This window comes from Lissotriton vulgaris, chromosome 9 (genome assembly GCF_964263255.1).
Source record: "Lissotriton vulgaris chromosome 9, aLisVul1.2, whole genome shotgun sequence".
NCBI lineage: Eukaryota > Metazoa > Chordata > Amphibia > Caudata > Salamandridae > Lissotriton > Lissotriton vulgaris.
The window spans coordinates 98,306,732-98,595,089 of NC_141697.1; the positions used below are offsets into that span (position 1 = coordinate 98,306,732).

The following is a 288,358-nucleotide window of genomic DNA, read 5'->3' on the forward strand; positions in this document are numbered from 1 at the left end:
GTGTAAAATTTTTCATCTGCCAGTAGTTTTAAGCATTGGTTTCTGTATCCTTCTTTTCCCAAAACAACTATGCCTCCACCCTTATCTGCGGGTTTAATTACAATTTCTTCATTAGACCGGAATTCGTTTAGGGCTTGGCGTTCTTGTCTTGTCAAATTTTGAAAGGGTTTTTTGACATTGTGTTGAATGTCAAAAAAAACCCTTTCAAAATTTGACAAGACTACTGGCAGATGAAAAATTTTACACCAAAATTCAGATCCAACACCCAGACTGAAAACAACAATTGCAACTATGGTGTATGAAGCAGAGACACATTCATGGATCAGTAAGAAAGAGGCGGAATTTTTAATAACAACAGACCCTAAAATTCCTTTCTTCTATTCTCTACCAAAAACACACAAGAACAGAGTTCCCCCCCCCCCCCCCCAGGGGGCCCGATAGTATCGGGTATAGGCTCAATATTGGAGCCACTATCTAAATTTGCGGACCAATTTCTTCAACCTTTGGTCCAAAAGACTCCAGCCTATCTAAAGGACACCAGGGATTTGTTAAATCAATTGAAAAATAAAACCTTCGACCCCACCACAATGCTACTAGTGGGTCTGGATGTTGAATCCCTATATACAAGCCTTCCTCAAAAAGAGACTCTGGAAATGCTTGAAGACGTTCTCTTCATGGAAGACTGGAATTTTCACACACCAAGACATTTCGTCTTGGAATGTTGCCGGCTGGCGTTAACTGAGAACTATTTCGAATACGATGGCCAATTGTTCTTACAGAGCCATGGCACTTCAATGGGGAGTGCCTTTGCCCCATCGGTGGCAGGACTCTATGTGAGCAACTTTGAAACTAAAAATGTTCTGACAGTAGACAATCCATTCGTTTCCAGTATACTTTACTGGAAACGTTATATCGATGATGTTTTACTAATCTGGCGCAACAATCAAGATCTGAACCAATTCATGGAATGGCTAAACACACGTGATCGCTGGCTACGCTTTACCCACACCACTGATACAAAAAGTATCGATTTTTTGGACTTAACTATCTATATAAAGGAGAACCTCATTGAGACAAAAACCTTCAGAAAACCAACTGCTAAGAATAGCCTGTTATCCTACAAAAGTTACCACCCCCAACCTGTCGTGTCGTAGTGACAATAACGACCGACAATTCTTTATGTTTCAAGAGAGCTTTATTTTCTGCATCTTCTCCTGACCTGGTCCCTACTCTAACTGCCCGGTTCCTGTCCCCTGGCTCCTCCCGTTCCTGCTCCTCCCTCCTAGCTCCACCCCAACCACTAGACTACCCCATACAATCCAACATCTCCCCCCTTCTTAACAAAATGAACTTAATTTCCACATTGTTTGCAAGTCTTCAATCCACCACACGGGTTGACGAACGGCTTGTTCTTCAAGCATCAATAGTGTCGAATCCTTGGTGGTCCTGACTTTGATCAGTCTTTCCGGTGTCTTAGCCACGATGTCCTTAACCGCAGAAATGCGCTTTTGAGAATGCAACCCATTGCATGTGGGCTGCTTATTGTTTGGTCCCGCAATTATCGTGATTCTTTCTTGTTGTGTAACTGCTACTGGCTCAGCTCGGCAGTGACAGTCTGCCTTCCTTGGTGACTCTTGGTCTATTGCCGATTGATCTCCTTCGGGAGCGGATGATGGGCTGATCTTCTTCCGAGCTCCCACCTGTGAAGTTGTTTCTCTTTGTCTTGTCAGGTTGGGAACCGCACTGTTCTTCTGGTCACCGTCAGGCATGCCAGACATCAGTGTATTATCTGACATGGGTGTCCTGTCTTGATTTCTGGACTCAATTGCTGCCTCCGTTTGTTTCTTCCCTTCCCGCTCATGTTTGAGGCTGGCGAGACCCTTGACCACCTGGTCATGTGTCTGTTTGTCTCTCATTCGGTGGTAGTTCGTCTCTGTCACCACGTTCGGTCCTCCCCGCGGGGTGACGGGATAATCCTTTACCACTTGGTAGATATTGTCCCATTTCTTTGTTCTCCTTCCGTCCGTTCTTTGAGTCAACCTCTCTGACCCCATCAGGGGTGACGGTATGTTGTTCATGTCTTGATGTGGCGATGACTGACGTGACTTGTTGTCCTTTGGTTCTGTTGTGCGTTCGGGTGATTGATGCCATGGCCGTGGTCGGGACCATGATTTTGTTGACCCGAATGATCGGACAGACATGTCTTCCGACTCGGAGGAGTCGGTTGCAGATTCTCTTTGAGAACGTTCTTTTAAGGGTGTCTTGACTGATACGTTTATTGGGTTGGTATTCTGGGATGACATGCTCCTGGAGTCGGAGCTGTTTACGGAGCATTTCCATGGGTATGTTTCTTTTTGTGTCTTCTGCGTTGTTGCTGTGGGGGAATCATTTGCAGTTGCGGTGGGGGAATCATCTGCTTCGTTGGTTTGGTCTCGGAGCATTTGGTCTTCACCCTTTCTACAAGACATCAATTGTCCCTTCTCCGCTTTCTCGTTGACACAACTGTCTGTAGTGCACATGCCTCTCCCTCTCCGGTGTCTAAGTGGCTTGCCACTCCTCATGTGATTGGTTTCCTCATCTCGCTTGTTGTTTGTGTTAACGTCCGTGCCATTGGGGTGATTTGTCTCACTGCTTGATGCTTCCTCGGACTCATCTGTAGATTTTGGTGCATAGCGGGAGGATGGCTGGGGTTGTCCGCGTGCTGGTTTCCGGCATTGACGGGATAGGTCCCTTCTTCCGTAGTTCATCCTTCTTGCCTTCTTGTTGAGCAATCTGCCATCTTGTCCATGGGTGTGATTTGTCCCGCTTGACACTTCATCTGTTTCATAGTCGTTCTCATCATCGGTTGACTGACTCCTTGAGGTTGAATACCTTTGTGAGGTTGTATCAGTGTCATCATCTGTTGACTGACTCCTTGAGGTTGAATAGCTCCATGAGGTTGCATCCGTACCGCTTTCGCGATCCTGCTTCATCCTGGTCTTTTGTGATGGTGACTTGGAGTGTTCCATGACGCTCTGTCTTTGGTTTCTTGATTCTGATTCACCCTCTCTCTTCTCAGCTTTGTTTGTTTGTGATGGTGACTTGGAGTGTTCCATGACGCTCTGTCGCTGGTTCCTTGATTCTGATTCACCCTCCTCTCTCTTCTCAGCTTTGTTTGTTTGTGATGGTGACTTGGAGTGTTCCATGACGCTCTGTCGCTGGTTTCTTGATTCTGATTCACCTTCTCTCTTCTCAGCTTTGTTTGTTTGTGATGGTGACGACATGGAGTGTTCCATGACGCTCTGTCTCTGGTTTCTTGATTCTGATTCACCCTCTCTCTTCTCAGCTTTGTTTGTTTCTTGGGCCTCTCCCTTAGGCGTGAGGGGTGCCTCTTTCCAGACATCCATGTGTCTTGCATTTGAGTGCACGTCTTTTGAGAAGTCTTTTGCTTTTATTCGCACTCCAGCCTCGGCCCCTCTGATGATTCTCTTTAGCGACCATTGCTCCTGAAGAATCTTGCGCTTCGTGTCTGCGCTTGAACAGCCCTCGATTATTCGGAGCCGAACTGCTTCTTCATTAGTAAATGTGTTGAAGTGGCAGCAGGGTACCAGACTTAGCAACCGAGTAATGAATCTCGGCAGTGGTTCTCCTGGTTCCTGCCGCGCTGTATTGAAAGCGATGCGGGCATGATCCACTTCCACCAGTGCATGGAAATGGGCCCGTAGCTTCGCTTGGAGTCTTCCATAGCTCTCTGTGTCCCTTTTGGGAAATGATCTGATTAGGCGACGGCCCTCATGACCGACTAGCTGGAGGAGTAGTGTCAGACATTTTCCATCCCTTTGTTCATCGATTGCATCAAGAAAATCGTCTAGGGAATCCAGCCATCGGTTCCATTCGGGACCCAAGTTCTGACCGTCAGTCTGTGACACTGGGGGTGGTACTTCAATGCAAGGACTGGGCCGGTGGGTTGCTTTTACCGCCGCCATGAGGGAGGTGTGTTTTGTCTGCTATCTTCGTAGAATTGTTCGCTTTGTTTCCTGTCTCGTCTGCGGACTTTCTTCGGCCAGGATCCCGTGTCTAGCCGTCTCCTTTGATTTCGGGCAGGTTCGCCACTCCTGGGTGACTACGGTATTCTGTCCGCCTTTAGCACGACTGTTTCAGGAGGCTTCACTGAGTTGGGCTTGGATTTCCTGATTTCGGAAATGGACACCACTCAGCTGGTCCACACATGACACTTGGCTCAGCACCTTCCCACTTGTATTGGGGTGGCCTGCTACCTGCAGGTGATTTGGGATTCTCTTTGCTGTTGATCATGTGTCTTTGCGTGACGCGGGAAGGTTGCTTCGGTGCTTGCTGTTGTTCATTACGTTCCAGGCTTGTAGTTGCTCGGTGCATTTAGGATGCGTAGTCGCCTGTGTTCGCTGACTTCGGGACTTGTATTTATCCGTGCTTGGTATGTCCAGGTCTGTATTGGCTCGTGGCGTTCTGGGTTTGCATTTGCTCGTTTTGGTACCATTAGATGTTTGCGCCAGCTTATGCTTGTTTGCAGCAAGGCTTGCTTTTGCTCATGTCTGGTTATACTTGAAGCACGTGCTTGCTTGTGCTTGCTCTCAGTGTGTCTCTTGCACTCGCCAGTGCCTGTTGTGTTTACAGTTGTCTTTGTTTGTATCTTGCGTTAATGGATACTCGTTTTTTTCTTTTTGCTATTGGTCTCGCATGCACCGTTGCGTGTCCTAATGCAACTCTTGCATTTACCTGTGCTTGTTTGTCTTTGTTGTTGCTTTTGCCAGTGCTTGCTTACTGGTATCCGTCAATGCGCATTCATTGACATAGTCCGTCGCTGTTACTGGTCTCGCATTCACCTTCGCGTGTCCTAATGCAGCTCTTGCATTTACTTTTGCTTGCTTGTCTTGCGGTGGCTTTCCTGTCGCCTCTGTCAGTCTCTGGCATTTGCAAATGCTTGTTGCAACTCTTGTACTGGTCATATGCTTGTGCTTGTTGCGCGCGCCAATGCTTGTTTCCTTTTGATTTGCCAGTTTACTTCCAAACCTGGCCTGCTTGACTTGAGTTACAAACTGTTAGTTGTTTGTGTAACAAACCTTTCTTTCAGGCGGGGACCCCCCTTTGCATGTATTGGCCTGCCTGACTCAGCAATGGCCGCTCGCAGTCCTCACATAGGGGATGTCTGTGCCTGCCTGACCCAAAGATGGCCGCCACCAGTCATCCACGAGGTTCGAGCCCCTCTTCAGTCTCAGTCACACTCGGTCTCTTCCTGCACTCACCGAGGATCCTTCCTTCCAGCAACCAGGACTTGGCAGTTCTCCTTTCACCTTCTGGCCACTTTCCACCCTTCAGGTAGGCCAATGCCGATTTCCGCGTCTTGTTTACCGCGGCATGCCGTTTCTCACGCATCGGGGGTGAGACCCGATGACGGCGGTATCAGCGCTCTTGTTCTGGCGCCTCCGCGAGTTTCGCTCGCTTCTCGCTGCACTCCTCACTCATGTAGGACACTTCGGGGAGGCTGGGGTGGGCTCCCAGTCCCTTCCTTCGTGATTCCAGGCTTCAGGGCACACTCCGAATTTGGCGCGAACTGGGCGCCGGACACCAGAGGAGCAGCGTCTTACTTTCCACTGCTCTCACGTGGCCGCACACGATCTCCTGGTCGTGGGTAACTTCTCCACAGCTGACTTCAGGCTGTAGGCGGCGGCAGTCGCGGGGCACAGGTGTCGCGAACAGCGATCGCGTCTGGCTGGTGTCCTGGACGGGTCAGTTTCCTTTTCTTGCTCTCCTGGATTGCTAGTGGGTCACCTCATCCCACCCTCGTCGCCAGCTGTCGTGTCGTAGTGACAATAACGACCGACAATTCTTTATGTTTCAAGAGAGCTTTATTTTCTGCATCTTCTCCTGACCTGGTCCCTACTCTAACTGCCCGGTTCCTGTCCCCTGGCTCCTCCCGTTCCTGCTCCTCCCTCCTAGCTCCACCCCAACCACTAGACTACCCCATACAATCCAACACAACCTTTAAGAGATAACTTGCCATACAGCCAGTTTTTACGTCTCAAGAGGAATTGTAGCCAGATGGCCGATTATCAAGAACAATCTAAAGAACTTAGTGAAAGACTCCTTAAAAGAGAATACAAACCATCAACTGTATCGAAATGCCGTAAGAGGGCTATGAACCAACCGAGAGAAAACCTCTTATCCAACTATGAAAAAGCGCAAACAGAAGATCTGATGACCTGCGTAACAACTTTCTGTACAGTGACTTAGCAAGTAAACAAACTAATCAAAAAAAACTGGCACATCCTCAATACAGGTAAAAATGACTGGCCAAAACCACGCTTTGCCAATAAACGAACAAAAAATCTTCGTGATTTTCTGGTCCACACTCGTCCGAGACAACTGACCCTGGAAAAACCAATAAGAGATGTACATATGGCGCCAGTGACAGGACACTGTCCTTGCGGGTCATGCTTGGCCTGCAAATCCACGACCAGTACAAAGGTGTTACATTTAACTCCCACACTAAAATGGATACAAAAACAACACAGTAATTGCAACTCATCGCACGTGATTTACATGGTTACCTGTCCTTGCGACATAAAGTACATCGGATGACATGCAGGAAGGTGAAACTCAGGATAGGAGAACATAAGAGTAATATCCGTCTTCAAAAAAACACAACGAAACTCTGTTCTCATTTTGTTGAACAGAAACACAGTATCGAGGAACTAAAATGGACCGTCATTGAGAGACTACCCGAGAGCACCCCCAATGTAGAGAAAGTGCTTTATGAGAGAGAACAGCGCTGGGTAGACCGACTCAAAACTAACAAACATGGACTGAATGATGAAATTTCATGGCACCATTTTGTTCGATGAACTGTACTGCTCGTAACATAGACTTTAAGTGTACGAAGTAATTTCAACCCCAGACCTGGTAAAAACCAAATGATTATATGCTGTCAACATAAAACATCTACCTGTTTTATAAAACAGCGTTCAATATATAATCATATTTCGACACGATCACGAGCTATACGTACCAGGGTAAGTCCTCTTTCTATAACGACTATACGTTACCTTTCAAAACCAAGCCGGAAACGTGGTTCCGGCGTCCAGAGGGCAGCGCCAGCACAAGACGCGGAATCAGTTTCCCACGCGGGTGAGGGCTGAACTCTACGATAATTCTCTGCATACACGGGTAACTTTTAATAACTTCTTCTAAACCTGAACAAATCTTGGTACCCCTACAGCCTGGGACTAATTGTCCAATCCCTCTGAGGGAGTATAATTGAAGCAAGTTCTAGGTAAGACCTCACACGAGGTACCTCTATTTTTACTTCCCGGGTTTCACTAAACTCATAGTTTGTTACACGCATTGTTTTGTCTTCCACTCTCCCCAGGTTTACAACATACTCACCCTAAATAGAGGTATGAATGAATGATATCCTTCTATTACACGATCTAATTTCACGTAGAGATGTTATTTTACGAAGAGATGCTTCATTTCGCATATACATATACGTAGTTATTTTAACAACGTAATGTTGATCTGACTAGCTCTTAAGATGTTACCTGAACTGAATAATTGTGACCGCTCTCTCACTATTTTGTCTCCCCTGTCTAATTCGCCATGAGTGTCTCTATAGATAGTTTTCACCAAATGTATTGTAAAGTAGTAAATGTGTAAATTGAATACACCCAACAAGCATAGAAACGTAGTATGCTTCGACCACTATAATTAAAGCCAGGTACTGACCCGTTTTTCGTCCTTAGGTGGTGAATGCTGAACCACAGTGGGTAAGACTATTAAGTTTCTAGTTACCCATCTACTTCACAAATAGTGAAAGTATTTTATTTTATTTTGTGTGTGTTTTCATGTCCTGACGAAGGCTCCATAGACCTACGGGCCCAGCGAGCTGAAACATGTCGACGTATCCCATTAAAGTGATATGCTGAGGACCCTTAACTCAGTCCCTAGAGCATACCCATTTATCATTTTACTATAGTTAGCCAACAACGTTAATAAAGACCAATTTGTTGATTCGAGACTATTTTTATCCTTCTTGACAACTTACCAGTGGGTTTAAAAACATTTTTTCTCTGGATACTGCCACAATACACCAGAGATTGCCTCGGGCGAGGCTGGCAAAAGCACGAGTTGTCTAACCCTATGACTACTGCCACAACGCTAGTGTGGGGCGGAGAACAAGATAAACCGCTACTTCGATAAACACAGCGTTTATGAGGGTTTTACAATATATGTCTCCTGGCAAAGTGGTTACAAGTGTCCTATCCTTTTTGATTAACTTGTGTATGTTCTGGGGAACTGATAGGACAATCATTCCTCTTCCTTCCTTTTGATAAACACATTTTTAGAAAGTGGACATTTCTCTGCACTTACTGCTCTGTGTGCACGCACGCCCTGGCCTCCACAGACTACATCCTTCTTGGAGACCTTAACCTTGAGAAAAACAACAACACCAACTCCACCACCCTGATTGACAACCTTGCCAACCTCAGACTCAGACAGCTCATCACAACTCCCACCCACTCCGCCGACCACACACTCGACCCCATGTTCTCCGCAAGCCCCCACGTCACATTCAGCCACACCACCGAACTCCACTGGACCAACCCAACCATCGCTGCATCCACTTCACCTTCCGGAAACCCACCACGCAACACCGCCCACAACCTCAGACGTTGGATCGACAACTGCGACAACACCCTCGCCCCGATCAAGACACCCTCCAACAGACACACCAACTAGAAAGCTGGTTCACCGCAGACCTCCAGGCCTCCATGCAAACCTGCCGTAGACTACAGAAGAAATGGCACCGCAAACAGACACCAGACAGCTATGCAGCCCACAAGAACGTCATCCGCAGACACCATCACCTCATCATATTCGCCAAAAGAGCCTCCTGCAATGACCGACTGGACAACAATGCGCACAACAGCAAAGTGCTCTTCAACATCGTGAAAGAACTCTCCAACCCCAGCTCCAACACCAACGACATCCCACCTTCTCTTCGATTCCCTGCTCACCTGGACCAACAGAAACAACGACAACACCATAAAAATCATGAACACCATCCACTCCAGCTCTCCGTCAGACCCATGCCCACACCACATCTTCAACAAAGCCAGCGCTGCCATTGCACCCCATCTCCGCAAGACCATCAACATCTCCTTCGAGACCGTAACCTTCCCGGACAGCTGGAAGCATGCCGAAATCAACACCCTTCTGAAGAAAACCAAAAGGCAGATCCGAAGGACCTCAAGAACTTCCGGCCCATCTTGCTACTCCTGTTCCCGGCGAAGGTTATTGAGAAGTCTATCAACAGACAGCTGACCCGCTACCTCGAAGAGAACAACATCCTGGACCCGTCCCAGTCCGGGTTCCGCAGCAGCCACAGTACCAAAACTGCCCTCATCGCTGCCACCGACGACATCATGGCCCTGCTGGACAACGGTGAAACTGCAGCCCTCATCCTCCTGCAACCTATCAGCTGCCTTCAACACTGTCTGCCACCACACCCTATGCACACACCTCCACAATGTAGGGATCCGAGACACGGCTCTGGAATGGACCACCGCCTTCCTCTCCGGCAGAACCCAGAACGTCCGCCTCCCCCTTTCCGATCCGAAACCTCCGAGATCACCTGCGGCGTACCCCAAGGATCAACCCTCAGCCCGACATTGTTCAACATCTACATGGCACTGCTCGCCCACGTCGCCCGACTGCACGACCTCAACATCATCTCCTACTCCGACGACACCCAGCTGATCCTCTCCCTCACCAAGGACCCCCTCACCACCAAAACCAACCTCCACGAAGGAACGAAAGCCGTCGCCGAGTGGATGAGGAACAGCCATCTGAAAATGAACTCAGACAAGACAGAGGTCCTCATCCTCTGCTCCACCCTCTCAGCCTGGGATGACTCCTGGTGGCTGACCACACTGGGAGCAGCACCGACTCCCACCAACCATGCCCGCAACCTGGGGTTCATCCTTGACTATACACTCTCCATGACCAAGCAAGTCAACGCAGTCTCATCCTCCGCATGCTCCGCAATATCTACAGGTGGATTCCCACCAAAACAAGAACAGATACCCAGGCCCTCGTCAGCAGCAGACTGGACTACGGCAACGCCCTCTACGCAGGAACGACTGACAAACTCCAGAAAAGACTCCAACGCATACAGAACGCCTCTGCACGCCTCGTCCTCGACATCCCCTGCCGCAGCCGCATCACTACCCACTTGAGAGACCTACACTGGCTCCCCGTCAACAAGAGGATCACCTTCAAGCTCCTCACTCACATAAAGCACTCCACAACACCGGACCAGCATACTAACAGACGACTCATCATCTGCACCCCGAACTGACAGCTCCGCTCCGCCAACCTCGCCCTCACCACCGTTCCCCTCATCTGAAGAGCAACCACCAGCGGCAGACCGTTCTCCCACCTTGCCGCCAAGACCATCCTCCTACGGCAGACTCAGGACCTACTAACCTTCAGGAGACTTCTAAAGACCTGCCTATTCGAGCAGTAGCAGCACCCCTCCCCCACCCCCACCCAGCGCCTGGAGACCCTCACGGGTGAGTTGTGTTCTTTACAAATGTTATGATTGATTGATTGATTGTGCCTGACAGCCTGTATTCAATACACGTCTGGGGTGGATGACAGCTTAAACTTTGTGCATTCCCTCTAGACCAAGCATGGTGGGGAACCATTCTTCACACATGATACTAATTGTGTCACATACCTGACAAGGGTAAGACTTCCCAGTTGTCATCATTTTTGAGCATCAGTTCAGTGAGATCGTCATCTTTAGTCGGGACAATGGATTCTGATGGAGGACAATTCATTTTGGACCAGATGGATGCTTAAGATTATTTGACTTGCTGTCAATGAGTGTGGGATGTACTGAATGCTCCAAACCTTCTGAAAATGTCTCGTTTTTCCTTTCCAATGGCAAGTGCTGTCATGTGCCAGGTTTTTGTAACTCGGGGTTAAGTTTTGCATTGCATTTCAGATTTCCATCCATCATTTGTTCTTTTTGCTTTTGTCTCCTTAAGTAGGAAGGGTATGCCCAGACGTGGCTCCTGTGCTCACTGTGCCACTAGATTCAAGCTAGCCTGGCCGATGAGGGTTGAAACACCGAACCCGCTCCCAGGATGCTTGTTTCTGTTCCAGGGAGGACCTGACTTGGCAGTTTGGGCTGGACTGTTCCCATGAGGAGCAGGGTCAATACTGATTTGGGTCCAAGCGGCGGTGGTGTGGTGAACAAAAGAATGATGGATTAAACCCAGATCTTTTGTGACTGGGGTGAATATTTGCATTGTACAGCATTCTGTCCATCATTTGTTTTTTTGTCATGTGCCCGGCAAACAGTGATGGGACTGTCTTTGAGCGGGGTCATCAGCTGTTCTCATGTCTCTCATGAAGCAAATCATGCTACTTACACCTCTTCCTGAGATCATGCTGTGTATAAAGGCAGAGCCATGTTCAAAATATCTTCCAGCTTGTAAAGCTTCTGTAAAAACGTTTTGCTCAATGACAATTAACACCACAATGCTTTGTGACTCTACCACATACTTGCCATTATACGTTATATTTCTAATCCTTAATATACACTATAAATTATTTGGTGAAAGAGTCAGTGACCCCACCAAAATTCTCATGTGTTGAATGGAATAAAGACAGTTTGTAATCAATGTTTTTGTGGCATGAAATAAGTCATAAGCCGGTTCCTAATGTTGCCATACTTACCAGTACTGCTGTAAAGAAATTTGAACATGACGCTGCTCATATCAGGTCCACCCACTGCATCAGAAGTCCGTCCCTCGAGGTGTTTTTATTCTCAATGGCTAAAGCATGAGTTTATACTTCAAAGTCAAAGCTCCAGTGCCACCATTGCTGCCTCTGGTAACTGGACAGTAACGTGTGACAAGAAAAAGGGAATCTAGGTACACGAGAACAGTGTCAGCACTGCTTGAGAGTCAGAATTCTTCCATCTTGGCCTTGCTGTTCTGCACTCCTCATCCAGCTTTCTCTCTTGCACAGTAGACACTGATGAACTAGATCATATCTTCAAGGGAAAGCAGCAGGATGGCCATCTGCATGCAGAAAGAGAGCCGCCTTGTTGCTTCAGTAAATACTCATACCATATGTTTTAACAGAACTGGTTTATTGATAAAGCACAGATCAGACAACTTATAAGTAATTGATAACTGAAGTCCCTGGGTCAATGGTGGCCATCTTCTCTGAGGATGTTGTGTCTTCTCCCTAGCTTACACTGGTCTGCCAACATACCTAATTCAGGCGGGAGACTCATGATTTTTTTTTCAACCAACATTTCTGTAATAATGTTCTCCTGCTTAAAACGTACTCTACTCTAATGGAAGCCAAAGGAGAAATTAAATTACCCTATAACTCACTCTTATCTGTTATCAAAAGATGACACATGTATGGGCCCACTGCTGTTCCAACAATGCTTCCTGTTCATATGTTACGCAGGTCCAGAGGAAAGACCGCCCCAACCACCCATGAGGGGCCCTAGCCATCACCCACAAAAGCACCCTCTGCCTCAACCCTTCCAGCGAAACCTTCTCCTCTGCCGAACACCTGCACATCCAGATCCAGACGACCCCCAAAGCCACCCCGAACACCCTTCGCCACCACCATCACTGACTTCATCGCACCCCACACCATCGCCTCAACAAACTACATACTCATTGGAAACCTGAACTTCCACCTCGATAACCACAGCGACCCCAACTCCACTATCCTTTGTGACAAACTTGCCAGTATCGGACTTAAACAACTCGTCAACACACCGACCCACAGAGAAGGACACACCCTCGACCCCATCTTCGCGGCAGGCAACAGCGTCCAATTCAGCCACACAACACAGCCACCATGGACCGACCACCACTGAGAACACTTCGCCATCAACAAACGCTACGCAGCCCCGACTGACAAAGCCCCAGGAAAGCTGCCTGGTTCAACACCGCTCTCCAAGAAGCCAGACGCACCTGCAGACGTCTGGAGAAGAACTGGAGAAATACCAAGACAACCGAAAACCACACCACCTACAAGGACACCATGGCAGACTACCACAACCAGATCAGAGCCCCTAAGACGAACTTTATCCACAACAAAATCATGGCCAACTCCAAGGAACTTTTCAGTGTCATTCAAGAATTCACCAACCTACGCAGCGAAGCCACAGACATCACCCCATCCCAAGACCTCTGCAACAAGCTTGGAACCTATTTCTACCTCAAGATCAAAAACCTCTACGACAACGTCATCAGCCATCCACCATGCGCCACTGATGGCCCCCAGAAACACCAGTCAGCCCACCATCTCCAACTTGTCACCGATCACAGCCGAAGACACCGCCTCGACTATGAAAAGCATCCACTCAGGGGGCCCCCACCGACACCTGCTTCCCTCACATCTACCACAGAGCTGCAGCCGCCATCGCACCCGAACTACAATGTACCATCAACACCACTTTCAAAACAGGCACCTTCCCAGATGACTGGAAGTGCGCAGAAGTCAGACCCCTGCTCAAGAAGCCCAGAGCTGACCACACCGACCTCAAGAACTATCGGCCCATTTCGCTCCTCCCCTTCACAGCCAATGTTGCAGAGAAAAAAGTCAACAGGAAACTGACAGGATGCATTGAAGAGAACGCCGTCCTTGATCTGTCCCAATCCGGATTCCGAAGCAATCACAGCACAGAGACTGCCCTACTCGCCGCCACAGATGAAGTCATCACCCTCCTGGACCAAGGCCACTCCGCAGCCCTCATCCTACTCGACCTATCAGCAGCCTTCAGACACCGTCTCCCACAGCACAATAGTCACCAGACTACATGACGCAGGAAAACAAGGAACAGCCCTGGACAGGATCCTATCATTCCTCACCGGAAGAAGCCAAAGGATCAGACTCCCACCCTTACGCTCCGACCCTACGAATATCACCTGCGGAGTCCCACAGGGTTCATCCCGGAGTCCAACCCTCTTCAACATCTACATGGCCCCCCTCGCAGTCATCATCCGACAACACGGCCTCAACATCATATCCTCTGCCGACGACACCCAGCTCATTCTCTCCCTTACCAAAGACCCCACCACTGCCAAACTCATCTTCCAGAAAGGAATGCAAGACGTCGCAATCTGGATGACCAACAGCTGCCTGAAGCTCAACACAGAGAAGACAGAAGTCCTCGTCCTCGGTACCACCCTTCTGCATGGGACAGCACCTGGTGGCCGACCGCCGTTAGAATCCCATCTACCCCCCTCAGACCACACCAAGAACCTCTGCATCGTACTCAACTCATCACTCACAATGAACCGACAGCTGGTTCAGCACCTTACACATCGTTCGCAAGACCTTCAAGTGGATCCCTCCTGAGTCAAGAAAGACAGTCACCCACGCACTCATCACCAGTAGACTGGACTATGGAAATGCACTTTACGCCGGCATCAACAAGTCCCTACTCCACAAACTCCAGACAATACAGAACACCGCCGCCAAACTCGTCCTCGGTATCTCCCGACATGAACACATCAGCCAACACCTACGAAGTCTCCACTGGCTCCCCGTAGAGAAATGACTCACTTTCAAAATCCTCACTCACGCCTACAAATGCCTACACAATAACGGATCCAAATACCTCAATGACAGAATCAACTTCCACGTATGCAAAATAAACCTCAGATCTTCCAACCTCGCACTGGCCGAAACCCTGCACATCCACAGAGCCAGAGCAGGCAGAAGATCCTTCTCTCACATTGCAGCCAAGACCTGGAACTAGCTACCGGCAGACATCAGATGCGCCCCCTCCCTGAACACCTTCAGGAAGACCCTCAAAACCTAGTTCTTCAGCTAAAAAGATGTGCCAATCCCCCACCCTCAGCGCCTTGAGACCCTCACGAGTGAGTAGCGCGCTTACAATTCCCTGATTGATTGATTGATTGATGTTAAGCAGGTGTGTACCGGAAATCTGGATGCGTGTTGGTGGGAGGGGTGACACGCCTGTGAAACAATAATACATTTCTGAAACTAAAAAAATCAATGCGCAGTTTGTGTAAACCACTACTGGTTCTCTTGAAAATAACTGGCCCTTTTAAGATAAACAAACTTAATTGTCAATGTTTAGGTTCAAATAATTGTACCTATGTACGCTGTATAATTGCCAAAATGATGAGACCAAAAAGTGGTACTTTTTTTAGGTTTCAAACTACCAACTATCATCATTATGACATTGGCCTTATCAGGTCTGATAATGACATCACATTATGTGACACTGACTCAGATTAAAGAAAGTGACATTGTGGTATTTACCACAGATGACATTAAAGATCTTGAAAAGCGTCGCAATGGCTTAATAATTTCTGATTCTGTGCTACAGAAATGTTAAACCATATTAATACCTAACAGATGATCTAACATGTATGATGAGAATTATTCCAATAAACTGATCTAAAAAATGTAAATAAAAATTATCTAACATAAACATTGCTTAAGCCTTGGGATGGGTTTCCAGTCTAAGTACCTACATTTTATTGGCACTTTAGTTCATGTACAGTAAGCTAAGACTATTTTGTTGTATCTTGCAGGGCTCTATGCATTAATGTCTTCCAGGCAATGTAAGCATATGCATTTGGATTCTGTTTCTTATAACATGCTGCTTTGTTTAATAGTTTTGTTAATTTTTTCATCTTGTAGTGTAGTTCCTATATCCCTGATAGGCCCTGCGCATTGGAATAATATACACTATATATAGTTTTGACATAGGACTGAGGTCAGTATGTCTCTATAAAGTACTTTAAACTTAATTACTTGTGTGTGCCAGCTAACTCAGAAGTCACTAGAAACTTCTTGAATGAACAAGAAGGGATTCGTTTCTGACAACCGCATAAACATGACAACTTTGTTTCCCTTAGAATCGGAACAATCTCAGAATCGTGGGAACAATAGATAACAGTTTCACTCAGTCAATCGTGTATGTTTCGTTTCTACAGAGTTGGACAGAAATAGAGAGATGGGCGTTTCAATAAAAAAGGGTTTATTGAACAGTCTTATTTCTCATCAAGAGATATGAATAGCTACAATCATAAGACAGAATGTGAAGTATAATATGTACAGCGTTAGAAGTAAGATAAAATAATACTGCAAGAGCATGGTGTGTAGCTGCGACATATATTCATAAAAATACACACATAAATAACACAGGCTAAAATACTAATCTGGTGCTTCTAAAATATTCCTACCCCAGTGTACCTAACCTAAGTGTAGTACGAGGGAAGAAGTAGGTGCTGTTTAGCTATAGTCTAGTTTAACCAAGAGTTGTCAAAATGTTATCTAGGTTCTAGTCTGCTCCATACCTTAGAATGGGAGAGGTTGGAATCTCTTTCCGAGTCTCGATCTCTAACACCCTGCAAGTGGAGTCAGAAACACTGGAGCTGGATTCTCTGCAAGGAGGATGACAGCGTCTGGTCAGTGCGTCAGTTGGGAACTCGACTTCCTTCCGAACTTGCCTTGGCGAGCCGCGTCGTGCAAGTAGGTTTGCCATGGTAAGTGAAGGTATATTTATACCTTGAAGGTGTTTAGGAATGCCAGTATTGACGTACAAGTTGGGCAAAAGAACGTCATGAATGAACCCTTAAGGAATAGATGTTCATGCATAATAAATGAGTTTCTTGGTGTAATCAATATCCACGCAAGGGGAAGTCCTAAAGGCTTAAGAGACTGGTTTTCCAAGAACTCGTTGTGACGAAGATGAACAGATGTAGTTGACCATGCCTGTATTTGGTTAGCATGAGCAATACCTAAATAAGGGCTGGATTACTATGCCTAAATAAGGGCAATGTGAATCGTACCTATATAAGGGCATAAATCGGGAAATCTATATACGGTATCTAAATCGACACACAACAATCTAAGGACCACACTTCGGGGGTTATTTACAAACCCCTTTGTGCTGCTGCTGCGTCATTTTTTCACATGTTAAAAGTGACGCACCGGTGGCGCAATGGGATTGTAAATAAGCCACTGTGAGGGCTCAGATGGAGCTATGGAAGTCAGCCAGTCTGGTCCACACGAGGAAGGCAAGCATATTCTAAAATTGTTATCACTCTACAATCAATTTCATGTGCTGTAATGAACTGTAAAACTTTGGGGGCTTAATCCATTAAAAATGGTAGCCAACTACCTAAATCTGTAGGGTAGGGAAGAATTCAGTTTGTACTAACTAATCTACCAAAAACAGTTTGGCAATAATATTTCACAAAGGATTGTGGGGCAGATTTACAAGTCCCTTGCGACACTTTTGCGCCACCGTTGTGTCACTTTTGTGACATAGCAGCAGCATAAAAAATGCGGCTAATTTACAACGTGATCCATCTAGGGAGATGCGTCACGTTGTAAAGCCCTGCGTCACATTATACCTGCGTCAGGTATAATGTGTGCAGGAAAACCTTGTAACAGTGACACAGTGAAATCTACAAGATTTCACTGCGTCACTTCTAGGATGCCACTGCATCAAACCCTTATGCCTGCTTGAAGCAGGCGTAAGAAGTGACGCACTTTAGTGGAAATAGGCCTCAAAATGCATTTCTTGAGTTGTGTCGTGATTGCGACATGACTCAGGCATTACATGACCTTTGCCCCAACAGATGCGTCAGCCTTTCTGATGCATCTGTCAATCCTTGGGCCATGGTGCGCTGTATTGTAAATACTACTGTATGTTAAATTACACCGTCCTGATGATGGTCTTATGAAAAATCTATAAAGACCGAAACGTCGACATTCTAGTCCAATTCTGCACATGATTCAATGTACCATTTTCTGATTTTCTTCTTTTTTAGTTGAAATCATTATGTTATTTTGTATTAGCAGTTTGGATTTTCTGTTTAGATAGACCAAAGGTGATAATAATCTGTACCTTGAATATCTAAACAATATCTGTGTATGCACCCTATTTTATAAAAATATTCCTGTTCTGTACATACTTTTTGTTTTGAAAACAAATAATAATTTTCAGACAAAACAAAATCCTGGTTTTTGAAGTTATTTACTATGTTAGTGTGGTAACATTGTAGATACTGATCTCATATGACTTTTTATTCTAAATCAATAATTGATTACAGCAACTGATTTATTACAGTTTCAGGATCCTTGATTTTCATAACAGGTCCTATTATTGGTGACCAATAAGCAATTAAACAAAATCCCTTGCTGGCCTTTTCTTTATAACAAGTATTGCCCGAGCCCGCAAGGGTATATTGGGTTGCTCACCTACATATCTAGTCTGTATTGTAAATACGGCACATCCATGGTGGCACAAGGGTTTCCCAGGGTGGCACAGGGAGAGTGACGCATCTCTACAGATGGGTCACTTTCTTGTAAATCTGCATTCTTTCCATAGCTGGAAAGTGGGCTCACGTATTGTGGGACACCTTCAGTCCGTCCTCACATTTCTAGTCAACAACAGTTTGCATGCTGGGATTTTGAGCCAATTATAAAAAAATGACCACACCTACATCTCCAAAAATCCAAAATGCTGTTGACTAAAAAGTTAGGGCTGGATAAAGGTTTCAAACAGGACATATGTCATTGTGCAGACATGAATTTGCCTATGTTTAACAAAATATTTTGCTGTGTTCTGAATAGGGTCGCCACTGTATTTTACCAGCACTGTCAGTATTTGGATGTCAAAATCTGTAAAGAAAAAAAATTGAGAAATAATAAAAAAACAGCCTTTTTGGCCAATTCAATACACAAACAGAAAAATGCAAGTCCAGGGTTAAGGAAAGCTTCCATTCTATAGAGGACAAATAATGCAGGATTATTCCATTCTTTCCTCAAAATATTTCCATAGTAGTTATTTACAACTTCATTCCTTTAATGTTTACAAAATACACCTCCAGTAAATATAGGAAAAAAGCAACAACATAACTAAAGAGTCCATTTTTAACATAACCCTTTTTCATGTATCACAGTATTACATCCTTTCCTGTTCCTCTTCCTTCACACGAACATCCGAGCAGTTGGTTCTTTTATTGATCATTCTTCTAGTCTTCACCCAGGGAATCAATGCATTCCCCATTATCCTTGTATTTAAGAATTAATCACTTCACGCTAATAGTACTGAAAAAACATGCATTCTTATTTATTCCTTCATTTGTTATGTGAAACAGTGGAGTACATCATAACAAACTGGATAGTCTCAGAATTCATAACCATTTTTGCAACAATACAGAATCATTTAATACACCTAAATATTCAAGAACTGGCACTTAACATTAAGAATATGTATTACTTCTAATCTGTAATCATTATCTGGATGGGGAGTACTCTGAATTGTCCTCATAAACATTCCTGGTTGGGATATTCCTCACCTCCGTGCTCTTAGTAGACTTGAAAATGTCCTTGACAATAGCTAGGAAATTGTGCATTCTATGTCATGACCAGAAGCAAGGATTATGCATATTCAAAGCCTTTTTATCATCATTGCTGCCTGCATCTGAAATGGGTGTAAAATAGAATGTCGTCCTAATCTGATGACCAATCTGTGGCATTCATAATGTTTATAATCCTCCCCTAACTGCAGTCACTGCATGATCCATCTTAACCACCCAGCAATAGAGCGAGAGGAAACAGTTTTAAAAGGTTTCTATATTGAGACAAAAGTTGTCTCTCTCCTGCCAGTCTTACCTGTGCTGTCATATTCACCCAAGCACACACAACTTTGGTTTGTCACTGAAAGCTGGATGTGAAACTGATCTGATGTTCAGTTTTTGTCCTCCTGGCAAAGGTAAATGCGCCTCCGGCCAGGGAAGCAGCCAATGTTTTTTCTGGCCATTGGAAAACCCTCTCAGAGAAAATCTTTATAATTTACTTTTGTACCTTATCCAACGCTGGGAAGGTTGTCACAAACTTCTTCAAATCTTTTATAAACAGATCTCCAAATAAGTTGTCCTGGACAATGGCACCTGTCTCTGATCGTGTTAGTGGTAAAATCTATCTATTCCTGTGTCTGGAGTGCCCTCAACATCTCCGGGTGTGAAAGTGCCTTGTTCAAGGTCTCTGTCAGCCCTGAGTTTACCCTGTCCGGGATGGTCATCTATCGTCCACCCGGCAGTGATGTGGTGTTCAGAAATGCTCTCCCTGATATTGTTGGCCCTTTGGTCGCCGACTGTGCCAACTTTTCTATCATGGGTGACTTAAACCTACATTTCGACACCCTCTCTGGCCTGACAGTGCGTTCCATCTCCTCTGACCTAGAGGCCTTTCAACTTCCCCATATGGTTTCCCAGCCTACCCATCTGGGGGGGCATATTTTGGATCCCCTGTTCACCAATCTGTCGGGGATTCAAATTACCTCTGTTTCTCCGGTGGAATGGACAGACCACTTCTTGGTGTCCATCCTCTGCCCTGTCTCGGCCACTCCTTCCATTTCTACGGCTAGACGGGTTCAGAAGAGGGCTTGGAAAAAGCTTAGGTTAGAGGACTTTCATCGTCTTCTATTAGAGGAGCCGCTGGGCCCTTTGACGGACGTGGAAAGGGGGTATGACCTCTTCTGTTCATGGATAACTAGGGCCTTGGACTCTCTGATACCTATTGTATCAACTAAAATCAATCCCAGAGAGTCGAGTCCCTGGTACGATGGCACTCTTCGGGCCCTAAAGGGTGCCTGCAGACGAGCTGAGAGGGCTTGGAGGAAAACCTATGGGGCTGATATAAAAGCTGCATATGCCAAGTCCGTTAAGCTCTACCATCGAGTCATCTGCCGAGCTCGTGCGGCTTTTTATGCCACCGAATTCCGGAACAGTCCGAATCCGTCAAAATTCATCTTTAAGGCCGTAAAAGATCTCACGACGAAGCGGACTACCTCTACGACCGTAAGCTCCCTTTCCCATTGTGAATCCCTTGCATCCTACTTCTTGGGGAAGGTCCAAGCTATATATAGGACATTCCTAGCATAGGGTTCACTGGGGAAAGTACTAATGGGGTTCACCATCAGACTACACTGCTTGTCTTCCCCCCCCTCACCTTGGACGGTTTTGACAAACTTGCGCTGCAAGTCAAATCTGGATCCCCATCCGATCCAGTAGGGCCTGCTCTCTTCCGAGATCAGGCTTTTATGGGGCGTACAGCTGTATGTTCCCTCGTCAACCTTTCCTTGGAAACGGGAGTTGTTCCATCTAAGTGGAAACAAGCCGTGGTGTCCCCGATTATCAAAAAGCCCACCCTGGACCCATCCAAGCCTGAAAGCTATCGCCCCATCTCGTTGTTGCCCTGGCCAGCCAAGATCACTGAGGCCCACGTCAACCTGGCCCTGTCTGAACATCTGATACGGACCAATGCCCTCGACCCCACACAAAACGGATTCCGTGCTGGTCACAGTACGGAAACTGCGTTACTTGTGATGGTGGAACATCTCCGGGCAAGGTTGGATGCTGGTCAAACGGCGGCGCTTATTTTGTTAGACCTCAGCGCCGCCTTTGATACGGTAGACCACAGCATCCTCCTGCATCGGCTCGAGGAGACTGGCATTGGCGGTCAGGTGTTGCAATGGTTCCGCTCCTTTTTAGATGACCGCTCCTTCTGTGTTGCCATCCCTCCCTTCAAGTCCAACTACCAACCGCTGGCCATGGGGGTTCCGCAAGGGTCCTCGCTGAGTCCCACGTTGTTCAACCTTTACGTGAGACCGCTGGCTGATGTCGCTAGGCAGTGGGGCCTTACTTTGGTCTCATATGCCGACGACACACAGCTGGCGGTTACTCTCAGCGGGGATGCGGAGATTGAGGCCCCCAGGTTTCAGTCCGGACTGAAGGCGGTGGCTAGCTGGCTGACAGGCAATTGCCTTCAGCTAAACGCCACTAAAACAGAGGTGATGGTCGTCGGAAAGGGAGTGGAGCTGTGGGGTGACCACTGGTGGCCCTCAGAGCTGGGACCTACTCCGATCCCGGTATCGGAGGTGAAAAATCTGGGGGTATGGCTGGATGCGGGCCTCTCCTTTGTAGGGCATACTAAAAGAACCGCGGCCTGCTGCTTTGGTCTCCTGAGGGGCTTGAGACCTGTTCTCAAGTTCTTTGATGCCCCAACCAGGCAGCTGGTGATCCAGGCCACTATCATCTCCCGCCTGGATTACGCCAGCTCTCTCCTGGCTGGGGCCAACCAGGCCGAGCTAACCCGCCTGCAACGGGTTCAGAATGCTGCGGCGAGGGCGATTGTTGGCCTGCCCAGATTCTGCTCGGTGACAGGTGTTCTTCGCTCCCTACACTGGCTTCCGGTTAGGAAGCGCATCCTCTTCAAGGTTTTGTGCCTTGCTTTTAAAATCTTGAGAGGTACTGGCCCGGAAATCCTGTCGAGCTGTCTGTCCTTTTATGTTCCTGCCCGTAGCCTCCGCTCTCAGGGTTTGGCCCTTGCGGTGGTTCCCAGATTCAGGCTTAGCCGCATGGGAGGCCGCTCGTTTAGGGTAATGGCTGCGTCAGCATGGAACTCCTTGCCTGTTGAAATCCGTTTGCTGGAGGACCTTCTGACCTTTCGGAGGGCTATAAAAACCTTCTTGTTTTAGCTGCTTCCTAGTTTCTGTTTTTACTCTCCCGTTGTGTTACGTGCTACCTTGTCTCTGCGCCAGGACGCTCCTTGGCTGGAGTATCTGTGCGCACAATAAATAGTCGTAACATAACATAACATAACTTGAGAGGGCCCCAAGTTTGGGATTGACCCTAATCAAAAAGAATCTGCATAACTCCACTGAGAGAGTGCCGCCCGACCAAAAAATAAATACGACATTTGTTCACCTACTAAGGAAGAAAATATCAGCCTACCTAATTGTATCAAACTGTTTACTCCTAAAAGAAAAACAGACAGACAAAAGTCACATCGTCAATCTAGACATTCATTCTCCTGCTATACGGAGGGGAAAAAGATGTTATCAGAGCAAAACTTTATTGCAAGACCAGCATTGCCATAAGGGGCTGGTGGGTGGGTAAAAAATGGCTCCTTGTTCCGTCGAGGGCTCACGAGCAACGAGTGGGTGCAGCCTTCCAAGCACAGGAACAAGAGGACGCTTCTTCGGATTCCCGCTCTCTTTATTCTTCTTCGGGAGGGCGTGTACCCGCCCCAGGTACGCCTACTGGGCGTCGTGGTCATCGGTGTAGGTGTCTAGGACAACCCCTCTTGGGCGGGAAAAAGGCGCGCCCCGGCTACGCCGCTTCGGGCATACCAGCCGAGACACGCCCCCCGCCCAAAATGGTTTCCCGGGAGGATCAGGGCACCCGATCATACGTTCGGGGGGACCGAGTGGTCGCCCCTTTCCATATGCCCGGGATGCCCGTCACCCCCTCCCAACACAATCCCCAAGGATGGGAAGACGGACGCAGTTCTGAACTTTTGGAAGGCGGGAGGGAGTCACCCTCCCGGCCGTATTTATTAAAATATGAAACAAAATTAAAACATTAAATAAAAGTTTCATAATCATGTACAATTTTCATTTATTACATTTCGATGAAGACATGTTATTTGGCTAACCTTAACAAATCTCTAATACAAAGGTATCCTAGCCGAGTCTAACATCCTGCAAATGCATACTCTCTAAATTAAAATTGTACATCCTAGCATTAAGGGCCAACGGCAAGGTCTTAACCGGTGTCAGATCCCTACTACCAAAAACTCTCGCCCTCACGGTGTGAGTGACGGCCGCGCAGAGGACTGTACCCTCATGGCCAACTGTAATTTCCCTTGTCTTGTTGGGGGCCCCTCTTTCCGCTCAACGCCATCTTAAAGGTCATCCGAGCACCCGTGTGAGGTATCTGTAGGAAGGACAGCGTGGACTCCCCCCCCCCCACCCTCACACTCTCTATCACATCCGCCGTTGCGGATATCCGGGCCCCGGGAAATTCGTAGGAGGGGCATATAGCCGCCTCCTCCCCTGGGAGGGGCCTATGGCCGTCTCCCCTTAGGCGACCCATCCTTAGTGGGTGCTGCCTCCCAGTGGGAGGGGCCAATGGCCGCCTCCCCCCGGGCGCTCCCATCCATAGTGGGTGGCGCCCCCCCCTCTAGGGACCTTGAAATTACTGCTCACCGATCATGACCTTACCGCCCAGGCCGGATAGTTGACCGGCTATCCGGCCCCCCCCAAACTCCTCCTAAAGGTCATGCTTCCTCAAACCCCTTAGCCATGCTATGAAGTCTCCTATGAATAAAACATTCCCCTCCCGGGACAGGTGAACCCCATCATTCAGATACATGTGATCACCCCGAATACACCCATGAGGAATGCTATGCAACTGCGCCGAGCGAAACAATCTACCAATTTTGTTGTTAACCTTCTTCACCGAATGGTTCAGTGCTGACACTGAAAGGCCCCCCCGCCACACCTTTCTGGGAACCATGTGGGACCAGGCAATCGTGCACTCCGGGATTCTTTTTGCCAACCAGCTAACGGCCGACAACACTTGCTTGAGTAATACTCGTCTACCCAGAGTCACCAAGTCATTGCCCCCCAGGTGTACTATGACTACAGATGGCGGTGACCTCTGCCGCCCTAAGAGACCCTCAATAAACGATTCGAATTGGTCAACACAGAGCCCGCCCCTTCCATGGAAGGCCACTCTGTACCCGTATTCCCCAGCTGCGCGAGTCGCGTCACCTGCTTTGAATACGTCCCCAGCCCGCCTCACATATGAGTGGCCCACGACCCAAACCACTCTCTCCTCAGACGGTGATCCATGACCGCTGGTCCCCTGGTACTGGGTCGACTGCAAATTCCGCCCCGCATGACATGCTCGCGAAACTGTAAATCAAACAGAAGACAAGAAGCGTGAGTGCATGTAACTTGACTTCACAACATGTGCAATCGCACATACCTTTTAAAACAATTCGAGGACCATCGTCCTAACTGTTTCACTTCTTCTGCACTCTGACCCCTGGCTGTAGCCTCAGTAGCAGCCCCTATCCTAAAGGAGTGGGTCCTGAAATCGCACGGGTCCATGCTCGCCGCAGCGATTGTCATTGCTAGTACCCTCTGGAACTGAAACCTCGTCAGTGGGGTGGCATCGATGTGCCTCAGCAAACTCCCCCCCCATGTATCCGCCCTCAGTGCCAAGTATTCCTCTATACACATTATCGGGCACGTGGGGGACCCTCGCATGCGCTGGACAACAACACTGTTTCCCATCGCTCCCTGATCAGTTTTGGACTTAGTTATCGTGACTATCATCGAATCACCCCTAATTAGGATGTGATCCCTGCACAAGCCACCCTCCACATCTTTCCTATTTCTTGCGACCAGTTCGCTCACCCGCATAGCCCCATGGAACGCTAATGCGAAAGCTGCCCGGAACAGCACCGCCTCGAATTGGGAGAAGCATATCGTGCCTAGTTTTGCCATGAGCAGGGACAACCTTTCTAAGCCAATCGGGCGCCTCTCGTCTTGCCTGCGACTCTCGAGGCGCTGCCAGCCGCGAAGGGCTTTTTTCACCAAAAAGGAACCTGTTGGGTCTTTGATGCCATGCACCTGAGCCATGAATGAGATGGCCGCCCTGTGTCTATTGGCCGTAGCCGCTGATCGGCCTTCTCTGTGCAGTGCTACCAGGAACCCAAGGAAGGAATCCTCCTGACCCCAGTTCTGACTCCCTGTCGGACCCAAAAATGCACAATTGGAATGAAACGCTCCTTCGTATGCTTTCCTCGTCCTGGGGGCTAAGCTTGCTGCCACGAGGTCTTGTAATCCGGGGCACCGATAAGCCAGAGTGCTTCGGGGAATGGTGCAGCCACTAGGTCCGCTGTAGGTAGATAAACCCTGAACGCCTGCATATGTGAACGAGAGAGTGCATCAGCCGCATGATTCAGTACACCCGGCACATGTTTCGCCCTGAACTGTACATTCAGTCTCATGCAAAGCAGCACAATTTCCTTCAACAGTCTCAAGATCCATTTGCAGCGTGCTGCCTGTTGGTTAATGCATTCGACAACAGTCATATTATCAGACCAAAATACCACCGAGCGGTCTCGGAACTCGTTCGGCCATGCCATTAGAGCAACAAAAATAGGGAATAGCTCGAGGAACCCTATGTTACCTGTGAGACCGCTCGTGTGCCACCACGTCGGCCATGTTTGCGCCGACCATCGATTACCAAAGATGGCGCCAAATCCCACGCTTCCCGCCGAGTCGGTCCACAAACCCAGCTCGTCCGAGGACGCTGGCGGCTTGTTCCACACCACTCGACCGTTGAAGTCCGCCAGGAATGCCAACCAAATGCGCATGTCCTGGCGAACCTCTGCAGACAGTCTCGTGCGGTGGTGTCCTTCTTTGAGACCAACCATAGCTTGTGCAATAGAGCGTGAAAAGGGGCGGGCCATTGGTATCACTCTCAAGGCAAAGTTAAGCTGACCCACTGCTTGCTGTAACTGGTGCAGGGTCACTTTCGCCTTACCAAGGCAAAGTTCCAGGGAAGCCCTAAATTTAGATACCTTTCCCACTGGCAAACGGAAACATCCCTCCACAGAATCGAGTTCAATTCCCAGAAACTCGAGTGAAGTAGATGGTCCCACCGTCTTACCGGGTGCCAATGGCACTCCAAACTCCCTCATAAGGATGCAAAAGTCCTGTAGCGCCTGCGCACATTTCGTGTCGCCGGCTGCTCCCAAGAACAGAAAGTCATCTAGGTAATGCATAACATGCCTATGCCCCGTGGCCTCGGTGAATGCCCACTCCAAGAAACAGCTGAATTTTTCAAAATAGGCACAAAAAATGGAGCAAGCCATCGGCATGCATTTATCCATGTAATAACGTCCTTGGAACGCAAAACCTAGCAAACGCTGATCCTGAGGGTGTACCGGAAGCAACCGGAACGCTGATTCGATATCCGATTTCGCCATCAGCGCCCCGGGGCCCAGGCGATTTAACATGGTGACGGCATCATCGAACGATGCGTACCGCACCGAACAGACTTCTGGGTCAATAGCATCGTTTACTGAGAAACCCCTTGGAGCAGACAGATTATGGATCAGCCTAAACTCCCCCGGGTCCTTTTTGGGGACCACCCCTAACGGGGAACAGATGAAATTCGCCATTGGCGGGAGCCGAAAAGGCCCAGCCACTCGGCCTAGGCTCACCTCTTTAGCGATTTTTCTTTCCACCACACCTGGATTCTGCTGTGCTGAAAGCTGGTTTTTGCAAAAAGGTTCCCCACGAAAATCCCCCGCCGGGATGTGGAAGCCATATAAGAATCCCTTCCTCAACACCCCAGCGGAGACATAATCCGGGTATTTGTTTAACCAAGGAGTCATAGCCATGAGATCAACGGGAGTAGGCAACTGTACCCAACAATCCACCTCAGTCCTGCTTGGACCCTCCTTTACCTCCCGCCCGCTATTTTTCGATCTGCATGAACTCTCCGTGTGAGAGGAATTCCCACAACCCGCACACACGTGCTTGAACCTACATGTACCTTGCGGTCTGTTACAATTGCCTCTATTGAAGCCCCAACAGACCCCGCGCTTTCCACCATTCCCGCCGGATTTCGGCTGGTGATCGTCGCCGGTGCCTGCTCGAAAGGGCACCGCGGGCTTCTGGCGGGAAACCCCCGACCCATTCCCACCTGCCGAGGAAGTTCTTGGCGCCCCAGGCAGGAGCTGTTTATGCCAAGAAATTGAGTCGAGGCAATCCCATGTCAGAGAGGAATCATACTCTTTTGCTTTACGGAACTTCATGTCGTAACCTTTCCATTCACCCCCTCATACGTTTCATAAAAATCCATTATACGTGCCTAATAACAAGACAGTTCGGGCAATACCTCGGGCTTACGTTCACCAATAATCGCAGTAAACATTGCAAAGGCCTTAGCCCAATTCGTTATCGTCTCCTCAACCCTGAACTCTGCCATCTTGGCGCGCCAGACGCTCGGGTGCCACAAATCTTTCTGTGTTTTAGCATACTCCATCTCGCGATGGTCAGTTAACAACGAAAACATATTGACATACTTGTCTGCCCAGATCAATTCTTTTGTGGCCATCGGGATATGTTGAACCACCCTCTCCCGCCTTGAGGGTAATGAGCCCTCCCCTGCCACTGGCAAGGCGAGCTTACCTGGTGCGGTCGTTGTTCCCGCCGTTTTCTCGAGACCAGCTGCCGGTCCTTCTGGTGTCGCCTGTGGGGAGACAAGAGGGAGATTCGCCTTCGCGGCATCTCGCGACTGCCGGATTAGTAATTTGGCCTCTTCGGCCGCGTCTCCTGGCGCCGTAGCACCTCCTGCCTTCTTATTGAGCCATGCGGCCAACTGGGTGGCCAATTCAGGAGGCATATCCTCATCGTTAGCGGGCGTAATCACAACCGGAATCGGTTGACCCGCGTCTGGGGTTGGTACTGGGTCATCAGCTGGTACGGCAGGGCTGACCGGGGGCACCTCAGGGACCGGATCCTCCCCTGCCGCCGCCCTCCTTTTGACCCGTTTCCCTCTACCCTCTGGACGACTCCCGGCAATGTTGGGCCTATTACTTTCTTCGGGTTACCAGGCTTGTTCATTGCGGCCAGTTGCTTCTTGATGCCCGCCATATCCCGACCAAGCGCTGGGACTTGTCCGATGCTTCGTTCTATTCTCGCCATTCTGTTCACCAACATGCGAAGTACCTGGTCTGTCTCGGAACCCTTTCCTGCCTTCTTGCCAGACATGGTTTCGACTATCCACTCCGGGTCGATCAACACGGTCCTGGACCCTTCGCTGTAAAGTCACTGAAAGAGAAACACAAGAATTACAAGTTCTCAAAAATGGCTCCTTGTTCCGTCGAGGGCTCACGAGCAACGAGTGGGTGCAGCCTTCCAAGCACAGGAACAAGAGGACGCTTCTTCGGATTCCCGCTCTCTTTATTCTTCTTCGGGAGGGTGTGTACCCGCCCCAGGTACGCCTACTGGGCGTGGTCATCGGTGTAGGTGTCTAGGACAACCCCTCTTGGGCGGGAAAAAGGCGCGCCCCGGCTACGCCGCTTCGGGCATACCAGCCGAGACACGCCCCCCGCCCAAAATGGTTTCCCGGGAGGATCAGGGCACCCGATCATACGTTCGGGGTGACCGAGTGGTCGCCCCTTTCCAATTGGCATTGCCAAGCACAGCAATTACAGTTTTGCCAGGTTCTAAGTGACTTCTGTCACTGAGCATTCATTTCATTTAACTGTCAGGATTGCTTCAAACCATTTTCAGAAAATACAGTATCAAAAAACTTGACAGTTCCACCAGTTGTATCAGAGTATGAGTGTGAAAAACGGTGAAAGGAAGACCTTGTTTGCTGAGATGAGAGAGGGTAGAGGAGTTACGTGTCCACCATGTAGTAATAATCAATCAATCAATCAATCATTGACACTTATAAAGCGCGCTACATACCCGTAGGGTCTCAAGGCGCTGGGGGGGAGGGGGGGGGGGGGCGCTACTGCTCGAACAGCCAGGTCTTCAGCTTCTTCCTGAAGGAGAGGTGGTCTTGGGTCAGGCGCAGGTCGGTCGGGAGGGAGTTCCAGGTCTTGGCGGCCAGGTAGGAGAAGGACCTTCCTCCTGTAGTCGCTCTTCGGATGCGGGGGACGGCGGCGAGGGCGTGGTCGGCTGATCGGAGGTGGCGTTTGGGAGCGTAGAAGTTGACTCGGCTGTTGAGGTAGCTCGGGCCTTGGTCATGTAGGGCTTTGTGTGCGTGGGTGAGGAGGCGGAAGGTGATTCTTTTGTTGACGGGGAGCCAGTGAAGGTCTCTCAGATGTCCGGAGATGTGACTGGTTCGTGGGATGTCGAGGATGAGTCTGGCTGAGGCGTTCTGGATCCGCTGGAGTCTCTTCTGGAGCTTGGCGGTGGTACCGGCGTAGAGGGCGTTGCCGTAGTCCAGTCGGCTGGTGACGAGGGCCTGGGTGACGGTCTTCCTGGTCTCGGTGGGGATCCACCAGAAGATCTTCCGTAGCATGCGTAGGATGTTGAAGCACGCCGAGGAGACGTTGTTGACTTGCCTGGTCATGGAGAGGGAGGAGTCCAGGATGACGCCCAGGTTTCGTGCATGGTCTGTCGGTTTGGGTGCGGTGCCCAGGGCGGGAGGCCACCAGGAGTCGTCCCAGGCGGAGGGTGAGGAGCCCAGGATGAGGACCTCCGTCTTGTCCGAGTTCAGTTTCAGGCGGCTGGTCGTCATCCACTCGGCTACCTCTTTCATCCCTTCGTGCAGGTTGGCTCTGGCGGCGGCGGGGTCGTTGGTCAGGGAGAGGATCAGCTGGGTGTCGTCGGCGTAGGAGATTATGCTGAGGTTGTGTTTGCGTACGATGGCCGCGAGGGGGCTCATGTAGACGTTGAAGAGGGTGGGGCTCAGAGATGATCCTTGGGGGACGCCGCAGATGACTTCGGAGGCCTCTGACTTGTACGGTGGTAGGCGGACTCTCTGTGTTCTTCCGTCAAGGAAGGAGATGATCCATTCCAGCGCCTTGTCCTGGATGCCGATGTTGCTGAGGCGCCGTACTAGGGTGCGGTGGCAGACCGTGTCGAATAATAATGGTTGTCTTGTGCAGCAGTTGCCCTCTGATAAGCTTTTTAAGCTGTGCTGAAGCGGACATGTGTTCCAGCCAGCAGGGGCTGCTGCCAATCCAACTTGGGGGGGAGCAGCAGGGGCAGAATAAATACGTAAACTTTAAAAACTTACCTTTCGCTGCCAGTCCGCGTTCTTCTGCTCCCTCGCTGGCCCACGCTCTTCTGCTCCCTCGTCCTCACATCGTGCCGTGCCCCGCTGCTCTTGGAACTACAATCCCCTGGAGCACAGGCTTCTAGATCCCACCCAATCTCAGCGCTTCTCTCAGCATGAGAGAAGTGCTGGGATTTGGCAGAGTGGGACAGTTGAATGCTCCATGTGGACTGGGAGCCTGTGCCTTGAGCACTGATTATATTTCCCAGGAACAGCCTGGAGATATCAAAATGCGCATGTAGGTTTGGCCAGCCTTGGATGGCCGACCAACCTTTCATGCGCACTTTCAGTGCCTACTATCACCCCCCCCTCCCCCCAACCCCTACAGCTGATGCGGAGACATGGCACGCCCTGCCCCTGACTCGCGTCATGAACTAGAAGTATAAAATAAAATGACAATAAAATAGTTTATTGTCATTTTATTCTTCTTCTTTGTACTTGCATTTCACTAGTGAGGAGATGCTCCACCGCCATAGCAGAGGAGCTGCCCCTGGTTCCTGCCCTTTCTTCCACCTGATAAATATGCCACATTGCCACTTACTTTATAATTGCAATCTGGTACATCAGACTATGGCCAGTATTTTTTCAAATAAAGATGGCGACCCAGTGTAGTTAATAGGTCTCGCCTGCGATAGAGCAGGCACTGCATATGTTCTCGCTTGCGAGAAATAATGTAAACAGCAAGGGACTTAAAGTTCACCCATGGCTTAACATTGTCCTCTAATTGACCAGGGACGTTTTGACTTCACCTTCTCTTCTTTCGACTGGAGCATGGACAAGTAATGATTGCCTAAGCTTGGTTGTTAGTCACGCTTTGATTGAGGCACTACTTTTACTTTTTTCTTCTTCCCTGTCGTACTTATTGAACCTCTTGCCATTGTAGTGATGGAGCAAGGTTTTGTGTGTCTCAGTCTCTGGGTATAATTATTAAATAACTCCAGCCAGTGGCTGTAGGGTCCTTTGATTGTCGGGGAAGAGAAATGAGGAGCAATCATCTACATAAACAAGACTTTCTTTTTGTTTATTATTTTTTTTGTCCTCATTTGCCTCTTAAAAACACCATTCCATATACACATTTGGACGGCGTGTCCTGCCGTTATGTGCTGGGAAAAAAATGGGAGAAGATTTTTCTTGTGGTTTCAAACTTTGCGGCCCTCGGATTAACTACCCTCTTCTACTGTTTACTTTATTCTCTCTTTCCACCCGCTCCCATTTACCTGGAGAAGAGCGGGGAATAGAGACAAGAGTACCAGTCGAGGCAGAGATGGCTCAATCATCAGACATCTTATTTTGTTTACTCAGCCTGTTGCTCACACCAACTAAGCATGGGAAGCCAGAAATCATGGTTCCTGAATCCCAACATATCCAGTCTGGCAATATGCTTTAAAGAGCTGATCCAATCATTAAGCTAGGAGGAGCCACCACCACCCATTGTTTACATATTTCCCTACGAGCCAATAGCACACAGTAAAGAATCAACGTGCCTGGTTCCTAGTAGTTTCTACCATAGGTTCCACACACCCGAAAAAAACAAGCATGACGCTTACCTTGATTTTAATTTCTAGCATAGTGGACAGGGCCCTACTCATGTCTTTCCAGAATGACTGTAAATCTGTCACCTCCACTCCCAAACTTTGATAACCTCTGGGGGGACCAATAGAATCTGTCAATGGAGAAAAGATGATTTTTTTCTCAGGTATGCAGGTTTGACTACTTTAAATAACATGGACATAGATACTTGCCATTGATGTTCCTGCGATGCCTCCGGCAAGCATCTTCCCCACAGTTCAGTTGGCAGGATAAAAGCTCCATCCTCCAGTTCAACCATCAGCCAATAGATGACGGCCAGCTCCTTCTTGGCTACTGTCTCTTGCATTAGTCGATCTTCAAGCTCATTTTGATCCACTATTATTGTTTCCGGGGCATGGTACCAGCTCCGCATCTGAAGGTATTTGAATCTGGATATTTTATGGTCTGTTCGTTGTTTACACATTTCCCAGGAAATCAAATGACCATCTTGAATTATATGCTCACGGCGTGTAAAACCTGCCTTTAATAATGGTGCTGCAAGTGCATCTTTTGTCCATTCTGTGGAGATCGGTGAGTCCCAGATTGGAGCCATTAGCTTATGATATGGAATTTGTAAAACTTTTCTAATCTTGTACCAGGTCTCCGCCAGCCCCCTCAAGATCTTTAATCTAACTTTTTTTAAATACTTAGGGTCTGCATATTTAAGCAGAAAGCCTTGATTACCCCCTGCCTCCAGGCTCGACATCGCAGCCAACTGGCCTCCAATCTCAGATGATTTTGGTGTGTTGAGCAGCATTCTTCAATTTTTCAATGAAAAAGGCCCATGACTAAAACAACAACAAATCTGGCAGCGCTAAACCTCCTTTTTCCACCCTCCTTCTCAATTTCTTCCATGCTATCCTTAGGCCTTTACTTGACCAAATGAAGGTGCTGATCTGACTTTGCATCTTCTTAAGCCATACCTTCTCAAAAGGCAGGGGAATAGAGTCGAAAAGAAAGGCGAGATTTGGGAGGATTATCATTTTTACTAGATTGACACGGCCCAATAAAGAGAGCTGAAGATGAGACCAAATTTTTAAGAGTCAAAATACATCTTTCTCAACTTTCTAATAATTAACTTTGGTTATTTTATTAACATCCATGATATCATGACTCCCAAATAACTAATTTCCCCTCTGCTGGCATCTCCTCCCACGTCCAAATTCCAGGACATAATCTCCGTTTACCCCTGTTGATGTCATAGACCGAGATCTTTCCGAAGTCTGCCGTCAGGATCATAATACGCGTCAAGCTTTCTTGCAAATTAGTAGTGTAAATGAGGATATCATCGGCATATAAACTCAGTTTCTTACTCCAACCGTCATATTGAAAAGGTACAATGTCCGGATCCTCCCTAATTTTCCTAGCCAAAGGCTCCATATAGAGATTAAATAAGAGCGGTGTTAAAGGGCAACCCTGTCTCGTACCCTTAGTAATGCATGCAGGGTCAGTCTGGGAGCCGTTAACCAGGACTCTAGCTTCTGGAGTCGCATAGAAACCTGCTAGGGCCCTACAAAAATACGGCCCAAGATTTAAAATTTTTACCACAGCTTGTAGATAGACCCAGTTTACCCGGTCGAATGCCTTTGTGGCATCCAGTGCCACTACCGGCCAGGTCTATTGAACCGATTAGTGCGTGAGTCAGATCCTTTAAAGATCTTCCACGTATAAAGCCTTTTTGATCTTCGTGCACCAACTCTGCCATGAACCCATTTAACCTATCAGCCAAGATTTTAGCGTAGGTCTTATAATCGCAATTTAAAAACGATATTGGCCGATAGTCATCATAATTTTTGGGGATCTTTCCTGGCTTCAAAACTGGCGAGATAGTAGCATCCTTACAAGAAACTGGCATACCAGACCCTTCAATAAACAAATCATTAAAAATCCTCACCAAAATGGGAATTAGTGTAACTGCCAACGCCTTGTAAACCTCATGGGGCAGGCCATCGGGTCCAGGAACCTTCCCCGTCTTGCCCTGTCTGATTATAAGATCTACTTCTCCCAAGACAATTTCCCCATTCAGCTGTATAGATTTTTCTGATGAAAGGGGATTAGCACATCCTTGCCCGAACCATGCTTTCACCTCTTCCTCAGTAGTTTTTAATTATTCCCGATAGACTTTGCTGTAATATCTATGAAAGGCTCACTCGGTCCCTTTACTATCTTCAATTCAGACCCCAGTCTGTTCACATTTTACCTGGTCTATCCTATTTCTCACTTGCTCTTTTTTGCCTTCCAGGCCAGTAGCTTGCTACATCCCTCGCTATATTTGAAATGAGCCAACCGACTGGCCTCCCACCTTTTCCTTGCCCTATCTTGTAGGATTGTTGTTAAATTAGATTTTGCTTGTATCATTTTCTGTAGCAACCCTGCACGGGCCCCCTGCTCTGTCCTGGGGTCTGTTAAATCCTTTTATGGGGAACAAATCAGCTCTTCCTGTGTTAACATCTCTTTGTGGTATAGCCTCCTTTTTTTCGCGGCCAATGCCCCTAGCCTTTCTCTTAAAAAGGCTTTGTATGCATCCCAGATCAATCCAGATGCTGCCGAGCCCCAAATAAACTAAAAAAGACTCTTTGGTTTCTCTACTTAATGCCTCTATAACTCCCTCAGTCTGCAGGATCGTATGGTCCATGGTCCGCCTTGACTGAATACCTCCCTCGCAAATCTTCAATTGAAGAATCACTGCAGAGTGGTCCGACAGATGAACCCCCACATGGTCAATTTGCTGAACTTCATCTTTCATACTGCTGTCAATAAGGAAATAGTCAATCCTTGACTGGTGTCTATATTTTTTATTATAAAAGGTAGAGCCTTTTTGTGAACCTGCCTCTGACGCCATATATCACACAGCCCCAGCTGTTCCATCACTTGTTTTATGAGCCCTGACATTTTAGGATTTACCAGTGCTCTATTGTGTGATGATAGGTCTAAGGTGTGATTTAGACAGCATTAAAATCTCCTGCCAAAATTATTGGGTCAGATAAATTTAATAGTTCAGCCAGTAGTTCACCTAAGGTAGTAGCATCATCCTGATTCGGACCATAGTAACCCACTATGGTAAAACCCTGACCCAAGATCTTTATTTTAGCCACCAGCCATCTACCATCTTTGTCTGAGGCATGGCCCTCGAAACTATTTTGTATCCCTCTCTTGATTAGAATCGCCACTCGCTTTGTTCCAGCTGAATGGACTGTGCATACCACCTGAGCACTCAATTTTTTGCCTTAAAAACTCCATAGCCTCCTTCTCCGTTAAGTGCATTTCCTGCACAATGATAATCTGGGCTGGGCTATCCTTTAAGTACTGCAATATTCTTGCACGTCCCCCCATACCCTGAGGCCATTTACATTCCACAAGAGAATTTTGATTATATTTTCTCGTTCCTCACCCATATCCAATAATAGCTAAAAGCTAAAAGAAAACACCCCGGCTTAGTAAAAGAGGCATTGGAGGAACTTTTTTTAACTTTTTTCTTCCCCTGCTCCCCACCCTGTGCTTCCCCAACCCACCCACCCCATGGAAAACCCTTTTCTGACTCTACATGGCTTAAAGCCATATGGATGTCCCCCTCAGAGCGCGTTTCTCGACTACCGTTAGTTTTATGTCTGAGTGAGGTAGAAGGATTTTATTTTATTTTTTATTGTAGCAACCCTAAAGATTGAAATGGTTACTCTTGCCAAGACAGTGATGATATTGTAATTTTGATGAGATGCCCTCTGCTTTTATTCAAAATTGTTCAAGGTTTCTGACCCCCTGATTGTAGATTGATAAAATCATCAACCTTTGCACTGGAATAGAAGGTGTGTATCTTGTTATTAAACATCACCTTCAGGTAAGCCAGAAACCTCAACTGTACCTAGGTTCCCTATTGCTTTAATGAGTCCATCCTTGGCCCCAGCTCCCATTGCCTGTTGGAAGTAACTATAGAGACGTCTGATCTAAACTCATATTTAATTCCATCTACCTCTATCATTTTCATACTCAAGGCTTTGGACAGAATTTTCTCTTTTAACGTAAACATTAAGAAATTGAGTAAAGTTTTTCTGGGCTTAGACCTATTTGAGGTTAGTCTTAAAGGATCTCTAAGGACCCGCTGAAGATCTTTTGCACTTTCTTCTTCTGATTCCTCTATCTGTAGCTCCCTCTTAATCAATTTCACCAAAAACGTTTTTTTGTCTTCACCTTCCCTACCCTCCGGGACTTTCAAGATCTTTAAATTATTCCTTCTCTGGAAATCTTCTAATCTTCCCACCCTGTCTTGCTGCTCCCTCTCCACTGATTTTAATTTATCTATTTCAGAGCAATTGACCAGTACCATTTCTCAGAGCTCTTTGACCTCCCCTTCCAATATTGTTGTTCTACTGCTTAAGTCATCCATCTTCCTCTCCAAAGCTTTGCAAGCATTCTTTATCTCCTTCTGATTTACCTCTGATGTTTCAAATCTATTTTTTATTTTGGCAGTCAGGGCTATTAGGAGGGCTCCAAAGGATGGGTCCTCTTTCTCGGGCTGCTTTGAATTTTGCTCAAGGCCCTTGGTAATGGGATCTGAGCTTTTTGACTCCACCGAAGCTTGCCCCCCTCCCTCGTCTAAGGGTTGTTGCTCACTCCCACATGCGTCAGGGGAGAGTGAGGCTAGGATCTGATACCTATTTGATAACATATCCTTCCCCCAATCTATCCCGCCCGCAATGTCCAGCCTTTCTGGAGCTTTCACCGTCTTCATACTACTCTTCTCCTGATGGGTATTTGCCCATTCCATTTTGCTGCCAGGTAAAATTAAAGTTTTGGGTAAAACTTTAAAGAAGGTTTTAAGGGATGGAGTAACTTTTACCCTCTGCTTAGGTGTACGTTTGTTTACCGCTATTTTATTTGGCTTTGCTTTAGTCTGAAATACTGAAAAGTCCTTCACAGAACCGTGTAATTTAACAGGAATTGTTACAGGGCACTTTACCCGCTACCAGCCTCCTTAACCTCAATCTGAGTACTTGTAAAGTGTGCTACTTACCCGTGAGGGTCTCAAGGTGCTGAGGGGAGGGGGTGCCGCTACTGCTTGAAGAGCCAGGTCTTGAGGAGTTTTCTGAAGGCGAGTAGGTCTTGGGTCTGCCATGGGTGGGTAGGGAGGTTGTTCCAGGTCTTGGCGGTGAGGTAGGAGAAGGATCTGCCGCAGGAGGTTGTTCGTTGGATGTGGGGGACAGCGGCGAGAGCGAGGCTGGCGGAGCGGAGCTGGCGGGTGGAGGTGTAGAAGCTGAGTCTGCTGTTCAGGTAGGCTGGTCCGGCGTTGTGGAGTGCTTTATGTGCGTGGGTGAGGAGCTTGAAGGTGATACTCTTGTCGACGGGGAGCCAGTGTAGGTCTCTCAGGTGGGGGGTGATGTGGCTGCAGCGGGGGACGTTGACGATCAGTCGGGCGGAGGCGTTTTGAATGCGTTGTAGTCGTCGTAGGTGTTTGGCTGGGATTCCTGCATAGAGAGCATTGCCGTAGTCCAGTCTGCTGTCAGGCCTGTGTCACAGTTTTTCTTGTTTCTGTCAGGATCCATTGTAGATCCTACGGAGCATGCGGAGGGTGTTGTAGCAGGAGCAGGAGACGGCGTTGGCTTGTTTAGACATGGAGAGGGAGGAGTTGAGGATGAATCCTAGGTTGCGTGCATGGGTGTAGGTGCTGTTCCCAGTGTGGTCGGCCACTAGGAGTTGTCCAAGGCTGTGGGGGTAGGTCCGAGGATGAGTACCTCCATCTTGTCCGAGTTCAGCTTCAGACGGCTGTTCCTCATCCATTCGGCAACATCCTTCATTCCCTTGTGGAGGTTGGTTTTGGTGGTGTGCAGGCCCTTGGTGAGGGAGAGGATGAGTTGGGTGTCGTCAGCGTAGGAGATGATGTTGAGGTTGTGTTGGCGGGCCACTTGTGCGAGGGGGGCCAAGTAGATGTTGAACAGCGTCGGGCTGAGGGATGAGCCCTGGGGGTCGCTGCTGTAGCGATCACGTTGACAAAGGGGCTACAGCCTAACAATTCTCGTAGATGTTGATGTTTCCCTGGCCGACATGAAAAAAGGGTGATCACCCGGAAAACTACAGCTACCAGCATGCTAAGAGACAAGACTCTCGAGGCTCAGGGCGGAACTTACAAAAGTACCTCCTTCACAATGTGAAGGTGCTTGTCAATCAATCTTGTTTTCCTTGGGAATGGCGGATGGTGTTCCCCGCCAGATTCCAGCGTGAAGATTGTAGCCGTTGCTGTTCTGGACACTTTTCCTAGATTCCGTGATGTTTTGGAACTTGCATCAGGTACTTTAGCGGAAGGAGTGCGGGCTCGCCTCTTCCGCGTTCGCTTTGTGTCTTTGTGTGTTTTCTGTACAGAAAAGCCGCTGTGTGAATTAAACGTGCAGTTTTGCGTTTGAATTGCATTCTGCGGGTGTGGATGGTTGTTGTCACTGCACGCGTCTGAACCCTAAGACGCGTTCAGGGCAATAACATTTCCCGCAGTTCTGAGAAGCGGCATTACCTGTTATTCAGCCGATGAACTATAGCCGCTTGTTCTATTTTCGTCAGTCACCTTGCAGCGAACCATGTGGTTCCGATTCGTCCTGCAACACCCATTGTGTCACCAGAGGAACAGTACATTTGAATTTGCGTTGTGCCTTTAAACAACGCTTGCAGCCCTCATGCGTATCTTAATCGAAGGGTGACATTGAGACTTTTCATGTTTTCCAGCGACAGTTGCACTACTGCGTTTGTTGTTGCATACGCCAACCAAAGAACCAATTGGATTGGATTATACTTTGTTTGTTCATTTTTCGTTTTAAGAAAAGGGACGATTCACCTTGTCTAGCTGTAAGAATCCTGGTAAGGAGAGACAAAGATATCTTGCATTTACCTAGCACTATTCATTGTAGAATAGGTGTTATATCTTTTACCTTGTCTTCCCCTTCTGCAGAATGGATGTCCTTCTTGGTACCTCGCAGAAAATTGACCAGACCTTGAGGGATCCACAGAAACCACAGCTAGTTTATTATTTTGTCCACTTCCCTTTTCCCCTGGACACGAATTCACGCAGAGGGTTTCAAGCTTCCTTTGTTGGGGATTGCGCCTGGGAGGAATTGGGGGGCATTTCTTTCGACATCTTCTCCGCTGTTCACAAGGATCAGGTTAGTGGCATCTATTTATCCTTGAGCTACTGCAATCACGACAGATTGACAAGCCCAAAAATATACGCCCGGCCTAGACGATGGATATCGAAGTTGTGTTGGCCTCTGTGGTGGAAAGCCTGGCAGCTTTACAACGAGAGGTACACACTTCAAGAACAGTGTCCCAGATACTATATAAGGAAGTAGGTACTTTGAGGAGAGAGGTAGTCGGACAAACACGGAAAGGTACGGGAGGGGTCTCCTATATCAAACCAGCTACACTGCCTCCTCCTGTTTCTACCACACACACACCCTCAGCAGGAGCAGAAGGGGGTGGGTTCGTTATACCTCCTCCTACCACAGTTCCCCCTACTGACCCTGGTCATACAGTACATATTGTACAAAACATGGGAATACCATTGGCACCCCCTGAACAGTTCTTTGGGGATCCCCGAAAGTTTGAGACTTTTCTAAACCAGTGCAGACTACATTTTTTATGTAAACCTGGGGTGTTTCAAGATGACCCAGCAAAAACGGCGTTCATGATGTCGTAAATGGGCGGCCACGCAGCGAGCTGGACTATTTCGTTATTGGAGAGAAATGACCCTGTGTTGCACAGTTTTTCTGATTTTTGTTTGGATCTTCGGAAACTTTTTGATAGAAAATCCCATATGATGACCCTTGATAGGGAACTGTTAACTTTACGTCAAGGTTCCCAGGATTTGTTATCCTACATTACATCTTTCAATAGTTTAGTGGTTGAAACGGACTGGCCACCTAGTAAACGTATTACTCTGTTCTATCAAGGACTGAGAGGGGAGCTTAAAGATGTCCTGCCACAAGTAGTGCAGCTTCCTAACACCTGTGAAGAACTTATCGATTTGACCGTCCAGTTGGACCACCGACTCCTTGACCGAAAAGGGGATAGGAACAGGGGAGATGGTCGGTATGTGTATCCCTGTTTCAGAAAGCCCCTTGAAGATCGTCCCAAAGCAGCAGAGGGAACTGAGCCTATGCAAATAGGAGGTATCCGCAGCCCCCTTTCACAGGAAGAAAAGGAGAAAAGGCGAAGACTGAAACTGTGTCTGTATTGTGTTAAAGGGGGACATTTTATAAAGGAGTGTAGAGCAAGAAATGCACTACCTGGACGCCATTTCGTGCCTCGTGTTCAGGCACTTGTACAAGCAGGAGAGCCGGCGGAAAACTAAAAAACCCAAATCAGGAAGAGGTCTCTGCCTTGGGTTATCAACCTTCCACGATCTCACCAGTACTTGCCAATACGCTTCATCCTGCTGTCGCCCACATGAATCTCAAGGTAAGGCTATGGGTAACTTCCCAAGACGCATTGGATATAGACGCATTAGTGGATACCGGTGCCACTGGGAGTTATATTGATCAAGAATATGCCATGAAAATCGGAATAGTCTGCGAAAAGAAGGAAAAACCTGAGTTGGTGAAGGCAGTTGACGGAACCGTTCTGTCTTCCGGTCCTGTGTCGTATCATACGTGTTCCTTATTAATGCAGACCATCCAAAACCATCAGGAATACATCTAGTTTGATCTTATCGACGCACCTCAATTCCGACTCATTTTGGGCATGCCATGGTTGACCCTTTATGATCCCAAAGTCAGTTGGGCGGCACGCACCATTACATTATTATCTGACTATTGCAAGGAACATTGCAATCGGGACATTCCTGTTCACAACATCCCTGGCATAACGCCTTCAGTATGTCTGGCGATGGAAAGCAACCAAGAACACTATTGTTGTGCCACCATTCTTCCTAAAGAGTACAACGAATATCTCCCTGTGTTCAACCAACAAAAAGCTACCACCCTGCCCCCGCATAGGGTATATGACTGCCGTATTGAACTGGTGCCAGGAGCAGACATCCCGTGCAGCCGAGTTTATGCCTTGACCGAGAAGGAGACACAGTATTTAAAGACCTATATAGAGGAAAATCTTGCATCTGGCTTCATCAGACATTCAACATCACCAGCCTCATCCCCTATGTTTTTCATTCCCAAGAAGGATTGCGCTGAATTAAGACCTTGCATCGATTACCGAGCAATCAATCATGTAACAATTAAGAATCGATACCCTCTCCCCTTAATACCAGTACTGATGGACCAACTGAAGGGAGCCCGCTTTTTTACCAAGCTCGATCTTCGCGGAGCGTATCATTTGGTCCGCGTTCAAAAAGGGGATGAGTGGAAGACGGAGTTCCGAACAAAATTTGGGTTGTTTGAATATAGGGTGATGCCTTTGGGCTGTGTAACGCCCCTGCTGCGTTTCAATTTTTTATGGACGAGGTGTTGCGAGGATGTCTGGAAACCTTTTGCGTCGTATACATGGACGACATTCTGGTTTATTCTTCTACTATTTCGGAGCATGTAGCCCATGTGAAAACAGTGCTTGGCAAATTACAACAAAATTCACTTTATGCGAAACTTGAGAAATGCCTGTTCCATGCTCAGGAGGTCACTTTTCTTGGCTCTGTCATCAATGAACAGGGGTTTCAAATGGACACGACCAAAGTCGATGCCATTACGAATTGGAACACCCCTCAGAATGTCAAATCGGTGCAGAGCTTCCTCGGCTTTGCAAATTACTACAGGAGATTCATTAAGGATTTCTCAAAAATAATACATCCTATTTCCAGCCTTTTGAGGAAGAACACTCCCTTTGTTTGGAGCGAGGAGGCAGCTAATTCCTTCCAATTCCTAAAGAAATAATTTACCCAGGCTCCAATTCTTTGTCATCCTGATCCGCAAATGCTGTTTATACTTGAAACGGATGCATCTCAAAATGCTGTGGGAGGTGTGCTATCCCAAAGACATCCTGTGACTGGCCAAGTACATCCTGTTGCCTTCTTTTCTAAAAAACTTACGCCTTGCGAGATTAATTATACCATATCAGACAAAGAGCTTCTTGCTATAAAAAGAGCATGTGAAGAATGGCGTCATTATCTCCTGGGTGCGGTGCACACCGTAGAAATTTATACGGATCACAGGAATCTATTGTTTTTGAAAACCGCAAGGCGCTCACCCCACGGCAATTACGATGGACATTATTCTTTTCTGACTTTGATTTTATCATCAAGTATAAACCAGGGCCCCAAAACGGGAAAGCGGATGCCCTTTCCCGCTTAGGAGAAACAGACGACCAGCGAGCATCCGATGACATCGAACCTCCTTTCATATTAAAGGATGTGAGCAATACGGCCCCATCGGTAGCATTGCTGTCCTCACAGGACTTCTTGGAGGACGTGAAGGTTGCTCTAGCAGATATGAACTTGCAGGAATGGGTCCAGGAAGATCCAGAGCATCGTGTCGAAAAGGATGATCTTGCATACCACGGTACATCCTTATTTGTCCCGACGGAGGCATTGCGACAGCAAGTGTTAGCATGGGTCCATGATTCCACCTTGGGGGGACACTTGGGAACGTATAAAACTATTGCCAGTGTGGAACATTCCTTTTGGTGGCCCCATGTACGAGATGATGTACGACACTACATTAAGAACTGTGCAGTCTGTGCACAGGGAAAGGCTATCCATGCAAAACCTGTAGGACTTTTAAGACCTTTGCCTATTCCTCCCCAACCTTGGCACACGTTGTCAATAGATTTTATAGTCGAGATGCCACCCTGTGATGAAAAGACCGTGATCATGGTTGTTGTCGACCATCTGACAAAAATGGGACATTTCGTAACGTTGGCAGGATTGCCCAGAGCTGCGGAATTGGCAAGGGTGTTTCTCCAGCACATTGTACGGGCTCATGGTATCCCTTGTGTTCTGATAACTGACAGGGGGACTCAGTTCACGTCTCGGTTCTGGAGGGCCTTTTGTAAGACATTGAACATTGATGCACGACTCTCCTCCAGCTACCATCCCTAAACGGATGGTAAGACAGAACGTCTGAACCAGACACTGGAACAGTACCTCCGATGCTTCACTCTGCAAAATAATCTAGACTGGATTACGTTGTTATGGATGGCAGAATTTGCTTACAATAATGCTGTGCACACAACTCTGGGTTGTTCGCCTTTTTTTTTGTCTCCAGGGCTTTCACCCCAATGCTCTCCCGTTTGATTGGCCTGTTCGTTCTCCCGTACCCAGTATACATGAACACCATGCACATCTTAGAGCAGTGCTTATATCCGCTAAACACAATCTGGCAGAGGCCCAGTCCACTCAGAAAACCTTTGCTGACAAGAAAAGAACCCTAGAACCATACTACAGGGTGGGGTATAGAGTATGGCTCTCCACAAAACATCTCCATCTAAAAGCGGTCACTAAACTGAAGCCAAAATATGTGGGTCCGTACAGTGTAGTTGAGGTCATTAACCCTGTGGCTATGAAGCTCTCCCTTCCTGATTCGTGGAAGATTCATCCTGTATTCCATGTTTCCCTGCTCCGGCCATGTCCTCCCAGTATGAGATTGCCCGATAAACCCCTTCCTGTTAAGGTAGATGGTCAGGAGGAATATGAAGTGCAGGTGATCCTTGACTCCCGAATGGTTAGAGGTAGGGTTCAGTACCTGGTGGATTGGAAGGGCTATGGACCCGAGGAAAGAACATGGGAGCCTGCGGACAACGTACATTGTCCTGAACTGGTGGATCAATTCCATGCATTGCACCCGGGCAGGCCTGGGCGACCACCGGGTCGGCTGTCCTCGAGAGGGGGTTCTGTAGCGATCACGTTGACGAAGGGGCTACAGCCTTACCATTCTCGTATATGCCGATGTTTCCCTGGCCGACATGAAAAAAGGGTGATCACCCGGAAAACTACAGCTACCAGTATGCTAAGAGACAAGACTCTCGAGGCTTAGGGCGGAACTTACAAAAGCACCTCCTTCACGATGTGAAGGTGCTTGTCAATCAATCTTGTTTTCCTTGGGAAGGGCGGATGGTGTTCCCCGCCGGATTCCAGCGTGAAGATTGTAGCCGTTGCTGTTCTGGACACTTTTCCTGGATTCCGTGATGTTTTGGAACTTGCATCAGGTAGTTTAGCGGAAGGAGTGCGGGCTCGCCTCTTCCGCGTTCGCTTTGTGTCTTTGTGTGTTTTCTGTACAGAAAAGCCGCTGTGTGAATTAAACGCGCAGTTTCGCATTTGAATTACATTCTGCGGGTGTGGAAGGTTGTTGTCACTGCACGCGTCTGAATCCTTAGACGCGTTCAGGGCAATAACATTTCCCTCAGTTCTGAGGAGAAGCGGCATTACCTGTTATTCAGCCGATGAACTATAGCCGCTTGTTCTATTTTCGTCAGTCACCTTGCAGCGAACCCTGTGGTTCCGATTCGTCCTGCAACACCCATTGGGTCACCAGAGGAACAGTACATTTGAATTCGCGTTGTGCCTTTAAACAACGCTTGCAGTCCTAATGCGCATCTTAATCCAAGGGTGACATTGAGACTTTTCATGTTTTCCAGCGACAGTGTGGACTACTGCGTTTGTTGTTGCATACGCCAACAAAAGAACCAATTGGATTGGATTATACTTTGTTTGTTCATTTTTCGTTTTAAGAAAAGGGAAGATTCACCTTGTCTAGCTGTAAGAATCCTGGTAAGGAGAGACAAAGATATCTTGCATTTACCTAGCGCTATTCATTATAGAATAGGTGTTATATCTTTTACCTTGTCTTCCCCTTCTGCAGAATGGATGTCCTTCTTGGTACCTCACAGATATATTGACTAGACCTTGAGGGATCCACAGAAACCACAGCTAGTTTATTATTTTGTCCACTTCCCTTTTCCCCTGGACACCAATTCACGCAGAGGGTTTCAAACCTCCTTTGTTGGGGATCGTGCCTGGGAGGAATTGGGGGGCATTTCTTCAGACATCGTCTCCGCTGGTCACAAGGATCAGTTTAGTGGCATCTATTTATCCTTGAGCTACTGCAATCACGACAGCTGCAGATGATGTCGATGGCCTCGGATCGGAAGGGTGGGAGGCGGACGCTTTGGGTTCTGCCGGAGAGGAAGGACGTGGTCCAGTCAAGGGCCTTCTCTTGGATTCCGGCTTCTAGGAGGCGTGTATTTAGAGTGCGATGTCAGACCGTGTTGAAGGCGGCTGACAGGTCCAGGAGGATGAGGGCTGATGTTTCGCCGTTGTCTAGTTGGCACCTGATGTCGTCTGTGGCGGTGATGAGGGCTGTCTCAGTGCTGTGGTTTCATCTGAATCCGGACTGGGATGGGTTCAAGATGTTGTTGTCTTCCAGGTGACAGGCCAGTTGCATGTTGATGATTTTCTCGATGACCTTCGCCAGGAACGGGAGCAGGGAGATCTGCCGGACGTTCTTGAGGTCCTTGGGGTCCGCCTTGGGCTTCTTGAGGAGGGTGTTGATTTCGGCGTGTTTCCAGCTTTCCGGGAATGTCGCTGTTTCGAAGGAGATGTTGATGACCTTCCGTAGTTGGGTTGCGATGGCAGCGACTGCTTTGTTGAATACGTGGTGTGGGCACGGGTCTGACGGAGATCTTGAGTGGATGGAGTTCATGACCTTGTGTGTCTCGTCGTCGTTGACGTTGGACCAGGAGGTCAGGCGGTTGGCGCTGGTGGTGTTCACAGGGGAGGTGGGGTCTGGCGTAGTCGGGGCGGTCATGCTGTTGAAGCTGTCATGGATGTCAGCGATCTTGCGGTGGAAGAAGATGGCCAGTGAGTTACACAGTTCTTGTGAGGGCGGTATGTAGTTGGCGCTGGGGTTGGAAAGTTCCTTTATGATGCTGAAGAGCTCTTTGCTGTCATGTGCGTTTTTATCCAGGCAGTCTTTGAAGTAGGATCTCTTGGCTAATCTGATGAAGTGGTTATGTCTGCGGGTGGCGTCCTTGTGGGCTGCGTGGTTGTCCGGAGTGCGTTCGTGGAGCCATATCTTCTCCAGTTGCCGGCATGTGCGTTTCGAGGTCTGCAGCTCTTCGGTGAACCAGGTGGCTCTCTTGCTGGAGTGGTTGCTGGAGGGTTCCTTGAGTGGGGCGAGGGTGTTGGTGCAGTCGTCGATCCACTGTCTGAGGTTGCGCGCTGCAGTGCCTGTGTTGGTGGGGTCGGTGGGTGGGTTTTGGGCGAGGGTGGTGATCAGCTGGTCTTCGGTGACTTTGCTTAAGCAGCGGCGAGGTAGCTGTTGGGTGCGGTGGTGCGTGGTTGGGTTATTGAAGGTGAAATGGATGCAGCGGTGGTCGGTCCAGTGGAGTTCGGTGGTGCGGTCGAAGGTGACGTGGGTGCCTGTGGAGAAGACGGGGTCCAGTGTGTGGCCAGCAGCGTGGGTGGGTGCGGTGACGAGTTGTCTTAGGCCGATGTTGGCGATCAGGGTGGCGGAGTTGGCATCGTTGTTGTTCTCGAGGTGAAAATTCAGGTCCCCGAGGAGTATGTAGTCCATGGAGGCGAGTGCGTGGGTGCTGGCAAGGTCGGCGATGGAGTCGCTGAATTGAGCTTGGGGTCCGGGGGGTCTGTAGATGAGTGTTCCTATGAGGGTGGTGTTGGGGTCGGTGTGGATCCGGAAGTGCAGGTGTTCGGCGGTATTGAGGGTGTTGTCTGCATGGGTGGCGACCTGGAGGGTGGATTTGTGGACGATGGCTATTCCTCCTCCGATTCCTTTGGCGCGATCCCTGCGGGTGATCTTGTAGCCGTTCGGAATAGCTATGGCGATGTCGGGCGCCGAGGAGTCGTTCCACCAGGTCTCGGTCAGGAAGGCCACGTCTGGGGTGGAGGTGTCGAGCAGATCCCAGAGCTCTACGTCGTGTTCACGTGCGGAGCAGGTGTTGAGGAGTATGCAGCGGAGGTGGTTGGGTCCAGTCCTTGGAGGTTTGGTGGCTCTGTCGCAGGTGAAGCTGCAGGTGTGGCAGGAGAAAGGTCAGTGTGTCCGTTTGGAAGCAGGTGTGGTTTCGGCCGGCGTTGAGTGAGTGGAGGGTGCTGGCATCGTAGCAGAGTCTGGTGTTGTGGCGTTCGCGGAGTCCAGGGGTTCTGGCGCTGGGTGCGGTTCAGGCGCAGACCGGCTTGCCTTTGGTGCGCCTTAGGCGGGCAAGCGGAGCTCTCGCTGCGCGCGTCCGCTGCGCGACCTCCATAAGAGGGGGATAGGGAGGGAGGAGCAGCTGGGAGGCGGCAGAGGGGTGGCCAATGGGGAGCAGGGGGGCGGGGCCACAAGGACGCAGTGGCGGGAAGGAGCGGGAAATGGCGGGAAAACAGGCGGGCGGCAGGGAGCAGGTACGAGGAAGCTGGAGGCCGTGTGGTGGCGTGGGGAGCGACCTGCCTGAGAGCAAGTTCCCAGGGGGTTAAAGACTCTAAAACCAGCCGGGTATTTTTGTCTCTCTCTATACTCCTCAGTGCATATCTGGAAATACCTTCCTCCTACATTTAACTAGTTTTAGTCTTAAAAGGTCCATTGACCCCAGTCCTCCTTTCTCTTCTTGTTCCAGGCAGGGAACGCGACTCAGTCTGCTTTCAAGCTTCTTAGTTACCTCTGACTTCCTGGTCTCGATGCCTACATGCCTACTGCCTCGACCTAATTTCCCCCGGAAGGGAATGTTTGCGGCCACGTCTCTACCCCTGTGGAGCTCCATGACTGCCCCGTTGCTGTCTTCCCGTCTTTCACCACCAACAAGCAGCCAAAACAGTAAGCGCACTCTACAAGGCTTTTTCTGTAGACCAAATACTCTGAATCCTGGCAAAAGAGTATAGGCGCTTTCACAAAGGTTGTACGGTCTGAAAGAACTAATCTCCCCACTCATAGTCTGCATCTTACTCCTCCGCTCTGAGGGCTCTCCCGCGACCTGCTACTCACCAGCCGCCATATTTTCCCTATTCCCCCTACATGAACAAGACATAGTTGAAATATATTATGTTATATAAATAAAGAGACTTGGTGTGACTTGAAGGGTTTCATTTTCAGATCTTTTAGGTTTTTATCTATTTATTTATTAGACATTAATCTTTAGATTTCAGCATTTGAAGTTAATATAATCCATTATTCAGTATTTGTTTATAAAATATAACAGAATGTTCATCAAAATCGCAGTCAAAATAGTTATAATACAATAAGCGTTTCTAAATAATATGTGAGTTAAGAGGAAAGGTGTCAGTTCAGAAACCCAAAAAGAGTGCTGATGAGAGAAAGATTATTGCGTAAGCATAAAGCCTTTGCATAAAGCTGGAAAGTATTCTCAGCTCAAAATATTAGCAGGCAATTCAAGGTAAAATCTAAGTGAACAGTTTCACATGAAGAAAGACATTTGATTTTCAAAAAGCCAGTCTCTGATCAGAGAGTCGGTGAAGGAGTCCATAGGATCTGCCCCTCAGGGTCTGAGGTCTATGCAGGGACAGCTCCTCCAATGGAGCAGAGGAGCATCGCCCCACTTAAGTGCTCTCCAAAGCCCCAGAGATGAAAAATAAAATGGTGATTTATTACCATTTTAATTTTCATCGTCCCGTCATGAACCCAGTGTCAGGATGGGGTAGGGCCTGCTGAGTGACAGCAAGGAGCAGTGATGGGCAGAGGGCTGCCTTTGCACTTGTTCAAAGTGCCCATGTAAAATAAAGATATGGGCTAAAACAAATTCAATCAATCAATCAATCAAACAGATTTGTATAGCGCACTACTCACCCGCTAGGGTCTCAAGGCGCTGGGAGGAGGAGGAGTCGCGTTCATCAACGTCAATTTGGCGAGTCTGAGCATGGAAAATCAACCTCCCGGCAAGATATCTCAACGTGAGCAGTCGGATTTCTCAATGCGAGTGGTCGTGTATGCTTGCGACCACTCGCGTTGAGAAACCATCCATTCGCGTTGAGAAAGCTTCCACTCAAGTAAAAAATTTACTCGAGTGGCAGGAAGGAAGCAGTGCTCGCTTGCGCTGTCCATGGTGCTGTTCACGAAAAATTGCACAGTACGGACAAACACATGATGCTGAAATTCACTGCTAACGGCATTTATCTGATGCACTCCGCCACTTGAGGAGCTCCACGTAGCGGGCGGAGGTTTTTTTTGCACTTCGCATGGCAGAACTCCACCCAGGGTTAATTAGAACGCGACCTTTGAGAACATTCTAAAACACATTTTAGCAGACAGCCTCATCAAATTAATCATCTGCACCTGTTCCTTGCTATAAACAATTAGAACATGACCTTTGGGAACATTCCAAATCGCCTTCTAGAAGACAGCCTCATCAAATTAATCATCTGCATTTGTTCCTTGCTATAAGGAACATTCTAAAGCACCTTCTAGAAGGCAGCCTCATCAAGTTAATTATCTGCATCTGTTCCTTGTTGCAAACAATTAGAATGTGACCTTTATGAATGTTCTAAAGCTGACTTATTTAAAGACTGTCTTGCCAGCTCCCTTGATCTTTCCGCTTTGACCTCAACACAAAGAATGTCCTGTATTAGTCTTGCACCTGGATGGAAAAAAGAACAAGAAGAAAAGGAGAGACACATTAACAGACTTTATTTTGCTATGCACTGAGTTATTCGCAGCATCGTGCTGCAAACAATGGTAACCATTGTTTTTGTTCAAATAGTATATACTGTTTGCAGGGCTCTGCCAGAGAGGACTTGCTTGTGGGTTCGATGCTGAAATCATACTCACTACAGTTTTGAGAACTTTGATGAAGGAGCCTCTATGGACAATCTAACTCAAAACAACAACACTAAAAGTTGGCTGAGATTTGAAAAGCTTTTGTGAGGTGATACCTCAAGAGATGGAGTTAATACTATACTAAAGCCTTATTATGTGTTTGCTTATAGGTACCAAATCTACTAGGATCATTCATAAGACTGGTGTGAATGCCTGCTGCAGTGTTGCTGCTGAGTAGATGAGCCACAGTATCTTTCATTCTGCACCATCTCTCCATCTCAACCCCCTTCCCCCTGAGATTTTTCAACCAGAGCAGTGTCTTCTCCTGTAAACCGAGGGCAAGTCTCGGGTAGGTTGCTTATGACACCATGGATGTGTCTTCCAGACAGGAGTAATCAGAATCAAGGACATCAACTGTTGTCGGGCCTGAGCTGCGACTCTTGGGATCATGGAAACAGGCAGGAACGTGTAGTTCAACTGGCCAACCCATTTCTTGGGAAATGCATTTGTGGTAAGAGCCACCGGATCCGGTCTCCAACTGTTAAAATCTTTCAATTGAGCGTTCAGTCTGGATGCAAAGAGATTCATCTGACATGGAAGCAGGGAGCGTAAACCCGTCTGGAAAATTTGGGGATGGAGCTTCTAGTTGCTGTAGTCCACCAGAAACCTGGAGTTCCAATCTGCTACATGGTTGTCTTTGCTAGGGAGACATTCCCTAGCACCATAATCTTCTGACTGAGGCATAAGTGCCAAAATTCCCTGGTGATGTTCGCTAGAAGGTAAGACCTGGTACCCTCCAATCAGTTGCTGTAGCGAATCGCTGACACATTGTTCATCCGAAGGAGTATGCAGCAGTTGCTCTTCATGAGGTAGAGGGACTTTATAGCAAATTAACCCCCAAATGCTCCAAGCAGTTTATATGAAGTCCGATATCTTCTGATGACCAGCGACCGCAGGTTGAAAAGTCCCCGCACCTTGCATCCCAGCCCCAACGGCTGGCGTTAGATTCTATGATGACATCGGGAACTGCCTTGAAAATTGCTCTGCCATTCCACCCCTCCATTTGAAGAAGCCCCCATTGGAGTTCTTCTTGAGCCTTGGGAAATAAGGGAACTTGACAATTGTAGGTTAAACTTTTTGGGAGGTAGTGGATTTTCAAGCTTTGAAGGGCTCTTTGGTGTAACTCACCAGGGAAAATCGCTTGAATAAAAAAAGCTATCAGACCCACAATCCAAACTAGGGATATCAAAAACACCAACTCTTTGGAGAGAGTCGTCTTCTGCTCCTGTTTGATTGATTTCACCTTTGGAGGTGGAAGAAGTAATTGGGTTAGACTGACTCTATCTGAAACATAAGAATTCTGTCGGTTGTGAAGGAACCATCATGGATTTTTTTTATTGATTACAAATCGCACGTCTCGCAGCAGGGACCTGTGTGTCATGAGCAGATCCTTGTTTTGTGCCATCAGAATCATGTCGTCTAGGTGGACGATCATGCAAACACCCATCTCTCTCAAACGTTCCACCACTGGTTTCATTGGTTTTTTCATTAGTTTTGTGAATGCCCAAGAGGCTGACTAGAGCCCGAAGGGGAGGGTGATGTACTTGTACCACTGATTTCTCCACTGGAATTGAAGATAATGCCTGCCTGGTGGGAAATTAGGAAGGGAGAATTAGGCATTTTTGAGATCGAGACACACCATCCAATCCTGCTCCTGAAGCACTGAAGGGTTGAACTCTTTGGGATTGAGTACCAGGTTCTGACTGGCACTTTTTTTCTGAACCAGAAACACATTGCTGCAAAAACCCCTGGGGTGGGGAAATGCTGGTGCAATAGCCTGTTTCATCAAAGTGTTCCTGATTGTCAGAGTCTAAGAAATGTATGTCTTGTTGTGAAAAAGGGAAGGGGGAGGAGAGATCTGAACAGGTACCCGAGGAAGTTCTATATGGTAATCATGTACCATGTCCAAAACCCAACAATCTACCCCTGATGATGCCTTTATTGTAGCATCCTCGAAAGCCCCTGGATCTGGAGGGGAAGAAGCCCGTCTGGGAGGTGTCTGCCAGTAGCCTCTGTATCTATAGACGAGGCCTAATTGAGAAGCTTGAGAGTTAAAACGGACAGCCAAATGTTCTCTCCCACTGCTGGCCAAAAAAGCGCTTGAATACCTTCTTCAGAGAAGATTGGGCCTTGTCTAATGAGGTCCCGAACAGTTGCTCCTCAGTTAAGGGACCGGGTTCAGCTGTAGCCAATTCGACCAACTTGGGGTCAATCCTCATTAGTACAGATTTACATCTCTCAAAGGCCAGGGCACAGTTGGCTTTGCCCAGCAGACATAGGGCACGCTGGGTTCACCATGCTTAAACATCTAGATTGATAGCTGCACCTGTGTCATGTGCGTGGGGGGGCCAAATCCAGGATTTTTGTTAAGGGGCCGGAAACATCTAGCAATTTATCCTGACACACCCTAATGGCTCTTTCTATACCTTTATGGGATCTCTGGCATACTTCTTCAGGAAAGTAAACATATTGGAGTCAGACCAGTTCCAGCCCAAATTAGCAAGTCTCAAATTATGCACTATTCTGGAGTCTGGACCCAACCTCCTTTTAAAATCTCTTGTGGAGGTGATGTTGCATGTATTTCACAACTGCGGGCTGGAACCCAGACAGAGAACCTGGGGTGAATAATGTCAGACGGCTCAAAAGAAAACGGATTGGGGAAGGGAACTAGGACGGGAAGAGGAGGAAAGCTTATTTTTCTTGGATGTTTGTTGGCCTGGGAACGGTGAGAGGCAGAAGTAGTATCAGGATCTGTGTCAGTGTCTGGGGATGTCAGAGGGCAGGAGAGCTCAAGCATTTTTTGGTACTTTAGGTATGTTCACCTAAAACCGCTCAGGACAACTTGTTATAGGCATCAGAATGTGGCCAAGTGGAAACTGAGCTAGGGTCAGGAGTGGCCTGGGAGGATCCAAATGGTTAGGTTATGGATGGGGCAGCAGAGCGGCCAGAGAGTTTGTCAATGCGCTTGGAAATGGGTTGAAGGGCTGAAGTAAGGGCTTTATCAAGTGAGCGTTGGACTGAATGATCAATCACTTCCACTAGCCCATTGTCATGGTATTAGTCTTCATCTTCATTAGGCCTGTAAACCTCAAGCTGCTGCTTAAATGGCTCGTAATCAGACATGGCCAAGCGGTTGGCTAAGCCTTGCAATCTTAGGGTCCTGAGAGGGAAGCATGGGTCAAGAGTGTGTGAATAAGGGGGAAAAGGAGATCCTGAAAATAATTATTACAGCCCTGGAAGACTCTGCTAGGCAGAGCATCAGTGGAGCAAGAATCTGGTAGCAGGCCACAAACCAGAATACAATTAGCAGTCCCAAAAATGATCATATAAAACCGAGGGAATAAACACTCCAAACTGTAAATTCTCAGAATATTATGAGAAAATACCCAAAAGTCTATACTCTGCTGCAGATCTTCACCCCTGGGAGTTGGCACCAGTGCGATGTTCCAGTGAAGTTGCCGAGTGTGAGAGAAAGATGTGTCTGCAAACTTGCCAGAGGAATGCATGTGTTCACCAATTGGGCTACACACGCGTCCTCGCTACCAGGACGGGCTGCTGCCCAATTAGCGGCTGCCCATAAGCTCACTTGGTGTCTAGGTCACAGGGCCAACTGGGGGGAAGAAACACCAAAAATAAGGCAAAGACAGCAAACTAAGGCGCAACACGCACCACAAGAGGGACGGTAGAAGCGGATCGAGAAGCGGCCATGTAGTTAACGGCGAGTGTGTGGAGCGCTCAGAAAAACCTGTAAAACAAAGGTTAAAGTGACAGCAATACAGCGAGCGCATCTAGTGCAGTAGTACACAAAAGTATAATACAAAGCCAAATGACCGTAAAACACATATACTGAAAGGAAAGGCAATTATCTTGACCGCAGAGTAGCAAAGAAAACGCAGGAAAGATTGTGCCTTGCTGTTTTGTACAGCATGTCTATACACTATTGGTGGACTGTTGAGAAGGCGTGGTTCAAGCCTCTTGCAATATGTATTTTACATGTGTATTTTTTACTCTTTTTGATTGTCTGCTATTTGGAGTAGTAAATATGGAGAAAGCATAATCGGAGCCTCGGTCCTGCCATAGAATCCAGCGTCACCCACAGTTCTGTCACTTAGTAGGCAGCATTAGTACAACATGGCCGACACGTAAACACGACTAGCAAAGGGCGTGTTCTATTTTCGCCAAAAAGGAAGTAGCAAAGACCATTTTTAACGGGCTGCACGTTGGCATGCTGGCCATGTTGCAAAAGGAGTGTATCCTATCTTTTCAAGAGAGTTTTTATAATAAAGAATACTTTAATATATAAAAAGAATATAGCCATTCATCTACATGTTCGAAAATGTAAAGCTTTGCAATAGAGATCAATAATACAATTTTGACGAAATACACACTTTAAAGTTTTACAAACGAATGCTTATTCTTATGCATTAAAATATCCAAACACATTGGTGTACTTTCGTTGTATCTCCATCGCTGGGTTTGCTAAAAAATCAAATCATCAACAAAAACAAGCGCCTTGCACTATGCAAAGATGGCGCTTATAGTTTTTCAAGATAAGCGCAGCCTATTTTCTTTGTCTTTCTTTTCTGTCTACTCACATCTTGACACGTTTGACCCGCCGGCGTCTCTTGTGGTTGGTTTCGGTAGACGGCGGTGAAGGGTCGTCGCGCATGCGCAGTTCTTTCTCTTCCTTTGCACGCTGATGAAACAGAGGCCGGTGTGGTATCTGAGGAGAGCTGCGATCAGCGCAGGAACACTGGCCTGACATTGTTAATTAACTCCTGAGCTAGCCCAGGCTGCCGACGTTGAATCTAGGCCGCATTAGGACCGCCGAGTCGCCAGGTGAGAGCCGATCTAGGAGACAGAAAAAGAGAACCTTGTACTGTGACAGATGGAGCTGTGGCAGGGGCTAGAGAGCTGTGCTCAGCTCCAGGGATGCTTTGCGCTGGCTCTAGTGGATATGAAGCAAGAAGGAGATAATTTGAGTTGATATAGCCATCATCCATACCTGCCATCCTCTTGACTTAGAATGCGGGTGTAGTCAGTCTTTTAAGAGGATGGTTCCATCAAACTGAATGGAGAAGTAACACTTTTTTTGGAGGGTGATAAAGTTTGAAAAGCGAGTGAATCCATTAAAGTATTGGACAGCTTTTTGGATGAAAAAAGTGGATGACACACTCTAAATGTGGGTGAATTGAGGTGTGTGCATGGTCCTGGTAAAGCTGTTGGGCAGATGTGGTTCACGATCTGTCTTGTAATTCCATATTGTGGCGGAGTTCTTCTGTCACTTCTTTGCCTGCTAGGACATGTAGATTAATATCTAAGGGAGGAATAACCACAATATCATTCCCCCAATGTCAATTGCTGCGTCCTTGCCCGTTTGTCGACTGTGTAGCTCATGCTGCTGTCTACTGCATGTCAGAACTGTGGGAGACTAGATAACTTGTCACTAAGACACTTTTCTGCCCAAGTGCTTACTTTTTACAAGTTATTGCCTTGCTTTTTGAATCTGAACTTTGAAGTCTTGGTTTATCTTAACTGTAACAAATACAATAACTGAACATGGTGGCAAAGAATTGTAAAAAGTATACTAATGACTCAACCCATCTACTCCTCTTAATGCGGGAACACTGATACTGGGCCAAATTGAAATTTCCTCTGAATGTAGCACTCTGCAGAAATGTTTGGGGTCACAGCTAGAAACTTTTTTTACACTAAAAACAAGGTCATGTGTGAGCTGAGGACATCACACCTGTACACACTGATTTAACCTGCAAAGAGGGCAGAGATTCTTTTTAACACTGTGATCTGGTGGGAGTCTGTGGATGGGTGCAACCATCAAGTACCAGCTCCGGGATTGCTCTAGACCATGGAAACATGGCTAAACCCTGCCTCTACACCAGATATTGCCTCACCAATCCCTGCCGGCTACAAGATTGTAAGGCAAGACTGTCCGCACAAGCCCGGAAGTGAAGTTGTAATTGTACTCCAAGACGCCATCAGCTGCAATGGCACCAAGTATGGAGACCCATCACCTATATGGAACTCCTCCCGTTCAAGATAACCATCACTGCCAACTTCTCCTTGGACGAAACCTTCGTATACAGACCACCAGGCCCTGCACCAACTTCACCAACAACATCACAGACTTCCTTGCGCTCCTCAGCAATGCCAGCGTCTTCCTCTTCCTCAGAGACTTTACCTTTCATCTAGAACACCACTCAGAAGCAAACTCTACAGCCCTTCTAGAACACCTCATAAACCTTGGCCTCACCCAGCATGTTATTGAACCCACCCTCACCGCCGGACACCTATTGGACCCAATTTCCGCCTTCATTAAGAATCACACAGTTGTCAAGCCAGTAACAATGACTTGGACAGATCACACCCATGTCTGTTTTACATACCCACCAGCACCATCACAGACCTACTACTACTGGGACTTGCAGGTTGCAGCTGGAAAAGCATCACAGAAGACGACTGGGCTTCCGCCCTCTCTGCCCACTTGCCTGAGCACACCAGCAACTTGCTAAAAAAACATCCACATATCCTAAACAGCCGGATCTCTGCATTCACCGTCACCATGGTTCTATTCAAGTGCAACCGATCGGCAAGAGCCTAACCGCAGGCCAGGTTGGTACAGAGAGGTATTCAGGCTGATGAAACAGCACTCCAAGCAACTGCAGCGCTAATAGAAACCATATAAAAAAACACAAATAAAGACATCTTTAAATCTGCCCTAAGACACTACCACCAGTAGATATGGAAAACCAAATGCACATCTCTTAAAAACCACGTTGACGCCGGCACAAACAGCATCAAGGAAATCTCTTCAGCATCAAAGGTTTTACCCCTTCTCTGGCCGCTTCCAGCAACATTACCCCCTTGCAAGACCTTTTCAACAAACTCTCTGAATTCTTCCGTTACAAAATTATCTACTTATACGTCAAATTTGACGCTTAACCGGACACGTCTCGTCGCTCCTTCCTATCATGGCCGAAAAACAAACCCTGAGCTCATGGCCCGCTTTCACCACTGTCGAAACTTTCACTACCTTGGAATCTCATAAACTCCACTGTGGAGTGCCATAAGGTTCATCGCTTAGCCCCACCCTTTTCAGCACATGCATGATCCCTCTGGTAGGCATAATCTGTGCACACAATATCAACATCCTCTTCTACGCTGACCAAGTGCAGCTCATACTCTCTCGGACAAGACCCCCTATACAAGAAACAAGTTCACCTCTTGCAAGACTGAAATCGCTAACTGGATGAAAGCCAGCTGTCTCAGCACTTTTTTAACAATGATTGGAAATGATGAGGCTACTGGACAGGATAGCATTGAATTATTTGTTTGAAAAATGTTACCTCCAGAAATCTTAAGCTGCTTCTTCAAAGGGATTATTTGCCGCAATATCATTACTTTCTACCTACTGCATCAAATCCTCTCTCAGATGTATTTAGGAGTCTGTGGTATAAACTCTGTTGCAGTTCTGTGTTACTTATAAAGAATCCTATAAGGGAAAGGCTTTGGCAAATTAATTTTTCGTCCTCTTCATGAGAGAAAGGAGTGTCTTGGTCTCTCAAAAGCTTTTCTTTGAGGACATTGTATAAAGTGTTAAACTATTGAACAGTCCAGAAGCGCCATAGAAATCTGTAGGATGGTGTTTATATTTTCTTTAGGGGGCAGTCCATTTCAGCTTAAGTGATTTGCACATCCTACGTGAAGCGGTATCACGTTTTGTTTCATCAGCCTTCTGTTTTAGTATCTAGCTTAAACATTAATATTTTATATTCGGTGAAAAAGACACATGTTTATCTTCGTAGATCCATAGAGGTGAAATGGTAAATTGAAAATGTATAATGAGTGGCTTAATGTTATACTGCCCTTCACGATTCCTGTTTTCCAGTGCCAAAATTGTTTTTGTAAATTTGGTTGGCATGCTCTTACTTGCTATTGTACTTCTGTATGCACACAGGGCATAAAGGAAAGACTATCAAATGAGCCATAGACATCTTTAGCTATTGCCAGGCTGCCTAACCTGGCTCCAGGATTAATAAAAGTGTAGTGGGTGGAATTCAGAAGCACCCAGAAGTGTCTGATTTTGTAGGCATGCCATGACCTTGCAGAATTGAAACTGGTTGGGTGTGGTGTTCTGGAGCCCTTAAGATAAATGCCCTTAATTAGCAGTGAAGGTTTTTCTCATGTGATACCTGAATGTGCATGGCAGTGTGTGAAGCAGCAAGTTTGCTGTGGGCCAGGCAGGAGCATAGCTTGTGTGAGGGAAGCCAGTTGGTGTGCGTCAAATGTCTGTGTGGCCCTAGTGTTCTCGCAAGACACTGAAATGTATCTCTTCTGCATAGTTGTGGAATGAAGGCACACTTTCCTCAAACCATATCACCTTTATCCTGCTAATAAGTCCTACACATGGCAAGCGTGATACATTGATATTCATGGAGAATATTCACTGATTAACTTGAGTCCTATTTCTGATCATTTAAGGTCTTTAACATACGATGCTGAGCCCACTCAGGACTGATACATTTTGCTCTTTGTCAATCAAATTTAACCCCACCCTTATTGCATGGTCTTCGAACATTTTCATGCTGTACCCAATCTCAGTGGGGCCTCTTCGGAATGACCATTATGCTCTCAAAATTATTTTATTAATTTGGCAGCACTGAGCATATTTAGCAATTCAAACTTTACACTTGTTTAGTTATCCCTTTTGAAAATGTGTCAAATATATAGTTTCTAACATGACTGTGGCAGGCTGGACTGCCAACAAGTGTAATAGTATGTAGTGTGGGATCCTTTTATCAAAAATTGAGATGAGTAGAAACGTTAAGGTTTATTTGAAGCCCTCCACTCTCAGTTTGACACCAATCTCCAGCCAGGACTGCAGTGGAAAAATACATTACTGATGACTCATTACAAAGTGGCTCACTGACACTCTTTTATTTAGTTAAAATACAGCACTGCTCTAAGTATGATTTTCGTCTCTGTTTATTAGGATCATAATAAAGGTCTCTTGATCAGAACCTGCACCTCCAAACTCCCCTTAGATCAACTTGACCCCCCTCCTTTTGAAGTCCTCTGCTGCTTCCAGAATCCCTGCTGTTATAATGGATCATTCAACACTGGAATCTACTATAGCTAAGATTCCTGAGGGTGTCAGGAATCTTTTACAAAACTTTGTCCACAATGTTCAAAGCGATACCAAAGGGGATAATGGGCGGAGCATTTGAGCAAATCAAACACTCACCCCCAGTCAACTGATCTGGGTTTAATCCATCATCATTCTTTAGCTCACTCCACCACCCCAGTTCAGACATGGCCATATGGAAATCGGTCTGAGCCTGTGCCTCATGGGAACAGCCCAGCCTGAACTGCCAAGCCATGTCTTCCTTGACCATAAACAAGCATCCCAGGATGACATGGTCAGACTGATTTGCATATGGTCATGTCTTGACTGGGGTGCTGGAGTGAGTTAAAGACCGATGATGGATTAAACCCAGATCAGTTGACTGGGAGTGAGTGTTTGATTTGCTCAAGCACTCTGTCCATCACCCCCCTTTGGTATCGGGCCAAAATCATTGCTTCCCAAAATCCATAGAATCGAAGATCTGACCGTCCTGCAATATTACTGCGACCAAAGAGTACATGGAAACACATAGGGCAAATAGTCATATAATAATAATTATAGTGAAGTAGACTTCCAGACCTCACGACATGTCATGTAGCCTTTGAAATTCGTCAAGCCCAGAACATGCAAACTTGTGACAGGGAAGTAATCCTGCTGTGTGAATGCTTACACAACTCGAAGATATATTGACAGAGGTCAGCAACATTTTAACAAAGGGTTTCCGTTCTCAAAAAGGAAACAGCATATAAACTCACCATAGTGTAGCAACCGTAGCTTGACAGCAATAACAGAACTGACGTCTTGTGATGGTTTGTAGGCAACTTAGATAGATCATTGAAATACACACAGTGCAGCCTGGGGCAGTTAAGGGCCTCATATCATGCAAACCCACTGCAGGCAAATAATGATAATGAAGGTGTAAAAACTGAGCAGAATAAAAAAAGATTAGCTAAGGTTTAGACTAGTTAACCAGCAACATCTACGCAAAATCCTTCTTGTGAACTGGGTGCAGGGGAGAGTGCATCATGCAGAAGGCAGTATATGAGTGATTCAAGATTCAAGATTCAAAGATAGCTTTATTCGGTATTTGACAAACACCATATAAGCAACATTACAAAATTCGATTAAAACAACATTAATTAAACATTTACATACTAAAAGGAGATTGTTACAAAAAATACATATTCATTACCCTAGTCATTCAATTAATCTAATATTAAAAACCCTATAAAAATTTTTTCTAGAAAGCGATTGATATATGTATCGTTACATTTGCATGATAGAAGGGTTGAGGTAAATATGACATATTTATGTATTATATGGTGTTATTAGGCACAGAATAATACTTCTACAAACCCTCAATCTACTAATCGTTTCTCATAGACCCTCTACATTTTATGATAAACGACAGGAATTTTATCATCACTCCAATAGTACATTCGTCTTGAAGCAGATACAATCTGTGGAGGGCTGCTTTACAACTTCTCAGGCCCCACAGTTTTAACAAAGGCAATAGATGTTTTTTCCTACCCCATTGATAGTACTTGCAAAAGAGTATGCAATGTATGTTAGACTGAGTAGCTACACCGTCACACGGGCAATTAGTCATTTTCACTGACCAATCATTCGGGGCAGGGAACGTTATTAACCTGAAAAAACAGTCTGTCCTCAGACGAGCTAACAGCATTCTATGGTAAGGGGAGATATTTGGCGCCAGATAAGGATGTAAACCATGTTCATACAAAATCTGGCGGTGGGCTATAATGGTGGACTTATTCCCATCTAGATAATATCTCCTCTCCTCCAATAGGCCAAGACATGTCTCTTTTAATACTTTTTTGGGGATTTGGGCGCATGATATTGGGTCTGAAAAGAATTCTGGGTTGCCGATGGAGTTCAGGAATTTTTTAACGTAGGCTAGCCAAGGTTGTTTAGCGCCATTTCCTTGCTGCAGGCAATCCTGAATTACCTCCCTATTGAAGGTCGTGTCCTCGCATGTCCAGATCTTATGCCACAACATAACTGGTGCTATCTTTATAATGTCACTAATGTGAGCTCTATCCAGTTCGTTGTGGCAGATGGTAGTGGATGTGGAACGTGGGACTCCTAGGAGGTACCTCAGGAAAGCATTCTCCACCCTTTGGATTTCGGAGCTATCTGCAAGTCCCCAAATCCCCGCCCCATAAACAGCTGTGGACACACATTTATCCTTCTTGTGAACTGGGTGCAGGGGAGAGTGCATCATGCAGAAGGCAGTATATGAGTGATAATATAGAGCAGAATACTAAGCAATCTTATCGTCCTTTGTCAAAGTTGAAAAAACGATGATTGGGAATCTCAGAGCGCAAAGCCTCACAAACGTATCTCAGTGAAGCAATTGCAGCTCATATTAATTGTTTATTTATTGTCTTCTAAAGTGCGAGCTCTACCCAAATGTTTCAGCACCATACATAGTGGATGTGAAACATGAGACTGAAAGTCAACCTCGTTTTGGCTGGTACCATATGGTAGAATCTTGCAAAATGACTTTGTTTTCAACATGCAAAGAAGACTGATAGTGCTGAGAATGTAGGTGCAAGTGGTGAGAGAAACAAAATGCCAGCGCCCTACAAAACAAATTCAGCAACAACAGTTAGTCTTGCGAACGCAGCAACTAAAGACACAATTGTAGCAGAGATCACACATTCAACTTGGGAATCGGCACTGAGATAGAGCAGGCAGGACTGCATGAAAGTTGGAAAAACTTGGGCTGCACTGAGAAAGGGAAAGTAATTGATAAATGTACTAGGTTCAGCCGCAGCATGTGGGTCTTGGAAGGCGATGACCAGGGGACAGCACCAAATCCAGTATTCAAAGCTAAAAGTGTGATTTTAAGTTATTCAGGAGTTATAGAGTTAGTGAGGAGAAACTGTAGTCTACAAAAGAAACAAACAGTATGGATCATGGGCTTAGACTGTCTAGGTGCAGGTGTTTCTCTTAAGGGGCACATTCCTGAGAAGGGACCATGCTCTGTTTTTAATGTGAAAAGGAAGTGCATTTCGCGCTTTTGCAGGGTTGGTGGAAAATGATTTTCAGACCAAATACAGAAAGCTCACTCTTAAATCAAATTTAGGAGTGCAAATGGCTGGACACAAGACTGCCAGACATTTCCAAAAGTTGACTTAACAGTCGTAACTCCAGTTCATTTGTGTATTATTTCCTCATTACAGTGTGATATTACACAGGGAGTAACTCCCTTACAATAATTGATTGGGGGTGGGAGTGGCTCAAGGCATATTTAGCCTTGACAGTTTGTGGACACCCTCAAACACATCCGTTTGTGGCCCCCTCTGACAGTTTTCCGTCCTGGAAATGGTCACATTTACTTATAGTAAGGGCTAGAATATTATCCCTTTTCCCAACATGTGTAATTTTTAAACTACTTGCCTAAAGGACAAAGCTTCAGAAATCAACTTGTCCTGTACAAAAAATGACTTGCCTCCTCCAGTGCCATGCATTGAGGTGGGTAATTCTGCAGCATTCTCGTTGTATCAGAGCTGTGTTAATAGCCTACCTGACTAAGCTGCAGCACACATAATATCATGGTTTGAATTCTAGAAAGGCTCTAATTTTGCTACCTACATGTAATGGCAGAAAAAAGACCGGAAGTAGTAGTTGCAGGGTTGGAACACCCTACGAGTCTGTGTACACTCACAAACGTATTTGTTTAAGGGTACCCTCCAACTCTTCTCCGATCTCTTCCCACACTTGAAGGATGGAAATATTCTCCTGATAAGAGGAGTGAAACTCTTTCCAGAAGGAGGAGAGGTTATGAGAGCGCAGGGAAAGTGAATTTGTTCATTAGCTTGAGCAGCTGTACCAGTGTATATTTGCTTACGTAAAAATGGAATTCACAAAACATTGCTAGGAGTACTGTTTCCAGCTCTACGTTTGTAAACTCTTGTGAATTCTTAAAAGAAAAAAATCTGCAGCAATGCAGGGACCTGTACATGCATGTGCACTTTTGGGCCATTCGTCAACAATTGGGCACCTAACTTATTTTCGTGTTTACTGTAACGGTTTCGCATATTCTCCGTTATTATTTTATATAAATAGTTACTTGCATCAAACGTTTTACTAAATGGTGCCTCATTGAAATGGTATCTACAATTACACTAAAGTTTCACCATTTTTTTTAAGTTGCATGTTTTTGTGTGCATTTTTATACTGAAAGCAAATAATCACCGTTCTTGCTTTTAAACTTGTGCATGTCGCTGCAAATAAACATGAAGCCCATAAGAAGCTTTATAAAGTAGCCTGAAATTGTTACATTTTGCAAGCATACATGCTTTTGTACTGTAAGCACTGTCACTAATGCAAGCTGAGATTACAGGGAGTGTGCATTTCTTTATAGCACTCCCTCTAATAATAAAGACTTCGTGTGAATGAACCTCATATGTTTTCGAACAACGTGTACATATCGATACATTCTTGCCTTAGTGACGGACAGTCCTCCCTCATAAATCCGTTCTGTGGTACTGAAATAGGCAGCCAAAGGGTTTGTGCTGCACTGGGTTACTTGTCGAGTAGACCAGATAAACATAAAAACTTGTCCTTGACCCCTGGTAATAAATATATCCGGGGCATTCAGCAAAAGGAATTCAGCACCCTTGTTTTTCAAGGTTGATACTGAAAATGAACACTCCTAAACCTTGTGGGGTTTAGGTAAAAGGACTTCTCCAAAAGGAAAGTATTTTCTCGTTGCAAAAAGTCAGTTGGGATTACTACTTTACCCAAGCGTTGCAGGTATGTGCAGGTAATAAAGGGGTGCTCTGGGAGCATTAGCAATTTCAACGTGCATGCAACTTTGAGCATCCTTTTTTTTTAAAATATATTTTTATTGCAGGAGTCAGTCAAAATTACATGTTGGTCTGCTGTAAAATAACCGGTGATGAAAGCACCGACAATGATATAACATTAGTACACGGCCATTTAGCCCACAATCCGGAGGGCGGGCGGCGTTCACGGTAAATCGAGGCATGTGGGCATAGCGGCCTTCTAGTAATGACAGTCATTAATTAAAGGTTCACTTCTGCTTTTCTAAACAATATGAAAAAAAGGTCCCCCCCCCCCCCCCCCCCTTTAAGCAAATTGAACACCCCCGGAGGACTAAGTTCCAAACCTTCAATGCCATAAGTCATCCGTGCTGTTGGAAACCACCGTCGCTCCCATTTCCCTCTATCCGCATCCCTCCTCCCACCCCGCCATCGGTGATCTGAGAAACGTGCAGTGAGCATGTGCACCCCGCCATCGGTGATCTGAGAAACGTGCAGTGAGCATGTGGTAGGAGATGTTATCCTTCCTAAAAGGAATATCATGCCAGTATTACTCTTTAGGCACGTAGGCTGCCCCCCATCATCGCTGTCGGTGTCACTGGGTGTGTTGTGGTCGCGCAGGGCCTGCACCAATGTCTCCCACTCCTGTGCTGATTCTAGCGCCTTCTCATTCTTCTGCCGCCTCGCCAGCTGATACCTCAAAGTGCTCTCGCCCTCAGCCCATTTAAGAAGTTCGTTGCGCCATTTAGTACCTGTTGGACCAACCCGCGCCTTCCAGTGTCTGGTTATTTCTCGCTTCGCCAGGAGTAGCCCCAAATCGATAAATTTACTTGTGACTTTGTTTTTGGGGGGGCCAGCCAAGCCAGGAGCGCCCCTGATTTATCCCCCTCAGCAAGCGACCTAGTCAAATAGGCCTTGTAGTCAAAGCTACGCAGCCGTTCAACTTCCACCGCTTCCCTTGCTGCCGAAATCTGTTGTTGGAGCTCCGGGCGGCCGGGACGGAGGAGCTCTGTCTCGCGGAGTGTCCGATCAGCTTTGGCTAGGTCCTCAAGAAGGACTCGTCGCATCCCCACCACCACTTTAAATGCATCCCATTCAATGGCCCTCGCCCCAGCTGTGCCCTCATTCTCCGCGAAGTACTCGGTGATGCTGTCTTCCAGTTCCCTCCGGAACACCAAATCTTCCAACATCTCGGGCGTAGCCTCCAAGTCGGAACGCAGGGGGTACCCGGGAGCCATCGAAAATCGGCCAGCAGAGGATTGTGGTCGGAAATGGTCCTCGTCAAATACTTAGACCTCACGGCCGAGGTTACCAGTTCCGGCGACCCCAGCAATACATCCAACCGCACATGCAACTCGTGCATGCCGAAAAAGTGGGAGTAGTCTCGGGCACATGGGTGCTGGGCTCGCCAAATGTCCATCAGTCCCCATTTAGTCTGCCATTCCAATCTACCCTTGGCTACCCGGTGGGTTGGTGAGTCCGGAAGTGGAGGATGGGATCTGTCAAGGTCGACGTCCACCACCGAGTTAAAATCCCCCCCGATTAACAGAGGTCCCGATAAGTAATGGGCCAAGGAGCCCGACATTGAAGCCAGAAAGGCGAGTTGGTCCACATTAGGCGCATAAATGCAGCAAATGCTCAGATCCTTTCCCCCCCAGCTTGTCCGCAATGGCCACAAACCTCCCCTCCGGATCCACAGTGTGTTTGGTGACCTGCAGGGGAACCCCAGCCCTACCCAGATCAGCGCGCCTCTAGCATAAGCTGAGTATGTGGTGTTGTATACCTGCCCTCTCCACCTACGCTGCAACGCCAATCCCTCTGACTTGGTAAGGTGTGTCTCTTGTAGCAGCGCAATCTGTACGCCTCTGCGTACCAGGTAAGCGTGAACCTTATGTCTCCTGGACATGGAATGCAGGCCCGCACGTTCCAGGTGATGCACTTCAGGGTGGATAAATCAGCCATTGTCCCATGGTACCTCAGCAAACCTCCCCCAACAAAGCTCAAACACAGTTAAATATGGTGTAAGCCCCGCACCGATGGCGTGCCCTCCCCCCCAACAACAAAACAACCCCCAAACTTTCCCCCCCCCACCATCCCCAGAACAGGTCCCAAATAGAGCCATCTAGTTCCCATCCAAACTACACTCACAGAAAAATCCCAAACTAACCTTACGATAGCCACCGCAGGTGTGCCTTAAGGGCAAAGTGGGGGCCGAGCGTCGACTGGGGGTCTCCGCACCTCAAAGCTACCAAAGTGCGACAGAGCCCTGAGATATGAGGGCCGAAAATGGGTGTGACCCCAACCCACCTAATATTCAGTTATTCAGCCGTTCCCACAATGACTCTCCCCTCCCCTCCCCCCACACCCTCCCGCCCAACTGGAACCAGCTCACCCGAAATCATCCCTGTCCATCAAGCAGGCCCTCCGCCGTCCCCGGGGTTATCACAGGGAGGTTCACGCTATCAGTCTCGGAGTCCTCCGTGTCCGTGTGACCTCCACCCCCGCCAGGCTCTGAGTCTTCAATTACCGGCCCTTGGGAGCCAGACATACTGGAAACCATCTCCAGCACCCCCGTCTCTCCGCCGTCGTCTCCACTGTCGAGGGTCGACCAGATCTACCTCGGCGATTCCGGATCCTTTTAGACCTCCGCTGTAGGCCCACTTCTGAGGTGTTCTGGAAGGAGGACCCAAAACCATCTTTGCCAGCTCTGTATAGTTCAAGCCAACTACACACGTCCTCCAGGGTATCGAAGAACTTGGTCGTGCCGTCCAGGATGATGCGGAGCCTTGCCGGAAATAACCAGGAATACTGTATGCCCTCACTCCTCAGTTCTCGTTTGATCGCTAAGGAGGAGGCCCTCCTCCGCTGAGTTTCATAGGTGTAGTCTGGAAAAATGTTCACTCGACTGTTTGCCACCTGGTAGGGCCCATTCTGTCTGGCGGCATTGAGCAGTAAATCCCTGTCTCTGAAATGTAGGAGTCTCGCTACCACCGGGCGTGGAGATCAGCCCTGCTGCGGCGGTCTGGCTGGCACCCTGTGCGCCCGCTCCAGAGTATAGAAGGAGGAGAGCCCCTCTGGCGCTACCACGGTCCTTAGCCAGTCCTCCAAATAGGCCACCATATCACTGCCTTCGATTTTTTTCCGGTAGGCCCACCACACGGATGCTATTCCTCCTATTGCGCCCTTCCGCATCCTCCGCCCTGCGTTCCAGAGCATCAATGCGGGTCAAAGCGTCCTTCATGGCGGCGGCTAGAGTTTTTTGGGCGGGTTCCAAGGTTCCCACCGAGCTCTCCACTTCCTTGACCCTGTCCGAGAGCTTGCCGTGGTCCGCCCTGAGCAAGCCCAGGCTCGTCGCGACCTGGACAATGTCTTGTCGGAGGGCCGATCGTGTGCCAGTGATCGCCGCTAAGATCTTGTCGAGTTGTTGAAGATGCGGGCTCCCGGATCTCTCCGGATCCAATCGATCGTCCTTATCAGGCATCTCCATGTCCGTCGTGGTCTGGGTGCTGCCCTTAGTATTCTTCGGCTTCACCATAGTTGCCGTGGTCTCCAGCGGAGGACCCGGCGGATACCCCACCGGGGGATGGTCAATCAGTGTACCTTCCGCTATCGCCGAAAGCCCCGTGCCGATGCGGACCGATGGTCGGGGCCCGGTGCGGTAGTGGGAAATAACTCAGCTATTCATACCACCAGTGCCCAGATGTGGATATTCTCCCAAAGGGGTTTCGTCTGCCGATGCTGTACAGGGCTCGACAAATCTGAAAAATTGTACTAGTCCTGCAGGTCTAGTAACTTGGAAAATCCCCTCGACCCAACTGCAACCTACTTGACCTCTGTCTTTGAAAACAGAGCAAAAGTGACAAGTTAACAAGATTTAAAGGCATCTTTATTGCTTAGTTCCTTTGTGAGCAATAAAAATGCCTTTAAATCTTGTTATCTTGTCACTTTTGCTCCGTTTTCAAAGGCAGAGGACAAAAGTTAGTTTGTTTCCTACTCGCCAGAAAGGGCGAGTAGGAGCTAAAAATAGCTCGTCCTCATCCATTCTCCCTCGCAAATGCGAGCGGGCGAGTGGATTTGTCGAGCCCTGCTGTAGGAAGCCAGCGGTCATGACAATGGGGCTTCGCAGATAGCAATGGCGTCCGTCGTTGATGCCACTTGGCGCAGGCACCCAGCGACCTCTATCTTCTGCCGGTCCACGCAGGCCACCGGCCAGCCGGGTCCCAGCCACCCCTCCGCTGGTGACAAAAGGGCAGTCGGAGGAGGGGGAAGGGGCCACCACCAGGTAGTAGTACACCGCCGGGGTCTTCGATCTCCCCGAGGCACTGTCGCCTCCGCCACCAGTTACAGGCCTAGCCGACCACCAAGTGATTAGTCCATGCTCCGTTCAGCCAAACTCGCTGATCCTCGGTTCCCAGAACGGGCTCAAGTTTCTCCCAGTGTGGTACAAGTAGACACACACGCTGCCGATCCCGAGGGCAAGATTGGGTAGGCCTGTGTAGTTCCGAGCAGGACTTCGTGTTCGGCCGCTCCCCTTTCTCCTCTGGGCCTCGTGGCGCAGTTAGGTATCGGTCGAGCGGCGGTCTTGATAGGCGCCGTTTAGGAGGTCACAGGTGATTCTTGTCTCTCAGGCAGTCGGCACCGGCGTCATCCCCCCCAGAGGGGGAAGGAAGAAGGAGGTGACTCCGAAGGCACGGTCCTCCTAGGCCCACGGGCCGCTCAGGACCATGGAGACGGAGTGGGCGCCATCTTTTTTTTAAATTTTTTTTTTTAATTTTTGGAAAACCTTTATTAGAGGTAAGACCAGTTACAATCGATACAAAGCAGAACATCATAATCAGCCATCGGAACAGGTTCAAACAGAGCAAGCAATTAGACCATGGCAGTGCAAATCTCCGTCCCACAGAAGTTCGGTTGCAACCCAGGAGAGCAATTTTGTCGGAAAACAACAGGATTAATGAAGGTTTAATTTTAAAATAAAGTAGAAAGGGCAGGATCTGTGGCAGTATATGTAGATCAAAGCAAATCAGGGGAAGCTCGAGAGGCAGGATGATCGTAGTCCGGGAGAACTGCCAGTGGGGCGTAATGATTCCACTCGGTACCAGGATAGTCAAAAAACAAGCAGTCCGCCCCCCAAACAAATTCCCGAGCGCCATAGCAAAGCAGTCTAAATCCCCCTTAATAATCGAAGGGAGGCAAGTGTGCAGAGAGCTACCACCACAAAGATCTCGAATAAAGAAAAGGAGAAAATAGAATTAACCAGGAACAAAAAGAATAAGAGGGCCATAGAAACAAAGAAAAATAGGAAAACAACAACACCCCTTCCCCATCCCCCCCACCCTGCACCCCTGCATGTGGCCATGGCCTACCCCCCAGCAGCGTGCCTGTCGCCCATTGTGAACCCGAAATATAGACAAGAGAATAAGAGAAATAAAGAGATAAAAAAGGAAAAGGAAGAAAATAACCAACAGCCCACGATAGGGAAGGAAACGTGGGGGAGACTCCCAGTGCGGGAACCCCAACCTCCCCCCCTCTTCACCCACCTTCAAAATCCATCAGCGAGCAAATACACAATATTGGGAGCACCTACTTAAACAGGATATATCAACCACTACGCAGTCAAAGTCCCACGGGGGGGGCATAGTGCACCCCCAGCCGCAGAAATGGCGCCCTAAGGACACTCGACTCTCACAGGCAAACCGGATCAATGATGCAGGTCCCACCCGCCCCAAAATGCCGGACCGGGGTAGAATCACAAAGTGAAACAGTCATGGCAGTTCAGGAATAACCAAAACCTCTCCAAAGTCACATGAAGCAATCAGCCACCACCGATCGTAGTCCACGGAGTACGCTGTCCTGTAGCCGATCCGCCGTGAGACACCAGAAAGTCTCCCCAGGGAGCAAGTCCGCAGTGTCGCCATCAGTAAGCCATCTTCACGTTGCGCCGCAGCCCCACAATAACCTTTACCACAATGAAAGTGACGAGCGAAGCTGGTGACGGCCACAGTGAAACATCGGTTCAATAATAATCAGGACTACTTCCCTCCATCACCAGAACGTAGGTCCGCGGCCCCTTAGAGAAATACAGTCGCCATCCAGGCTTCCAGTACATCCAGCCGCCTCCACAAAGTATAATCCATCGAATCGCCACTGTTCCAACGAGCAGCGCCATGGCGCAATACAGGCAGGCTTAGGAGTCTTCGGTCCCTCCCCAGTCAAGATGGCGGCTTGCCTGTGTATTAGCAATGGGCAAAACAGGGTGCCCTTCTCCCCACCACTGAGTATTGTTTGCGGGCCCCCCTAGTCCAGAAAGGCACATTAAAATCGTGCTCTCGCCAGCGCCCATGAGCTGGAGATAAAATGTCAGTTCAATTTGCAGGCATGTAAAATGCTCCAGATAAACAGCGAGCAATTCTCAAAGTCCGGCAGCCAACAAAACGCGAGGTCCCGGTCGCCGGCATCGGGCAGGCCGCCCTGCGCTGGGAAGCATATCTCCGTCCCTGGAGCCAGGAATTTCGCCGGAGTCGGACGCCTCACCTCGGCGTCCCTTCCGACGCACGGAAGCTCCTCGTTTTCTCGGGGCAGGCAAGCGGAACAGGCGGTGAGGAGAGAAGGTCGGCGGAGCCGGGACTCGGTGCGGCCATCTTGGCCGCCGGCGGGGCTCTGCCCCCGCAGGCGCCATCTTGAGCTCCGTTCCGCTCGCCCCGCGTGTTCCCGATCGCCCAAAACGGGCCTCGCTACAGGTCTCCAAAGTCGCCTCCTGGTTCTGCGCCCACAGCACTCAACGATCCGGGGGTCGGGGCGACCGTGTCGCCCGGGAATCAGGATTAATGGCGGCTTGGTCGCGGAGCCGAGCGCTCAGGCGACCTCCACCATCGGCGCTCAAGCCACGCCCTCCCAACTTTGAGCATCTTGTACGTTTGGTTGAGATCTTGCTTTAGCACCAGAGGATTCATTTTTGTCGAAACCAAATCGTGGCACTGTTGCCTAGTAGGCAATGGGCTGCATGAGGGCAGAGCAGGCTTCTCCAAAGAGTAGCTTTAAGTTACCGTAGCTCTCAATCTACCTTATAAAGTAGCTCTCCTGCATGCAGCCGAGTTTTCTAAATTAGACGTGTTGGTTAGATAACTTAATTTATGATGCCAAAATTGAAAAACTAGTATTTAAGACAGAAATTTGTGAATTTTCAGAACTCATAAGCTGATGTTTGCAGAAAAATGGTTGAATTTCCAAAATATATTTAAGGCAGATATTTGAGTGATAAATCATTGTTGGCGAGACCTATCATTAACATTACCTTGGCGCCAGGGACATTGCTGCTATAACATCTATATCACTTATTTACAGACATTTCACATTGAGAAATCCATTTTTACATTACTGCTGGCACTTGTTCTTTATGAACAGAGGTGATTACTATTGTAATGTTGCATATGGTGGGCATTAGTTTAATCTAGTCTGATGCAGTCATTGTTATAACTACTCCACAAGGGTAGAGTGTAGTTGTCTAATTAACAAACTAGACACTAAGGCTATAATTCTCAATGAAAGAATTGGTTTGGCTGGTGCTACAATTCAAAACTTGTAAGCGCGTATTATGCTTATGCAAATGATTTTTCACAAAATCCATATCTCAGTTCATGACAGACAAGAAAAAGGATAGTGACAGAGAGTAGGGGCACCGATGTTCCTGCCCTAGAAGGAGAAGCAATTTTGTTAAGGCCGGCTGGTGAGTTCAAGTGACGAACAGCAAAGTGTACCTGTTGGTGTGATGTAGAGCTAGTTCCTGCATTAAGGACTGGGATATGGGACGAGGTATTAATGTGTGTAGGTAATATACTCTTTCAAGAAAGAACACTATATCCATACCTGAAAGTCTAATTTCTATGATTACAAGTGGGTGCTCAGGCGAGTAGAAACTAAACAATGAATATTCCTGGAAGACACTTTTAACACCTTAGCTGCTTCGTAGATATCCCTCCCCAGTGCTGCGCTGTCCATTGGAACTAGTGCTGAATGGACGTCCAATGGTCGTGCGCAGCACTGGGGAGGTAGCGCTCGTGACGACCGTGGGCCGTCAGCAGCGCTTAAGAGGCTATAATTCTGTCAGCTTAACTGCTGCAAAAATGTAGGTTGAATGACATGTTTATAAGTGCTGTCAAAGTCAGTTTGCTGGCACTGACCAACAATAGCAATAGGTGGGAGTGGTATTCAGTTAAAATAATAACTAAAACATACAGTTTAACGGTGAGGTAAGTAGATGGTGTTCCATAGAATACAACGTCCTTAAATTAATACATTCCATTAATTGCATGGTGCAAAGCCTAATTAATTGCTCTTGCTCTTTGTGGCAGTATTGTGTTGACTTTCTTTTTTCAGCTTAAACTACTGAGTTCATATATGAGAATCAGCATTTCTTAAAACTCATAAAGCATATTTTCTGTAGCTTCATGGGGTGAGAGATTTTTGCCAAACTGATTTCTGGTTGTCTTCTAGCTGTTTGAATTGTGGATCCATTGTAGAAATGTACAAGCATGTTAAGAGGGATTCTACATTGCTCTAATGAGAATGGTACATTATTTGAGAGTAATTGTGGGTTCACCTGCGGGAGTGATGCTCATTTGTTGATAATAGTGGAGCATGCATGTTCTTTGGTGCGCATACACTGATATTCCACTTTGAATGGCACCGGGTACAGTTTAAATCTGAGCCTGATTGATTGATAGTCTATGATGTAGACTGATCGTAACCTGCATGTTCATTGGCTTTAATAGCGCGTATTCTCAGCCTGCATATGGAGTTGCCTTAGGTGCAGGGCCTGCATGTTCACAAGTCTTTGGTACAGTCTAAGCTAAGCCCATATGAACTGTTGTTCTTTAGACCAAGATGAACATGCACATTCAGTTGTCTCGGGTGTGCATAACACTCTCCCGGTATGTTCAGTGATCTAGAGTACAGTTTGTGGATGGACTGTGCTTTTGCCTTATTCCCGTACACTTTTAGAGTAGCATGTAAAATTTGGGGTTATGGTCCAAAGTTATGCATGGTGTCCAAGTTAGATTCACATGAAATGATGCAATTCAGTTCTACAAGAAGTGAAAATAATAAAACTATGAGAGAAGTTGGGGCACTGGTTTCCAGCAATTTATTTTTCTGGATTTTTTGCACAAAACATGCATATCCCGAAAGAGGAAACAGCTTTGCGCCCTCACACTTATGATGCCCTGAATGCTGCTTTAAAAGTTTAATTCAGACATTTTTAACAAAATAATGGTAACGATTTAAATGGTCAGAAGAAAAAGAACATGTATAACCTTCAAAGGAGGGGCATAGGCTTATATTAGCACAAAAACGTCAGTACCTGTCAACGTGCATCAACAGTAGATGACACTTGGTCATAATTTCCTAGAATTGTGGTGAAGAAGAATATGAAAATTATCAAACCTGCAGAGTCAAGTCCTTAAACAATTAATCCATATCCCACAAGCAAGCATCTCTATCTAAGGGAGCAGCCCTGCATGTCTGGGTCCCAAATTACATTTTGGCATCTTCCCTATAAGAATGTAGTGGTAGGTATGCCCAATAATGCACCCACGTATTTCAAGGCCTAGATTTAGGTGGCAACAAAGTTTTGATGCAGCATTACAGAAGGTGAAGTTGTCGCAGAGGATTGGTTTGTCGTGTATGTGTAAAATAAGAATGAGTTCCAAGTATGCCTATTAAATGTGAACTGTACTGAACTATTTTGTGTTGGACTGTGTTCTACCCAGGAAATATGCACTTAAAGATAAAAATCAACAGCATATACATATTATGAACTCTGTTGTGAAAATCTATTAATTTAGAGTAGAAGACCATTTAGAGTTATTTGCTCTGTTATTCTTGCACACTGTGCAGAGCAATAGCAAACAAATTCAAATGAAGTCCATGTGACCACTTTTTCAACGCAAACAGTCAGCGTGATGTTGGCCATAGGACTAGATGGGCTAATGGACTCATTTAAGTGATATGAGAAGTGGGGCAGGGATTGATAAACCACCGCCCTTTTTCTAGTTGCCTTCTGTGCCCTAACCTCTGTTCATATTTTTTGCTGTTTGTCATTCTTTGCAGGCATTTATTCGTTATAAAATGCCTGCTTTTATGAGCATTTTCTCCACATTAGCCAGTTGCTGGAGGTTTGCAGACCTGTTCTGATGTGTATCCAAAGGTGTTGTACTTCATTTGAACTCAAACATTCAAAAACTAAGGTGCATAATCAAATCCTGGGCTGAGCATGGCTTTCTCAACCCCGTTGACCGCATTTTGAGGAATGAATATATGAATATGGACGTTGTCGATTTTTAACCACACATTTTGATTTTTAGCAATTCAGTGTACGGCAATCCGTGTATAGCACATTGTGAACTAAGATTCTTCTTTTTATTTCATACATGGCTTCTGAATAATTTATGACCCGTTCTGTGAGAATGATTCCACCATATACCCCACACTTACTGATATTTTTGCAGGCATTCCTGTGACTTGTCCACAACCTCCTCCACCATGACTCACCAGTCCATTCCCAGAGTCTATTCCACCAGAGAGGGGGCTTCATTCACCTTCCAATATAAAGGTTTTGTAGCCTTATCCCCGATTTCATATATTTTGTTGTTGCTTTGTTGCCTATGCCAGAGATGCTGCGCAGCTTCTTCCTGAGTGAGAGCCTTAACCATTCTAGATGATGCTGTATCAGCTCGTTGGGGGATCTATCTGTTCCATCCCTAGCTGGCCTATGTTGGAATTCAGATTGCTAAAATCTCTATCCCTTCGCTTTTTGGCCTCTTTCTGATAGGCCATCTCTTGTCTGTGCAGATCTGTTTTAAATGCCTCACAAAATGTGGATGATGACACACTTCTACCCCATTTAATTAGAAGTAATCAACTATTTATTGTCTGAAGTGTTCTCCAAAGTCAACATCACTGAGCCGTTAGATGCTCAACCCCCATAACCCATCCTACCTTCTTCTGATCTGTCTTACAGTAGTTAGCAGTGGCTTGTGATCAGTCAAGGTGCATGGTAATATGTGAGCCATAACTATACATTTTGTGTTAGCAGCTGGAAGTAGAAGCTAATCAAACAAGCAAGGCCCACAGTTGCTTTCCGGGACCTCTGTGTGACCCTGTAATGACACCAGCGGGAGAGGAAGTTAGAACAATGCTCAGCAGTGATCCTCTGCTTTAAGTCAGAGATGTACACCAAGTCTGCATGCTAGCGAATTGGCACTGTATGATGAGGGGAAAGAGACAAGGGTTCCCTCACATGCCACCTCTTAATTTACGGCTGGCCCTGTGTTTTCCCCCTTCATACTGGCTTACATTGGTTCTCTTGGGTGTCACTGTTCACCTTCTTTTGTTTTGGTGAGGAAACGAAGGGGAGGCTTGGGTTTCTCTACTACACCCTCCCTCTAGGTTCGTAGCAGCTCCAGCCCAGTGTTTAGAAAAGAAGATCCACTTCTCGGGCCATTCTTTGTGTAGGCTTACAAGGAAGGGAGATCTCTGCTTTCTGTGCTCACTGTGGCGTTGCACCAGTCATCCGTGCCCTCCCGCATTGGGGGTCTTCTTTGACACTCTGGCTTTTGTACTGCCCTGGTGGGTTAAACCACATCCTTCCGACCACTTTTTCAATGTGGTTCCTCACCCCACAACTGCTCACGTGCTCTAGCCCGTCTGCGTGTCGGCTCTTCTGTGTTTGGTCCAACCCGCAACTCCGCCACCTCTGGTTGTCCCATTGCTGATTTTTGTCCCAAGGAGCCTGCCAGTATAAGATGCGGCTGGGCAGCGGGTCCCTCTTCATGGGACTTTGGTCGGCTCCGGATGCCTTCGCCATGGTAACTCCTCACCCCTGTCTCTACTGGATCCTGTTTATAAATGCAGCTGCAATTGAAGGGGTTGAGTCCTGTCATAGGGAGGCTTTATTTCAAGTAATGATAGCACTCCGGGTTGGCGGGGTCATTTAGAGTTTCAAGTAACTGATGAACCTTCATCGTACTCGTCCGCCATCTTGCGCGCCTGGCCACAACCTGGCACATTTTGGACTCCCTTGTTTTTTAGTTTAAATCGTAATTCTTTTTTTTTTTCTGCTAATCTTTATTTAACACTTGGTTGTGCAAATATAAATATTGTTTGAAACTGCTCACAAGGCTACATTCCATTTTTAGCAACCACTTAGGGGACATTAGGAAATACAACTGAAATCAGAACAATTCATTTTTGAAACTTCATGCCCCCTCAAGGGCCAGGAGAATAAGTCTGTACCATGGTTTATCAAATAAGATTGCAGACAAAAAGTAATTCCGTGGAAGTTGATGCTCCTGAGAAGGCACTTGGCTTGCACAGACCTGATCTAGGCAACACGAAGTGGCATGTGGTCGGTCCTTCATGATTACACCTACCACTTTAATGTGTGTTCTAAACTAAACGCATGTTCTTTTCAAATGTACTTATTCCGTCTTGTATGGTCACTCCTAGCTTTTCCATTACACAGATGGACTACAACTTAGATGGCCATATAGTTAATTAGAGGTAGTGGGAGCAGTAATTTCCATGGGTGTGTAGTGGTGAGCCTAGCTGGCAATGGCATGTTGATGTGGAGTCTACCCATTAGGGAGGTAAGTGGATTCTGAGTCATCTCCAGTATCTTAAAATAGTAGAACCAGCGGATCAAGGTTTAATTTGATGTTGCTTACTGTGTTTGGGGCAGTATTTTGTTCATAGAAATGTGTACAGTGTTGCCTGGTAATCACATGCACCATAGGGCCCCTTTCCCCTCAACTCTGCCAACATTCTTTCGATGAACCAAACCTTGCGTGAAGACTCTTGGGCGTGAGATAACACTACATCAAAAGTCTAAAACTATTTTTCTTTGTACTGGGAACGTAGCCAGGTGGCAGCTTCCCTAGGCCAAATATTTAACCAGGAGTCTTCGGTGTTTTTAGGTGTCAAATCAGTTTCTGAGGTCAATTCTATGAGGACTTGGCGGGTGTATTGCAAGCTACCCAGGACTCTATACAATGTGGCCAAACAGCTGTTATCTATTCTCTGGCTATTCTTTATAAATACTGTTTGCACTGGGTGCGTCTTTTTTTGCCACACAGGTTCGAGGCATGTGATCTGTATCAGTGCATACATTTTGATGTAATTATGAAGAAATTCAATTGCCTTCTACAAGCCGTAGGCTTCAGCTTCTGTGTTTGTCATGGTTCTAAGAAATAAATTGGTGAGAACTGTTTTTTACATGTTGGATTTTCACCTAGATCTCCTACAACTCCCACAAAACGGGGTCTCTAAATACAATGTGGTGTGTGTACCACTGGTAGGGTGGTTGTGGCTCAGCTACCATCAATTCATACGTATCCGGGCCGGGATGTGGTCTGCAGGTTGGATGCTGATTTTAATAGAATTGACTCGTTGGATTTTCGGTTGGTGTATACAAGAAAAAAAACTATTCTCGATGAAGACCTCTATGCATTGAAGTAAAATGCATGATACCTTTTATCTGGATATGAGCCTTTGCACACATCCACCGAGGCTAGGTGGTCTATCCCTTTTAGTTAAATGGGGGCAGCAAAGAGGCCAGTCTATTCAGTGAAGTCTCTGCCCACCATGAGATCGCCCCTTGTGAAGTTTACAGTCAAAGGCATTAGGGCCACATTGCGCCCCAGTTTAGCTTCCTTCTCAGTGGCACCGCCATGTTTCAGGTGCTAGAACGTTTTTTGAAGAACCCTTATCCCTGCAAACTGATCACGCGGCTATACACTGAATGCAGTGTACAGCGCTGGTATGTGTCCCTAAGGCACGTCCGGAATGGGACATCCAGATGGGTATATCTGTTTTGAAGGAACAATGGGCATTCTGCTGTGCGATGGCTCGAACTGCCCACTAACTGTAGGCTGCGTCTGATAAATTTTAAACTTTTTTGTGGATTATATTGGACACTAGAATGGTTACACACTGTAGGCCTGATTGAAGATGTGCAACGTCTGAGGTGCCTGGCCCCTAGCGTGCTTTTCCTTAATTAAAGCCATCATACACAACCGAGAGAACCTGCATTACCGTTCGCATCTTAGAAAACAGATTTTTTTTAGGTCTCGTGACCTATCAATGCGCATTGATAGAGAAGCGAGACTATAGGGCTTTAAACAAACTTTAACTAACTGGCGATTTGGTGCTGTGCCCGATGCGCGTTCACAGCATCAAATCGCCAGCCATCTGTTGCCCAGCTTGGTGCCGCTCCACCCCCTGCCAGATCAAAGGCTTTCACGGCCGGCCGTGCTTTCAGTTTCACGGCCGGCCGGCCGTGTAAAGTGCACTTATTTACGATGCCCACCATACAGCCTTCTTGAGCTGTTCTTTTGATGGATGAATGTGGTTGCTTTGATTTCAATTTTTAGTCACTGAACGTGCGCTGCAATGGATTTCTTTAGCTTAAAGGAATTGTTAAGTAAGTTATTGGTCTTTGTCAGTAATGCTCCGTTTCTTTTTGCACAATATATGCAGTTTGCAGAAGCACTATTTTTTGGGCAATGTGTTTTCTTTTTCACCAGCTTTCTTATTTGTCTTTTCATGCTCTTTATTTAGTTGTGTTGGTGACTTTTTATTATCGGCTGTAGAATGTGCTGTATTCACACAGCTAAGTGGATCGTCTTATTTATTTCTAAATGATCATGGCTGGTTAAGGTTGCGAGTCAGCGCAAAATAAATCATTATTTTATATTGTATAATCCGCACTTGATGCATGCAGGTTCAATGTAATCCACCACCACATCCACCACCACATCCACACCCACCACCACATCACCACACCCACCACCACATCCACCAACACATCCACCACATCTTCCACCACCACCGCATCCACCACCACCGCATCCACCACCACCGCATCCACCACCACCGCATCCACCACCACCACCGCATCCACCACCACCACCGCATCCACCACCACCACCGCATCCACCACCACCACCACCACCACATCCACCACCACCACCACATCCACCACCACCACCGCATCCACCACCACCACCACATCCACCACCACCACCACCGCATCCACCACCACCGCATCCACCACCACCGCATCCACCACCACCGCATCCACCACCACCGCATCCACCACCACCGCATCCACCACCACCGCATCCACCACCGCATACACCACCACATACACCACCACATACACCACCACATCCACCACCACATCCACCACCACCACCACCACCGCATCCACCACCACCACATCCACTGCATCCACCACCACCACCCCCACCCCCACATCCACCACCACATCCACCATCACCTCCACATCCACCATGACATCCACCACCACATCCACCGCATCCACCACCACCACATCCACTGCATCCCCCACCACCACCCCCACCACCACATCCACCATCCCCTCCACATCCACCATGACATCCACCACCACATCCACCACATCCACCACATCCACCACCACCACATCCACCACCACCACATCCACCACCACATCCACCACCACATCCACCGCCACCACATCCACCACCACATCTAACACGTCCACCACCACCACATCCACCACCGCATCCACCACCACCACATCCACCACCACCACCGCATCCACCAACACCACATCCACCACCACTACCACACCCACCACCGCATCCAACCCCACCACATACACCACCACGTACACCACCACATCCACCACATCCACCACACCCACCACCACTACATCCACCACCCCATCCACCACCACCACCACCACCCCATCCACCACCACTGCATCCACCATCACCACCACATCCACCATCACCTGCACATCTTCCATGACATCCACTGCCACATCCACCACCACATCCACCGCATCCACATCCACCGCATCCACATCCACCGCATCCACCACCACCGCATCCACCACCACCGCATCCACCACCACCACATCCACTGCATCCACCACCACCACATCCACCGCTTCCACCACCACATCCACCATCACCACCACCTCCACATCCACCATGACATCCACCTCCACAACCACATCCGCATACACCGCATCCACCACCACCACATCCACCGCATCCACCACCACCACATCCACCACCACCACATCCACCACCACATACACATCCACCACCACTTCCACCACCGCTTCCACCACCGCATCCACCACCGCATCCACCACCGCATCCACCACCACTTCCACCACCGCATCCACCACCACCACCACCGCATCCACCACCGCATCCACCACCACCACATCCACCACCACCACCGCATCCACCAACACCACATCCACTGCATCCACCACCACCACCCCCACCACCACATCCACCGCCACATCTACCATCACCTCCACATCCACCATGACATCCACCGCCACATCTACCATCACCTCCACATCCACCATGACATCCACCGCCACATCCACCACATCCACCATCACATCTAATACGTCCACCACCACTTCAACCACCACCACATCCACCACCACCACACCCACCACCACCACCACATCCACCACCACCACCACATCCACCACCACATCCACCACCACCACCGCATCCACCACCACCACCGCATCCACCACCACCACCGCATCCACCACCACCACCGCATCCACCACCACCACCTCATCCACCACCGCATCCACCACCACACACACCACCACATCCACCACCACATCCACCAACACTTTAACCAACACTTTAACCACACCCACCACCACCCCATCCACCACCACTGCATCCACCATCACCACCGCATCCACCATCACCACCGCATCCACCACCACCACCACATCCACCACATCCACCACAACCTGCACATCTACCATGACATCCACCACCACATCCACCACCACCGCATCCACCACCACCGCATCCACCACCACCACATCCACCACCACCACATCCACCACATCCACCATCACCACCACCTCCACATCCACCATGACATCCACCTCCACATCCACCACCACATCCACATACACCGCATCCACCACCACCACATCAATGAATCAATCAAAGACATTTATAGAGCGCACTACTTACCCGTAGGGTCTCAAGGCGCTGTGGGGGGGGGGGGGGGTGCAGCTACTGCTCGAATAGCCAGGTCTTCAGCTTCTTCCTGAAGGAGAGGTGGTCTTGGGTCAGGCGCAGGTCGGTCGGGAGGGAGTTCCAGGTCTTGGCGGCCAGGTAGGAGAAGGACCTTCCTCCTGTTGTCGCTCTTCGGATGCGGGGGACGGCGGCGAGGGCGTGGCTGGCTGATCGGAGGTGGCGTTTCGGAGCGTAGAAGTTGATGCGGTTGTTGAGGTAGCTCGGGCCTTGCTCGTGTAAGGCTTTGTGTGCGTGGGTGAGGAGACGGAAGGTGATTCTTTTGTTGACGGGGAGCCAGTGCAGGTCTCTCAGATGTCCGGAGATGTGGCTGTAGCGTGGGATGTCGAGGATGAGTCTGGCTGAGGCGTTCTGGATCCGCTGGAGTCTCTTCTGGAGCTTGGCGGTGGTTCCGGCGTAGAGGGCGTTGCCGTAGTCCAGTCGGCTGGTGACGAGGGCCTGGGTGACGGTCTTCCTTGTCTCGGTGGGGATCCACCGGAAGATCTTCCGTAGCATGCGCAGGATGTTGAAGCACGACGAGGAGACGGCGTTGACTTGTCTGGTCATGGAGAGCGAGGAGTCCAGGATGAAGCCCAGGTTGCGTGCGTGGTCTGTCGGTTTGGGTGCGGTGCCCAGGGCGGGGGGCCACCAGGAGTCGTCCCAGGCGGAGGGCGAGGAGCCCAGGATGAGGACCTCCGTCTTGTCTGAGTTCAGTTTCAGGCGGCTGGTCGTCATCCACTCGGCTACCTTTTTCATCCCTTCGTGCAGGTTGGCTCTGGCGGCGGCGGGGTCGTTGGTCAGGGACCGGATCAGCTGGGTGTCGTCGGCGTAGGAGATTATGTTGAGGCTGTGTTGGCGTGCGATGGCCGCGAGGGGGCTCATGTAGACGTTGAAGAGGGTGGGGCTCAGAGAAGATCCTTGGGGGACGCCGCAGATGACTTCGGTGGCCTCTGACTTGTACGGTGGTAGGTGGATCCACCACATCCACATCCACCGCATCCACCACCACCACATCCACCACCACATCCAACAATTCCACCACCACCGCATCCACCACCACCGCATCCACCACCACCACAACCACATCCACACCCACCACCACATCCAACACATCCGCCACCACTTCCACCACATCCACCACCACTTCCACCGCATCCACCAACACCACATCCACCACCACCACCGCATCCACCACCACCACATCCACCACCACCACATCCACCACCACTTTCACCACACCCACCACCACCACATCCACTACATCCACCACCACCACCCCATCCACCACCACCACTGCATCCACCACCACCAACACCCCATCCACCACTGCATCCACCACCACCGCATCCACCACCACCACCGCATCCACCACCACCACCACATCCACTGCATCCACCACCACCACATCCACCACTACATCCACCATCACCTCCACATCCACAATGACATCCACCGCCACATCCACCACCACATCCACCACCACTTTCAACACATCCACCACATTCACCACCACTTTCAACACATCCACCACATTCACCACCACATCTAACATGTCCACCACCACTTCCACCACCACTACATCCACCACCGCATCCACCACCACCACATCCACCAACACTTTAACCACACCCACCACCACCACATCCACCACCACCACCACCCCATCCACCACCACTGCATCCACGACCACCGCATCCACCACCACCACATCCACCGCCGCATTCACCATCACCACCACATCCACCACCACATCCACCATCACCACCACATCCACCACCACATCCACCATCACCACCACATCCACCACCACATCCACCACCACATCCAGCATCACCTCCACATCCACCATGACATCCACCGTCACATCCACCACATCCACCACCACATCCACCACATCCAACACATCCACCACCGCATCCACATCCACCACCGCATCCACCACCACCACATCCACCACCACCACATCCACCACCACCACCGCATCCACCAACACCACATCCACCACATCCACATTCACCACCACATCCAACACATCCACCACCACCGCATCCACCAATACCACATCCACCAATACCACATCCACCAATACCACATCCACCAATACCACATCCACCAATACCACATCCACCAATACCACATCCACCACCGCATCCACCACCGCATCCACCACCACATCCACCACCACCACATCAATGTGTGTGTGTGTGTGTAGGTGCAAATGCAATGTTCTTGGATTTTCATCACAATAAAATACACTGAACATAATCTTCACAAAAGTTATTTACAAATGTTTAAGGTATTGCCATTATAAATGACAATAACTTTTATTTAAGTATTAATTATTTACAAAATTAAAAGCCATTGTTATTTGTAATATCAATACATCTAAGTCACGTAAATACAACACACATTGCATTACAAATGCTATAGGTGTCACATTTGCAAAAGTTAAAACTATTGACATTGTAACTGACAAAGCTATTAATTTTGCTATTTTCAAAACCAACACATAAATAAAAAAAGTGTCATTTACAATACCAATCGCTCAAACTTTCCTAATGCGAGACCTATTGCATTTCCAATGCTTGTTTAATAGGGCCCTGAGTACCCTAAACACCAGATTTTCCACAACTGCATAAGTTATAGGGCAGCATTACCTCAAACAAGCGGAAGTAGCAATAGCGCATGACTGAAAATAATTCTAAGAAATGAGCCTCCACCACTGTAAGTGGAAACGAGGATTACAAGTACAATACTTCAGAACGATCGAAGGGCCACAATTAAAACACATTTTTGAACAGCATGGTGGTTCTACGTACACGTAGGGGCAACCACTTGAGTCATATATGAAAACTGGAGAAGGAGGGAATTTGGCAAAGTGATATTCATTTGTATGTATCCCTTTGTTCTTCTGTGTTCGGCGAACTTTCCTGCTGGGCTGCTCTGTGTCCCTTAGAGCTACATCCCTGAACTCTGCAACTCGCGGTACCCGCTTCGCGGGTCCCGCATCGAGGAGGAAGACTCGGCGGAACTGCTAAATTTTACCGGGGTGTCCAGGGGCAGTGCAGGGCTGCGAGCAAGCGCGGGGACTCCATCTCCCAGGAGTCCCTGCTGGCCAATTTGGAACACCTGGCCCGCTCTCCCTGCTAGCCCTGCCCCCTGAGTGGTCCATACCTAGTAAGACTAAAACACACTACCGCTGCGCGGGAGCGCCCGGGGCGAAGCCTGGGCAAAGGGCGGGCCCTCTGTGGCCTGTAGAGTCTGGTCTGGGCCTTAGCTCTTGGTTCTGTATACTGTTTTGAAACCTGCTCTCATTTTAGTTGCCTTGGGTTCATTTAGTGTGAGTAATTTTGCCTACTGTTATATATTGCTGTTGGTTGCTTTTGGCTATTGCTGTTGTATAGTGTATATCGTACCAGCTAGTCTTTGACCCTTGGTATAGGGATGTGTACTCGGGAAACCCGAAGTAAGGCTGCGGCTAATGCTTCTAAGCTGACGGGCACATTGGATAATTTTATTGTGCGCACAAACACTCTAATCGATGAGGGGATTGCCCTAATGGAAAGAAGAGTGTCGCAGGATCTTGCATTAGCGAGGAGATCATCTGTAGGCCTCATAGCCTCTGCGCACACACCAAGTAGAGCTCAATGTACTTCCCAATTAGATCCTATTCAATCTACAGCCGTAAGTCACTCTATCTCTACTAGTCAATCGGTACCCATGGATTCTACTTCCTTGATGCCCCCTCAAGTAGCCCCTCCAACCTCTTTAGTGGCTCTTTCGATTGTTACAAACGATCTTGATACAACACTTGCACAAAGAGGTTTGAGGGAGGGCGCTATCCCTAAATGCTCTCAAACATCAAGCAAGGATAGTGCTGATCCAATAGTCATAGTTGACGGGGCGGGAATTCTTAGTGATGCAATTAGTACGTCCTGTGGGTTAGAGGTGGAGAGGGATATTGTGGCTACTTTTGAAAATAGTGAAGGTGAAGCTGAGGGGCGTCGTGCTTCACACCCCCTACCACTGGGTATCCCTGATGACACAGCCTCAACTCCAAGTTTGGCAATTTTCTTGAAGAGAGTAGCCTGGACGAATCCTTTGATGGGGCTGAAGACAGGAAGGGTATCTTCATGAGCTCCATAGCCGAGCTGATCAAATCACTACTGTCTCCCTTGGAATCTAGACTACAAGGTATTGAAGATCAATTGCAGGCTTTAAATCTAGAATTAAAAGCCAGACCAAAAATTCCTGCCAAAAAGGCAATTGGTGGATCGGTACCGGCTGGTGCCAAACTACCACCGTCTAATACACAAATAGTAGGGAAAAACATTATCCCAAAAGTGTGTTCGTCCAAAATACCTCCAACCAAGGTTAATACAAACAGCAGTAATAAATTGCCCTCTACTGTGCCTAGTATACCCCAGAAAGTAAATGGCCCCATTACTGCTGCCCCCAAACCTCCCATTATTCTTGATCCCAAACCTCCTCTATCCCATTCAGCGAATATTAAAACACGACGGAATATTAATTTGCCCCCTGATGCCCATTCCTATGTAGTTGTCCTAACAGGAGTCCCTGAGCTTCCCCCCTCATCAACGGAATCGTACTGGGTTCTTAAAAACAAAGTCTGCCACTGGTTAGACAGAAACTACCCACCCCCACCCAACATTCGTAGTAACCTACTTATGTTGGAGAGAGCACCTTGGGTGGGTGAGAATTAAAAAAATCTCCAGGGTGACTGCATTGTGGTTACATTTGAGGACCCGTGTACGGTGGAGTATATCTGTGCGAGACCTCCATGTGATAACAACTCCTCCATTCTAGCTAAACCCCTCTCCTATTTCTATATGCTTGCAGACCATCGCAGTAATAGGTGGAGTTGGTTAAGGGCTCCTAACCATATAAGAAGGGGGATGAGAGAAGACCCTTTTCAGGATTACAATGTAAACCATTGGGATGGGGACGAAGATAGAGGGTGGAGTACAGTACAAAGAAGAGTAGGTAGGCCCCCTATTGGGTTTAATCAGTTTCGGGGGGAATGGTTTGGCCATCAGCACAACCCCCCTCCATTACCTTGTTTTAATCGTTTCAGTGCCTTGGAAGCAGTCGATTGACATTCGATTCATGTTTCCGGGCAAAAGGTTCTGAAGGAGGAGGCAGGGTCACCGCAGGCTGTATCCACATTTGGAGAAAAGGTTGAAGTGTCTGTGGATAATGTGGCCACTAGAATGATTGAATTGGACTGTACCCCATTGCCTACAACCACTGTAACAACTGCAGCTCTTTCTTCAATTAACATCATTTCTTGGAGCATAGCAAGATTAAGGAAAAATCTTGAAAACCCGGACTGGAATGATTTTATTGACCCCTTTCATATTTGTTTGTTTCAGGAAACTTGGTGCTTGTCGCCACAATATAAAAATGGTTACTCTACATATTTTGTCCCAGCAGTCTCTATAGGAAAAGGCCGCCCTTCAGGTGGTCTGCTTATCTGGGTAAAGGTGAACCTGAATTGTACTGTTACCACACATAATACGCAGTCCAATGACATTTTGCATATTTCTTTGAAAAGCCCTTATGGGGGCGTTGTCCATTTCTTCTGTGTTTATGCAAGAGGGGTACAGGGTGGTTTAATATCACAAACGATTGAGCTGTTAGATGTAAAATTGTCTGAGCTCCCACCTAGGTCTAAAATCCTGCTGGGGGGCGATTTTAATTGTACATTTGAACTCCTAGATGATGAGGACGTTTTGGGTTTGAATTCTGGAGACAGGCCATACCCCCTTTAGTGTTGGCGCCTATTAAAAAGTGGACTGCCAGAGCAATACAGTTGAATGCATTAGCTTTGGAGCATAATTTATGGGCATTAAATGGCCGGACTGCTTCTGATCGTGAAGGGGCAATGACCTATAATAGGATAAGCTGCCCATCGCGAATTGATTACATCTTTTTAGAGGTTCATTTTTGGGCTAGTTTAAAAGATATGGAAGTCAGGCAGTCCTCAGAAAGCGACCATAACCCATTATGTGTGGAAATTAATTGGGCACACAGGTTTAGTAACATTGGGGGTCGAGAGATGGTTACAAAGGATGTTCTCCCCTCCAATTGTAACCGGAGACTGAGGTGGGATGTGGTAAAATGTGAAGAGGACAAAATAAACAAAATTAGGGAATTAGTTAAAGCAGAAACCTATAGCCTTGCAGCGGTGGACTGGGGAGAGGTTTCCACCATGGGGCATAAATTATTGGGTCAGTATAAAACATTCACAGACAAAATAGGAGAAAACTTCCATAAAAATACCCAAAGGAACTCCGCGGCGGCTAATAGACCGCCGAAGGCGAATCCGTGGTATACAGCCGAGTGTAGAGCCAAGAGAAAAGCCATTGGTTTTGCGATAAAACTAAAGGATTCGACGGCAGTAAAACTAGCTAGAAAAGAGTATCGTGGCTCCATTGCCCTAGCAAAGAAAAATTGGCAGGAAGAGCATTGGCAGCAGCTTAAAATTGCTGCCAGTGGAAAGAACTCTACTATTTTCTGGAAACTGATTAACGTGCTAGACCGGAGGGGTGTTGATCCTATTTTAAACCACATTACTGACCACCAATGGCACGCTCATTTTTTAAAATTATGTTGTGACGTTGCCGATCAAACTCCCCTCCTTCCCCCAACAGAGTGTAGCAACAGCAACCCTGGCTTGGAATTGACGGGTAATGAAATAACATTCTCCCAGCAAGAAGTTAAGGCAGCAATCTTAAAGATACTTCCAGGCAAAGCGGCTGGTCCAGATGGCCTGCCCGGTGATCTTCTATTTTTTTTTTGGTTGGTACACAGTGTAATTTATTTACCCAATAAAACATTTCATTTTCACAAGTGTCAGAAATCTACATCTATTGGCTGGTATGAAACAGTGCAATTCACAATTGTTCCATTCATGGTAGTTTCCTTTTTCCTACATGTGTCTAATTGAAATGGAAGATAACTGTGTATATTGGTATAGAAATTGCAGGAATCCCCTAGGTCCATCCCTTGTATGGGCTACTATATGTTGCATGGAATGTGTAGCGCTTTGATGCTAGGTTTGAGTCTTGTTTTATCCGTTTTACCTACTACATCTATCCCCACACATTAGGAACTCCTGAATAACGGTTGTAACAAATGTTACTTGCTGCGAGTTGGAACCTGGCCAGCCATACCTCCATTTTTTTTTTTTTTAAGACCAATGGTCCCAAACTTTATTTAGTTTCACAGGTAATAAGGTAATTAATCACACAATGTCATAAAAAAGAATAACTACTACAAACGTTACCCAGCTAGTAGCATGTTACGACATGTCGGTCATACATAAGTGAAAATAAACAGTAGCCAGGGGAGATGCATTAGTCCGCAAACGGCAGTGCCAGGAAAAGTCTCGGGTTGCAGTGCTCGTAGCCCGCAGCACTGCAAAAGGACCAAGGTGGTCATGAAAGCCAACAACCATTGTCTTAGGCCGCTTTCCCTGGTCGGCACTGAAGCAGTCAAAGGCAGGATCACATCCCATACTGTCATATGGGTCGCTGGGTTACAGTCTCCTGATCTTGGCAGTGTCCAACAGGCATTGTGTGAAGAGGAAACGGGGAGGGGAAATCGAACAGCATCATGAGTACAGCAGAAACAATCTCACTGCCAACCAAGAGACACAACAGGGAATTAAAAGAAGGGGGGAGGGAGAAACATTTCAACAACAGTTGGACTAGTATTTGCGTGTACAGTAATGTATCAGTGATCCTAGCTGTGTATGTTGCACCCTATGTGGGCTGTGTGGGGGTGGGGGTGGCTGAGGATGTAGAGTTGCTGCGACCGTAGGGCGGGGGGGGGGGGAGGGGGAGAAACGACAGGGGACTCCTCCTGTTGGGCATGATCTCGGTGGCCGGGGGAGGGAAGGGGGGGGGGGGGGGGGGAGGGGGGCTCGCGCCCTGCCCGGTGATCTTCTATTACATGATCCCTTAATCTGGGCAGAGTATATAGCTAGTTTAATGACTCTTATCCAGCTAGGCCACCCCGTCCCGGAATCATGGAAAGGGGCGGAGGTGATTACAATTTTTAAGAAAGGCAACAGAGAGGACCCTGCCAACTACAGACCAATTAGTTTAATTGATACCATCCAAAAGGTAGTTGGCAGGGTCATTATAAATCGAGAGGAGACATGGTTAATGGACAATGATATTCGTACCCATTTTCAGGCCGGTTTTAGACGGAATGTCGGCGCTATGGATCAAGTCTTCCGGTTTGTGCGGTTTATTGGAAGTCAGTATCGATTATTAAGGGCTGTTTGTATCTGGCTTTCATTGATCTGAAAACGGCGTTTGATGTTATCCCACGTGCCAAGCTATGGGAGATTCTACAAGCCATGGGGTTTCCTAATCCCTTGCTACAACTGGTTATCAAATTGCATGAGGACAACTATGCAAGGATACGATGGGGGCACCAGGGTCAAATGACAGAGAGGGGTACCAGACAGCAGGGGGGTACGGCAAGGATGTGTGAAGGCGCCGACATTGTTCTCCCTATTCATAAATGGGGTGGTGGACCATTTGAGGGAGGACCCGGCAGATGCCCCCGTCCTTGCCGGGGACAAAACCCCGACACTCCTCTTTGATGACAATTACCTCTTGATGTCCAAGACCCCTAAGGGCCATCAAAAGCTGCTTGCCTGTTTTTCCCTATTCTGTGATGATCGCGGGTTAACGGTCAACACTTTAAAGACTAAGCTAATGGTCCTAACGCCCAACAGAAAGGTCAGGAAGGTTCATCTTACTTTGTGTGGATCCCCTTTAGAGGTGGTGAATGAATTTGATTATCTTGGGGTGAGGTTGTCCAACCGCATGAGCTGGGATTCCTACATTTCAAAAATGGTACTAAATCTAAAAAGGGTGTCCGGTGCAATAATAAAGAACCAGCGTCTCTCTTCTAGTAGACCGGTCGCCCCTGCCTTGGTAGTCTATGAAGGGAAGGCATTGTCCTCGACAGTTTATGGCGCCGAACTATATGGGTGCAGAAAATACTAAGGCACTGGTAACTGCGGAAAATAAGTTCATCAGAGATTTTGTCTCACTTCCAGCTTCTACCCCTTTGTTACCCCTATTTTTCGATTTGGGTAAAAAATCTATCTCGGACAAAGTTCAACTAAGGCCGCTGCTATTTTGGGTGCGCCTTAGAAGAACCGAGGAACTAGCCGGGTATGCCAGAGTGCTGGATGAGTTAATAACCCTAAATGTTTCTAACCAAATAAAATGGCCTAACAACCTTTAGAAATTAGTAATATCGATAGGCCTGGGGGAGTCCTGGGCGTCACAAGTCCCTCCTCCAAAGCAAATTGTAAAGAAATTATATTGGGACTGGGTTGAGGCCAAGATTAACAACAGCTCAAATTTGGGGATTTTGACTATGAACTTTCTTATTCACAAACCCTATATGAAGTTGGAACCATTTTTGGATTCCATCCAAGTAGCTAGAGACAGAACCCTGTTCCTGAAATTAAGGTATGGCACCCTGCCCCTTAAATTTTTTTTCGAAAAGTGGAAGTCCAAGGGGGGAACTGAATTAAAATGCCCAGGTTGCCAATGTCCTGAGGAAACCCTTGGCCACTTCTTATTTGCCTGTTCAGCATGTAAATCAGTTAGGGCTAAATGGTTGAAACCTGTGTGCAGGGAGTTGGGTGTAAAAGATCATAGGTCAGCCCTACGTATTATTACAACTAATACTGTTTCTATGTACATTATTTGTGGGGTGGCAAAATACCTGAGGGGTGCTTGGATAATATGCTCTAGACTGCTGGGTAATGCATAATTACAAAAACTTTTTTATAACCAAAACATTGTTTTAAACATTGTTTTTATCTTGCTGTTTTTTTTAAATTGCTATTCACTGATTTGGATGTAATTGTAGTACTTTGGATTGATTGTCTTTTTATATATTTGTATGTCTGTACTTTTATGATGAATTTCTATCGAATAAAGTATTACAACGTATGCACATTGCCTATAAAACCACATAATATTATTGGTGACGGCACATAAAAGCATAGAGACAATGCTTGGGCGATATATACTGGGCAAAGGTACCAAGTAGGTAGCAATTTTAATGCCCAGTAAAAATGAGATGCACCAGTTAGTAGTCTCATAGTTGTTTAGCTCGTCTTGGAGCGAATGTTAATGCTGTTCCAGTAACTGTGGTCGAGAGAGTGTCATGGTCTGGAGCTATTAAGTAATTCCCTGCTGCTGCTGCTGGTAATCCACCTGGGTTTGCACTTTTTGAAGAGGGTGGTCCAGTTATGACATTAACTGTGTTACATCTCTGTGCAAGGAAGTTGTATCCTTATTACATTCCTGGCTGAGCAACTGAATGTTAGCTTTTGTTACAGGGGATTGCATGTCACAAGGCATGATTGCAAAGACAGGTGCATCACCAGGTGGGCTCGGAGCAGACTTAGTGCCTCTTTGATTTTACCTGAGTGAGATGAAAGCTTCCTTAAGTGAGGGTGTCTCTCGAGCTTTGGGATTCGTTGGTAGGTATTGGAGATCAATTTTGATTGCATATGTAAATAGCTCCCTGTCCAGCAGCAAGCAAGTAAATGGTGTGTGTGTGTGTCTGTGTGTGTGTATATATATATATATGTATATGTATGTATGTGTATATATATATATATATATATATATATATATATATATATATATATATATATATATATATATATATATATATATATATATATATACACACACACACTAGCAGCCCGTCCCGACGTTGCCCGGGAGCAATTAGGCTTCAGGGCCCCTTCCCGCCCCGCTTTTGTAACCTGCAGACGTCACTTTTTTTCTCCTGTAATTTACTTTGCTTCAGGGCCCCGCCCGCCCCACTTTTGTAACCTGCACACGTCACTTTTTCCTCGTGCACACGTCATCCACCCCCTCCACTCCACCCAAGGGACACCGGTATTCGTGAAGGAAATATTCCTATATAAATATAATCTCCTATGGTGAAGCAAACGCATCTAAACAATAACATATTCACCGCTGACATTTATGTGAGCAAACTCTCCCCTTTTTGACAGAAGGTGGCCTCGTTCAAGGGGGTACCCTTTTTCTCCTGACCGTGTGTAGGCCTTCGTTGCGCACTTTGTTAACGGCGGAGCACAGAGTCCCATTGAGAAGAGCATGGGATTATCCTACGGAAGCCGAGGTGGCTCAATCGTTTCCAGCATCTAAAACCCCTCTGGCTACACGTCACTTTTTCCTCGTTTTCCTCCTGTAATGCACCATTTGTCTGACATTTGTAGTGCACCGTTTGCCTCCTCTTTCTTGTCCTCAGGCTTCCCTGACCGCCGCCTGCCTCGACCCCCGCCTGCCCCTACATGAGTGCCCTTACCTCCGCCAGTGCTGCTCCCGCCTGTCCGCTCGCACCACCGCTCCTCCCCTGCGCTATGTCCGCCGCTCCTCCTCCGCCGCCGGTCCTCTGCTCCTGACGTCACCGCTCCTCCCCCGCTCCATGTCCGCCGCTCCTCGGACGCCGCTCCTCCCCGTGCTCCTAACGTGACCACGCACGTCGCGGCCGGCGCTACTTTTGAGGGACTACTTTTTTTTTAATCTAAAATTTTAAATAACGTTTATTTTTTTAATTTATGTAGCCTATAACCATCTACACACCCTGCCGATTTCAACAGTGTATCGGGTGTGTAGATTGGCGCAGTGGTTCCTGAGTTTACCTGCCTCAAAGTCTGAAAGTTTCTGCTTTATTATAGTAGTATAGATAGTACTTTCAAATTTAGTCCACAGGAGTATTTAGTCCAGTGCTACTGCTAATTGTACAGGACGCCGTAAGATTGTAATGTGCAGGAGCAGAGCGGATCGGTTTGGGGAGGTAGAGTTGGGCTCTCCACCTTACGTTGCTTCCACATTAAATAGCGAGTGAGCACTACTGCGAATTGTCGTATTCACTCCTTCAGCTCATCATTACCTCGTTATTTTTGATGTGGGGGTGGTAGAAGGGTAACTGTAGGATTTGTAGCACATTCCTCATTGCCTCAGTGCAGTTGGTAGTGCCTGTGCTTCATATCTCATGTGCCCGAGTATAGGCTTCACTGGGTTTGGTAGTAGGGAGGCTATGTCCCACCTAACGCAAGATGTTGCCACTCTGAGTTCAGTTAAGCGGTGCTTCTGATTACCAACAATTACCCCTCTCCCCCACACTAAGCTCTCTGCAGCGGGGTCACCAACTCCTGCTGCTCCCTGTGCCCCTCCTTGTATTCGATAAGCACTGTTTCTAACCTTTACTCTGTTCTCATCTCTATTCTTACCAGAGCAACCAGTAGTTTTCCGCCACCCTTCGGCATGCCCTGGGTGTGTGACCCAGACAGTCTCTAGCACCTGTAGCCCAACAATAAAGGTTGCTTCTTTAATTTGCCAAGGCTCGCCCCTTGATGGTCACTGTGGCCCTCTTGATTTTCCCACAGTGAATGGAAAGGCATGCGTAGGGTGGAAAATACCAGATCAGACCACTATGTCTTCAGGTGTCATGTGTACAGCTTCAGGTGTTTACCACCACCACTCTACCGTAAAGACAACCATCCCCGACCTAACTACCACCACCCTAACCACCACCACGGCCCTAACGACCATCACCACGGCCCTAACGACCATCACCATTCAAACCAGTACTACTACCCTACCCACCATCATCTGCACCACTACAAATGTTGCCACTACCTTAACCACCATCAATCTAACCACCACTGCCACTCTAACCTCCACAACCTCCCCTACCACCACCACCATGCCCTATTCCCACCCTAACCACCACCAGAACATAACAACCGTCACCACCAGACCCTAACCACCACCACCATTCCACGACGCTAAGCATCACCACAATCCTACCACCATCCCAATCAGTACTACTAATCTAACCACTACCACCACCCTATGCATCATTTTCACCACTACCGCCGCCACCTTAACCACCATCAACCTAACACCACTACCACCCTGCCTCCCCGCTACTACTACTACCACCACCACCACATTCCTCAGCCCCACCACCTTACCCTATCCTGACACTAACCACCACCACCAGACCCTAACCACCACCACCCTCGCCACTACCACCCTTACCACCATACCAGCACGCTAAGCATCACCACAACCCTACCCCCTCCTAACCAGTCTACCACCATTCGACCCGAACAACCACCATCACGAACCTACCACCACATACTCTAACCACCACCCTAACCATCACCACCCTACAACCAACACACCTACCACATGTCTACCACCACCACCATAACCACTACTACTCAACGATAACTACCACCAACTTATTCCCCATCACCTACGCAGCCTCCCTTCCCTACCCACCACTCTGTTAGCCCGACCACCACCCTGACCACCGCCACCCTACCCTAAACACCACCACCCTAACCCAGCCACTACCACCTTAACCCCCACCACAATGCTGACCCCCACCAAAATAAGTCCTATCAAAGATTTTGAAACCTTTACACATAGGGGTCTCCAGCCAGTAGTTAGGGAGCTACTGTAGCTCTCCAGCTAACTTTTGAGTAGCTGACCTGTGTGCAGCCCAGCTTATCAAATTAGAAAGTTTTTGCTTGGTTGAATTAATAAACATATAGTAAAATTGAAATTAACCAACACTAATAATAATAATAGTAGTTCTCAATGTGTTTGATTGAACAAAAGTAGCTCTCAGTACAGAAACAGTTGGAGACTCATATACTATCAACCTGTTGGGCTTGAATATGGAAATCAATATGTGACCCTTGAGAGGAAACTCTATGGTAGCATGCTGCTGTGCACCCTAGAGCGAATGCTCACTGGGCAGATTCACATTTGCATAAACATCATGCTTGATTTGATTGCCTTGATCTTTATCATCGATGTGCAGTGGGAATTTAAAACTTAGTGTTCATCGCCTTGCGTGGCATTCTTTCAATAAACGACCTACAAACGCAGACAGCCCTGCTTCAAAAAACTGGTGGCCTTTCTTCCTCTTCATGTGTGTACAACATGCCCTCATTACTCATGTCCCTTCTACTGCTTATTTTTCAGAAACTTTTTTATTGTTTAAGCACTCCATGAGAGTAAATTTGTTTTCCAGCTGTCTCCCTCGTGTTCCTCTCTATACCCCGCTACTGCAGACCATGTTACTTTTACCTGTATGCTTCTCTCCTACTCCCCACTGTGTTGTACTTGTCCTGTGTATTCCTCTCCATGCATTGCTATCTTCACTGTCTGCTTTTCCCACATGCCATGCTGGGCTTTCTTGCCATGTACTTTTGCCATTCCACGCTTCATGTTGTTTTCTCTCGCCCGTTTTGATTTAAAAAAATAATATAAAAACCCTTTGACATTACTTAAAAAAATTATTTATTTACCAATCCAACCTGTATAAGTACATTAAAAGGGCCCCACACATTTTGTAGGTGCATGCATACATTGTACACATGCCTACAAAATGTCCTGGCCACTGTGGCTGCATCATAGCAACTATTTTTATTTGCATTTTAGCCTTGCTGCATAACGTAGCTTAAAAACCATTGGTAAAGCCAATCTATCCCAAGGGTAAGACCTATTGGCTTTGCTAATGCTTGTTTGAAGGTATTATTATGTTAGGAAAAGCTCTTGGGCAAAAAAAAAAACCTCACTAGGGAAATATGTTCAGCTTAACTGCTATATTGTGTCTTCTAAGCATGTTTCCCTCCCCTTTCTCCTCCAGCATGCCTGCCCTTGGCTGTCGGTTCTACCAACACAAGTTTCCAGAGGTGGACGATGTAGTCATGGTCAATGTCCGCTCCATTGCTGAGATGGGGGCATACGTCAGCCTCCTGGAGTACAACAACATCGAAGGGATGATCCTGCTCAGTGAGCTGTCCAGGAGGCGAATCCGATCTATCAACAAGCTCATCCGAATCGGCAGGAACGAATGTGTTGTTGTCATCAGAGTCGACAAAGACAAAGGTAGAATCAACAATGCTTTTTGGAAATAACTTGTTTTTTATACAAAAGGATGAGTACTTAATGAATGCATTAAATTCATTAAATTGTGAAAATGAATTCTGCATCCCCATTTCTTTTACTCATGGTTGTAATGCAGCAAAGTGTATTATCTTTTCTATTTTGTAATTTTTTTAAATAATGCCTTGCACCGCTCCAAACGTGCTTCAACATTCAGGACCTGGCCATAGTTCTCCATTGTGTTGAAGGATACTGTGTATGCATAGTTATTGGTTAGACTACAATGCGCTTGTACATTGGTAGAAAAACTGTGAAATCTCATAGCAAGTCAGGGTCGCAGGTTTTATAGAGCATCTAGAGCTAATAAGGTGATCTGATGTAGCGTCTTTTGCACTAGTTAATGAGCAAATTGTAGCCTGTAGGGATCTCATACCCGAGACCAAAAAATTAAAGGAGGCACCAGGAACCTGGATGGGTAGTGGTGCAGGCTTGGGATTGGTCAAAGGCAGGCACCATTTTAGCAGCAGGCATCACTTTTAACTAGAACAATTCTTGAATACTTTGGTTGTGGACACATTGTTCCTACCTTGCTGCTTTTTGCCTTTTCTAGAGCTCTTTTGTGCGCTGAGGTTTCTAAGCGGATGTCTGTTGATTGGGAGAGTTGTTCACATTCTTAGCTGAGGGGCCGGAGACCATGCACTGTACATGCATTGTTTAAAGCACAGTGAAAGCTTGCTCTGTGATTGCAGTGGCTGTACCCGGTTATTAGTAAAAGTGACACGTTCTCTTTAGATCAAAGAATGTTATTTTGTTTTGTGAAAGTACGGCACAACGTGGGGAGATGCTGCGTTTTGCTCCGTCATCATGCAAATGTTTCCTTTGATTGGAGTGTTTGATGTGCGATAGGAACACCAGGTTTTCTCGCTCTTTATGCCGCCACAAATTGTGCTTGATTGCTGCAGTTAACAATCGATCATACTCGATTTAGTAACTTTGAATTGCTGAAATTCCGAGTTTGCCTGTGAGCATTCAAACCTGTGGCCTGCAGATCCCACCGTATGCCACTAGAGAGCTCCCAATCTGTTCAGCATCCTGCCAGCTGAAAGTCTGTGGGTGTATTTAGCAGTGTGAAAATGCAGTGTTTTGTTTCGGATGACTGTGGTTTGAGACAATGCAGCTGAGCTGAACTTGCATGATACCCGGAGGCTAAACTTTTTGCATTTTCTTCCCACTCAGGTTACATTGATTTGTCAAAAAGAAGAGTTTCTCCCGAGGAGGCTCTCAAATGTGAAGACAAATTCACCAAATCGAAAACAGTAAGTGGTTGTAAAATCTTTGTCAGCAGAAGCTGTGTAAGTGTAAGCTTTTTTACATGGTTTGTTGCACGTCTGAGCCGCCTTACAGCACTGGTAAAGCTTTTCTAACATAATTACCTGTATTTTAGAGAATGCAGTCACCCAAGAAAAATACTCAGATAAAATCCTGCATGTGCTTTTGTTTATTCAGTACTGTCCACATCCAGTGATGTGTATAATTATTTACATTTCGCCACCCTAATGTTGTGGTTAGAGAAGACACTTAAGTTATCCTTCACAATAACCATTTGTGACTTGCCGTGGTGAGCCTTTTGCAATTTATATCTGATCAGCGAATTGATGGAAACTGTTAAACTATTGACAGGAAGTGCCTTCATGTGAACTTCTGCATGTATATCAGATATGATTTCACTTCAGAAGTAAATCCTGGAATTCTGCCTTATTCTCCGAGATCCTGGTGACCTCCGCCCTTTCTTGAGAAGTAAGATGTCTCCATGAAACGCTTCTCTCGCATTGTGTGATGCAAAACCTCAATTATAGATTGTGTAAGTTTACACACTGGAGGTGAAGGGTGATGCATTTATTATGTAATTGCTTTTAAACTTATCAAACAAGATTTCGCCCAAAAGTACCTTAGCCCTGTCACTCGGTGCCTGTCTCAGCCATTAAAAAAGATATGCTAATTTTATGTGTATTTTACATTTTCCTCCCAGATGCATTTGTTATATTTATCTTGGGTACTCACGAGTTAACCTAGACTTTATTACAGTGAAGTGAAGTGCTTTAATTAGACGACTAGATCAACAGGTTTAGCACAGCCTTTTGCATATTTTTCAGGGCTGTTAAGATTTAAGATGGTACGGGGACTGTAAGTTTAAATGAAATGACGGAGGCCTTGTACAGTTTTTGAATTTGTCATCAGTATTGGGATTTATAGCAGTGGTGATGATGGCACAGTGAGAGAAATTTTAGCTCTCAGATTGTAGAAGCTGGTTCTCTTCCTCCTTTGACAAATGAGTTGGGAAGAATGTCATATCTCCCTTCAGGGAAATTCCTCCTCCGCACAACTGTCTTTGAGCCCTTAAAAGGATGTGGAAGGCAGTGGAATAAACAATCCGCCTGTATTTTTTGTGAATTATGATCAACAGGGTCAACCCAAAATCAGTTACTGGGACCTGGTTATAAAGTTATATAAGAAACAAGGTGTCCCAGACTGGGAGAGATAGAAACATCAAAATGGAATTATAAAAATCAAAAGAGACAATTTAAGAGTACAGTGTTTTAATTCGCAAAGTACTCAGACATGTTATTAGTTATACATTTGCATATAAAAATCTCATCAAATTTCAATTATAATTGTGCCCAAAAAAGGGGGGGAGGGGAGGGGAGGGGTTGTGCGGTGAAGGGGTTTGTATAGGATACAAAAGAAGATTCTTCACTTAAGTGCAGGTCAGAAAATTACATTATTCACAAATACATTATTATAATGGCTTTCAAAAGAAGCCCAAAACACATGCCACAATGGGTCAGATAATTCCTATAGCCAGGCTTCAGTAATGCTGTAACAATCTTGCTAGGGGTAGAAGCTGGTCTCACGGGGGTTAGATAGTCTACGTTTCGACCCTTTAACGTGTAGGGTATTTTTCCCTTACAGAGCGGGTCTTCTTCAGGACAGGAGGGAAAGATTGGGCTGGTTTCCTTACAAAAGAGCCGATCACTGTGTCAGAATGTTAATCCTGTGATGGCAGGTCACACGCCGTGGTATCACCGGGGGCTGCCATCTATAAGAACGCCGGACCAAGCCGGCCATTTCATCGTAAAATGATTCCCGTACCCAAATAATCTGGTAATTTTTAACGGACCGCTAATAGTCCTGGCTCGATAATATTCTCCCAATTGGTAGATTTGCCTCGTATCATTCAGCCCGCGGCTGATCAATCTGAACCGCGTTACAAAAGCAGGTAAACACGGATGAATCAACAATGTACCATCTCGTGGCAGCGGTATTTTTTGTAAGACATGTGGGCTTCTTCATTTTTACTGCTTTAAAGTTCACTCACTAGTCTTTTAACACTGCATGAAGATGATGGTTGCTCTAGGCAAGAACGATGTGGTTTTGTGTCGGGGCAACATATTGTGACAGGCCTGCTGGGCAAGACACATGACTACCATAGTCATTGTGAGATGGAAAAGACGGCAGAATGAATGCCAGGACTCCTATTGCTAAAACGTGCTGAGGTGGGCTTTATATTGGAAGTATATGGATTTTGACAATCCTGGTTGAACAACCTTCATGCTGGGTTTTGATTAGCTTTGGAGAGGAGATCAACTAGTTTAAGGTAGCCTGCTGTAATCCAGGAGTCTGAGGCCTAGGCAATTATTTTGTGTTGCAGGTTTTAGGTTGCATTTTGCCCTGTTATGCATGGCAGCTCCTTTGTTTTGAAGTAGGGCGCTTAGTGGCTCCATGATAAATTAATTATAATAGAATAGATAGATAATAAAGATGGTTCTAGTAGGAACATGCGGATGACCTAGTTTGGTTGCAATCGGGAGCTGTTCCTTTATAAAAAAAACAATGTCTGCACATGTGGAAAAGCAATTCCATGCCTCCATGGGACAGTCCCCTCCCAGCTCAAATAGTAGTAAACTCGGTATTGCGTTGCTATAGTGATAGACAAGTATAGAAAGGCACTCTTTAAGTTGGATGGCACTACACTTTCTAATACTTGTGATGGTTAAAGCAGGTTGAGATAATTTAAGGGGTGTACTAAGGAGGTGGAAGGTGAGGGGAAGATAAAAACAGTGCTAGCCATGGCCCTTTCACTTACCTCTGTTGCTGTGGTTTTCCAGTATGGAGTCTTCTTTAGATTCAGTTCATGAGTAGACTGTATATCTTTTTCTTAAACACCCCACCAAAATAACGTTTGTGGTGTCAGGTGAAATATAAAGCACTGTAAAAATAAATAAAGCAAGATAACAAAAACCTTGAAGAAATAACTGAACAGCTTGGTATGTATGTGAGAAAGCAAGATTTTTGTTATCTTGCTTTATAGATGTGTTTATTTTGCGTTATATTTCACCTGGAACCAAAAACGTTCTTTTGTTTAGGTTCTGTCGGTTTAAATGTTTTTTATTGCTTTCCCAATTTACTTGTTTTCAGGTACGTTCCTGGGGCTTGCTGGACAGGTTTAGCAGCTAGCTCACATCGCAAAAACGTAAAAAATAAAAAATATGCAAAAAAGGGGGTTGGGTCCTTCATCAGCCGTTTGCTTTAAGTGAGCGTCCTTCAGCCATTGTATATTTAAAGTGCCCTTCATTATTTGATTTTGTCCAAAGCATGTCACTGATGTCCACGTTACCAATCATTTATGACTGGCTTAATATTACCTTCTTAAAGAGTTCGGATCCATCCTCAATCCTGCTCTTATGGCATAGTCTTCAGCGGTGCCCCCCCCAGGAGGCACACTGATTGTACCTACATACTGCCATCTGCACCACATAGGTTGATCATGCCATTGTGCTGTAATCGGTAAGAGAAATGTTATAAGTAACGTCTCTAGAGGGGCTCCCTGAAAGAGCTGTTTGAAGTGGTCTGCTGTAGTGCATTGTCCTACCTCATCTGATAGGGCAGCCAAGCAGTTGCTAAACATCATGTGTTCTACTGTGCTGCTTGATGTTCTCCCCCATCACTGATCACACTTGGTGACCGATATTGAGCATTCATTCCTATATAGGAACTGAATCTGTGCCACGTCTGCAAAGCACAAGGACTGTGGTTCTCAAGCCGGGAGATGGAACAAGTGCAGTGACTTTCGTCAGTTGGTTGCACTGGTCCTGACCCTAATTTGTCTGGTCACAAGCATTTATGGTGAGACAAGTCGGTGCTATGTTAGGTAATCAAGGATTTGGTGTGGGGAGTGACTGTGCCATAACCCAGTGGTATCTAGATAAATGAAAAGCACAATTGGGAGAGGAGAGTCCTGTGAAAGGCATGCTGGATGTAATGTATATGAGATAACTGTGCAGTCCTGTTATGCCTTCATACTGCTGTAACCTTGCTGTCAGAATAAAAGCATGGTAGTCGAAAACGGAATATAAAAGTATTAATCACTTAGATGTTGAAAATGTAGGAGTACTCGAAAAAAATTTGTGAAGTGTTCCAGTTCTCCCCATGTCTTTAGGTTTCAGTTCTGTTAGTCAGAAAGCACCAAACATGTACCTTCCTCAATGCACGTTTTTATTAGGTCGAGCTATTGATTGTTCTGAACTATTGTAGAGGAAACAACACTCTTGAACAAGCGGATTCCTCCCAGTGCATGTTGCGCGCACTTGGCCTCACTCACACCCCATATGCTCGCACCTGCTCCCCCGCCCATCAGCCTCGCAGCACCAGACTTCACGTACAGTTCAGGAATCCCTTCCGCTCCCCCGCCCCCCTCACAAACCACCATTTGTTGCAAGCATCAGACTTCAAAGGAATGCTCTCCCCCAACCCCTCTGCGCAATGTCATCACACCATAACATTGAATATTAGAATTTCAGAGCACACATCTGGTTACCCAATAAACTGACATTTTTATTGCGGGGGCGTTTCTTTATAAAGCCAATCACTTTGGTTCTGTTAGGGCAGCTGAGCAGCGCCTTACCCCACAACATCCCATTGCGAGCCTGCTGCTTTCGCTAAGTGGCAAACAGCTCATCTCTGCAAACAAATACCATTCATTAACCAACCACGCACTAATTCCCCCACCAAAAAATGAGTGCATAACTAGCCTCAAAATCTTATTGCATGCTATCACACGTCGGGCTTGTTCTCCTTACCCAACCTGGAACACTTATTTGTTTGACTCCTCCCCCACTTCTTCAAACATATGTAAATGTTTCTTCTTTGGCTTTAAATGTTTACACATCATGGCATAATGCCCCCTCTTCTTACATTTTCTGCATACAATAGAGCACTCAATGCCAGAGCATCCCTCCACGCCAGAGCATCCCTCCACGCCAGAGCATCCCTCCACGCCAGAGCATCCCTCCACGCCAGAGCATCCCTCCACGCCAGAGCATCCCTCCACGCCAGAGCATCCCTCCACGCCAGAGCGCCACTCAACGCCACTGCACCACTCAGCGCCACTCAACGCCACTGCACCACTCAGCGCCACTCAACGCCACTGCACCACTCAGCGCCACTCAACGCCATTCAACGCCACTGCACCACTCAGCGCCACTCAACGCCACTGCACCACTCAGCGCCACTCAACGCCACTGCACCACTCAGCGCCACTCAACGCCACTGCACCACTCAGCGCCACTCAACGCCACTGCACCACTCAGCGCCACTCAACGCCACTGCACCACTCAGCGCCACTCAACGCCACTGCACCACTCAGCGCCACTCAACGCCACTGCACCACTCAGCGCCACTCAACGCCACTGCGCCACTCAGCGCCACTCAACGCCACTGCGCCACTCAGCGCCACTCAACGCCACTGCGCCACTCAACGCCACTGCGCCACTCAACGCCACTGCACCACAGCATCAGTCTGTGCAATCATTTAATATCTAATATGTTCTCTCAATGTTTCAAGCTTACAAATGTCACAAAAAAATGTTAATATTTCACTGCTGTTCTTGGATTTTCATCACCATAAAATACAATGAACATAATCTTCCCAAAAGTTATTTACAAAAGTTTAAGCTATTGCCATTATAAAATACAATCACTTTTATGTAAGTATTCATTATTAAAAAAAATAAAAGCCATTGTTATTAGTAATATTAATACATCTAAGTCATGTAAATACAACACATATTGCATTACAAATACTATAGGTATCACGTTAGTTAAAACTATTGGCATTGTAAATGACAAAGCTATTAATTTCGCTATTTTAAAAACCAACACATAAATAAAATATTTGTCATTTACAATACCAATAGATCAAACTTTCCTAATGCGAGACCTATTGCATTGCAAATGCTTGTTATTTGAATGCTTGAGTGATCTGCTGCAAGTGCTACAATCAAGTGCGCGTGTAGATAAACTGCTGGTATATATAAAATATTGTGGTACAACACTATTGCCTTGTGAATGGGAGAGCAATAGAAGCCAGAAAACGTATAAGTTGAGTGAAAGAAATGAATGAGACTTTGTCTGAATTAATGCCACAAGGTCGAAGCCAAGTTGAAGGTTATTAGCTGGTGAGAATAGATAGAAATGAAATGAAATGAATGAAATGAAATTGGATTTATAAAGCGCATGGCTGCCCGTAAGCGTACCAGCGCTACCTGACAAATAATAAGCTCTAAAAGGGGGTAGGAGTTTTTAAGGGTCTTTGGGGAAGAGAAAAAATTTAAGACATTTACGAAATTTGACAATGGATGGTTCAGTGCGAATATTTCTCGGGAGAGCGTTCCAGGTCTTTGCTGCATTTACAGAGAAGCGGCGGCCTCCCGAGCGGGCTTTTCTGACTCTGGGGACTATGGCCAAATTTTCAAGATCTGATCGAAGGGCACGTGGAGGTCTGTACTGGCGAATCAGGCTTCTTAGTGCCTGAGGTCCTTTGCCTTGGAGAGCTTTATGGACCATACATGATGATTTAAAGGAAATGCGCTCACGAACTGGGAGCCAATGCAGGGCTTTCAGAAATGGTTTTGCAGAAGCTCTTCTTGGGGCGCCCATGAGCATCCTGGCAGCAGCGTTTTGTACTCGTTGTAGGGTGTTAATAGTGGCTTCTGGGGCTGCCAGGAGCAGCGCATTACTGTAGTCCAATCTGGACAAGATCAGTCCCTGAATCAGTAATTTTCTAGATTGGAAGGGTAGCAGTGGGAGGACTTTCCGCACAGTTCGGAGCAAGCCGAAACATATGCCTGCCACTTTCTGGGCATGTGACCTGAAGGTTATTTCAGGCTCGAACCATACCCCCAGGCTTTTAATTTTGTCTTTTGGTGGGGGCACCTCACCCATACAGGGGGGCCAAGATGTATTGGGTAGGGAGGAAAATTGGTGACCCAGAATTAAAATCTCGGTTTTTGCTCCGTTCAATTTGAGCTTGGAGTTAGTCATCCAGGAGAAGATGTCAGAGAGACAGGCCGAGAGGTTGTCTGAGCATCACGTTTTTTGCGTCAGCGAGACGACTAGTTGGGTGTCATCTGCGTAAGTGACTCATTTAATCCCGAACGGGGCTACTACCTCCTCCAGTGGGGCCATGTATACATTAAACAGGGTAGGGCTCAGGGATGAGCCCTGGGGGACTCCACACTGGAGGGGAGTAGATTTGGACATAATGCCATTTTCCCAGATCTTAAATGCTCGTTTATCCAGAAAGGATTCCAGCCATTTCAGGGCCATTCCCGTAATCCCAAGTCTTGCAAGACGGTGGACTAGTATTTTGTGGTCCACCGTATCAAATGCAGCGCTTAGATACAGGAGGATCAGAACTCCTGATGCCCCTGAATCCAAGATGCACCTTGCCTCCTCAGTTACCACTATAAGGGCTGTATCAGTGCCCTGACCTGGGCTGAAGCCCGTTTGCGAGCCACTTAACAGGTCATTGCTTTCTAAAAACCCAGAGAGCTGCTGATTTACAATTTTTTCAGCGATTTTCCCCAGACCGGGTAGCAGCGAGATTTTAGGAGTGTCTTGATTCTTGCTTGCTTCCAACTAGGTGGAACCACACCTTTAGTGAAGGAGGCATTTAATAAATCCGTTGCAAGGGGGGTGATGGTATCTGCTACTTGTTTAAGGATGTACATGGGTGTAGGGTCAGATGGAGAACCACTCTTCACCGCAGAGAGCGTGTTACGGAAATCGTCCATAGAGATGGTTCTAAGGCTATCCATCCGGGGTGTGTTGATCGGGACCGAGAGGGCTTCATCGCCTGCAATGGGGACAGCCTGTGGGAGGGAGTCAAGTATTCGTTGTACTTTGATGTCAAAGTACTCTGCAAGCAAGTCACACCTAGCTTCTGTGCACTCCTGGTTGGTGGTTGGAATGGAGGATTTAAGCAATTGCTTTACAATTTTGAAGGTCTCCTTAGAGGAGTTGGCGGACGTATTAATTTTGTCCTCAAAAAAGGCCGCCTGGGTTTTCTGCCGTGCAGCTTTGTAAAGTCTTAAGGCCGCCTGGTAGGAGAGCTTACTGTTGGCTAGAAGAATACTGCAGATGAAAGCTGCAGTTTGGGAGCAAGTATTTCTTCTTTGAATCAAAACACATGAAAGATATGGTCCACTAAAAGTCTTCAGTCTATGGTCACTCCAGTTTATTCATCTTTGATGGGTGCAGTGCACAAGAGTGGGTTTGTGTAATAGGCTCTTTCTGTAACTTTGAGCTGGGAGTGGGAAATTTGATTGCCGGAGGACATAGCATGTAGAACATTTGTCTCAGATTATTTTATTTGCATTTATTGCTGTGAACTTTTTTTGCACATTATTAACTGCCCCAGACAGCGTTATTGTGAAATGGTAAAGAGAAATGTATTTTAACATTGCTAATGATTCAATGCATATTTGTTTGACTTTTATGTAGCACTCAGTATCTAAACAGATACACCAGTGCGCTATGGAGAGATAGAACAGTAAATTCAGATAAATGGTTTAATTCCCTGTTGTGTCGGGGGCTATCAAGGAGTGCTCTTATGAATTCGGAAATTGGAAAGTGTGCCCACGAAATCTTGCAAAGCATAGAGACATTCTATCTACTATTGAGGCAGGTGGATGGTAGGTGTCCCCAGTGTAAGCCAGCATTATCAACATCATTTACTGGTAAGCCATGTCCTTCAAATTCTCAGTTTAGAAGGCCACTACTTAAGCAGCTATTTCAGTTACAGATAACTAGTCCGGACTCTCACACTGTGGTAAAGTATCTACAAGAAGTCCAATTTAAAAAAAACTCTAAAGCTCAGAAATAGGAGTGTGATGAAAACAAGCATTGACAAAGCCAATAGGTCTCGCCTAGGCAAGTGCTGTTGGCTTTGCCAATGTGTTTTAGCCATGTTGTATAACAGCGTTGCTGCTTTTCAGCATGGCTAAAAGTTAGATGCGTGGAGTGTCGTAGAGTGGAATGGTGAAGAGTGGAGTAGAGCTTCTTAGCGTAAAGTGGCATAGTGTTGTGTATTGGAGTGGCATAGAGGGGAGTCACGTATAGTGGCGAACAGTGAACTAGAGTAGCGTGGACTGTTGTAGAGTAGTGCAGAGTGTAGTGGCGTAGAGTGCAGTGACAGAATTAAATGGCATATAATGCAGCATCGTATAATGTAGTGGCTTAGATTAGGGTGTTGTATAGTAGAGTGCAATGGCGTGAAGTGGTGTAGAGTAGAGTTACATAGAGAATAGGGGCTAAGGTGCAGTGGTGCAGAGTTTACTGCCATAGAGTACAGTAGTGTAGAGAAAAGTACCGCATAGTGCAATGGCATAGAGTGGAGTGGTGCAGAGTAGCATAGATTGTAGTGTCATAGATTGCAGCAGTGCAGAGTAGATTGTTGTAAAGTTCAGTGGCGTAAAGTGCAGTGGTGTTGAGTAGATTGCAGTGGCATTGAGTACAATTGTGCAGAGTAGAGTGCTGTGTCGTAGAGTGGTGTTGAGGGGCATATATTCGACTGGTGTAGAGTTCAGTGGCATAAAGTGTTGCAGAGTACAGTGGAGTAAGGTGCCGTGGCAAACAGTGCAGCAGCATCGAATACAGCAGCGTACTATGCAGCGTTGTAGAATGCAGTTGCATAGATTAGAGTGGTGCATAGTAGAGTGCAGGGACGTAGAGTGATGTGGTGTAGATTAGCGGAGAGTGCAGTAGAGTGGAGAAGCAGAGTGCAGGGGTGTAGAGTGGGAGGAGTGCTGTTGCATAGAGATGAGTGATGCTGAGTGCAGTGGCATAGAGTGCATTGGCATAGAGTACAGGAGCGCAGAGTTGAGGAGAATGCATTGGCATAGAGTGGCATAGAATGTAGTGGTGCAGTGGCGTAGAGTGCAGTGGCACGGCGTGGTGCAGGGTAGAGAGGAGGAGTGTAGAGTGGAATGGTGCAGTGTATTTAATTGTAGAACTCTAGAGGCCTTCATAGACTCCTAAATATGCTAAAATGTGTGCTGGAGTAGGTAGCCAGGGCTGACAATAAAGGGCCCTCTAAGGTACACAGAGCTTCTGCTAAAACAGTACGTTTCCCGAAAGTGTTTGTCAAGCTGATTCTCGAAATAATCCAGTATTTGGGTATCTTTCAAAGATTCACATGCCTGAATCATTCCCCGTTGTCGAGATGGGATTCCCCGGTACATAAGTAAAGTAATGTCCCATTAGACATAGAAAGTAATAGGCCTAAGGCCTCACATTAGTAACATATCCAGGTCCTTTTGTAATAAGGACCAAACTCTAGAGAACAACCAATCAGCTGTCACCACCCTCTGGAACATTCCTGGAAGGAGCTCTAGTCCCTCAGATTTTCTACTGCACGTCGTGCTGAGGGAGTCTCCACTGAGCTCTGATCAGATTTCATTATGTCTTGGATTCAAGGTATTTTCCTTCAGGATTGCCTTTGTCTGAGTGAAATCCTTACTGTCTTCATGTCGGACACTCTTACAAAAGGCCTTTTTAGGCCCCGTGGTACCTGCAAGAAGAAGAGGTTACACGGCAACAACCAACATAGGACTGTCTGTATCCGGACCACTCACCTAAAGACTGCAAGTTATGTCATACCTTTTCTACAAAAATGTTAAAAGACCGTGAGGGAAGGCTTTTGACTTGCCTGCAGAGGCTTAAGGACCAAGAAGACCACTTGTCCTCTGAGGAGAATAAGAGCTCATCAAGATACCCCTCAAAAAAGGCCCAGAGATGTCTCTCCAGGTCCTTCGCAGCAACCTCAAAAGAAGACCCACAAAAAGTCTTCAGAGGCTTCAAAAATTAAGAATTTGCCTGCCAGGGAGCCTCCTCCCCTTCAAAGTTCACAGAAACCAGCTTCAGACCCGCTGACTCCTCCACAGAGGGTGAAACACACTTTTAAAAGCCTTCCTCAGCCCCGTCGACTACCATCTTGTCGACGATCGTCTCGACGATGACAAGATCTCCTTATATAGCTGCTGGAGGGACTTCGCCGACAGCGACAGTTTCCACTATTTCAGTCTCGTCGGCATCCCTTCGTCGACGGCGTCTCCGTCGACGGCACGTACTCCACGACTCGCTCGACGACTAAGACGGCAGTTCACTCTTCGTCGACGATCCCGTCTGACGATTTTGGCGTAGACGAGAGTTCCTTCATCGGCGACGGTGCCCCTTGTAATCATCGATGATTCTTTGTCGTCGACACCTAAATCAAAGACAGGAAATACATATTTTCAGCAGAAATTCAGCAAGCCGAGGCTCACACCTTCCCTGACATCACCCACTAGGGTCCAACCTTTGCTTCCCTCATCTTTTGGACGAAGATGATGATTCTGACGAGGACAGTATGTTTCGGGCTGCAAGAAGTCCTTCTGAACTCCATGTTAAATATCAGGAGGACTCTGAGTATGAGGATCACGATGTGGATGAGCAGGCGTACTATCAAGACGAGAGCCATCATCAACAGCCACGGATGGTTTGTCTTCCTTCAGCCCTGGTCTCTGACCTGCAATTTATGATTTCAGACTACAAAAAGGGGTTCCCTACCTTTGCTCCGTCTCCTGCTCCAGTTCTCTCTCCACCTCAGATGGCGCAAATTCCACCTCCACCTCCCCCTGCCATTGAAGTGTCTGTGCCTCCTCCCCCCTCTTCGGATGAGGAGGAGGATGAGCCACAAGAAGAAGGGGAAATTCAGGATTCTCAGTCACATCCTGACGAATGGGACCACTGTTATCCCTCTTCCATCGTCGTCATTACCTCCTCAGGTAGACTCGCCTCCAGAAGATATAGGAGGATTCCATAATCTCCAGGAAAGAGCAGCACAACGTTTTCAACTTCCAATGCCTTCTAACCATCCAAACTGTTTCCTTTACGACTTCAAGGAACCTTTCATAAAATCTGTTCGATCTATGCCTATCATAGATTATGTCTGGGATCAATGCATCAAAATAATGCAAAATCCTTCTTTAATTCCTCCAGTCTTGCCAAGATTGGATAAAAAATGTAGAGCTCCTGACAACGCTCCGGCCTGCCTTATAGGCCATCCCAAACCGGATTCAGTGATTACTCCGGCAGCTCAACGCCCCACTTACAGCACCTCTGATAAAGAGGGCAGGCGCTTGGACAATATTGGAAAGCTTTTTTCTTCCATGTCGGCGTTAACTGTACAGGCGTCTAACTCATTGGCTACTGTTCTCCGTTTCATGAAAGTTACTGTGGTGGCAGGTACTTCAAAGAGCTGGGCTCACAAGTTTGAAACAAGCTCCCACTTTGTCTATGGCAGCTTGCTGACTTTTCTTTTTTTAGAAAAAGCCCCAAAGACTATATATTCTACTAATTCATTCCAGTCTCCGTTTCCTTTTTTCCTTTAATTTTTTTGTTTGCTTTCTTTGTTTTATTTCTCAGTGCCATGATTCATATGGATGATAGTTGTGCTCTATAAATGAATAAATAATTTTAAAAAACTGTGCAAACCTGCACCAAATTCGTGAATGGCACAAGGCAATTTCAGCCAGGCTCTCTGAAAACTGTAGATTTGAATTTGTAAATAGCTGTTAACTCACATGCCAAAAATACGCTGTGCCAACTTTAAAATGCTTACAGAGTGTTGTCTCGTCATAGCTATTAGGAGATACGGCCATTTCTTGAAGGATGGGAGGTTTTCAAGTCGATATGTGTACCTTGATGCAAAGCACTGAATGTCTAGTATTTGCAATATGAAAACAATTACTCAAGCAGAACTTATTGGTGCAGTCTGTACCTTCCAATTCTACGTACAGTCCACAGAAATTGGCAGTTGCATACCTCCCCCCTCGCTTTTCTACCGTAAAACATCACAGTCGCCATCACTGGTGAATCTTTAACAGTTTGGGAATACAATATGAAACACCTACGCTTTCCTTTGATGTAGTCAAAACTTTATATTTAAAGGGCCTGTTAATTGGTTTGATACTAATGTTAATAAAGAGTTGCAGGTAAGGCCTTCAAATGAAGTTCAAGATCTTTAGACCTTCTTTACACAATTTTCCCATTGTATACTAGTTTTTTTTAGGTCTCGCCTGTCGATGCGCATGCGCATCGAGCAAGCGAGACTATAGGGGCTCATCAACTCTTTATCTAACTGCAAGGAATCGTGGCGATTCCTTGCAGTGCCCGTGACTTTTAAGGTCAATGCGCATGCGCATTAAGCTTATGCGCATGCGCATTGACCTTAAAAGCGCGTGCGCGAGCACGTCCTTCTTTGTTTACCCGCTCCGCCCCCTCCCGCCGTGTCGCATTTCTCCTCCCCCTCCCCTCTCTTCCGTGTCACACCTCTCCCCTCTCCGCCCCCTCCCCGCTCCGCCCCCTCCCCTTCCCTCCGTGTCGCATTTCTCCTCCCCCCTCCCCTGTCTTCCGTCCGTCCGTCTTGTTTTCTAAGTAAGTTGGAGTCCTTGCCCACCCGTAACTCTGCAGCCTTTGTTTATGCCGCCTCCATTAAGTTATTGTATGTGTCTTAGACGTTCGACCCCTTTTTATGTTCCTAGGACGTTTTCTTCCTGATCACTACTGACCCTCCGTCTATACCGTTTCTCCGTGGAGGCAATTATTCTACCTTGAGTAAGTACGTGCCCCTGAAATTATATTTCATGATTCACCTCCATTGAACCTTTTGGAACGTGTCACTCACGCCTAGCCAACTTTGACGGCATATCACCGCTCCGGCCTTCGTTCCACCCAGATTTACGCACAACTACTCTTTCTGATTAACAAATAGACATTAGGCGCTATATTTTCGTTGCCGGATGTTATTGCATTTTTAGACATGTGAGCAGTCAACACTTTATCACGCACTTTACTCCACTTACGTCATATTTCACGATTTATTTGCTCACGTTGGCAACTGGTAAGATTAATAATGTTTTGGCATAACCTCTCCCCTCTCCGCCCCCTCCCCGCTCCGCCCCCTCCCCTTCCCTCCGTGTCGCATTTCTCCTCCCCCCTCCCCTGTCTTCCGTCCGTCCGTCTTGTTTTCTAAGTAAGTTGGAGTCCTTGCCCACCCGTAACTCTGCAGCCTTTGTTTATGCCGCCTCCATTAAGTTATTGTATGTGTCTTAGACGTTCGACCCCTTTTTATGTTCCTAGGACGTTTTCTTCCTGATCACTACTGACCCTCCGTCTATACCGTTTCTCCGTGGAGGCAATTATTCTACCTTGAGTAAGTACGTGCCCCTGAAATTATATTTCATGATTCACCTCCATTGAACCTTTTGGAACGTGTCACTCACGCCTAGCCAACTTTGACGGCATATCACCGCTCCGGCCTTCGTTCCACCCAGATTTACGCACAACTACTCTTTCTGATTAACAAATAGACATTAGGCGCTATATTTTCGTTGCCGGATGTTATTGCATTTTTAGACATGTGAGCAGTCAACACTTTATCACGCACTTTACTCCACTTACGTCATATTTCACGATTTATTTGCTCACGTTGGCAACTGGTAAGATTAATAATGTTTTGGCATAACCTCTCCCCTCTCCGCCCCCTCCCCGCTCCGCCCCCTCCCCTTCCCTCCGTGTCGCATTTCTCCTCCCCCTCCCCTGTCTTCCGTCCGTCTTGTTTTCTAAGTAAGTTGGAGTCCTTGCCCACCCGTAACTCTGCAGCCTTTGTTTATGCCGCCTCCATTAAGTTATTGTATGTGTCTTAGACGTTCGACCCCTTTTTATGTTCCTAGGACGTTGTCTTCCTGATCACTACTGACCCTCCGTCTATACCGTTTCTCCGTGGAGGCAACTGGTAAGATTAATAATGTTTTGGCATAATATTTTGCGCGCACTACACGCAATAATTCTTTTTCTTTAACAATCTTAGCACGTCCCGGCACATCAGCTTTCGCTACTAGTGATATCACACATAGCCCTATTGACTTTTCACGTTTTATACAGCTGAATGTATTCTCATCCCTTTGATTGATCTCCCTTTCAGATTCAACATTATTTTGTTTACCCACACATCTGGAGTGTCTTTTTCTACAATTACCTTGTCATTTCGTTTACTTGTTTTCTAATAGAGTATCTGCTGCATGTTGGCAGTTTGGTCCTTCCCGGTGTTTCAGTAAGTAAACAAATAGGACCTTTACGTGCAACGTTGGACCAGGGCCTACAGGTCAGTACTTCGGCCATCGTTGTTAAGAGCTAATGGTTTTGATCTGTAACTGCTCATTCATCCTTGGTTCTAGTGAAGTAAACTTCCCCCGAAGCCTTGAAGCATCCTCGTATTTGTAGCAAATGGGCATCTTGGGCAGGTGGTGATGAAGTGTGTGTTTTTGTTGTTGGTTTTTTTAAGACTTAGTTGGCAGGCATGGTTAAATTAAATCCATTTAGCCAGATTCGGCTGAGCGTGTACGTATGAGCCTTTGCTCAGGGGACGTGATCAGAGGTGCTAGGCACTAATCCTGCAGCCCACGCGTTTCTAAAATGTCAGTTCCGTAGGTGTTTCCGACAGCCCTCCCCGCGGCTCACAGCACGTAACTTTCCTTAAGGGATGTTGTTTATCTCGTGTTTTGTTTTCTTTTTATAGGGATATGTTTTTATGCATTTATGACAAGGTCTCGTGGCGGTGTCACCTCGCATCCCAAAATACCTACCCCCTCACCCTCAACCCCTCACCCTCACTCACCCTCACTCACCCTCAACCCCTCACTCACCCTCAACCCCTCACCCACCCTCAACCCCTCACCCTCAATCCCTCACCCTCACCCTCACTCACCCTCACTCACCCTCACCCACCCTCACCCACACTCACCCTCACCCACACTCACCCTCACCCACACTCACCCTCACCCTCACTCACCCTCACCCTCACTCACCCTCAACCCCTCACTCACCCTCAACCCCTCACTCACCCTCACTCACCCTCAACCCCTCACCTACCCTCACCCTCACCCTCACTCACCCTCAACCCCTCATCCTCACCCTCACTCACCCTCACCCTCACTCACCCTCAACACCTCACCCTCACTCACCCTCAACCCCTCACCCTCACTCACCCTCAACCCCTCACCCTCAACCCCTCACTCACCCTCACTCTCACTCATCCTCACTCACCCTCAACCCCTCACCCTCACTCACCCTCACTCACCCTCAACCCCTCACCCTCACTCACCCTCACCTTCACTCACCCTCAACCCCTCACCCTCACTCACCCTCACCTTCACTCACCCTCAACCCCTCACCCTCACTCACCCTCAACGCCTCACCCTCAATCACCCTCAACCCCTCACCCTCACCCACCCTCACTCACCCTCACCCTCACTCACACTCACCCCCACCCACCCTCAACCCCTCATCCTCACTCACCCTCAACCCCTCACCCTCACTCACCGTCAACCCCTCACCCTCACTCACCCCCACTCACCCTCAACCCCTCACCCTCAACCCCTCACCCTCACTCACCCTCACTCACCCTCAACCCCTCACCCACCCTCAACCCCTCACCCTCAACCCCTCACCCTCAATCCCTCACCCACACTCACCCACACTCACCCACACTCACCCACACTCACCCACACTCACCCACACTCACCCACACTCACCCACACTCACCTTCACCCTCACTCACCTTCAACCCCTCACCCTCACTCACCCCCACTCACCCTCAACCCCTCACCCTCCCTCACCCTCACTCACCCTCAACCCCTCACCCTCACTCACCCTCAACCCCTCACCCTCACTCAACCTCAACCCCTCACCCTCACTCACCCTCAACCCCTCACCCTCACTCACCCTCAACCCCTCACCCTCAATCCCTCACACTCACCCACACTCACCCACACTCACCCCCACTCACCCCCACTCACCCTCACTCACACTCACCCACCCTCACTCACCCTCACTCACCCTCACTCACCCTCACTCACCCTCACTCACCCTCACCCTCATGCTAAAGATTTACAAAAAAAACCATTAACAATTCTAAAAGCACTAACTCTAATGCTGCGAGACCTATTGCATTTCTAATGCTTGTTTTACCTTGTGTGCTTGACTTGTAGGTTTACAGCATCCTGCGCCATGTGGCTGAGGTCTTGGAGTACACCAAGGATGAGCAACTGGAGAGTCTGTTCCAGAGGACTGCCTGGGTCTTTGATGACAAGTACAAGAGGCCGGGATATGGAGCCTATGATGCATTTAAGCATGCAGTTGGGTAAGGGTACCATGCTTGCACTGTTGCGTGACCCTCAGGAAGAAAATGGTTCAAATTTTAAAAAAAAGACCCTATCCACATGGCCAGTAGTAGTTTGACTGCAGGGATCATTTTCAATTTTACCCTTCTGAAGTATGAAACCACTGTGTCTTCACTGACTGAATACAGGAAGTAACTTCAATGTTTGTGTTTTCTCATCTTCACTTTGAGTCCCTCTTCCAGCACAGGGAACTGTTGTTCTAGTGTATTGTGGGTTTTATGTCAGAGTAAATTAAAATATCTTTAGTGTATTTGAGCAGGTGTTCTGTCTCTAGGCCCATCTAATGCTTCCACAGGTGAATGAGGCACTCCAGTCGAACGATCCCTAATCAAATAATTTCTAAAACCCTACCCCATCTGGCCTCCTTCTCATACTGTGGTAATACACAGAATGGTTGGCAAGCTATTGGCCTCCTGGAAAAAGACCAGTAGTGCCTGCCTTAAATCACCCTACTGTTCTTACACCTCCGTACAAGTTCAGAACCTTTTTTTTTAGATCCCTTTAGCAGCCTGGTGTAGATGAGATGGACCCCTTCTCCCTTCCTTAATCTTCCTCCCAGATCTCCGTTCCATTTTTAGTAGGGAATGACACTTCTAAAAGAGAAAACGTTAGCAGTTTACACCTATTGTGGTAACTCTTCTTCCTTTGGTTTTGCTGGGGCACCAGTGTGGCATGGACTTAGTGAAAGAGTAATTAGTTCAGACTTAAGCACAGCTGTTCTCGGAAAGATTTAAATTTATCATACAGGAGATCTCCGTTCTAATCCTCATTTCGACAAGTGACCAAAAGAGCTTGAGATTCTCAGCAAATTGTCTCCCCATGCCTTCTATCGTGAATCTGTAGTTGTTAGACTGGAAAAAATACATTGTGCTGTCTAATGTCCGAATTATATTTTGCCAATATCCACGGCAATAGCACAGCTTTTTTAAAAACTTTCTTTCAACTAGTCTAGTACACCACCCCGCCGCACAACATTGTTCTCTGGGCACCACATTGTGTTTGAGGTGCTCCTGTTGCAATCAGATCTTGTCTGAAGAACGCTTCTCTGTTCAAAGAGTTAGAATCAGACTTGATCAAAAACCGAAAATAAAATCTATTCAACTGTATAAAATGTATCATTACTTTTTCATGTACGATTGAAATGATTAATTAATCAAGTCATGTTTAGATTTATTTCTAGTTATATTTACTCTTCTGTGGATTCTTTTTCTGATGTTTTATTACTTCCCTTACACAGGATCTAGAGTTCAGAGGCTATGAGTGACTTTTAACCCCTTGCATGCTGATGACGGCCCCCATCCGTCATGCACTACGGCGCTCGTGTGCTGATGACGGCTGGGGGCTGTCATAAACCCGCCCACTCGCGATTTTGCCACACAGGCGCAGAATCGCGGCAGCATGGAAGGAGTTAATGTCAGTATTTTATGATGTTTGTCAATATTGAACATTCTTTACCAATTGTAGAAGGTTGTAATGTGGTGAAATAAGTACCTAATATATAGTATTGGGTTACAGTTCTGAGCTGAATTTTGTAAACCTAGCCAGACAATCGTTTATGCAAAGTGGGTCAGTTAAATTATGCATTGCCTGACTTTCATGTAACACTTAAAAAATGTAGGTTCAAAATGGAAATTCTTGGAAGATGAGGACTACAGTTTAATAGGCTAGCCTTTCCACTTTTATGTAAAGAATATTTCTTAAATGTTTTTATATCACACTATTTTCCCTGCTTAATTTTGATCTTTTCTCAAATTGAGATCCAACAGGGAGTGTCTTGCCTTCTGCTCACCAGGGTGTTCGTGAAGTTGTGATGACTGATTTAGAGGGGTCCCACAACCACCTTTTGTACTGTTCTTTTACTCTATGGGAATGAAGGAGTTTTGGTGTGATGTTTTAAAATGGAGGTTTGACCGAAATTGGTCAAAAACAAGGTGGTCACTGTAGCTAGCCACAATGTACAATCAGTATTAAACATTTTAAAACTCTCTTCTTTTAATTGTATACATTTGCCATTTATAGGCACTTTCTTGGTAATGGATGCCTCAGTGTTTGCCATTCAGGTAGGATGGAGAAGTAGAGAGTGAACCTGTGTGAGAATCTTAAAGTGAGCACAATTTGGATATTGAATTTCCAAAACTGTCTCTTCTGAAAATGTAGTATGGTCTGTCCAGACCCAATTGTACTTAAGGGCTAGGGTTTATCCTTTCCAGTGCTGGAAAGTCAAAGATGCAGTGTGGGATTAAATGTTCATGGATTCTACTTATGCTATTCTGTTTTGTGTATGTATCCATTTCTTTTTTAATAATTATGCACAATATAAGGATCCTTTGGGATTCACTAGTTCAGCAGAAAAAAGGGGTATAAGAATATATCTTAACACTGAGCCACTCCTTGCATCCGTTATTGACCCCATAATGTAGTTCCAGTGTTATGGATACAACTATTCCTCTGGGCCTAGGATCTATTATTTTACATCTACTCTGTGTAGATATGGGTGTTGAAATATCCTAGTTTTATGAGGAAGGCATGTGACTATCTCTGAACTCAGTTTGGTCCACTTTTCAGATATACTCTTCTACTGTTGCTCTCCGGTTTTCTTTCCAGATCAAATGATAAATGTCCAATAAAACAGATGTGCGATGTGGCTTAGTTTTAAGCTCTGTGGTACCTAGATGGGCAGAATATCCCTACCCTGTCCCCTTATATCATGTTTTTTTACTAACTTCATGACAGGGGACTAAGTCCCCTAGTCCTGTAATTGCTGCCAGCAACATTTTTAGGTTTCGCCTGGGGCACGGAGCGTAAGCTCCGCCCCAGGAGAAATCTCTAGTCTTCAGTAAGGGACTCTTGAATACGCCCCTCTGTTCCATTGGCTAGCTCCATAAATGGAGGCTAGCCATTGGAACAGAGATCTGTCCGTCAAGGCCGGACCAGATTCAGGGGCGTTCCCGAGATTTTTTCCATGGGCGGAGTTTCGTTTTTTCCCGTTCCCTCCCCTTTCACTGAAAGTGATCTGTTTCTGGAGCTCGGGTCAGATGCACTGTCCATTCCCGCCCCCCTCCGTGTGCCTCCCCGCCCCCTCCCCCTCCCGCTGTCCGTGTGCTTTCCCGCCCCCCCCCCACCCCCTCCCGCTGTCCGTGTCCTCGTAGGTGCTTGTTAAGATTTATCGTTAAATGTTCATTTACATAATCATTCTTTCAATGGCTCAACCTATGTTTTGGTTTCCCACCTCAAGCGTCTCATGGCTGTCCCGGACGTCTTTGAGTGACAGTTGCCCTGGCCTATGAGCGTACTGAAAATCTCTGCACACACTAATCATGGAAAGGGAAGTGGCTGCTGGTCGGGGCTTGCGTGCGTCATGGGTTGCTGTTACAGCTTGTCGGCATTGAGGGTTGTTGCCTTTGAAATGATAAATCAACCTGTAAGGTTCATTGAAAAGAATTGTTCTGGATGAATATATCGGAAAATATGGCTTGTCCGGTACAAGTTTGGTTCGAAGGAAAGTAAATCAGGTTTAAAACTTTTAAGGCACCCCACAAGTTTGCACCCTTGCCCGCCACGCCCACACACTCACAGGAAGATAAACAAACTGCTTGTACAAATATGAGTGTACTCACAAAGTCACTAGTGTTTGTACATCTTTTAAACTGTTCTTTACAGGCAATGGCTGTGGGAAGGAAAGGGGGCCGGGAAATGACAATGGACGGGGGCACCTCGGCGGTGCAGTCAGTTCCTGCACATTTCCTCTCTTTCTGCTGCCGCGGGGAGGAGGAGGGGAGGGGGCGGGTGCGGCATCTGGGATGGGGCTGGCAAGTTTGCTGTTCTCTCGGAGCCCCGGTGTAGTGCCTAGGGTGCAGCAAAGGAGAGCAGCTTGCACGAGGCACCCTCCCTGGATATTGTCTCTGCCGGCAGAGAGCGGGAGCCTGGGCTGAGGGTCCCGGGAGATTGATCCACCCTGCGGGGCCCCCTGCCACCCCTGGGCTGGCGGGGATGCGGCATGTGTGGAAGCAGAGGCGGTAGATGCCGGGAGAAGGAGCGGCGGCGGCTCGGGGAGCTGTCACGGGGGGAGCAGCCTCCTCTCCCGCCTGGATTCCTTCCAGTTCTCCTGCTGACCTGTCTGTGGACTGAGCCGGTGTCACGAGGACACTTCCGGCTCCTGGAGCCGCCCGCGGTCGCAGGATGGAGCTCTCGCAGCTGCTAACCCTCACGAGATCCGAGGAGGTAAGGTTGGGAGGGGACCTCGCAGTGCATTGTGGGGCACTTCTTTGCCAGCCTCTCTGGTCTCAGAAATTGGACCACAGCCGGTTCCTCTGACACCTTAACGGGATCTATGGAGTTTAATCCACAAGACTCAAACCTGGGATGTGTACTTGTTTATGGAAATGTAAACTTTTGCTGTAAGACCCTTGCATCTCACTTTTGTGAGGCGAGGTGGCCTTATGTGTCGCTGAGAAATGTCTCCGGGGTCTGTAACTCTGAACAAGCAGCAGGACCTTGGAAGACCACTCACATGTCACGAGCTATAGTGAAATCCAGAATTTTCCCAACGCGTGAGTTGTCCTGGCCTTTCCTGTGAGTGACGCTGCCTCAACCCACCTGGCCTGTCAGAGGCAGTCGTCTAGTATCAGAAAATCCTTATGACAACCCCGAGAGATGTCGGCCACAGGTGTGATCAGTGCAGAAAGTTGAAATAGATATGACACACACATGGAGAGGATTCAATTCAATTCAGTTAATTTGTATAGCGCGCTACATACCCAGAGGGTCTCAAGGCGCTTGGAGAAGGGTGGGGAGTTACTTGTCGAATATCCATGTTTTAAGTTGCTTTCTGAATGCTAGGTGGTTCTGAGTGAGGCGAAGGTGGGTGGGAAGTGAGTTCCAGGTTTTAGCCGCCAGGTAGGAGAAGGATCTTCCTCCCATGGTGGATTTGTTGATGCGAGGTACAGCAGCAAGGGCTTGGTTGGAGGAGCGTAGCTGGCGGGGCGGGGTGTAGAAGGAAAGTCGTGTGTTGAGGCATTCGGGTCCAAGTTCGTAAAGTGCTTTGTGTGCGTGGGTTAGGAGGCGGAATGTTATCCTCTTATTGACGGGGAGCCAGTGGAGGTTTTTCAGGTGACCGGAAATGTGGTCGTTACGCGGGATGTCAAGTATGAGTCTGGCTGATGCGTTCTGGATGCGTTGGAGTTTTTTCTGGAGTTTTGCGGTGGTGCCGGCGTATAGGGTGTTTCCGTAGTCTAGGCGGCTTGTGACCAGTGCGTGGGTGACCGTTTTTCTAGTTTCGATGGGGATCCAGCGAAAAGTTTTTTTGAGCATGCGAAGAATGTTGAAGCACGATGATGAGACGGCGTTGACTTGTCTGGTCATCGAGAGCGAGGAGTCCAGGATGACGCCCAGGTTCCGTGCGTGGTCTGTCGGGATGGGAGCTTTTCCAAGGGACTCTGGCCACCAGGAGTCGTCCCAGGCAGAGGGGGAGGTTCCTAAGATAAGGACTTCTGTTTTGTCGGAATTCAGTTTCAGACGGCTGTGCTTCATCCAATCGGCCACTTCTTTCATTCCTTCATGTAGGTTTGTTTTGGCGGTGTTAGGGTCTTTCGTGAGTGAGAGGATCAGTTGAGTGTCATCAGCGTAGGAGATGATGTTGAGGTTGTGTTGGTGTGCGATGGCCGCGAGGGGGCTCATGTATACGTTGAAGAGGGTGGGACTGAGTGAGGATCCTTGTGGCACGCCGCAGATGACTTCAGTGGCCTCTGACTTGAATGGTGGAAGGCGGACTCTCTGAGTTCTTCCGGCAAGGAACGATGTGATCCATTCCAGTGCTTTTCCTTGGATTCCGATGTTTCTGAGGCGTTGTATTAAGGTGCTATGACAAACTGTGTCAAAGGCTGCGGAGAGGTCGAGGAGGATGAGGGCGACTGTGTCTCCATTGTCCAGTAGAGTTTGAATGTCGTCTGTTGCTGCGATGAGTGCGGTCTCAGTGCTGTGTTTGGCTCGGAAGCCAGATTGTGAGGAGTTGAGGGATTTGTTGGTTTCGAGGAAGGCGGCGAGCTGGTTGTTGACAGCTTTCTCGATTACTTTGGCCGGGAATGGAAGGAGCAAGATGGGGCGGTAGTTTTTGAGTTCGGTGGGGTCCGCTGTGGGTTTTTTCAGAAGGGCGCTTAGTTCGGCGTGTTTCCAGCTTTCCGGGAAGGTGGCGGAGTTAAGGGAGCAGTTGATGACGTCTCGGAGGTGTGGTGCAATGATGTAATCAGCTTTGTTGAAGATGTGGTGAGGGCATGGGTCAGTGGGGGATCCTGAGTGGATGGAGTTCATCAGGCGGATGGTGTCCTCAGTGGAGATTGGGTTCCAGTCATTAAGGATGTTCAAGGGAGGTGAAGGTACGGCGGAAGGTTGGGTGGGTTGGTCTCCGGGTTGGTTGTCGAAGCTGTTGTGGATGTCTGCAATTTTGTCGTGGAAGAACGAAGCTAGGGAGTCGCAGAGGGCTTGAGAGTGAGTGATGTCGTTAGAGTTGGCAGCGGGGTTGGTAAACTCTTTGACAATGTTGAATAATTCCTTGCTGTTGTGGACGTTGTTGTCGAGTCGATCTTTGAAGGCGGCTTTCTTGGCAGTCCGGATCAGTTGGTGGTGTATGCGAGTGGAGTTTTTGAAGGCGTCCCTGGTACTGGTGTTTGGGTCTTTTTTCCATGCCTTCTCAAGGGAGCGATGGAGTTTCTTGGATTTCTTAAGATCGTCGTTGAACCAGGGGGCGTTTTTGTTGCCTAGTTTGATTTGACCTTTTCTCAGTGGTGCTAGGTTGTCGGCGCTGTTGGTTAGCCATTGAGTGAGGTTAATGGCTGCTTGGTTAGGGTTCGAAGAGTGGGCAGGGGGGTTTTGAAGAAGCGATGAGGAGATCTGGTCGATGGTGATTTTGTTCCAGTTTCTTCGCATAGTAGGTTTGAGGATGGTTGTGGGTTGTGGTCTTTTTGTAGAAAAAGTGAACGCAGCTGTGGTCCGTCCAATGGAGAGCAGTGGTGTGACTGAAGGAGATATGTTTGCTGGAGGTGAAGATAGGGTCGAGTGTGTGACCTGCGTCGTGAGTGGGGGTATTAACAAGTTGTTTGAGTCCGAGGTTGGCGAGATTGTCCAGAAGGGTGGTGGTGTTGCTGTCGTTGTTTTTTTCCAAGTGAAAGTTGAGGTCTCCCAATAGAATGTATTCCTCGGAGGGGAGGGCGTGTAGGGGGATAAAGTCAGTGATGTCTTCACTGAATTGTGCTCGGGGTCCTGGTGGCCTGTAGAGGAGGGTGCCTCTGAGAGTGGTCTTGGGGTCAGTGTGGATCTGGAAGTGAAGGTGTTAGGCGCTAGCGAGGTTGACGTCTGAGCTGGTTGAGATGCGGATGGAGTTCTTATGGACGATAGCGATGCCTCCTCCTGTTTGCTTGGTGCGGTCTTTCCGGATGATCTTGTAGCCTTCCGGGATGGCAATGGTGATGTCTGGGGCTGAGGAGGCGTTCATCCATGTTTCTGTTAGGAAGGCGACGTCCGGGGAGATGGTGTCTAGTAGATTCCAAAGGTCGATGGCGTGTCTGTGGACCGAGCGGGTGTTGAGCAGGATGCATTTTAGGTGGTTGGTGTCAGGTCTCGGCTTGGTGTTAGTGGATGTGGAGTTGGTCTTGGTGCCGTCGAATTTGCAGGAGTTGCAGGTGAAGGGTCCATGGGTGTGTCCAGGGGCGGCTTGGGCGCAGTTGGGAAGTCGGCCGGGGTTTAGGGCTAGGAGGGTAGAGGCGACGTATGTAATGCGGGGGGGGGGGGTGGACGGTGCGGGGGCCAGGGGGTATGGCGCTGGGCGCGGTCGGGCGTAGACGGGCTTACCTTTGGCGCGACCGCTGCGCGTGGACCCTGCGCGAAGATGCATCTGTCATAAGTTGAGAAGTGGAGGGGGGCGGAGCATGGGAGGGGGAGCTGGGAGGCGTGAGCGTGGGGGGAGGGACGGGCTGCAGGCACAACAAAATGGTGGACAAACAACAACAAAAAGGACAACAGTACGCTATGGGCGCAATCAGGCAGCATTTGACCTCAGGGGGCAGTGCGGGTAAAGTGGACTAGCGGTGTAACACAAGATAAATAAAATCACAATAAGTGAAATCACCAGACAAAGCGATGCAGAGCACTACGCCACAGATCGGGTTCCAATTCTATGTAATTTAAGCTATGACAGAGGGGAGGAGCAGTGCGGAGCGCTACAGACCGGGTGCTGAGTCAATTACAATAAGAGTATGGCAGTGGGGAGAAGCAGCTCTACAGGTACTATAAAGTAATATACTCAAAGTAAAATTATACACAAAGTAATCAGAGCGGAGCGCTACGTTACAGAACGGATGCAGAAACAATTTAGTTAAAAATATGGCAATGGGGAGAAGCAGCGCTACGATACCACAGCAGCGCTATGAGGTCGGGAGGAAGGGTGGAGCAACCGCTTTCCAAGGAGTCAAGCTAGTCACAGAGAACCCCAGCCTGGCCGTTCCTGGTGACTCGTGGGTGGGAGGGGGAGCTGGGAGGCGTGAGCGTAGGGGGAGGGACGGGCTGCAGGCACAACAAAATGGTGGACAAACAACAACAAAAAGGACAACAGTACGCTATGGGCGCAATCAGGCAGCAATTGACCTCAGGGGGCAGTGCGGGTAAAGCGGACTGAGAGCTGTGTGGGCTGTGAGAGCTGTGTGGGCTGTGAGAGCTGTGTGGGCTGTGAGAGCTGTGTGGGCTGTGAGAGCTGTGTGGGCTGTGAGAGCTGTGTGGGCTGTGAGAGCTGTGTGGGCTGTGAGAGCTGTGTGGGCTGTGAGAGCTGTGTGGGCTGAGAGCTGTGTGGGCTGTGTCGGCTGTGTGGGCTGTGTGGGCTGTGTGGGCTGTGTGGGCTGTGTGGGCTGTGTGGGCTGTGTGGGCTGTGTGGGCTGTGTGGGCTGTGAGGGCTGTGAGAGCTGTGTGGGCTGTGTGGGCTGTGAGAGCTGTGAGAGCTGTGAGAGCTGTGTGGGCTGTGTGGGCTGTGTGGGCTGTGAGAGCTGTGAGAGCTGTGTGGGCTGTGAGAGCTGTGTGGGCTGTGTGGGCTGTGAGAGCTGTGTGGGCTGTGAGAGCTGTGTGGGCTGTGAGAGCTGTGTGGGCTGTGAGAGCTGTGTGGGCTGTGAGAGCTGTGTGGGCTGTGAGAGCTGTGTGGGCTGTGTGGGCTGTGTGGGCTGTGAGAGCTGTGTGGGCTGTGAGAGCTGTGTGGGCTGTGTGGGCTGTGTGGGCTGTGAGAGCTGTGAGGGCTGTGAGCTGTGAGGGCTGTGAGAGCTGTGTGGGCTGTGAGAGCTGTGTGGGCTGTGAGAGCTGTGAGAGCTGTGAGAGCTGTGAGAGCTGTGAGAGCTGTGAGAGCTGTGAGGGCTGTGTGGGCTGTGAGGGCTGTGTGGGCTGTGTGGGCTGTGAGAGCTGTGTGGGCTGTGAGAGCTGTGTGGGCTGTGTGGGCTGTGTGGGCTGTGTGGGCTGTGTGGGCTGTGTGGGCTGTGTGGGCTGTGAGGGCTGTGAGAGCTGTGTGGGCTGTGAGAGCTGTGAGAGCTGTGAGAGCTGTGAGAGCTGTGAGGGCTGTGTGGGCTGTGAGAGCTGTGTGGGCTGTGAGAGCTGTGTGGGCTGTGAGAGCTGTGTGGGCTGTGAGAGCTGTGTGGGCTGTGAGAGCTGTGTGGGCTGTGAGAGCTGTGTGGGCTGTGAGAGCTGTGTGGGCTGTGAGAGCTGTGTGGGCTGTGAGAGCTGTGTGGGCTGTGAGAGCTGTGTGGGCTGTGAGAGCTGTGTGGGCTGTGAGAGCTGTGAGAGCTGTGAGAGCTGTGAGGGCTGTGTGGGCTGTGAGAGCTGTGTGGGCTGTGAGAGCTGTGAGAGCTGTGTGGGCTGTGAGAGCTGTGTGGGCTGTGAGAGCTGTGTGGGCTGTGAGAGCTGTGTGGGCTGTGAGAGCTGTGTGGGCTGTGAGAGCTGTGTGGGCTGTGAGAGCTGTGTGGGCTGTGAGGGCTGTGAGAGCTGTGTGGGCTGTGAGAGCTGTGTGGGCTGTGAGAGCTGTGTGGGCTGTGAGAGCTGTGTGGGCTGTGAGAGCTGTGTGGGCTGTGAGAGCTGTGTGGGCTGTGAGAGCTGTGTGGGCTGTGAGAGCTGTGTGGGCTGTGAGAGCTGTGTGGGCTGTGAGAGCTGTGTGGGCTGTGTGGGCTGTGTGAGCTGTGTGGGCTGTGAGGGCTGTGTGGGCTGTGAGGGCTGTGTGGGCTGTGAGGGCTGTGTGGGCTGTGAGGGCTGTGTGGGCTGTGAGGGCTGTGTGGGCTGTGAGGGCTGTGTGGGCTGTGTGGGCTGTGTGGGCTGTGTGGGCTGTGTGGGCTGTGAGGGCTGTGTGGGCTGTGAGGGCTGTGTGGGCTGTGAGGGCTGTGTGGGCTGTGTGGGCTGTGTGGGCTGTGTGGGCTGTGTGGGCTGTGTGGGCTGTGTGGGCTGTGTGGGCTGTGTGGGCTGTGTGGGCTGTGTGGGCTGTGTGGGCTGTGTGGGCTGTGTGGGCTGTGTGGGCTGTGAGGGCTGTGAGGGCTGTGAGGGCTGTGTGGGCTGTGAGGGCTGTGAGAGCTGTGAGAGCTGTGAGAGCTGTGTGGGCTGTGAGAGCTGTGTGAGCTGTGTGGGCTGTGAGAGCTGTGTGGGCTGTGAGAGCTGTGTGGACTGTGTGGGCTGTGAGGGCTGTGAGAGCTGTGAGAGCTGTGTGGGCTGTGAGAGCTGTGTGAGCTGTGTGGGCTGTGAGAGCTGTGTGGGCTGTGAGAGCTGTGTGGACTGTGTGGGCTGTGTGGGCTGTGTGAGCTGTGTGGGCTGTGAGAGCTGTTGGCAATGTAAATAACAATGCCATTTATTTATAAGTAAACAAAAAAAAGAAATGTCATGAGCAATGCCAATAGCTCTAACTTTTCCAAAGGCGAAACCATTGCATTGTAAATGCTTGTTCTAATGTTTCTGGCAGCCAATCAAAGAGCTCACTCCTGCGGGCAGGGAAGGAGATGAAAGTATTGCTCTTGCACGCAGGTAGCTGCATTTCCAGCATGTGAACGGGGTGTGGTTGGAAGAGCGCTATCTTGCTTTTTATTTAATGCTATGTGGAAAGTTTTTCCACATCATGCTTATTTTAATTTATTTTATGCGTCAAGTGTTTCCATGTTGTGGGTGATAACCACATCTTGGTGGTTATCTTGTCCTGGGACGCAGTGCTTTTAAAGTGTGGTGGATGAAGAGGTGTTATAGATAGGTGGGTTTGAGCAGCTCTGCAAGTCCGTTTATGGTATTTATTATGATGCTCCATAAAGCTGGTTACTGCACGGGATTGTCCATTCTGGGTTAGTTAAAGGTTTATGGTCTTGAGCAGGCATAGGTTGTTCACCTAGACATCCTAAATAGCTATGATGCTCAAGATATGCAGTTCTAATAGGGTACCAAAATCATCATCTTCTAGCTTCCTTTTGAATAATGTATTATCACCATCAGCAGAAAGGTAATGTTTACGATTCCAAGCTCTGCCCAACTCCATGTGTCAGCTGGGAAAATCCACCACTCACAGCCATGATCATCAAAGCACATACGTATGGTAGAGCCACAGAGGTATGCATGTAATAATGGAAGGGTGGTAATATGACAGTTTGACATTTAGTAAATCTCAAACGGATTCCATTGCATTGGGTCTAGGCCAAATAATTCACTGCCATGATTCAATGTAGAAAAGCCGGAAACAAACATTTTTGGGAAAAACAATGTTGATGAAAGTCCCTTTTTTGTCACAGTACTGCTGGAGCTCATGTAGACTGATCGGTATCCACATAGATTTAATGCGTGCATACTTGTTAAACAAGACTGGCAGACAGGCCAGTGGTGTTCTCCTCTGTGTGGACTTGAAAGGTGCATATGCCATCAATTAGCTTCATCCCACAAGCATGATGGGATCCAGCTGATGAGTGGGTCTGTGATACACGGGGCTTGCAAGCTTTGGAGTACAAGATGATCGATAATGTCAAAAGCGCAAATAGATGTGATAAAATCGGCAAGTTTGTCCCAACCACTTCCTCATCTGCAGATTTCCTGAAATCCAAGAATATCCCCACAGATTCAGCTTCTCTCACATACCTAACCTGCTCAATAAGAGTCAAGGCTATACTTTGATACACTGACTTATTATAGCTTTCTACAGTAAACTCTAGGTACGAAACTGGTCTAAAACTGGATACAACTGTGCTGTTGAAGCTTTTGCTTCTGTCACAGATGCTGTCACTGAAGAATTTATATTTATAGACTATGGTTATTTAATGCTGCCCTCGTTAGCAAACTTGGGCAGGCGGATTTCATGGAAAAACAAGGAGAGAGCGAGGGAAAGAAAAGGGGGTACGTCCTGATCCCCAATGTAATGCTAGACTTAAACAATGTGGACGAACCCACTATGCGTATGCATTACAATCACTATGTGTGGTAAGTACATGGACCCATTAGGTGTACTTAAAAGACCCCTCCCACACCAATCTAGTTGGTGTCATGCTTCATCCTTGGGGTCCCACACTGGTGACCGAGTGGCCCCCGGTTGGGCTACGACGCCTGGTTACAGCAGAGCTGGTATGGTGCAGATATGTGTTGTGACGTGAATTGATTATATTAAAAATATCTCTAGGAATCCTTGCCTGTAGACTTTATTATTGGCGGCTCAGGATATGGTTAACCTTCCTGGACAAGGGGGGATTCATGCAGGTTTGAATCTGGAGACACTCACCGAGACCAAATTGGGACATCGGAGAAGAACCTCCCCCCTCCCCCTCCAAGCCTCGATTAGCTGCCAAATATCTAAATATAGTGTTTTTTGACAAGTGTCAGTAAGTACGCCGACACTTACACCACACACCTTAGAGCGTGTGTAGGTACCTCACTCGTTTCACATGGCAGTTTTCACCTTTGCCACTCTCTTTTCTCACTCACCTGGTCCTGAAGAAAGCCCTATCACACGTTTTTAATGGGCTGAAACATATAGACCTCAAACACATAGTCACTAATGGTAATAACCTCCTGATAGTTGCATCACACACACACATATATATCTATTCACTGAAAAAACCATAGGTTTCACACCAGTTATAGTTAGGAATCAGCATTTTAAAAAAACTATTAAATTCACTGAAAAAAACATAGGTTTCACACCAGTTACAGTTAGCATGAAGTTTTACTCGCATAAAACCATTGAAATTCCCATGTTATAGTTAGTTGGACTCACTATAACTTGCGCGTGCAATGCAATGCTGATAACGTCACATATTACATCACTCATGACTGTTGTATAACTACATTTAGTTCTACCTTGCCTCTCTCAGAATTAGTACATTGAATTTAGTCTGTCTTTGTGTGATCACCTGATTCGCACTGTTTTGTATCAACTACTGCTCTAGTTGATAGGATAGGGCATTTGCTTTATTACGGGACATCCCTTGTTTTCTCTACCAGAGTTTGTCTACTGACCTGTGGCTCAGGCAGTGCAGAGCACACCTTCCCAGAAACAAAGCAGCGTATTTGTCTTTTTGGGAATGGCCGGGAAATTGCAGTGTATGAAGCACACTATCCCCAGGGATGCCTATGGGAGAGAACTAGAGGCACGGGGCATTGGGAGCAGGCAGCCTTCAACATCAAATGTTTACCACATACGGACCAAGTGGACGTTGTCTTAGGGGATAAATGTCCTTACACCGTCCTTACACCATTATATATGTGATGGTTGACTTGTTTCTGCCTTGTGGCCCGGTCGGGTCGGTGGCATTCATCAGGACCTAATATGTAAGGGCTCCGTTATTACCCTACTTTAAAGAGTAAATACCACTACATGGGGTGATTATTGTCACTGTCCACACAATATATCTGTCTTCTGGCTCCTTTAAGCCACGGGGCAGGAGAAACTACGTCCCACAGGAGGAAGTGAGGGGAAGACCCCTGTTCCTAAGGGTCTCAGGGTGTGTCTCCCGTAACAGTACCTAGTTGTTGCCTCTGCTTCTCGAGGACACCGTCCACTTGTTGTTAATACCATATGGCTGCCACCCACATTAAAATTTAATTGACAAGCATAATGGCTTTTTAAAAATACTCCCTTTTTCTATTTCACGGGCCCCCACTTAGTCTAGAAGTGCATCCCTGTCATCAGGTTATGCCCGCCCTCCACCAAACCAAGTTTTTGGAGGGCGAGGACTGGTCAATGATGAAGCATGACACCAGGTGGTGTGTGAGACCAGTCCGTAACTTTTAGTGAGATGCCCCCCCTTTTCTAACACTGTAAAAACCTTGATCACTTAACTGGGAGCGGCCTGTATGTGGCAGATTGCAGGGCCTGGCTTTCGGGTGGAAGTTGTGCTAAGTGCCTCGGCTGGCTCACCAGCTTCATTGATATTCTAGAATCATCAATGGCCTCATTTGTTAGGTCATGAGCAATGCATGGGGACAGTTAGGGTTGTGGTACCCCTTCATAAATAGCACATTTACAAACTAGAAGTATACCATTTCTAAAGATAGAAAAAAATCAAATGGCTTCTAGTGTTCTTTTGGCTTCTGAAAGATGTATAGGATGGTTTCATTTTCTTGGATCTATGCAAATGATACAAAGCTTTAGTCTGGCAAGATTAGAAATGGTTGGGATGGTTTGAAAGATCCTTTGTAAGAAGCTAACAAAACCTGTGACTGCTTTAAGGGAGAGTGTTGTCACCTTTGTTTGCCTAGGTTTCGCATTTTGTGAGGAAAAACTGCACACTTTAATTTTCATTGGTGGCAGCCTAGCAAAAAGCGGCCAAATCGTTTACCTTTAAGATGACATCAGGCCTGGGTTGCTTGAATGTCCCAGAGAAAGGTTCTTCATGCTGCAACATATAATAATTTTTCCCTGGAGAGGACCGAGCTAACACTGGTTGCCAGTTGACACTCCACTATTGAATCAACATGTGTTTTTGAATTCCCCTTCAGTAAAGTAACATGTTTTGGTAAGTAGTATAGTACCATGTGAGCATTTGCTCTGCACTTGTTGGTAGAGAAATCAGTTAAGTGGGAAAATATGCTTACATTTATTTCTATTCCTTTTTTTACTGCTTATTCAGCCCATTTTGATCAGAAATTAGGTTACAATTGCCTTGTATTGTCTTAAAGTAGTTGAATCTTAAGAATTTTTGTTTACTTCGATTGAATAATACGCAAAGAGTAGCGGGAGTGATTGAGAGGGTGGGTCAAGAAGAAAGTTAGATGTGACCCTGACACAAAGCTCCACAAGTCAAACATCCAGAATGTGACTTAACAAAAAAAGCAAACCATTTGGTAATATCTCCAGCCTCCTCCGCAGATACTTGTATGGCCTAAACCAATCCGTTACTTTCTTCATTTGGTACCACGATCAGCACTGCATCAGTATCCATATTTTGGTCTCCATGGCCCCTTTGTTAGGTTACTCCCTCACAGAGGACCGCAGAGCTTGCCGTTATGGTGAGTTCTCCCTCCTGCTCCCAATGACACTGTGCATGTGCCCTTGATATGAAAAGTTGCCATTTGGATGAGTTACCCACTTTCGGCTGTTTTTTCTTTTCCTCCCATTGCCTGATTTTCAGCCTCCACATTGGATTCTTCCCGATTTACCTCTTTGCATTTGTGAACCTGTAAGCTTCATTGTGTATCATGCCAGCACATCTAGTTTGGTAAACTTCCTGTCCAGCTTCTAGCCACACCATTGTCCTCTGAAACTTTCCATTTAAAATACTACATTCTCCATTGATGCAGAGAAGGCGTTTGACAGAGTCCACTGGTCGTTTCTGCACACGGTACTAGCCAAGTTGGTATGGGAACGTAGTTCCAGACATGGATAAGGAGTAGCAACCGTTAACCCAACACCGGAGTCAGTCAGTGGAACTAACTCCTGCCTTTTACAATCCACAGGGGGAATGCGGCATGGTTGCCCCCATCCCGCTCCTCTTTGCCATGTGTATGGAGCCGTTGGAAAAAAGCATCTGGGCGAACCAGCAAATTGTGGGCATCGCTATGGGGACCAGTCTCATAAACTGACCTTGTATGTAGATGACCTTATGTTGATTCTCACCGATCACACAATTTGATCCTGGTGCTCCTGCAGGAACTCTCCCACCCCCTCCCATGGTCTACGCAAGAAGTGCCATATCTCGGTCTAAAGACCTGTTTCTCCCTAAAGACAGTAGAGAGTAATTGTGCAGACTTGCTGAACACAGTCCTGGAGATCTGGAGGCATTTCCCGGATGGGGAGCATAGCAGCGGTAAAAAGAAGACTGTTGCCCCCAAATCCTCTACATTATGCAGACCCTTCCTCTCCAACCCTGCTCCTGTGCACTGCATACACTCCAGCGACTTATCAATAGCTTCATAAGGGAAAGATAAGCAGCCGTAAATGGCAAGGAAAAGAGCATATGCAACAATCTCTGATGGTGGCCTTGGGATTCCGAAATTGACTAACTACCACCCTGCACAACTTCACTACATGTTTTAATTGACTCGGGCCCTTACGGAGATGTACTGGTGCTTTCTGGACAGGCAGTTGCTGCCATCCACAGACCACCTGAGGTATATATCTCCCCGGTGCTACGAGCCACCGTGACTGCCTGGGTCACTGTGTACGTCAAGAAAGAACTCTTCTCACCCGTACCTACCTCACATGCCTAATTGGCAACCTAAGTTCCGCCAGCTCAATCTGGCAAAGACTACCGGCCTGGCAGGAGGCAGGCTGCAATAGATTGGGAGACTTGTTTGACCCTCCCAGCCTCCAGACCATTCCCCAACTGCAAGATTATTGGGGGCTTCCAGATCAGGAAGAATGGTGATACATAAAGGTCCGACACTGGGTCAGACCACGCCCAGGTCTATCCTAGTCGCAAACTTACTCTGTTCTAAAAATGGATGGTCACCCGTTTTAGTGATAACGACTGCTCTCTAACATCCATTACTTTTTGCCAAAACCTCTTAAGTTGTCCAAATCGTCTGCTCAGACCAGATGGAAAGCTGAGCTGGAGTGCACTTTCACACCCAAGGGATGGGCAGAAATCCTTTGCAGAACTGATCTCCTGCTCGCTCCTGAGTGACACAGGAAACTATGCTCAAAATCACCCATTTCTGGTACTACATCCCGGCCAGATTAGCAGCAAGGACTAATGTTGGTGCTCCTGTGGAAAGTCTAGCACACTCACCCATCTATTATGGCACTGTCCCAAGCTACACCGGTATTGGGACGAGGTCCTATGCGACATTAATGAAATGTTTGACACACATCTCCCTTGCTTCCGAGTTACATCCTGCTGTGCCCGCCCATTTTCCAGACTTACCCCCTGCAATCCCGAAAAGGGAGGGACATTACACTCGCCCTCTGTCTCGCAAAACAAGCGATCCTGAATCACTGTGGCACAGATAATAAACCGACCCAGGCCGACTGGCTACTCAAACTGTGGGATCTACTGGGGATGGAAAAGCTCACCACGGCCATAGAGTCCACCTTGCTGCAGTTCGACAAAATCTGGGCACCTTGTGTGCTCTTCTTAGCGCAGGACTTCAGGACTTACTTGCCCCTGCTACCTACAGGTCCTTCGACTGACACCGGAGTCCCCCCACCCCCCTGACTATTGACTGCAGAGGAACTCTCTCCAACCTTTGAGCGACTCCCTCCCACTATCCTCAAGAACTCGTCCCCTTTAGAGACATTTGCACACTGTCCTTTACCCGCCTCCCTCCCCTTCTTCGTGCTCCCTCCTGACCCCCTCCCCCTTTTCTCCTTCTCCTTTCCCGCGGAATCTCTCCTTAGTTGATTCCCTCCCACAAAATGTTCCCCCTCACCGCTGTCTTGGATGTAGGTGAGGTATCTGTATGTTATAACACTTTAATAAAGTTTAGAACCTTAAAATACTACATCCTTTAATGATCTATTTATCTCCTGCTTAGTGCTTATTATTCTCACGGATTTATGACCAGCTATTGTCAACTTTTTAAATGGCTACCCTCAGGGATGTATGTTTTCATACACTATGCTTATCCAGTATTATGGGTGTCTTTCATAGATTCACATGCCTGAATCATTCCCCGTCGTCGAGACGGGAGTCTCCGGTACATAGAAAAGTAATGTCCTATAGACATACATAGAGAAAAGTAGGCCTAAGGGCCTTGCCTTAGTAGCCTATCTATGTTCTTTTATAAAAAGGACCAAACTCCAGAAGGTAGCCAATCCGCTACCACCTCCCTCTAGAACCTTCCTGTCAGGAGCCTCAGTCTCTCAGATTTTCTACCCCACGTTGTGCTAGGGAGTCTCCACCTGAGTTCTCCTCAGGTTTCCTAGTTTACTCTCTTTTCTTCTCAGAAATTGGAGATTTCTTTCGTATATACGCCATGGCTGAACAACAGAAGAAGGGTCTCTTCAGAGCTTGCTCTTCTTGTGGTAAGGAGAGGCTCCACGTCGATGAGAAGCATGAAACCTGCTTATTCTGTCTTTATCCAGACCATTCTCCTAAAGAGTGTAGAATTTGTAGAACATTCTCTACAAAAACACTAAAAGACAAAGAAGGCCGGCTGCTCCTCTGGTTGAACAGGCTGAAAACCAGAGACTACCTGGAGTCTTCAGAAGACAGTGAGATGGCTTCAGTTTCATCTAAATTATCCTTGAAGAGGCCAAGGGTTACTTCCCCTAGCCCTACAGACGTTCCTCCTAAAAAGACTGTCAAAAAGTCTTCTGAGGTAAAATCTACAACGTCTGACATGGAGTTTCCTGCCTTCAGGAAGCAGGCGCCGTCGTCGTCGACGCCTCCGCGCTGAAGAAGACTGTGTCTACAGTCTATGTTTCTACATCGACGACGGTGTCGACGACGATGGTGTCGTCAGCATTCTCATCGACGACAACAACTACACAATCGTCGACGGCAGGTAAGCCTGTGTCGTCGATTATCCTCATCACAAAGCCCTCGACGAAGATCCCGTCGACGACGACAGCGTCGACGACGAAGCCAAAACCGTCGGCGTCGTCTATGAAGACACCCTCGTCGACTGGCGTGCCGTCGTCTAAGTCACCGACGACGGTGAAGACATCGACGGCGACTAAGACCTCGTCGACGAGCGCACCATCGACGACGGGACCGCCGACGAAGGTACCGTCGACGAAACCATCATCAACGACAATTGAAACTCAGTCGACGACGACACCATCGACGGCGCCATCGTCGACGCTATGGAAACAATCGGACTTGATTTCTCCGTTGTCCAGCTGCCAGTCAGCCGCCTACGAAAGAGCACGAAACAACCAATAACCCCTGACTTAACATCTCCAAGTAGGGTGCAAAAGTTACCCCCGTCACATCTATTGCAGGACGAGGAATCAGACGGAGACCAGTACGGACAGGCCACCAGTCCTTCGGATCTCATAGTAAAGTGCCAAAGCACCGATGAAGAGGGAGAAGAGATGGTCTATACAGAAGAGACTGAACATTCGCATGTCCAGACGGAGGTTACACCTATGGTCTGCCTTCCGGTGTCTATAGTTTCAGACTTACGGTTCTTGATCCAAGACTACAAGCAGCTCTTCTCCGAACCAATCACTGTCCCATCAACGGAAGCAAATCCAGTTACATCTGGACCGACACCATCCTCGCGTCCTAGACCATCACCTTTGGTGATCCGTCAGGAAAGACAACCAGTGCACAATGTCCCGTCTTCTGACGAAGAAGTTGTAGAACCAGAAGAGGGAGAGGTTTGGGATGACCAGTCCGACCATAGGGAAGATGAGGACTACATCGCTCCATCTCCGGCCACGCCTGAACCCTCTACCTCGGATTCACCGCCAGTGGACATTGGCGGATTTCACAATTTAGTGTAGAGAGCGGCCATGAGATTCCATATGACAATGGAATCCCATGAAACAGACTGCTTCCTATATGATTTTAAAGACCCGGTTAGGAAAACAACAAGATCAATTCCGATCATTGAGCACATATGGGAACAGGGAAAACAGCTGATGCAGACACCAGCCTCAGTCTCCGCAGTAGTTCCACGGCTGGACAAGAAGTATAAGGCACCAACAACAGCACCAGCCTGCCTTACTGGGCATCCCAAGCCAGATTCTGTGGTTACCCAGGCAGCACAAAAGAACTCTAGGAATCCGGCATCTCCATTGTCCGCTCCACCGGACAAGGAGGGCAGGAAGCTTGACCGTATTGGCAAACGCTTTTCCACCGCGTCGGCCATGACTGTGAAGGTGGCGAATTCCATTGCGCTACTTGGCCGCTACAATAGGCAATTGTGGGAGGATATTGCCCCGTATCTGGCGGAACTACCAGATAATGTGAAAGAGGAAGTTCAATCACTCCTTAAGGAAGATAAAAAACATCGGCATCAGAAATTATCGATTGTGCCGTAGATGTGGCAATGACCGGCTTCAGACAGCTTGCTGGGGCCGCGGTCTTGCGAAGGCAGGGGTGGCTTAAGGCTACATCCTTAAGCCAAGAGGTCCAAACTAAGGTGCTTAACATGCCCTACGACGGCCAGCACCTTTTTGGGGACAAAATCGAGGAGGCCCTACAAACGATCAAAAAAGATACGGACACGGCACGAGCGCTGGGCACATTGCAGTTTAAGAACCAGTCCTTTCGAGGGAGCAGGGGTAGAGGTCAATCCTCTTGCAGAGGTTCTTACCAGAGCAAATCCTCATACTCCTATAACCAAGGCAGATCGCAATATCAACAGCGACAACAGCAACAAGTCCGCCAGACTTCGTATGGAAGGTCCAACTACAGGGGAAAAAATCAAAGGAAAACAGCTGGCGGACGCCAATGACCTTTTCCAACAGCCAGTCTGTCCACAATCTCATTTTTTTCAAACTTGGAGGAAAACTAACACACTTCCTCGACAATTGGAGCTCAATTACAACGGATCGGTGGGTGCTCCAATTGATCCAATTCGGACATTCGTTGGAATTCAATTAAATTCCCCCAACAACTCCTCCTCGCAAGCTTCAACACAGTCGTTTACGATTACTCCTTCAAGAGGTCGCTTCAATGTTAAAGAAAGGAGCGATAGAGCGAGTACCAACAGCTTACAGAGGAAAGGGATTCTATTCCCGCTTCTTTCTAATACAAAAGAAAGGGAAGAAATGGAGGCCCATCCTAGACCTCAGGGCACTCAACACATTCTTGAAGAGTCAATCGTTCCGTATGCTGACTATCCAAGAGATCTTAGGGTCACTAGAGGAAGGAGACTTTATGACGTCTTTAGACCTGCAAGACGCATATTACCACATCCCTATTCACAAAGGCCACAGGAAATTCCTCAGATTCGCAGTGGCAGGTCAGCACTATCAATTCTGTGTCCTCCCATTCGGCCTCAAGTCGGCACCCAGGATTTTCACCAAGTGCCTCTCCCCAGTGGCAGCCTTCCTATGACAGTAAGGACACCAAGTCTTTCCATACCTGGTCGACTGGCTGGTGAAAGCACCATCTATAAAAGGCGCAGTCAAGTCCTCCAGCGCCTGTCTCAATCTTTTCCAGCAACTGGGTCTGACGCTCAATCACGAGAAGTCAACCTTACAACCCTCCCGAGTTCTCGGGGCAACTTTGGATACGGAATGTTCAAAAGCATTCCCATCTCAGGAAAGGAAGCACAAGCTTATCACTCTGGCCACCGCAGTGGCCTCGAGAAAAACTTTGCCGGTCCGTACTTTCAAGTCCCTCCTAGGGATGATGTCCTCATGTATCCTGCTTATTCCACACTGTCGGCTCAGAATGAGCCCTCTGCAGGAGGCCTTGACCAGGCAATGGACGAGGATTGCATTGTGATAACTCAGCAAATGTCCAAGGCCTTGCTATGGTGGAAGTCGTCCAAAAACCTCTCGCAAGGGCTAACATTCCTGCTGCCTGTAGCTCCACACGTGATAACTACGGATGCCTCCCTAGAGGGGTGGGGAGCGGTCTTTCAAGAGCTGCAGATCAGCGGCAAGTGGACGGACCAGGAAAAGCAGCTCCATATCAATCTCCTGGAGCTGAGGGCAGTTTTTGTATCTCTGCAGGCTTTCCTACTGCGCATCAAGAACTCCCCAGTGCTTGTCAGGACCGACAACACTACGACAATGCACTACTTGAACAAACAGGGAGGAACGCGTTCGCTCACACTATCTCGCGAATCACAGAAAATCTGGAACTGACTTGTGCTCCACAGTATCACGCTGTCAGCGGAGTATGTCCCAGGCAAGGACAACATCATAGCAGATGCTCTAAGCAGACAGAGATCGCTGTCCCACGAATGGGAGCTAGAACAAGAAGTGCTGGATCACATCTTTTCGGAATGGGGAAGACCGCAGATCGACCTTTTTGCCACCTGGGAGAACGCTAAATGCCGCAACTTCGCAAGTTGGCATCCCCAGTTAAGGTCCCTCGGAAATGCATTTTCCATCGCATGGCGCAACGTGTTTGCGTACGCATTTCCGCCATTTCCCCTGATACCAAGAGTCCTCCGAAAAATGAAGACCGAGCACTGCACCCGATTCTGATTGGCCCGTTCTGGCCAAGGCAGCATTGGGTCACGGACCTCCATCGCCTCTCAGTCCACCCGCCAATCCGTCTGGGCCAACATCCGTCCCTGCTCACGATGTCCAACGGCCAAGTACAGCACCCGAATCTGAAATCTCTCAGATTATCGGCTTGGCTCCTGAGTACCGAGAGTTCTGCCAACTAGACATTCTGCAGGAGTGCAAAGATGTCCTTGCAAAAGCAAGAGCAGAGAGCACAAATAAGACCTATTCGTTAAAATGGAAGCGCTTTTGCATTTGGTGTAAGGACAAAGATCTACATCCCTTTAAGGCTACTCCGGAGCAGTTACTACCATATCTGCTACACCTGGCACAGGCAGGGACTTGCGCATGCCTCTATCAGAGTACATTTGGCAGCAATTTCTCGCTTTACAAGAACTTCAAAAGGACCCTCTCTCTGGTCACACCGGTTAATAAAACAATTCCTTAAGGGGATTTACAGATCCTTTCCTCGCCCACGGAGAGTTCCACCTATATGGCATCTTAATGTGGTCCTCAACCAATTGATGAAACACCCTTTCGAGCCCATTCACAGAGCAGATGTCAAATACATCTCCTGGAAAACGGCCCTTCTATTTGCCCTGACCTCAGCAAGAAGGGTCAGCGAACTACAGGCTCTTTCCATACAAAATCCCTTCATGCGGTTCAAGGAAGACAGAGTGGTTTTAAGAACTAATCCTAGATTTATTCCTAGGTCCCGTGGGACTTTCATTTAAATGAACCTTTAGTCCTCCGATCATTCTTCCCAAATCCCAGCACTGCAGCGGAAAAATCCCTGCAATCTTTGGACCTGAAGAGGTGTCTTAAATTCTACCTCGACAAGACAAAAGATTTTAGGAAAACGAACCAGCTTTTCATCGCTTTCAGTAGATTAAGAAAAGGCATGCCGCTTTCCAAGCAAAGTATTTCACGATGGATATCTTCGGCAATTGCCTTTTGCCACGACAAAGCAGGACGTCCGTTGCACTCCAAAGTAAGAGCTCATTCTACAAGAGCTGTGTCCACATCGGCAGCGCTCTTTGCTGGGGTGCCAATATTGGACATTTGCTTGGCAGCGACCTGGCAGTCGCCGCATACCTTCACCAGGCACTACTGCCTAAATACGGAACTGATGCAGGATGCAGCAGTGGGCCAGGCTGTGCTTCGCCATCTATTCCAGTGAGCTGAGCCTTCCTCCTTCCCGCCATTCTTCGCTGGTATGCACATTTTCTTTTACTTATTTCTACTTGTTGATGGCTCTTAGTCGCATGATTTGTATTATCTCAGACTATTGTATGCTGTTCCATCAGAAATGTGCATAATGTATTACTTGCTACTCTGATTCAGGCATGTGAATCTATGAAAGACACCCATAATACTGGATAAGAAATGCGTCACTTACCTGTAACTGCAGTTATCCAGTATTGGTGTCTTTCCTAGATTCACATGCAACCCTCCCGCCTCCCCTGGAAAGACTCACTTCTTTCTCTAAAAAGTATTACGCCTACCTAGCTTTGTGCGTACGAAAATCTGAGAGACTGAGGCTCCTGACAGGAAGGCTCTAGAGGGAGGTGGTAGCTGATTGGCTACCTTCCGGAGTTTGGTCCTTTTTACAAAAGGACAAAGGCTGCTAAGGCAAGGCCCTTAGGCCTACTTTTCTCTACGTATGTCTATAGGACATTACTTTTCTATGTACCGGAGACTCCAGTCTTGACGACGGGGAATGATTTAGGCATGTGAATCTATGAAAGACACCAATACTGGATAACTGCAGTTACAGGTAAGTAAATCATTTCTTTCATTGAATACGAAAGCTATAGGGAGTAATTCCTGCTAGAACCCTCTGTTGCTTTTGCCACTATTCACAGCTCCTTCACAATTTTCTGATCTACCTGTGGTTCTGGGTTTACCGCTGTATGACACAATCTTCTATGCTTATCGATTTGCCTCCTTTAATCTGTGGAGAACTGATGGGGTTCCACTTCTTCTCTGGATGCCGCATGGAGCGATTGGGAGAAGTTCTTAGTTGCCATCTTATCGCTCTGGGAAGGAGGAAAGGGAGGGGAATAAAGGAATTAACATAGGAATCAGTTACTAAGCCCTTCCCACGCACCAGAGCTCCAAATTACGACGCTGGGCAATGCACTTGTGGTTTAGCGCCTTAGAGCAGTGAATGACCCCTTTACCACCTGGGAGCTCTGTGGCCAATTGGTTCTGGGGCATGGACAGAGTACAGTTTTTCACAATCCTCAATAGAAAGTTTTTTTTAATTAATGTAGTTTAAAGTAATGCTGAGTTTAGTTACAATCTCACCTACTCTGTACACTAATTGAACATTTATTGATCTTGCTTATCTTTCCAATATGAATAGTTATTATTTGCAAATAGTTCTTTTCTAGCTGTACACTGGTATCCTGGAAATGAGTCTCTGTCTATGCCTCTCCGGCAGGACGCAGCGGGTCAGACTCCCCCCTTTCATCTCGGACCCCACACCGATCACCTGCGGAGTCCCCCATGGCTCCTCCCTCAGCCCAACGCTCTTCAACGTCTACATGGCTCCACTTGCCCCCATCGTTAGAACCTACGGACTCAACATTGTGTCATATGCAGACGACACCCAGCTCATCCTCTCCCTATCCAACGAGCCCAACACCGCCAGACGCAACTTTCGAGAAGGCATGGAAGCCGTCGCCAAATGGATGAAAAACAGCTGCCTTCAACTAAACACCAACAAAACAGAAGTACTCATCATGGGCCCAAACCCCGACGCCTGGAGCGACACCTGGTGGACCACCGCCCACGGAAACCCGCCAACCCCCATAGACCACGCACGCAACCTGGGAATCATCCTGGACTCCGAGCTCAAAATGGACCGCCAGATCAACTCTGTCTCATCTTCCTGCTTCCACACCCTCCGCCTCCTTCGTAAGACCTTCAAATGGATCCCCCTCAAACACCGAAAGACAGTCACTCACGCCCTGGTCACCAGCAGATTCGACTACGGCAACGCACTCTACGCCGGAATAAACAAAAACCTCATCCGCAAGCTACAGAACATCCAGAACGCCGCCGCAAGACTGGTCCTCAACCTGCCAAAACACTGCCACATCTCCCAGCACCTGCGCACACTCCACTGGCTCCCCATCGAGGCGAGAATCACCTTTAAGATGCTCACCCACGCACACAAGGCCCTCCACGGCACCGGACCAGCATACCTGAACAGCCGACTCAAATTCCACGCACCCCAAAGGACCCTACGATCAGCCCAGCTTTCCTACGCCGTGGTCCCCAGCACCAGAAAGACCAGATCGGTAGGCCACTCCTTCTCCTTCCTCGCGGCCAAAGCATGGAACACCCTTCCGCTCCACCTCAAACAGACAACATCGCTCCCCATCTTCGCAAGAAACCTCAAAACCTGGCTCTTCGACAGGCCCCCTCCTTGATGGAATGGAACCTGCACCCCCCCCCCCCACCCCCCCCCCCCCCCCCCCCCACCCCTAGCGCCTTGAGACCCTTACGGGTGAGTAGTCGCGCTTTAACAAACTCCTGATTGATTGTGAAAAAATCCCAGACAATGTGTATTTCCAAGCATGGTACAGATGCCTGGAACTTGGCAAGATTGAAATGCTTTAAATGTTTAAGGTTCCTGGAAAACCTACATACAACATTCTTCATAGTTGTATAATGCATCTCATTCCTGCCTTGATTAAATGTGACCTTTTCAGAAGCAGTGTACTTTGTGTTCTGGAATCTGGAATGTGAACCAATGTGAATGAATCCCAGTATGGTCAGAAGTGCACTTATTCTGGCATTAAACGTTTAAGATGTGATGTTTTGTTGCCATAAATTAATGTAATTTAAATCTAGAATATTTCCCTCCCATCCTGTTGATTAGGTAGTCTTGCATATGGGACTGTATTTGAATTCTCCTGTGGTAATGAGGTCTTCTTGTCAAGAAGCATTGCTTACTTACTGCGCAAAACACTGATCTCAGCAGATTGTAAAAAAGTAGTGTAGTAGAGCAACTTTTCTTACTTGACTCTTTTTCTCTTTTTATTCAGTGACCCATCAATTTTGGATGAACTTGATTTGATAGAAGAGGAGAGGCGTGTGCTTATTGACAACATAAATCGTCGTCTCACCCCACAGGCAGTCAAAATCCGTGCAGGTAGGTTGCAAAGTTACCTTTTAGCTTTGCTCTTCTATTTTTATTTTTGACTTAATAAAAGATAAAGTAGCCACGTCATTATCATCTCTTCGTATGTGTAATTGGATCCCCTATTTCAACATATCGCACTTATAACTTTCTAACATCCGCTCTATATAATGACCACAACCCCTGTTCCACCTTCCGCTGGAAGGGTAGGGTGAAGGGGGAGGGCAAGGGGGTGGCTCGAACAGAGTGGAAAAAATATTTAAGTATAATATTTTCCTTTAGTGTTCTAAGTTTCAAAAGTCTGCCTCCCACCCGACCCTGCACCCTCACCTGGGTGGCATGACTCAGACCCTCATTAGGTAGCCATGTTACTAAGCATATAGTCTCAAGTGTAGACCTCCAATTCCCTCCCTAGTCTAAGCAAATTCCTTTTTGGAATTCTGCACAAATGACTCGGAGGGAAATTTTCATTCAAAGTGGCTTAAGTTTAACAAATGCCTCGGTTTTCAGTTAAACTTCTATGGAAAATCTCCACAAATTTTAAAGGAAAAAAATGGGAATGACTGTCACAGTTGAAAATGTGAAGCAGAAGAGAGCAGTTTTAGTCCAAGGTCTATGGCAGATATGGGAATGCTAAGTTTGTTCATTAGAATTAGACGAATGATCTCGATGAAACCACAGAGAGGAATAAAATGACAGTTTTAGGGTATATAAAACTTTATAAATAAACAAACAGTGATACATCTGATGGATACTACTAGTCGCAGATTCCTCACCTTAGAAAACTCCACAGGCACCAGAGTGGAACTATAACATTTTAGTCTAGCAATGCTCCATGTGCTGCTAGGTGAGGCAGTTCGGCTTGGAGTTAACTCCATACAGCCCCGAATGTTACTAAGCAGAGCTGGATTTAAGCACCACCCCTGTGCATATATGTTAGTTTTTTTCTTTCTGTACCTTCTAACGCTGATACAGAGCTTTGCTCCTAATTTCTTCTGCTTTTAAATGACTCCTGAAAACCCCCAAAAAATCCACTACGCTATGAAACGATGTCAGTTTAAGAGTACAGGTTTCAAACAACTACTGTAGAAACAGATATTGGTCACAGACATGCACAATAAAGCAAAAATGTACTTTGCCATACACAAGAAGTAATTGTGGGCCTCTAGCACTTGCTTCCACTCCAAGTCGAGAACGCGGGCTCGCTCCCACTCCACAGGCTACTCTTGCGAAAGGTCAACTTCACTGTTAAAGTCCTCTGATAAGTCTAAATCGAAAGTCCAAATGCACGAACAAGAAAGCGAAGCAGGACTCAACCCACATTCCACCACTTACCATCCAAAGTGAAGGTGCTAGGCCACCACGATGTTAGCCTGTCTCATCCAGAGCTCTGGTTGGAGAAGAGATTTCCCACTTGATCCCAGGGTGTTTCAGATTTCCCAGGCGAAAGGCGATGCTGTAGCAATTTAACATCTTTAATGAGACCATGCTGCAGATATTTGATGTCCTTCCTGCTCCCTCTGGTCCACATTCAGGCCCCAAGGATCTACAGGTGCCCTCAGTCGGTTTACCACTGTCTAACCCATTTGCAGACATTATGAGCCCAGTGCTGACTCCGGTTCAGACTTCCGCCCAGTCTTCATGACCTATGCCAGTTTCTCCTTTGTTGCCACCAGTCATATGCCACAAGCTCCAGAAGAGGATCTGGTGCTGGTGCTGATTCTGATGTCTGTCTAATCCCAACAAATGTTGCTCTACAAAATTACTAACCCTCAACCATCCGAAAAACAGCTAGACTGATCCAGTGCCTCTACTATGGCTGATATGCCATCAGATGTTCTGCTATTTTATTTTGCTCCAATTTTTATCAAAGCTTACTACCCCCCAGAGATGATGGGGAAGGAGATGACCTACCTCCTCTTTGTGATGACAGTTTGTACATGGACGTATAAGAGGCCAGTGGACTTGATAACTGCCCCTTACACCGGATTAAACTCTCCATTTGGACTGCCAATGTAAAAGAGTGCATCATATGCAGTGGTAGCCCTATCAACAGCTTAGTACTTGGACATACAACTAACCTCTATTGAGGTTGAGACAAACGTCCTTAAGGAAATCTGACAGCTTGGGCAAGCCACATCTGAGTCCTTGCTCCCTTTTAATGAGGCTCGCCCTAATATCTTAAAGGGCCCCTGGTCAAAGCCCTGTTCTAGCCCACCGGTGTGTAGGCTGGTGGCCTGACATCGGATCGGTGTCTGTTGTGATTGCCTTTCTAACATCCTACTCCAGAGTCTGGTTGTTCAGGCTTCAGCCACTGTGGTGAACTCCAATTAACTGCCCACAACTTCACTGGATAGGGAGTGCAAGAGGAATTTACATTTTGAAAACAAATGTTCTCCTTGACTAGCCTAGCATCAAGATTGGTCAATGCAGTCTGTGTATTGGGCCCATATACTCATGCCAGTGAGATCTTGATGGCAGTCCTGGAAGACTTTAGGGCTCAAATAATTCATGATAGTAAAAATGCAACCAAATACCCGATTTGTGCTGGCCTTGATATTACTTAATGTCTTGGAAGGGTGGTTGGTAGCATTTTGGTGCTCTGCCTCTGCGTGGATGCGCTCCCTAAGATTTTCTGGCGATATAAAGACCTCTTACGTTTATGCCCTCTGATGGTTCATGCCTGTTTGACGATGAAACTGATTCTGCCTTGTAAAGCTTCAAAGAAAGTAGAGCCACAGCATGCTTCCTGGGTCTTTTGACACCTGGCAAACACTTTCCTCACTTGTTTAGGAAATTCAAATGCTACGTTAGGGGGCTGTTGTATAGGCATAGTCAGTCTCCCCAACTACTATTACAATGACCCCAGTCCTTTCAAGGCTGGGTACTTGTATCTGGTAGTCAAACAAGGGCATCCACTCTCTAGTCCCCTTCTGCTTTGGTAACCGCCACCAAGCCGATTTAGATTGCAGTTAGTGGCGTACAAGCACCCTGTGTGATGTAGTGGGCAGCACTTGCTTCCAGGGTGGTGATCCATCACGTCTGACGAATGAGTCCTCCGTTCAGCATGTCTGTGCCCTTCCCTTTCTTTCTGCCGTGCCAATTCCACCCCCCACTTCCAAGTGAATTGCAGAGGAACACCTATCCTACCTTCTGCCCATTTTGGACCTACGACTTCTCAATGCCTTCCTGTGCGAAGGCTAGTTCAAAATGTTCATGCTTGCCGAGACCCTGTCTGCCCGTGACTCAAGCTACTGGATGGTGTCCTTGGACCTGCAAAACACGTATTTTCACACATCTATCCTGCAGGCACACAGATGGTTCCTGTGGTTCATGGTAGGCAGAAACATTTTCAGATTGTTGTGTTCCCCTTAGGCCTATGGGTGTTCACAGAAGTTATGGCAATGGTTGCTACTACTCTACGGAATTCGGGATACAGGTTTTCCCATACCTACCTAGATGAGTAGCTGTGGAATGCGGGCTTGTCACAGGTAGTCGTAGACAACCTCCAGATGACGGCGTACCTCCTCACATTTTTGGTGATCACAATCAATAAGCCGAAGTCTCATATGACTTTTTTAGTGCCTTCCTTTTATTGGAGCAGTCCTGGATACGGTATAGTTCATACCTTCCCTCCTTGCAACACCTCCAGGACATTCAACTATGATCCCAATATTGCAGCCTCAATCCTGGTTCTCAGTGAGAGCCTTTCTGAGTCTTCTTGGGTTTTTGCCCTCCTGCATCCTCTGGATTGATTATGTTTGGGGGTATATGTGGGCTCTGCAGTAAAATCTAAAGTTCCAGTGTGCCCATCACCAAGTATCTAATACCTTTCAAATATTGAAGAGGACTGCACATGATCTGCAGTGGCGACTACTCAACCAAACTGGACCAGAAGCAGGCCCTTCTCCCTTTCCCACCAGAGCCGACGATGATGATAGATGTGTCACTGCTGGATTGAAGAGGTCATCTGAGGGAGGTGGAGGTCAGAGAACTCTGGTCTCCATTGGAAGCCTGACTCCATATCAACTTGCAGAAGTTATGAGCTGTTTCCATCGAAGGGAGGTTGGTCCAGATTCTCACAGATCACACTACAGTCATGCATCAAGCATACAGGGTGGAGTTGGATCCTCGGCTTTGTGCAGAAGGCTCTGCATCTTTGAAGGTAATCGGAACGTCCAGTCATATTCCTGGTTGTGAACCACATGGCAGGGTCCTTGAATGCCAGAGTGGACGAGCTAAACAGACTGAGTCTGGCAAACCTCAAACGGCGACTGTGTCCTGGGGTTGTTTTTGGCATCTCCCTGTAGTAGTGAGAAACCTGGTTAGATCTTTTTACCATCAAGTAGATCTTAGTGTGAAATGTTTTGTGCATTGGAGTTTCCACCAGAACAGTTCTAGAATATGCATTCCGGCTTGAATGAAACTTTCGACTCCGGTATGCCTCTGCCTCTCTTGCTGAGTTTTGGAAAACATCAGGAACAACTGGGCCCAAGTCATTCTAGTGGCTTTGGATTGGGCCAGGTGAGTTTCATACACAGAGCTTCTGTGCATGAGCACCTGTCCCCCGATCAGATTGTCACTTTGGTAGGAACTTCTGTCTCAGCACTAGAGTCAGTGTATTTTACCCCTCTATACATGGAGATTGAACTATGGCAGTTGAACGTCTTTGATTTACCCCTGGAAGTGGTGGATGTCATTCTTTCTGTCAGTCAGCCTTCCACTAAGTTAATTTACGCAGGACAATGGGACAAGTTTGGTGTGGCAACTGCAAGATTGACTCTTTACATAGCAAGCTGTTAAATGTTCTTTCGGTTATTTTTTCACTCTAGCTCACCAAGGCCGTTAAGTGGGCACTGTTAAAAGTTATTCATCTGCCTTTTTACAGTTGTCAGACCAGACATTCTTGTTTAAATCACCTGTTGTGATGAGGCTTTTTAAAGGCTCGACATACTTGTTTCCCCCAAACCGTTCATGATGCCTTAGGAAGAACCTTAATTTGGTCTTTATGTTTCTCATTTGTACACTCTTAAAGCCAATTCATAGCTGCTCACTGTGACTCTCAAAACTATCTTCCTCATTACAATAACTACAGCTCGTCACACAAGTAAGCACGGGCACGATCGGTGCATCTACCCTACACCACCTTTTTTCCAGACAAATTGATGTATTTGGCGTCAGGCGGCCTTGCCTCAAGTTGTGATACTTTTCCATGTTAGGGAATCTGTTACACTGCATGTATTCTTTGCCCCACCTCACCTCTCAAAAGTAGTTTCATCGGCTGAACCCCAAAAGGGCATTAAGATTTTATATTGATTGTACCTAGGAACATTGTGTAGTTCAACTTTTTGGTGAGTTCTATGGATTGAAGAAAGAGAAAGCTGCGCAGAAGAGGACCCTGTTGTGATAGATAATCCTTTACATTAAGTACTACACACTGGCCACAAAGTAGCCAACTAGGTCCGGCTGTAAGGAAATGTGACCCTCTCGGTCATGCAAGACTTTTTGATCTGTGTCCTCCTGGAGAGGTACTGTTGGAATCGGTGGTTAGAAGTATCCATCAGAAGAACAAAAACCACCATTGATAACGCCTTTCCTGGTGGATAGTCTATGCAACTTCAGATTCCTCACTGCACTCCCAGCTCACCATTCTGTAATTGGCCTATCTTTAACACCTTACCAAGTTAGGAATCTGCACACTGGATGTAAAAAAGACCAGCAAGAAACTTGCATCAGTATGCAGGGGTGGTGCTTGTATGTGGCTCCCCTCCATCACTTCTGGGGCAGTCCAGAGTCCAAGAAAAGCCACATGGTGCCACCTAACGGCATGTGGGAGCATTGCTAGAGAAGTTTTGTCTGACCTCTGCTGGGTATTTCAAGGTGAGGAATCTGTAATTAGTGTATTTGCCAGAAAGAGCGTTACCAAAGATTAGTAACTTGTTCTTTTGGTATCTGGTAGCATATCTGGCACTTGTCCAGATTTAGCTATGTGCATCATACAGCTGGTGTTGCCAGCAGCTGACTGTTGAAACCTGAGTCTCCTGTTAGAGAAACTGTCTTACTGTGCATACCATGCTTTGTTTGCTGTATTTGTTGCAATAACCCTTTGGATGTTTCTCATGTATGTGCAAAACAATGGCGAACCTCTGCCACAGGAAAGTCTAGGGTTTATCATCAAAGGGTAGCCTGAGGGAATACAGAGTCTGAAAGAGGGTTGTGTTATGCGACATCTTCTTTGTCCCTGATCCCCAACGATGAGAGATGGTTAACCAACACTTCGTGGTTGACCGTGTCAAAAGCCGCTGACGGCTGTAGAAGGATCAGGGCTGCGCTATGCCCGCCGTCTAGGGTTTGTTAAAGTACTTCTGTGGCCATGATTAGGGTCAATTCGGTGCTGTGATGAGCCCAAAATCCATATTGTGAGGGATCAAGAATGCTGCATTCAGTAATTAAGGTGGATAGTTCTTGATTCAGAAACCTTTCTATTATTTTTGCAGGGGACAGCAGCCATGAAATTGGTCTGTAGTTCAGGGGGTTATTGGGATTTCTTTAAAAGTGGTACGATGGATGCTTTCTTCCAATCGGTGGGGAAATACCCTGAAGTAATCATGAGATTAAAGATAAGCTACAGAGATGTAGCAACGATCTCAGGAACTAGGTGGAGAATTCTCGGTGGGCATGGGTCCAAGGGGGATCCTGATTTCACGAAAGGGATTATTTTAATAATCTGATCCAAAGTGATGTTAGAGAAGGAAGAGCAGATGGACATGTAAGAACTTTTAGGATTAAATTGCGACAAAAGACTATGGTCGGAACCAGGGGAAGACTTGACTGAGTGATTGACCTGAGGCAGAAAGGCATCAAAGACCTGTTTAACCTTTTGCCGAAAGCTACGGCATTACAAAATTGTTGACTCTTTTCATGATCTTGAGGATCTGGAAGTTTAGCGAGTTTTTTGATAGTGGAGAAAAATAATTTCGAATGTTGCCATGACTCGTTCCTGCTGACTGCTTTTTCTGCTGTTTCTCCTTCTTTCTCTCCTGCTTCTCCCATTGCTCTAAGGTCTCCCCCCGCCTCCTGCACTTTTCCCTCCCCCCCCCCTGCTTCTCCCGCATGCCTTCTCCCAGTGCGGATTCCTGACCCTCCTCAGATCTACTTAATGAAACCTCTCCAGCATCATCAACTCCTCCATCGTTAGTGGAACCTTCCTGGAAAGCTCGAAACAAGCAGAAGTCACAGCTCTCCTGAAGAAACCCTTGGCTAACCCGAAAGAACTATGCAACTACAGACCCTTCTCGCTCCTTCCTTTGCCAGCCAAGGTCCTGGAAAGATCAACAGACAACTGTCGCCTGTCTAGAGCAGCACCACTTCCTGGTCTCTACCCACTCAGGGATCCGCAGCAACCAAAGCACAGAAATTGCCCTCGTGGCAGGAACAGATAACATCGCACCATCACGGATAGAGGGGAAACCGCTGTGCTCATCCTGAGTAACCTCTCAGCGGCCATTGACACAGTCTGCCATGGCACCCTCCTAGCTAGACGCCATGGCTCAAGAATTCAAGGACCCACCCGGGATTGGATCGCCTCCTTCCTCTCTAACAGAACTCAATGTGTCAGACTCTTCCCCTTAGACCCCTTGCCCACTTCATAAGAGCCCATGGAATCAACATTATCTCCTAAGCCAATAACATTCAGCTCATCCTCTCCCTCACTGACACAAACAACACTACCTAGACCAATTTCTCCTCCTACATGTCCAACGTGGCCAACTGGATGAGCGAGAGCTGCCGTAAACTCAACATGGACAAAACCGAGATTCTTGATCTTTGGAAACAAGAGCTCCCCATGGGACTCCTCCTGGTGGCAACCCAAATTAGGTCCCACACCCACGGACCACACCAGAAACCTTGGCATAACCCTAGATTACAAATTCACGATTCATAAACAGGTCAACGTTGTGATGGCATCGTGCTGCCTCATCGACCGAATGCTTTGCAAGCTTTTCAACTGGCTCCCCACACAAAAGATGCAAAATCACCCAAGTCCTCATAACCAGTGGAGTCGACTACGGCAACACACCCTACGTCTGCATCTCCAACCAGCTCAAAGCCTCCTGACCATCTAAAACACTGCCACCAGACTCATCCCAGACTTTCCCAGGAGTGTTCACATCACCTCACTGAACTACACTGGCTACCCATCCAGAAACGTTGTCAATTCAAGCTGCTCATTCATGCCTACAATGTTCTCCACATCAGCAGCTTACCTCAATAACTGACTTAAACTACCAACCTTTAGACAGCTACGCTCTACCTCTTGCTCCCTCTCTCAAGTCCCACGCAGCTGCAGAAGCAAGTCAGTTGGGCGTGCCTTCTCCTTCATCACTGCCATGAATTCAAATGAACTGCCTTAAACCACCAGGAGAGCTACCTCCCTTTTTAATTTCCACAAGAAACTGAAAGTCCTGGCCATTCAACTAGTATCACTGCCTGGCCTACGTACATTGTCCAGCACCTAGATACCTTTATGGGTGATAAGCTGCACCTTACAAATCGGTATAACACACATAACATAACTGGGGCTTGCACTGTTGGATGGCTCCAGAGAGCTGTCTGGCAGGGTGCAGGGTCCTACTTAACCAGTCAGTAGTCCCACCCCAGGGCCTCTACAAGAAGGGATTGCAGTGTTGGACAGCACCAGAGAGCTGCCGGGCAGGGTGCAGTGTGCCACTGAAGCAGTCTGTAGTCCCACCCTGGGGCCTCTCTGAGCAGGGGCTTGCAGCGTTGGACGGCTCCAGAGAGCTGTTTGGCACGGTGGAGGGTGCCACTGAACCAGTCTGTAGAGCTGCCGGGCAGGGTGCCACTGAACCAGTCTGAAGAGCTGCTGGGCAGGGTGCCACTGAACCAGTCTGAAGCGCTGCCGGGCAGGGTGCCACTGAACCAGTCTGTAGTCCCACCCAGGGACCTTTCCAAGCAGGGTCTTTCAGCGTTGGACGGCTCCAGAGAGCTGCCGGGCAGGGTGCCACTGATAGTCATTAGACCTACCCCGGGGCCTCTCCAAGCAGGGGCTTGCAGCGCTGGACGGCTCCAGAGAGCTGCTCGGCAGGGTGGAGGGTGCCTCTGAACCAGTCAGTAGAGTTGCCGGGCAGGGTGGAGGTTGCCACTAAACCAGTCAGTAGAGCTGCCGGGAAGGGTGGAGTGTGCCACTGAACCAGTCTGTACTCCCACCCCGGGGCCTCTCCAAGCAGGGGCTTGAATCGTTGGACGGCTCCAGAGAGCTGCCGGGCAGGGTGGAGGGTGCCACTGAACCAGTCAGTAGAGTTGCCGGGCAGGGTGGAGGGTGCCACTGAACCAGTCTGAAGAGCTGCCGGGCAGGGTGGAGGGTGCCACTGAACCGGTCAGTAGAGTTGCCGGGCAGGGTGGAGGGTGCCACTGAACCAGTCTGTAGTCCCACCCTGGGACCTCTCCAAGCAGGGGCTTCCAGCGTTGGATGGCTCCAGAGAGCTGCCGAGCAGGGTGGAGGGTGCCTCTGAACCAGTCAGTAGAGCTGCTGGGCAGGGTGGAGGGTGCCACTGAACCAGTCAGTAGAGCTGCTGGGCAGGGTGGAGGGTGCCTCTGAACCAGTCAGTAGAGCTGCTGGGCAGGGTGGAGGGTGCCACTGAACCAGTCTGTAGTCCCACCCCGGGGCCTCTCCAAGCAGGGGCTTCCAGCGTTGGACGGCTCCAGAGAGCTGCCGGGCAGGGTGCCACTGATAGTCATTAGACCTACCCTGGGCCCTCTCCAAGCAGGGGCTTGCAGCGTTGGACGGCTCCAGAGAGCTGCCGGGCAGGGTGGAGGGTGCCACTGAACCAGTCAGTAGTCCCACCCTTTGGTCCTTGCTCTGTTGTGGTCTTCTCTAGCAGACTTAGCTGCCTGAACGATTTTCTACATGGACATATTTGCCAACAGGTTGTAACCAAACAGAGGCAGAAAATTAGGGTTTAATACCATTAATTGTTATTGTCATGCCACTGAAAATGAAATCGTAGAGCCTTAGACCTGGTGCCTTCGACATTCCTTTCTACATGGCGGGATCCTGCCACGGCACGTGGCTTCTGACCGAGACGAGCTCATGAGAAGTGAACATGTTGACGTGAAGGAGGCTTGTGCATTGTCGCTGGTTACTGCAGGAGAGGGCTGGCAGCTCGGGACCCACACGGCTTTCACAGGTTGGGCGGTGTTGCTCTTCCCGCGCCGGAAGTCGGATTTCTCGCTGAAGGAGTTAATTTCCCCAGAAACAGGTGGGTGACTCGCAGAACCGTGCACGCCGAATATTTGCTGAGGGTGGTAACCTACCTCCTAACACAGTCGAGTTAGCAATCATGCAGGCAGCCGATGAGGATTTGGTTAACTGGTTCAGCTTTCCATGGGTGTTTTACAGGCAGACGCTCGAGGCGGATCCTCCCCGTGACTCATTTCCTGTTTTGTGACTGCCAGGAGACGAGGCCGAGTCTGCAGTGAACAACGGAGGCAGACTGTTAGAATCAAAACAGCACTGAAAATAAAACCTAAAACACGTTTCTTTCCTCCTCTTTCACTTTTTAAACATTTTTAACCTTCGCCGCGTCAGTTTACGTTCATTCCCAAACGAGCATTGGCAAAGTCAATAAGTCTGACACTGGCTGTCACTGTTTTGGTTTTCTTACTGCTCGTTTTGTGTTTTTTGTTGTTGATAAAATTGTTTTATTTGGGGAGCACCGGCCCCCGTGTAATACAGAAAAAGAATGGCTAAAAGCAAAAGTGTTTTAAAATCTAAAAGGGAACACACTTGTCCTAGTAGCCCTTGGCACTGAAGGTAGCCACTTTGTGTGCGCATGTACTCTGTGTGAAAGGGCAGGATGTTGTCACTCACAGTGAAATGAAGGATGGAGTAGGCTGACACTTTCTCCCCATGATGCATGCTGTAATGGACAGAAGAACAATGCGAATAACACAACAAACCACTGGATGAAGAGAGCTGGGCGAAAACCCTTTAAAGTATAATTAATTTCTAATTTAAGTAAAAACAGAAGGTCTTTCTAATGCCAGACCGAAAAATGACTACTGCTGGTTTGAAACAAAGTACTTATTCAACAAAAAAACAATGTCATGGAAATCACTAAGAACTAAAATTCCAATATCCATTTAACGCTTCTTACATGTTCTGGCATATTTTGCATATTCTGACACATCATCCCATCTTTGCACTTTCTTCCTCCAGAGATGTCGCTTATGGACATAATGCCTCCACGTTAAAATAGAAAACTTACTTCAACGTATCTTCTGTAGTGAGGAAAACTAAAGATCCCTGATCACCCTGATCACTTAGGTTTTTTGCTGTGTATTTTCAAACTGTGAGAGGTGAAATCAAACAAGACACTAACATACAAGCACATCTCTTAAGACCGTCCGTATAGATCACGTGTGGAGTTTGTAGTTTGGTGTTCTGTTTTGAAAGGTGCGTGTGCAATAATCCACTTAAAAGGGGACCTATTCCGTTACTATTTTAATCCCTTGTTTGGACCAAGGAGTGGAAGTTTTTATGTGAGACTTTAGAAAAGAACAATATTTATGACTGCAATTTTTCTGGGGTAAAGGGCTGTGTGTCAGTGTCATGTTACCATGGCAAATATTTTAATCTAGTAGTTCAGTCCATGTTCTTTACATTTTTGTCTCCTTGAGTCACTTGGAAGTTTGGGTGTTTTTTTCCTTTGGAACAACATTCATTAAAGACTGTCTTATTTCTGGGGTATTTCCAGAGATTCTTAAAATGGGGATTTCCAGTTACAAGCACCTTGTGTGGGTTGGTGTCCTGTGTCTACAACTACCTACAGGTGACCAATAAACTCACTGATGCACAGATTTCTGATTCAAGAGGCATGAGTGTGATGACTAATAGTTATATAACTGGGAACAGAGGCTCCTTTGTTGTAGTACTGTGAGTCAGGGTTGTGTCTGTTGTTAAAAAACACGCGTTTGTAAAATTCCCCAAAAACATTGTTAGGAGCTCTTTAGCGAAGCTCTCTCCAATTTACGGTAGATCAACCTTGCTAGAAAATTCCACAGCCTGTGATACCTCTGCAGATTGCAAACACAATCAATGTACTTCAGAATTAGCTTTCTTTTGTGAACTTCAGAATTAAAGATTTTAGTGTTTGTCTAGAAACAAAAAAACCTTACTTGTCAATTTGAACAATGGCTCCTTTAAACTGCATCCGATGCATAAACTGCATCTGATGGCAATGTCGACAATATTTCAGCTTCATCCATCAGTTTGAAATATTTCTTGCTACATCGCTTAGCTAAACAGCAGATATCTGGCTTTTTCCTATAAATTGGTAGCTAGATTCTGATGGCGGCCAGGTTGTTTTGGTCTTTGAAAAAAGACCCTGGATTTTGATGGATTTTTATTTTACTGCACCAAATGGTCCTCTTGATATTGTGCAGATTGTTAACACAGTCTTCTGGCAGAGGCCACACTAGAACTCTGAGAGCTCTAAGGTTGATGGCCTTAATGTTTGTGTCCATTGCCCTTGCAGGGAGTTGCTGATATATGATGAATATTGTCGCATTTAGATTGTGGCAATGTGCATGTGGGACTGAAAATGGAACAGAATTAAGCTGGGAAGGTATGATCCTAAAATATGTTAAAGTGAATATAATTTGGATCGCTTCCTTGATATGTGGAGGCTTTATCATATAAGTGAGTCATCCCATACTGACAAAACGTACTTTACAATGAGGTGTCTGTGGGTACGGTCTTGTGTGAGAAAACCTGATTTAATGGCAATGCATGGTTTTAGTTTGGACAGGCACCTATTTTTTCCTGACGATTGTAGGGTTTTGACGAAGTAGACGTATGTTGGAAGGGGGTAGTCACGTTATTAAATGTACTTTTTGATTCTCAGGAAAGTGTTTCAATGTTTGGCAATTGGTCTTTACGTTTTAGGTGTTTTATTTTTGCAGTTTCAACTCTTAACCAACAGTTACCTCCAATTCTGTGTACTGTTAATTGTTATTGGCCTCTCTAATTTCTGCACATACAATGTTTTTCTGTCTGCGGTGTTTAAAGTACTGCTGCAGAAAAATGCATCCGAACCATTTAAATGTATTCATATTTTATTTTAGTGTATAATATTTGTTATCCTACAATTCAAATTAAATGTCGTTTTCTCCTGCAATTCAAATGAAATGTCATGGTCCGAATTTAACTTGAAATTTACTGCAATAATTGCAACACATGGAATCTCAATTTATATTTCTAGACATTGAAGTCGCCTGCTATGGCTATGAAGGAATAGATGCCGTAAAAGAAGCACTGAAAGCAGGCTTGAGCTGTTCCACAGAAAACATGCCCATAAAGGTAACAAAAGCCAAAATTCAGCTGTTTCTGTTTTAGATTACACCTCAACAGCCCTGACTATAACCTATGTTCCTCCGACAAAGAAACGCAAATGCTGAAATGTTTCCCCATGAAATGCAAAGCCATTAGTTTATTTGTTTTATCCTTATCCTTGGACATATACTTATTTGCACCTGCTTTATTGAGATGTACACACACTCCATTAACTTTATATTCGTAGAATGTGTTGGCTGCAGATACACATGCTATGCATACTCTTGCCATTTAGTGTTGGTCCTGGACTCTGCAAGTTGTTTTTCCCTGAGGAAGTTTTCTGATTGGCAGCTTCTCTCCTCCCCCTCGAGGCTTTGTTCTTGTCGAACACTTTCTTTGATAGAAAGTTTTTTCCCGCCATCTGGCTCAGACAGACTGTGTCAGAGTTCTGCAGCATGCGGCTTACAGAAAAGAAAACGAAGACCGGAAGATAGACTACACACCCGGACAGACTTGACGGCTTCCAAGTAACAAATGCCCGTCAAGACTGACAGTCTCCAGGTAATGATGACAAAGAAATAACTATTCCGACAGTCCCCTCAGTGCGGAGCCAAGTACGCCTGTTTATATTGTCTCTTGTTTCGTTTACCAATTTGCAATCGATCTTGCGTGACTTCACATGATTTTTGCGTTCCGATCCGGAAGGTCTCAGCATCTCTTCACTCCACGTTGGCATTAATCTTTGCAAATTGGTAAACTAAACAAGAGACAATATATCTTAAAAGGCTCACTCTCAGTGAGAGAACCCATAAGCTCATGCAAAAGAACTCACAGTCCCCGGAATTCGTGGAGTTCAGCCCAGTAAAAGTAGAAGAAACTATAAAGTTATTACTAAAAACTAAATCAGGCTCACCCCACGATCCCTGTCCAGCTGCTGTGGCCCAACTTGCAGCCACTCCCATCTCAGTCATGCTGACTGAAGTTTTTAACATGATGTTTAAAGGAGGAGAATATCCACTGTGTTGGAAGCAGGTCTCCATCGCACCTTTGCTTAAAAAAGCTACTTTAGACATCTCAGATCCCAATAGTTACCGGCCCATAGCTAGACTCCCATTGCCGGCCAAGCTTATTGAGAGGGCCATGAATGCTCAGCTCTGTGACTTCCTCAGATCCTCTCGGGGGCTTGACATGGCGCAACATGGATTTAGGGAGGGCCACAGCACTGAGACTGCCCTCATTAAGTCCACGGAAGAAATTAGGAAGGTGATGGATGTGGGCGGACGGGCGGTCCTGGTGCTTCTCGACCTGTCCGCGGCCTTCGATACGGTCCACCATAGTATTTTGGTGGACCGCCTTGAGGGCTGCGGAGTACGGGGAGTTGCGCTGAGCTTGCTGAAATCTTTCCTCTCGGACAGAGTTCAGGTGGTTGCCCTGGGAGACTTTGAATCCACTCCTTTCACACTCCCAGGAGGGGTTCCTCAGGGCTCCTCCCTGAGCCCCACCCTCTTTAATATATACATCTCCTCCCTCGCCCCGGTGATTCGGTCATTTGGCTTTGAACTTACATCTTATGCAGATGATACACAAATTGTGGTATCTCTGCTCCCGGGTCGAGAGGAGGGAACAGCAGCAAGATTTCAGGACTGTATGACCGCAGTAAGCTCATGGATGGCTAGGAATTGCCTTAAATTGAACTCCTCGAAGACAGAGGTTCTTCTCTTTGGCAATGAGACCAGCTTATGGACCCCCAACTGGTGGCCTCAAGAAATGGGAGATCCTCCCATACCTGCCACGACAGTAAAAAATCTAGGGATACTCATTGACAATCAACTTACTTTTAAGGCACAAGTCAATGCCCTCTCATCCTCGGTCCACTGGATAATAAAAACAATAAGGAAAATTCTCCCCTTCCTCTCCAGTAGCAGCAGGAAAACTGTCGTGACAGCATTAGTGCTGTCACGCCTCGATTACTGCAATAGTCTGTATCTACAAGCACAGCAAGGGATCTTGAACAAGCTACAGACGCTGCAAAATGCTGCTGTCCGCTTAATTACAGGTCTACCCAAGTTTGCCTCCGTCTCTGGGGAACTGAGCAAATTGCACTGGCTCCCAGTACGGAAACGTATGATGTTCAAAGCACTGTGCATAGTGTTCAAGGCAGTGAATGGACTAGGTCCGTCTTTCCTTCAACAACACTTCCAGCTGTACAAGCCAGGTCGACATTTAAGATCATCCAATAAATGGCTTGTCAAGACTGATCGTATTAGGAAAGCTCGATGGGGAGGTCGCAGTTTTATCTCCGGAGCAGCTGGTATCTGGAATAAAATGCCCCTCCCCCTAAAACAAAGCACTGACCTAATGACATTTAGGAAGAACATTAAAACATGGCTTTTCAATCTATAGGGACTAACATCGCATGGAGAAAGCACATCATTTCAGCGCCAGGACACCTGCCCGGTAACAGTGCGCTTAATAAATGGTAAAAATAAATAAATAAATAAATAAAGGAAAGGACTGGTCGCGAGAAAAGAAATTCTACACGCAGATCAGCCTGAGACTTAAAAACAACCAGGACTGCCAGAGAGTCCTTTAGGATTATACTGATTCTGAAGTCACAACAGGATTGATTCAATAAAGGGGTCACTGCTACATGCTTGTAGTCCTGAAGAAGGACTTAACGAGTAATACAACCAAAGACCGAAACGTCAACTACTGAGTCAATTTCTCCACCTACAATTAACTATACAAATGACTTTTACTTTAAGAAAAATGAGTCACTTGTTGTTTTGATTTATTGGATTGAACTTTCTGTTCAGATAAATTATAGGAATAATTTGGAAATTTCTTTTTCATTTGAGAGCATTATAATCAATTTTTTAACTGTTTATATGTTCCCTATGAATTTATGCAAAATATATATAAAACAAATATTTTTTAATAAAAAAAGATTTCCCGTGCTGCTGCTTCATTTTCTATCTCTTTGATTATTCAACTTAAATTATTTTCTTGTCCAATTGGTAGACAAATTTAATTGAGATCAGATATCAATTTTGCTTGAACAGACTAGTATATAAAAATGAGATTTAAGTCCGAAATCTGATAATTATCTCTTCAAATAAATTCCCTTGCGGGCTTTACCAAACAGCAGTATCTCCGTTTTGTCACTGTTCATTTGGAGACAATTTGCCAACATCCCGGCAGCAATCGTTATCATACAGTTTATGAAGCGATATTTTACCCCAGCCAGGTCCTGGCCAATAAGCTGACTAGTTGGGTATCATCTGCGTATGATATACCTTCAAAGCCACAGGATTTTATTGGGACAAACTAGTTTTGATCGTTACTCACATTTGTCACTCTGCAGTGGTAAAACACGAACAACCTGTTGCAGGGGTGGCCTTTCCATGACCCTGTTCCCCAAAGGGCCATCGCAACGGAACCTGTTGCAGGGGTGGCCTTTCCATGACCCTGTTCCCCAAAGAGCCATCGCAACGGATGCCTCCCTTACGGGATGGGGGGGGGTACATCTGCAGGATCTGACTGTTCAAGGTCAATGGGAGCCCACACAACAGGGTGTCCATATCAGCTATTTGAAACTTCTAGACATCCATCTAGCGTTGTTGCTTTCCTACGGCACCTGATAGGCAAGGTTGTTTTTATCCATATGGACAATATGACATCCATGTATTCCTTCAGAAATAGGGGGCACATGTTCTCCTCTTGCAGTTATCCCAGGGCATTTGGTGATGGCCTCCGTCAAAAAATTAATTTGCTGGCCGAGTCTCTTCGAGGGTTAGACAATGACTTTGCCTGCCTCCTCAGCAGAATGTAGCAAAAGGTCCATGAGTGGGAACTCCACCGCAAGTCCTCCTTGCCTACTTCCACAGGTGGGGCTTTCTAGAAATAGACCTTTTTGCAACCGCAGAAAACACCAAATGCCCAAACTTCAAACCAGATTCCCACAGTTCATGATCAATGGATTGTGGATGAACTGGTCAGGAATATTTGCCTGCACTTTTCTGCCTTTCCCTCACCTTCTGTTTGTATTATGGAGACTTCGGCAGATGTCCCTCATGCTCATCCTGGTGGCTGTCACATGGGCTCGCCAGCCATGGTTCACATCTCTGCTCAAACTTTCTCTGGTTCCACATGTGAGGCTCCCCAACAGGACGGGCTTTCTCAAGCAGAACCATAGAGGAATCAGGCACGCAGATCCAGGGCCGCTCAACCTTGCGATCTGGCTCCTCAGGTCTTAGAATTTGGATACCTCAACTTTCCCTTTAATAATACATGAGCATTCTTAAAGAAGCACGCAGACCTACCCCGCGGACCTTCTATACGGCAAAGTGGAAAATATTTGTGTAGCACTGTCACTGAAAACACATTGATCCTTTTGAAGCCACAGTGCAGGACATTGTTACCTACCAAATCTGCAGCTTTCTGAACTAGGCTTTACCTCCATACATCTACACTTGGCTGCTGTATCCGCCTACCTTCAGAATAGACAACACATCTCTCTGTTCAAGATTCCAGCCATTGAAGCTTTCATGGAAGGTCTCCACAGGGTCATTCTACCTCCATTTTCCACAAGTCCTGCGTGGAATCTCAACATTGTACTTACAAGACTCATGGGCCCTCTGTTTGAGCCCCTCCATCTCTGCTCCCTTCAATTCCTCTCTTGGAGTGTGCCATTCCTTGTTGCTATCACTTCACTCAGATGTGTCGCTGAGCTACAGGCATTGACCCTGGACAACCCCTTCTTCCAAGTCCATAGGGATAGAGTTTTCCTACGTACCAATCCCAAATTTCTCCCTGAGGTGGTCTGTCCCTTCCATCTTAACAAATCTATTTAACTACCTGTATTTTTCCCACAACCTGATTCTGTTGCAGAACGGGGTCTCCATACTTTGAACATAAAGTGAGCTCATATGTACTACATTGACAGAACTAAGCCATTTAGAAAGACACTGGTACTTTTTGTTGCATTCTCCAACCCCCACAAATGGAAGGCTCTATCCAAGTCAGGCATTGTTAGATGAATCATCAAATGCATTCAGACATGCTATGCCAAACCTAGAAGGACTCTACCCACTCTTCCTGGAGCCCACTCTACTCCGAAGAAAGCAGCCTCTGTGGCTTCTTGGGGAACATCCCAATAGCTGACATTTGCAAAGCAGCTACTTGGTCCACACCACACACTTTCACAAAGCATTGCTGTGTGTATGTATTAGCACGCCAACAAGCTGATGTTCGTCAAGCAATACTTCGTACACTCTTTCAATCTACTGCAACACCCACAGGCTAGCCACTGCTTTTTAGGAGGACTGCTTTACAGTTGATGCTGAACATGTGTATCTACAGTAACATATGCCTCGAACGGGCATATGTGACCCTCCAGAAGCCTGTGGCTGTTGCAGTCTCTTTTGATATCATCTTTTCCTCTTTTACAAGCACATCTCTCTATGCTTCGCTTCACATCACATCACATCCTCACCCGCCATGCAGGAAAACAATGTAACAATGGAGCTGATGACCATGCGCATTCCCAACGGGAGGAGGAGTCACATTGCCTCCCGACTCAAAATACTTTTTTTGAAGACCAACTTGTGCACCTCTAGTCCCAACTCTAGGGGGCAGGAGTATGCTCAGCATGTGAATCTACAGCACTGCATGCCACGAAAAGATGCTTATAAGGTAAGTAACATTTTCGAGGCATATGAGCTGCAGATTGCACACTGTGCATAGATCGCCACCTAGTGTTGGGCCCGGATGTTTGCAGTTTGTTGTTGTCCTGAAAAGTTCTTTGGAAGTCACGAGATAAGTGACACCTCCTTAGGACCACATTGCGCATGGGCATCGGCTTCGTCCCCAGATTGTTTTTTCCCCCATTGGGCTCGGATTTGTTTCCTGCCCTCCAGTTTGGAACCGATTTTTTCCTTCAGCGCGCAATCCTCACCCAGTTCGACAGTATTGTTTCGATCGCGCTACATTGACGCGATTCTCGACCACTTCGAAGTCTTCGATTCGGGTCGTCGACAAAGGCCTTCGGGCCTACCTATGCCTTGCTTTCTGGCTCATGGAAAGAACGCCATTCAGGAAGTGTCCTCGGTGTGGGTCGAAGTTTCCCCACACCAACCTTTGCCTTTCACCGGAGCACGAGGCCAAAGACTGTTAGGCGTGTGCCTCATTCCGCTCCAAGAAAACCATTCGGGACCGACGAGCTCGGTGAATTATGGCTCGCTCGTCAGCTTCGATACCCGACGATATCTTCGAAGAGGGCGTCGACGTGCCAGTACACCAGCACACCGAAGAGAATATCGGATCCTCAGATGCCGAAGACTCCGACGTCGAGGACATCACTCCAGCTCAACGGTCGTAAGTAAGACAGTCGACCCCAACCCTTCCTCGACACCCTCAAAAAAGGCTCGGTCACACCCTCACCTCCAGAACCGGGTGCACACAGAGACACTACTTCCCACACCCCGCCTTCAGGCCAGGCAAAGAAGCCCACTAAGCCTTCAGGCTGTTCGGGCTCGAGCCAGCCTATTCCTGGTGCCAATCCTATACCGACACCGAAAAAGAAGCCATTTTCCTCTACTACGCCGACCGTTGCTCCGACACCTAAGCACACGGAGCCAAAGACTGGCAGCGGCTCATCGGTGCCGAAACCGCACTCAGAGCAGAGTAAAAAAAAACACCCAAAGCGCCAGATTCACACGCGTCGGAGCCGAAAAAACACCCGGAACCGAAAAAACTGCTTCCGGTAAAAGACATTGCAAAAGGCCACACTGTTAAGCCAAAAGACTCGACACCAGCTACCAACTCTGTGCCGAAAAAACCTACGGAGCCGAAAACTTAGACACCGAAGGATTTGCTTCACTCAGAAGAACTTTTTACACCGGATCCCAATCAGAAAACTATTGTAAAGGATCCTAAAACCGGACAATCGACTCTCAGCTCCAAAAAGATACCACTTGAGGCACCAGCACCTCCTCCCCCTCCAAAGAAGGACATTGCAACCTCTCCATTAAGGGTCCCTTCTCCACCACCACCCCATATTGTTCCTCCTCCTACACCTCCTCCACCACATCATTCACCTACACCATCTACTAATCCAGATGATGATGTAGACACAGATTCTGACGACATAGGTGGGGATGCACACGACCCAGCAGGCACCAATAGTCCCCCCTCAGTCACCTAATCCAAGGGATGATTACAACACCCCTGATGTGCCTTACGTCCCACAAGATGATGTATACCCTTCCAGACCTTCCCCACCAGAGGACACTATAGGGTTTAACCTACTAGTCCAAAGAGCTGCACAATATCATGGGGTGGACTTACACACCGATGCAGTGGAGGAAGATTTGCTATTTGACACTTTTGATAACACACAAAGGTCTACTGCCATTTTACCAATGCTTAAGGGTGTCATCAAGCACTCGACAGAGGTTTTTAAGGATCCTGTCAGGGCTAGGGTCCTCAATCCTCGCATTGAGAAAAAATGTAAAGCTGACCCAGTTTATATTAAAGGTCCAGCACAATTAGATTCTCTAGTAGTGTCTAATGCATGTAAACGTACTAATTCCTAGTCCTCACTACCAGACAAAGAATCTAAGCTCCTTGACGCCTCTGGCAAGCGAACAGCGGCACAAGCAGCTAACATCTGCCGCATTGCCAACACCCAAGCATTGCAGGCAAGATACGACAGGGCACATTACGACGAACTAGAGTCCATAATGCAGCACCTACCAGACAAATACAAAAACGGGGCTAATGAACTTATACAGGAAGGTAAAAATATCACTAATAATTCCATCCGTTGTGCCCTAGACGCTGCAGATACCGCCTCAAGGGCAATCAATACCAGCACCCTACTACTTAGACATGCCTGGCTACGTATTTCAGGTTTTAAACTGGAGGTACAAAACTCCAACCTTAATCAGCCATTTGATGAGACACATTTATTTGGCCCAAATGTTGACGTGTCTTTAGAGAAAATGAAAAAGACACTGATACAGCAAAATCTATGGGAGCCTTGCAGCAGCAAGCTCCCAGACGTTCCTTTTGTCGCTCATCATACAGAGGCAACACAAGAGGCTACTCCTCAAAGTCCCTCCACTTCCTACAAAACCCCTGGTCAATCCACATTCACTAAGGGCTACCAGAGAGGGAGTTACAGGGGTAACAACAACAAAGGCAGAGGCAAAAACAACAAGTCACGCTCTGCCTCTACCCCTACCCAAAGACTTCCCTCCCCTTCCCCCCCAACATTCGACTCCTGTGGGGGGAAGACTTCAACAATTCCTGCCTGCCTGGATCAACATCACATCAGACAGGTGGGTGCGACAAATTATTCAGTCAGGTTACTGTCTAGAACTAACATCTAGCCCCCTCAAACATACCACCCAAACAGCGTCCAATGTCACAAGAACATTTATCACTGTTAAAGCAAGAAGTAGTATCCCTGCTAGAAAAAAGTGCAAAGAACTAGTTCCTCTGCACCAACAAAACAAGGGGGTTTACTCTCTATATTTTCTGATTCCAAAGAAGGACGGCTCTCTAAGGCCTATTTTAGACCTCAGACCGCTAAACATATACATACAGTCAGACCATTTTCACATGGTCACACTCCAACAAGTCCTTCTGCCTCTGCTGCAAAACGACTTCCTGGCTACTCTAGATCTCAAGGACTCATACTTCCACATTCCCATTCACAAGGCTCACAGGAAGTATCTCAGATTTGTAATAGACGGGCAACATTATCAATTCAAAGTACTCCCATTCAGAGTTATAACCGCACCAAGAGTTTTCACCAAGTGCTTAGCAGTAGTGGCAGCACATTTACTAAGACAACACATCCATGTCTTCCCATACCTCGACGACTGGCTCATAAAAGCCAGCTCATACAATCAATGCGTGGAACACACTCATACCACCATCCAACTGCTCCACAAATTATGGTTCACAAAACCACACCAAGTCTCATCTACAGCCATCCAAAGTACAACAATACCTCAGTGCCACAATAAACACCTCAACAGCGCTAGCTTATCCCACTCCAGCAAGGATAGCCAGCATACAAACTCTTCTAAAAAAAAGTTTCAACTACAACACTCCCTCCCAGCACGAGTGTTCATGCAACTCATAGGGATGATGGCCTCTTGCATCTTCATACTACCCCATGCAAGACTTCAGATGCGTCCTCTCCAAGAGTGCTTATCACGTCAATGGAACCAGGCTCAAGGTCACTTAACAGACCTAGTGTTGGTAGATGTTCGGACGCATCGCTCTCTGCAGTGGTGGAACACCAAAAACCTTTCCAAGGACCGACCGTTCCTAGACCCAGTTCCTCAGATAATCTTGACTGCGGACGCCTCGCTCTTCAGCTGGGGAGCCCACCTACTGCAACACACCATGCAAGGCAGGTGGACACCGCAACAAAAATTACTCCACATCAATCATCTGGAGTTACTAGCAATATTCCTAGCACTAAAAGCTTTCCAGAAGCAAGTAGCAAACAAAGCTGTTAGTCCGCACAGACCACATGACAGCAATGTACTACATACAGAAGAAGGGAGGCACACACTCCCTGCAACTCTCTCAACTAGCACATGGAGGTGGGCTATACCTCAAAACATATTCCTCCTAGCCCAGCATGTTCCGGGAGTACAAAATACTATAGCGGATCTGTTAAGTTGTCAAACGCAACAGACCCACGAGTGGGAACTTCATATGCAAGTTCTTCAACCATTCTTTCAGATGTGGGGACAACCTCAAATAGACTTATTTGCCACCCACGAAAACACAAAATGTCCAAGCTTCGCTGCCAGATATCCACACCCACTGTCAAAAGGCAATGCAATATGGATGAATTGGTCAAACAGATTTGCGTACGCTTTTCCACCTCTACCACTCATGCCACTAGTAGTAGCAAACTACAGCAGCATTCTCTGAACCTCATCCTAGTTGCTCCAACGTGGGCCAGACAACCGTGGTACACCACACTGCTACAACTGTCTGTAGTATGTAGAAAATTAATGCAGTTTGGTGAACATTATCTACGCCATCTTGCCTTTTTCCGATGCCACACTTTTCGTCATGCACATCCGCCATATTTTAGCCGTTACGATCAGAATCACCCTCACGAAAGACCCCCACGCACCGGTCATTCCCACTCTCACATGCCTTGCGCATAAGCAGCAGCCATTTTAAACACCATGGCCTCCCTGCCCCTCGCTGATAGCCAGCGCGTCTCTCTCTCTCTCTCCTAACCTCGCAAGCATCCCCCGCACGCTGACAACCCCCGCTCTCTCATGCCTTGGATCATAAACCCCTCTTCAGCGCAGCTCCGCCACAGACTCCCATCCTGTTCCCAGCGCGACACCTCCCTTCATTCCTTTCATGGTCTCAGATCCTTTTGATGCAAACCCCCTTTCCCTGTGTCCCCGTTTGTCTTCCTTGTTCCCAGGCCGCCACCTGGCCCTGCGGATACTGTTTATTACCCCGTACAGTAGGAAGCTTCCCCTCCCCATCAAAAGACCCTCGAGCCGATCAAAGCCCCCACCCTATGAGATCCGATCAACTCCACGCATTCCGTGAATCGGCGGAATGCCCTGCTGCGCGACAATCATCACCTGTTGTGACCGGGGTGGGGAATTCAACTGTAAATGTATGTGGGAACGGGCCTGAAGGGGAGATTCCGAGGATGTTCTTTCAAATATCAAAGTGTTGCGAGAATGTGTTACGTGCAATAAAGGTCATAAACCCTAGTATAAGAGGCCAGGCCTCAGAGATGTGGTTAGAGCACCTCGTGACGATACTTGCTGTCTGAATTGATGTGTTCTCCTCCGGAGAGAATAAAATCCACGTTTCCTGCCTTCCAGTCTCCAGCGCCTGCTTCTTCATTGATTAATATTGGTGGGTCATAGAGGCGACACCGCCGGGCAACATAAAGGGGTCTTTGGTTACTGGTTGTCTTTGAACCCCTTTTAACAATTGGCGTCCCAAGCGTGGGGCCCATCAGCGACTCGTGGATCCAGTGGGAGAGGTCCTGACGACAGAGTGAACGACTGCAACGATCGGAAGGTACCCTGTCCGATAGACCCTCGTCTGACAGCCGATCATCCGAACTTCACTGGTTCCGAACAGACCTCTCTCGAGTGATCTGCGGTCCTGACTGGGAACCATCAGGAGTGCCACGAGGAGTACGAAGAGAAGAGGACGATCGGGCGCTGGATTCGGAAGACAAGAAACTGTCCATGCGGTCCGGGTAAGGTCGTGTAAACACGACGAATTGCGAAAGTGATTGATAATTGATGAGAAAATACTAGTATTACTTTTTGTTAATTTATTTGGAGATTCACTGTCTGCAAACGGAGAAACAACAGGCTCTCCCTTTATAAACAGTGAAGGATAGGTACGCATCCGTCGGACCTATCTTTCTCCCCCACTGAACAATTGCCCCTCCCCCATTGATTAACTGTTATAGATTGTTTTCTGGAGATTCTCTGTCTGCAAACAGGGAAGAATAGGTCCCCTCTTTGCAGATAGTGAAAGGGTAGGTGACGCGGACCTTTGCGAGCCTACTTATTCTCCCCATTGACCATATTGATTTTTTATTTTTGACCTAACATTGATTGCTCAAGATTGGTTCATGAGGTATTCACTGCCTGCAAACAACGTAGAATAGAAATATTCTGTCTAGTCTTTGCACGCAGTGATAAGATAGGTAGTGCTGACTATCATCCCCATTGTGATCCGTCATGCCTGTCTTCTCCCCACTGGTTAGTAGCCTGTTTAGCCCGGACCGCTTATTAGAGATGAACCATCCGGCTCCGCTGGAAGGCACCCCTAATAAGGACATGTTCATGAAGCATGGATTAATCGCTATAGCCTATAGCCAGCTGTGGCATAAATATACGAAAAAGGATCGAGAAAGTCAGTGGCCACTGATAGGATCCTTTGAAGACGATAAAATAAACACACTAGAAACAGCCCTTGGTAAAAACAAGACGACGCCCACTATGCTTGACAGCTTCGGCATGTGGCGAAAAGAAGCCGAACAACGTAAAAAGAGAACTGAGAGTAGGTTGGGAAAAGAGCTGCGGAAAGCAGCCCACCTAGCGGCCCAGAAACTAGAGAAAGAGATAAAAGAAAGAGAGGATACCAAACAGAAACTAGAAATAGAAACGTCAAGCCAGTGTCTGGTTAGAACACCCTCCACGCTCTACCCTGAATTACACTCGAAACAGCGAACCAACGATGATCTGCTGCTAGGTCCTCCGATCATCCACATGCCCCCTCCATATGCCCCTTCCCAACCCTTAGCACAGCACCCACTACCCCCAGGTACAAGCGAGAGTAGCACCACGGCTTCAGCCCCCATGGCCTCTGTGCCGGCTGAACTCATTGTATTAGATGCTACGCAAACGACAACGTTGGGCGACCCAGAGGCCCGAAGGGTTGGTCCTGCAAAAACATACAGACTAAGCAAAAATGAGCGAGCAGGGGTCGACAAGATAGCAAAGATACTGGTAGAGAAGAGGGAAGATGAAGAGTCCGTCACGGATGTGTTTAATTCTTATACAGGGAGTCACAGACGACACTTTACTGTACAACTGTGTTATCACGTCTTAAACGCATACGAGGACCGATATCAAGAAAAAGGTCCCCAGAGCCTAACGACTCTGTACCGGAAGGTCGATATCGGGGATGAGAGTGAGAGTGATGTGACGGACCTCCTTACGCGTACGCTTGAGGTTTTCCGCCACCTCACTGAACAAAAGCCGAAAATCGAATCCACAACATCCGTAGCAACCGAACCACAAACTGAACGATCTAACACCATGATGCCGATACGAGAGGCTGCCCCTTACTGGGTTCCTCCACAAGGGTAAAGAGACACGACGGACAAACCTCCAAACGTCTAGTAGGCAAAGGGAAGGGCCAGCGATGGCACAGTTCCGAGGAGTAGACATGAAAAGGGAACGGTGTAAAGGGATGTGCCGACAGGACAACCCCGGGACACAACGACCCGAAAGTAATCCCCCGACACTATGCACAGGACGAACAGATTTAAAACAAAACCAATGTGCTTTCTGTAGATGTCTCGGGCACTGGAAAGCCCAATGCCCGACTCTACAGAGCATAGGTAAGAACGGAGGGTCGACAGAAAGAACAGGCCGACAGAAAGGGAAAAGGCGCGAGATAAAAACCAATCAGACTAGTGCAGACAGAACAGATAGAACCACCCCGTTTGATTATGCTCGATGGCACAGATTTCGTCAGACCAATTTTAACGACATGTTAGAGTTCTGGGACTGATTGCTCTCTGTTGCTCCCCCCCTCTGAAAAACAAACACAATTACAGGCCAGTGTAAACAACCCCCGTTAGAGAAAGGACTCAAGGAAGCCAAGCATCTGTTATATAACTTAGGATTTAATTACGGTAAAGATAACACACAACCAACGGTAAATAGAATAACTAGTAGAACACTCTCTAAAGCAAACTGTACTAATAGGAGAAATACAAAACATATTACGCTCACTCCGGAAGTCCTCGAAATGTAACAGTTCGACGGTCCCGCCCACCCGAAACACATAGCACGTGTGGGGCGGGGCCTGCCAACAGCCATAGACCAAAAGAGATCGCCGGCGAGAAGGTACAGGAGCCTCCTCAAAGCAGGCAATGAAATGGTCTTCCCATACTACCCTTCCAGGGATGGCGTCCCCCGGGCCACGAGTAGGGAGGGGGCGGATGCAAATGACCCCCTCCCTCGTATCTCCTGGTCCGGCCATCACGAATTCCTCCATCGAACTGATGCAGGGTGGGCAGGGAGGGAGAGGCGACGCGGACGAGCCTCTCCCGCCTCCGCAGGTAGGAGGTTTCCCAGCCCTGGCCCGGCGCCGATGTCCTCCAGCCGGGCGACGGCCATATACCTGCGCAGCACAGAACTTACAATGTCCGACGCACATATATTTCCGCAGCACAGGACATACAATGTCCGACGGGCATACTTGCGCAGCACCGGACGTACAATGGTCCCCCAAGAGTCGGAATCAGGGGTGTAGGGTGGTCATCATGTGCACCCCTGATTCAAAGGGACGGCGTGGGATGCGCCGGGAGAGGGAGGCGGCACGGACGAGCCTCCCTCACCTCCCCAGATGAAGGCTCCACTGCTGCACCCTGGCGCCCCGAACCAAAATGTCCTGCTCCAACAGCATGATGTTCTGTCTTTGTCGCCACAAGAAGTTTCTTCCACTCCTGAAAGATACGACGGAGGGCGGCTGCCGCAGGGTCTCAAAATGGCGTCTGGGCCCTCGGAAGGCGGGTCTAGGCCGCTGGAGTAACTTTGTCCGAAATTGCAACTCGAGCACTTGCCCACCTGGGCGCAAGCCCCCACCATCGACAAACATCCCCTCGACTTTGAAGATTCTACCAAAGTCCCAAGAGCCCTCAGCCCCTTCAGGCTTCCGGTGGGGAACAGCTGCATTGATCACTAATGAAATAACCACGGCACAGCAACAAGATGGCGGTGCTCTCGTGTCTGCATCAGCTTCCGTCTGAACCACCCAGGAACATTATGGGCTAACGAACTCGAGTAAGTTCCGGCTGAACATCAACATGACCCGGTAAGAAAGACTCTACCTCCCTCCCTCTCTTGATTGACGGTCCACACCACCAGCCCCTCTGTTAGCACAGGTTTTTTGAACTGCCGAAAGGGACCCTGGTCCAACCGCCAATCGTCGGAGACATTTTTGCCCCTGATGCTACTTCCGGACTAAACCGGCCTCGCCCAAAATGGCGCCGGTATCAATAGGAACTAACGGATGCCTCGTGGTGTTCCTTAGCTAATGAAACTTGATGTACTAAGATTTATATACGAACCTTTGCGCACTTGATGAAAAAGGGAGGAGGGTTCACTTGACGAACATTTGAAAGGGGTCCCGTAAAAATGTTGATTTCAATGAACGATTTATTTTGATATTTATTGTAACTGGTACATAACGTCGCTTATGATGCACACCCACGGTATACATCTAGGAAATGTGATTACAATGAGCTTGACTGTGTTTCCATTTATGAACTGAAATGCCCCTGATCCCTCATCACGCAATGAAACGTTTTTTAGTTACTTGCAAATAATTAATTAGGCCTTTCTAACATGTTCTTGTGCCGCAAAATAACCCCCCTACTGTATGTGCTTCCATCGTCGACATGTCCGGCCAAAATATGATTGCACTCTCACATTTTACGTACTGAACGATTATGCAAATAAAGGTTTTCCAAACTATGAATAGGCATCACATACTTTTGTAAATGTGGGAATTGGTGGGAGGGCTTTTTCTGTGCGCAACCGTTCTGCTCTTTTTTAAGGTTATCTGAAAAATGGTTGTTCGGCCCTGGATTGATGATCGAATCAAAGGTATGATACGCTGCCTCCAAAATATGCGACTAAGCTCAGGAACTAACGTATGAAGAAGGACCTCGACTTCTGAGAATGGGTAAAGTAAAGCTGTGTGATTGATAGAATGTTATAAAGGTATGGTGGTCGAAGGTACTAAGGGACAGGGCTGACCGAAGAACTGATATGCCTTAGAACATCACAGCTTTGGGAATGATTTAAGGATCCCGATGGCCAGATACATCTACAAAACCAGGTACCTCGCGCTAGGCACCTCTGATTCCTCTTTTTAGCGTTTCCCTACACACGATCCATAATGCCACCCTCGAACCCCCCCCATGAACCACCTATCACACTGCCCGCCCCCTTGACTTCAGAAACCAAGACCCTAGGGATTATATCCCGAGGAGATAAGTACGAGTATGTGGTAAGTAAAGGACTTTCGTGCCCGTACATTTGATGTGCTCGAATGTTGTTCCCCCTCCCTTTTCCTCCTTTTTCCCTCTGCAGGTTACATTGGAGTCCCGATTAGGGTATCGTAAAGGATCTGGAGCCACGTCACGCCCGATGCATGAATACGGACTAACGCTGCAAGACGACACAACAAGACGCCCTACTCAATGCGCGACCTTTTTGTACCTGACCTAATGCTCTTCGCTGCAATAGGTATAGATAGGAAATAGGCCAGCAAGATGTCTTGGAAATGTTAAAGGGAGGACTGTGGAAAATTAATGCAGTTTGGTGAACATTATCTACGCCATCTTGCCTTTTTCCGATGCCACACTTTTCGTCATGCACATCCGCCATATTTTAGCCGTTACGATCAGAATCACCCTCACGAAAGACCCCCACGCACCGGTCATTCCCACTCTCACATGCCTTGCGCATAAGCAGCAGCCATTTTAAACACCATGGCCTCCCTGCCCCTCGCTGATAGCCAGCGCGTCTCTCTCTCTCTCTCTCTCTCTCTCTCTCTCTCTCTCTCTCTCTCTCTCTCTCTCTCTCTCTCTCTCTCTCTCTCTCTCTCTCTCTCTCTCTCTCTCCCCCTCTCTCTCCCTCTCTCTCCCTCTCTCTCCCTCTCTCTCCCTCTCTCTCCCTCTCTCTCCCTCTCTCTCCCTCTCTCCCTCCACACTTTCCCTCTTCCTAGCGACTGGCACCTAATTGGCGAACCTGGTGCACCTCCTGATTGGCCCCAAATACCACAAATATTTGCACAAATTCGTCCTAAATAAAATTGTATCGATACCACGTTACTACCTCTCCTTTTCTGCTAAATATGGATGAAAATTAAATTGGCCAAAAGAAAAGGGACAGGTAAGACGACTAAGGTTCCCTAAATTTGACCCACAGCCAGGGAGCTATTTGTCAGTGGCTTCTATGAAAAAAAAAAAAAAAAATGTCTGTGGTAATGCGACCTTCCCCATTCCAAATTGTCTCCATACCCCAAGCAGTAAGAAATGATCGAGACACCCCCGTCTTCCCAAAATGCCCCCAGTTTGGTATCAGCTGCCCTGAACGAGAATCTGAAAAACGCCCCTTGCTCCAATTCGCTGTGTTCCTAGTTGTTTTCCATAAGATCCCACCCACCCCAAGGATAAGTTTAATAATTATCGCAAGCCCCCCCGAGTTTTTGTAGTAGCCAGGTTGCGAGAATCTATATAGAAAGTTAGAAAGATGTGTGCAAAGTTAAAATTAGATCGAAAACTGAAAGAACTTGTTGCAGTAAACCTTGTTGAAAATAGGATGTTTAGCTAAAAGATAGGACGCATTGATGTAATGGAGAGTCGTTTAGCCTATGTTCATCCCTCAGAAGGATGCCTATCAGACTATGGTGAATAGCACGTTGCACTTTTCCGTAAGATACAAAGCCCTGAAGACCGGCCTAGCCTTGCAAGACTCGTACTAGGGAAATGGGTCTCTACCAGAAGAACTGACATCTACTGTAATAGACGAATGCAATGAATGGGTACCAGACCTCGTACCACGACAAATGAATATAATAACCAACAAAACGCCAAAGAATTAGCCACAAAGGGAAGTTGTAGGAAATCCAGCAAACCCATCATCAATTGTTTATACGTTGGCTGCAAATCTCAATGTAGCGGATGTTTACCCCAGTTGCTTGGTGTTGGGAGAGAAATAGGTTTATGTAATTACCTTCTTCTGCAAAATCTCTAAAGACTGTCTTTTCGAACTCATTTAAGGGTACCACTGTCGGAGGAGAAAGAGACCGGATGTGGGAGCACGCGGCCTGACTGCGGATCGTGGAACCTCAGCGACGGAGGCCAAGGCGAGACCACAGCAGTAAGGAGTCGCAGGATGAGGCACTGTTTCAGACAAAGCTAAGGAAAGGGCTGACCTGAAGCCCCTGCTCTATGATCGACGTGTGCCAAAAAGTCCCCGCTCTCTGTACCTGGTTATGGACCCGCCTGTCTCAAATTCTCCGTCCCCCTGATCTGTTCCCGACTTGGCCCTGCTCCATCCCCTCCTCCTCCGACCTACCATAAGGACTGTTCACACACACCTTTCCACCTGAACTTCCAAGTTCCTCCAAATCCTACTGAGCTATCCAGAGAAGGGTATTCCCTGCGTCAAAAGGGAGGGAGCTCCGACTAAGTAGACCACGAACTATGTTAATCTCAGAACGGTGACCTAGAACTCCACCAAGGGTCGCCCCTAAAGAGAAGATGAACGAAGTATGTGGTTCTACCCGCTGCTGAACGCCTCGATGATGATGGAAGCAACAGGAAATACCCACCACAGAGACTCAAGAAACAAACAAACCCCACAACTCAAAGACAATTGCACTTTTCATCACAATCCTTTTTCTGCCTCCTAATAACTATGCTCTGGGTTACGGAAGAAAATGCACCTGCTCCAAAACCGTAACGCATTTCTCCTATGAGGTCTGGCGAAACAAAACAAAATGTACCCCTGCCCGCAGACCTCCAACGACTCAATCCACATGAACATTCCTGTTGACAGAACGAATTGTAATCCAGGTGCTTAACAGTGCCAACAGAAGACGACAAAGACACTGAGAACTCTTATTTTTATTATATCTCATTTCTCTTCCAACCACCATTGGACTGACTATGCTCCCGCCGAGTACAAAAAGGACTTACTTATATGATAACTTACCAGTTCCTATTCCAAATGACTATAAGTATCTATGATCTGTACCCAACGCCCTCGCTACATAATTCTAGTCTGATATTGCAGTACTATGACTTTTTCTGCAACCAACTTAACGATGAACCCGCCTACTAGATGATGAGATTTTTCAATGTGATGTTTATAATGTGATGTTTATGTACAGTTCTTTTGCCTAAGTCCCCTCTCCCTTACTTATGACCGCTGCAATAGGTATAGATAGGAAATAGGCCAGCAAGATGTCTTGGAAATGTTAAAGGGAGGACTGTGGAAAATTAATGCAGTTTGGTGAACATTATCTACGCCATCTTGCCTTTTTCCGATGCCACACTTTTCGTCATGCACATCCGCCATATTTTAGCCGTTACGATCAGAATCACCCTCACGAAAGACCCCCACGCACCGGTCATTCCCACTCTCACATGCCTTGCGCATAAGCAGCAGCCATTTTAAACACCATGGCCTCCCTGCCCCTCGCTGATAGCCAGCGCGTCTCTCTCTCTCTCTCCTAACCTCGCAAGCATCCCCCGCACGCTGACAACCCCCGCTCTCTCATGCCTTGGATCATAAACCCCTCTTCAGCGCAGCTCCGCCACAGACTCCCATCCTGTTCCCAGCGCGACACCTCCCTTCATTCCTTTCATGGTCTCAGATCCTTTTGATGCAAACCCCCTTTCCCTGTGTCCCCGTTTGTCTTCCTTGTTCCCAGGCCGCCACCTGGCCCTGCGGATACTGTTTATTACCCCGTACAGTAGGAAGCTTCCCCTCCCCATCAAAAGACCCTCGAGCCGATCAAAGCCCCCACCCTATGAGATCCGATCAACTCCACGCATTCCGTGAATCGGCGGAATGCCCTGCTGCGCGACAATCATCACCTGTTGTGACCGGGGTGGGGAATTCAACTGTAAATGTATGTGGGAACGGGCCTGAAGGGGAGATTCCGAGGATGTTCTTTCAAATATCAAAGTGTTGCGAGAATGTGTTACGTGCAATAAAGGTCATAAACCCTAGTATAAGAGGCCAGGCCTCAGAGATGTGGTTAGAGCACCTCGTGACGATACTTGCTGTCTGAATTGATGTGTTCTCTTCCGGAGAGAATAAAATCCACGTTTCCTGCCTTCCAGTCTCCAGCGCCTGCTTCTTCATTGATTAATATTGGTGGGTCATAGAGGCGGCACCGCCGGGCAACATAAAGGGGTCTTTGGTTACTGGTTGTCTTTGAACCCCTTTTAACAAGTATCGCACCAAAAACTGCACCTGTCTCCACACCTCTTAACACAGGACTGTGGAGAGATCAGACACCCGGACCCAGCCCATCTCAACCTTGCGATCTGGCTCCTGAAGTCCTGAAATTTGGATATCTGAACCTTCCTCCAGACTGCATGAACGTCATTAAAGAAGCTAGACGTCCAACCACTAGGGCATGTTACGAGGCCAAGTCGAAACTATGTGTGATATATTGTCACAACAACAATATTGATCCCCTAAATTTGTCTATTCAACACATCACAGGATACTTACTGCATCTCCAAAGATGTAACTTAGCCTATAAGTCTATTAGACTACGTTTTGCTGCAATAGCAGCATATCTGCAAAACAGACAACATCTATCTCTGTTCAGAGTGCCTGCCATTAAAGCCTTTATGGAAGGCCTTTAAAGAATAATCCCTCCCAGAGTACCACCTTTGCCTGTGTGGAATTTAAACGTTGTTCTCACACGGTTAATGGGACCTCCCTTTGAACCTTTACACAGATGTGAATTACAATTGCTCTCCTAGTAGCTATTACTTCTCTGCGGAGAGTTAGTGAACTACAAACACTAACCACCCAAAAACCCTTCTTGCAAATGCATCAAAATAAGGTAGTTCTACCTACTAATCCAGAAATTCCTGCCCAAAGTAATTTCTCCATTCCATCTCAATCAATCTGTGGAACTGCTCGTTTTTTTCTCGCAACCACAGTCAATAGCAGAAAGAGCTCTTCACACATTAGATGTCAAAAGAGCATTGCTATACTACATAGAAATAACTCAACCTTTTCGTAAGACAAAACAACTTTTTGTGTCTTTCTCACCACCACACAAAGGTAATCCCATTTCAAAATCGGGGATAGCTAGATGGATTGTCAAATGCATACAGATGTGTTACCACAAAGCTAAACGTACGTTATCTGTTCCTCCTAAAGCCCACTCTACATGAAAAATAGAGGCTTCAATGGCATTTTTAGGGAACATTCCCCTAGATGACATCTGCAGAGCAGCTACATGGGCTACACCGCAAACATTCACAAAACACTATTGTGTAGATGTGCAAACAAAACAACAAGCTAATGTGGGCCAGGCTGTTCTCAAAACATTATTCCAAACTACTGCAACTGATAGGGGTGATCTCTGCTAGGAGTGGGTACTGCTATACAATCTATGCACAGTGTGCAATCTGCCGCTCATATGCCTCGAACGGAAAATGCTACTTACCGGTATGCATCTGTTCTTGGCATGTAGTGCTGCAGAGTTGCACATGCCCACCCTTGTCTGTTCCAGTATTATCTTAATTAAATACAAATTACATGGGCATCCTTCCTTTTCTTGCAAAGCTCCATCATTTCCCTAATGGCGAAAAACAATCTGGGGATGGAGCCGATGCCCATGCGCAATGTGGTCCTAAGGAGGAGTCACCTATCTCTTAACTTCCAAAGAACTTTTCAGGACAACAACAAACTGCAAAGATCCGGGCCCAACACTAGGTGGCGATCTATGCACAGTGTGCAACTCTGCAGCTCTTCATGCCAAGAACAGATGCATACTGGTAAGTAGCATTTTCCTTTCCTTCCCTTGCTGACATTGGTAGGGTAGTAACATGGGCCCCTCCACAAGCTTTTTTGCAAGCATTACTGTAAAAAACATACAGCTTTTGGTGGCAATGTTCTGCATGCTCATTTGCTTGAAGACTTTGAATATGTGCTGACTTCCCTTTCCCAGCATTGAAAGCTGTGAAATCAGATTCTGAACCAGTTGGGAATGAGGGGTAGTAGGAGGACTAGAGAAATTTCACTGCTTGCTATTCTGGTATTCTTTTCCCTTACTCCCTTTCCTTCATAACGTATACCCAAACACTCCCTCAGTTCATGTGACGTGCTGCAACCTTGCATGCTTGAAGTGTGGCTGTTGGTATGAGGTTGGTCATATGGGTATAGTCTGATGTTCATGCATGCAGGACTTAAACATTTAAGATATCAACATTCTTTTTAGAGCAGCCTTTTCTGGTGCTGTGTGCCAATGCAGACAATACCCAACCATTTTTTAAGCACAGCAAAAACGTAGTACTGGAGTCCTAATGAATGTAGATTTTTATTTTTGGATGATTTGTCAGATTTGGAGTCTACAGTTTTATCCATATCCTGTGAGGCTTCTAAGATCGACATTCTCCTAAAAATAAGTGAATGGGTAAGTCTAGGTTTTTCAAATGGATTCAACATTGTGAATTGCATGTATGTTTAGCTTTGTTTAGCTATGTTTTGCTTTTGAACCCCGAACTGCGCTACAGTCTATTTCCCCACATGTCTCTTTGTGGCATTTTGCTTCACAAAACCACTGAAAAGTAATGCAGGTTCTCCAGAGGTCGATGCATGCTTTCAAATGTGGTTTTGTGTGTGTATCGAACAGATATGTGAAATGAGGCCACTCACTGTACCTTACTATGAATCTCAATTGATGGTTACAAATAACATTTTCTCATAAGTTGAGCTTAGTTTGTTAAGGAATTGCACTATTTAGTGAATTATGTATTACATCTTTTATATTTGTTTGTTTAAAGTAACCATTTGGGTGAAGACTTAAAATTATGCCATTCAGGGAATTAAAAGATGCATGCTCCTTCTCAGTTGGATGGTTTCTCCAACCCTGTTTACGCCTCGTAATGTCCACGTCTTTCCCTTACCGGGTCGCCAATAACATGGGCTTATGCTCTTAAACTGCTTTAAGACTATGCTGGAGCCAGTAGAGTTTGACCGAACATATGTATCTTGTGCCTTAGATCTTTCAATGATCCACCTGCCTGAATTCATCCCCAGTGTCAGTCTGAGAATGCTCATTAGAAGGGCTAAACCCCGGTATCCGTGAGCTCAGTTTAACAATGGATTCAATTGCACCTCATTACAGAACCCAAACTAGCACAATCTAAAAATACTCAATCCGCAGGAAGTGTAAATCCCAGCAAACAAAATGAGTTAAAGTGTCATCTTGCACTGCTCCTGGATGTAGTGAACATTATAGGGCGGTCTGAGAACCAGCTGTAATCTTTTCCTAAGTCGGTCTGCCTACCACTAAGGCGTTATCGCTCTTGGCAGGAAATATGTAATTTTGTGTAATATTTTTGCTTAATTGGTAAACAATATGAAGAGCCATGTACTGTTGAGAATTATTTCCTGCTTTTTGATTTTTAACTCTTGCTTTAAAAGTACTTTAATATGTTGAACACTTGTAAAATGTTTGATTTTCTTTGTGAATGCCACAGATTAATCTGATTGCTCCTCCTCGTTATGTGATGACTACAACAACGTTGGAAAGAACAGAAGGCCTTTCCGTCCTAAACCAAGCAATGTCTGTCATCAAAGAAAGGATTGAAGAAAAGCGAGGCGTTTTTAATGTTCAGATGGAGGTGAGTGTTCTCTGCAGAATGTGAGGATAATAACCAAATTAATTCACAGAGTAGGATTGTGTGCTGTATTTTTTATCTTTTATGTAAATCAGTGTTATTTATAAAGCACATGATCTAGCAACGTGGCCACTCCATTTGAAATGTGGTATTCTTGCAAATTGACAATTACTTTTCACTTCTATAAAGCTAATGCTGACTGATATTTTAAATAGTTGGGTGTGTGGGAAGGGGTCTCCTGATCCACAGGAAACAATTTCTCTTGAAAGGTTTACATTTCAACAGCAACTCTGTACTCCAAGTCCAGGTCCAACAAGCAACTGGCAGTCCCAGATATAGAAAAATACTAGTATTCATCCCAGCTTAAATCGTCATAGGGAGTAAATATTGGAGTGCCAGTGATGGCAGAGTTGTGGTTTGTACCACACTTTCATCCTCTTTACCATTGGGGGAACAGGAGTGCCTTAACCACTTGGACGCTAAGGGGATCCAGCCCATATAATGAGATTTCCATTGAAATGAATGGGCAGTGCATGACAAGTTACCCTTGTCATTAGCATCCAAGTGGTTAAGATTGCTGGAAGTGACCTATAAGTTGGCTTGCGAACAGCTTTACATGTAACTGATTGCCAGGCTAAAGGGGGGTGGAGGTGGATTTTTTAAAGAGCACCTGGCTTGAGCAATGAATGTATATATTTTTTTACAAACTTGTACTACATTTCTCATGAAGAGTTTGATTGGAAAATACCGTACAAGTATGAATGTGTGTTCCTATAATTGTGATAGCACCAACACACTTCAGCGATTACATTATGTTCGAGGCATGTGGGCTGCTGAATTCATATCTGTGCATAGATCGCCGCCTAGTTTTGGGTCCGGATGATTGCACCTTGTTGTCCTGGAAGAGTCTTCGAAGTATCACAAGATAGGTGACTCCTCCCCTGGACTACAGTGCGCATGGGCATCTTCTCCATCCTCAGATTGGTTTTTTCCGCCATTGGGTTCGGATATTATTCCTATACACCAACTTCGGAATCGAAAAAAAAAAACTTTTCTAGAGGCCAAAAGGCCTTCGATTTCGACGGTATTGTTCTCGCTCGGTACTTCTTGACTCGATCAAGCTTTCCATCTCGACTCAGTCGTCGACGTGGGCCGTTGGGCCTTTTCGACGCCACGTGGGCCTGCTGTCGATGGAAAGGAGCCTGTTCAAAAGGTGCCCACAATGCCACTCCAAGTTCCCGCATACTGACAAACACACAGTATGGAACAAGTGCCTATCACCAGACCACAAGGAAGAAACCTGCCCAACCTGTGCCCAATTCCGTTAGAAGAAAACCATCCGGATTCGAGGGGCCGCTAGGCAAGAGATGCAGCGACAGGCCCCGGAACCAGACAACATCTTCGAGGATGAACAAAATCTTCCAGAAGCGCAAGATTCGGATCTAGAGATCGTCACCGTCAAGGACTACTCGGACTCCGATGAAGAAATCCCACCGGGGCAAATCGTGAGTACACTGCCCCTGACACCAATTACCCTGTTACCGAAGGCTCCGGTGGAGGCATCGCCTAAAGGCCTTAGCCAAGATCCAAAACATCATTTGGCAGCCCTGCCGTCCCTCTCGGCTTCGAAAACAAAAATTAAGTCTTCAGAGACCCCAGGTCCAAGTAACGTCATCCCAAAGAAGGTTCAAGAACCTAAGAAGGTCGTCGAACCGAAGAAGGCCGTACAGCCTAAGGGTGACGACCCGAAGAAGGCCATCGAGCCAAAGGGCGCCAAACCAAAGAAGGCCGTTGAGCCAAGAAGCGCCAAACCAAAGAAGGCCGTTGAGCCACAGAAGGCCGCCGACCCGAAGGGCGCTGAACCGAAGAAGGCCGTCGACCAAAGAAGGCAGCGGCGCTGAAAAATGTCGAACCGAAGGTCGTCGACACGAAGGGCGTCGCGCCGAGCCTGTGGTCCAGCCAGAGAAGGTTATCGAACCAAAGAAAGGCATCAAACCAAGAACAAGTGCTCCTAAAACACCAGTCGATCCGAAAAAAGTCATCGACTCTACAAAAGACAGTCAACCTAAAAAACCTGTCGAGCACAAAAAGCGTGCCGAACCTAAAGATCCGGTCGATCCGCAATCACTCTTCGACCCAAATAAAGAGGCCGAGTCGAGAAAGAGCAATAAGGCGCAGAAAGTAATTGAACCAAAAAAGGTTCTCGACCCGAAGGCAATAGTCTATCCAACTAAGCCAAAGAAGTCAAAGACACAGCCACGGACAGTAGAAGAAGAACTCTTCCATCCAGATCCATCAGACGGTCAGGCAAAAATGTATATAAACCCTGAGACTGGTAAAGCCACAATCCTACACAGGAAAAAGAGGCCATTGGACACGGACTCTCATTCCCCCATTCCTCTAAAGAAAAAGGACTTTGGGACTTCTCCCCCCAGACCCTTCATTCCTTTCTATCCTACTATACCTACTACGCTTTTTGCTCCTTTCTCGCCTTCGCACTCTGGGGACAATGAGGGTGACACAGGGGAAAATCCTCCACATTATTATGGCTATCCAGAGGATCCTAACCCTCAAGATGAACCATGGGGTGAACCTACTGATCCATATGACACGCATCCCATCCCCTCCTCATACCCAACAAAGCTGTCATCTACGGACGACACCATCGTCTTCAACCAGCTAATAGATAGGGCAGTGCAGTACCACAACGTAGACATGCACAATGACCCTATAGACGAAGATTTTTTATTTGATACATTTCCTACTTCGGAAAAAAATGTAAGAACACTTCCTATGTTAAAAGGGGTATTAAAACATGCGCCAGATATCTTTAAAGATACAGCCAGGGCACACGTAATCAATCCCAGGATTGAAAAGAAATATAGAGCAGCCCCTACAGACCCTACTTACATCAGAGGTCAGTTACCATTAGACTCACTCGTAGTGGCCAATGCACGCAAAAGGGCCAACTCACAGACAACAGGAGAAGCTCCACTTCCTGATAAAGAGTCCAAAATACTAGAGGCCTCAGGTAAAAGGGTAGCATCACAGGCTTCCAATTCATGGAGAATAGCAAATACACAAGCTCTGCTAGCTCGTTACGACAGAGCACACTATGACCAGCTTGAAAGTTTAATGCAACACCTGCATGAGCCTTTCAAAGCCCAAGCTAATGACCTCATACAGGAAGGGAAATTTATTACACATGCCTCCATTAAATGTGCGCTTGATGCAGCTGACACTACAGCCAGGTCCATTAACACTAGCGTCTTACTACGAGGACATGCATGGCTACGTATTTATGGCTTTAAGAACAAGATGCAATCCACTATTCTTAACCAACCAATCAATCAAGACTTCCTTTTCGGCCCTGCAGTCAACACCATTTTAGACAAAATGAAAAAAGACACAAACTGCAAAATCAATGGGCGCATTGCAGTTTCAACAACACAGAGGTTCCTTTCGACGCTCCTCATACAGAGGAGCTACACGGGACAATACTTCACAAACCTCGTCGACATACAAATGCAACACCCAAGGTTCCTTCAACAAGAACTCCCACAGAGGAGGTTATAGGGGCAACAATAATAAGGAAAGAGGACGTGGAGGCAATAACACCAGAGCATCCACTGCCGCAAAACAGTGACTTCATCACACTACCTCCAGACCATTTAACACCGGTCGGAGGCAGAATTCAACAATTCCTACCAGTCTGGAACGCAACTACCACAGACAGGTGGGTGAGACAAATTATCCAGTATGGTTATTGCCTAGAACTCACTTCTGCTCCACCCAACATACCACCCAAACACCGTCCAATGTCCAAAGAACACATCACCCTGCTACAACAAGAGGTGAAATGCATGCTGGAAAAGGGGGCCATAGAGCCAGTCCCTTTCCAACACCAAGTGACAGGAGTATACTCACTATACTTCCTTATTCCCAAAAAGGACGGTTCCCTCAGACCAATATTGGACCTCAGACCCCTAAATCAATACATACTGTCGGAGCACTTCCACATGATCACACTACAGCAAGTCCTCCCGTTGCTCCAGCAAGGAGACTTCCTAGCAACATTGGACCTCAAGGATGCGTATTTTCTTGCAGTTCACATCCAGCTCACAAAAAATGTCTCAGGTTCACAATTAGAAAGGGTTTGAAGACCCTATTGTTCCCTAGGGGCTAGTTCTCTGCTTCAATCTGGAACTGCAGATATAACCGTCACTTCCTGTTTGAGCGCCAAGATGCCCGTAGGGTGATAGTAGCGCTATATAAGAATACAATACAATACAATACAAGGTCAACCTTACCAATTCAAGGTTCTCCCCTTCGGGGTAACCACAGCTCCAAGAGTGTTTACAAAATGCCTAGCGACAGTAGCTGCACATCTCAGGAGGCAACACATCAACGTGTTTCCATACATGTTAAATGTCGTATACTTGTAAAGCGCACAGCTGCCCCAGCAAAGGGGCGTCCCGGCGCTGTATACCGCTGGGGAACCCATCCCGGCTTTCCCTGTGAGATGGTCCCTCCTGGGCATCTCCAAGGTGAAGACCAGCATCCCCGGTGCTGATGGGGCCGTTAGTAGAGATTAAGCAAGCTATTGCCCAGAGTTGCTGAGTGGGACCCATGGTTGGAGTAGGCACCGAGGCGAGAATGATCAAGTCCGCTGACCATGGCTCAAGACTCTGCCGTGTCGGGAATCGAACCCTGGTCCCGGGCCGACCTCTGCTTCCAGGTCTGCCGCCTCTAACCAGTGAGCCACACCACTTAATTAAACTTCCAAAACCGGTTCCAATACCTAGAGGATTGGCTAATACAAGCAAAATCGTACAAACAGTGCCTAAAACACACGTCTCAGACACTTCAGCTGCTACACAGCCTAGGTTTCTCAATAAACTACCCAAAATCCCACCTACAACCATCCCACACACAACAGTATCTGGGAGCTACCATAGATACTTCAGTGGCAAAGGCATATCCAAACTCTGCGAGGATAACCAGCATGCAAGTGCTCATTCGCAAATTTCTGCCAAAACACTCTTTGCCAGTTCGAGTCTACATGCAGCTCATAAGCATGATGGCCTCTTGCATATTCATTGTCCCCCATGCCCGACTTCAAATGTGTTCACTGCAAGAGTGCCTTGCAAGACAGTGGAACCAGGCTCAAGGACTACTAAAAGACTTAGTGTTGGTGGACAGTCGCGCTTACAACTCTCTGTAGTGGTGGAACCCACAAAACCTTTCCAAGGGCCGACTGTTCCAAGAGCCGGTTCCACGACTAGTACTAACAACGGACGCATCACTGACTGGTTGGGGAGCCCACCTACTTCAATACACAGTACAAGGGCTCTGGACAATCAAACAGAAGAGACTGCATATCAATCAACTAGAGTTGCTAGCAATATTTCTAGCCCTAAAAGTATTCCAGAAATACTTTTACAACAAGACTGTGTTGATCCGGACGGACATGACAGCCATATACTATATCCAGAAACAGGGAGGAACACGTTCTCCACAGCTGTCCCACTTGGCACAGAGCATATGGAAGTGGGCAATTCCAAAAAACACATTTCTCCTGGCAGAACACCTCACAGGAAAAGACAATTAAATAGCGGATCTGCTCAGCAGACCCAGCCAACACTGCACAAATGGGAAATTCACCCCCAAGTTCTCCAGCCATTTTTCAAGAAGTGAGGTCACCCAGTGATAGACCTGTTTGCCACAAAAGAAAACTCAAAATGTCAATACTTTGCCGCCAGGTTCCCACATCCGTTGTCACAGGGCAATGCGATATGGATGAACTGGTCAGGCAGATTTGCATACGCTTTTCCCCCAGCACCACTGATTCCTCTGGTGGCACGCAAACTACGGCAACAGTCACTCACAATGATCCTAGTTGCTCCCACATGGACGAGACGGCCATGGTACACAACGTTCCTGGAGCTTTCAGTAGTTCCTCATCAAAGGCTACGCCTCGCACCCCATCTTCTAACTCAGAACCGTGGAGAAATCAGACACCCAGATCCCAATCAGATGAACCTAGCGATCTGGCTCCTGAAGTCTTAGAATTTGAATACCTTAACTTGCCTCCATACTGCATGAATATCATTAAGGAGGCAAGAAGACCAACTACTAGAGCATACTATGCAGAAAAATGGAAGAGATTTGTTATCTACTGCAACAATAACCAAATCAACCCATTAGATGCTTCCATACAAAACATCATATGTTACCTACTGGATCTTCAAAGATGCAACCTAGCATACTCTTCTATAAGACTACACCTTGCTGCTATAGCAGCAGATCTCCAAAACAGACAACACCTTTCACTGTTTCGCGTACCAGCAATCAAGGCTTTTATGGAGGGTCTCAAAAGAGTGATTCCTCCAAAACACCCACCTTCACCAGTCTGGAACCTAAATATAGTACTCACCAGATTCATGGGACCTCCTTTTGAACCTCTACATTCATGCGAATTGCAATTCTTAACATGGAAAGTGGCATTCTTGATTGCCATCACTTCACTCAGTTGAGTTAGCGAACTACAAGCACTAACAATTCAAGAACCCTTCTTGCAGATACATGCTAACAGGGTAGTACTTTGAACAAGCCCTAAGTTCATGCCAAAGGTCATATCCACTTTCCCTATTAATCAATCAATAGAACTGTCAGTGTTCTTCCAAAATCCACAGTCAGTAGCTGAAAGAGCCCTACACACACTAGATGTAAAGAGAGCTCTGCTTTATTATGTGTATAGAACTAAATCATTCAGAGAAACAAAACAATTATTTGTTGCTTTTTCACCACAACATAAAGGAAATCCCATATCAAAGTCAGGAATAGCCAGATGGATAGTTAAATGCATTCAAATATGTTACCAAAAAGCTAAACACACGATAACTCTTCCCCCCCCCCCCCCCCCCTCCCCCCAGAGCACACTCTACGCGCAAAATGGGGGCATCCATGGCTTTCCTAGGAAATATTCCTCTTGAAGACATATGTAGAGCAGCCACATGGTCTACTATACACACTTTCACAAAACACTACTGTGTAGACGTACAAGCAAAGCAGCAAGCTGCTGTAGGCCAGGCTGTCCTCAAAACTCTTTTTCAAACTGCTACAGCAGGCACAGGTATCCACCGCTAGAGGAGATACTGCTATACAGTCTATGCACAGATATGAATTCAGCAGCCCACATGCCTCGAACGGAATATGCTACTTACCAATATGCATCTGTTCTTGCCATGTAGGGCTGCTGACATTCATAACGGCCACCCTCCTCCCCGGTGCCTGTTGGAGCTGCAGCATTATCTTTTGCATGGCCATCTCTTACTATCTCCATCTCTGCCACTATGGCGAAAAACAATCTGAGGATGGAGAAGATGCATATGCGCACTGTAGTCCAGGGGAGGAGTCACCTATCTCGTGATACTTCGAAGACGCTTCCAGGACAACAAGGTGCAATCATCCGTACCCAACACTAGGCGGCGATCTATGCACAGATATGAATGTCAGCAGCCCTACATGCCAAGAACAGATGCATACTGGTAAGTAGCATATTCCTTACATGGTTCAAACCAATGGAGTTACAGGGAGTCCTAGTGAAGATTTCATTGGGCGCCTCCTGTCATGTTGTGCTACAAAGATGGAGAAAAAGGGAGACTCATTGTGGTAGCGTTGCCAGGAGTCCCTGCAGACGTTGTGTTCGCTTAGGGATTTCCGAATAGAGGAACAAACAAATGGATGTACTTGAGATCCGTGTATCAACTAGCTACTAGTCCTGGATGTTTAGAGAATTAACTAATGTGCAGGGTATTTAATGCAAATATGACTACTTACTACCATGCTGTTCACAATACGGGCAGTCAATCTAACATCTGAGGGATGGAGTGGGAAGTATTCAAGCAAATCAACATCCAAAGAAATAAAGATCATTCGTCTTCTCGTGTTTTTTTTTTTTTTTTTTATTATTTGAGAGATTTGCGGTAATTATCTAGATTAAAAAAGTGTGACCTCCATACATCTTTCCTTCGGACCTTTTCATGCCCCCATCTGCAGAACCTCTCCTATTTTTCTACTTGTAATATACCCATTTTTTTACCTCTTGTGCTGTTTTTTACCAGTTTACTCACCCTCACACTTTAGTCCCTACAGCAATTTTCTCCTCCTCGGACCCTCTGTGAACCATCCTACACTTGTGGTGATCACACTGTTCATCAGAAGGCGTGTTTCAGAGAATTAAAATCAAACCTTCTTAAAAGTTAACATAGCTCTGAAACTGACTCTTTATGCTAGGATTTGTCCTGCAGCTCAAAAGGCAAGGGGTTTGTAGTCTGGATAGGAGCGGTCTCAATTTCCACTCCACTCACAAGCTATCTCCGTCAGTGAGTGCAGCCTTAGCGAAGGGCGGTCCTCCATGTAGATGCAAGCATATTGGAGTTCGAGGACTGAACAATCCCAGACTGTCCACACCAAGGTGAAATAAAAGTGATATTTCACATGAGTAATGTAAGGAATACGGAGAGTACTGGTTCTGGTAATCCAGCTGTTGTGATATCGAACTCAAATATTTCAGCTCCTGGATAGCTTTAGGTTATAGTACCTTTTGTAAGCGGACTGTAACTAACGGGAAAGGAAGTTTCTGTCTTATCACACATGTTCACCAGCTGTAATTAGCACTCCCGGAATTTTTCATGTACAATCTCAGACAATGGTGGATTTCTCTGAGACTATAGATACCTGTATTAGGTCAGTTACCTGGGCGTGGCAGACTGCCTCTCCATTTGGACTTGGGGGCTGCAATGGTAAGAAGTAAACACACACCCTTTAAATGTCTGTATACAGGTCAAAACTGAGCATAGAACGTGGTCATATACTAATGTTTTCATAAGGGAGAGACGCACACCAATGCATTGATTGTTGTAGAAACCCAGATGTGGAGTGTAAAAATTCATGTCCTGTCTAACATGCTTTCATCCTTCTGCAGCCCAAGGTGGTCACAGACACAGATGAGACCGAGCTGGCAAGACAACTTGAGAGGCTGGAGCGGGAAAATGCCGAGGTGGATGGTGACGATGATGCTGAGGAGATGGAGGCCAAAGCTGAAGACTAAACTGCCTTGGAAATAAGTACATCTTGCTTGGGAGTAAGCCACCCAGATGCAAAAACCAGAGGACGGAAAGATTGCCACACTTGAAGACTTGAACACACAAAAATACTTGTTTAAAAGTACTTCAATGGTAAATGGACAGGTCGCGAAATTTTGATATTGGCTACCCTATGCAGCAGCTTTCAGAGTAATTTTCTCCCTTGGTGTGGATGATGTCCTTTGCTGTTTTACACAAGACTTCAGTCACTTATGGTTCAGCTTCAAGATTGCCATTTCCATATCTCAATTGCTCCAAAATGGTGGACTTCCATTTGTGAATTCGGTGCTTTGAAATGAAGCTTTAGCAGGAACATCCTAACAAGAGACTAACATTTCTATGCCGAATGTATTCACGTGGGATCTTCAATAAATTTCTGAAATAATAGTACTGTGTTCTTTTGTTATTCAGATTATTTTCTGAATGTGGGTATTTAGACTGCCACTAATTTGTAAAGTTGTCTTAACTCTCTAGTCCAAGAATCAGAGGAGAAGGAGCTGCAGATTCTAGGTGGTGGAAAAATTCAGGTCTTAAGTGTTTTGAAATTTCAAATGATCTTATAGCCTCAAGCTTTTTAGAAGGGATATCCAAAGCATTTGTGCCTGCTTTTTCAAGGCGCAGTCGACAGTTCTTGCAGTTTGATCTTTAATGCCTGTGACATCCTTGTGTTTACTGGAGAATTGATTGATTACCCTGTTCATCCGTCCTTAGTTGGCTATTCCTAGGGCATATTTCATCTCTGCCTCCAGCCTTCCAGTCGTATCCATAAGTGTGGCAGTTTTCTTTTACACTGCTAAGGTTTTTTGGTGTGGCCACATCTGAGTTTGTCTTGGCCTCCTGTAACTCTTTTACCAGCAAATTTAAAGTTCTCTAAGCCCTTCTCTGCTTTTGAGCTATAATTCGTTATCTAATATTGCTCAATATAAGCATACCTCATTCTACCAGCAAACTACTTCAATATTCCATTGCCTTGTCCCAGTTTAATCCATTGGTTTGGCTTTTCAACTTTGCCTCAGATATTGGTTAATGGGCAAAACATACCTTAACATGTGCACCGAAATTATTACTCATCGAGTCACGGACTTGGATTTCAAGATTTATAGGACTAAAAGGACCCCTACAATCACAGCAAGGTTGCAAAGAATTTAGTGAATGCTGAGCTTTTCTACATTAGTCTTTAACAAAGGCAACATAGCAGGTTCCCAAGGTCATGATTGTAGAGGCTACAACCCTTACAGTGACACCATTATGAATCGGTGAATCCAATGAAAAATGTAGAAGAAACGTGGAATTTAGGCATCTAGCATGGGGAATACTGAAGAGACGCGAAAATGGTGCAGAGTTGTGATTTAAACTTCACATTCAAGCTCCTTCCCCCATGCTTTAGAGTTGCCGGAACTATGTTACGTGGGACAAAGAAGTGGGCACGAGACCAGTTTGACATGTAACCAATAACAGGACAGACTTCTGAGGAAAGGGAGAAGAAGAATAGAGGCACACATGAACCCTCCAATTTATGATGGTTGCACAGTTAAGACAGACTGCTTCAGTGGGAGGGTTGAGGAGGTATAATTGTGTAAATACTGAGGAAAGGTGGACAGTGACTCAAGTGAAGAAGAGAGATCAGAACACTCGAAGAAGGGCGGAGAGAAAGGACTAATGGTGTGTCAAAGGTGTAGCTTGATGTTTATGGTTACGGGAGGAGCATTTGCAAATGAAAATATAAATTGAAAACAACATTAACCAAATGCTTTACATCTTCCTATCCGCGTTTGGATTCAATAGTTTCCCCCCATGATTTGTGGTAAACCAGAAAAGACCTCGCTGGTCTTTGAGTGCAGCATGCCTCACACGTGTCGCTCTTCTGTGACTTTAGCCCAAACCCCACTACACTGCCAGAACTGGTCCTCTGTAGTGACTTGATCTAAAGGACAGAGGGAGTTCTAATCGAGGTGGATTGCAGTCATGGTGTTTTGTTAAACCATTTAGCAGGTGCAATACAAACAGGTAATGCATATGTTATTTCAACACTGTTCAAGACAAATGAACGTTTTAGATGGTGAGGGACATATTTTGAGTTCTGTCTAGAATGCTTTTGCAATTATGTGATCGAAGACAAGCACACATTTTAAGAAGTGAATTATTAATAGGGGTGGATGGTAATCCACCGCAAACGATAAAGTAATTAACTTGTTTGATCCAGTGAAAGGTTTCAGTATTCAAAACACTCACTCCACCCCTGGTAGCTATGGCACGGAGCAGACCGGCATTACTCAAAGAAAATCTGTAAAGCATTTAGAAGTGCACAAATAGTTAAAACCCAGAAACAAAGCATTAAAAATTCAATACGAGGAACCAGAAATATAAATGTTTTAAAGGTCTAAGTGAAATTAGCACCAACAAGCACAAATAATGGTCTATAGAAGCAGTATACCTGGACATAGTTGTGATTTGAGGCTGACCACGATGGCGCCTTGGTCGAATACAACAAGTAAATGGGTCCAGGGAAAAGACTGGAAGTCAAAGTTTCTCCGCAGAAAGTCCCTCCCCGAGCGGGCCACTGCTGAAATTGTAGTATGGCCTGGTTTTAGTGCCAGCCTGACATGGGGAACAAAGGCTGGGTCCTTTCCAGGTGCCACCTAGCATTTGCTTGACAGGATAGGCCCCTTTGAAGTTCTTTGAAGTAAATTAAGTTCCTCGGCCCTCCCCAGCTGGTCTTCCTGCCAGGGGAGGGAAGAAAAACCTACCCACTCCCAGGCTATTATCCCTGCTGTGGAAACGGTTTTCACACCTCATTCAGGCCAAGTCCAGGCTGGGCAATGGCTGTAGAGCTCATTAGCCTCCAGCAGCTTCAGGCAGGTAAAATGTATTTTCAAAAGTTACAATTCCCCTATATTTAATAAATATGCGGCTTCGCCATTCGATTGGATTTTTATTAAGTATAAAAATAAGTCTTTGAAGGGGGGTTGTAGCTTGTAAAGGACAAAAGTTACAGATTAAAGTGTATGATCAATACTTTCTTATCCTATCTGCCAGCTACTGCCTGACCAGTGACAAAATAGGTTTGGGTCTAGTCACCGGGGGAACTTGCCATTTCTAATGTCACACACAGAGTAGCCTGGTACTCGCCAAAAATGCACTTCAACACCCTATCAGGGGTAAGAGGCGCTATATAAATACAAAACTTTTTTCCTATTCTATACTCTGCTATCCTTCCAAATCCAAATAATTGACTAACATATCCACCACTTAAAATGTACTTGCATGTTTTACTATACTAATTCAACAATAATTCTCTATGGGTCCCGGAGTAACGTGCTACTCGCTGAAAAGCGCTTTGACGCCTTGTCAGGGGTAGTAAGCACTATACAAATGCAATTACAATACAATACATGTTCCTCTCTTAGATATTAGGAGCCCTACTTTGTGGGCATCAAGGTATGCTTAGGGGTGACTTATTTAATATTCATCAGGTTTCCCTACCTCTCAAATGGGTGATCTTGACAGGCCTAGGCAGCACGGTTCAAATTGCTGCTGTCAGGCTACATGCAGTAGGCATGAAGCCATAGTTTTCTTATCTCACTAGAGATTGGCACGGTAAGTGCTGTAGTCCACTGGTGATATTTTAACTTGCTATGCCATAGGCTTATTTTCTGCACTGTATAGTGTGGCCTCATGAGAAAGTTAAATTGGCCAATCAGCAATTAGCTTGATTTCTACATGATTTTGGGGTCAATGAAAATACACGGGGCACTGGACTGTAGTGCAACAGTTTGCAGAGTCTAATGAGCAGCAATAAAAGTCAGTACAAAAATAGGGGTGACCACACAAAAATGGGCATTTTCTCACACAGATTGTTCAATATTCTATTCCTGTTGAATGTTACCTAGCAAACCTTACCGTCTGTAAAGATGCTCCTGGAAACTACTGAATGCCAAATAACGATATGGCATTGAGAGCCATTGTGCTAGTCCTTGTAGAAGCTATGCGGAAGCAGTGTGCTGTGACAATCCGAAGCCAAAGAGCAGTCCCAGGAATTGGAATTTGTGGTCCTAAATTGTGTGTAGAGGGTTAAGGGCCTGCAGAGGCTTATTTCACCCGAAAATGTCACTTCAGAACCCGTACTCTCTCAAATTATTTTTCTCTTTGTGCAGCAATGAGAGGGGGTCTTCAGGAAATCATCAGCTGTCAAGTTTTTTTCTCAACTTTTATTAATATTTATATTTTAATTATGTTTTTATTTTAATTTTATTGGGGGATATTTATGTCGCGAGAACAAAGCTAAGCACTGCTTAGCAACAGGGATCCTGCTGGTTTAAGTAGCACTAGCTGTCATTTAGCAGCAGGAATGACATCCAGCTTGTTCTAAGCCATATAGGCCTTAGAGGTGCAGCAGAACAGATGTGTGGCAGAGGTAAAATCCTACCTTGCTGAAAAACTACACCTGATTCAGAAAAGGGGGTGGTGATGAACAGAGTGTCTGAATTAAGCAGACCACTCTTACCCAGTCCAAAGATCAGGGCTTGATCCATCACGTTTTTCAGCTCACTGCACCATCCCAGCTCAGAACTTGGCTATATGCAAATTAGTCTGACCCTGGCCCAGTGCATCATGGGAACAGGGCAGACCAAACTACCAAGCCAATTCTTATACTGGGAAGGAAACCAGCTACCGGGGACCGGTTTCTGGCATTTCAGCCGTCTTCGGCCCGGCTTGCTTGAATCCTGATGGTGCAATGAGCTAGGGACTCACATCTGAGTATACCCTTCCACGCTTATGGTGGACAAAAATGATTCAGAAAAGGGGGTGGTGATGAACAGAGTGTCTGAATTAAGCAGACCACTCTTACCCAGTCCAAAGATCAGGGCTTGATCCATCACCGTTTTTCAGCTCACTGCACCATCCCAGCTCAGAACTTGGCTATATGCAAATTAGTCAACAGCCCAAACTACCAAGCCAATTCTTATACTGGGAAGGAAACAAGCTACCGGGCCAGGGACAGACTGATTTGCATATAGCCAGGTTCTGAGCTGGGATGGTGCAGTGAGATAAATAACGGTGATGGATCAAGCCCTGATCTTTGGACTGGGTAAGAGTGGTCTGCTTAATTCAGACACTCTGTTCATCACCACCCCCTTTTCTGAATCGTTTTTGGCCACTATAGGTATGGCAGGGTATACTCAGACATGAGTCCCTTTCTCACTGCACCATCAGGATTCAAGCAAGCCGGGCTGAAGACGGCTGAAATGCCAGAAACCGGTCCCCGGTAGCTTGTCTCCTTTCTAGTGAAGAATTGGCTTGGTAGTTTAGTCTGCCCTGTTCCCATGATGCACTGGGCCAGGGACAGACTGATTTGCATATAGCCAGGTTCTGAGCTGGGATGGTGCAGTGAGATAAATAACGGTGATGGATCAAGCCCTGATCTTTGGACTGGGTAAGAGTGGTCTGCTTAATTCAGACACTCTGTCCATCACCACCCCCTTTTCTGAATCGAAAAACTACACCTGACAAAAGTCTACAGTTGGAGCTCTGATGCCAGGAGACACCGTCCATCAGAGCGTTCTGTAATGGGTGATCTAATGAACATCAAATTCAATTCAATTCAAAATCTTTATTTTGATTTAGTAATCATAAAAGATATACAGAAGCACATAAAAATATATATTTTTTTTGATGAACAGTGAACATATCGCGGCCCATTTTCTCAAATTTTCCCTCAAAAACATTTGCGATTTAAAAAAATACATATATTAGTCTAAAAATGATGCATAAGTTAATATTTTCTAGGCATTGCAAAACAAGAAAGAAAATTTCGTAAGACATACTAATCGGTATCATAATTAATGCCGTCACTAAGGACATTAGAACTTGAAGCCCAATCGCCTTCTTACAATGGCAACAAAGAACAGGTACCTACTTACTCTAAAGACAACCAATTGAGTTGTTTCTGCTCTTAGAATTCTTTCTGCTTCCCAGAAGCGCACAAATCCAAAGAGACGACAGATGGGTTTTATCCATTTTTTCCTTAAGTGTAAATTGGCAGGACAGAGAAATAATATATGCGCTTCATTCTCTTTGGCATTTGTACAGCACAATTCACATTTAATTAGATCATCTTTACTATGGTACCCTTCTTACACAGTCATCTTGAGGTATTAGATTTAATCTGTAGAATACCATAACGAAATTTTAAATACAGCGACTTCACTAAAACAGGTAAAATCTCCTCCACGAATGGCTCAAATCTACACTTCATCTTTACATTAAGAAACTTAAGAAAAAACGACCCCAAATCACAATTATGTAACTTAGAGTTTCGGATGAAGTCCCAGTATCTCTCCTTCAGTTGTTTTTTTACAGTTTAAGTAAGGGACTCCGGATCCGACCAATAATGGCTTAGTCCTAAATTGACTAGCCAATCCTCAATGTGATTCAGCCATACTAACTTAGTTACATTTTTTATTTTAATAATTTCCTTTAAAGCCTCTCTGTAATCCACTAAATCGCTTGTTGACCACACGCAAATCCAATACAATATTGGACGTAGCGCCGCGTGGTCATCAGTACGGCGATAATCCGGGTCCAACATCAAAGGAAAGAGGGGTGTACGTTGTGGGAGTGCTAGAATATTCCTAAGAAAGATATTCTCATATACTGCGAATGCTTGGTTACCACAATGTCCCCATAATTCTGGTCCATATAATGAAAATGCCTGGACTTTATATTTATATAATTCTAAAACCGGTGAAATTGCTTTAGTATAACTACTCTTGTATTGTCTTACTATAGGAACCAAATTCTGAGTTAAAATTGTCTTGCTCTTATTTATTTGCGGTTTCCATTTAAGATTGGTGTGTAAGGTAATGCCTAGGTAATTAAAACTAGAAACATATTCTATTTTTTCTTCCTTGACCAACCGTGTTTTTCTGAAACTCCTATGCGGATTAATCGCCATGTACTTTGTTTTAGACTAATCTCTAGACCCTTGTTCATACAGTAACTCTCAAAGGTGTCCAGTAAATTTTGAAACCCTTGCGGTGTCTGAGAAATTAAAATAGTATTAGCTGCGAATAGCAGAGCGGGTACATGGTCTCCACCCAACTTGGGAGAGTCATGCTCGCAGCCCAAGAGGGTCTCTGGTATGTCGTTTACATATAGAGAAAACCATGTAGGGGCCAGGACACACCCTTGCCTGACGCCTCTAATAAAATTAATACGCTCTGTTAATTCGCCATTAGGACCCCATCTTACCCTGGCATAGTTTGCCTCATGTAGTCTAACAATTTGCCCCAGAATCTCCCCAGGGACCCCATGTCCCTCAGTCTCAACCATAGGGCATTTCTGTGAACAAGGTCAAAAGCCGCCCTGAGGTCAACAAATGCCACGTAAAGATGCGCCCTCTTAATTCTAATGTATTTCCAGATGATACATAAAAATCTAAACACCTGGTCAATTGTACTAATCTTCTCTCTAAAACCCGCTTGGTAGTTAGTGAGAGTACTAGTTTACCCCATCCAAGTACTTAGCCTACTTAAAACTTGTCTCACAAATACTTTTTGAAGAACGTCCATAAGACTAATGGGTCTGTAATGGGCCGGATTCGTACGGTCCCCCTTTTTAAAAATCGTAACAATCTCTCAGATTCTGGAATAGGGGCGCCATTTGCAATTTTATTGCAAAGACCAATAATATATGGGGCCCAGATCATATTCTCGAGTTTCCATAGGTCCCCAGGGATTCTGTCCGGTCCTGGTGCCTTGCCTGGTATTAGTGCCATAATAGCATTAATAGTATCAACCATATCAAAGCATAGCGGTATTGAAGTTAAATTAATTCCTAATTCATCATTTGAAGGGGTTGGTTCGTTAGTACTAGGTGAATATAAATCAGACAAATGTGAGACCCACGTGCTAGCTTCCAAAAACCTATCCCTACTTGGGTTGCCACAACTAGAACCTCTAGCTATCAGCCCCCAAAACATAGCCTGATCTTTCCTTATACATGCATCCAGAAGATCAGACCATATTTTCTCGTCCCAATTTCTCTTTGCGGCGCTAATTGTAGCCTTATACTGCTTCCTTTTTCCCTTAAGACTACTGCATTGTTCTTTTTAGACACTATTATGAGTTCCTTTTTTGCATTGCGGCATTCTTTATCATACCATCTATTACCCTTAGCTGCAATTCTCGTGCTATTTAAAGGTGGCTTAAGAGTTTTAGTCAGTATATCACCAAGACCCAGGGCCATATCTATATGGATCTGCATAATAGGGATCTCTTGTACTTCAGTATCCACATACGGAGACATCAGATCGAAATGGAGATCATGGATTTTTTTAACTATGATATCTTTCCCCAAGACTATTGGCCATTTAAGAGTTCTACGGTTATTAGATGTCAGAGGGTCAATGGTGGAACTGACTCTAATTCTACACTCTAGGTTAAATAACAATGCACTAAGGGTCAGACTAGGAGGAAAGTGGTCACTTTCAACACGATTATCAACAACAAGGTCACTTACCATTGACCATAATGAGATAAAGACTATTACATAGTCTAAATGACTGTTGCAGGCGCCACGCTTAAAAGTTGGCTTACTTGGGCTGTCAGATGGCAAATGTCCATTACAGGCACGTAAGCCATATCCTGCAGTCAAACGCAACAACTGGGCCGCCGCCGTTGTGCCTGGAACAGAGTAACTAGTCTCAATTCCTGGTATATTGTAGGCATTGTCCTCTGATTCAAACATATTTTCCAAGCCGACTATCGGCTCGAATTTATGATTGAAATCCCCCCCAATAATTATCCAGGTTTTCGGAACAAGCGTGGAAATGATCTTATCTAATCGTTCAACAACTGTTGACTCTTTATTGGCTGCCTGAGGTCTACTGTAAACATTAAAGATACACATTTTCCTTTTATCTGGGCCTGTAAACTTTACTCCTAAAATACCTGCTGTACTGGAATCAATCTGCTCAAAATTGATTCCCAGCGTAATTTTACTCCATATTATCAGGCCCCCGATGGTCTCCCTTTATTTACAGAAATTGCAGGTATATTATATGATCTATAACCGATCTTGTGAACATTTTCCACAGCCCAGGTCTCTTGGAATAGTATAATTTCACAATTATCTATATAAGCCTGCCAAGCTGGATCACATCGATTTTTAAATTTTTTTTTTATTCCTGCTATATTCCAAGACCTTATTATAATAATCTGATCTGTAACCATAGTCACTAAGCCAGTGGTAGAGCATGTATCAATATCATCGTCAACTTGCCTATTTTCTCTGAAATACTGCTTAATATTATTTAACTCAACTCCCTCTATTGTCTCGCTGGGTTTTTCAAATTCCAAAGTGGAATGGTCTATGCTCACTTGTATTAATCCACAAGGATATCCACCTGAACATCATATTGACTTCACTGCACAACATGACTATCAGATGTCATGCAGCAGAAGGTCCATCAGAAGTCCCTTCACTGTAGAAGGCAACCTTCATTCCCTAGGTACAGTTGTAGACTCAGAGGACCATCACCTGTCCATGCCCAGGCCCGAGTTGCTGTGCCACAGTATACCTGTTCTTGTCTCCAGGGCGCAAGTCTTATAAAAAGATGTGGGGGGACTCTCCAGGTTAGGCAGTATGCAAGTGAAATTGTGACGCGTGCCATCACAGTGCATGATGTCACGACGTGTGACACTGCACGTGACATCACAGGATGTGTTCTCACTGGAAGTTACCTCAACTATGAAGATGGATTAGTTACTTACCTGTAATCCTAGTTCTCTTCCAGGGGTATCCTCATCAAAGTCATAAGCATTAGAATATTCCCGCCCATGCGCGGGACCCTGGAAACCCTATATTATATGTGCCCACATATATCTAACCATATATATATATATATATCTGGGAACAGAAAGACACTTTCAATCTAGTATCAGTGCCAAACGCGTTTCGAGAGTCAGAGGCTCTCTTCATCAGTGGCTTGGTAAGTTTAAAATGAAGCAGCAGCATGATACATTTTCAAATAGTTAGCACCTGCCCTCCCTTGGGCGTGGCCTTACACGGCTTTCTGGGTGCTGTAGTTTCAAAGTTATTAAATCCAAGTGGATGCGCCCTTCATAAACATTGTCCAAATATACTTCCCAGTCTGGTGACAGTGACACATTCTGACCTCGACTCACCCTGCTTTGTTGTTGCAACAAGGTGCGGGAACGCACGCACGCCTGGATAGCGTTCGCTCCCCTTCCGCCTGTAGAGTGCTGTAACCAATGTTCGTAACAGCCAGGTTGAAAAATTCTCTCAAAGGGCCAAGTCCGCGACTTTGGAGAGCCGCTATAAATCCAACCACATCCAGGACCCAACATTGGACTGGCCACTCGGAAGCTGTTTGTCAGACATCATCTTTATTGCAGCATGCTGGTGAGGCTGGGAACAGAAAGACACTCTCAATCTAGTATCAGTGCCAAACGCGTTTCGAGAGTCAGAGGCTCTCTTCATCAGTGGCTTGGTAAGTTTAAAATGAAGCAGCAGCATGATACATTTTCAAATAGTTAGCACCTGCCCTCCCTTGGGCGTGGCCTTACACGGCTTTCTGGGTGCTGTAGTTTCAAAGTTATTTAACTACAGCACCCAGAAAGCCGTGTAAGGCCACGCCCAAGGGAGGGCAGGTGCTAACTATTTGAAAATGCTTCATTTTAAACTTACCAAGCCACTGATGAAGAGAGCCTCTGACTCTCGAAACGCGTTTGGCACTGATACTAGATTGAGAGTGTCTTTCTGGTAAGTTTAAAATGAAGCAGCAGCATGATACATTTTCAAATAGTTAGCACCTGCCCTCCCTTGGGCGTGGCCTTACACGGCTTTCTGGGTGCTCGGAGTTATTAAATAACTTTGAAACTACAGCACCCAGAAAGCCGTGTAAGGCCACGCCCAAGGGAGGGCAGGTGCTAACTATTTGAAAATGTATCATGCTGCTGCTTCATTTTAAACTTACCAAGCCACTGATGAAGAGAGCCTCTGACTCTCGAAACGCGTTTGGCACTGATACTAGATTGAGAGTGTCTTTCTGTTCCCAGCCTCACCAGCATGCTGCAATAAAGATGATGTCTGACAAACAGCTTCCGAGTGGCCAGTCCAATGTTGGGTCCTGGATGTGGTTGGATTTATAGCGGCTCTCCAAAGTCGCGGACTTGGCCCTTTGAGAGAATTTTTCAACCTGGCTGTTACGAACATTGGTTACAGCACTCTACAGGCGGAAGGGGAGCGAACGCTATCCAGGCGTGCGTGCGTTCCCGCACCTTGTTGCAACAACAAAGCAGGGTGAGTCGAGGTCAGAATGTGTCACTGTCACCAGACTGGGAAGTATATTTGGACAATGTTTATGAAGGGCGCATCCACTTGGATTTAATAACTTTGAAACTACAGCACCCAGAAAGCCGTGTAAGGCCACGCCCAAGGGAGGGCAGGTGCTAACTATTTGAAAATGTATCATGCTGCTGCTTCATTTTAAACTTACCAAGCCACTGATGAAGAGAGCCTCTGACTCTCGAAACGCGTTTGGCACTGATACTAGATTGAGAGTGTCTTTCTGTTCCCAGCCTCACCAGCATGCTGCAATAAAGATGATGTCTGACAAACAGCTTCCGAGTGGCCAGTCCAATGTTGGGTCCTGGATGTGGTTGGATTTATAGCGGCTCTCCAAAGTCGCGGACTTGGCCCTTTGAGAGAATTTTTCAACCTGGCGGTTACGAACATTGGTTACAGCACTCTACAGGCGGAAGGGGAGCGAACGCTATCCAGGCGTGCGTGCGTTCCCGCACCTTGTTGCAACAACAAAGCAGGGTGAGTCGAGGTCAGAATGTGTCACTGTCACCAGACTGGGAAGTATATTTGGACAATGTTTATGAAGGGCGCATCCACTTGGATTTAATAACTTTGAAACTACAGCACCCAGAAAGCCGTGTAAGGCCACGCCCAAGGGAGGGCAGGTGCTAACTATTTGAAAATGTATCGTGCTGCTGCTTCATTTTAAACTTACCAAGCCACTGATGAAGAGAGCCTCTGACTCTCGAAACGCGTTTGGCACTGATACTAGATTGAGAGTGTCTTTCTGTTCCCAGCCTCACCAGCATGCTGCAATAAAGATGATGTCTGACAAACAGCTTCCGAGTGGCCAGTCCAATGTTGGGTCCTGGATGTGGTTGGATTTATAGCGGCTCTCCAAAGTCGCGGACTTGGCCCTTTGAGAGAATTTTTCAACCTGGCTGTTACGAACATTGGTTACAGCACTCTACAGGCGGAAGGGGAGCGAACGCTATCCAGGCGTGCGTGCGTTCCCGCACCTTGTTGCAACAACAAAGCAGGGTGAGTCGAGGTCAGAATGTGTCACTGTCACCAGACTGGGAAGAATATTTGGACAATGTTTATGAAGGGCGCATCCACTTGGATTTAATAACTTTGAAACTACAGCACCCAGAAAGCCGTGTAAGGCCACGCCCAAGGGAGGGCAGGTGCTAACTATTTGAAAATGTATCATGCTGCTGCTTCATTTTAAACTTACCAAGCCACTGATGAAGAGAGCCTCTGACTCTCGAAACGCGTTTGGCACTGATACTAGATTGAGAGTGTCTTTCTGTTCCCAGCCTCACCAGCATGCTGCAATAAAGATGATGTCTGACAAACAGCTTCCGAGTGGCCAGTCCAATGTTGGGTCCTGGATGTGGTTGGATATATATATATATATATATATATACATATTCACTGAAAAAACCATAGGTTTCACACCAGTTATAGTTGGGAATTAGCATTTAAAAAACCTATTAAATTCACTGACAAAACCATAGGTTTCACACCAGTTATAGTTAGCTGGAAATTTTACTGACATAAAACCATTGAAATTCCCACGTTATAGTTAGTTGGACTCGCTATAACTTGCGCGCCTGCAATGCACTGCTGATGACATCACATATTACATCACTCATGACATAGTCAGTGACATCACTCATGACATGGTCAGTGACATCACTCATGACATCACTGATGACACCATCCTTGTGACAGAGTGACAGACCTAATTTCAGTGTAATGTAGCGCTTGAAACACATATTCAAAAATAGAAATAAACATTTTCAAAAAAATGGAGATACCCAAACCAGTAACAACAACCAATTCAGTAATTCCACCATCTATGTACACATCCACTCATTCACCAACAGTTCTATATAGTCACTCATATATATACTCACTCATCATATGTAGTGATACACCTATACATCCTGTTACACATCAGCAGTCATCCAAAAGTTACTCACACACATACTCACACATGCAAATAAACTATTGAACTGTGGTAAATAAATTTACCGGACTATTTTTCTATACATTACATGACAATAAAGATAGCTCAAAAATGAGAGGCAGAGTCCGTGGTATCTGAGTCATACGGGCTTTAATTAAGTATCTCGAGATACTGGACATCAGGTTCCATCACCACTAAGGTTCAGGAAGGGATATTCAACATTTTATTAACATCACACATTATATATAGTAAAACTGTATAAGTGAAATGAATACAGTAGGCGTAACAAGTGAAAAGAGAGAAGATAAGAACACATGGGCGTAAAAGAAGGCGTATACAGGGGCGTACACGGAGGTGTGTGCTGGAAAACGTCACAGAAGTGTCATAGGTGGGTGGATGCATAGAGAAATTCTGCAGGGTCAGCAGAAACTTTCACCCTGGATGCGTGCGCAACTGAGCATGACGTGTAACTGGGGAGAGCTGGGGGGCTTGACTTTAGCACTAGTAGAGGAGTCTGGTGTCTGGGGTGTCAGAACGACCTGCACCTATAACATATCTGATATCTTATGTTTGGAGGATATGTTGTCTGGAGTAAAAGGTCTCTCGGGCAGAGGCCGTTCAATACTGAATGCTAGTGCGTGCATATGGTTCTTCATGCAAAGCGCGGGGGCCATGGGTCTACCATGGTAACGGGTGCAGTAAATTACGTGCAAGGAGACAGGAAAGCTGGGCCCTTTGCTCTGCAGGCTGGAATATGTTTACCTATTTCACTAGACTGGAATGTGTTTTTGCGGAGGCTGAGCAGATAACTTGTAGGCAAAATACCGTCTTGGCAGGCAGGCCAGGCCGAGCCGGGCACCGCTCGCCTGGGCAGGAAGTAAGGTAGGGGTCAGGGATGCGTACCTAAACTGTAGCTTTCAGAGACAGAAGAGACAGAAGAGACTCGGAGCCTCGATTAAGGGCCTGGCTCGGCTGAGCCAGAATAACGTGTGCTTCGCGTTATTAAAAAGTGCACCATGTAAAGACGTTGGCACCATAGGCCTAAAAGCCATTTTAACGTGGTTTTCTTGGAGAACTGAATAACTGATATGTTAACAATGGACGCAAATGCATATGCGTCTTCATGGCAGGCACGGGAAGGAAATTTCATGACATACATGGGGCATGGGTGCATGGTTAGGGTGCGAGTGGGGGACACATTGGCTACCTAAAAATTTCTATTTCCTCATTCCCTCCTTGGCCCCTACGGCGCCCTTCAGGTTATATCTATTTTCATGAGACCATCGATCTGTTCATATAACATCATTTGCTCATCTTTCTTCATTCGGGAACGTGGACTTGGACGGAGAATACAAGACGTAGCGCACAAGCCGCAAATCGCTGGCCCACATTGCAGACAGAGACAACAACTGAATACTATGAGCAGTATTATTCCTAGGAATGACAGTACTATCCATCCCCAGGCTGATATCACATTCCAGAGCCAACCGGACCATGTCCAGGTGCCTGGATTCTGGTGCATCTGATGGGCTATCTCATGATGCCTTGTAATTGCTTTATATACTGATGGTGCGTTATTAGGAATAAACACACAACAACTAGATCCGATCACTCTACAAGCCCCGCCCCTATCGGCCAGGATGACGTCAAGGCGGTTTTGAAGAACAACAAGTCTCATAGCAGACTGCTCTTCCGTTAAGTTACCTAAGGCAAAGGTAGTTTCGTTCACTACTGCCTCAAGAGTTCTAGTTAGCCTACGTATTATTTTACTGTTCTGTACCGGACCTATGAACCAGAAATATCCTTTAATGTAATCCTTATATTGATCCCATGCTGACTCGGAGTAATCGATAACTGGAGGAAGATCTCTCTTGTGTCTTATATGTACAAGATGTGTATTTCGATGATAATCGGATGGGGCTAGAAAAACAGGTGGTAATAGGAACGCGATATAACACATTCCATCCCAATCTAAGGGCAGACGTACATTAGCTGTCTGACCACAAATGAAATAAGAATGGCGGGAAGCTTTGAAAGTAGACTTTCCTTTGTCATTGAATTCGACCACAGTATTACAATCACTGTGTCCTAGATGTACTGAACCATTCTTTCTGACGCATAATTCGCCTGTTACTGGTAAAACTATTATAAACGGCAAGTCCGAATTAGTCTCGGATTGAACGTTCAGAATCATGAGGCTAAGGGTAAAATTTCCTAATCCATATACTTCATTTTCTAGATCGGGCCCTGTCCTTTGGGGAAGGCCGTCCTTGTCTGGAAAACATGCTTTATTCATAACTGTATTCAGATTTCCCCATATCCAATTGCCTTGGGAAACTTTGGACTCACTGTCTAAAGATGACATTAATGCAAACCATGCACCGCACGAACCATTATGTGTAAACGGGTAAGGATAGAGGGGCAGAGCTCCCTTGTATTTCTGATAGGGAGGGAGTCGGCCACATACCCAGCAATTCGTAGCATTGCTGGTCTGATGTGAATGGTGTAACATACGGATAAAAGTGTTGTTGCGCAGTGCTAAACGATAGGACAGTTTGTGTGGTGGCAGGTCACTGAAAGTATGCTCAATGGTGTCATTAGAAGAAGAATGTACATGTGAACCAAGAGGAAAGAATATATGTAATGTCCAGCTTATGCATATGATCATAATACTCAGAAAAAACATAAAAAGTAATGTTATGATGCATCTGCTTCGCAGATCTTTACAGTATTTCATTTTCTTGACTTTCTGTCTATCTGTCTGACTATTGGGGTCTATCTCATACATGTCAGAAACCTGTCTAACCGCTTCACCCGAGGGGGACTGTAATGGCTGCCTTTTTGCTAGCTCTTTGGAGAAGGAGAATGATGGAGAGTGACTCCAGCCTATCACCCGCATAGCATAGGGATTAGGCCGATAGACAGGGACCCTTTCTTACATATATTAGGGCATTTTCGTACCATTTTCCTTAAAGTAAGGCTTATGAATTTAAGTTAGGGGATAGATATATAAGTATTAGTTATGATTTGCTCATTTACTAACATGCTGGGCTATTATCTATGGAGCTATGCATATTGTGGGCTCCGTAGGCCTTAAACGAGACAGACTCCATTTTGCTTTCTGCCCGGTAGCTCGAGAAGGCTTTCTAGGTGAAGTGTAATGTTTTAGTTTCAAGCTGTTGTTCGCTTGGAGAGAACCGGTTCAGGCTGACCCTTATCGAAGGAATGTATTTTTCTCCACTCCGAAGACACAACTTCAGGCCGGCCGGCTGGGAAAGTGTCCTTGGTACGGGGAGGTACAAGAATTTGGTGGGCGGCAGGTTACTGGCCGTGAATTTCCATGAAGGAACGGGCTTTGATATTAGCGAAGGTGTTAGTCAGTTTGTCAGTTAGTCCGTAGGCGGCATCTAGCCGTTAGCATCTCTGCCATTATTCATCTCATGGTGGACAAGTCGCCATCTTTGAAGTCGGCGAAAGATTTAAGACCGAAACTCTCTGAGAAAGACTGAACGAGAAGCAGCGCGGAGCGCACTGACAGAGAGAGAGAGAGAGACGGTAGCTAATAATCAGCAAGGTTCCGGTGTCCTGAAGGGAAGCAGACGAGGTTGAGCCTAGCGGTGCAGACGTGTACTTGTGACGGCTGGGGTGTGACTGTAAGGCGAGCCAGGATACAGAGACGAGAAGGGAACCTAGATGACTGCCGAGTCCAGACTTCCCACTAATAAGGTGACCTCTGTCTAAACTTTAATAGAATGTGCACTCTAATCTTTACCTTTTCTTTGCAGAATGTCTGTTGCATAGTAATGTGATCGGTGTCTATTGTTAATAAATACCCTAATTCTTATAGAATTATTGTGTACCTGGTGTTCATGTTCAATCCTGGTAAACTGCATTCCTAGTTGAGAGTTGTTTATGTGAACGGATGAGAAATCCCGATCAGGTAAATGGTGATCAAATAAAGAGGGAGTGAGTGGACCTGTGATGTCAAGAGCAGGGAGTACACTATACGATTTGGAACTATATTCAAAGTTATTATTATTATAGTTTTACCCCGGGTAGGTAACTGAGACTTGGTCCCGATAACTGTTCATAGGAATGTGGTCGTGGTTGATATACGGCGTTAGTGAGAACACTGGGGAGGACTACCAGTGCCGATACCCACAGGATTGTGGCTTGAATAAGTGAGGGCGCTAGGGGGTCGAACTAGCGTGGAGATCGACAGGATTGTTGGTCGTTTGGAAACGGGAGCATTGGGTTCTGCAGGCCCATGTGTAGTCGCACCGGATTGTGCGCAATATCTGCCCTAGGGTAGATCGGTCTGGGTCGGGGTGGCCGCGAGACCAACTGATGTGAATAAGATATTATAGAAAATTCCTACATGTATATTATCATTCCCCATCCTTAGGTGCGACCTGTATATATATCTGTAAATCTATCCATTGTGAATACGATCTGAGGAGGGAAGGTGAGTACGTTTTGGCTGGGTCATAGGGGCCCCTGGGGGCTGATCCCATCTAAACAGAAAATCCAGCCATAACAGGGACTTAAACAATTAAACGCTGTCTGACTTACTAGACCTCAATTTTAATTTATACTCCTGTTGCAGAGTTTTCTCTAACAGGGGGAGTTTAGAGTCTGTGTCGGAAATGGGGCAGTCCTTGGGAACAGTCTCTGGTTTCAGTCCATGAAAGCGTTTTATGTGGCTGGAATGGATCCAGCCTTTCCGTCCTTCAATCTTTACTGCGGTCCTCGTGGTCATCAACACCAGTTTCGGTTCCTTCCACCTGGGCTCCAGAGGGCTTGATCGGTCGAAATTTCTTATATGCACCAGGTCGCCAGGAACGATTTCATGCGGTTTCACTTGGGTGTTGTCCGGGAAGGCAGCCGCGACCTGTGAACGACAAGATAGTAGTGCAGACATCAAGGAAGCCAGGTAATCTGTCAGCATATTACTTGCAACATCTGTAATCTTACGCGGCATAGGCGTCCCCCACATATTCGGTGGTCTGCCAAAGACCACTTCGTACGGGGATAGCCCTGTTCTGGAATGAGCTACCATTCGCATGTAAAAGAGGGCAACCGGCAAAGCTACCATCCAATCTACAACTTTTTCTGCACAGACTTTCGCTAAACGTGTTTTCAGAGTCTGATTATGTCTCTCGACCAGGCCAGCTGCTTCAGGGTGTCGTACACAGTGAAATTTCCACTGGTAACCTAACAGGAGTGATACCTGTTTCATGAGCTCGGAAGAGAATGGCTGTCCATTATCTGAGTATACGACACGGGGCAAGCCGTATCGCGGGAAGAATTCACGAACCAGCTGCTTGGCAGTGGTTACAGCAGTGTAATCTGGGACTGGGTAAGCTTCTGTCCATCGGGAAAGGACACATACAACTACGAGGACATACTTGAATCCTCGGCATCTGTCCATCTGGATATAATCCATCTGGAGGACTTCAAAAGGATGGTCAGGAGGATGAAATCCACCTTGTTTCACAGGAATGCCTTTGCCTGGGTTGAACTGACAACAGATCATGCAGGTACGCACTTTCTGTTTCGCTGCTGCTCGTAAATGCTTGTTGAACCAAATATTCTGGATACTGTCTAACATGGCTTTTTCTCCTAAGTGTGCTGGACTATGTGCTGTATTAATGATAACTTGAACCATAGAGTCGGGGAGAAACCATGTGGCTTTTCCCTTCGTCATCCATCCCTGATCTGTCTGGATCCCTCCTTGTTCAGTCCATTTCTTGATTTCGTCCGGAGTGGCATGTGTCTGTATGTCGAGTACATCTTGTGTGGGATCCCTGACAGTCATGCAATGTGTCAGTGGAGTTACTTCAGGCTTTGTCATGTCAGTCGTTATGTCTGTTTGAGTCTGAGCTGTAAGTTTAGCTGTTCGATCGGCCAGGTCGTTACCCTGGGAAATAGTGTCTGACTTTAGTATGTGCTTTGCACTTCATGATGGCTATGGCTGTAGGCAAATGTATTGCTTCTAACAGTGCTTGAATGAGGGGACCATGCTGTATCTTGGCTCCGTGGGAGGTCAAAAAACCTCTCTCTTGTCAGGGAACACCGAAGTCGTGTACGACTCCGAATGCATACTGTGAATCTGTGTATATGTTTACTTTCAGGTTCTTGGCTCATATACAGGCTTGGGTCAGAGCAATGAGCTCTGCTGCTTGAGCAGACAGTGTGTCAATACGATGTGTTTCTATGACTTCAGTTTCAGTGGTCACTGCATATGCGGCCACTAACTCTCCTGTGCTTGTTCTCATACATGAACCATCCACATAAAGTGTCAGGTCCGGATCGGGTAAGGCAATGTCTGTCAAGTCTTGTCTTGGTTTCGTAATTGTGTCAATGACTTCCACATAGTCATGTGGTGTAGGGTCTGTTGTGCTTGACGGTAAAAGTGTAGCAGGGTTTAATGTATTGCAACGTCTGATCTCGATGTGTGGCTGAAACAGTGTCAATTCATATCCCGTCAGTCGAGCTATAGTCAAGTGCTGAGTCTGTGTCCTGTTTAGGAGAACTTCCACGGAGTGTGGAACCTGTACTGTCAAGGGATGTCCTAATACTATTGAGTGGCATGTGTCTGTATGTCGAGTACATCTTGTGTGGGATCCCTGACAGTCATGCAATGTGTCAGTGGAGTTACTTCAGGCTTTGTCATGTCAGTCTGATAGCTAGAGCTGTTGCTGCAACTGATTTCAGGCACGCAGGCAGAGCCTGGGCTACTGGATCCAATGTACTAGAAAAATAAGCACAAGGCTTGTGTTTTCCTGCTTGATCTTGTGTCAGAACAGATAATGCTGTGCCATCGCGTTCAGTAACAAAAAGTGTAAAAGGTTTGCTGTAACATGGTGTCGCTAAAACAGGTGCTTGACATAAAGCTTTCTTCAATTCGTCAAAAGCTTGTGTATGTTCCTGAGTTCAAGGGAGGACAGTCGAAGTCGCTGCCTCCTGTGTTGTCAACTGTATGAGTGGCTTTGCAAGAAATGCGTACTGAGGAATCCATTGTCTGCAGTAAGAAGTGAGGCCAATGAGGCCCGTACTTCCTTTTGTGTCTTGGGCTGTGGAAGATGTGCAATTAACTGGATACGATCAGGTGTTAGCTGTCTACCCCTCTTGGACAGCAAGTGTCCAAGGTATACCACTTGCTGGGCACAGAATTGTAGCTTGGAAGGGGACACCTTGTGCCCCTTTTCGGCCAAAAAATACAAGACAGTCAGTGATGCACGTTCGCAATCACGTTCGGTCCATGCTGTGATTAACAGATCGTCAACATATTGGAGTAGGGCAGTGTCAGTAGGCATGTGAATACTGTCTAGTTGTCTTTTCAATGCTTGGCTGTAGATACTAGGGCTTTCTGTGAATCCTTGAGGAGCACGTGCAAATTTGAAGCTTCGGCCATTTAAACAGAATCCGAAAAGGTATTGGCTTTCCGAGTGAATGGGGACACTAAAGAAGGCATTCTTGAGATCGATTACAGTGAAGAACGCAGCTTCTGAATCAATAGCAGTCAATAGAGATGAAATTTCGGGGACCACAGGGTACTGCGGTATAATGCATTTGTTTAATTCTCGAAGGTCAATCACCAATCTGTAGACCGGTGGAGCATTTGGGTCAGTTCGTTTAAGAATCGGAATGATAGGAGAATTACATACATTGGAGTCTGTTTCTACAACCACTCCTTGTGCAATGAGCTCGTCAACAATTTTCAGTGAAGCCGCTACAGCATCAGGTGGTAACTTGTATTGTCGGATTCGGGGTAGTACAACTCCTTGTTTGAGAGTAACACGGTATGGTGTAATGTGCATACAACCTACATCAGTTGGGCCTTGCGCCCATAAATGCTGTGGAACATTCTGAAGTCTTGGATCAAAATCTCTCAACACATAATGACCTTTAAAATCACGTAAAAACAATCTCACTCCTTCCGGAGAACAACAAATCACTGCACCTAGTGCTTTCAACGTTTTAATACCAAGCAAGTTTTCAGGACATGATTTCGTAAGCAACAAGTCTGTAGTTCGAGATAACGGACCAATTTCTAGGGGAACTGGTTTTGACACTTCATTAACAATAGGCTTTCCTGAAAATCCCAGGGAAACATTCTGTGAGCCTGAGAGGGGTGCCCCTGGAACCTCGTCATGACTGATGGTAGTTCTGCTCGCCCCTGTGTCAATCAAAAATTTTCTGTTTTTCCCTAATACCTGACTATGTACATAGGGACCCTCTTGATCTACAGGAACCTCGATAAGGGGCAAGCCAACCTCCCTCTCTAGGCTGTTTCATGAGTACTGCTGATAATCTGGGTAGTCTGACTGAGAATACTGGTACATTTGTTGAGTGACATGTTATGTGGTAGCAATAGGTTGGGGCTGGGGTACTGCTACGGTCTGTTGTGGATTCTGTGGAAGTGGTAGCGTGTTCTGCGGAATATTTTGTGGAACATGTTCTTGTCTAGGTGGACGCGGTCTTTCTTTCGTTTTGCCTGTAGCTATATTGTATTTCAGGACAGTACATTCATTTATATAGTGACCTGGCTGTTTACAGTAGTTGCAGTTCCCTTTAACGGGAGCTGCAGGATGACTGGACGATGTCGTACCCCTCTTCTGACCGTCAGCTGGGACAGACTGAGCAACTAGTACTTTCATTTTCGTGTCTTTAATACGTCTCTGTTTGTGTTTGTGTTCTTCTCTAATTCGGTTTTGATGGTACTGTAACATTTGTAAAATTTGGGAAGGGGTATTAGCTTGCCAGGTACTCTCTACCTTCAGTACTCTATTTTTAACTTGTGGTAAGGAATTCTCTACTAATTTAGTCACAAAAAGATGTGGGTGCGATTCACTACTTGTCTTCAGACCGCTATTAATAATAAAAACATTTCTCAAATCTGGAATAAAAATCGCTAGTGTCTTCATCTTGTTTCTGTTTGCAGGCTGAGATTGTATCCCAGTCTTCCTTTTTAGTTGTCAATAACCTCTGCAAGACCTGTACTAATAATCCTGGTAATGCTTTGGCTTTGTCCCCAAGACCAGTACCAGGGACTCGCGTAATCTCTTCGTCTTCTAATTCTGCCCAAATAATCTTTTTATCTCCCACCTCCCATTCTTTTTCTTTAAGTTTTTCGTAAATGCCAGCAGGCAATAGAACTTTCAGCATTTTAATGATATCGGGATACGTATACTCCCCCATATGGAGCATGTCTTTTAATTCACGGTGAAACCCTGTTGGATCTTTGTCGTGACAGGGTACTAATTTTTTCATTTCCAATAATTCCATTTTCGTTAAGGGTGTGTATACGAATACTCGTTCAAGCGTATCATCTGCTCTCCGGACTGGATGAACTTCTCGTAAGGGGTTCTGTCTGTCTATATAAAACGGTTTCCTTACTGGGGGTGGAACGGGAACAAAATGTGGAGTCAGGAAAGTTCTGTACTTGTGTCGCTGTTCTAGAATGACATTAATTAAATCAGTACCTAGGCCTCTCCATCTACCTAGGAGTAACTCGTCCAGTATATTATATAGCGGACCTGGATCAGAATGCTGACTTTCATACAATGTAATGAGATGTTGAATCATGTACATACCAGCCAATCGCTGTTCGTCTGGGGAAAGATTCAAAAATGTTTGCGCTACCGAATCATCTTTATATACGTTAGTATTGCCAGCCCATTGTACTGCTGACCGGGCTAGTTCCTGTTCATGCATGGTGCTAAGTTCACTATAACCTATTCGTTGTTTCAGGACTTTATCAGTGGCTTGGAATAAATGCTCAAGAGAACATTGTTCTGGTATGGGAGAAAGAAAAAGTTTCTTGCTTTCTAGGCGTATGGGTTTGTCAAAGGGTCTCGCCCTACCTACGTATGCTATTTATTCTGGGTTATCGGGGTTTTCAATTTGTATATCATCGTCTTCTGAAACTACATTATCATCATCCTCTCTATCGGCCTCTCTTTCTGCTCTTTCCCTTTCGTGTATGTCTATAATTACCTTACGAATCTTTCTGTACATGGCTTCTATACAAGCCTGTCTACTATGCTTGCCATCGGCTATGTTGTCACTCCATTTAGTCAGAACCCTCATTTCTTCTTTATTATAACCGGGCTGGTCTCGTTCCCTTATCAAACAATTTATCAAAAACTGTAAGATCATATTTTGAGTCTCCACCTTCCTGTGTGCCATGGCCTCTTGAATATTGTCTGGTCTCTCCCCTGTTCTGATAAAATGGTATATGTTATCTAAATGTTCTTTCATATCTGGAAAAATAGTCAAATAGTTTGTAACCCGTCGTACACGTATTGAATATAGGATCATCTGGTCTTCCCCAGGTACTGCATCATATCTACAATCAGTAAGATACTGTTTAAGAGCTGCGTATGAATTTACTTTTGGTGTGCGTTGTAATGCTGCTTCTCTGAGTGTGGTTCGTTTTATTTGAGGCGGGGTGATAGGGAGACCTCCTACCGCTCCTCCTGGAGTGTGATCGTCAACTAATACTGGTTGTGCTGTCGGTGGTAGTAATGGAGCTGGTAAAGTAGGTGTAGTAGTAGTAGGTGTAGGCAATGTAAGTTGGCCCTGGGTTGCTGTCGTAAAAGGATTGCCAGGACCAGTGGCAGCAGGAACAGTAGGGGGAATCGTGTCATGAACGGGGTTGGGAGCATTATTAATAGTAGGTGGTACATGTGCATTAGCATACTCTGGAGCCACGTCATCTAGATAGGAAGAAAGGAAAATGTCCGCTGCGGTCTGTCTATGACGGAGTTTAGTCGGGACCAATGGTGGCGGTAAATTACTGGGTACTTCCGGGGTCGCCTTGGGTAGGCCCTCGGCGAGAACAGGATATAGACCTGTAATAAGGGCATTGCTTTGTCGGTCTAATTGTTCGGCTCTAACTCGTTCACCTTCTTCTAGTACTTCTTTTTCCTGCGCTTTTTCAGATTCCTCTCTACTTTTCTCTGCTTTTCTAAGTTCTTTCTCTGTTCGTCTATGCGATTCTTTATGCCATAATTCTATGGCATCTTTCTGGGATTGTCTGGCTTTCTTTTTCCATAGTGCTTCTTCTACTCTCATGATGCATTCAGCATCCCATGTCCCTGAGACAAGCCATCTATACTTCTCTTCCAGATCCTTGGTGTAATCAACCCATAAGTCTAAATACAGTATGGCATCTAAGCCATGCTTGTGGTACATAAAATGTCCGGGAGTGTCCCTAGGAGGGACAGGAACTGCTTCTTCGAGTATCCCTTTCCTAGTTCCTATCTGACGTAATTTCGAAAACAGCGGCATAATTGTATTTTACTTGAACGTGAACACAACAAACACAGTAATGAAAAGCAAACAATCACTCATACCACGACATCAAACACATTAAAACATTTTCCGACTGAATACTACCTGGTACATTGAAAAACATAAATTCTGAAAATCTCGAGAAACAATACTGGAATACTAGAATACTGGATCACTAGATGCACTGCTAAAACAGTACAGACATACCGGTCCCATAAAGAGACACGTCATACCGTATTCACCTAAGTGAACACGTCTTGACCGGATCTGTGTACCCAGACCCGTCTTGACCGGGCACAAATTAATGAACCCGTCTAGATGCTCCCCAGCAACGGTACTCACCGGGAAAACAGAACTGAAGGCCTCGGAAACTCGACACTGGACTGGACTGGACTGGACTGCTACGGCGTCTGGCTGCTACTACGCATGCGCTTCGGAACAGGTGGGCTTCCAGACACCTCGGACCTTGCTCTCTCGGCTTGGGCTCTGGTCGGGATCCTCCGCATTCCTCACCGCCTCGTCTGGATGCCGGACCGCAGTCTCCGTCTCCTCCGTGGGCCTGAGGGAGATAGCAGGAAAACCCGCAGGTGTGCACAGGAGTCCGTCACGGCTGTAGAAGGGGTCAGGGGCCTGCGCTACATCGCCGGCGAGTGGGGAAGTGGAGGGGTCCCTGTTCGGGCGCCAGATTATGTGGTAAATAAATTTACCGGACTATTTTTCTATACATTACATGACAATAAAGATAGCTCAAAAATGAGAGGCAGAGTCCGTGGTATCTGAGTCATACGGGCTTTAATTAAGTATCTCGAGATACTGGACATCAGGTTCCATCACCACTAAGGTTCAGGAAGGGATATTCACATTTTATTAACATCACACATTATATATAGTAAAACTGTATAACTGAAATGAATACAGTAGGCGTAACAAGTGAAAAGAGAGAAGATAAGAACACATTAGCGTAAAAGAAGGCGTGTACAGGGGCGTACACGGAGGTGTGTGCTGGAAAACGTCACAGAAGTGTCATAGGTGGGTGGATGCATAGAGAAATTCTGCAGGGTCAGCAGAAACTTTCACCCTGGATGCGTGCGCAACTGAGCATGACGTGTAACTGGGGAGAGCTGGGGGGCTTGACTTTAGCACTAGTAGTGGAGTCTGGTGTCTGGGGTGTCAGAACGACCTGCACCTATAACATATCTGATATCTTATGTTTGGAGGATGTGTTGTCTGGAGTAAAAGGTCTCTCGGGCAGAGGCCGTTCAATACTGAATGCTAGTGCGTGCATATGGTTCTTCATGCAAAGCGCGGGGGCCATGGGTCTACCATGGTAACGGGTGCAGTAAATTACGTGCAAGGAGACAGGAAAGCTGGGCCCTTTGCTCTGCAGGCTGGAATATGTTTACCTATTTCACTAGACTGGAATGTGTTTTTGCGGAGGCTGAGCAGATAACTTGTAGGCAAAATACCGTCTTGGCAGGCAGGCCAGGCCGAGCCGGGCACCGCTCGACTGGGCAGGAAGTAAGGTAGAGGTCAGGGATGCATACCTAAACTGTAGCTTTCAGAGACAGAAGAGACTCGGAGCCTCGATTAAGGGCCTGGCTCGGCTGAGCCAGAATAACGTGTGCTTCGCGTTATTAAAAAGTGCACCATGTAAAGACGTTGGCACCATAGGCCTAAAAGCCATTTTAACGAGGTTTTCTTGGAGAACTGAATAACTGACATGTTAACAATGGACGCAAATGCATATGCGTCTTCATGGCAGGCACGGGAAGGAAATTTCATGACATACATGGGACATGGGTGCATGGTTAGGGTGCGAGTGGGGGACACATTGGCTACCTAAAAATTTCTATTTCCTCAGAACATCCATTTATTTGCATATACATTTATACACACACTACCACCTTACTTCTAAGGAAACTTACACATACTTACTCTCTTAAACAATCACTTATAGAAACACATACTTATTTAAACAGGAACTCCTACAATCTCTCACTATATATACTATACTCACTTATATACATCAATACTCACATATACTAGATTAAAACATGTCGTTACTAATGAAGACACTAGTGAGACAGTCATTCACTCACTATCACTAACACACACATATACACACTCATCCACCCATACAGTCCTGCACATATGCTGTCTTCAAAACACATACAAACAGTGAGTCAGTCACCAACCCCTGCAGCCACTTATACACAAAGAGAAACACTGATACAAACATTTAAATATTTAAACAATACTCGCTAATATATGTATTCACTAAGATACACTTAATAAGCCAGTTAACCAACCAATTTTTTTTTTTAAAAACATCCATTTACACACTTATTTAAACATTTATTCTCCCATCGACCTTTACAAATACATATATAAAACAAATGTATTTTTCAGAAAGACACACATTCACTGGATGGTGTCATCAGTGATGTCATGAGTGATGTCACTGACCATGTCATGAGTGATGTAATATGTGACGTCATCAGCAGTGCATTGCAGGCGCGCAAGTTATAGTGAGTCCAACTAACTATAACGTGGGAATTTCAATGGTTTTATGTCAGTAAAATTTCCAGCTAACTATAACTGGTGTGAAACCTATGGTTTTGTCAGTGAATTTAATAGGTTTTTTAAATGCTAATTCCTAACTATAACTGGTGTGAAACCTATGGTTTTTTCAGTGAATTTCAAAGGTTTTTTAAATGCTAATTCCTAACTATAACTGGTGTGAAACCTATGGTTTTTTCAGTGAATTTCAAAGTTTTTTTTAATGCTAATTCCTAACTATATAAGACCTGAAAGCCCACCAGGAATCTCCAGTATGCGCCAGGGGACTGCATTGCAGAGAGGTGTAATGAAACCACAACCCTTTTTACACCTCTCTGCAATGCAGCCCCCGTGCATGTTTGAAGAGGCGGAACTAATTCCCCTTGCATACTGGGGGCCCCTGTGGGCCAATTAGCCCACCTGGAACCTCCAGTATGCGCCAGGGGCTGCATTGCAGAGAAGTGTAATGAGGCCACACCCTTGTTACACCTCTCTGCAATGCAGGCCACTGGCGCGTTTGCAGAGGGGGGACTAATTCCCCTTGCATACTGGGGGTCCCTGGATCATATCTGCCCAAACACTGATATTCCGAACGATTGTAAATGACTTTTTTTGAGAAACATTTGGATTTGGATTATCATGTCCTATAAATAAGAATATACTTATGTCTTGTCTAACATTTGGAAGAAATACTAGTTATATGACAACAGGATACCGACATAACTTGAAGGAAATAAGAACGCCCTGAAGAAGTTCTGTTGTACAGAACGAAACGTTTCGGCTGGCTGTGGTACATAAACTTAAGGAAAATAAAAGCATTTGAATATACACCAAGATTCAGCGCTTCAATAAGGACTCTAAGTGATATGATTTGATTGGACTCATTGTGAAAGTGGTGCTGTGCCAAACTTTGGAATATTCTCCACTACTCTCTACTACTTACTCTCTCCTCTTCCACTACTCTCAAATACTCACTGTCTACTACTCATTCTCTACTACTCTACTACTCTCTACTACTCTCTCTCTACTACTCACTCCCTACTACTCGCTACTCCCTACTACTCACTACTCCCTACTACTCACTATCTACTACTCTCTACTACTCACTCTCTACTACTCTCTCTCTACTAATCACTCTTTACTACTCACTACTACTCTCTACTACTCACTCTCTACTTCTCACTCTCTACTACTCTCTACTACTCACTCTCTACTACTCTCCCTCTACTACTCACTCTCTACTACACACTCTCTACTACTCTCTACTACTCACTCTCTACTACTCTCTACTAGTCTCTACTACTCACTCTACTACTCACTCTCTACTACTCACTACTATTCTCTCTGATACTCATTCTCTACTACTCTCTACTACTCACTCTCTACTACTCACTCTTTACTACTCTCTACTACTCACTCTCTACTGCTCTCTACTACTCACTCTACTACTTACTCTCTACTACTCTCTACTACTCGCTCTCTACTACTCACTCTCTACTACTGTCTACTACTCACTCTACTATTCACTCTACTACTCTCTACTACTCACTCTCTGCTACTCTCTCTACTGCTCTCTACTACTCACTCTCTACTCTCTATTACTCACTCTCTACTCTCTACTCTCTACTCTCTACCTCTCTACCTCTCTACCTCTCTCTTCTTCTCTCTCTAGTAATCTCTACCTCTCTACCGCTACCTCTCTACCTCTCTACCTCTACACCTCTACACCTCTACCTCTCTCTACACGCACACATATACACATATATATATGCATATGCATTTATATATATGTATGTGTATGTATAAAAAAAACAACAAAACATTTTTTTTTTAAAACAGCTACTTTTAAAACTGTCATTCTTTTTCCCCATGGTACGCTCCCCGGTGCGCTTACCGGGCGCTCCCCCCGCGAAAATCAAAAAAAAATTATTTTTTTTTGCCCCGCGGGGCCCTTTTATGGCCCCCCATCAAACCTAGGGGGTCGAGGGGGGGTCTACTCTGCCCCCTTATGGTCATTTCCCTCTTTGTTTTGGCCACCTCTCGTGTCTCGATCCTACCGAGACACAAGATGGCGGCCGCTCCGGACTGTTTAGAATGTTTACAGACACCCCAGAGCCAATCAGCTTTCTGCGCGCAAGTCGCGTGGTGCGCCCGGTGCGCGTACCGGTGCGCGGCTATAGATGTATATATTTTTTTGAACCTTAATTACTCAAAATCCACTGGAGCACATATCTTGAGACATAGCAAAGGCACATCGGGCTACCAGTCCCTACAATTTTGCCAAGTTTGGTGGAAATCCATTCAGCCGTTCGGGCTAAAAGTGAAATCGACCGCCCTATGGAAATTAACATGGGGAAAACGTGTTTTGGGACCCCCCTTTTATCTCGGCCCCCGCTTGACGAATACCCCCCAAACTTTCAGGGAAGGACCGGAACGCCGCGAGGCCATTTTGAGGAAATTTTGAGGCAGATTCGTCAACCGGCGCCAAAGTTATTCCAAATAGAATTTTGAGATTTAACATTGAAAAAAATCCTAAGTATAACTACCTACTGGCGACCGCCAGTAGGTAATATATATATATATATATATATATATATATATATATATATATATATATATATATGAAAATAAGCAATTGCAGCCTAATAAACACTAGAGCTGAATCATGCTGTAAAAGAATTTCCACCATACATGAATAACCTGCATTAGAAACATGAGAAACAACACCAAAGTTTGTTTAGAAACTGTTTTAATGCTCAGAAAGCACTAGAAATTCTCAAAAAACACTGAAAGCATAGGAAGCTCCCAGGCTGCATTGCAAATACCCAGTCTAAAAAGACTGAAAAGCTTACCTGTAGCTGCATAGCAATACACTGACACCGTGCCTTTAAGGCACTCCTGACCCCCAGCTTCCCATTATGCCTCAGGGGTGACAGTTAGGTCAGTTGTTCTTTGCGGAGACTGAATAAACCATGGAACAAAATGGTTAACAATATCTCCAAAGTATAGTAGTCCTTTGCCCGGGGAAGCGGGAGGGTTGCTTATGACTTTGATGAGGATACCCCTGGTAGAGAACTAGGATTGCAGGTAAGTAACTAATCCTTCTCTTCCAGGGGATCCTCATCAATAGTCCTAAGCATTAGAATAGAATAGCAAGCCTCACCTCATCTCCCTGCGGGCAAAGGAGCAACAAAACAGTAATCTCATTAATAAGCCTAGAAAAACTACGCTTGTACAGGCAGTAGGCTACCCAAATAGATTCCTCAAGGAGGCTTGTCCTACTTGAGTATCGGACCTGGAATCAGATTCTAGGCAGTAATGCCTTGTAAAGGTATGAACTGATCTCCAGGTTGCAGCCTTGCAAATCTCTGACATAGGGACATCATGTAAGAAACCTACTATGGCCGCTTTCCCCCTAGTAGAGTGTGCCTTAGGTGTCAACAGTAAAGGCTTGCCCGCTAGCTGATAAGCCAATTTGATACAGGAGACGATCCATCTGGAGATGGATCTCTTAGCAGCTTGAAAGCCCGTTCTCATGCAACCATAATTGACAAATAGCTGATCCATCTTTCTAATGCCCTTGGTATTTCCCAAATAACATTTAAGCACTCTTTTGAGATCCAAGGAGTGCAGCGACCGCTCAGCCGGGGTCGCAGGGTTTGGAAAAAAGGATGGAAGAGAAATGGACTGATATGAAAATCAGACACAATCTTTGGCAAGAAAGATGGATGCGCCCTTAAGACTACTCTGTTGTGGTGGAAAACAGTGTAAGGTTCTTTTGTACACAGCGCTTGGATTTCGCTTACTCTGCGCGCTGATGCAATTGCAACTAAGAAAGCGGCCTTCAAAGATAAATGCTGTAATGAGGCCTTGTGGATGGGCGTAAAAGGAGGACCCATCAACTTGGATAACACTAGGTTCAACTCCCAAGGAGGAGAAGGATTTCGAACAGGGGGGTAAACTTTCTTCAATCCCTGGAGGAAGTCCTTAACCACTTGAATCTGGAAGAAAGATGTTTGGCTCGCCGATTTCCTATACGCCGTAATGGCTGACAAATGCACTCAAATAGAAGCATACTTCAACCCAGATGTTGCTAAGGAAAGAAGGTATAGAAGAATAACATCCTCATGCCCTTTCGTAGGGTCAAGGTGACGCTCCCTACACCAAAGATAAAACCTCTTCCACTTGAACGCATATGACGCTCTTGTGGAGGGCCTCTTAGCCTATATTAAAATGTGCATACAATCAGGAGGTAGGTTCAGATGTCCGTATTGCAGGACTTCAGGAGCCATGCAGTCAAGCTCAGCAAGGGGAGGTTGGGATGTAGAATCCTCCCACCCATCTTGGTCAACAGGTCCGGCCTGCAAAGTAGACATCTGTGTGGACACACAGACAGATGAAGAAGGTCCGGGTACCACCACTGCCGTGGCCAGTTCGGAGCTATTAGGATCATCTCCATGCCCGATCTGATGAGCTTGGAAACAACCTTCGGAATCAGAGACAGGGGAGGAAATGCGTAGGCAAATGTCCCTGACCAATCCATCAAGAGTGCATTGCCCCTTGTCCCTGGACGGTGGACTCTGAACCCGAAGGCGTGGCATTTTTTGTTTTCGTCGTCTGCAAACAAGTATATAGCCGTACGACCCCAGCAATGAAAAAGGTCTGCCACTACCTTGTCGTTTAGCACCCAGTGTGGTTGCTCTTCGAAGTGCCTGCTGAGTCCGTCTGCCTTGATGTTTAACTCTCCTGGAAGGTGCACTGCTACCACCGAGAGGTTTCAAGCGAGAAGCCAGTGCCAGATTGCCTGGGACTCCAGGGAGAGAGGGCGTGATTGCGTGCCGCCCTGTTTGTTCAGGTAGAACATGGTGGTCGTGTTGTCGGTCTGTACCAGGACCGAGCTGGATTCAATTGCTGGGAGAAAAGCTTTGAGAGCGAGATGTACTGCTCGCAGCTCCAGCATATTGATGTGGTAGGACTGCTCTTGTGTGGACCACCGACCTTGTATTTGAAGGCATCCCATGTGTGCCCCCCAACCTTGTAGAGACGCGTCTGTCACTATTGACTGTGCCGGGAGTAGTTGGTGAACGGGAACCCCCACCAACAGATTCTGAGGCCGAGTCCACAACTTGTTGGAAGATCTCGCTGCCTGGGAAAAACTGATCCGGTCTTCCCAGCGTCCTGTCGATTGATCCCATTGGTCCTCCAGCACCTGCTGCAACAGACGCATCCTCAGCCTGGCGTGTGGTATGAGGAAGATGCAGGACGCCATGGAACCCAGCAGGGAGGCTACCTGTCGGACTGTTGGACTTTGTGTCTCGAACAGAATCCTGCACTTCTGCTGCATCGAAAAAAGTCTCTCCTCCGAAGGAAACGCTCTTCCCAAGCTTGTGTTCAGAACGGAGCCTAGGTAGTGGATGGACTGGGTTGGAAGTAGCACTGACTTTTCCATGTTGACATGGAGGCCGAGATTGTGCAATTGTTGCAGACACACGTGTAAGTCGCTTTCTACTTGTAGAGGAGATGGACCTTTCAGGAGCCAGTCGTCCAGGTATGGATAGACTAAGCAACCCTTTTTATGTAGGAAGGCTGCCACCACTGCCATGCATTTGGTGAAGACTCGTGGGGCAGACTTGAGCCCGAAGGGCAGAACCTTGTACTGGTAGTGTTTGTTGCCAAACACAAATCGTAGGTACTTGCGATGACGTAGTGCTATTGGAATATGGAAGTATTCATCTTGCAGATCCACTGAACACATCCAATCCCCCACTTGTAGATGTGGACATATTTGGTGAAGAGTCAACATGCGGAACTTCTCTTTTACTATGACTTTGTTTTTTTTTAAATTTTATTTTATTTATTGCAAGCTGGTCCGGTTACAAGCATGTTTCAATAAATTCGCAAATAATATACAACTGCTTGAAACAGGCATTATATACAAGAGCAGTAAACAAAATTGCAAAAATGTGAAAATATAACAAACAAACAAATAAAGCTGGGACTTTCAAAAAGTAGTTCAAAATAAAGCAGAACATTTTTACAGTGAGATGCGATTTGTATCACTTTAGCAGACTAAAGTATAAAAATGCCAGGAATACCCCTATCCCTGTTTTCCCAATATCCACAGCTGGACCGGGCCCAGGTTTTCACTCCTAAGGCTCTTTCTTTCCGCCCCTTTGTTCTATTAATGGCATGTTCTAGGTTGTGCACAGCTAAAAGGCAGGTCCTCCATATAAAAAAGATGGAGGTTCTGGGCTAATCCATTCCTGAGTGATACAGCCCCGATAAACTGCCATTGATATATATAGCAAATTTCTTTTCTCTTCTGCCACTGTAGCTGCAGTTACCCCTATCAATACTATCTCAGCCGTTAATTCTACTGGAGTTCCAGCCGTAGAACTAAAAAGGTTTGAATTGCCAGCAGAACGGGGGTTAATTTAGGGCAGGAGTGAAACATGTGGACTGTATCAGCAGCTGGGGTTCCACATCTGCTACACAGTGTACCAACTAAATTACCCCACTTAGAGATTTTTGCTGGCGTGTAGTAGAGGTCACAGAGAACCATGTAATGCTTGCTGTGTACGTGTTCTGCCTGACAGCAAAATAGAGTTAGCCAAGAAAATAGAGTCCTCTACCATAACATTATCAGTATCTAACTTCTGAGCCCATCTCTCTTGGATATTCAGTAGATCATCTGGATACAAAGAAATTAATAAATTGTAAAAGAAACCTATCCTTTTTTTGTAATAGAAACTATCAATCAAGGGAATCTTATAAAGTCCCAAACGTTCCAAAGGAGTTAGGGTATTCAAAAAACTATGCAGCTGAAGATATTTAAAATAATCCATATTTGTAAGACTTAACATTAAGTCAAAGGTCTGTAAAGGATATCATACCATTGTCCTGCCATAGATCACCAAGGGAACTAATACCGATATTCCGCCATCTCACCATTGTGTGATCTCTGAAAACAAAAGGAAAGATATATTGAGAGGCCAAAGGAGTGTATCTGAAGATTTGTGGTATCCCTACATGACGTCGGATTAAAATCCAGGCCCCGGTATGCTGCATGTAGAATCTTGAATTTAGTTTTTTTGTAATAACTGGGTTCCACATTTTTCAACAGGCAGCCGCGGGCCTCTACCCCTAAAGCAAACTCATATATAGATGGAGAGTGTGATACTAGTATTGGAGCTTTAGCACCTATTATTAAAGGTGTAATGAACTGTAAGACCGACGCCAAATAATAAAAAATAAAGTGTGGTACACCCCACCCCCTTTTGCCTTCGGAAGAGTCAGTTTTTTATAAGCTCTCCGATGGCATTTGTAGCTCCATAAAAAACTCCCAGCCATCCTCTCTAGTTGTTTAAAAAAGCTAAGAGGAAATTCAAGGGGCACTGATCTAAATAAATATAACAATTTCGGGAGTATTAGCATCTTTAAAACGGTATTCCTCCTGTGTAGTGACAGATATAGATGATCAATACGTTCCAATGTGGAAATAGCCTTCTTAATAATGGGATCAAAGTTTATTTCAGGAATAGCTGTAATCGGGGTTGTGATCTGAATTCCCAAATAAGTTGCCACAGCCACTATATTAAGGTGTGGAGGGGGATGCTGTCCGACATATAATATTTGTGTCTTAGACACATTCAATTTATAGCCTGAAAAGGCACCAAACTGAGAGGCGAGCGACTCAATCTTTGGCAAAGCCTTTACAATATCTGTGGTCACCACTACCACATCATCCACGTAGGCTAATGCTCTACAACTAATACCCGCTACCTCCACTGGGGGTATATCCACCGCTAAATTCAATTCATTCAAATAAATATCGATATAAACTGCGAAAAGGAGCGGAGAAACGGGACCGCCCTGCCGTGCACCACGGGAGATAGAAAACGAGTTAGATTTATTTGACCCAAGTTTGATACAAGAGCATGGTGATTCATAAAGAGCTTTCAAGGCCATAATCATACACGAGCCAAACCCTTTTAAGGATAAAAGATCCCTATAGGTGATCCCTATAGCTGTGTTAGTGCCTTGTGCCCAGTCCATGAGAGCAATAACCCTCCGGACATGATTAGTAGTATCCCGATTGGGAATAAACCTGTGCTGCCAACGGGAGACTATGGAAGATATTACCCCCGCCATTCGAGACGCTAGAATTTTTGAAAAAACTTTGCTGTCCGCATTTATTAACGAAATTGGCCTATAAGAGGCCGGATTGAGAGGAGGTTTTTTTTTAAAGAAACGCCATGATTATGGATTGTCTCCATGAGGATGGCTCTGCACCTTTCTGTGCTGCCAAAAAAGTAGTCACCAAATCAAATTTCAGTAACGATCTAAATAAACTGAAAAATTCCAGCGGGATACCATCAGGTCCCATGGCTTTACCAGCCGGAAGAGACATCAGGGCCTCCTCAATTTCTTCCCAGGTAATATCAGATTCCAGGATATGTGCCTGAGCAGTGGATAGTTTCGAGATATTATCTGCAGTAATAAAATGTACCATTGAATCGCTAGTATAACCTGTGAGATCCTGCTCATAAAGCTTAGAATAGAACTGTCTAAATACCTCTAGAATTTCTTCCGGCTTATTATATATCTGACCTGCCTCATCCTGTATTGCATTAATGGAATTGGAAGCCTCCTTTTGCCTTATTTTTTTAGCCAGGATCCTACCTGAATATTCACCTACTTCATAAACCTGTGATCTAAAGATTGCCATCTGCTCAGCCAGTTTCGTCGCAAATACTTCATATAGCCTTGCTTTATGTATAGCTAAAGTGCTTTTAATATGTTCTGCATCTTGAGATAGTCCAATAACTGTCACTAACTTCTCCTCCCATTCCTGTACTGCCTTAAAATATCCATCAAGTTTATTCCGAATATCTCTTTGTTTCTTAATTGAATATGCTAGTGTCTGCCCGCGGACCCCGGCTTTAAAAGCTTCCCATACATTTTGAATCGAGGCACTTCCTCTGTTAAACTCAAAAAACTCCTTTATCCAATTGCCCATCGACTCAATATATAGTGGGTCATCCAACAACTTGCGATCAAACAACCATGAATTTACTTCTGGATTAAATACTGCCTCTAATTTGACCTCTATCAGCACCGGATTGTGGTCTGACCCTATTCTAGGAAACAATTCAAACAGAGTATAATTAATAAGGCCGGTATCTATAAAAAAGTAGTCCAGCCGGACAAACTTTTGGTGCGGAGCTGAAAAAATGTATAACCTGGTGACAAAGGATTTTTTACAAACCCCACTTCAGACAAGCCGAAATCCAAAACCAGGCCTCTTAATGCTTTGTATGACTTTTTTTTAAGACCAGGATATATTGAGTGGTGCTGTATATCCAAACCGCCCCCCATATGAATATTCAGATCCCCACATAATACTAAAGGAGATGGCCAATCTGCTAATTCTAAGCTTAAGGGGTATTTTGCACCCTTGACGCCGACGAGACGACGACAGAGATCTTATCCTCGTCGCCGATCAACGCCTGGTTGTCGACGGCGGAGGACTCTGGGCTCTCGACGTCGATTGCAGTATCTGCGACGACGGAGGTGAGCTTGCTCTCGACGCCGAACGTTGTGCTGACGACGGCAGAGGGTCTCTGCTCCTTGACGCTGATCGTCGCCGAGTTGACGACGGCGGAGGGGGTCACACTTCTCGATGCCGATCGTAGCCTGGTTGACGACGGCGGAGGTGTGAAGCTCCTGGACGCCGATCGTCACCGGGTTGACGACGGCAGGGGGCTCTTGTGCCTAGTCGCCGGGTTGACGACGGCGGAGGGGTCGTAGTCCTCGATGCAGATCGTCGCCGAGTTGACGACGGCAGAGGGTCTTGAATTCTCGACTACGTACCTGAATCTCTTCTTCTCGACGGCGAGCCCACCGTCAAAGGTCGTTTTTCAGACAAATGACCCACCGGTAGATCTTTTCTCAGCACCGAGCCCGACGCTGAAGCTGAAGGACGTGAAGTCTTGTCCTTAGAAGGTGTTCTAGACCTCTTGGAGCCCTTCTTTACCGGAGTCCTTCCTCTAGATGACCTATGAGCCAGGCCAAAGATGCGAATTCTCTCCCTGTCCTTCAGAGTTCTTCCTGACAGGGTTTTGCAGTGAGGACTGGTCCTTGGATCATGTGCTTCAGGCAGACAAAGTATACAGACTTCATGGTTGTCTGTCTTGGCCTTCTTTTTGCCACAAGAAGGGCAGGTATCAAAAAGAGAAGGCATTTTAAGGTAGAAAATGCCAAACAAAGCTGTAAAAAAAAACAGATTCTTACTTGACAAGATGTAAAACGTCGAAGTAAGGCAAAAAAGTTGTGAAAAATTAAGTGAATTTCTGACAGAAATCAGAAATGAGTGGAGCTGTGTTACCAGGATCCTTCCTGAAGGAGCCAGAAAGAACAACTGACCTAACTGTCACCCCTGAGGCATGATAGGAAGCTGAGGCACAGTGTCAGTTTATTGCAATGCAGCTACAGGTTAGCTTTTCAGTCTTTTTAGACTTGGTATTTGCAATGCAGCCTGGGAGCTTTCAATACTTTCAGTGTTTTTTGAGAATTTCTACTGCTTTCTGAGCATTAAAACAGTTTCTAAACAAACTTTGGTGTTGTTTCTCATGTTTCTAATGCATGTTATTCATGTATGGTGGAAATTCTTTTACAGCATGATTCAGCTCTAGTGTTTATTAGGCTGCAGTTGCTTATTTTTATATATATATCTGTGGGGCACATATAATATAGTGTTTCTGGGGTCCAGCGCATGGGCGGGAATATTCTAATGCTTATGACTATTGATGAGGATCCCCTGGAAGAGTACTCACACATGTTTACAGGTGTATCATGAGTACATTTAAGTGCATTCTGAGATTTAACAAATGAGATTTGGGTTGGTGCCAAAAAAAAAGTGTTGCAATCCCGACGCAAAATCTGGGCCTCAACTAATACATTTATGTTTTTTAAACACTGCCACAAAGAAACTGGCAACCAGGAGAAGCATGGTAGAGATAACTCTGGTAGTTAATGCACTTGCTAGAGAGATCTGTGTTTTGTGAAGTCCCAGATTTCAAGTAGTAGATAAGGTAAATATGTCTCCTGCAAAGCACATCATCTAACATGCAGATGACAGATTTTTATTTTATGTAGATAGTAAAGTGGGTTACAGCTTTTAACACAGAGAACCTTTTTTACCTGCGGTTCACAAGTTTATAATCCTACTAAATGACCACAATGAAGTATAAAGGACATGTGACAGCTACAAAGTGGAGTAACGAAACTTGAGTGAGCCCCCATGCAAGGTTTTTACCGCCCCCCCCCCCCACACACACACTCCAAACCCAGTCCAGGCTCAATGGCCAGAGGCCTACCAGTGCTGGAGCGGGCCCCTGGAGCTCAGGGGCCGCCCGCATCTCGGGGACTGCTTGTGGGGCTTTTGTTACGCCACTGCTCCTACACTTTGTAACTCTCACTGTCTCATGTAACTCATCTTGTACATTGATTTACACATGTACATGATATATTGTTAATGTATAATGTGTACCTTACGTAAAGGGCTCGGACCCTGCATTAGGTTACTTAGCTCTATAAAAGAAATGAAATAGTGCTATTGAAATTGATATTTGTGTAAATACTGGGCCAGACAAACACACCTGACATTCTTACAGTGCATGCATCTATTATATACAGGGACTGAACAAAGGCAAAAGCTGGCTCTCTTCGGTACCTGTGAATAGATGACAAGCTGTATGCCTTTGTTTCCCCTCTGTGCCATTTACATTTAAGTGTGAGGTTCCAGGCGGCCCCCAGTCAGCATATACAAACAAATGGAGGTCTGATGGCCCCTTAACTTCGGCCCAGCTGCGGGTGAAAAAAGCTCCCTCCCCGCTTGCGCGTTGCTGCTGGGAATCGAAAGCCGACAACGTGCAGGCGCTGCTGAATATGTCGGGGTGTCTAAAAATCACACTGGGACATGTTCAGCATATTTCTTTGGGGCCCGACTTCTTGGCAGGGGGGACGGCGCCCACCCTATGAAAAAGAGCGGGTAGATGCCGTGTACCTGCGTGTACCCCAGACTCGAGCCCTGGTTGCCTCCCTGTATCTCCCCGTTTACCTCTCCGACCTCCAACCCAGTTTTCTTTCCCTCATGTTTTCTTCTGTATTCCTTTCATTTCCCTACTAATTCTTCTACAAATGTCTCCCGCACTGCTACACTGTCTCCATCATTCATTCACAATTTCTTTTACCCTCTTGCTCACTCTCATGGTTGGTGACCCACTCACTGCCCACTTTCTCATTGTAACCTGGTTACTCTGATGGTCATTTCATGCTCACACCTTCTCAGTTGCTCACCTCTCTGTTCCAGCATTAGTATGCTCCTCTCAAATGCAAAGTTTCTCAATACATCTCTCACCATCACATACCCGAAGCTCCTCAGTCCAATTCTTTCACAAATCTTAGGGCACCATATTTCAATGCCAACTTTAAATTTGCTCCCGAAGCATTACCATTATGGCAACCTTCTAATTATTTTTGGGCAAAATGCACTCAGTCGCAGTTTGTGCGCCACGCAATTGGGAAAATGTTATTTGTGTTTACCTGGTGCGCAGTTACCGTCCAGATCTGCATGGAAAATGGAATGAGCAAAAGCCCCTATGATTCTCATCCCTTCAGTCTCCCCCTCGCAGTTTAGACTCACTATTTACAACCTTAAGTCAAAACCTCTCCAGACAGGATAGCACAGAACCTAGGGGCCGTATTTGCAAGATTTTGACGCACAGCAGCGCAGCAAGCCTTCCTGCTGCGTCAAAATAAAAGGGCAGGAATGCGCCGTATCTACAAGATACGGCGCATTCCTGTTCTCCCTGTGCCGGCGCACCTATAGGAAGCTGGCCGCCAGCACAGACACCCTTGTGTCAATTTGCCAGTGTGCCTGTGCAGGGGGATGATTGTTTTTGTGCAGGAAGGGACACCCTCCTGAACAAAAACCATCATTAAAGGCATGTTCCTCTTTCTATGCAGAATGCAGCACACAAAAAGTAAAAAACGAGGAGAAATCAAATTATTTCTCCTTGTTGAGCCTCCTTACGCCTCACCTGACGAGGCGTAGGATTCTGGCGCATTCCCAGGTTACAAAATGTTGTAAATCTGGGAATGCGTCATGTTTCATGGATGTTGCAGGGGAACATCCCCAGCAACACTCATAGCACGCCCCTTTTATGCAGAGCTATATGTGAACGCTAAACATGTTTGCAAGGCCATGAAAATTCATGCAGGGTGACTTTACATGGCATTGTAAGTATGGGGAAGCCCGTTGCGCTGCCGGTGTCTTAATAAAAGTGACGCACTGGCGGTGCAATGGGCTCGTAAATAAGCCCCTGAGTTTTTACATAGTGTTGTTGAGGCTGATGATGTGTCGGAAGCTGGGTTTGGGAGAGTGGAGGTGAAATGGGAGGAATGAAGTGCAGGTATGTCATTTCGCAGTAGAGGCTAAACGTAGGGTGCACTGTCACACAAACTGTCATTAGAAATGAAGTGTATGCTTGAACGCGGCTATCGCCATAGGTGCCCAGAGAAGTAGCTAAAGAGAGAGATCCCCAACTAAGATGCTGGCATGGGCTGCAGGTCATACAAATCCCTACATACAAGTTCAGAGTGAAACAGGTGTGCTTTATTGCTCTTTTAGTTCCACAAGTGCAGGGAAAAAGCTCCAGGATTGGGCACAGGGCTAGAAGAAATATGATCGCATCACATCCCATCCTGATGGAGCTCAAGTGGCTCCTCTTGCCTGCTGTCACCATCTCCAAAGCCAGCTGCATCATTTACAGAGCCAGCACCCCCACTTATCTCGTGGACAGGCTCAACAGCATTGGTGGCTCTCTGCACACTTGCAGCCAGAGAACCATCAGAATGGATAGTGAAAAAGAAAGTGACCAGGCCTTTTACACCTGTGCACCCAAGATCAGGAACAACATCTCCTTATCTGTAAGGAATGGCCCCAAAGCTGGCCGAATTGAGGAAAGAGTTAGACTCGCCTCTTTAAAGAACACTACATCACAATGCAATGCATGGGACAAATGTAGTTGAAAAATAGATCAGTTGGAGGCTTTAGTGCACAGGTGTTCACAACAGAAAGGCAGGCTTCCTACTGGGTGACTGGAAGCCTCGATGACCCTGTGAGTAGAGTTGTCTGGTGCCTGATAAGCAGTGGTAAATAAACAGCAAAACGTTAATTTAAAGGTAAACTTAAGTTTTTAAAAAAAAGGTCCTCCACTGCTTTAGGAACTCCTTTATTTTTAGAGACATCTTGCAGCAAAGGTTTAAAAATATGATGAAGTCAAAATTAAAAAAATGAATATCTTTAGAATGCAGAACCGTTTTGCTTTAGTACTTCAGAATATATCCGTGCATTCAAAAGCATTTGTTGAAAAAGTGAAAGTTTTCAAACATCAATTTAGAAACATTGATTTCCCACCCACCCTGACAACAATGCCAGTAGTGAACTAAGAGGCAAGTAAATTACTAGGTGCACTCTTTGGGTGGACTGGGTTCCTATTCTACATAAGCAACATTATAGTTTAGTAAATCAAGCATAGGAGAAGATTTAGTACAGCACACAACCTGAAGTCATGTATGATGATGTCCTCTTCCATGTGATGATGAAGGAAAAAGAGTGAAAGTAAAACACAGCTATTCCCTAGGATCACACCGTTTGGTTAACTGGGGTAGTTGAGATTAATCTCCAATGTTCTGGTTTCACGTTGTTCAATTCAGCCACTAGATGTTCATGCTTTGCTTTCAATACACCCGCATTACTGCCAACACCCTCGCCCCCGACCGCAACTCAATGCGGCTCTCGGTCACATCACAGGCCAAACATTTTGACCCCTGGGAAAATGTTTGGGAGTGCCCATGCCTTACTTAGAGCATTACTGAAGATGGAGAAAACCTTTTCATTGTATAAGAGCCAAAGCCAATGGTGACGTCCTGGTTAGTGCTTGTATTGCGGTACCTGGTCTCATCAGGGCTATTGGGGGACACAACGCAAATTCATCAGATCGGGGAGAGAGATCTGCAGAAGGCGAAGGAATGGAAGTGCTTGGGCTTTTAAAAGAGATTCTCAGTAACGACTTGAAGATCTGAGTAGGCAGTCCCGAGTTTTCTAAATGGCTGGAGTCAAAAGTGGATTCCTTTACTTGCTGTGAATGAGATACTGTAGCCTCCCAGTTGTCTGCTTGCATTTGATCTGGATATCTCCTGAAACCCTTCCTCTGTTTGTAGCTTTATTGCTGCATGTGCCAGCGAGTGCTTTGTAATCGTGCATGCCACTGCTGTGCTGCTTCATTGTGAGGAATCGTAAGTGTTGCAAGTGCACAGATATGCAGCTTGGAGGGACCATACAAAAAGAAGACTTCTTGAGAAAGATGTTGTAGGCTGGGCTGCAAATATAGTATGTAACACAGAAAACACTGTGGTTTCCCAGGGAAGGGAACTAGAGGCTAAGGGGTATTTAGGGTGAGCTGGCCTCGAACCTTTACATGTACACACAAAGAAGTTGCCCTGAAGAGAAGTGACCGGGAAATTACAAGGTTTTTTTGGTGGAGTACCAGGCATCTCCAAAAAAGTGAAGGACTGTTCTCACACACACCAGGTGTCATGCTTCATCATTGGCAGTTCTCGCTCTCTATAAGCTGCGTTTGGTAGAAAGTGGGCTTACACCTGGAGACAGGGAGGCACTTCTAAAGTCTAAGTGGGGGTCCTTGCAAATGAGTGATTCAAAAACCAATGTAAAAGCCGAAATATATTTATTTGTTGGGCACTTACTTGGTATTAAAAGTAAATTCGGGGAATTAGTACCCCATCACGACCGTGATTGTAGTCGTCATCATGTTTCTGCCAAAGTGGCCCTTTGGGTCAGTGGCATTCATCAGGACGGAAATTACTGTGGGGCTCTATCCCACCAAGATTGGTCCGCAATTACCGCTGCAGTGTGACCTATGTCAACCTCTAGCTGAGCGATGTTTCTTAAACCTGTAATGTAAAAGCGAGATTGCCATCAGGGTGATGTCTGAACAATATCCGGTAATAGCAGAATTATAGTTTACATGTCATGCATATATTGTGGTTATTGCATGTGCGTGAGACACGTACCACTGCAAACGTGAGACACACAGTACATTTGACATAATTTAGTGAGACCAGCTCACAACGTTACCCCAAGTGGAAGAGCAAATTAGAGACTCCTGTAGTCACACTCTGAAAGAAAATTATATTCGAAATTTTGGAAGGTTAACATAAGAAATACAAGTTATTTGGAAGCCAATGCGACTATACAAATGAACTCATTTACACCACCATTCATACTCTTACCGTCTCAAGGTGCATGTCTCGATGTCTGCCCAGACGTGCTTACTCCTCTTTCCTGATGTTGAATGGAGAGGGGCGAGCGTAACCTTATGTAGGGCATTGTAATTGTTTGAATTGGCTTAATTAGTTATATGCGTGTTAAATAGCTTGTTTTGGGGAGTTTCCGCTGTCCGGGCTATTGCCTGGAGGCTGCGTTTAGCAAGATCGCTGGAATAACTTGCTGTCCGCATCATGTGGGCCCGTCAGCTGCGTGCCTTGATTGAAGCTGGGCCGCTGCACTTGTGCAAACCCCGGTGTCCAGATTGGGACTGCCTGGGCTTCACATCAGCTGCGTGACGTGATTGAAGCTGGGCCGCTTCACATGTGCAAACCCCAGTGTCCAGATTGGGACTGCCTGGGCTTCGCATCAGCTGCGTACCTTGATTGGAGTTGAGCCGCTTCACATGTGCAAACCCTGGTGTCCAGATTGGGACTGCCTGGGCTTCACATCAGCTGCGTGCTTTGATTGGAGCTGAGCCACTTTACATGTGCAAACCCCGGGGTCCTGATCGGGACTGCCTGGGCTTCACATCAGCTAATAGAGCTGAGCCGCTTCATATGTGCAAACCCCGGTGTCCAGATTGGGACTGCCTGGGCTTCACATCAGCTGCGTGCCTTGATTGAAGCTGGGCCGCTTCACATGTGCAAACCCCAGTGTCCAGATTGGGACTGCCTGGGCTTCGCATCAGCTGCGTACCTTGATTGGAGTTGAGCCGCTTCACATGTGCAAACCCTGGTGTCCAGATTGGGACTGCCTGGGCTTCACATCAGCTGCGTGCTTTGATTGGAGCTGAGCCACTTTACATGTGCAAACCCCGGGGTCCTGATCGGGACTGCCTGGGCTTCACATCAGCTAATGGACCTGAGCCGCTTCATATGTGCAAACCCCGGTGTCCAGATTGGGACTGCCTGGGCTTCACATCAGCTGCGTGACGTGATTGAAGCTGGGCCGCTTCACATGTGCAAACCCCAGTGTCCAGATTGGGACTGCCTGGGCTTCGCATCAGCTGCGTACCTTGATTGGAGTTGAGCCGCTTCACATGTGCAAACCCTGGTGTCCAGATTGGGACTGCCTGGGCTTCACATCAGCTGCGGGCTTTGATTGGAGCTGAACCACTTTACATGTGCAAACCCCGGGGTCCTGATCGGGACTGCCTGGGCTTCACATCAGCTAATGGAGCTGAGCCGCTTCATATGTGCAAACCCCGGTGTCCAGATTGGGACTGCCTGGGCTTCACATCAGCTGCGTGCCTTGATTGAAGCTGGGCCGCTGCACTTGTGCAAACCCCGGTGTCCAGATTGGGACTGCCTGGGCTTCACATCAGCTGCGTGCCGTGATTGAAGCTGGGCCGCTGCACTTGTGCAAACCCCGGGGTCCAGATTGGGACTGCCTGGGCTTCGCATCAGCTGCGTACCTTGATTGGAGAGGAGCCGCTGCACTTGTGCAAACCCCGGTGTCCAGATTGGGACTGCCTGGGCTTCACATCAGCTGCGTGCCTTGATTGGAGCTGAGCCACTTTACATGTGCAAACCCCGGGGTCCTGATCGGGACTGCCTGGGCTTCACATCAGCAAATGGAGCTGAGCCGCTTCATATGTGCAAACCCCGGTGTCCAGATTGGGACTGCCTGGGCTTCACATCAGCTGCGTGCCTTGATTGGAGCTGAGCCGCTTCACATGTGCAAACCCAGGTGTCCAGATTGGGACTGCCTGGGCTTCACATCAGCTGCGTGCCTTGATTGGAGCTGAGCCGCTTCATATGTGCAAACCCCGGGGTCCTGATCGGGACTGCCTGGACTTCACATCAGCTAATGGAGCTGAGCCGCTTCATATGTGCAAACCCCGGTGTCCAGATTGGGACTGCCTGGGCTTCACATCAGCTGCGTGCCTTGATTGGAGCTGAGCCACTTCACATGTGCAAACCCCGGGGTCCTGATCGGGACTGCCTGGACTTCACATCAGCTAATGGAGCTGAGCCGCTTCATATGTGCAAACCCCGGTGTCCAGATTGGGACTGCCTGGGCTTCACATCAGCTGCGTGCCTTGATTGGAGCTGAGCCGCTTCACATGTGCAAACCCCGGTGTCCAGATTTGGACTGCCTGGGCTTCACATCAGCTGCGTGCCGTGATTGGAGCTGAGCCGGTTCACATGTGCAAGCCCCGGTGTCCAGATTGGGACTGCCTGGGCTTCACATCAGCTGCATGCCTTGATTGGAGCTGAGCCGCTTCACATGTGCAAACCCTGGTGTCCTGATCGGGACTGCCTGGGCTTCACATCAGCTATTGGAGCTGAGCCGCTTCACATGTGCAAACCCTGGTATCCAGATTGGGACTGCCTGGGCTTCACATCAGCTGCATGCCTTGATTGGAGCTGAGCCGCTTCACATGTGCAAACCCTGGTGTCCTGATCGGGACTGCCTGGGCTTCACATCAGCTATTGGAGCTGAGCCGCTTCACATGTGCAAACCCTGGTGTCCTGATCGGGACTGCGTGGGCTTCACATCAGCTGCGTGCCGTGATTGAAGCTGGGCCGCTGCACTTGTGCAAACCCTGGTGTCCTGATCGGGACTGCCTGGGCTTCACATCAGCTGCGTGCCGTGATTGAAGCTGGGCCGCTGCACTTGTGCAAACCCCGGTGTCCAGATTGTGACTGCCTGGGCTTCGCATCAGCTGCGTGCCTTGATTGGAGCTGAGCCGCTTCACATGTGCAAACCCTGGTGTCCAGATTGGGACTGCCTGGGCTTCACATCAGCTGCGTGCTTTGATTGGAGCTGAGCCACTTTACATGTGCAAACCCCGGGGTCCTGATCGGGACTGCCTGGGCTTCACATCAGCTAATGGACCTGAGCCGCTTCATATGTGCAAACCCCGGTGTCCAGATTGGGACTGCCTGGGCTTCACATCAGCTGCGTGACGTGATTGAAGCTGGGCCGCTTCACATGTGCAAACCCCAGTGTCCAGATTGGGACTGCCTGGGCTTCGCATCAGCTGCGTACCTTGATTGGAGTTGAGCCGCTTCACATGTGCAAACCCTGGTGTCCAGATTGGGACTGCCTGGGCTTCACATCAGCTGCGGGCTTTGATTGGAGCTGAACCACTTTACATGTGCAAACCCCGGGGTCCTGATCGGGACTGCCTGGGCTTCACATCAGCTAATGGAGCTGAGCCGCTTCATATGTGCAAACCCCGGTGTCCAGATTGGGACTGCCTGGGCTTCACATCAGCTGCGTGCCTTGATTGAAGCTGGGCCGCTGCACTTGTGCAAACCCCGGTGTCCAGATTGGGACTGCCTGGGCTTCACATCAGCTGCGTGCCGTGATTGAAGCTGGGCCGCTGCACTTGTGCAAACCCCGGGGTCCAGATTGGGACTGCCTGGGCTTCGCATCAGCTGCGTACCTTGATTGGAGAGGAGCCGCTGCACTTGTGCAAACCCCGGTGTCCAGATTGGGACTGCCTGGGCTTCACATCAGCTGCGTGCCTTGATTGGAGCTGAGCCACTTTACATGTGCAAACCCCGGGGTCCTGATCGGGACTGCCTGGGCTTCACATCAGCAAATGGAGCTGAGCCGCTTCATATGTGCAAACCCCGGTGTCCAGATTGGGACTGCCTGGGCTTCACATCAGCTGCGTGCCTTGATTGGAGCTGAGCCGCTTCACATGTGCAAACCCAGGTGTCCAGATTGGGACTGCCTGGGCTTCACATCAGCTGCGTGCCTTGATTGGAGCTGAGCCGCTTCATATGTGCAAACCCCGGGGTCCTGATCGGGACTGCCTGGACTTCACATCAGCTAATGGAGCTGAGCCGCTTCATATGTGCAAACCCCGGTGTCCAGATTGGGACTGCCTGGGCTTCACATCAGCTGCGTGCCTTGATTGGAGCTGAGCCACTTCACATGTGCAAACCCCGGGGTCCTGATCGGGACTGCCTGGACTTCACATCAGCTAATGGAGCTGAGCCGCTTCATATGTGCAAACCCCGGTGTCCAGATTGGGACTGCCTGGGCTTCACATCAGCTGCGTGCCTTGATTGGAGCTGAGCCGCTTCACATGTGCAAACCCCGGTGTCCAGATTTGGACTGCCTGGGCTTCACATCATCTGCGTGCCGTGATTGGAGCTGAGCCGGTTCACATGTGCAAGCCCCGGTGTCCAGATTGGGACTGCCTGGGCTTCACATCAGCTGCGTGCCGTGATTGGAGCTGAGCCAGTTCACATGTGCAAGCCCCGGTGTCCAGATTGGGACTGCCTGGGCTTCACATCAGCTGCATGCCTTGATTGGAGCTGAGCCGCTTCACATGTGCAAACCCTGGTGTCCTGATCGGGACTGCCTGGGCTTCACATCAGCTATTGGAGCTGAGCCGCTTCACATGTGCAAACCCTGGTATCCAGATTGGGACTGCCTGGGCTTCACATCAGCTGCATGCCTTGATTGGAGCTGAGCCGCTTCACATGTGCAAACCCTGGTGTCCTGATCGGGACTGCCTGGGCTTCACATCAGCTATTGGAGCTGAGCCGCTTCACATGTGCAAACCCTGGTGTCCTGATCGGGACTGCGTGGGCTTCACATCAGCTGCGTGCCGTGATTGAAGCTGGGCCGCTGCACTTGTGCAAACCCTGGTGTCCTGATCGGGACTGCCTGGGCTTCACATCAGCTGCGTGCCGTGATTGAAGCTGGGCCGCTGCACTTGTGCAAACCCCGGTGTCCAGATTGTGACTGCCTGGGCTTCGCATCAGCTGCGTGCCTTGATTGGAGCTGAGCCGCTTCACATGTGCAAACCCAGGTGTCCAGATTGGGACTGCCTGGGCTTCACATCAGCTGCGTGCCTTGATTGGAGCTGAGCCGCTTCATATGTGCAAACCCCGGTGTCCAGATTGTGACTGCCTGGGCTTCGCATCAGCTGCGTGCCTTCATTGGAGAGGAGCCGCTGCACTTGTGCAAACCCCGGTGTCCAGATTGTGACTGCCTGGGCTTCGCATCAGCTGCGTGCCTTCATTGGAGAGGAGCCGCTGCACTTGTGCAAACCCCGGTGTCCAGATTGTGACTGCCTGGGCTTCGCATCAGCTGCGTGCCTTCATTGGAGAGGAGCCGCTGCACTTGTGCAAACCTCGGTGTCCAAATTGGGACTGCCTGGGCTTCACATCAGCTAGTGGAGCTGAGCCGCTTCACATGTGCAAACCCTGGTGTCCTGATCGGGACTGCCTGGGCTTCACATCAGCTGCGTGCCGTGATTGAAGCTGGGCCGCTGCACTTGTGCAAACCCCGGTGTCCAGATTGTGACTGCCTGGGCTTCGCATCAGCTGCGTGCCTTCATTGGAGAGGAGCCGCTGCACTTGTGCAAACCCCGGTGTCCAGATTGTGACTGCCTGGGCTTTGCATCAGCTGCGTGCCTTCATTGGAGAGGAGCCGCTGCACTTGTGCAAACCCCGGTGTCCAGATTGGGACTGCCTGGGCTTCGCATCAGCTGCGTGCCTTCATTGGAGAGGAGCCGCTGCACTTGTGCAAACCCCGGTGTCCAGATTGGGACTGCCTGGGCTTCACATCAGCTATTGGAGCTGAGCCGCTTCACATGTGCAAACCCTGGTGTCCTGATCGGGACTGCCTGGGCTTCACATCAGCTGCGTGCCGTGATTGAAGCTGGGCCGCTGCACTTGTGCAAACCCCGGTGTCCAGATTGGGACTGCCTGGGCTTCGCATCAGCTGCGTGCCTTCATTGGAGAGGAGCCGCTGCACTTGTGCAAACCCTGGTGTCCAGATTGGGACTGCCTGGGCTTCGCATCAGCTGCGTGCCGTGATTGAAGCTGGGCCGCTGCACTTGTGCAAACCCCGGTGTCCAGATTGGGACTGCCTGGGCTTCAATTCAGCTGCGTGCCTTGATTGGAGCTGAGCCGCTGCACATGTGCAAACCCCGGTGTCCAGATTGGGACTGCCTGGGCTTCACATCAGCTGCATGCCTTGATTGGAGCTGAGCCGCTTCACATGTGCAAACCCCAGTGTCCAGATTGGGACTGCCTGGGCTTCACATCACTGTGCTGCATGGATGTGCTTGGCCAGGGAAGATTCTACTTCTCGTCATGAATGACGTGGTGGTGTGGTTTGAGAGGATGGGAGCTGGTGTGAGAACCGGCTCTTTTAAATTAGGGGTTACTTATAGATGTAGCCCAAAAATAGTATGTGTGAAATTTTATACATATCTTGTCATGAAAAACTGGAGAAAAAAAATTTCCTTTTTTCAAAAGATTGGTATTTTCAGGCTGCGATTTAATAAAGCCTATGGATTGAGATGATACATGTTTAAAATTATAAAATTGCTGAGGGTTAGTGCAGGGGACAAAAAAGGTGGCGAGGACCCTTGTTTTCTGTCCATTGTCAAGTAATCCCTTATTCCAGTTATGAATGATGTAAAGTTACTTGGGGGAAATTAAAGTATATTGACAGGTGTTACCTCACTTCACAGAGACGGATGGAAAATAGAGAGATGATATGATTCTGATTTGTATTCTAGGTCCCAATGTGTAACCATGGGAAATCGTCATTTAATCCGGTTTCCCAGGTTCTGAGGCGATACACCCATCATTTGCGGGTGTGTAGTTTGTTTTGTATATCTGGACTGTTTCTTTTAATTGTCTCAAGGACTACCCACTTTAGATCCACATCCTGGTGGTTTTTCTCCAAGTAGTGGGTGTTAATTTTGTGTTGTTCTTTTTATACCTGATGGTGCTCCTATGTTCATTGATTCGTATCTTTGCCTTTCTGGTAGTCAATCCTATATACAGCAGGTCGCATGGGCAGGAGATGAGATAAATGACATTCTCGCTGTTGCAATTGCTGAAGTCCTTCTGTGGGGATGGTGTTTTGTGTGTACCAGTTAATCTTGTAGACGTGTATTCCTCTTAAATGCAAAAAGTGGTTGAGGCCAATGTTTGTGTGTCCCATTCAGAATATGCCAATTTCTTTGTACAATACTCTGAATTTAGTTTGATATTGGGGTGTACGTAGTGACGCACACTAATCTGTCATTGTCCTCTTTCTCTTGGTTTTTGAGCAGCGCCTCTTGGTATTTGTTTCTTGCTCTGGTACTTGCTTTTTTATCAGTTTCCTTGGATAGTGGCTAGTTAAGTATAAGGCTGGTTACAATAACCTGCCCACGTTGAGATGTATACTGTTGGAAAGGCTCTATTCACTGCAAAGGGCTAGCAGTTCTTTTGTTATGGTTATCTGATTTCACAGAACCACCAGATTGTTATTTGCCTTATATTAACACCAGTGATATAAATTAGCCACAGAGGACACATGGTACATCAGCAGTCTTGCTAACGCATCGTGGCTCTAGCAGGAAAGGGCATCTAACTTGAATTCACTACAAAGATCTGTCCAAAAAAGGACCATCTGAGAAAAGGAAAAGTCTAAGTTCTTTTGTGTAGTCTTGTTGATGGTCAGGTCAGTAAATTAAGCCATATTCCAGGCCATATATTATTAAGGTGGCTGGAGAAAATTAATGAATTTTTTTTTTTTATATTAAATTATTTGTAAAGCGCAGTCGTTCAACCGTATGTATCTTGGGGCCAAATCAAGAGACAGCCTGAAACTGACAAGTTACAACAGCTTGAAGAAAGAGGCTGGTCTTTAAAAGTTTCCTACATTTCAACAGGGCAGCCACTGAAAAGGCACTTCTGCCCAGTGAGGCTCTGAGGAATATAGGATGTGTCATGCTGCTTGCGGTATTTGTGGTATTCCATGTTGTAAAATATGGTCTAAATGAACTGCTTGTTCCTTTAGACCATATTTTGAACAATGGAATACCACAAATAGTTTAGAGAGTGGATTGCTACCCTGCAATGCGTTGGATACTAAACACAGCACCTTGAAACTAAATCTTTGATTGGCAGGAAGCCATTGAAGAATGGCTAGGCCCGTGGAAAAAGCCTCAAAGTTTTTAATATTCAAGATTTTTGGAGCAGTGACATTTTGCACCATTTGTAAGCTTCTTCCAAATTTCTTCTGTAAGGCGTGATAAAGTTAGAATAATCTAGCCTGGCTGAGATAAAGACATGAATTATTTGAGTTCATTGTTGGTCATTAAAAAGAATTATAATGGACTAGATTACCCGTCGGACGTTGCTGCGATCTCAGAAGAAAAGAAATTTAAGGAAATTTGTAATGATAACATTTAATTTACATTGTGTCATTTTGATTGAAACTTATTCATTTTAATATGGAAAACATTTTAAAGTGTTGTTTTAATTCTGTTTATTTATTCGAGTGCTTGTGGATACACAGTATTTTTTGTTTTTCCGTATGGTCCGTACACAAATAAATCAGAAGGTTTTCCGACGCGTGAGCTGGCCACATACAGTTGTCCATGTGAGAAGCACGGATTCTCCAAATCTGGTCATCACACTTGCAGCGATTGTCCTTGTGCTTTTGTTGATGGTCATTGCAAAAGCGAGTTGCACCGTAAACTGTAAATGTTCAGTATTGGAAAGATTATGAGGGCCCTGGAGGGCCGATATTGAACACATTTTTGCCAGAAACCTTCACGGGAGTGTACTCAACAACTTTCCAAATTTTCATGGCGATCGGATGAATGTTGTAGTAATGCATAAAGGACAAACAGACATACTTTCGTTTTATATACATAGAAGATTAAAGATCTGAATCTAGAAGAAACAAGTATTGGTCACCATCCTAATCTGTTCTTCCACTTACAGACCTGAATCAAACTTTATCTGTACATTCTTGACACAATGGACAAGTAATGGTTGGTATCCCAAGGGCGGGTGGTGAGAAAGCATAGTTCCGAACTGTAGGGTGCAGGAAAGGCTGGAGAATTTCTGTCTTTCCATCACTGAGCCTAAGTTGGTTTAGTATTATGTAACTTTGCACCTTGGTCTTGCAATAAAATATGTTTGTGACTCTAGATATCCATCAAGTACAAGCAGAATCTGTGTGTCATCTGCATGCTTCAAGAATAAATATCCTTATTGTTCAATCTGCTGTGCCAAAGGAGTATTGTATAGATTGATCAAAATTGAAGAGAGAATTGGTCTATGGGGGGCTCCATAGGTCAGAGATTTCTCAACAGAAAGATTATCAACCAGTTCAGTTTGCATTGTTCAATCTGATAGAAAACTTTGAGACCGATCCAGCTCTGTCCACCGATGATGTCCTGGCATCCGGAGGAAAAATTAAGAAAAATGGTGGCAATTATTGATGTAGAAGACAGTACCTTGGAAAACTGATTTAGAGCTACACTGGGTAGAGGGGACTGTGCTGCGGGACAGGCTGCAACAGCAATTGTTTCATCATGGCAGAAGATTGCAAATTTAAGGCCATTAGTCCATGTCGGCATCATCCTCTCATTAATGGTAGAAAGCATGACCTCTAAGGCAGTAACCTTAATGGCTAGTGTGGGCGTAGCGCCCCATGTAGATACACCGATTGGTGAAGGGGCCGATAAATTGAGTCCTTTTGATCATTTTGAGCCCCTCTCAGAAGAGGAATTCAGTAGGCTCGCCATGGGTGTTTCCTCAGGCTCCCCTCTGGCCCCCCTGCCACATAAAATCTGAAAGGAATTTGCCTTAGAACTCTTCCCTAGGCTCCGAAACATCTGTAATCAATCACTTTCCAGTGGAGTATTACCATCTGGTTGGAAACGGGCTATAGTTACACCACTCTTGAAGAAGGCCAATCTTGACCCTACCTGCCCGGGTAATTATCGGCCCATCTCTCTCCTCCCCTATCCAGTGAAGATTCTTGAACGCATGGTCAGCAAATCTGTCAGCTTTCCTAGAACGCTCTGGCTGCCTGGCAGATGTACAATTTGGCTTTCGTCCAAAACATGGAACTGAATCGGCCTTGGTGACCGTGATGGACGATCTGCGTCAGATGGCAGACAGGGGACAATCAGCAATACTTGTGCTGCTTGACTTGTCTGACGCTTTCGACACGTTCAGTCATGACATTCTGCTGACGCGTCTAGAGGAAGCGGGAGTAGTGGGCACCGCCCTGGTTTGGTTTCAATCTTATCTATCAGGCAGTGGCGCTTCCTCCATTCCAGTCAGCCTTCACAAACATCTGTCATGTGGTTTCACAAGGGTCGGCCATCAGCCCAATTTTATTCAACATTTATCTGAGCCCTCTGATTAATATCATTCGGGCCCATAATGTGAAGGTGGCAAACTATGCTGACGATACTCAGATCATTCTATCTCTGGATGGAATCCAACCTAACGCTCTCGAGGACTTTCATGCATGTATGCACAATACTGCGCAGTGGTTACATGACAACTCCTTACAATTTAATTCAGGTAAGACCGAACTTTTACACTGCGCAGTTGGGAAGGTTCCCCGGCCTCTTCCTTGTAACTTATTTATTTTATTTATTTATTATGCAATTTGTACCGCGCAAATTAAACCCGAAGGTGTCAATGCGCCTATCAAAAAAGATCAAAAATGCAGAGCACAACTACAGGTACGCGCGTACAAAGAGGTGGGTCTTCAGGGCAGATCTAAATGATTGTAGAGTGGGGAGAGACCTTAATTCAAGCGGGAGAGCGTTCCACCACTTTGGGGCCAGATTGGAAAAAGCTTTACCACCCCATCTGGTTTTCCGAATACGCGGAACAGAGAGAAGAAGTCTGTTTGAGGAGCGAAGGTTCCTGTCAGGATTGTGATGGGACAGAATGGATCCAATGCCAGTAGGGCTATTTTTAGCTAAAGCCTTGTAGACCATACACATGGTCTTAAAGAGTATCCGGTCCTCAACAGGAAGCCAGTGGAGCTGCTTCCGGGCAGAGGTGGCAGAGGCACGTCGGGGTAGATCCAGAACAAATCTGGCTGCTGTATTCTGGACCACCTGCAAGCGCTGCAGCTGACTCAAGGTTTTTAGCTGAGGAAGTAGGATCAGGACAGGCACCCAGTGAGTCCGGCCACCACTCAGCTGACCAGATCTCTTCCTTTCCTCCAAACACCATCACCTCCGTCTTCTCCCCATTCAGTTTCAATGAGTTGTTAATCATCCATTGGCCGACTGCCTCCATACAAGATCTAAAATTGGAGGCAGTCGACGTAACTGACTGGGAGAGAGAGACGAGGATCTGGGTGTCATCCGCATAGGAGACTACCTCCATCCCAAAAGATCTAATAAGTCTGGCAAGGGGGTCACATGAATGTTGAAAAGGGTGAGGCTAAGCGCCGACCCCTGAGGGACCCCACATTGCACAGACAGGGATGGAGATAGGAATTTACCCAGCATCACCCTTTGCTCTCTATGGTCAAGAAAAGAGGAAAGGAGCCCCAGGGCCGCCCCCCGAACCCCAAACTTCTGGCCTCTGGATACTTCCACTCCTCTGGCGCCATCTATGACGGTGCGTAACTTGTGTGTCATGTTTAATACCAACTTGTCACTGGAGACTCAAGTGAACAAGACAGTGGGGTGCTGTTTCGGCCTTATGAGAGCTCTAAGGAAGATTCTTCCTTTGCTCCCAGCTATGGCTAGAGCCTTGATTATTCAAGGCGTTATTCTGAGTAGACTTGACTATTGTAACGCCTTATTGTTGGAATCTCCCAAATATCTAATCAAGAGACTGCAGCGTGTTCAGAACACAGCAGCAAAACTAGCCCTGTCTAGACCAAGGGGTTCCTCTGCCTCATTCTGCCTAGCCGATCTACACTGGCTCCCTGTGCAGCAAAGAATACATTTTAAATCTCTTTGTATTGGCTTCAGGTGCTGCATGGATTTGGTCCTAGGCCACTGCAGAGGAAACTGGTTTGGTATACACCTACCCGGAGCGTTCGCTCCTCTTCTGCTTACTCGGCAAGGGTACCCAGGTTTCACAGGGCCAGACTGGGAGGAAGATCCTTTATTTTCGCTGCTGCGAAACTCTGGAATGAGCTTCCGCTCGAAATCAGACAATGTAGTACTTTGTCCCTGTTCAGAAAAAAAGATTAGAACTTGGTTGTTCCCTAGAAACTGATTCCGTTGGGCTTCAGTAATGCTCATCTTAGGTTGTATTTCATCTTTAGTCATCCACAGGTGTTAACAGGGTATCTTCAGGAGAGTTGAGACTGAAAGACTGATCAGATCCTTCCTCACTTGAAAGGCATAACTGCAGCAAAAGTGGAGTTTGGCAGCAGAACGAGTCCGTACAATTGGTAGCGATTTGTGCTTTTGGCATTTGGGCCAACAAAGGCAGTTCTGGTTCTGACCGACAAGATCAGCACAATATACTTCCTGAAACTGAGAAACCAAAGCGGAGTCCAACATTGTTTCACTGACCTTGTAGCCGAAAACAATTTTTGAGCAGAATCCGGTCTTATAAGCTGCCATTTCAAACACGAATACCAGTGGAAGTAAATCGATAATTCATGACTTTGCTAATATTTTAGTGGAGGCGTCCACCCATGTGGCCAACAGAGAAGTGCCCTCCTGTCTGGTAAGAAATGTTGTCTCCTACATCTCCAGCAGTAGAAATGATCTGGTCGGTGGTTCACCTGAGTAGGTGCAGAGTGCATTGATCCTCTTTGTACCTGCCTGAGCAAGACAACCTAGTTTCTCCCATTTCGCAAAGATGTGTCTATGCCTACAGAGGAAATCACTACTGTACTGAGTTCTTACCGGTGACGAGGGGCAGAATTCTGTCCTGCAGCAGATGTAGGAAGACCTGACCAGCATGGCTACTGAGGTCATAGGTTGTGTGGCCATTTAAACCTGGCATGCACATACTCTGAGGCATCAGGAGAACCATGACCAGAAAGGGTTGTGAAATGCTGTAGGTTCATGTTGTGACGAAGAGCAAAAGATCTCGGCGACAATATTGTCTTTCTCAGCACAAGATGGGTCTATGTATTCATCTAATCCAGTAATTTAAAATCCTTTGGAGTCCTTAGAAGCTGATCAAAGGGAGCCCACCACAAATTCATCACCAGCAAGAGGAAACAAACATTACAATGCATACATTACAAAGCATGCTTTTACCCTGCATGTCATTGCAACGAAAATGGCTTGCTCCAGGGGTTTTAGGTGTTGGATTTAACTCCAACACCTTCCCTACAGTTGCACAGACTGGAGTTGAAATAGTAAATTATACTATTCTAAACACCAGCGCACCCCCGACAGCAAGTCAGAGTAAAAAATTGCGTTGTAACGGCATGCGGGGTAAAAGCATGCATTGTAACTTCATACAACCATAGCAAGAACATGAGAATGTTTTCCCCCCCCCTTTGATGAACAGCAGTCCCTAGTTCTGAGGTCAGGCTGCTGCCATCTGTAGTATAACCCGGGTCCACAACTGTTCCTATGTGTATTGCTGCGTTGACCAGACTTTTTTTTTTTGGTAGTTCATCAGCATGAAGATGGAAATCCATGCCAGTATGTGGAAATAAAAGATATATTTTTGCAGTTTTTATAGCCCGATGCTGGCCCGAGGGCATTCAAGTGCTTACAAGAGAACCAGACGTTGCACATTTTTACCACCACATCCACATTTCTGGTGTAGACATTTCAAACTTTCACATAAAGTAGACGTTTACCTTAGTTGCATTCGTTGCTGAGCCAAAAAAAACTGCAAAAAAAAAGAATTCTACATTCCTTAAATGCCAGTTGGCCTCGGGGAAGATACACTGTCAATCAAACAAGCACTTAAGAGCAATTTTATCACCAAACATGCCTTCAAGTAGATTGTGAAAAGCCTTATAAATATTTTGCTGTCAGTTGGCAGATGGAAATGTGCACCCAAAGACTACAGAGCACCTCAAAGCACACTGGAGGTACAGACATAAAGAAGAGATGACTCGCTTAATGCAGCGGCTTGATTAAATACCAAATGTGGCACTCTAAATGAGAAAAGTGATGCTAAATTATTTTTTCACTGTTTTTTAATCCACCTGCTTACAAGGATACTATGTGTACCTTCTGCAAATCTGTAACAGATTAGCAAGACAAAATACATGTTTTACCTCTTGGTAACAATGGTACTCCTAGTCCTGTCCATCCAATTTCCAACCTGTCTGTCCATCTAGCGGCAGGGCCATAACCTGTTTCCCAAAGCGGTTAGTTCAGAGTTTGCGCAGTCCCCTTCCCCAGCATGGATGTGTACCAGTTCCTTTTTAAGTTAGTCAGTTTGTTTGCTTTTCTTATGCATCATTGGCTTGAGCAGCCAGTGCTGCAGTACTTGGGGTTAAAACAATGTGGAAAGTGCCAAGTTTTCACCAGATGACCAACACTGCTTCTGCTCGGTGTTCTTAGAGGACAACCATCAGGTGCAGCCCTGTGAGGTTGTGAATCTTGAAAAAACCTTCTAAATGTGCATGCATTTCAAGAGAAACCTCTTACTTCAGGAGATGTTTGATTTTTTTATGAAAGAGCTTAGCATGGGGGCTTGGGAAGCCCAGTACTGAGCGCCTCTTCAGGCACTGAGGAACCAGGTGGAGGTTACTTTCTACCTTAATGCAACATCTCCTAGTATCCCCGGAGATGGTGAAAATACCCAGGTGAAAAACCATTGCTATTCCTCTCCAGATACCAGGTCACTACTTCCGGCCAGATGTATTGGTCAAAGACCTCTGAAGGGGCATCTTCTACAGAGGAGATCTGTGCCCCGCTTGGAGCAAACCGTAGCTTGATCCGGTCATTCATGAGTTGAGTTTAACTCCACCTGGTTGTCCAAGCTCCAGGCAGTGTTTGCATCATGGAGTCAAGTCTCCCTCTCCTCCTTGGCATAGAATGTTGCTGGACCATAGACTGAAGTAGGGACTCTTCCCAACCTGGAAGGATTTGTGGAGATCCCGTCTCTCCATCAGTTTGACTCTATAGCACCTGCATGAGAAGCGTGCCTCCCAGTCGATGGCCAGTTGTGTCCAGACTCCATCGCTTCCCCTTTGGTCGAAAAGACTGCAATGTGAAGAGAAACGTATTTCCTTCCAAGACGCAGCAAAAGTCACTCTTCCAAATTTCTGGTAGTGCCTTTAAATTTCTTGTACCGAGGTGCCACAGGATGTTCTGCAGGCGCTAAGAGGGACAATCAGTGCAGTGGGGTCTCCGCGTCGTTACGCCTCATGTGAAGCCACTTCCTATGGGACCGCTTCTGGCGGATACCTCCCAGCAACTTCATTTGAGTGCAAGTTTATGCCTGAAGCGTGAACCCCTCTTGTGGCGTTTTCATCTCTGTCGGCAAAACCAAATAAGAAAAAATGTGTAAGGGCAGTGAGATGAGGGATGTTCGGCAGATAAAATGAAAAAGTACTCCCACATTCTGAAATCACTCAGAAAAGCGAAGATATCTCAAAGGAAAATGCAATATATTGGACTGATTGTGTGAACCAGAGCTCCTTATTAGATCTTGCAGTGCATGTGCTGTCTGTTGCCAGACATATTGTTATCTTTCAGTGGGATTAGACCCCTCACATTGCTTACCACTGGTTGGCTTCAATGTCACTTTAATTTGTTTGCTAGATGTGGTCGTCTTTCCTTCCTCTTCTTGTGTTTGTCCCGACTCTGGAGGATGTATGCATTGCGATGTACTTACAATGCTCACTTTTTCATGTGCTGTTTTATTTTTTTTAATCGCTCTACGAGATTGCAGATTTTTTATTGCAGTGTCTAACTCCAGTGCTTCCCCGCTCCCTTAATTGCACTCCATGTTCCTCTCGCTCACCTGTGTCCTTCCTCAAATTCTCTTTAGGGCTCCCTATTTTATGGTTTTATTGATTTTTACAGATTAATACAGACAGAAAACATTGTGTTTCCTGTCTGTATTTATTTTTTAAAACTGAAAAACACAGACAAATTGGCTTCATTTGAGTGATCTTCCATGCTGAGATTAATGGATTTCAGGCCAATAGCTGTACATATTGGCAGCATGGAAAGTTACAAAGCTCAATGAGATTTTCCTTAAATCACTGCATGTCTCAACATGCATTTGGGCTATTATGATAATTTTTTTATATGGGTTTATTCTTTATTTTTGGCTGTGTAATGTGCTAAAAACCTGACATGCATTAAAGTATGAGTGCACGTTTGTCCGTTAAATAAATGCAAAAATCACCTCATCTGTTCACAAACTAAATATGGATAAATACCAATAAGATGGCCAAAAAATTAATATGGATAAATACAGAAGGAAATGTTAAAAATAATATATATATATATATATATATATATATATATATATATATATATATATATATATATATATATATATATATATATATATATATATATATTTACATGCCGAAATGCATTCGCCTTACTGATTGCTGCAGAGTAAAGACGCCTCTCTGCAAAACCCCTGTTGTGTCCTCTGCTTTCTTTCCGGAGGAGGTTTTTGGTGACATTTAGCACGGAGTCCGAAACCTGCTTCGGAGGCCCCCACGTCCTAAGCTGGCTTTGGTCATTCTGGCATCTGCTGCGGCGGACATTTGGACTATTCCGGGGCATTGGAGTTACCGAGGCCCACCCCCGGGCACAGGAGGAGATGGGGCGGTGACGGAGTTATCAACTCTGCGCTGGGCGAGCTTTGATTTCCAGCCTTGCCCCTGCCGATTGGAGACCTGTTCCGGGTGGTTGATGTGGTCTGGGGACCAGGGGGGCACTGAAGTTCAATCAGCATGCAGGGGAATTGGACAGATGACATTGTGGCGCCACTTTCCGCATTTACAACTGTTTACCCCCGCAGTTTACCTACCTGGATTCACACTGGATTCTGGGAACTGTAGTGCACATGAATCCAGTGCGCTGCAGAAGGTGACGATTGGACATTGTCCTTGGGGGCGGAGCGGACTGGAACCAATTTTTTCAGGGCTAGTATTTAAAATGCACTATAGCATCTGCTACTCCTAAAGACTCTGAGCGCTGTGGAGGGCATACTTATATGCCAAAATGCATTCGCCTTACTGATTTCTGCAGAATAAAGAAGCCTCTCTGCAAAACCCCTGTTGTGGCCCCTGCTTTCTCTCCGGAGGAGGTTTTTGGTGTGAGATATATATATATATATATATATATATATATATATATATATATACGCGTCTGCAAGGGGTGAAGGGGGGTTCTGGTAATTAAATTCTTGAAAACGGATACCAGTGTGCCGGCCTTTCTTTTTCTGATACCGTATGGATGCAGAAAACGTGTAGCTATATATATATATATATATATATATGGAAAACAACTCCTGGACAGTAAAAGCGAACTCCTTCACCAGGAACGGACCACCACACAGGCTTTTCGAAATTTAAAGTGCTTTTATTTCAGCTTCTCACAACATGACGCGTTTCAACCGGGTTGCCCCGGCCTTGATCACATATATATATAAATTCAGCTTTTCCCCGTGGGGAAGTTTAGTTCCTCATGCACTCCCGTGTGAAGGTAACAATTCAAAAACCACACCGGTTTTAGTCGATTTCAGGTTTCTTTATTCAGCATCCAGCAACACCTAACGCGTTTCGGTCTCTACGGAGACCTTGCTCACAGGTTAGTTTACTCGACAACATTTTTACTTTTAAATAAAGAAAAAAAAAAAAAACCTTTGGGATTGCATCACTTCCTGTATGTCATACAGGCATTCTGGGACATGTAGTTTACTGGTATTATTTAATCAACCATAAGCGCACAAAATTCAACAATAATGTGTCAAATTAAATAAAATTATGTTTGAAATTATCGAAGCCTTCAAACACGTGAATTGTAGCTCTCTGGTGGGCATTTAAATTCGTGTGAATTTAACTCATACATTTGTAGTGCTGTAATGTTAAGCAACCTTAAAAATTAACCTCAAGAAATCATAATAGAGCCCTCCAGTGGGCAAAACCGTTCCTTAACAAGTTCATTTATCAATCCTTTGAATTTGACAGTGCAAAAAATATTCTTAATGTTCAAACATGTCCTAAATAAAGAAAAAATACGTGAGAATTAAACGTGTAAATTAAGACAGGGTAGGCACCAGTCACTTCTCATGAGAAGACTACAGGACACTCCATGGCAACCCACATACAAGCTGATCACGATGGATGTGATATCTTTATATTCCAATATTCAAAACAAAATTGGCTTGGAAGCCTGCAAATCTTTCCTTATGGACAGAAGCATACAACTTACAGATCACAATAACATGCTGATGGAGATGATCTCGATGTGTCTGGAGCAAAATATCTTTTTATTTGGTAACGAAATTTATCGCCAATCCAAAGGCACCGCGATGGGCTTTTCTTTTAGCCCGTCATACGCATGCCTGACAATGGGACAATGGGAAAAGACATGGGCATGGAGATCAGAAAACGACCAAGCGGTTCAAAAAACCATAGCATGGTTAAGATACATAGATGATTTGTTGCCAATTTGGGAGGGAACAAATGAAGAATTTGAAACTTACTTTGAAATTTTAAACAATTCCAACTTTGGTTTAAATTTTACTTACACAATCAGTGACTCTAGGGTTGTATTTCTAGATACGGAGATCTTCGTTAAAGACAATGTATTACATACAACACTACATCGCAAAAGTACCGCAACAAATGCAGTCCTACATGCTCAGAGTTTCCATCAACCAAGCCTTATACAGAACATTCCATATGTGAAAAATGAATACAATCTTGGTGAACATTATCTGCGCCATCTTGCCCCTTTTCGAGCCCAGTCGTGCGCGTAAGCGGCAGCCATTTTGAATGCCATGGCCTCCCTGCCCCTCGCTGATAGCCAGCGCGTCTCTCTCTCTCTCTTAACCTCACAAGCAGTCCCCCGCACACTGACAACCCCCGCTCTCTCATGTCTTGGGTCATAAACCCCTCTCCAGCGCAGTTTCACCACTGAATCTCATCCTGTTCCCAGCGCGACACCTCCCCTCATTCCTTTCATGGCCTCAAACCCTTTTGATGCAAACCCCCTTTTCCTGTATCCCCGTTTGTCTTCCCTGTTCCCAGACCGCCACCTGGCTCTGCGGATACTGTTTATTACCCCGTACAGTAGGAAGCCTCCCCTCCCCATCAAAAGACCCCCGAACCGATCAAAGCCCCCACCCCATGAGATCCGATCAACCCCATGCATTCCGTGAATCGGCGGAATGCCCTGCTGTGTGACAACTATCACCTGTTGTGACCGGGGTGGGGAATCCAACTGTAAATGTGTGTGGGAACGGGCCTGAAGGGGAAATTCCGAGGATGTCCTTTCATACTTCAAAGCATTGCAAGAATGTGTTACATACAATAAAGTTCGTAAACCTGTGTATAAGAGGCCAGGCCTCAGAGATGTGGTTAGAGCACCTCGTGACGATACTTGCTGTCTGAATTGATGTGTTCTCCTCCGGAGAGAATAAAATCCTCGTTTCCCGCCTTCCAGTCTCCAGCGCCTGCTTCTTCATTGATTAATAGGTGTGATTGATAAATTGTTATAAGGATATGGTGGTCGAAGGTACTAAGGTACAGGGTTGAACGAAGAACTGGTATGCCTTAAGAACATCACAGCTTTGGGAATGATTTAGGGACCCCGATGACCGGATACATCTACGAAACCGGGTACCTCGCGCTAGGCACCTCTGATTCCTCTTTTTAGCGTTTTTTTACTACACACGATCCTTAATGCCATCCTCGAACCTCCCCATGAACCACCTATCACATTGCCTGCCCCCATGACTTTAAGAAACCAGCACCCTAAGGGATTATATCCCGAAGAGACAAGTACGAGTATGTGGTAAGTAAAGGATTTTCGTGCCCTTACATTTGATGTGTTCGAATGTTGTCCCCCTACCTCCCCTTTTTCTCCCCCTTTTTCCTCTGCAGGTTACATTAGAATCCCGATTAGAGTATCATAAGGGATCTGGAACCACGTCACGCCCGATGCATGAAGACGGACTAGCGCTACAAAATGGCACAACAAGGACGCTCTCACGACCTTTTTACCAAATCTAACGCTTTTCTGTCCCAAAACTGCATGCTTCCCACCTCCTAACAACAGACCCGAAACGTCTAACGTTGGGTAACGCACTGAATAGCCCAAACAATACACGGTCATTCTCTATGTCACACGTGTATTGTTCGGCCTATTGTCTCTCTCTCTCTCTCTCTCTCTCTCTCTCTCTCTCTCTTTCTCTCACTCACTCTTCCACCCCTCCACACTTTCCCTCTTCCTAGCAACTGGCACCTAATTGGCGAACCTGGTGCATCTCCTGATTGGCCCCAAATACCACAAGTATTTGCGCAAATCTGTCCTAAATAAAATTGTATTGGTACCACGTTACTACCTCTCCTTTTCTACTAAAATATGGATGAAATTTAAATTGGCCGATAGGAAAGGGACAGGTAAGACGACTAAGGTTCCCTAAATTTGACCCACTCTCAGGGAACTATTTGTCAGTGGCTCCTATGATAAAAATGCGTCTGTGGTAATGCGACCATCCCCATTGAAAATTGTCTCCGTACCCCAAGCTGTAAGAAATGATCAAGACACCCCCATCTACCCAAAATGCTCCCAGTTTGGTATCCATCAGATCCCTCCCTCCCCGAGGATAAGTTTAATAATTATTGCAAACCGCCCCTCCCGAGTTTTTGTACTAACCAGGTTGCGAGGATTTATATAGAAAGTTAGAAGGATGTGTGCAAAGTTGAAAATTAGATTGAAAAACGAAAGAACTTGTTGCAGTAAGCATGGTTGAAAATAGGATGTTTTTATGTAATGCAGACTTGTTTAGCCTATGTTCATCCCTCGGAAGGATGCTTATCGGACTATGGTGAATAGCACGTTGCACTTTTTGTAAAATACAAGGCCCGGAAGACCAGCCTAGCCTTTCAAGACTAGTACTAGGGAAATGGGCCTCTGCCAGAAGAACTGACATCTACTATAATAGACATATGACAAATGAACGTAATAATCATCAAAGCGTCAAAGAATTAGCCAACAAAAGGAAGTTGTAAGGAATCCAGCAAACCCATCATCAATTGTTTATACGTAAGCCGCAAAAATCTCAAATGTAGCGAGTGCTTACGCTAGTCGCTTGGTGTTGGGAAAGAAAATAGATTCATGTAATTACCTTTTTCTGCAAAATCTCTAAAGACTGTCTTTTCAACACTCATTTAAGGATATCACTGTCGGAGGAGAAAGGGACCGGATGTGGGAGCACGCGGCCTGACTGCGGATTGTGGAACATCAGCAACGGAGGCCAAGGCGAGACCACGGCAGTAAGGAGTCGCAGGACGGGGCACTGTTTCAAACAAAGCTAAGGAAAGGGCTGACCTGAAGCCCCTGCTCTATGATCAACGTATGCCAAAAAGCCCCCGCTCTCTGAACATGGTCACGGACTCGCCTGACGCCAAACTCTCCGCCTCCCCCTGATCTGTTCCCGACTTGGCCTTGCTCCATCCCCTCTTCCTCCGACCTACCATAAGGACTGTTCACACCCGCACCTTTCCACCCGAACTCCCAAGTTCCTCCAAATCCTACTGAGCTACCCAGAGAAGAGTACTCCCTACGTCAGAAGGGAGGGAGCTCCAACTAAGTAGACCACGAACTGTGTAAAATCCCAGAATGGTGACCTAGAACTCCACCAAGGGTCGCCCCCGAAGAAAAGAATAAACAAAGTCTGTGGTTCTGCCCGCTACCAAACACCCTGAAGATGATGGAAGCAACAGGAAATGCCCATCACAGAGACTCAAGACACGAACAGATCTCACAATTCTGGAACAATCGCATTTTTATTGCAAATCAATGCTCTGCGCTGCAAAAGAAAGTGCACCTGTTCCAAAACCGTAACGCATTGCTCCTATGGGGCCTGGCGAAACAAAACAAAAAGTACCCCTGCCCGCAGACCTCCAACGACTCAATCCACATGAACATTTCTGTTGATAGGTAATCCAGATGCTCAACAGTGCTGACAGAAGACGACAAAGGACAACGAGAACTCTGACATTTTTACTGTATCTCCTTTCTCTCCCAATCGCCATTGGACTGACTATGCACCCGCTGTATACAAAGGACTTACTTATATGATAACTCACCAGTTCTTAATTCTATGATCTGTACCCGACGCCCTCACTGTGTAATTCTAGTCTGATATTGCATTATGATGATTTTTCCTGCAACCAACTTAACAATGAACCCGCTTACTAGATGATGAGATTTTTCAATGTGATGTTTATGAAATGATGTATATGCGCAGTTCCTTTGCCTAAGTCCCCTCTCCCTTACTTGTGATTGCTGCATATAGGTGTAGATAGGAAATAGGCCAGCAAGATGTCTTGGAAATGTTAAAGGGAGGACTGTGAAAAATGAATACAATCTTGGTGAACATTATCTGCGCCATCTTGCCCCTTTTCGAGCCCAGTCGTGCGCGTAAGCGGCAGCCATTTTGAATGCCATGGCCTCCCTGCCCCTCGCTGATAGCCAGCGCGTCTCTCTCTCTCTCTTAACCTCACAAGCAGTCCCCCGCACACTGACAACCCCCGCTCTCTCATGTCTTGGGTCATAAACCCCTCTCCAGCGCAGTTTCACCACTGAATCTCATCCTGTTCCCAGCGCGACACCTCCCCTCATTCCTTTCATGGCCTCAAACCCTTTTGATGCAAACCCCCTTTTCCTGTATCCCCGTTTGTCTTCCCTGTTCCCAGACCGCCACCTGGCTCTGCGGATACTGTTTATTACCCCGTACAGTGGGAAGCCTCCCCTCCCCATCAAAAGACCCCCGAACCGATCAAAGCCCCCACCCCATGAGATCCGATCAACCCCATGCATTCCGTGAATCGGCGGAATGCCCTGCTGTGTGACAACTATCACCTGTTGTGACCGGGGTGGGGAATCCAACTGTAAATGTGTGTGGGAACGGGCCTGAAGGGGAAATTCCGAGGATGTCCTTTCATACTTCAAAGCATTGCAAGAATGTGTTACATACAATAAAGTTCGTAAACCTGTGTATAAGAGGCCAGGCCTCAGAGATGTGGTTAGAGCACCTCGTGACGATACTTGCTGTCTGAATTGATGTGTTCTCCTCCGGAGAGAATAAAATCCTCGTTTCCCGCCTTCCAGGCTCCAGCGCCTGCTTCTTCATTGATTAATATTGGTGGGTCATAGAGGCGATACCGCCGGGCAACATAAAAGGGTCTTTGGTTACCGGTTGTCTTTGGAACCCTTTTTAACAATTATGGAGAATTTCTCCGAATTAAAAGGATCTGCTCGGACGAAGATGACTGGCAAAAACACAAAAATCTAGCCAAAAATAGATTTGTGCAAAGGAAATACAATCCAGCATGGATACAAACAGCCTCTAATCGCTCCGCGATTATAAACAGAACTGATTTACTTGCGGATAAACAAAAACCATCAGAGGATGAATCAGACAAAATTTGCTTCATCACCACTCAATCAACGGCCAACCAAGCAATTACTAAGATTCTCAAAAAAAATTGGCATATTCTCCACATGGACCCGACAGTGGCTCAAATTGTAGGAGATCATCCTAATGTGACCTATCGAAGGGCAAAGAACTTGAAAGACAAACTGATTCATAGCCATTTTCAGGAACAAAAAAAAAACGGAAGCATGGCGGAGACCTAAAGGATTTTATAAATGTTCTGGATGCAAAGTCTGCTGCATTGCCAAAACAACCAAGGAGATACAGATGGCAAATAAAAAGACCTGGAAAATTGAGCAACTAATTAACTGTAAAACACAATTTGTTGTTTATGCCTTAGAATGCCCATGCTCCCAAAAGTATATCGGAAGCACCAAAAAAGAACTTAAACTTCGCATTTTGGAGCATGTTCGTGCGACTATTAATTCTGATCGCAGTAATGCCATGGCTAGACATATGGAGAAGGAACACAAAGGGGATTGGAAATCTCTAATCTTCTACGGAATTGAAAGTGTTGGACCAAATCAAAGAGGTGGAGACCGCGAATTGGTGATGAGGCAAAAAGAGTCCAAACACATCATGAATTTTCGAACTTTGAGCCCGTTTGGGCACAATCAGGATGAAGAACTACACTGCCACCTGTAAAGTTGTACTTACACTCTTATCAGAAATGACTGGTGCCTACCCTGTCTTAATTTACACGTTTAATTCTCACGTATTTTTTCTTTATTTAGGACATGTTTGAACATTAAGAATATTTTTTGCACTGTCAAATTCAAAGGATTGATAAATGAACTTGTTAAGGAACGGTTTTGCCCACTGGAGGGCTCTATTATGATTTCTTGAGGTTAATTTTTAAGGTTGCTTAACATTACAGCACTACAAATGTATGAGTTAAATTCACACGAATTTAAATGCCCACCAGAGAGCTACAATTCACGTGTTTGAAGGCTTCGATAATTTCAAACATCATTTTATTTAATTTGACACATTATTGTTGAATTTTGTGCGCTTATGGTTGATTAAATAATACCAGTAAACTACATGTCCCAGAATGCCTGTATGACATACAGGAAGTGATGCAATCCCAAAGGGGTTTTGTTTTTTTCTTTTCTTTATTTAAAAGTAAAAATGTTGTCGAGTAAACTAACCTGTGAGCAAGGTCTCCGTAGAGACCGAAACGCGTTAGGTGTTGCTGGATGCTGAATAAAGAAACCTGAAATCGACTAAAACCGGTGTGGTTTTTGAATTGTTACCTTCACACGGGAGTGCATGAGGAACTAAACTTCCCCACGGGGAAAAGCTGAATTTATGTGATCGCAGCGGGTCCTGCTGCGCCTCGCGTGCACCGCCCCAGAGCACCCGGGAGCCTCCGAACTTGGGCCAGACTGAATCATTCATATATATATATATATATATATATATATATATATATATATATATATATATATATATATATATATATATATATATATATATATATACACACACACATATATACACGACGTTGTCCGGGTATGAATTGCTGGCGGCCAGTAGTATATTGTTTTGTAGGATTTCGTTTTGATAGCATTTCTTATCTGTGACAGGCCTGTGATACGCTCCGATTCACAGTGCACTGCTGATGCACTTAAGAGCGCGCGTTCAGTAGTGTGTGAACTCGAGTTTCCCTACTTTATTTTTCCTTGCAATATTATATAGCGCAAACTCGACAACATGGCATGAGCACAATTTACATTACAGAAGAACACATTCATTTGTGGTAGGCACGGGGAGACAAAGCGGTTTGCCTGGAATCACAGGATGTTGAGCTGATGCCGAGATTCAAACGTAGCACCCCACCTCTAAAGTTCGCAATTCTAGAACTTGTGGTGGGAGGTGTGTCCAAAGTGTATGTCGGTGCTGGCCATCAATGAGAGAGACCTGTGCATTTTTCAAATGGGTGATAAAAAAATATGAGTATGTTGCTGGAGATGTGGGCCACCGTGCTACCAATGTACTTACTGGGGAGGGTAAACACCCATTATTCCGCGGAGTATGCGGAGTATATCATCACTCCGCATACTTTCATTACGAAAGTACCATGACTCCGCAAGGGGCCAGGAAGCGCTATAATCCTGTTCTAGGGGCCGGGACGCGCTATAATCCTGTTCTATAAATCGTTCATCAACAAAACCAGGGCGTCCGAGGTCCTTGGTCAACATTGTGAAATGTTTTAGTCTAAAAGTGGATTGATACGAATCTGAAGTGCTCTGAGCTGAGCTGGAAATAAACTGGAGCTCGTGTCCTCACAAACCAGTGTTTACTGCAACCTCACAATGACGCCCGAGGGAGGAAATCCTACTCACCTCCTCCCTGGGCGAGCCCTCTGCGATGCTGCATTACTGTCTCCTCGCGCTGATTTATTCCTAATTATAAGAAAAATACAACAATGATGGTTTAAAAATAAAGTAGGTATGCAAGGCCCAGGTTAGTACGTACCCTTTTCTCTGTAAGTGGTGCATTTTAGGGGATTTCCTATGGGAAGTTTACCGTGTTTACAACTTTATCTGTATTTATTTACATTTATTTTTCGTTCAGGGGAAAACCAAACTGTAGCATGTATTTATTGTTGCAAGTTTATTAAAAAAGGAAAATGTACACATACATGCCCTGGGTGTTTATTTGTCTAGAAAGCGCATTCACCCATATACAAAATACGACTCACCTGTAAACACACCTGCTTACAAATCATAACAGCTTCAGATACCGGTCTCTACCCGATTCTTAGAGGCCTCGGACTCGGACAGGAGCTTCTGGCTCTCAAATGGCAAGATTTTAAATAGCAGAGCTATCGCTGCGCAAACAAAGTGCTTAGATGCTTCAGCCTCAGAGAGCAGAGCTATATTTTACGTGATGGAAATCTTAGTCTACATCTAACTTTATTCAAATCTTACTCCCAAGGCCTTAGAGTTCACGGCTTCTTCTCTGGAAACACAAACCTTAAAAGCTAAACCCCTACAGCTGAGCTTTATCTTATATTACGCAAGGGGCTTGAAGGGCCCCTGGGCTCCGGCTGAGACAGCCGTGATATCTCTCCAAGCACAGAATGGCAGCACGGCAACATCCAACTTAATCTGGTTCTCATCGACAAACCTCTTCCAAGAACAAACCAAGAAGATGGAGTTTGTAAACAATCAAACTGATTAATATTTTGCATTTATCCAATAATGAATATGTAAAAACAAATACATAATGAGGGAAGGTGGCAAGGTTGTTCCTAGGAACTCGGCTCTGCACATTCACTGAGTTGCACAATCCCTGGGTTCCAGATTATCTGGGCTGCAGATTCCCTGGGTTCAAGAATCGCTAGGTTGCAGAATCCATGAGTTCCAGGTTCCCTGGGTAGCAGAATCCCTGAGTTGCAGATTCCATGGTTGCAGATTCCCCGGGTTGCAGATTTGCTGGGTTCCAGATTCCCTGGGTAGCAGAATCCCTGGATTGCAGATTCCATGGGTTCCAGAATATCTGAGTTCCAGATTCCCTGGGTTGCAGATTCACTGGGCTGCAGATTCCCTGGGTTCCATATTCCTTTAGTTCCAGAATCCTTGGGTTGCAGATTCCCTGGGTTGCAGATTCCCTACGTTGCACATTCCCTAGGTTCCAGATTCCCTGGGTTGCAGATTCCCTGGGTTGCAGATACCCTAGGTTGCAACATCCCTGGTTACCAGATTCACTAGGTTCTAGATTCCCTGGGTTGCAGATTCCCTGGGTTCCAGAATCCCTGGGCTCCAGCTTCCCTGGGTTCCAGCCGAATCCCTGGGTTTTAGATTCCCTGGGTTGCAAAATACTTGGGTCCCAGCATCCCTGGGTTGCAGATTCCCTGCGTTGCAGATTCCCCGAGTTCCAGAATCCCTAGGCTCCAGCTCCCCTGGGTTACAGATTCATAATAATAATAATAAAGCCATTTATAGACCGCCTGGTTACACTCAAGACAGTGTGTCCCGCGCTAAAATTGCTAATGCTCCCAGAGAGACAGAAGTCCAGAAGCGAGTGGCCTAAGTCAAAGGAAGAAGAAAGCTTTATTTGTGTGGGAAGAGATGGGTTTTAAGTCTCAGTCTGAATCTAGTTTCAGAGGGTTCCATGCGTAGGTCAAGCGGAAGTTTATTCCAGTGTTTACTTGCTTCCAGTGGTTCTAGCAGAATCCCAGGGTTCTAGATTATCTGGGTTCTAGGTTCCATGGGTTCCAGATTCTCTGGGTTGCAGAATCCCTGGGTTGCAGATTCCATGGTTTGCAGATTCTCCGGGTTGCAGATTCCATGGTTTCCAAAATCCTTGGGTTGCAGATTCCTTGGGTTGCATATTCCCTGGGTTGCAGATTCTCTGGGTTCTAGAATCCTTGCGTTGCAGATTCTCTGGATTCCAGAATCCTTGTGCTGCAGATTCCCTGAGTTGCAGATTCCCTGGGTTGCACAATCCTTGGGTTGCAGATTCATTGGGCTCCAGAATGCCTGGATTGCAGATTCCCCAGGTTCCAGATTCTCTGGGTTGCAGAGTCCCCGGGTTGCAGATTCCATGACTGCAGAATGCTTGGGTTGCAGAGTCCAAGGGTGCAAGAATCCCTGGGTTGTACATTCCATGGGTTGAAGATTCCCTGGGTCGCAGATTCCCTGAGCTCCAGTTACCCTGGGTCCCAGATTCCCTGGGTTGCACTATCCTTGGGTTGCATAATCCCTGGGTTGCACATTCACTGAGTTGCACAATCCCTGGGTTCCGGAATCCTTAGGTTGCAAATTCCCTGGGTTCCAGATGTCCTACGTTCCAGATTTCCTGAGTTGCAGATAATCTGGGTTGCAGATTCCCTGGGTTCCAGATTTCCTGGGTTCCTGAATTCCTGGTTGCAGAATCCATGGGTTGCAGATTCACTGGGTTGCACAATATTTGGCTTGTAGAATCCTTGGGTTGTAGAATCCTTGCGTTGCAGAATCTTTGGGTTGCAGATTCCCTGGGTTCCAGAATCCCTGAGTTGCAACATCTTTGTGTTGCAGATGCCTTGGATTCGAGATTCCCTGGGCTCCAGAATCCTTGGGTTCCAGAATCCCTGGGTTCCAGAATCATTGGGTTGCAGAATCCCTGGGTTCCAGAATCCTTGGGGTCGAGATTCCCTGGGTTCCAGAATTAGTGGGTTGCAGATTCACTGGGTTCCAGAATCTTTGGGTTGCAGAATCCCTGGTTTGCAAAATCCCTGGGTTCCAGAATCCCTGGGTTCCAGAATCCTTGGGGTCGAGATTCCCTGGGTTCCAGAATTAGTGGGTTGCAGATTCACTGGGTTCCAGAATCTTTGGGTTGCAGAATCCCTGGTTTGCATATTCCCTGGGTTCCAGAATCTCCGGGTTGCAGAATCCCTGGTTTGCAGATTCTATGGGTTGCACAATCCCTGGGTTGCCGAATTCCTGTGTTGCTGATTCCCTGGGTTCCAGAATCCTTGTGTTGCAGATTCCCTGAGTTGCAGATTCCCTGGGTTGCAGAAAACCTTGGGTTACAGAATCCATGGGTTGCAGAATCCCTGGGTTGCAGAATGCCTGGGTTGCAGAATCCTTGGGTTGCAGAATCTTTGTGTTCGGGATTCCCTGGGTTCCAGAATCTCTGGGTTGCAGAATCCCTGGTTTGCAGATTCTATGGGTTGCACAATCCCTTGGTTGTGGAATCCCCGTGTTTCCGATTCCCTGGGTTCCAGAATCCATGGTTAGCAGAATCTCTGGGTTGCAGAATCCTTGGGTTGCAGAATCCTTGGGTTGCAGATTCCCTGTGTTCCAGAATCCTTGGGTTCCAGATTCCCTGGGTTCCAGAATCTCTGGGTTGCACAATCCCTGGGTTGTGGAATCCCTGTGTTGCCGATTCCCTGGGTTCCAGAATCCATGATTTGCAGAATCATTGGGTTCCAGAATCCCTGGGTTGCAGATTCCATGGGTTGCAGATTCCCTGGGTTCCAGATTCACTGGGTTGCAGATTCCCTGGGTTCCAGATTCAGTGGGTTGCACCATCCTTGGATCGTAGAATCCCTGGGATGCCCTCTAGTATTTCTTGAACCACATGCATCTTTCTTCCACCATCCTACTCTACTCTTCCTGTCTATTTAAATCACTGGTGCAGGTTTTTTTCAATCCCTGCTTTTTATCTGTGTCTAGGGACAGAGCATTATGTATTTCAACAGGCTCAAGTAAATCAACTATTTCTATATATAGACATCAATCCATATAATATATACAATTTGCTTCTGAGTGATTGTATTTTAAATCATTACATAAGCACATCAACCTAAAAAGAACTGTGCTTCAGTGCCAAAGCTGCTGGGCCAATGCTTCAGTGTACTAATTATTTTTTTCTCCTCTCCATTCTCTATTCATTTTCTTTTAGCCATCCTTGGGTATTTAAACCGTCTTTAAGTTACAGTAATTCGGACCCACTTTGTACCAACCAGAATCAGGTTTCCGTGTCACATACTTTCAATCTAAAACTGTTCCTATTCCTGTTCCAAGTATAAAAAAAATGAAATTAAATGAGTTTATTGTTATTAGTTAATAAAAACCACCACAATGTACATATAAAATAAATCCTTTTTTAAAATAATCACTGATATTAAAAACATGAATTAATATTGCTACAACTCAGGAAAATCTCGTTGTCTCATTTAAAACATTACCATTGTAAAATTAATTAATTCATTAATGTGGATACTCTTCACTGTTGCTATAAAGTGGCGTATACATCAGTATAAAATTCCAGAACTCCAAATGTCAACATCCTATTACTGTTTTAACAGCATATAAATGTATTGTACTCATAATGCGAGGCAAATTCCTCATGCTATAGTATGCAGCTTACAATTCTGTTTGTCTGCTTTATCATGAAATTGTAAAAACTTCGTAAGTTTGCAGTTTAGCTGAGGATCTGAAGGTGCCAGACTTCTCATGATGATGTTCTGCACGTACGTATCCCTCTCTCATTAAATACGCGTTTTAACAGTGTACGGCGTGCATTATTCAGTTTGGGACATATGGTGCCCAAATGCACAAAATCCTCGTTTGGAGCATCACATAATCTGCACTTTTTGGTCCTTTATATCACCAGGCTGGTTTGTCTGACAAAGACGGCAGATCGCCTAAGCGAGTAGCCAATAGTTTTTTCTTGAAATACATAGGTTAAGTGTAGATAAGTTGCCGGTTGCAATGTGACATAGGTTTGAATTGTAATCCAGGCATGGGATCGCCAAGAAAATATGCTTTTTTCCTCAACTAGTGAATGAATTTTTGCAGTTTTGTTCATTGCTTGGCAGAACGTAGGATGCGATAAATTCAAGCCCCATAAGTCACCCGCATTGGTTAGTTGTAGAGATGATGACAAGTATTTGTTGTAACTTGAATTCACATCATTATTCAACGATTCCCATAGAGCATTGATTAAAGGGCTGGACTGATTGTTTCGTATTTTATGCATGGATTTGATGAAGTGATATCTTCTTGCTATGTTTTGCTGTGTCAATCCGAATTCCAAACGAATTTGAGCAGAAGCATCACAGGGCAGACAAAGGACCCGTTTGTATGTTTTGACTTCTAATCAATCCAACATTTTGGAGTCCTTTCCATGCATCACCGTACTTGCGTAAGTTAGAGATGGGAGCAGTTTTGCTTTGATAACAGAGAGCAATGGTTGACAAGAGGGGCCATCTAGTTTTTTAGCAAGTAAACGGAATTAATGTATTAGAGCATTGTTTTTCCTAACCATATACTGTTGGTGCGCATGAAAGTGAAAATTTTTATCAAAATTAAAACCTAAATATTTATAAACACTGACTTCTTCTATGGTTACATTATCTTGATCCAAGTAGTACTGCCTGCAAAGAAGCAATCATACTGTTGAAACTAAAAAAGCCCCATTTCCTAAATATGAGTGCCTGTTCCCCCACCTAAAGCACCGGCTCAAATTAAGTATTTGGCTTGACATAAAAGGCTCACTGGGTCCTCCTTCACTTTCCAAAGATTTGATAAAGCAGTGTTTGAGGCAATACTACACGAAGATACAATGTGCTGATGTGATAAACTGAAGACCGAGGGCTTGATTTAGAATTAGTTGTTAAGGTCCAGAGTGTGTGGACCTGATAATTCTGGACCTGGATGCAGCAGAAAATACGTGGAGCACTATCCATCTAACCAGGGCACAAGTCCTATAAAAAGAAGTGGGGGTACTGACAAAGTAAGCAACATGCAAATTACCTCATGACGTCACGACGTAGCGCTATTAAAGAAATAAAATCATGCTACTTAAATTATTGGTGCAAATACTGGGACAGACTAACCCATGTGACAGTTTACAGTGTCTGCGTTTACATACAGGGACAGAACAAAGGCAAAAGCATGCCTCTCTTAAGTACCTGTGAAGAGAAGGCAAGCTGTGTGCCTTTTTCCCCTCTGTGGTATTTACATTAAATTTGTAAGGTTTCAGGCGGCCCCCAGTCAGCATAAACAAACAAAAGGAGGCCGATGGCCCCTTAACTTCGGCCCAGCTGGAGGTGAAAACAAGCCTTTGCAATGCAATAGGTCTCGCAATAGGTACGTTTGAGCTATTGGTTTTGTAAATGACAATTTTTTGTTGTTTTTCTTTTGAAATTAGTTCAAGTAATATATTTGTCATTTATAATGCTAATAGTTATAACTTTTGCAAGTGTGACACCTATAACCTGGGTAGCGCTGAGTGATGCTGTGGTAGTGCTGAGTGTTGCTGCGGTGGTGCTGAGTGATGCTGTGGTGGTGCCGAGTGGTGCTGTGGTGGTGCTGAGTGATGCTGTGGTGGTGCTGAGTGTTGCTGTGTTGGTGGTGAGTGGTGCTGTGGTGGTGATGAGTGGTGCTGTGGTGTTGATGAGTGATTGTGTGGTGGTGTTGAGTGATAATGTGGTGGTGCTGAGTGATGCTGGGTTAGCGCTGAGTGATGAAGTGGTGATGCTGAGGCTAGAAAGGCACAAAAAAATAGTGTTACAGAGGGCAGAAGGTCGGAAAAACAAGGGATAAAAAATGCTTGTGTAACACCACCTTTTTTAATACTAAATAAATACAATCTTTTTTATTCCACTAGAAAAAAACGTAATCCTTGTGAAGAAAACAAGACTGGGAGGATGGAAGTACAATAAGCTCTTGGTATTGCTTTGGGGACGGGGGGGAGTAGAAATCTGAGACATAGCCTGGTAGTCGTTAAAATTGTGAAGCAGTGGGCGGTTTTGAGAAACATTTGGACTTGTTCATACTTGAAAGGCATACTTAAATGGCCTGCGTTAAAAAAGTGAACAGCATTGGTAAATGTTTAGAAGTTGTGCAGCATACTTTGTATTTATGATGTGATTTGTATCACATATTTTGATGTCTTGACGTAAGCATTAAAATACAAGTTGTTGCCACACTTTGTATTTATGATGTGACTTGTCAAATATATTTGGATGGAATGACGTAAAGAGCAAAATACAAGTCTTGCGACAAACTTTGTATTTATGATGTGACTTGTATATTTTTGTGATGCAATGATGTAAACATGCAAAATAAAATTCTTTTGCCACACTTTGCAATTATGATGTGATTTGTATTACATATTTTGATGTAATGACGTAAACTGCAAAATACAAGTTGTGCACCACACTTTGTATTTATGATGTGTATCACATAATTGAAATCAAAGACGGAAACAGCAAAGTACAATTTGTGGATCAAGTCTGTGGCCTGTGTAATAGGGTTTGAGATTAAAAAAATGTAGGGCGATGAGCGTGCATGAGAGTGAGGGGGGTGGAATAGACGAACGTGCAGCTGACTGAGAGAGAGGCTGTGGTCTGCGTGTTTGCGCGCAGTAAAGGAAAAGAAATGAAATGTACCAAAAGCATGAAACTTGTATCATATATTTAGATGCAATGACGGAAACAGCAAAATATAAGTCGGGCGCCACACTTTGTACTTATGATGTGACTGTGGATGGGCCGTTGTGTTTTTCGTTTCCTTTAGCTCAGATTTGCATTTCACAGCGGATGGCTGCCAACAGATAAGAATCTTCATGGCTGAGCTTAAAGCACTCTAGTATCCTGGTGTGGTTTCGTCCCCAGACGCCCCCCCCCCCCACGAAAAAAAAAACATGATGGTACACACAATTGCAGAGCTTTGTGTTAGTCTTTGTTCTGTGGTGCAGAGGCCATAGTTAGTAGGTCTTATGTCCCTTTTAAAAATCATGATTATCACGTAAGTTATGGAGCAAGTCTGTTGCCTGATTAATGGGGTTTGCGATTAAAAAAAATTGGAGAGCAAAGAGCGTGCATGAGACGGAGGGAGGGGGTGGAATGGACGAACGTGCAGATGACTGAGAGAGAGGCTGTGGTCTGGGTGTTTGCACGTAGTAAAGGAAAAGAAAAAATTTACCAAAAGCATGAAACTTGTATCATAAATTTAGATGCAATGACGGAAACAGCAAAATACAAGTCGGGCGCCACAGTTTGTACTTGCGTGACTTGTATCACATATTTGGATGCAATGACGACTTGTATCACCTAAAAGAATAGCACGCAAGTAATGGAGTCTGTGGCCTGAGTAATGGGTTTGGAGAGCGAAGAGCGTGCATGAGAGGGAGGGGGGGTGGAATAGACGAACGTGCTGCTGACTGAGAGAGAGGTTGTGGTCTGCGTGTTTGCGCGCGGTAAAGGAAAAGAAATACATTTTACCAAAAGTATGAAACTTGTATCATATATTTAGATGCAATTACGGAAACAGCAAAATACAAGTCAGGTGCCACACTTTGTACTTATGATGTGACTTGTATCACATAAAAAAATAGGACGCAAGTAATGGAGCAAATCTGTGGCCTGAAGGGGCATAAAAAAAACTCAGCGGCCGCGAAATGAAAGCCTTTGAGGCAGCAGAAGGCGGAGCGGAACCCCTTGAAGTGAAGCTGCTGGCGGCACCACGCTGGGGAAGTAACAGATGGCTTGGATGTGAAGCTCTTGGAGGCAGGCGGCTCGGACAAACGCTTGTGCACGAGAGCACATGCACTCGTGGAAATCCGCTTTTTTGGAGAGCTTAGTTTAACTCTTGGTTTTTACCGCAATAGACTCGTCCTATTCATTCCTGCGGAAAGGAATAGGCCGAGACCTAAAAAAGGCTCCCTCGCTGCCTGCACGTTGCTGCTGGGAATCGAAAGCAGGCAACGAGCAGGTGCTGCTGAACGTGTCCCGGCGTTCTGATAATGACACCGGGACAAGTTCAGCATATTCCTGTGAGGCCCAACTTCTTGGCAGGGGGGACGGCGTCCACCCTATGAAAAGAGTGGGGGACGCCCTGAACCTGTGTGGACCCCCTACTCGAGCCCAGGATCTAACCCTTTCCCCCCAACTAGTAGTGGGGCTCCTAGTGGGTACCCCAAGTGTGGAGAGGATGACACTTCTCGCAGAACTTGTCATGAAAGTTAGCAACCCTTCAGAAGAGAGAGCTCCCTCTGACAAACTTAGGCCTCATCCTTGGAAAGCGCAACTACTCACCCGTATGAATCTCAAGGCGCTGGAGGGGGTGGGGAGTAGCTGCTCGCCTGAAAGGGCACAATGATGGTGAAGAGTGGGTTAGACCTACCACTAACAAGCGGGCTGAAGGAAGGGTGAAGGGGGGTGGTCTGTTGATGCACAGGATGGTGGTGAGCCGGTCTGTGGTTCAGGATTCCCTGCCGAGTCCTAAGTAACAACTTCAGAAGCTGACCTTCCAGTGCCAGAAGGAAGCCGAAATAAGAACTAGTGCAAGGCCTGAAGGATAAGATGAAGTGCTGGAGGGCAAGGATGCTGCAAGCAGTGGCTGCAAAGTTTAAGAAGAGGACCACCAGATGCATAAAAAACACATTTCTATAAAGCGTGTATCAGACTTTGACATAACTCTAGAGTGGGAACGGTCATTTACCGAAGAGTCCCTCAGACATGCTGCCTTGTGTCCAGGGCTTTAAGTGGGATGAAAGAACGGAGGGGTCTCTCAAAGGGGCGTGGCCAATGTAATTAAGGGCGTGGCTTAAGAGCCTGAACGCTAAAAATCCTTGCTTAGCATAGTGTGCCACCGGACTGGTATTTTGCTGCTTCGTCATTGCATCCAGATATATAATACAACAAGTAACATTACACCTACAAAAAGCGATGGCTATTGGCTTTGTCAATGGTTGTTAGTTGCTTAAGATAAATAAGCAACAACTATGGCTCCGTTGTAGAGAATATTGAAAATGCTTCAGTTATGAAATGGGACTGTGAAAGAAATAGAACGAGTCTCTTTGAAGTTCCATCAGCGGCAGTGAAGGGTGGCGCTGCTGCAGAGTTAAGAATTGTTTTCACCCTGAGGATGAGAGCAGAAACGGAGAGCCCTGACCGGTAGGGACCCGTCTAAGCAGCTGCTTTTTAGAACGGCTTGTCTGAACACTGGCAGGACCCGGCCCACTTCAAGCACTTCTTATGTCAGAGTTGTTCCTCAATGAACCACCACAGGAAAACAGTTGCGTGCTTTTAAACCAACAGCTGAAAAAAGTATTTGACTTAGAAATACTACACCCAGAGCTATTCCTGCCAATCCCCAAAAACCTTATCTTTCTTCTCACAGGACAGGTGACTTTATCCTCTGTCTGACGCCTCAACCAAGCTTTAAACCTGCTCTCCGGGGAACTTCCGAACCAGGGCAAAAATACTCCTCCGCCTCAGCGTGCAGCTGCGCCAGCAGGTCTGTGAAATCCGACTATGCGGCCAGAGCACGCGGTGCATGCGGAGTGTGGAAACAGGCTTCGGCGGCGCGCACGCCGTGTTCCTCCGTAATAGGTAATGTGGGGCAGATTTACAAGCCCCATGCGCCTCTTTTACGCCGCCGTTGCGTCACTTTTGTGACGCAGCAGTGGTGCAAAAGATGCGCCATGGTGCAGAATATTTACAACGTGACGCATCTGGGAGATGCTTCACGTTGTAAAGCTCTGCGCCATGAGAAGACGTTCTGGCGCAGGTGGGTGCGTTCCTGCGCAGGAACGGCTCCTAAAAGTGGCTGAGTGAAATCTACAAGATTTCACTTAGTAACTTTTAGGCTAATGATGCTTCAAAACCCAGCGCCTGTTTGAAGCAGGCATAAGGCTTGACGCAGCATTGGACAGATAGGGCCCCCCAGAGCAATGCTGGAGCTGCGTCGCGCTTGCGATGCAGCTCCAGCAATGTGCCGCATTTACGGCACAGATGTGTCACGCATCTTTGCTGTTTTTGCCCCATGGTGCGCCACTTTGTAAATGCGGCGCACTATGGGTGGCGGAGCTGCAGCGCACAGTAACCGGCGCATCCCTGGGGATGCGCCAGTTATTGTAAATCTGCTCCTGTGTATTGTAAGTGCATTTGCATATGTAGAGTGTCTTGATACACTCCTTTTGAGGTTTGTCTACATTTCAATTATCTCTTAAGTGGATCGGAAAATCTACATTACTATTCCACTGTGTAAAAATGTGTTTTTGAATGGTATGTTGATCATAAATCTCGTTTTCTACCAACTGCTCAGTGTTATGACATTGACTTGACGTGGTCCACTCCATAGAAAATCTTAAATAAATAAATGAGACTGTCTCCAAATCAAAACATGCATTGGCAAAGCCAATAGGTCTTGCTTTTGGTACCTATTGGCGTCGCCAATGGTGTTTGCCATGCCATAGAGCATAACTGATGCTGTGCGGCATGGTTAAAAATAAGCTAGGTGTTTGCACCACTCATGCGCACATCTACAAAATGACCCAAGCAATTTTTTTGTTTTTGTTTACCAATGCAAGCTGGATTGGGCAGATTTACTACTTATGGCGCATCTCTGCTAATCAGCAGAGATGCGCTAGAAGAGTTGCGACGCATCTGCCCACCCGTGGGCCGCCACTAATGCGCCGCATTTACAATGCGGCGCACCGATGGGCAGATGTGAGTCGCATCCCCCGACGGAAAGACGGTGCATTCCTTGAGTTGTGTCGCCAGTGCGACGCTGCTCCAGCAAGGCTCATGGTGCCCCTATCCCTAACATGCTGCGTCAATCCTTATGCCTGCTTCAAGCAGGCACAGGGTTTTGACGCAGTATGGCCGTAAAAGTAACTTGTAGATTTCACTCAGCCACTTTTGCGAGGCGTTCCTGCACCGGAACGCCCCCCCCTGTGCTGGCACGCCCACATGTGGCGCGGGGCTTTACAACGTGACGCATCTCACTAGATGCGTCACGTTGTAAATACCCTGCAGCATGGCACTGGCTTTGCTCTGCCGCTGCATCACAAAAGTGACTCAACGGCGGCGCAAATGTGCCATAAGGGGCTTGTAAATCTGCCCCGTAGAGAAAAAGTAGTGCAAGCAAGTAATGGAGAGCCACGCAGGGGTGTTGTAATCACTGAGGGTGACGTGGGGAAGCAACAAGAGGATGGGAAAGCAGCACAAAGGGGAAGGTGGAAGCAACACGTAGGGCCAGGGGTCGAGCGGCACATGAGCGCGAGCAAGAGAAGCAACACAGAGGGGCAGGGGAAAGCACATGCATGAGGGAGAGCACAACGGGAGCTGGGGTAGCAGCACACAGGCGAAAATGCACCATGGGGAGAAGCACATCGCAAGGGGCTGTGGGGGGAGACACACGGGCGGAGAAACAGCAAAAAGAGCAAGGCTGGCGGGGAAAGTACACAAAACCGAAAGCTAGAAAACACATGCACTACCGTGGAGTGCTTAAACAAGAAGCAAAATGTAGCACCTGAAAGGTGAGCAGCGGTAGCGCACATGTTATGCTTCCTGGTGGGAAGAAGGAAAAGGCATGGGGGGTGACCTGGCACAGGCAGCTTGAAAAACCATGAAAAGGTGTAACATTGAGCAACCCTCCCGTCCCATTTCAATCTAAAAACTCCAATTTCTTCTCACTGAAATATAAATGAACACGAAACCAAGTCGCCATGTACTCGATTGCCTGTGAATCCCCTTCTCAGAAATGTCTGCGGACAAGCTAGTGGAGTGGTGTGGCTCACTGGTTAGAGGCGGCAGACCCGGAAGCAGAGAACGGCCCGGGACCAGGGTTCAATCCCCGACAAGGCAGGGTCGTGGACCAGGGTCAACGGACTCGATAATTCTCGCCTCGGTGCCTACTCTAACCAGGGATCACACTCGGCAACTCTGGGCATTAAGCTTGCCTCATCTCTACAACGGCCCCCCACAGACGCCGGGGATGCCTCGCTTCACCTTGGAGATACCCAGAAGGGACCATCTCACAGGGAAAGCAAGACGGGTTCCCCAGCGGTCTTCAGGGCCAGGACGCTCCCGGGCAACAGTGCACTTTACAAGTCCCACACATTTACAAGGAAAAGCCGTCTTGGTCATGTTGATGTATTAAAAGAAAACAAAGGAACTATTCGGCCTCAGTATCCTTGTATCGAGAAATGAACGAAAGACAAATAACTCTCGTCCTTGAAGAGCACTTAAAATAACAGAGAACTGGAGAGCAGCCACATGGTAAACAGGTCATAAAAGAATAGAGCTATTCAAGACACGGTTCAAGAGGTTCTTCTCTGTGCTTTATAGTTCCTCGTCTCCTTCAGTCTCTGATACTTCAACTTCAACAAGGTCAGGACAAGGCCACAGCAGCAGGGCACAAGCCCCCCCAAAAAAAGAAGTAAGGGGGGGACGCTGTCACCGGAAGTGACGTCATGACAGGAAGTGACGTCAGGAAAGGTGACGAGTCCCAGAGGGGCCAAAGAGTGAAGGCCAGCTGTTTGGCAGGGGGACGGTGTCCCCCGGTAAAATAAGTGGGGGGAAGCCATCCACCCGCGTGGTACCCCAACTCGAGCCCTGCACAGCAGGAAGAAGTATCAGCCATCCCACCCAAAAAGAGTTGAGTTTAGGGTCTGTACCCAGCCTTCTGTCCACCAGGCATGTGGAGTGTTAGGACCTTGACTCTTCGACTCTCTTTTTATGTCAATTAAGTGTCAGAAGAAACCTGCTCCTGGACAGAGCTGCCCTGCCAAGGACGCGCCCTGTTACTACTTCCTTCCAAGAATCCCCATAATCCTTAAAGTACCCTTCTTTGCATTATCACGCATCCATCAAGTCCTTCTCAGACCTGAAGTGTCTCTGAGCGGGAGCAAGTGCCGAAACGTGGCCACCAAGGATCCTTTCGAAGGAGACTCTGCCGCGTCAAAAGCGCTTGAGCGATAGCGCGCTCACAACACGCAAGTCTCACCGCCGCCACCACCCCATAGTGCAACCTACAAGCTCCCTCCCCATGTTCAGAAGCAACAACGAGTGAGAGTCTGACTCCAGTCGTGTGGTCAAATCAAGATGAAGCTATGTACCACAATCGATATGAAGGCATTACACAAAATTAAATTTTTTTAAATATTGCAACATAGATACATCACCAATAATTCAGTAGTGGTAAAATAGCTCAATATTCAAGATCCAAATTCCACCCTTTACATGTATTTGACATTGGCAGCAATGCAGATAGAAAATGTCCTTTTTACATCCACCACAGGGTTAGGCACATGAAACCAACAATGTACCTTCTTCACCCAATGGGTTAGTGGCAAATAACACCGTTAGCATTTATTCCAGCTTTACAGCTGAAATACTCTAACTAGGCTACAAGAGCAACCCGTAAACCCATGGGAGCCCTGGTAAGTAACATCTTAAGGCAACAATGGTTCTCAATGGTGTCATTTAACAAAATGATATTTGCATAAAAAGGAATAAATAGCTATGTGTGTTACAGTATGTACATTCAATCACACAATAACTACTTTCTTAAGATTAATAGTAATTTCTGTGTGCAAATATAAGGTACCATACATGAGAAGTCACCATTAGTGTAATGTCCCCAGTGTCAAAGCCAAACAGATACAACAATAAAATATGAAAAGAAGGCTAATATATAAATAATAAACATCTTAAAGTTTCTCTAGATATACCTTATTATAGTGGGGAAACTTCCTTGTTTACCTGTGTTGACAACGTTTCGACCCTCTGGCTAAGATACTAGGGTCTCATCAGGACCCAGGTAATAGGGGGACATCCTGATAGTCCCCGGAAACTGCAACGAAATTCGTTTATTTATTTAAATGTTTACTTACCTCCCTTCATCCATATTACGGTGTTTACTACCACCCACCCTGCCCCTCCCCCGACCCGCATCCCCACCCCACGGAACTCCCTCCATAGGCCGCTACTGGGTGTGGGCCCCTGAGTAACGGCCTTTCCCCGAGTCGCGCCACATTCGGTTAGGAAGATTGCTGTGTGCTGAACCACTATAATGTGTGTATCGCGGCAGAACCGTCACTTGGTGCTATCAATTCGCACACAGAAATTAGAAGGCTAGACACAATCAGCAGATTACCTTGTGAATACAAGGAGCCAGGAGGATAGAATACACCAACACCGCGACAGAAGGCCACCGTCACTGTTTGTTACTCATACATTAGCCTTCTTTTAACCTTTGATTGTTGTATCTGTTTGGCTTTGTCACTGGGGACTTTGCACTGTGTTGTAAACTATAATTGTACCAATGGGAACCATTTTTGCCTTAAGAAGTCACAGTTCAAATAGCAAGTGATGGAGTAAATGAAATACAATTAATATGAAAAAGCCCAGATCACCAGGGAGCAGAATGCACAGGCCCTGCCTGGGCATCAGTGGCCTCTCCAGCCACCCATAACAGGGGTGTAACATCAACTCCTGCTGCCCCTGTGGTGCGGGGGGAGGGGGCCCTCAGCAAAAGTGGTAGGTGATGGGCTGGGGAGGAGGGTCCCCTTCATTTACTTACTTTGCAGGGGGCCCCCTCAAGTTTTGTTATACCACTGGCTCAGAAATGTCTGCTGTTAATCAACCCAAGAAAAACCCAGATATAGGGCTAAAAAGGTCCAGGATGCCCAGCAGGTCCATTCCTTACCCGATGAAGGGAATAAACCAGCAAAGTAGAAAAATATCTCGGGTAACCTTGTTATTTTCTCAGAAATGTATTGCTGCATAAGGTCAGGGTGGGTGGGTGTTTTGCCACATGGCCCCATCCTTCGAAGTCGAGTTCTTAGTAGTCCAGATGGGAAGCCTGGCCGAAAAACAAAAAGAGAGTTCTCTTGCCTTCCCAATGCTTTATAGCCCAATGAGCACCAGTAAAGGATGGGTGGAGAGGGGTGGTACCAGAGTGCAGTCAAGAAAGGGATCATTACTAGGAAGGGGCCTTATTCTGTCTAGGGGCATGCATATGAAGGGTGGTCCTTTGTATGGGTACTGAACAATGACGGTGGGGAGGGGGGGGGGCAAGTGCTCCATGGTGGCCCCTGCTGTGAGCCATATCTTATCTAGGGGTGCAGAAATGCAGTAAGGGACTGAAACAAACCAGGATCCCTACTCCCATCTTTCCTGCTGAAGGTGTCCCATGTGCACAGTGGGAGGTGCCTTCACTCTGGGGTTAGGCTGCAGGGACGCTTGTCTCAGGATGTTAGCGGCTTCTCCAGCTTGGAAGGTCTGTGACAATTCTCATGGTTGCACCTCTGAGTATCATTAAATACCCCTGCACCAGACTCTGTGACTGGCCAGACAACCTTCATCGGGTCTGAGATGTGAAGCTGAGCCCCTTCTCTTGGCTAGGACAATGGCACTTCAGGCTGCAAGGCTGACTGCGAGGGCTCTGCGGGGGGACTTGTACTGGGGGGATCGGCTGTCACCTCTCCAGATGAAGGTCGGCAATGACTGACCGGTTGGGCCGGGGCATTTTGAGGCACATGGCCTACAAGGCCAAACACAGAAGAGGCCACCTCTCCAGCTAAGGTAGATTTGGCAAATTCTCTTAATCCACTTTACTATCTTGGGGCTCCTCCAAACGTGGCGCAGAGGAGGCAAATGGGAGACCTAAACTTGCCGCTTCATTGCTCTCCCCTGACGTCATACTACAATCTATGAAGTCCACTAGGATTGCACTGAAAGCTAACTTTGGTGATGTTCATAAGACCATCATCATATAACACCAGGATACAGCTGATCCTGCCAGAATTTAAAGGGAGAAACGCCCTGTAGATACCACATGTGGATTTTGGTGCAGTAAGCATAAAAATCCGCATGTTATCTCCGATTTTATGGAACAAACTTGTAATTTATCGCACTCAATAAATTAAGTACCTTGTGGTATTGGTATTTATCAGGTGCAATAAATATCACACCTAACAACGGGCCACACGTAACGAGGACATAGGTTGAGTGGAGAATCACAAACATGTCTTCCATCTTAATTCATCAATTACAGCTTCATCAGATCATGCTATAAACAGAGGAGCTCTTTTATGAGGAAGTGACGCAGTGCACGCAGCAAGTCCTCTTGCTGTGCTGCACTGCGTGGCAGGGAAAGGGCGGGAATGGGCCTTATTTAAGGCGATATAGTGCATTCCTGTCCTTTCCCCTGTGCTGGCGCCCTTTTGGCAGTCTAGCGCCAAAGCAGGCACCCTGGCCTGTGTTGCATGCAGGGTTGATTTTGTGCAGGAAGAAGCACCTTCCCTCACAAAAAGAATCTTTGGAGGCTTATACCTCTTTCAATGTGTGCTGCAGAAGGCAGCACTCAGAAAGAGAAAGAAACCAGGGGCCTCATTTATGAAAAGCGACGCATCGCTGCGAGAAAAGAGCGATGTGTCACTTTTCATTGTGCCCTCCTTGCGACACCAAAGATGCATCATATTTACAGTATGACGCATCATGTCGCAAGGAGTTACAGATACTTCAGTATTTCTGACGTATCTGTAGGCGCAAAAATGGTGCATTGTTGGAGTGTGTCACAAAAGTAACGCAACTCCACCAATGGGTCATTACACATGGGCAAGTATCATGTTAAACTTGCCTGCGTCAGTCTTATGACTGCCATGAGGCAGGAGTAATATATATACGCATTTGCGTCCTAGAAGTAGCACAGTCAAATCTTATAGATTTCACTGCGTCACTTCTATGACTTTTTCTTGCGCTGGAACACCCCCTGCATACATTAAACCTGGTGCAGGTATAATGTGGTACAAGGGTTTATAAAGTGACGCATCTGCTTTGATGCATCACTTCGTAAAAATGATGCAACAAGGCGCATTTTTTACGCTGCTGGTGCGTCACAAAAAGTGACGCACCGGCGGCACAAAAGTGACGCAAGGGCTCATAAATGAGCCCAGAGGAGAGCTTGAGATATTTCTCCTTGTCATGCCTCCCCTGGGAACGCCTTGTCAAGGCAAAGTAACGCAACACAGCTATTTGCACTGCGTTGCGTTACTCTAAATTTATGCAGTCACTGAGAGCCATGCAAAGTGGCTTTGGGTGGCTTATAAAATCTGACTGAGAGGTTTGCATCACGTATGTACCATGTTGCATGGTGCAAACGCGACGCAAGCCTCTCTTAAATATGCTCCAGAGTCTTAAAGACGACGGTGTAAACCAAAAGGTAGTGAAAAAGGATGTCATAGTCTCTGCATACCAGGAGTAACCAAAGATATCAAATCAGTGTCTCACATATTTATTTCTTTAGTGGTTTTTATAGTGCTGTAGCATCATACTACCCTTTAACTAGAAAACGTTCTTTTAAAACTGAAGAATATTATGAAAAAACTGAGTTTCAGACAGCCACAAGAAGGGAGGAAGTAACATTAGAGGTTACAGAGGAGAGTTAAATATAGTGATTACTATCCAGTGGCTTTGCATAGACCACATTCTTGTAATACAGGAGAACACATTCTCGAGATGCAGAAATAGAATAATGGGTTCTCATAAAAATGGGAGGGGGTAACATTATAGGCTACAGAGAGAGTTAAAAATAGTGCATTCTGCTGGGGTTGTGTGTCCAGATTATTTCTAGAACATCCTGAAGAGGTGAGTACTTAAATGTTTCCTGAAGGCGAGGGGAGAGGACAGGGTTCTTAAATGAGAGAGAGTTGTAGGACGTCTGTGCTCTTTTCAAAGATTAGTTTTGTATTTGGGAGTATTTGAAAGTGTGACATAGTGATTAGTTTTGTTAAGAAGGGACGATTATTTAAGTAGAAGTGCTTTGCTCCCAGTTACAGATTGATTTGTGCCAGTGAGTGCAGGTGGTTGGTGTGAGAAGTTGGCCTGATATGCAGTGCTCACTATTCTAGTGATCACTATGCATCAGTCCAAACGACCCTTATGGTGATTGGTTGTAAGTCAACCTTAGGCCAGCTATCCTAGTAGCGTTGATACGAGCAGTCTTCGGGCTAAACTCTAGAGGGCGTGTTAAGCCAGCTGTTATACCATCACATATACCCCTTGAACACCAAGTGAAAGGACACCACACAAGTGTTATGAAAATAAACAGTGTATTTATTAGAATCACAACAGCCCTGTACTCTTTATGAGGACAGGGTACTAAGCACACAACAAAACTCTTAGGAAAATACTTCAAGTGCACAATCTACACAAATGCCCGAGGGCACGGAAAGTCTAGTGGTCTCGGGCGAACCCGATAAGGTAAGTCGGAAGCGATAGGGACTCGGGACCCTTAGATAATGAGGCTATGCGGGCACCGAAATGCCGAAGTTACCTAGCCCAGGGGCTGCGGCTGCACAAGTCTTTACAGACGTCGGGAGTCCTCGCTGACGAACCAGGAGCCGGAAGGAAGGAGTCGCTGGCCGGCGACCAGTGGAAATAGTTCGTAGAGATCCAAGCCTGGATCAGAGATGGATGACACCTGAAAGCAGAGGGGACCAAGTTCGTAACTACTAGCCAGTAGTCAGAGGGTACCAGGAGGGCACCGGATGATCGTCACCTCGACTAGGTGAGTGGGCGACGCTAGGCTCTGCAGTCTCACGGACCAGGAGGCGTTGTCGGCGACCAGGATGGAGGTGCGAGCTGTCCCATGAAGGTTGATGCTGTCGGCGTCGCTGGGCCCAGGATTGGGGCAACAAGCCTTGGCAAATTCAGGGCCACGTGGTGGACCTAAAATGGCGTCTTGAGTGGACCAGGAGGGTCTGGGGTGCTCCTCTTTCAGAAGGGAGCAAAGACCAGTCTGGAGCAACCAGACCAGCACCGTTGTTGTCGGGCGTCGTCGAGAAGGCCACAAGCCAGCGGCTAGTAACCAGACAACGTGATGAGCAGCGGAAAGCAGAAGGGCCCCACGCAGATCGTGGAGATACTGGGAGGCTGCACTTCGGTGCTGGAGCTGCTCAGGGTCGGGGCTTCTCGGACCCCAGAGCACTCACCAGAGGATCCCTCGGTGGTCGTGCTGGTTTAGAAATCGTGCAGGTTCTGATGATGGCCGGTCCCTCGAGGTCTCGTCGCACCCACTGATCTCAGCTGAGCTGACGATGTGGGTAGAGGTCAGAGGTGCCAGGGAAGCCGGTTCTCGTCGAGCTGTGCAGTCGCATTCCTGAGGAAGGACGTGCAGCAAACCGCAGAGTTCTTAGATAGTGCCTGCGGATGCAGGGTGACTACTCCTTAGCCACAAGGGAGAAATCTTGAGAAGAGTCTTGAGTTCCTTTCGTAGAAAGTAGTTCTTGATTCAAAGATGATCTAATTTGGAAGGGTCCCCATGCCGGACTTTCCCCAGGTCAGGGGCTGGGGTGCCCCTGGAACTGGTTCTAGCCGGCAGATGCGTAGTGAGCACCGGGGTGCCACTCCGCAGTCACCTTCCTGTAAAGCCCTGCCTACCCAGGATACACAAAACCCTGTCTGGGATGGTGCGAGCACCGCCCCGGACAGGAAACCCTTTGTCCAAGCTCTCCTCGCTGGAAGGACTCCCAGCAGCAGGAGGTCAGACTCGTGTCTGTGGTGGCAGCATCCATTTTGTGGAGCTGAGGCTTCAGTTAACTTTAACCGGGGTTCACAGTTACGTACATGTCGTGTCCCTCTAGAAGGGTGGAATGCTAACCCCGTCGCCAGCATTGGTGAGGGGTCAGTATCCCGATTCGTATGACACCTTACTCGACATGTCTTGATAACGCGATAAAGTTAGCGATATGGTACGCGTTATCATGGAACAGCCATTTGGGTCTTGGTTCTGCAAGCTGCAACCGGGCTCGGCTCGTGCCAAAGCCCAATTCACACGATTCCACGCACTCTGCCTTCAGGATTGTCAAGGCCTGCCATAGGAGTGACTGATAGGAATGCGGGTGTCCATTTTAGGGTTAGATATAAGTAAACTATATCTAAAGCAAAGGGCGAGTACACCACCTTGCCCCAGCTGTCGTGCAGCCAGTTGTGCCAGATTTAGATGGCCATCCAGGGGTGGCATAATACATGCTTCAGCCCCTGGTAGGCCCTGGGTACACCGATGCCCTGAGTGACAGGGTCTGACAAGGTGGCTCAGTTCCAATTGGGTAATGCACCTAAGGTACACATGTCAATTTAGCGAGAGAACAGCTAGGCTGTGGGTCTGATTGGCAGGCCCACAGCCAGAGAAAGTTGTAAACCAGTGAAACAAAAGCAAAAAATCTGGGTGATCATAGGATTGCAGACCCTACTCTCCTACATGACCCCCCCCCCCAAACGTTGGGACAATAAACTAACCTTGACCAGGTGAGTCTTCTTGTTCTAAGTGGAAATACCTGGAGAGCCCATCTGCATTGCCATGATCAGTGCCAGGTCTATGCTCCACTGTGAAGTCCATCCCCTGTAGGGAAATGGACCACCTAAGCAGTTTGGGGTTTTCACCCTTCTTCTGATTTAGCCATAAGAGGGGCTTATGGTCGGTCTGAATCTTGAAATGAGTGCCAAACAAGTATGGCCTCAGTTTCTTCAGGGCCCAAACCACAGCAAAGGCCTCCCTCTCAATAGCTGACCAATTTTTCTCTCTGGGGGTCAGCCGTCTGCTTATAAAAGCAATGGGCTGGTCATTACCATCAAAATTCAGTTGAGATACAACAGCTCCCACACCCAACTCAGAAGCATCTGTTTGGACAATGAATGGTTTGGAGTAGTCTGGACTCTTGAGGATAGGTGCTGTGCACATGGCCTCTTTTAGGTCATCAAATGCTTTTTGACAGCCTGCTGTCCACTGAACCTTTTTTGGCATTTTCTTACTTGTCAGTTCATTAAGTGGAGTTACAATCTAACCATAATTTCTGACAAACTTTCGGTAGTAACCAGTCAGGCCCAAGAAAGCTCGAACCTGAGTCTGGGTGGTTGGAGGAGCCCAGTCCCTGATTGACTGTATTTTGCTCTCCAGTGGTTGAACTTGGCCTCCACCTACAAGGTGGCCCAAGTATACAACCTGTGTCTGCCCTATCTGGCACTTGGTGGCCTTGATAGTGAGACCTGCCGCTTGCAGAGCCTCTAACACTTTCCTCAGGTGGACCAGGTGATCCTCCCAGGTGGAGCTAAAGACAGCAATATCGTCAAGATACGCCGCACAGAAGTCATCCAGCCCAGTGAGAACGTGATTCACCAGCCTTTGGAAGGTGGCAGGTGCATTTTTCAAACCAAAGGGCATTACCACAAATTGATAATGCCCACCAGGGGTAGAAAATGCTGTCTTAGGCTTGGCGTCCTCAGCTAACCTGATTTGCCAATACCCAGCTGTCAGGTCAAACGTACTTAAGTAGTTGGCAGAAGCCAATCTATCTATAAGCTCATCTGCCCTTGGTATTGGGTGGGCATCAGTCTTAGTGACTGCATTGAGACCCCTGTAGTCTACGTAGAACCTCATCTCTTTCTTACCACCCGGGGTGTGAGGCTTCGGCACTAGAACTACGGGACTAGCCCAAGGGTTATCCGAGGGTTCAATGACTCCCAACTCCAACATTTTCTGCACTTCAGTCTTGATGCAGTCTCTAACGTGATCGGGCTGCCGGTAGATTTTACTCTTGACGGGCAAGCTGTCACCAGTGTCAACCTCATGGGTACACCAATTTGGTCTGACTGGGTGTTAGAGAGAACATATGCCGGAAGGATTGAAGAACCTGTTTACAATCCTTCTGTTGATGTTCAGAGAGGCTGCCACAAAAGATAACACTGTCTACTGATCCATCATCAGGATTCTGAGTGAGTAGGTCTGGGAGAGGGTCACTCTCTTCCTCCTGTCCCTCATCTATGGCCATGAGCAAGCTCATGTCCGTCCTGTGGACATATGCTTTGAGCCGGTTAACATGGAGCACCCTGTGGGGGCTCCGGGGAGTTCCAAGGTCCACCAGGTAGGTGACCTCTCCCTTTTACTCAAGAATCGTGTGGGGCCCAGACCATTTGTCTTTGAGTGCTGCTGGGGCCACTGGCTCCAACACCCACACCTTCTGTCCAGGCTGGTAAACAGTCAGGACAGCCTTTTGGTCATGCCAAGCTTTTTGGATTTCTTGGCTGACCTTAAGGTTTTCAGATGCCTTTTCCATGTACTCAGCCATCCGAGAGCGGAGACCAAGCACATAGTCCACTATGTTGGTTGCAGGCTTTTTGAGAGGTCCCTCCCATCCTTCCTTCACCAAACACAGGGGTCCTCTTACAGGATGCCCGTACAAAAGTTCAAAAGGGCTGTAGCCAACCCCCTTCTGTGGGACTTCTCTATAAGCGAATAAAAGGCAGGGAATCAGGACGTCCCATCTACGCCGGAGCTTTTCAGGTAGTCCATGAATCATCCCTTTTAGGGTCCTGTTGAACCGTTCAACAAGCCCATTGCATTGTGGATGATAGGGTGTAGTGAACTTGTAGTTGACACCACATTCCTTCCACATAGCAGTCAAGTAGCTCGACATAAAGTTTGTACCTCTGTCAGAGACAACCTCCTTAGGGAGGCAGATGGCCGACTTCCTCGAGACGAACGGATCCCTCGACCCCTCACAGTCCGGCTTCTGAGCCAATCACAGCACCGAGACCGCCCTCATCGCCGCCACCGATGACATCCGAGCCCTGATGGACAATGGAGAAACAGCGGCCCTCATCCTCCTAGACCTCTCCGCGGCATTCGACACGGTCTGCCACCGCACCCTAGTACAGCGCCTCAGCAACATCGGAATCCAGGACAAGGCGCTGGAATGGATCATCTCCTTCCTCGACGGAAGAACACAGAGAGTCCGCCTACCACCGTACAAGTCAGAGGCCTCCGAAGTCATCTGCGGCGTCCCTCAAGGATCATCTCTGAGCCCCACTCTCTTCAACGTCTACATGAGCCCCCTCGCGGCCATCGTACGCAAACACAACCTCAGCATAATCTCCTACGCCGATGACACCCAGCTGATCCTCTCCCTGACCAACGACCCCGCCTCCGCCAGAGCCAACCTGCACGAAGGGATGAAAGAGGTAGCCGAGTGGATGACGACCAGCCGCCTGAAACTGAACTCTGACAAGACGGAGGTCCTCATCCTGGGCTCTTCCCCCTCCGCCTGGGACGACTCCTGGTGGCCTCCCGCCCTGGGCACCGCACCCAAACCGACAGACCATGCACGCAACCTGGGCTTCATCCTGGACTCCTCCCTCTCCATGACCAGACAAGTCAACAACGTCTCCTCGGCGTGCTTCAACATCCTACGCATGCTACGGAAGATCTTCCGGTGGATCCCCACCGAGACCAGGAAGACCGTCACCCAGGCCCTCGTCACCAGCCGACTGGACTACGGCAACGCCCTCTACGCCGGTACCACCGCCAAGCTCCAGAAGAGACTCCAGCGGATCCAGAACGCCTCAGCCAGACTCATCCTCGACATCCCACGAACCAGCCACATCACCGGACATCTGAGAGACCTTCACTGGCTCCCCGTCAACAAAAGAATCACCTTCCGCCTCCTCACCCACGCACACAAAGCCCTACACGACCAAGGCCCCAGCTACCTCAACAGCCGGATCAACTTCTACGCTCCCAAACGCCACCTCCGATCAGCCAACCACGCCCTCGCCGCCGTCCCCCGCATCCGAAGAGCGACTACAGGAGGAAGGTCCTTCTCCTACCTGGCCGCCAAGACCTGGAACTCCCTCCCGACCGACCTGCGCCTGACCCAAGACCACCTCTCCTTCAGGAAGAAGCTGAAGACCTGGCTGTTCGAGCAGTAGCGGCGCACCCCCCCCAGCGCCTTGAGACCCTACGGGTATGTAGCGCGCTCTATAAGTATCACTGATTGATTGATTGATAGGGAAGCCCACTCTGGAGAATACTCCAACTAGGGCTCTTGCCACAACAGGTGCTGTAGTGGTCCTAAGGGGAATAGCTTCAGGATACCTGGTGGCATGATCCACTACCACCAGTATAAACTTGTGCCCTGATGCTGTCTGGGGTTCCATTGGACCGACAATGTCAATCCCCACTCGTTCAAAGGGCACCCCCACCACAGGCATTGGTATAAGGGGGGCCTTTGTTGTGCCACCTGACTTACCACTGGCTTGGCAAGTGACTCAGGAGCGACAAAACTCCTTGGTATCCTCGTTCATGTGAGGCCAGTGAAAGTGTGAGACAAGCCTGTCCCACGTCTTCGTCTGGCCTAAGTGTCCTGCTAAGGGAATCTCGTGGGCCAAGGTAAGAAGGAAACCACGCTGAGACAAGGGGATAACCAGCCTCCTGGTCATGCCAGGCTTGGGGTCTCTTGCCCCAGTGTACAGGAGTCCATCCTCCCAGTATACCTTGTGGGTACCTGTGGCGTTCCCAGCAGCCTCAGCAGCAGCCTGCTGTCTGAGGGATTCAAGGGAAGGGCAGTCTAACTGGTCCTTCCCCAGGTCTTCTCGGAGGGTCCCCCTGAGCCCAGAAACTCAACTTGATCAAGTTCGAGTTCTTTAGGTTCAGTTTCCCGCAATTCCTGGAGGTCAGCCTCCTCTGAGACTTGATCCTCGACCTGGGGCAAGGGGGAAGATGATGCCTTAACCCGACTGTTCTTCTTCTTGGGAGGTGTCTGGTCCATTGTTCCAGGATCCAGCACCGGTTCAGTGGGGCATCTTCTGACCTGTGACCTAGTCACAGCAAGCACATGTGCTGGCAAGCCTAACATCTCCATGTGAGTCCGGTGCTCCACTTCTGACCATTGTGATGACTCCAAATCATTGCCCAACAAACAATCCACTGGGAGGTCTGAACTAACAACAACCTTTTTCTGGCCATTTACCCCTCCCCAGGAGAAAGCAACAATCGCCATACTATGACTGGTAGTGACGTTGCTGGCATTGGTCACCAGGAAATCTGTACCTGGCATGATCTGTCCAGGGTCCACAAAGTTAGGTGTCACCATGGTGACACTGGCACAAGTGTCCCTATAGGCCTGAGCCATTCTTCCATTGATTAAAGGCGTCTGTCGGTATTTGCCCAAGGTATTGGGACTGACATCAGGGGACATATCCACATCCACTGTACAGACAAGGACAGCCTGAGTGAGTGTGCCAACTAGGTTGTCACACCCCTCAGAACCCAAGGTTAACCCAACTAGTCCCTTGGGAGGTGCACTACTACTGCTGGCTGTACTAGGGGGCACAGGTGCCTTAGGGGCTGCAGTAGCAGGAGTCTGCCCTCCTTTCTTGGTGCACTCACTAAACCAGTGAGTTTTACTTTTACAGTATTGGCACCACCTTTTCGATTGGCCTTCTTGATTCTTCTTTTTCTGGGAAGCCTGACCCCCCCCCTCTTTGGGTTGTTGGGGACCTGTTGAAGACTTCTGGTCATTTTGTTCCCCTTTCGAATCTTTACCCTTCGGGTCTGCTTTCTTCTGACCACCCTGGTTCTGGCCCTGGTTTTGCTTAACCCTTGTTCTGACCCATCTGTCTGCCTTCTTTCCCAATTCTTGGGGAGAGGTCAGATCCGAGTCGACAAGGTGCTGATGTAACAACTGGTTCTGACAATTGTTTAAAATCTGTTCTCGCATGATCAAATTATACAATCCTATGTAATCAGTAACCTTACTGCCCAGCAACCAGCCCTCCAAAGCCTTAGTGGCACAATCGACAAAATCAGACCAGTCCTGAGACTGAGTTTTCTGGGTATCCCTGAACAGCAACCTGTACTGCTCAGTGGTTAGGCCGAACCCATCAATCAGTGTGTTCTTCAGGACCTGGTAATCGTTAGCGTCCTCAGCTCTAGTAGTGAGGAGCTTATCTCTACCTTTACCTTCAAAGGAGAGCCACAAGATAGCTGCCCACTGACTCTGGGGGACACACTGTACAGTGCAGGCCCTCTCCAAAGCAGTAATCCATTTGTGGATGTCATCCCCTTGCTTAAAGGGGGGCACTATCTTACTCAGGTGTCTAGTGTCTAAACTCCTGTTTTCCCGTGGGGGAATGCTGCCACCAGTGGGATTTGTCCCACTCAATTCTTGCTCTCTAGCAAAGGCGAGTCTCTCTTTGGCCAGGGCAAGTTCTTCCCTTTCGATCCTCAGATTGACTTCCCGCACTTTAGCTTTGTACACTCTCCTCTGAGGGGATGTCATCCCTCTTTGAGAAGAGCCTCGAGAGCCATTGGTTCGAACGGATCTATTAGAGCCTCTCGATAGAGACCTAACTCGTCCATTCCCAATGTTAAGCTGGCCTGAGAGGGGCCCCAGGGATCTCCTAGTACCATTCTCGTGCCGGCTTAAGTTGTCCCTAGTTAGCTGGCTAACTACTACTGGACTTTTGTCTGCCTCGTCCCCAGATGGCTCTGGATCCTCGTCCTCCTCTTCACCTTCTGCGGACAGATGGATAAGGTCAGGGTCACCTAAGGTTCCCTCGAGGGGGGGCATATTCCCTTCTGGATGAGAAGGGTCTGTGTTACCAGCCCTCCTAGCATCATAAGTCTCCAAGAGACCAATCAGAAACGGAATGGTAGGGTTTGCACCCTGTTTTAGCTTCCGAGATGTACAGATTTGTCGCATCTCTTGGAAGTTAAGTGCAGCATATCTGGAAGTGACCTGTGGAAGGTCGACTGACACAAGGGGAGACTCAGAGTTTCCTCCTTTGTTTGACATGCTGCTTCTAGTGTGGTGTTATTATTATTATTATTAAAAAATGTTATAGAGCGCGTAGACACCCGGGGGTATCCCAGCGCTAAGAACCCTACCCCAACCTGTCAGAGGGCCCGGAAAGGAGGGGGGGTGAGGGAAGGGACGGGGAGTTCAGTAATCAGGACGGCGGGTGTAAGTGATGCACCTACCTACACTATATGTTTACCTACTGATCCCTTGCTAAGAGTTGTAGCCAAGGTGTGCTAAGCCTTGAGGAGCTACAACAGCTGGTTCAGTATTTTGAATTTGAATTTAAAAGTATTTGTATAGCGCGCGTTTACCGGACGGTTTCATGGCGCTGTGGGGTAACTCAATTCAAATCCAATCAGAGACTCCAGACTGGCTCAGGTTGAGAATGCTTGTGAAAATAAAAAAGTTTTCAGTTTCCCTCGGAATTCCATGTAGGATACTGAGGTGCGGATAGAAAGGGGTAGGGAGTTCCAAAAGGACGGGGCAAGGACAGCAAACTTGCATCCTCCCGACCTCTTCCTCCTAAAGCGAGGAACCACCAGAAGAGAGAGGGCGGAGGATCGCAAATGTCTGCTTGGAATGTAGGGGTGAATGTGAGAAATCATAAACGCCGGGGCTGTCCCAGCCAAAGCCTGAAAGGCGAGGCAGCCAAGTTTAAACAAAGCTCTCTCTTTGATTGGGAGCCAGTGGAGAGAGCGAAGAACAGGGGTAATGTGGTGAGATCTAGGTAAACTGAAGACCAGGCGGGCCGCTTGGTTTTGCACCAGTTGGAGTCGGCGCAAAGCGTAGTTGCCGTTATATAGTGCATTGCCATAATCTAATCGTGAAAGGACCATCGCCATTAGAATAAGTTTGAGGGCAGATACTGAAAAGAAACGTGAGATTTTACGAATGGTGCGCAAGACAAAAAAACAGGCCGAGACCACCGTGCTCACGTGTGAATGAAGAGAAAGATGTTGATTCAAAGTAATCCCCAAAGTTTTGACAGAGAAAGAAGGGAGAGGGGGGGAACCAAGCAGAGAGGGCCAAAAAGCAGCAGACCAAGGATTAAGTTTACCACCAGTCAGGACAAGCTCGGTCTTATCAGGGTTAAGTTTTAGATGATTTAGAACTCAGAGTATTCTAAGCTAAGTTATATGTACCTGGAGTACTTATGCGATCTTTCACAAGATATTCTTAGGATACGCGTGGTAAAACAACAGCAAGCTCAAATCCCAACCGCTGCTCACCAATGTGAGAAGTTGGCCTGATATGCAGTGCTCACTATTCTAGTGATCACTATGCATCAGTCCAAACGACCCTTATGGTGATTGGTTGTAAGTCAACCTTAGACCAGCTATCCTAGTAGCGTGGATACGAGCAGTCTTCGGGCTAAACTCTAGAGGGCGTGTTAAGCCAGCTGTTATACCATCACATATACCCCTTGAACACCAAGTGAAAGGACACCACACAAGTGTTATGAAAATAAACAGTGTATTTATTAGAATCACAACAGCCCTGTACTCTTTATGAGGACAGGGTACTAAGCACACAACAAAACTCTTAGGAAAATACTTCAAGTGCACAATCTACACAAATGCCCGAGGGCACGGAAAGTCTAGTGGTCTTGGGCGAACCCGATAAGGTAAGTCGGAAGCGATAGGGACTCGGGACCCTTAGATAATGAGGCTATGCGGGCACCGAAATGCCGAAGTTACCTAGCCCAGGGGCTGCGGCTGCACAAGTCTTTACAGACGTCGGGAGTCCTCGCTGACGAACCAGGAGCCGGAAGGAAGGAGTCGCTGGCCGGCGACCAGTGGAGATAGTTCGTAGAGATCCAAGCCTGGATCAGAGATGGATGACACCTGAAAGCAGAGGGGACCAAGTTCGTAACTACTAGCCAGTAGTCAGAGGGTACCAGGAGGGCACCGGATGATCGTCACCTCGACTAGGTGAGTGGGCGACGCTAGGCTCTGCAGTCTCACGGACCAGGAGGCGTTGTCGGCGACCAGGATGGAGGTGCGAGCTGTCCCACGAAGGTTGATGCTGTCGGCGTCGCTGGGCCCAGGATTGGGGCAACAAGCCTTGGCAAATTCAGGGCCACGTGGTGGACCTAAAATGGCGTCTTGAGTGGACCAGGAGGGTCCGGGGTGCTCCTCTTTCAGAAGGGAGCAAAGACCAGTCTGGAGCAACCAGACCAGCAGCGTTGTTGTCGGGCGTCGTCGAGAAGGCCACAAGCCAGCGGCTAGTAACCAGACAACGTGATGAGCAGCGGAAAGCAGAAGGGCCCCACGCAGATCGTGGAGATACTGGGAAGCTGCACTTCGGTGCTGGAGCTGCTCAGGGTCGGGGCTTCTCGGACCCCAGAGCACTCACCAGAGGATCCCTCGGTGGTCGTGCTGGTTTAGAAATCGTGCAGGTTCTGATGATGGCCGGTCCCTCGAGGTCTCGTCGCACCCACAGATCTCAGCTGAGCTGACTATGTGGGTAGAGGTCAGAGGTGCAAGGGAAGCCGGTTCTCGTCGAGCTGGGCAGTCGGATTCCTGAGGAAGGACGTGCAGCAAACCGCAGAGTTCTTAGATGGTGCCTGCGGATGCAGGGTGACTACTCCTTAGCCACAAGGGAGAAATCTTGAGAAGAGTCTTGAGTTCCTTTCGTAGAAAGTAGTTCTTGATTCAAAGATGATCTAATTTGGAAGGGTCCCCGCTCCTGCCTTTATCCTAAAGAAAGGGGTGGGTACGCGACTAGGTCCTGCCCTAGGGGTGGGACCAGGAAGGGGGGTGGTTACACCTCTCTCCCATGCCGGACTTTCCCCAGGTCAGGGGCTGGGGATGCTCCTGGAACTGGTTCTAGCCGGCAGATGCGTAGTGAGCACCAGGGTGCCACTCCGCAGTCACCTTCCTGTAAAGCCCTGCCTACCCAGGATACACAAAACCCTGTCTGGGATGGTGCGAGCACCGCCCCGGACAGGAAACCCTTTGTCCAAGCTCTCCTCGCTGGAAGGACTCCCAGCAGCAGGAGGTCAGACTCGTGTCTGTGGTGGCAGCATCCATTTTGTGGAGCTGAGGCTTCAGTTAACTTTAACCGGGGTTCACAGTTACGTACATGTCGTGTCCCTCTAGAAGGGTGGAATGCTAACCCCGTCGCCAGCATTGGTGAGGGGTCAATATCCCGATTCGTATGACACCTTACTCGACATGTCTTGATAACGCAATACCGAAGTTAGCGATATGGTACGCGTTATCATGGAACAGCCATTTGGGTCTTGGTTCCGCAAGCTGCAACCGGGCTCGGCTCGTGCCAAAGCCCAATTCACACGATTCCACGCACTCTGCCTTCAGGATTGTCAAGGCCTGCCATAGGAGTGACTGATAGGAATGCGGGTGTCCATTTTAGGGTTAGATATAGGTATACTATATCTAAAGCAAAGGGCGAGTACACCACCTTGCCCCAGCTGTCGTGCAGCCAGTTGTGTCAGATTTAGATGGCCATCCAGGGGTGGCATAATACATGCTTCAGCCCCTGGTAGGCCCTGGGTACACCGATGCCCTGAGTGACAGGGTCTGACAAGGTGGCTCAGTTCCAATTGGGTAATGCACCTAAGGTACACATGTCAATTTAGCGAGAGAACAGCTAGGCTGTGGGTCTGATTGGCAGGCCCACAGCCAGAGAAAGTCGTAAACCAGTGAAACAAAAGCAAAAAATCTGGGTGATCATAGGATTGCAGACCCTACTCTCCTACAGTTGGCACTGACTTTCATGTTTGGAAACCACGATTTATTTGTAATCCCCAGTCTTTGATGCAGAGCAAGACAGAAAAGCATTGCTAATGCATTGGTTTCGCCTATGAAATGAATAAAGAGCTGTTTTCATCAATCATCGTCCAGGAGAAGGAAAGAGCTCCCTGACAGATAACACAGGTGTGGAGAGGATGTGGCACTGCAGCCAGAGCTGCTGACTCAAGAGCTGGGGATCCCGGTTTGAGTTTTGGCACGGCTGCACAACATCCTGTGATTCTATGCAAATCACTTAAACGATCCAGGCGATAAATTGTTATATAAATATGCTGCAAGAGTGACCACCCGTCCACTTCGATCATCCAACCAAGCCCTCGCCGCAATGCCCCGCATCCATAGATCCACCATGGGAGGAAGAACCTTCTCCTACTTAGCGGCCAAAACCTGGAATTCTCTCCCCACCCACCTTGGCCTTGAACAGAACCACCTCTCCTTCAGAAAGCAACTCAAAACTTGGATATTCGATAAGTAAAATACCCCCCCTCCCCCAAGCGACTTGAGACCCTCTGGGTGAGTAGTGCGCTATACAAATCTCTGAACTTGAACTTGAACTTATGAAAATATAGTTCCACCAAAGCAGATGTTAACAGTATTTTGGTGGCAGGAAACTGATAAAAGAAGCAGACGAGGAACAAGCATTGGTAATTGCAGGACAATGTACTACAGCCAATAGAA

The 288,358-nt window shown here is 46.8% G+C and overlaps 1 protein-coding gene across 1 annotated transcript; it reads left to right on the top strand.

The window, feature by feature from the left end:
• The first annotated feature begins 54,653 nt into the window (after nt 1–54,653).
• On the top strand, nt 54,654–187,522 carry EIF2S1 (eukaryotic translation initiation factor 2 subunit alpha). The gene is made up of 8 exons (XM_086937124.1): nt 54,654–54,859; nt 95,860–96,101; nt 97,335–97,414; nt 114,527–114,678; nt 141,323–141,429; nt 154,701–154,798; nt 177,846–177,989; nt 186,976–187,522. Exons 2-8 carry the CDS (start codon nt 95,861–95,863, stop codon nt 187,099–187,101), a joined length of 948 nt encoding a protein of 315 aa, XP_086793250.1. The 5' UTR covers nt 54,654–54,859; nt 95,860; the 3' UTR covers nt 187,102–187,522.
• The last annotated feature ends 100,836 nt before the right edge of the window (nt 187,523–288,358 follow it).

Bases quoted from the DNA above. Each gene is read 5' to 3' on its own strand.
- EIF2S1 (XM_086937124.1), top strand. From the start codon at position 95,861: ATGCCTGCCCTTGGCTGTCGGTTCTACCAACACAAGTTTCCAGAGGTG. The intron at 141,430-154,700 runs GTAGGTTGCAAA...TTATATTTCTAG, and splicing joins GGCAGTCAAAATCCGTGCAG to ACATTGAAGTCGCCTGCTAT. The intron at 154,799-177,845 runs GTAACAAAAGCC...TGAATGCCACAG, and splicing joins CAGAAAACATGCCCATAAAG to ATTAATCTGATTGCTCCTCC.